The sequence below is a fragment of the Macaca fascicularis genome, chromosome 15 (assembly GCF_037993035.2).
Source record: "Macaca fascicularis isolate 582-1 chromosome 15, T2T-MFA8v1.1".
In the NCBI taxonomy this organism is placed as follows: Eukaryota; Metazoa; Chordata; class Mammalia; order Primates; family Cercopithecidae; genus Macaca; species Macaca fascicularis.
Window position 1 is genome coordinate 105,187,116 of NC_088389.1, and position 226,738 is coordinate 105,413,853.

At 38.1% G+C, this 226,738-nt stretch overlaps 1 protein-coding gene across 2 annotated transcripts; it reads left to right on the plus strand.

The window, feature by feature from the left end:
- Positions 1-22,431: 22,431 nt before the first annotated feature.
- Positions 22,432-216,800, plus strand: RORB (RAR related orphan receptor B). 2 transcript variants are annotated; one of them, XM_005581939.5, is made up of 10 exons: positions 22,432-22,788; positions 156,310-156,395; positions 160,645-160,786; positions 168,498-168,899; positions 186,806-186,927; positions 188,332-188,464; positions 191,266-191,373; positions 193,385-193,495; positions 197,404-197,516; positions 210,800-216,800. In XM_005581939.5, the coding sequence occupies exons 1-10, from the start codon at positions 22,782-22,784 to the stop codon at positions 210,953-210,955; spliced, it is 1,380 nt and encodes a 459-aa protein (XP_005581996.1). In that variant the 5' UTR covers positions 22,432-22,781; the 3' UTR covers positions 210,956-216,800. The 2 variants fall into 2 exon arrangements, with proteins under 2 accessions (XP_005581996.1, XP_045229044.1); XM_045373109.3 differs by lacking the exon at positions 22,432-22,788 and adding an exon at positions 141,437-141,584.
- Positions 216,801-226,738: the final 9,938 nt, after the last annotated feature.

Below are 226,738 nucleotides of genomic sequence, written 5' to 3' on the forward strand. Positions count from 1 at the left end.
TCTGATGGTTTTAAAAAGAGGCATTCCCCTGCACAAGCTCTCTCTCTCTCTCTTTGCCTACTGCCAATCATGTAAAGTGTTACTTGCTCCTCCTTGTCTTCCACCATGATTGTGAGGCTTCCCCAGCCACATGGAGCTATAAGTCCAATTAAACCTTTCTTTTGTAAATTGTTCAGTCTTGGGTATGTCTTTATCAGCAGCGTGAAAGCAGACTAATACAGAAATAAATAAAAAAGTAAAGATAAATCAGAGGTAATTCTCAGAAGACAGTGGCCTAAATACTTGCTTCTTTCCTTAGCCAAGGTACAGCTGAGGTGACTCAAGCAGTAGGAGGTCTGTAGGACAATTGGGGAGGAGGTGGAGGAAGTGCAGGATACTTTTTAAGCCTGAAGAAAACCCTGCAAACATCTAAGGAGATGCTCTCAATTACAATGACATAGACTTACAGGAGTCTCCACAACACAATGTGAACCAGACTCAGAGGAAGGATAGTGTTCTCTGGAAAAGCATGGGGCAGATCTCTTCAATCTTGAGGCCAATTAAGGGTTTCAAAAGATTGGTAATAGGATGCACTCAGTTCATAGAAAAACTATCCCAGCCCTCTTGTTCCTCAGTCCTAGAAAAAGACTACTGAAAAAATTTCAGCTATTTAGAAAATTAACTGCTTTCGCTATCCCCACTGCTTGCCAGGATAGCACTGCCCAAGATGCTGAGTATAATAACCTCAAATTACATAGACTTACATAGAAAAATAAAACACAAATTACTTAAGGAGGCTTGGTTGTTTCAAGGAAGCAGACTGTCGTAGTCCATTTTTTGCTGCCACAACAGAATACCTGAGACTAGGTAATTTATAAAGAAGAGAGATGTATTTCTCACAGTTCTGGAGTCTGGGAAGTCCAAAATCAAGAGGTGCATATCTGGTAGGGCCTGCATGCTGTGTCATCCCATGGTGGAAGGTGAAAGGGCAAGAGAGATCCAAAGAAAGAGATATGAAAGAAAATCAGGTAGGCATCAAATTTCTCATTTACTACACAAAAATAAATGAAGACAATGGACTATTTTAAACATTTTATTATTTTGTGAATAAGGAAACAAGAGACACTCTCAGACATACAAGGACTCAGAAAGCATGCAATGTAGAAATCCTTCCCAAGGAAAATCCTTAGTAAGAAATTAATAAAAATAAAATCAGGCCAAATGTCAATATAAGACAAAAGTATACCCCAAAATTGCAATAATTGACATTTCCACTTATTCTACCTTCTTAGGTAATTTCCCTATTGCCCAGGAGTTAAAGGTGGGGTCCATTAATTAAATTCAAAGCAGTTGTGGATACATACCTTCTTCTAGTCACAGGAATTAATTCAGAGATGGGAGCTTGACCAAGTCAAAATTGCTAAGATACAATAAGACTCTCCCATTGTCCCTGTGTCTGACTAACAGTAACAGCATCAGGAGTTCTTCAGCCACTTTACAATTAGAAGCAAGATGTGAAGAAAATGCGAACATTTTGTTGAAGAACATAAAACAAGATAAATTTTTGGAGTAATGTATGACATGTGAACTCATCTTCCAGGAAAATTCAATATTGTAAATATATTAATTCACCCTAAAGTAACTCATACATGTAATTAAAATCCTAAATAAATTCCTGTGGAACCTAACACTTTTTATTGAAGTCAACAAGATGTTTCTTATAGAACTTAAAAAGAAAATTCTAAAATTCATCTGTAGAAAAAAACATGCTGGAGGATAATTTAAAAAAAAAAAAAAAAAAGAACAATGTATTAGTCTGTTCTCACACTGCTATGAAGAAATACCCAAGACTGGGTAATTTATAAAGGAAAGAGATTTGTTAACTCACATTTTTTCATTGCTGGGGTGGCCTCAGGAAACTTACAATCATGGTAGAAGGCAAAGGAGAAGCAGGCACCTTCTCCACAGGGTGGCAGGACAGAGTGAGTGCAAGGAGGGGAAATGACAGATGCTTATAAAACCATCCGATCTCATGAGACTCACTCATTATCACAAGAACAGCATGGGGGAAACAGCCTCCATGATCCAATTACCTCCACCTGGTCTTGCCCAGGGGATTATGGGATGCACATGGGCCTTATGTGGATTATGGGGATTAAAATTCAAGATTAGATTTTGGGTGGGGTCACAGCCAAACTATATCAAACAATGAGAGGCATATGCCCTTCCTGATGGCAAATATATCTTAAAGTTATAGTAAATAAAGAAAAGTGGCACAATGAGATCAATAAAACTGAGTAGAATCCAAAAACAGACCCATTTGTGTATACATGTTACAGTAAATATGATGTATCAATTCACTAGAGGAGAGTTTGGATTTGTTTTGTTGCTGTTGTTGTTTTGTTTGGGGAGTTTAGGGGATTTTTGTTGTGGTTAGCACACATTAAGAAGAGTTTACAATATGCCAGACACTATTCTAAGTGTTTTTCATGTAATAATTCATTTTATCAGTCCCACAATCCTATGAGGTAGATAAAAGTGTTATTCGTGTTTTAGTGATAATAAAACTGAGGCACAGACGACGCTAGTCATTCTGAACTACCAGCAAACAGTAGAGCTGGAAAACGGACCCGAGAATTTTGATTCCATTACATCATGTAGGAAAAGACACGTTTGATTCCTACCTATATTATACCAAATGAGAAAGCTCAGATTCCTGGCTAAACCTAAAGCCAAACTATAAAATATTTGAACAAAATATAGGAGAAAATTCTTACAAGAATGGAATAAGGAAAAGTTTCATTGTAAAACACAAAACCCAGAAGCTAAAAGGAAAACATTTTTCAGATCATTCTATATTAAATTATTTAACAAGAAAAAGACATTATAGTAAGCTAAAAGGCAAACTGCAGAGGGAGAGAAAATGTTTTTAACTCATAAGATTGCAACAAAGAATTAATATCTGTACTACATAAACACTCCAAACAAATCAGCAAGGGAAGAATAAAGATAAACAATTCATAGAACAAGAATTCCTAATGGCCCATAAACATATGGAAGGGTCCTCAACATTAGTAGTAATCAGGGAAATGTAAATTAAACCAACAATGGAGTAGCAAGTGCTTAACTGAAGAGTGAGTGACTCTGGGTTGGTGAAGGTAAGAGGAAATGACGACTTTCATACACTGTTTGTGGCCATGGAAATTGGAAAAGGACATTTTGGAGTCTGGTCACATCCAGCAAAAGGTTAAAGTTAAACCTTAGACTCAGCAGTTCTACTTGTTATGGTAAGAGATTAACTTGTATGTATAAGGAAAACAATGATACGCACACACACACATGCGCGCACACACACACACAAGAAACTAAAATTACAAGTGTGAATGTAAAGTGAACAGTTCTCTAATAAATGCACGAATATTTTAGCAGTAGTTCCTGCTAGTGAGGGAAGATTGTGGAGGAAGGGAAAGGAAATTGTGATGTTCACTCTATATTCTCATATTATTTAATACTTGAATGTTTCATAATGCATAAGTGTTTATGTATCACTTGTGTTATTTAATTTTTTAAGGAATAAATCTTGGTTGTTTAACAAAATGTCAAAACTAGGTCCTCCTGTGTGCAAATAAAACTGTATTTCACAGTTTTGCCATTTGCTGTCTCAGTTTGCCTTCTCTGAGACTAGTTATATAAATCCAGACAGAGAATTAATGTAACTTTTTGAAATGTATTTACAGTGGTCCACTTGGGCCGTGTACTGTTAAGTCAAATCTAGTCCAGCTTGTGAATAGTCAAAGGTTTATTCCACCCCTTTTCTCCAAAACCCTCACTATAATTCTGGTATCTCTAGCACTGTCTTTTTAGTTGCTAAGGCCTAGCCATGAGTGCCAGGTCAGCTCCTAGCAACAAGGCCCATTGATAGCGCCAGGCCAGTTCCTAGCTGCCAGGGGCCCCTTTCTCTCTCTCTCTCTCTCTCTCTCTCTCTCTCTCTCTCTCTAAGAGAGGACAGTTAGCTGGCATGCACCTTCTGCCCTCTGCCTTCTGCTTCCTCCTGAGGTAATGCAGGAAGTGGAGAAAATATCTTGAGATCTTCAGGGAAAAATGCAGAGGACAAAATCCATATCCTACGAGTATCTAAGGAACAGACAGAAGGCCCTGTGTCCCTGATGGAATCATGAAGATACTGTACGAGCCTGCTTACCTGTGGCCTTCACATAGTGTAAAATAACAATAATAACTCTCCATGTGGTTCTCCACAGATAAACTTGGTTTTCTGTGATTTACAAACACTATCCTCACTTGTATAGAACGCTCAGTGACAAATCAGGGAAACAAGGTGGAATTGGACCAGGTAGAAGGTGTAAAGAGAAGATGGTGGCAGCTCCTCATGTTCCACAAGGCTGGCTGTCCTGTAACTCCTGTGGCATGAGCAGTTGATTCAGGAGTTCTTTTTTCCCATAGGGTAGAACAAATGAGAATAGATGTGATTTTTTTCACTGCCTTTCCCTCCTGCAATGTTCCTTAGAAAGGGTCACAAAAGAAATCCCTATACAAACGTGTAAAATGCACACATGTGGGCCAGGCGCAATGGCTCACACCTGTAATCCCAGTACTTTGGGAGGCCGAGGTGGGCAGATCACGAGGTCAGGAGTTTGAGACCAGCCTGACCAACATGCTGAAACTCTGTCCCTACTAAAAATACAAAAATTAGCAGGGCGTGGTGGCACGTGACTGTAATCCCAGCTACTCGGGAGGCTGAGGCAGAATTGCTTGAACCCAGGAGGCAGAGGTTGCAGTAAGCCAACATCACACCACTGTCCTCCAGCTTGGACAACAGAGCAAGACTCCGTCTCAAGAAAAAAAAAGAAAAGAAAGAAAGCACACATGCAATTTTGACTGTCAACTCATTTTCCTTTGGGGGTATTTTCCTCCCACATAATTCCAGTAGAGCTGACCCCTTCAGAGGTCACCAAGGACCCCTTCCAGGCCTGCCAATCAGACCTACAACCACTGGGTCAAGGATGTGAATATGATCCAGACCAAGACAATTGATATCAGATCTGGGGCTTTTGCTGAAACTGTTAGAAGAGATATGCCATTTGCACAGAGTTTACTCAGATGGTAGAATATAAGCTAGAACATCTGGTAACTAGCTTCGCCATCTCCTAGGGACATGAGAAGAAAGACAACACAAAGTAAGACACACTCAGAAGATGGAAAGCGACAAGCCTGATGATACTGTGTGAAGTCCCATATCCCACTGTGCTCCTTCTGGCCATAAGCCAATAATTGCCTGTTTTTCTCAAGCTAGTGTTATTTTTTAAGTGCTTGATTGTTTTTCTTGTCACTTCTAACCTATAGAATCCTGACCATGTAGATATGCTACAGAATTGCCTTTCCTTGACAATTAGAATTTCAACAAACCATGAACAAGAGGAGTTATTCCAACGAGGAGACTAACATTTATATAATAATAATTAGATGCTGGGTGCTTTTGTATATGGTACTTCCTTTAATTCTCAAAAATTCCTGTTGGATTGGTATGAAAAGTGAGAAACAAGGAAGAGATGGAGTAAATGACCAGTCTCTGACTCTGAATCCTTACCCTTTTCCTGGGCTAATCCTTCTAGCTCAGAGACCTCCATCCTGACCTCATTCTTCTAGCATAGTAAACTGGTTACAGAGCTCCCTGCCAATGCAGGATTCTGATAAGTCACAAGAAATGTCAAGGTTCTAATTAGAAATGCTAGGATCACAGAGAACATGTTAAAACTTCCAAAGATCAAAACTGTGCCACCTTTGAGAAGTTCTTCAAAGAATTGACTAGGCGTGGAGCTTTTATGATAGGGTTATATCCCTAGAAGACACTTTTCTACGTTCTGGGTTTTCACAGTCACCAAATTAACTATCATATGTTGGGGGCTCCACCAGGGCAAAACCTTATCAGCAGTTTATTACACGTAAAAATGATCCATATCTACCTATAATCTCCTGCTTGTATTATTATTATTATTATTATTGAAACAGAGTCGCTTTCTGTCGCCCAGGCTGGAGTACAGTGGCGCGATCTCAGCTCACTGCAAGCTCCGCCTCCCGGGTTCACGCCATTCTCCTGCCTCAGCCTCCCCCAGTAGCTGGGACCACAGGTGCCCGCCACCACGCCCAGCTAATTCTGTGTTAGCTAGGATGGTCTCGATCTTCTGACCTTGTGATCCACCCGCCTCGGCCTCCCAAAGTGCTGAGATTACAGGCGTGAGCCACCGCGCCCACAAGTCCATTAGAACATGTTTTCTATTAAGCTTATCTACAAAATAATTCTGCATTTCCAACATAGGTCACTTTAATCTACAGAAAAAAAAAAAAAAAAGATTAAGCAGAATTTGCAGTTTGCAACTCAAAAAGAAACCTACAGGGTTCAGGTTCAGTGGCTTACACCTGTAATCCCAGCACTTTGGGTGGCCAAGGCGGGAAGATTACTTGAGCCCAAGAGTTCTATTGAGATCAGCTAGGGAAACATAGTAAGACTCTGTCTGTACAAAAATAGAAGAAGAAAAAGAGGAAGGAGAAGGAGAAGGAGAAGGTGAAGGAGAGGAAGAGGAAGAGGAAGAGGAAGAGGAAGAAGAATTACTACCTGGGTGTGGTGGCACACACCTGTAGTCCCAGCTACTCAGGAGGTTTATTTAGGAGGATCACTTGATCCTGGGAGTCTGAGGCTACTACGAGTAGTGATTACACCATTGCACTCCAGCCTGAATGGCAGAGTCTCAAAAAAAAGAAAGATTTATAAATTTGCTTTGTTAAGAAAAAGAAAGCTTTTAAAAACGTTGCCTGACAAATGGAAGTAACCTAAATATCCAATATAAGGAAATGATTAATTATAATATACCTGCTTATTTATAATAAATTGTATTAATAATTACAAGATATGTTATAACATTTCTAAAGGACCATATAAAATAGTATGTACATAATGATAAGTAAAATCCTTTTGCATTTGAACAAAACAGTGGAAAAAGAGAATATAAAAACAACAATAGTGTGGTTAAATGTGATTTTAAATAACATTTTTGTTTTTCCAGACTTTCTCTGTTGACTATTGTATATATTTTATAAATTTAAAATGATCGTTTTTAAACAAAAGATCTGAACAAACACCTCACTAATGAAGACATGCAAATGCAAATAAGCATATGGAAAGATGCCCAACATGATATGTTATTAGAAAATTACAAATTAAAATAGCAACGAGATACCACTACACACCTATTAAAAGGGTGAAAAGCCAGAACACTGACACCACCAAAGGCTGGCAAGGGTGTTGAGCAACAGAAACTCTGATTTACTGCTGCTAGGAATGCAAAATGCTATAGCCACTTTGAAAGATTGTGTGGTGGTTTCTTGTTAAAACTAGGCATGCTCTTACTATGTGATCCAGCAATCACACATTCCTTGGTATTTACATAAATAAATTGAAAATTTATGTCCATTCAAAATCTGCACACGAGTATTTATGGCAGCTTTATTCATAATTGCCAAAACTTGAAAGCAACCAAGATGTCCTTCAGTAGGTGGATAAACAAACTGGATATCCAGACATTGGAATAATATTATTTGGTGCCAAAAAAAAAAAAAAAATGAGTTAGCCCATGAAAAGATATGAAGGAAAAGTCAATGCATACTAGTAAGTATAAGAAACTAATCTGAAAGGGCTCTATACTGTATGATTGTAAATATATGACATTCTGGAAAAGGCAAAACTATGGAGACAGTAAAATGATCAGCGGTTATCAGGGATTGTTGGGGGGGAAGGGATATCTAGGTGGAGCACAGAGGATGTTTAGGGCAGTGAAACTACTCTGTATGCTACTACAATGGTGTACACATGTCATTATAGACTTGTCAAAACCCATAGAATATACAACACAAATTATGAACTTTAATGTAAACTATGAACAATCGTTAATAATAATATATCAACATTAGTTCATTAACTGTAAAAAAACTTACCACATGAATGCAAGATATTATTAATAGAGAAAACGGTTGTGGAAGTGGGAGGGTGCATATGGGAACTCTCTGTACTTTCTGCTCAATTTTTCTATAAACCTAAAACTGCTCTAAAAAAATAAGTCTATTAAAAACTCTCAATCATTTTGATGTGATTTATAAGACCATCTTATTAGTACATTTGAGTTTATCTATTTATTTAGTTTACTTAATAGTTTGGCTTTAGGGTATTTCTTTTTGTTTGTAAAATTCCTACAAATTTCCTACTTAAATTATAAAGCAAAATTATATAGGACAATAATTTTTCAGGCTTATCTGTATCTTAGAACATTTTATGGAAGACCTTCTGTTTAAATAAATTTCAATGATTTTTAACAATTTTTACTGTCTTTGCAACTGAATTTACTCAAGGTTTGCCCTTTGTTGAAATGTATAGGAAATTGAAGTAGCAGATTTTACTTAAATCTATATTTGTTGAATCTTTAAATGAATGACAAATCCACCTGTAAAAATAGTGATAGCTTTATAAAGTCTGCTTTTTAAACTATGATTTTCAAAAATAATTCCCTTTTTCCTCCCTAGAGCTGAAGTCATCTCAATCATGTGTAACTACATCCTCCACATTTTTCTCAAGTCCAGGATGCTTGCACAGACACCGAGCTGGTCCCCACTCATCACAGTCCACAGGGATCAAAACCTGTTTCCTTTTCCTTAGGCATTTTAATGTTTCCATTTTCTGTTCTTTTGTCACTGTCAAGTTCATTAGTCCTTTAGAAAAAAAAATTCTTGGCCAGGCGTGGTGGCTCACGCCTCTAATCCCAGCACTTTGGGAGGCCAAGGCGGGCAGATCACGAGTTCAGCAGTTCAAGACCAGCCTGGCCAACTTGGTGAAACCCTGTCTCTACTAAAAATACAAAAATTAGCCAGCTGTTGTAGCAGGAGCCTGTAATCCCAGCTACTCAAGAAGCTGAGCCAGCAGACTCACTTGAACCCAGGAGGTGGGGATTGCAGTGAGCCAAAACTACATGATTGCACTCCAGCCTGGGCACAGAGTAAGAATTTGTCAGAAAAAAGAAGAAGAAAGAGAGAGAGAAAAAAAGAAAGAAGGAAGGAAGGAAGGAAGGAAGGAAGGAAGGAAGGAAGGAAGGAAGGAAGGAAGGAAGGAAGGATTCTTTCTGGAGAAAGAAAGAGAGAGAGAGAGAAGGAAGGAAGGAGGGAAAGAAAGATCCTTTTTGGAGATTGAAGGGCTTTCTGAGAGCTAGTTTAAGGATCTATTATTAACCAGAAAAGGTAGACTTCCAAGGTTAGAAGGCCAATCTGCACCCAGGTTAATAAAGACTTAGCTATTTCAACATTCAAATGAAACATAGATTTGCCAGGAAAAAAATAATTGACTCTATGGACGGGTAGTAACATATGAGAAATGAATACAAGACATACTATAATAAACTACCCTTGATTAAAGACAACTTTGAAAAAATTAATATCTTCACTTCCCTGATACCTCAGTCATACATCTGCTACTTTAGTAAAAATAAAGTGAAATAACAACCATTAAGGCAGATGAGTATGGTTTGTTCTACTTAATTTTGAGCTCAATGGACTTGAGGTTAAAATAGTGATTTTGGGCCGGGTGCGGTGGCTCACGCCTGTAATCCCAACACTTTAGGAGGCCGAAGCGGGTGGATCACGAGGTCAGGAGTTCGAGACCAGCCTGACCAACATGGTGAAACCCCGTCTATGCCAAATACAAAAATTAGCCGGGCGTGGTGGTGCGCACCTATAATTCCAGCTACTCAGCAGGCTGAAGCAGGAGAACTGCTTGAACACAGGAGGCAGAGGTTATAGTGAGCCGATATCATGCCATTGCACGCCTGGGTGACAGTGCGAGACTCCATCTCAAAAAAAAAAAAAAAAAAAAAAGATAGTGATTTTGTAGCCTGCCATTAGCTTCCCACAAATGGGAAGATGCTGGTCCCTGTTATTTGCCATCATTGCTGTGTTCAAGTTCTCTGGCTCCTTCTAAACCAATAAAGTTGAGGTGTTTGCTAAATCAGGTCCTGGCACCAGCACTACTCCCTCTGCTGGTCACTGTTCTTCCATTTCCAAATCTCTTGGGGCAGGAAATTTATGCAAGGGACCCCTTGGAAGTGGCAGAGAACACAAACTTATTTGCTGCCACGAACTCTTCCATTTACCCATTTCATTTATATCCTGCCCTTATCTCCAGAAGCAAAGATAGTGGATACAAGGGATCTAAGCAAATCTCTACAACTCTTTTTCAACTTATCCCCATTTAAATACATGAAATAACTTCACTAGTCTTCTCTGGGGACACACTGCACATGTGTTAAGTGTGACATGACATGACCAATTATTTTCAAAGCCATGCTTTTCTGCTTCCACTTTGATTACATAATGCTTTGGGACTCAGACCACAAAAAATTAATTCTTTTATAAAATACTTTTGTTCCTGTTCCTGGTACATTTTGAGTATAACAAACCTATTGAAGAAAAAAAGAAAAAAGAAGACTCACTTAAACGTATTGTACCTTCACTGTATTGTAGAGTCACTGATATTTGGAAGGAACTCTTTCCCGTTTTAACATATAGTTGTCTCATAGCACTAATTTCATTAATTGTACATAATCCCCAAATGAACAATACCAGCTTTACCAAAATATTTTTTACAACTTCATAAAGCAATTTAGTTAATGGATATGTGCTTGCTTTGCAGTAAAGAAAAACAAACCTTTCTGAAACTTTTACTGGGGGACTGTGAACATTGCCTTGTATTATTGGTTTCATGTTTGCATGTTGGACATAAACTAAACCCGAGCAGAAAAGCCCATCACTCCCTTTTCCCAGAGTAGACCATGGTTGATAAAGATAGGGATTGGTAGTTTACAGAGGCCATGAGAGAAGACCCTTGAGACTTAATTGCAAAAATTTCAAACAAACAACAAAAACGCCAGAACTACTCCTCAGAAAAACAGACAATCAATTCGGTCCTACGTGATCAACTCCCCTTCACATAAGCCAATAAACAAAGTAAAAGTTGCCCCTGTCCTTTGTCCTCTTCTCTTTTTCCTTTGTAACCCTCTTCTTCCTTTTCTGCTCACCATCCTTAGGCATCACCCCTGCTCTTTCTCATTTATTATAGTCAGTCTATAATATGTCATTCTATAATATAGTCATTCTATAATATAAAATTATAGCCATTCTATAATTCTAATATCCGAAATATACAGTGCACTTTAGCTACCATTCTGTTAAAGACATATGTATGCCCTCCCTGTCTCTCTCAAGGCCTTTTTAATCCCTTAATTCTCATTCCTTTCCTTATTCTTTATTCCTACCATTCATCTAATGCTCATTTTCTGTTTGTTTGTTTGCTTTTTTGTTTTGTTTTGTTTTTTGTTGTTGTTTTTTTCTCTCTCCTTCTTCTAAGTCCTGGCTGTCGAGTTAACAGAATTTGCATTCAAATAAAACATTTTTTCCACATTTTGATATAAACTGACTGAGGTTGTAGCCATCCCACTAGGGAGTTCAGGTAGACTTGCTTAGAATTTTTTTTAAAAAAGCATGCTGATTTCATTCCTTTACTCCCAGTGTCCCTTCAAAGAGGAAAAGGGACTACTCTAAAATTGGTTTACATTGATAAAGTATTTTGCTCTCATTTAAAGGGCTCATCTTCCCTCAACCTCTCTTCTCATTTACTAAACAGATTCTGCAGCTCTCCTCATCTGAGAAAATTGGCCTCCCTTATCTGCTTTGATCCAGAAAATTATGCTTTTATTAACACGAACATTTCCTGATCTCTGCCAATGCATTTAAAATTTTTCAAATTATGTATGTGCATCATTTATCAAAATGCCATCAGGTCCCAGGAATGCCAAGCATTCAAACTGAGCAACCTATGGCCTGTATGTGGATGCATTCTAAGGGAGGGACATGGTAATTATAATCTTAGTCCCTAAGGTAGCTGCAGTTAGCTGCACAGTTTTTATTTCAAGGAAAGAAATGTGGCAATAAACTCCAAGGATGAGCTTTCACCAAATTGTAGAATCTCAAGGGAAAACACAGATTCCCATTCACTCCTTTAAGCAATAGAAAAGATAAAAACATTTTGCACTAAGAAATGATCTGATTTTGGTGAGTGTGTTGAAAAGACCACAGTAATTTTAGTGATATTATAAACATGCAGCTATATACCAGTAACAATTTTGATGCTTGCAAAGAGGAAACACATAGTAAGTTCTTTAATCTTCATGGAAAATACCCTGAGTCAAGTTTGGCCTATGTACATGCTTTTCAGCAAAATTTTTTTCAAATTCAAATCTTCAAAATTGTCTTGACTTGTGTTTTCTCTGTTCATTCCAATCTTCTCTGGAACAGAGAAAGAAAGCAGTACCATAAAAAGCAGCATTTTGATCACCCAGAGATTCTTTAATTTTTATAAACTATGCCCAGAATTTCAATTTTAAAATTCTAGAGAATAAATTAACAATATATCAAATGAACAGACGACCTAGATATTGGAATTATCTGACATGGGCTTTAAAGTAACTGTGTATTCACATGTTCAAGAAAATAAAGGACAAGATGGAGGATTTTATCAGATAACTGAAATCTATAAACAAGAACAAAATGGAAATATAAGACTGAAAACAGTAACTGAAATAAATGCCTCAGTAGATAGGTCTGACAACAGACCTGAAGATGGGACATAGCTGAGGAAAGGATTAATAAACTAGAAATCAGGTAAGTATAAAATATACTGATGGAAATCTAAAGAACACAAAAGACGGAAACTACGTATAAAACTGAAAGGGACATGTGGGACATGGTGACATGGTGAAAGGTTCTAGCATGCATGCAACACCATCTCCCTCCAGAAGGGAAAACAGTGAGAACGAGGTGAGAACTACATTTATGAGTAAATATCAAGACCATTCCAAATGCTAAAAGATACCCAGCCACAGATCCAAGAATTGCTTCAAAATCTAGAGAGAGCAATTAAAAAGAAAACCCACACCTAAGCACATTGCAATAAAACAGCTGAAAACCAAAGACAAAGACATTGCAAAAGGATCCAAAAAATAAGACACTTGATTTTCAAAGGAGCAACCATAAGACTGATAGCTGACTCTTCAGCAGAGAAGATGTAAGACAGAAGACAATGGAATTACATGAATAAGGGCCATCCATTTAAAAGTCCCACTAAACTGCTAAAGATAGTTAAGTAAAATAATCTCAAAGGGAAACACAAAAAATTCAAGAAAACTAGATAGGCTGAGTATGGGGGAAAACTGAAGAAATTCTGACCAGACAAAATAATAACAATAATAGCAATAGCAATTAATATTATCTTAAGGAATAATATTATCTTAAGAAGGTTAAAATATATGTAGAGTTAACATTGCATGACAACAGTAACACAGCATTCAGGAGGTGAGGAAAGATTATTGGAGTTAAATGTTGAAGGTCTCAGCATTGACTGGAATGTAGTAAGAGTACTAGTTTATATTAATTATAATAACCCAAAGACACATGTTAATCTCTAGACAAATTACTAGTAGAATAGTGAAAGAATGTATAGCCAGCATGCAAACAGAAGGAAAGTAAGTGAAGTAACCCAAAACTGATCAACCTAAAATATAATAAGGAAGGAAAAAAAGGGCAGTCATAAATCAGTTGGGAAAAATCAAATTGAAAATACCTGATAATAGGGTAAATATTAAATTAGTTTATACTCTGTACATTTTTTGAGCACTTAACAGTAGCTGTACAGTATGATGAACAAGCAAAGTCTAACTGACCCGAACTGAAAATTTTGCTATTACCAATACATGAAACAGATTTTCCCAATAAAACAATAAAATTTTTCAATAGTTAATGATTTTTGTTTGATTGTGATGTTCTGAGCATTATACTAGTACATCTCATTTCATCCTTTTAAGTGTATTAGCCTTATTTTACATATATATATGCACAGTACATACATGTAAAAAACTGTGTGTGTATTCTATGTGTGTGTGTGTATATATGCACACACACAAAAAACTACATATATATATATGTAGGTGACTGCCTCCTGCAGCTAACAATAATAATAATATATATATATGTACATATATATATATATGTACACTGAGTTTCAGGCAGTGCCTTAGTCAACTTAGGCTGCTATAACAAAATACCATAGACTGGGTGGCTTAAACAACACTTATTTCTCACAGCTCTGGAGGCTGAGAAGTTCAAAATCAAGGTGCTGCCAGATTTGGTGTCTGGTGAGAGGCCTCTTCAGAGCTTGCAGACAGCTCACTTTCTTGCTGTACTCTCACATAGCAGAGAGAGAGGAAATTCTGGTGTTTCTTCCTCTCCTTATAAGGGCACTAATCCCATCATAGAGGGGGCTCCATCCTCACCGCCCATCTAAACCTATTTACCTCCCAAAGGCCCTACCTCTTTAGACCATCCAATGGGGGTTGGGTTGGAGCTTCAACATATGAATTTAGAGAGGACACAAACATGCAGTCCATAACCAGTAGGTTCACAACCAGCTAGAAGTTACATTGCAAATAGCAGATCTGGGGACAAAATCAGTTTTTGTTTGTTTTTGTTATCCTGTTTTATTTACTCACAAACCAATACATTTAATCATCACTATATGTCAGTTGCTTTGAAAGGAAAAACAATATTGCATGCATTTTTTTAAATGTGGCCACAATGAGATCTGGAGACATCTTAGCAAATATGTGAACAAAGTTTTCAAAAAGAAAAGGAATTATTACTTATATCATTTTATTTGTGGCAATTAGTCAAAGTTATCGATTCACTGAACAAACTTACTAAGCATGTACTAACTGTCAGGCATCATACCAGGCACTGATAATACAATACAAAATACAAGAAATGGTGACTGCTTCCTGCAGCTAATAATAATATTAATTGTAAATTAATTGAATTCTTTCATTAGATAATAAAAGAAACAATCATAAATTCTGATATATACGATAAAGAAAACAGATTTTTTATAAAGAACTATAAACGAGTTCTCTCTTAGCTGGTTTTATGAGGGACGATTTCTCTGAGACCGTCATATTTAAGCCAGCAGAGCTTTATTATCATCAGGATAATTCTAGTATGCATTGCCCAAACAGGAACACATTCAAAAATGAAAGGGGCACTTTTAATAATTATGCAGAGTTAAAGGGCAAACTATAATATATATGCACCCTACTTCTAAGCCACGGGAAGGAGTATGGGTTATTTTCTAAATGCAATAGGAAGACACTAATGTGTTTTAGCAGGGGAATGTTTATTATCTGATTTTAAAAGTTCTAACTGCCAGTTGGGAAATTAATGGGGTGAGAGGCAAGAATGGAGACAGAGAAAATATTCTAAGAATATTATACCCATCTAGGCAGGAGAGGAACTTAGAATGGTAAGAAATGATCTGATTTTGGTGAGTGTTTGATAAAGCAATGAAGGTACAGAATTGTAGCCAATTCAAGATAAATTTTAAAGACTATCAGTAAGAACAGTGAAGTTATACAAAATATTATTTTTGCATTTTAACTCATATTTTCAATAAATATACTAGAAATTATCCTAAAGCCCTGTCAGTTGATCTGGAAAGGAACTTCTCAACCTTATTCACAGAGCCGTAAACATGAAGAAGAAACTATTCACCTGTATCAACAACCATAAAGTAAGAAAAAAAAAAAAAAGACATTATCTTCCCTTTCTTCTCTACCCACCTCAGCTTTAGGGTTTTTTTAAACCTAATGTTTATCAATTTGGAAGTTTGCATACATTCGTTATGAAGGCTACTAATCTTTCATCTGTCACATCGGCAGTAAATATTTTCTCCAGCCTATTGATTTTGTTTTGGGGTCTTTGCCATTTAAAATATTTACTTTGTGTATAGGAAAACATATCTAACCTTATGGTGTCTGGGTTTCCTGATGTAGACAAGTTTGACCCTATTTAAAATATCATATAAATATACACAAAAATGTAATTCTAGGCTGGGCGCGGTGGCTCACGCCTGTAATCCCAGCACTTTGGGAGGCCGAGGCGGGTGGATCACGAGGTCAGGAGATGGAGACCATCCTGGCTAACAAGGTGAAACCCCGTCTCTACTAAAAAAAAAAAAAAAAAAAAAAAAAAAAAAAAAAAAAAAAAAAAATTAGCCGGGCGTGGTGGCAGGCGCCTGTGGTCCCAGCTACTCTGGAGGCTGAGGCAGGAGAATGGCGGGACGCTGAGCTTGCAGTGAGCCGAGATCGCGCCACTGCACTCCAGCCTGGGCGACAGAGCGAGACTCTGTCTCAAAAAAAAAAATGTAATTCTATTATTTTCTATTATTTTATGTACTTATTTGTTCACATTTAAATCTAATATTGTCTCTATTCTCCTTGGTGTTTCTAAATGTCATAAATTTTTTGAGATGGAGTGTCCCTCGGTCACCTGGAGTCCAGTGGTGCAATCTCGGCTCACTGCAACCTCCACCTCAGCCTCCCAAGTAGCGGGGATTACAGATGCCCACCACCACACCTGGCTAATTTTTGTATTTTTGGTAGAGACGGGATTTCACCACACTGGCCAGGCTGGTCTCGAACTCCTGACCTCAAGTGATCTGCCCGCCTCAGCCTCCCAATGTGCTGCATTACAGGCGACAGCCAACACTCCTGGCCTGAATGTCATAAATCTTTACTTTCATCTCTAACCAATTCCCAAATCTCCAGTTCTGTCTATAGCCAACTATCTGCTGTACATTGTCACTGATATGCACAATTGAAAATTAATGTCAATATTTTCTCCTATTTAAACAAGAATCTGCTCTCCTTCCTTATATATTGATTAGATTAGTGGGATATTCGTTCTAGAAGCCTCCTACTGGTGAAGCTTTGGTTTGACTTCTCTCTCCCTTTACCCAACACTCTGCCCGTGAGCACCACTGGTCTAATCATGCCTTAGATATCATAGCTTCTGCCTGCAAAATGTGTCATGCATCCAACCTTTTCCTTTTCCCCCTTTTTCCTGGTGCCCATTTAATTCAGGCTTACATTATTTACAACCTGAAATATTTATTGCAGAAGTATTTTCCTAAACTCCATGATGGACCAAATCAGGCCATCATTGTTCCATAAATTTTTCAGAGTGACCTTTTATTTTTAAAGTCAAAATTCACTGTTCTTTATTTAATGTCATTTAGTGATGAGAATGTACATATGCACTACTGTGTAGTGGACGAGGATTCAAATGTCTGTTTATTTATTCACAAGTGTATTTTAAACATCTACTATTTATCAGGCAAGAGACTCTAGATTCTGTGGATTCAACATTGAAAAAATAACATAAAATGAAGACAGTTCCTGCACTCATGAAACACATTTTAGTGGCTACTTCTGGGTTTGAATCTTGGATCCAGCATTTCAAGATTTGTGATCTTAGATAAGTTAACTTTTTTAAGCTTCTGGTTTTTTAGCCATAAAATAATTTTTAAAAGGTGGGGAGGAGGAAGAAATATAATGTATAACATGTAGACTCTTGTAAGAAATAGAAATTAGATAGATCGAGAGATCACGTGATTCATCCAATACATGTTAGCTCTTGTTTTCCTGACCTGTATGTTTTGTCCTTGTCCGAAAGCTAGACTTACCTCTCCCACATACTGGGGTTAATTCATGCTTTGGCCCTTATCACCTTTTCCAATTTATTACAAAAGTGCATGCTCTATTTTAATATTTGCTTTTCCTATTATTTTGAAAACTTGTTGAACTTGCATCTATACTTTAAAATGAAGCAGAACTTAAATAACTTAAAGATTATGAAGAAGACTCAGTACCTGGGAATAAAATTGAGAATAGGGATGGGCACAGTGGCTCACGTCTGTCATCTCAGCACTGTGGGAGGCTGAGGCAGGAGGATCAATTGAGTAAGGAGTTTGAGACCAGTGTGGCCACCATGGTGAAACCACGTCTCACTAAAATACAAAAATTAGCTGAGCATGGTGGCGGACACCTGTAATCCCAGCTACTCAGGAGGCTGAGGCAGGAGAATCAGTTGAACCCAAGAGGTAGAGGCTGCAGTGAGCTGAGACTGCGCCACTGCACTCCAGCCTCCAATGAGACTCCTTCTCAAAAAATTAATTAATTGAATTAGGAATCGTAATAAATATGAAAATAACTAAATTTTAGCTTTCTTTTATAACTACATAACCAATCTCAACCACTATTTTTTGCTTCCCCAAATTAGGAGAGTTTAAAATGCAGATTTTCCCCACCCTCATCTTTCCATTCAACAGAAACTAAGAAAGAAGGATCTTATTCAGGTCTTCACTCCATTTGTGGTTCACATCCAGTGTCTGAAAGATTAGAAAGCATTCATTCCACCAATAATTATCAAGCACCTATAAAGTACCAGGACCTCTTACAAACTCTAGGGAAATCCTGGCTCCTGCTGTCATGAATTTTGCATTCTCAGGTAGGAAATATGGCTCTGATGCCTGCTGGGGCAGTGGTAGAAACCTTTACTCCATGTGAATACAGGCATCCCTTTGTATGCGTGGGGGATTGGTTCCAGGACCTGCCACCAGTACCAAAACCCACAGATATTCAAGTTTCTGATATAAAATGATGTGTAGTATTTGCATATAACCTATGCACATCTTCCTATATACTTTGCATCATCTCTAGATTACTTACAATGCCAATGTAAACGCTATATAAATAATTATTGTATTGTATTGTTTAGGGAATGGTGACAAGAAAAACATCTGTACATGTTCAATACAGACACAATTTATTTTTACTCTGCTCTTGGTTGAATCCACAGATGCAGAACCCATGGACACAGAAGCCAACTGTACACTTAGAGCTACAGAGGATCTCGGAAGTAATCTAGACAATTTCCAACCTAGAATAGAAATCTGTATACTAGAGCATCTCTACCAGAACCTTTCATTCAACCCTTTTTTGGATGCCTTCAGCAACAGGGAGCTCAGTACTTCACCCTTCCCACTTGTAAAATGTTTGAATGTTAAAAGTTCTTACTTTTTTCTGGCTTTTCCAATATTTAATAGCAGCTTTATATCTCTTTCCCAATTTTCACAACCACACAGCTCCCTAAATAGAGTTAAACATAACCAATCTTTCAGTCATTCCTAAATGTAACATTGTGATCAGTCATTCCTAAATGTAACATTGTTATCAGTATTGCTAATGTCCCTTCAAGATTCTTAATTATTTAAAATATTCCCTGCCCAGGGAATATTCTGACTTACCAGCTCAGAATATCATGAACTATGACTTCCTGTTTAAGCATTTTAGGATTGAAATAATCCAAAATACCACGGTCACCCTACCTGGCTGGCTTACATTAAAACTTTGCCTCTTTCAGGATATTTGTTGTCATTAATATTCCGTGGTACAGCTCAACATGAGGGGTGCTAATGTGTCAGAAAAACAAGTAAGCAGGCAAGCCTAACTGGAATCTTATGTCAATTCTTGAGATTGAGGACAGTGCTATGTGACTGATTGTCATTTAAATTAATCAAAATGTAACTATCAACTTAGAAAATCCTTCAGGCCCACAACAAAAAGCAGTTTCAAGCTTATAGGAAACCAAACATAATCATTCAAATAAAATTACTGATACTGTACTTCATATGAGCAAGGACATTATAGTAACACATTATTATGCCACTTGAAATATGATTATTTGCTGGCAGATAGGTTACAAAACCATCAGATTATATATATGTGTTTTGTGAGTTCTTAGAAAATATTTCTTTCATTCAAAGTCTTAATATTTATTTTACATAAATGGGCTCCATTCATTTGAAATACATGTGAAAATTATTAGAAACACTTAACAAACCAGTTTTTAAATTTTTAGAAAGATCCAAAATGTCCCAGGCCTCCACAGTTTAACCAATGATCAGCGTTTAAAGAGAAAATACATACTTTTGCATCACCATATATAGAGATTATATACATAGTTTTGAAAAATGAAATAGCATAGAGTCTTCTAATTAATAATTTCTTCAAAAATACTCAGAAGCAATTAAGAAATATGTTCTAAGAAAATTATGCCTTGTTGAAACTACAAAACAAAGATAATATAAAAATGTATGGAGGGGTAAATACTTTTTATACATCTGTTGACTACCTTTTTCAAGGATTACAGATATTGCAGAATTAAAAAAAAATTCAGAATTCAATAAATGTTTGGAAAGTTAAAATTACTGAAGTGTTTAAATTTTTGAATTTTGAAATTCCTGTTTACCCTAAAGAGAAATAGAAATCTAAAATGATAACAACAACAATAATAATTACACAATGTTTACAAAGCCTTTGGAATTTTCCATATTCCTATGTCTCTGCATGAAGCAGCAAAATTAAAATGATATAGTCACAATTTGTTTCTTGACTATTTTATATTCAGTAATTTTTAACGAAGCGACTAAATTAGGCATAACTTTGTACAGCTTTAACGGGGTTATGATGAATGTATTTTACTTGATTAAAAATGATAAAACCAGGGAGCCTTAAATATTATCTTAAAAGATTAACTACTGTGTCAATTACAATTCTAGGAGAAAGGTATTTATAAAGGAATAACTATTCTGAACAGTAACTTCCTTTTGTTCATTTCATTTAATTAATGACTCAATCAACTTTCACTCTTAATACTAAAATTTTCCTAAATCACACATTGGTTTGCAAATGGGATGGCATACAGCAGGGCTACGTCAATTTACACACTGGTGAAAATTCAGCAGATAATTCATTTTTTATTTAATCAGGAAGGAAAAAACTACTCAGCAGTGTAGAGTGACCTAATTAACTAAATAACTGCCAATTCTACATTGTACTTTGTGTTATATGACATATCATGAATAAATACCAGTGAAAAATCAAATTATTTGGATACTTAAGTAATGATGAGGCCTGCTGTGCCAACAGGTATGCTAATGAGTAGACATCTCCCAGCCTCAAGACCGAGTGAATGAGGCAAAAGTTTTCACCTCCCAATCTTTTAGGGTGTTCAATTAACACAAGTATTTAAGAAGTTCCCTACTATTGGGAAGGAAGTAGATGTAATCATTTATATGCTTATTTTGTCAACTAAGGAGGAAAAACTTGCAAAGGAAGTTTTGATATATGTATTAGATTTTTATCAGAATACAAATAAATGGTCATAGATGACAATTTTCACCTAAAGAATACAAATAAGTTGATCTATGTTCAGTTACCAATCTAACTAGGGTAAATGTCTTCTGATAGCAACTAAAGTTAACAATGTCTTCCTTTTAAAACCTTTCTAAGAGCACCCTGCAATCACACCTTCTAGCAACAGCCATTTCTCTTGAATTAGTAAGGTGGCTACACTTCCAGTTTGAGCTATTTTCCTTCAGTCCTGTAGTCCATCTCTCCATGGGATTCTCCAAATGCTAATAAAAATCAATTTCCCTGACAAAAGAACACATACACGAATTTTTTTTTTTTTTTTTTTTTTTTTTTTTTTTTTTAGAAGAGGGTCAGGGAGCATCTGACAGACGTTTTTAAAGGAAGGGGATAGCTACTTGCATGGGACTGCATTTTAGTTATGCTAAAAGTGATGGAAGTTGGTTTGCATTATTCTACCACCAACACCCAAACCACCTGCCCACGGAAACCCCTGCCGGAGACCGAAGTTTACCCAAACAGCGCTCGGCAAAGCTCTGCCATAAATTCAAAACTAACTCTGCCGGGCCCGTGGGGGTTGCGAGAGAGGGACCGAACGTGAAACCCGGGGAGCCCCGCGTCTCTTGCCTCCGAAGGTTTTCCGTGATCAGTGTCCCCTTCTCTGCTGCAATCGGAAGTGCCTGTCACCTGCGGATCTGCCCGACTTTCTCAGTCGGCCCTTCTCCTCTGCCCGGTTCGGACAGTCTCCAATTCCCCGTCGCAGCCCCGGCCGCCTCGGAATCCCTCGTCCCCAGCCCCCGCCCCACCCCCCGCCTCCACCGCATCCCCTCCCCGCGGTCCCAGCCTCTCCAGGCGCTGCTGGGCGCTGATTGGCGGCTGCGCTGACAGCAGGCGGGGCCTGGAAGTCGCGGCCAAGCCCGCCCTCGCGTATAAGCCCCTCTCAGCGCTCTCTCTCCATCTCTCCCCTCTCTTTCTCTCTCGCTGCTCCCTTCCTCCCTGTAACTGAACAGTGAAAATTCACATTGTGGATCCGCTAACAGGCACAGATGTCATGTGAAAACGCACATGCTCTGCCATCCACACCGCCTTTCTTTCTTTTCTTTCTGTTTCCTTTTTTCCCCCTTGCTCCTTCTCCCTCTTCTTTGTAACTAACAAAACCACCACCAACTCCTCCTCCTGCTGCTGCCCTTCCTCCTCCTCCTCAGTCCAAGTGATCACAAAAGAAATCTTCTGAGCCGGAGGCGGTGGCATTTTTAAAAAGCAAGCACATTGGAGAGAAAGAAAAAGAAAAACAAAACCAAAACAAAACCCAGGCACCAGACAGCCAGAACATTTTTTTTCACCCTTCCTGAAAACAAACAAACAAACAAACAATCATCAAAACAGTCACCACCAACATCAAAACTGTTAACATAGCGGCGGCGACGGCAAACGTCACCCTGCGGCCACGGCGTCCGCCTAAAGGGATGGTTTTCTCGGCAGCGCAGCTCTTCGCCGACCACCTTCTTCACTCGTGCTGAGCGGGATTTTTGGGCTCTCCAGGGTTCGGGCTGGGAGCAGCTTCATGACTACGCGGAGCGGGAGAGCGGCCACACCATGCGAGGTAAGCGAGTCTGCAGGCACCGAGGCTCCCCGAGTCCGGCCAACTCCAGCCAGACGGGGAGATGGGGGAGGGGAGGGCACCCAGTCTAAGGGGAAAGAGGTTGTCCAGGCGCAGTTTCCCGAATTCGCTTTCGCAGGTGGGGCTGCAAATGGCCTGGGCGTAGAAAGTTGTGGGAAGGTGTTGATGCCTTTCGGGAGTTCTGGAGGGACGCGGGAGGGCGCTTTTTTGGAGAGGGGAGACAGGCTACTTGGTTCCTACCAGTCCTTGAGTTGCACTGCATCATTTTTGCTTGTCGCTCTCGGGTGCGGAAGCGGACGCGGGATGGAGAAAGCCGAGAGAGGGATGCCTCTGGACAGGAGCAGTTTGGAAGTGCCCCGCGCGCAGTGGTCGCCGGCCGGGGTTGGGCGCGCGGGGCGCACCGGCCGGGGGCAGGGTGGACACGCGCGGGCACACACTCGCCAGATTACGAGGCCCACTAGCGTCCTGGCCAGCAGGCATGTCCCTTCGCAGGAATAGCAAGCAGAAGAGCAGTGCTGCGAGGCTGGATGCGGCTGAGGGAACAGTTAGTTCTCTGGCGCGCGCCTTCGTGCCTGCGCTGCGCCCTGGCCAGGTCCTCGTGCCCGAGCCCGCGCGGCCCAGGGAGTAGTGCGACCCTGGAAAAGTTGTAATGAGAAAGTTCTGGAGGCTTGGAAAGGCCACACTACTCACGGCCAGAGAGCCATGGGCTCCGGCTCTTTTGTCAGATAAAGGGCCAGTAGTGGAAGGAGGTGCTGGTGCACCCTCGGGCCAGGACCCTCGCAGTCGCAGGCGTTGGCGGCGGCGGGACCCCCGGGCGAGCTGGGGTCTGTGGGGATGCGCGCCAGGGACTGTAGCGTTCCACCTGCTCCGGCTGAACTCTGGGCCTCTCGAAGGGCTGGCGGGTGGGTTTCGGGGAGTCACTTGGTCTCCTCTCCTGCCTTGCCGGAGACCTCAGGTTTCCTTCGCGCTGTGCTCGGCCTTTCTTCACTCTTTTACTGAAGAGCCAGGCAGGTGTCCGCCTGACATGGGGATCTGTGCAAGCTCTGGGCACCCACCCCCACCCCCAGTCTCTCTTCCTGGCCACACCGCTGTTCATCGGGGGTTCTTCTCTATCCTTCTCAAGTACCCCTGGGTCTTGACAACAGAAAGTTAGTAACGGCCAGCTCCAGACCTTCCTGCATCCCAGACTCGGAGAGAGGTGGTCTAGGCAGGGAGCACTTGGGAGAGTTGGGATACAATCACTGGTCTCCTCCTTCCACTGACTGTGATCCTTTCCCACCCACTCCCCCTGTTCCCCTCGAGGAGCACCCCAGGAGGCAGCGGGTCTCACTCCCACTCCCTCCCGCACGCGGTAAGCCCCGAGCCTGAACTCAAGGGTTTGCTGACTGGACGCTGAGATGTGTCAGGAAAGGGAAGGAGAAGAAGGAACGGAGAGAGATTGTCCATGGGGGAGGGGGTTGACTGTAGATAAGAAACAAGGACGTCCTGATGGGATGGTCTTGATTGGCCGGCTCGCTGGGAGTGGGACACCCGTGTGTGTGCGCGCTGGCTCCAGCTGATTGTACCGGTTGGGGGTTGGTTACATGCTCCACTGTCTAAATTCTTTCAAGAAACTATACTTGGGCAATTGGCGAGCAGAGAACCTTGGCTTAGTAAGAGACGCCCAGTCTTTTGTTTTTCTTTTCTAGCCCATCTCACCATCCCATCCATTCTTTCGGTTTCACCCGTCCCAGTCTGGAGCTGCCAGTTCGTGCCTCCACTTCTTCCCTTCTAACTTTCCCCCTGTGGCTGGGTTCATACTTTCTTGGAAACCATGCTCCATCTCAATTCGGACCCGGCACTAGGACCTAGGGCATAAAAGCCGCTCACTCCTTACATGGTAGAATGGAGTGCGGCGCGGGGTGGGGGTGGGTTGTAGCTTGATCTAGCCTCTCCTGAAGGAGCAGTTTGCAGATGATTGTCCCAGTTCGCCACGGCGGTCTCTTTGAGGACTCCAGAAGCTGGAAGGATTGAAAGCCAGGCGCTGGTCCTCATGCTTACCTTGAGAAAACCAGTTTAAGCCCACAGACCTATCCCAGAGAGCGCCAGCCTAGCCAGGCGTCCGAGGACCCCTTACAACTTCTAATTTGAGGCAGCTCTCAGGCGGCCTTAGGGGAACGCGCTGGAGAAAATGTAAGCTTAAAAGATGGCCAGGTCGCTCTATCGCCCTTCCTGGTTGCCCTTTCCTGACCCCTAGTGTCTTTCTTTACTACCTCTTCATATTATCTCCGGACAGTGCCCTTCCGCAGTATGAGAGGCTGTTCCATAAGAATGGGATTCAGAAAAGATCCAGGCTACTCTGACGTCTTGTGGAGTTGGGGGTTGAACTTGAGAGTGAACTTGAGAAGTGAAAGCGGGAAAAGAATCAGCTTTCGCTCGTGCGGGGCTCCTAAGCACCCTCTGTCGGGAGAGGGACGGTTTTAGACCTGGGCTTTACCGTGGGCCCACTCCATTTCCCTCATCCACACGCGCGCGCTTTCCATTCCCAGGTGGTCCTAGTTAGCGCCTGGGCTCCACAGTTTGCAGCTGACAACTGTCCTGAATCAGGGCGCTTTGCGCGATGGAAAGGTGATCTGGGATTCAGTGGTCTCCTTCGGGGCCAATCCAGCAAACCTATTCCCACCCCCCTACTCCTCCCCCGCCTAGGGCATTTAAGAGACTTTATCCCCAGGGAAGCTACGGGGAAAGAAAGGGGTTAAGAGTCCCTGATCTTTGACGTCCTTGTCCTGCCCCACGGCTGAACTGAGTCCCGGACACAGCGCGGTGGCTTACTCTGGCCTGGGGCGGAGGAGGTTGTATTTGGTGGCGCACAAAGCCTTTCATCCTTTGTCTGTGAGAGGGTACCACAGAAGTTCAGACAGGCTTCTCCGTAGATTTCACTACTGAAAGGAATAACTTCTGAAGGCAGAAGGGAGGACCTTTAATTGGGCCCATCACTAGGTGAGAAAGAAGTGAGCTGAGGTGTGGGTTTCAAGGGTCCTTCTTGAAAGATCTGTGGGCTGTTTATTACACAGGGGCGCGGAAATGGAGTTTTCAGTCCTGCCTCCACGGAAAACCCCGCTTCCAAAAACAGGGGCACAGATGTCGTCGCAATCAATAGGTGATTGTCGCTAGGGCGGATTAGAAATCTGGTTTTATGCTTGCTATAAACAAGGATTGGGTCTGGCTTTTTTAAAGTCTAGTATTCCTCTCTTATTTGCAGGTAGTTAATTTTTACTAAGTGCTAAACTTTAGAAAAGAGGCGGCTTGCTTTTAGAGGTATGGCAGCCCTTCAGAAGTATGGAGCTCTGAATGTCCTGCTGGCAGAGCCTTTAGATTTCCTAAACAAGTTGTCTCTCTTAATTTCCTCCACAAGTTCCAGTTAAATATTTCTAACCAACATTCCACCTCCCGCAATTAAAAAAACATTGCTGGAAGGACATCTCTGTTAGTAGTCCATTAATAATTGCTCATTAAGTAATCATCAGTACTCTGTCTTCATTCCAAGAAACGTAATTATTCAAACAGTTTAAAAGGAAATTCTGAAGCTGTATTTCAAGTATTGATGAAATAATATATAGCCATAAAAATAAAATATTTTCTTAAATGGTACCTTCTAGTGACTCTGTCCTCCTTCCTCCCCCAGCATCATGGGTGAGTTTGTAACACGTATTATGACACAGGAGTGCTTGACATACTGGACTTCTGGGATAGGTATTGTTACCACCAAGGCTTTTACTTTTCAATATTTTCTAACAATCAGAAATTGGGAAACCAGGAGGAAAATGTAGATGAAGAAATTGAGCAGCAAACTTTATAAACCTGAGGGACACACGATTAAAACTCCTTTGTCGACATTTACTTAAAACTTACTAATCTTTGGATTTTCTATCAACCACAATATAGCTTTTGCTCATTAGAGAATCCCTAAAAGATGAGTTTTTGCATCATTATTAAAGTGGTTTATGTGATCATTTAACATACATAAAAACATTATTTTATACTCTTAACCAAATATGAATGTTAACATTTACTTATTCTGGCAGCAATTTGATAACACCGAACTATGATCAGCCATAAAAACAACTATTCAGGAGTGTATTTGCATAGATTATATTTTAAACGAAGTGTTTCCAAGCCATGAAACCTAATTTTACAGGAACAAAAATTTTATTACACCAAAAATTTACAAAGTTTTTGGGTTGGTCTTCATGAAAATGACATTTAAATCTCATAATACCTACTTTTTCCCCCAAAAGTAGTGTATACACAATTGTCAATAGGGATTTAATATGATTTGATACACAAAGCTTTTCTACATAAAAAGATAAGTAAATTGCTTTTTCAGCTATGACATCACCTTTTATAAAACTGTATTCACCTTTTAGAAATACAAGACGGCCTATATGGTTTTTAGACCTCTCATTACAGTAGTTCTAAGATATAAAAGTATAAATCACAGCACATTACTAGATTATTCCATTGCAATGAATAATATACCTCTAATTTAAAGTACATATTATAGCATTCAATTAATAGTTTAACATTATAACTTTAAAAATCATTAGTTAAAAAATTATATATGTATGGGTCTGCTGGGATTCTGCAAATTTGTATATAAAGTGAGGCTTAAAATTGTGAACAATAATATCAGTGCCACTGTGCATTGGTGAAATTTAAGCCTTACAAGTAAACATATTAGGAAATAAGAATTAATTCCAAAGTGAAGACTGTCAAATTCTGGCCAAATTGAAACACATCAAAGGTTCATGAGCACATACGTTGTGAGTGCAAAAGTTATTAGTGATTGAGGTGACATTGTAATAATATGAGAGGATAATTTCTTTAGACTAAAATATTTCTGTGTTTATTCTACAAAGATAAAAAAAAGTAAAGGCTTCATTTATATTGGCATTAGTTTAATTAACATTAACAAAACATTTATTGTGATGTTAAAATATATAGAAAAGTAAATATTAGAAATGGAAATTGTGCTTAATAGTTAATGTATGTTTTTTATTCTAGATGTAGTTCTGTTATTCTATCTATTCTTATCTAAGGGATAGAAATCAAGCCGACTAATGAAATAAATCTTTTGTGATATAATGAATGATGACCTTTGATGAAATAAGCACTCTAAACAAAAAGTATTATTCCTGTAATTTTTTAATCATCTTCCAATTACAGCTTTTTGCAAATATTTATCTTACTTTGAATAGAATCTCTGACTTAACAGAATCCCCAGCAGATAATAGCAGTCTTTGGAGGCGTCTGTTGATACACACTGATACGCAATATGTATATGTATGTGCCTATAACCACCCACTCAGACAAGAAGAATGAATATTTGAGAGAGAAAATCATTCTTATCTTTGCTTTCACAATCCAGACTTCCAAACTCAAACATATTTAGAGAAACAGAAGCAACTTTCCAGAGCATTCAAAGGGAAGATATGAATACACGTGGTACTAGAGTCTCATAAAAAAGAAACTGTTAATAACATCTATTTATAAATAATCTACACAAAACTCCATTATACTACCTAATGATAATTAGAGGGAAAGGGAATCAAAGAATTCAGGACTGCCAAGTAAATAAAATATTCCCTCTCAAATTAAGCAACAAATTCATAGATAACAAGGTTTATGCCATGAATTTGAAGGATGTTTCCTTTGTAGCACAAGACAAAGGAAGCATAGAGGAATAAATATTGATTGAACTAATCATCTGATGAATAGAAATGAGATTTACCAGTGCACCAATATAATAGGCTGTGTTAACTAGTTCTTTCATAGCGCATATGCTGCCCTTTCAACCCCTGACCCCATGCATTCAATTCTTAATGAGGGAAACCACAGGTGTTATAACGGCATTTATAGTGAATCAAGCTACATATAATAACCATGTGGTTAACTAATGGCACTGGGGGTAGATTCTTATGAAAGGAAATATTATGATCATAATGTGACAAAATTATTGTATATTTCAAACCACCTAGATTTTTGGCTTGCTCAGGTAACCTCTAAAATATATCTATGTGGCCATTAATATCTCAAGTCCCAGATTTGGTGGCTCTGTAATAAGTGCAAATTTATTAGTGCATATCTGAGGAGCGAGAATTATTCAATAATATTCTGCCCACGTTGTTGTACACCTTGCATAGTAAGCATTTAAAACATTAAAAAATAACACTTAGAAGGTACAGTATTTTATACTCAATATGTCATGCATGCTGCTTGGTTAGTAGTTATTTTATAAATTTTGTAAATAGATTACAACTTTATAGTAATAATTAAATGATACATTTTGTGTTAAATTTACATTAGGATATTCTTGATACAGGCAAGTTTTTACAAAACCCAAACCGAACATCTTGCCTCTGCCAAAATATGAGGCTAAAATCTTACTCAAAAATATGCTCTTATAAAAGAACAAAAGTAATTTGCTTTGACTTAAGCATGTTCACCTCTGCGTAGTAAATATTTTATTAACTGGCTGGGTATGCTGACATTAAAATTACTAGAATGGGTATTTATTAATGTCATTTTTTGTGTGATTAGTTATGATATCATGTGGTCCTGGCTTATATTTCTCCAATTTAGGGGAATCACGGACATCAGTAAAGAAAGATCAAATTAATCTGGTTGTTTACTAAATTATGCTTTTCTTACTACCCTACTTATTACTTTGTGCTCATATGAACCAAATATCTTGGCACTGTAGAGTATATGAAAAACTCGGGACACTTAAAGAAAACTCTTACATAGTTTACCTCATAGTAAAGCTTTTTTCAATAAATATTGCAATAAATTAATTTTAAATTGTGTATTTAAAAAATTCTCACTCAATTGCTCAATATAGAATTCTTCTTTTAAAGACTGCTACACCATTAACTGAATTTCACTAGATTATGTTGTAATCATGTGACAACCAGAGATATACAATATTTTAGGACTGAATTAGATGTACAAATGGTATTCTGAATTTAAGCACAAAATTATCCTTAAAAAAGAAACAGCAAGAGCTTTTTAAAAAGGCCTTGGCATTTATAACCAGAACTTGGCATGAAATAAATGAGTATTATTAGCTGCAAAAAATGTAGATTTATTTAATTTTAATTTTCTGACCAGCTTTATTTTGTTTTGTTTTGTTTTAATATTTTCAAATACAAATGTCTCTCCTTATCTGAAACCAACTAAGCTTGATTCTCATCTGTTCTGAAAACTTTGTCAAACTCATTGATCAACTCATTTTTAGGAGCCCAAATTAAGTTATACTCTCAAGTACAAGAATGATACCATCTTTCCCAAAATATTTCAGTTTTAATTTTAAAAGGAATAAGCTCAAAGATGATGTCATCTTTTACAGTCATATATATAAAAAGAAATGTATGTGACTCACATATTTATTTACTAAAGATTTATTGGATACATCCACCCAAAGTAAGGTACAGGCCTGAACCCCAGGGATGCTCAGGTTGATAAAGCACAGTCATCTGTATAGTCGAAGCTAGGATCAAAGAGAAAGCACAATGGAACATGGCAAGGACGCTACCAGAAAGTCGGACTAGCTCTCAAAGGGGAAGTGATGTTTGAGATAGGCCTCTAAAGATAAGTAAAGTAGAACTCCCTCTTTGGGTTAATTTGTTCATCGTAAATGAGGTCTATTAAATTACTGTTAGTTGTACTCCCCAGTTGCCTTATATAGTTGGTGTTATGTGAAATTGAGTTTATAGTAGAACTATCCCAAAAAGAACATAATCTGATGTAGCACAAATAATAGTACTCCTCTCAAAACTTTTAGTAGTAAAATTATTCTTAAGTGACAATTGAAAAAAAAAGTCCTTTAAGGTAATTTTTTAAATTACAAAAAGAAAATATATTGAAGGTGAGATGAATATCAGTGTAAGGAAGAGGGTATAGTTTGTTTTTTTAAAAGTATCACCAAGAAAAAGAAAACGTAAAAATACTTTATAATATCCATATACATTTGTTTTTATAAGGAAAATTCTTATTTATTTTTTAAAAAGGGAAATGGCAGATATATATTGAGTTTCAATTTCTTTAATGTTCAAGCTATGATCTGAAAGTAGTGATATCTCCTCTGGAGAGTATCTTAGATTACTAGATACCAAGTAGAATAAAATCCACTGAAGTAATAGAGCACGTAGGCCATATCTGAGGGCCACAGTGATGTTCTTTAAACTCTCCCATTCCACATACTTGGATATAACACTGTACCCTGAAAATTAAGTTATAAAGTCAACACATAGTGTTCTTGCTGACTTTTGAGCTATTCTCTTTCTTCAGCATATTTAAAGAAGGAAAATTCTGGAGACTCTTAGTAATAAAAACCTGAGTGTGAGAGGCAAATATTAGCCGGTTCCACCCCAGCACTGTGAGTGAGTTGCTGATCAGGCTGGGAAAAGTGTCCACTACAGTCCTCAGTTAAAGCTCTGTCATTTCGAAAGGATAGTTTGTCATTCTTGTCTTAGACATTGGCTCTTGTGAACTGAGTTAACATGGGTCCTCATACTAATGTCTGATCTACTGTGAAATGCTGGTAAAATCAAATGTCTGAGACCACAAGCTGAAAAAGAGGCTCTGAGCTGGGATAAACTCACATAAGCAAATGCCTCCATTTGAAACTTGCAAGCAGCCAAATTGTCACTCTTGGCCATAACCCCCTGCATTAGCATGAATCTCATCTTCAAATTTCCACATAGTGGGCAAGACCACACAGTCATACCTTTTAAGTCTTGAAACATAAATAATTGTTTTAAATGCTGAGTATTCATAGAATATATTAGACGAAGGAATTGTGCCCTTCTGTTGTAACGATATCCATATAACATAGTGGCTGTGGTACTTCCAGTTTTTTTCTTGCAAATAGAAGAATTCAAGAACTGCATGAATGATTCCATTTCTTGAGGTTTTTCCAAAAAGGCTTGGAAGGCCCCTGTAACTTTTACTAGCCTCGATTACACAGCTATTTAATAAGACAACCAGTTTTCTGGATACTCATTCCCCCACCCCTTACTGCAATTTGTCTCTGGTGTTCCTAGGTTGTGTGACAATGGACACATACAACCACTTCATGTTATGCCTGGGCCAGTGTACTATTCTGGTTGGTGAATGGAGGCTAAACCCTTGGAGAATAGTCGTTTTACTTAAAGTGTTACATATAACGTGAGTCTAGTGTTTTTACTCTAGCTTTTATGTAAATATGCGTCATACTTAGTAAACAGTAAACCACTATTTTGGTTTTTCCATTAAAAAGCAATTTAAAGACAATCTTATTAAATAGGATCTAAATGTGTTGTTGCCGGTAATTAGCTCTGAGAACATGAAACGCAGACATACTATTTTTATTTGCCTAGTGTAATGAAAATAAGTGAAACCAGTTGTATTTGACAGGCTACATTTAAAAAGTGTCATTTTACCTGTCCAAGGAAAGGACCACATAGGGCTTCATGTGGGTTTGTAATTTGCATTAGTATGAAAACTCATATTCTAAGTGTCCAAAGTAAAAATTTTATCATATAGCTTGAATTAGAATAAACACTCAAATCATATTTAACCATCCAGCAGCTGCTGAATTCCAGAGTCCAGAACTAAACAATAACACACAAGTTTCAAGAACTTAGACATACTGAATTCCTAATGAATAACTGGCTTTCATTATCATTGTCAGGACAAATAATAAAATTATTACACAGAACATTTCCTGTTAACTTATATATAAATTGTGCCTGGCACATGCAAAGGAATTAAAGACTTTTAAAGAAAGGAGAAGAAACCTTGTTCCAAATTTCCACAGTTGTTGAGTATGAGCAAATGCCACACAGTCTGGTAGAATAGAGGAACATTTGTTCAGGAAAAACACATCATATCGTTAAGGTACATGCTTCTTGGCAATAGTTTGTTTTTGACAAAAATAAAATATTTTAAATAAATTATTTAGAATTTTTTAAGATCCCAACTTATTAATCTGTTTGCTCTAAAAGTAAATTTAAAACAAACAGTTCAATATGCTGACTTTTTTTCCCACTTAAATGCTGACTACTTTTTAATAAGCTTAATTCTAAGCACTTTTATCCTTGCATATATACTTTCATTTTTGTGATTAAAAAAAAAAGTTAAGAACCAAAGGAAAAGAGCTTTTGGAGTAAATTATCCCAAGGACAACTCAGAAATATCCCAGTCAGAGAGCATTAATACCCTTCCAGTTGTGTTTTTACTTTGTTTACTAATATTACCAAAGATAAGTTCTGGCTGTCGCTCATGTCAGAATAAATTAAAATTTATGTGATTGGTTTTAGAAAGTGTTCTTTTGTAATAAAATAAATTGATTTGGAATTTTTTCCACCAAAATTGTACTGTATCCTTATGTTCATTAATGATTTTTGAAAGATTATCTAACATGGTTGATTTGTGTACTGATTAAGAGTAAAATACATACTTTTAAAAAATAAAATAATGCTTTAAAAGTAAAGGGGAATATCTGACAGAGTTGTAGGTGACCCCTTCTATAGTGAAGAAGGTTTAAATGCAACTCAGCAAATCTTAACTATTGAACACTTATGATGTCTAAGAAGCAATACCCTCCAAGGCAACAGTCTCAAGCACAACAAAACTACATTTCTTATAAAAGTCTTAAGGAATTCCTTAGATAACATTTGTTTCATTTGAATTTCTCAAATGTTCAATATTAATTATGTCCCGTTTTCTTAAATGAGAAAAATCGATGACATTTGTTGAAAGAGTCTAATACCAAAATTTGACTGGAAACAAGGGTTCCTGCCTCCAAATCCAGTTCTATTTTTATTAATCTATGCTCTCTCTCTCGCCATACTATTTTTTGCCACCCCTGTATTGATAGTAGATATCCCTAATCAATCATGGCATTAATACTTGCTAAGTCCAAATGCAACCTCTGCTACCATTTGGCCAGCACTGGCCCTTAAGATAAAACTTGTTACCACAACTCTCACCAGTGTTTTGACCACATAAAGAATAGAGAATAATACAGTAAAACTATTATTTAATCACAAGATCCCCTTGGGTAAACCATAGCACTCCACAGCTTTCACTCCCAAAATAATGATAATGGCGTTTACCAATCTGAGGAAAAACTACAATAAAATAAGTATTATGGAAACATCTATAGATTCTAAACTGGATCTGTCTAGTCAAAATAATAACAAATTCAATGTATAAGTGGTAAATTTTTTATCTTTCCGTAATTATTCCCTTGAAAGTTCCAAATATTTAATTTTATAAACAAACAGATCTTCTTTTATATGGATTTCAAAATTTTGAAAAAATTGGATATTTATAGATTTTTTTCCTCACTAAGAATCTGTATCCACTTTAAGGCAGCAATTTTGTCAGAAATAGCTATGAAGACAATAAAAAAAATTTATCTTCCTTCAATAGCCAACATACACTTTTAGTTTGTGATGTGAATGCACTCATTTGACCCTCAGCTTGTCAATTCTTTCCTCTAGTTTTTACGCCTGTTAAGAGGAAGGTTCTCTATCTTCAGCTATAAGCATTTCAATGAAAAAACTATGTTAATAGCCTAGTATACCACCATTTATCCACCTGAGTTTAATTAATTTTGTCTGATTGACTGAGACTGGAACTCTCATCAACACACTATTTATATCAAAGGCCTATTATCATCCTTCTATGTCATGTACAAGCATAAGATGTTTTCTTAAGGAAAGAACCTTGACAACATTAAGAAGGTGCCATGTCTAATTGCGCCCAGCATTATAAAGAAAAAAAACAATTAAATTTGACATTAATTCTAAAGAAATGCAGAGTTCTGCTCCTCCTTAACAATATTGCAATTTAATTTGTTTTGCATTTTGGCTGAAACATAATATTCCTTACATCAAGCTATCATTTATGTGGTTAATTTTTATGCTTTCAAATGAAGTTTATTTGCAATTCTTTAAAGCACAGTTATTAGTCTACTGTTAGTGATTTTTCAGGCCTCTTTAATGTAAACTGTACTATAAAAAACATAGCTTGAAATACCAACCCTACCCTGTCATTTATTCTGCAGGACTCCAACTGATCGTATTATAGAATGGTCCTGACACCCACAACTTGACTCAATTTGACCACAGATGCTATTAGAAAGAAAATGAGCCACATTGGGTTTTCTTCATCTTATACTTAGTATCTACTGTGTTTAACAATATCAGGTTGAAAAGACTTCACACTTATCTCAGGTGATCCTCTTTGTTTCACGGCATGTAAAATATCTTCTTTGCTTGCTCTGTTTTAGATATAGTGGTATGTTTCTTCATATTCACTAATTCTGTCAGTCTGTGTTCTGCAGCTGCTCTTAAGGAAAATTCTGAAAACATTTAAGAGAGGAACTATGTAAACCTGAGAGGAGCTGACAGACGCAGTCTCATCTCTACAAATGTAATAGCAGTTAAAATTTATAATAATCTCTTGCCTGTGTTTCGTACTTCATAGTTCTCAATAAGCTTATGTAGCCACTGTCTAAATGACACACACAGCAATCTTTTGAGATACTCAGGACAGGTATGAATAGGAATGTGCCCAGAGTAGCCAGACTAAAGAAAACTCTAAAATATAAAAGAGCGCTTTTTAAACAGTTTTAAAATGCAGTTTCCACACTTCAAAAAATTGTACCAAATCAAAAATATAAATATTTGATTTATAAAAGGAGGAAATATAAGTGGTTAATAAACATTTGAAAAAAAGAGCTCAACTTCACTTATTAAAGAATGCAAACAGAATGAGTAGCATCTTCACCTGTCAAACAATAGCAGTTGTGATGACACCCTCATATTCTGTAGCAGGAATTTATAGTGGTACAGTCTTGTAACTTAAACCCTTAAAAATAGCATACTCTTTAGCCCAGCAATTCACCTTCTGGGATCTTTCCAAAGAACTAAACTAAAGCACAGAAAAGACTTTATAACTAAAGACCTGTTCCTAAAAACGTATTGCAGCCTCACCATGATGTTTTCAATATACAGGAAAACCTTAGTTGTAATATTCTTTACCACATACTTTCATGTAAGGTGTATTCACTGTGTATACTATTATATACTCGTGATGTATTCAATGTACTTCACTAGCATTAAATATCTACATGTACTTAATCATTTATTTTAGGTACCGAGGATAAAATGGTGAGCAAAAAGGACATTATCCTGACCACTAAGCATAAAGACTAACAAAAAATAAGTAAAATGCAAAATTGTTTGTACTATATGACTTAAATTATATAAAAATCCATAAAAGAGCAATTGAAGAAAACATAAAACTGTTAAAAATCAACCCTTGATATTAACATTTTAGAAACTATTTTCTTCTTCTTCTTCTTTTTTTTTCTATCCTTTCAAATTTTCCCACAGAGTCTCTGTAGATCAGTTGTAAGTGTCAAAGTGTGGGAGGCACAGTGGCCCAGGCCTGTGGTTCTGGTGCGTAAGAAGTCTAGGCCAGGAGTTCAAGACCAGCCTAGGCAACATAGCAAGCCCTCATCTATATAGCAAAAGAAAATTTTTTTTAAAAGTGTCAAAGTGAATGAATGCTCAATTACTCTGGCATAGTAATAAGGCTATGCTTTATCTTTCACTCATTGTGTTTTAGCTCTTCCGTTTGCCTGAGGTCATCTAGTATGATGATAAGGTTAAAGTTGAAAGTTTGATGGCAATTAACTGATTTGATATTGGCACAACTACTCTTTCCTTCATCATCCAACATTCATCAAGGATCTATTATGCACCAGACACTATCTTAAGTTTTGAAGATACACAGGTGAATAGAATTCCATCCCATACTCTCAAGACCTTAGAGTCTGGTCTTTTTGAGAATCATATATTACAATTCACAATAGGTACTAGAAATAGCAATAATACAAGTGATAATAATAAGAAGAAGAAGATGAATTTAAAAAAACATTTTCCATCATTGAGAAAAGAAGAATTCTGCCTTGTTAAATTCTTTAATAGTGGGTTAATATTGCTCTTTTTGTCTCTAAAGGCTCATAATTGGGGAAATTTATTTTAAATGTTAGAGGAAAGATCAGGATACTCATACAGAAAAATTAGTCCACTTGCCTTCAATTTGTGTCTATTAAACTAGCTGGTATCTATCCCCTGACAAAGCTGCAAGACTGCAATTCCTAAGGATGTTAAAGAATACAAACACATACATATCAGTTCACAAAATATAAGATGAATGATGAATGGATTCCCACTGGCAGAGTTGTGGGAATGCTTTAAATATTCCTACACTCTGTGGTAAATGAAGAATCTCAATTTGCTCATAAGACTGTTACAAACTCATTGCTATTTAATAGGGCAGAATTCATTATGATGTTCACTGCTAAAGTAGTCTTCATACATTAGTACTAACATCCCTAATGCAGTTATTCAAAACAGGCAGTGATTTTGCCCTGCAGGAGATACATGACAATATCTAGAAAAATGTGGAGTTGTCACAACTAAGAAGATGCTACTAACGTCCCATAGGTAGAGGTCAGGAATGCTGTTAAACATCCTGCAATATACAGGACAGCCCACAAAGCAAAGAACCATCCTGTCCAAAATGCCCGTAATGTTGAGATTGAGAAATGTTGCCCGAGGACTATATGAAGGTTTTCTGAATAGAATCATTTTAGGATCCTTAGTTTTTTGTGTGTATTCTCTGAGAAAGCTGCTTCCTCTTTTCTGCCTCCCCCTTTACAATAATCTCACTTCCACTCCACGAAAGAAAGATTGAACTCTCTCACTCATTTCAAATCTTATTATGTACATGGTTCCCAACATGGAAAACTTCTACTGCAGTAAAAAACAGACAATTTGAAATATTGATTTTGACGTTGAGAAAATGAGTGATTTTAATGAATGGGCAAAATCGTCTTTTGCAAGTCAGGTAGTTTACTTTCAATGAAATTGAAGGAAGATGTATTCAAATTCTCAGTTATTGGTCATTAAAAATAGTTTTTGATAATAGAATGCTATGTGAATGCTATGTGATTTGAGGCGTATATCTCAGAATGAGTTTAAAGAAGTGAGTTCAATTGCTATGGCAAAATTAGTTCCACTTTCCTCTGCATATTTATGTGAATAAGTTTTTCAACACTTGCATTCCTAAAAACAAAACATAAATAGAATCGATGTGAAACCCCATTACATTCTAGTAGTAAATAATAGTCAAGCAAAAGTAGCAGAATTAAGTGAAAGAAAAAAACCTTGCTCTGGTCCATTAAAAGGTAAATTTTATTTTAATATTTACTATTATATTTAGTATTAGGTTGATGCAAAAGTTATTGCAGTTGTTGCCATTACTTCAGCAAAAACTACCATAACTTTTGCACTGACCTAATAAATATAAAATTTGTAATATATGTATGTGATTTTTATCAATTGTGTTCTAGTGATAATGACAATAATTCAATCTAGAAGGAATTTTAACTCAGAACTTGTGTTCACAGAAGAAAAAAATGGTTAAATCTATAATATATACTTTTTTTGGAGAGAGGTATAACCTAGTAACTAATAAAAGATTTTCAAACATGAGAATTCAGACATTAGAATAAAATCATGTGCAGGAAGTGAAAGCATGAATTCAAGGAGAAAAGTAGATATTGTACAATCCCTGTAGAAAAGTTTGTTTATGCATTTTCTTTTCAAATGTATGATATGGCTATTAAAACATTTTGAGATTTAGATTCTATGGGTATATTTAAATAGAAACTCATTAGTTCTATTTTAATATATAAAATCTAAAATACTTCAAAAATTACATTCTTTGCAGTGGTATTGTATATACTATGTAATCTGCTTTTACAATAGTTCTGAAATAAAAAAGAATGCCGTGGGTCCCACGATTCCTGTTCCACAGTGTTCAGCCATGGTTTTTCTGGTCCATATTAACACGGTATCCTTATTACTTAGAAACTGCATTAGTCAAGTACTTGGGCAACGACTATTTCAAACTCTTTAAAGAACCCAGAATGATAATTCATTCTTCATTAACTTTTCTTAGATGACCAGGCGCAATCATATCTGAGAAGCTTTGGACAACAGCTACTGCTTATTTCACTCAAGTTTTTTAAAGTGCCAGTTTTCTGCAGAAATTGTGAATAACTACCAACCTCAGAATTAGCAACCCTGAAATCAAAACGGTATCCTCCTCAAAGAGACGCTTCAGTACATTCCGCTAGACCACATATCTGCAAACCTTTATGTAAAACCCCAAATAGTAAATATTCTAGACTTTGTGGCCCATGTGGTCTCTTTTCTCTGACTTTGTAGCATAAAATGTCAGAGTAGCACAAACATAGCCACAGTCAATGTGTAAATGAACAATCATGGCAATGTTCCAATAAAACTTTATTTACAAAAACAGGTGGCAGGCTTAATTGGAGTGGGCAGTAGTTTGCTGACCCCAACACTTGACTATCAAGTCCCTAAAGACAGGTTATATGTCTTATTGAACTTAGTATTCCCATCACCTAGCACAAAACCTGAAACTCAATAAATGTTGAATAAATGAGTAGAAGCATTTAAGCCTTAAGAGGATAACAGTATATTTAAAATATGCTAAATGATATTTATATAATATATATTTAATAATATATATAATTATATATATGTAAAATGAATGATAGAGGAGAATAAGACAATTGTAAACCTCATTGAGCTTAGATATTGGCCAAGGAGCTCTATTTCTAGAAGTACTAGGCAGCTTGACCACAGTTACTAAAATGAAGCTATAGTATTCAATTATTTCAATATAATTTTGTATATAATTCAATACGGTTATTTCAATATAATATTGACTAATAATTATTAAACATAATATTGAATAATTAATTAACCCTGAAGCATAACTTCTCATATATTTGTATTTTATATTTTTGAACCCCTTGAGGTCAGACAGCCTTGAATCCTCAACTCCAACTCTATATCTTCTCCATAATAGGTCATTGAAAATTCAAATTCATTATGCATGAGGAAAGGTAAATAAAAACCTGGCCAATTAATAAATCAACAAACATCTGTTGTACCTAGTATGCTGTAAGCATTACATAGTTGTTGAAAAAGATCCAATGAAGAAAATGTATTTATTCAACAAACTAACACCATTAAAGCACTTACGTGTCATGTTTGCATCTAACTTCTAATAAATATTAACTCAGTTAATCCTCACAGCAAATTTGTGATTAAACAGTGTTTATTATTAGGCCCATTTGATAGACAAAGAGGCTAAGGTACAGGAAGGTTAAGTAATTTGTCCAAAGTCACACATCTAGTAAATGGCAAAACTGGAATTCAGACCCAGGCACTCTATCTCCTGAGTCTGTGTTCTCACCATTCCAAAATGCCATCACTTTTCTTGCAAAGTGAACCTATAATGTTGCAAAATGACAGATGCAAATTGTTAAGTAAGAGTACAACATACTATGGCATTGCCAAATGACACCTGTAACTGGTAAAAGCTAGATGACTTAAAAAGAAGATCAATATCCCAGTGATTAGGAAGAACTCTATGAGAAGTCACTTGAGCCAAGCCTTCAAATTGTGTAGAATTTCATTGGCAAAGAATCACAGAGAAACTTTTCAGGTGGAAGGACAGAGGGAACAAAATCTTGGCAGCAGAAATCATGTGTGTGCACCACCCCAAATGAAACAAAGCATAAGCTAGAGAAGTAACACTGACTCTACCCTATGTGTCAGATACTGTGTTTGGTCCTTGACCTCCTAGAGGGGCTAGTTACAATCTCAGGCATGGAAGTAAAGCAGTCCAGGTGCCAGTGCCACCTCTACTGCTTACCATGCTACTTAATTTCTCTAAGCCTCATTTTTTTTGTAAAGTGAAGATAAATAATACCTTCATCATAGGCTCATTGTAAGAATTAAATCAAATTAGATAACATCATAACATGCTTAGCATTGCACCTGATATTTAGCCCTCACTAAGTGGCTTAACATTGTTCTTGAATTTTTATTGTCACACACAAAAAAAGTGAAGTATTGTTATCTCTACATTGCAAATGAGAAAGCTGAGGCTCAGACAGTCTTAGACTAACATCTATAATATATGTATAATTACCCCAGTACAATAGGCCTCCAAGGGAGTTCTCACTGGGAAGTAGAGATTTGGTTATTAGAAGAAAGAATTGAGAGATGCTGAAATGTCAAAATAGGAGTTTTGTTGTACTGTGATAAATTAAAAATGTTGGGGGCCTAGCTTTTGAACTTTTGAAAAAAGGAAATCTGTGACTGTTCCTGTGTTTAAAACTTGCCTCTTAATGATTTAGGGGTCACTGAATAAAAAGAGGAGTCAAGCATGAAGCAGAGAGGCGGTCTGGGGACTTGGTTTGGCATTCAGTGACAGCAATGTCAGCTTAACTGACATATCAGTTACCTCCCTAAAACCTGTCTCATAGTAAGTGTCCTCCCTCCCACCTAACAGTTCCCAACATACCTGGTACACTTGATTTGAGTCTGGTGTTTTTTCCTTATATTTATTTACATTTGTTTAGCACAATCTGGTTGAAAAAATTTATAGACACAACATTTACCAAATATAAATTGCAATGTTTCCTCACATACCATCTCACTGAATATTATTATACCCATTGTGGTTTTTACATAGCTGTGGAAGGGGATTTGTTCTTTCAGGGGAGTATTTTATGAAGGAGTTCACCCCTTTTTCAATGGGAGCTAATTATTATTTTTTTTCTCATATTTTACACATAACTTTTGAAGATTCTTCCAAGAATCTGAAATAGCTGAGCCTTTCCTCTCCCTCCCACTAAAAAATGTGCTTTCCATTAGAAAAACTCAAAATTTCATCTGAGTCTACTTTCAAATACACACCTGCAAAATGCACGTGTCATCTTTTAAAACAACTGAAATTCTCTCATTTTTTTCTTCAAATGAATCAATGTTTTTCTTTATCATTTCATTTTGAAGATTCCCTTTATTCCCATGATTCCGATGGTGTTTCTGCTGTAACGAAAGGTACTGACATCAGGAGATCTAAATTGTGAAACTTATGTAACTTGCACTATACTCGGTCCAACATCTTGTGGTCTAATTAAATACAAGCCAAGTCAGTTGGCAGAAAGGTACGGCGTGGTGGTGTGGATATTAGCACCTTGTTAGCAGTCAAAAACCTGCTTTCTCAGGCAGAACCTATTTCCGAATACAAAGTTTTATATAGATTAATGCTGTAATGTTTAAAAGGCATTTGATAAACAAACTTATATTTGAATCCAGAAACAGAAATATTATCTTACCAGACATTTTAATCTAATTGTATTTTTTTAAAAAGGCTAGCCCCATACTCTAGTGGGCATTGCCCTAAAACCGTTGTTTTACCTTTTAGTGTTTAATTTCCAGAAAAAGAAAAAATTATATTTAAAATGTCACTATGAGAGAAATGATTTTGGAAAAAATATTACAAATGTGTAATATAAATAAAAATAAGTTATAAGGTTCACATTCCCTGGCATTAGTCTAAATCTTCTTCATCATCCTAGGTAATTCTTGTTGAACACTCACTATGTGAAAGGTACTGTGGTGAATACTTCAGATGAATTACCTCAGTTAATCATCAAAAGAAACCCTTGAGATTAGCAGTAGTTTTATGCCTATGTCACAGGTGAAGAAAATGAAGCACAGAGAGGTTAAGTCATCTGTCCAGTTACCCAGATAGTATTTGAAGGAACTGGGATTCTAATGCAGATTTTTAACAGCTCTGCCCTCCCCATTACTGACGTATGGCTGCAAGATGCTTCCAGCTGACCTGCTCCTCTGGGTCTGTCTCATTTGTCTCAGAGGTCCTTTCTAGGGTACACCTCCCTTACTCTAGTCAAGCCAAAGCTAAGTGAGTGGTCTAGGGAAATGCACTCATTTATCTTCTTCTTTAAGTCATCCATAAGATGAAAGCTTCCCTCGGTGGCACCGTAAATTGAACGTGTGAAATGAGAGGATGATCGTTGAAAAACATCGGAAAGCATGTCTTTCTACCGAATGGGCATTTAAAAAATTGCCATCAATGACCACACACTGCAACTGACCCTAAGACAACCTGAACTAATTTGAGAACATGTGGCTCACACCCAAGTGCAAGGAGTATCCAACATAGTGGTACTTTGCTATCTCACCAAAGACAGACTGTCTTCTGGGGGTTCCGTGGAAAGACTTCTAGAATTTAAATCAAGAGGCGTGTTGTTACCCTTAACTGTGGAGCCTGTGCAAGTCACCTCTTGGCCCCCCGATCCTCCTCATTTCTGAATGAGAATGTGGGCTGTGGTTGTCTCCAGAGTACTTTCCAGCTTTCAAAGTCTGTAAGTTCATGCCCTCCAGTATCAAATTTTTCTTACATTGTTACAAGGATTGGTTTTCAGTTATTTTAGTTTTTGAGGGAGCAGGGGCTGTTATAGACTAGGTAACCCGTCCAAAATCAAACAGATATAAGATGTGCCATTGGGATTCTACCTCAGAACCATGTAATTGCAAAATCCTGAACTACAGTGTCCTTTGTGATCTTAAAGTCTCGTAGACCTGTCCCCTAAAATATGCTTTTTCCCCAACTTGTTAGAATTACAGTTAATTTTTACATAGTCTCATTATCTTACAATACACCAAGAATACAATATTCATTAGAACTGTAGTAAGGTAAGGGTCACATATATCAAAAAAAGAGTATGGCTGTTCTTGAATGCTATGATAAAGTATATTTTATAGAGAAATTCAGCCTAGATTTTATTTATACTCCAGTAAATGAGTTTACCGAATCCTTTCCTAAGAACATATTTTCATAGGGATATGAGGAAAAAGCTCAAAGGCCTGAAAACTTGAAAGATAGTTCCATCCCCTCTTGACAAAGTCGAGATGGGGCCAGAAAGGTTGTGCTGATTTCAGATAAATATCCTACCTACTGCACAATTTTGCTGAGGGCTAGTTGGAGTGTGTAGACGCATGCACGCGGGAAGTATTTAGAGAAGTCAGGGTGGATAGGTTGTGTGGGAGACAGGAGAATTCAATGAAGGGAGATTCTTTAGCCTTCCCTTCAAGTACATCTTTCTCCTGAGTACATTTACTTCCATCACAATGGACTAGAAGAGATCCTTGCTTAGTGGTGCAGAACCCTTGAGACCTAATTTAGCTTTTATAGGAAATTCAAAAAGAGAGAGACGGCACAAGAGCAAGAGAATAGAACAAAGATATGAGTTTGTACAGAGAATATTGATACTTGTGGACTGCTTCTGTAACTCTTTTAAAAGAAATTTTCTAAGTAAATGCTGACGTAGACTTTTCTGTTAGTGGAAGGCTGGGCTCCTCCCGCCAAACAATGCACTGCCCAAATCATCTTTACAATTCCCGACAGTCTGTCGTCTCTGAAGCTCGGGTTCACTGGGCTTTTATTCTGTGAAGGTCAGGAAACGTTTTGGAAAAATAAATTTTCCTTTTTAATTTCTTAAATTAAATGTGTCTTCCCAAGGATGCCCAGAAATAGGAAAGTTACATAAATGCTAATTAAAAACATGCCTGACAAGCTGTGCCCACTAGTCCCGTTGATCATTTTTTAATTCACATTTCACAGCAATTTCTAAGAACATCACCACGTCCTTCATTAACAACATATCAATTAAAATACCTCTGAGAGGCAGGTACGATAATGCACTATATATTACCCTTGAAAACCGAAAAGCCCGCTTTGCTAACAGCACATAGAGACTTAGAGAGAGAAGTAAAAAAAAATAAAGTCTGCCCTTAAGGATTTCGCAGACGATGAAGAAAGACATTTTTTCCAAAGCTGTAAAAAAGAAAAGAAAGGAAAAAAAAATCAGCGGCTTAACCAGACAATCAGTGGGAGGGATAAGACCAGACCTAGACATTCTTATTCTTTCTCATCTAATGCAGCCACAAAATCTAAACAGTCATTCATAAGCAATTTTGCCACACAAATATAACATTGTTAATGTAAAGAGCCCATATTATATTTGTGGATGGCTGTAGCAGTGTAGTAGTAAAAGGCAGACTGACTGAAAGCAAAAAACAACTTTGAAAACCTTGAATTCTGAAAATAAGTGTCTTTCTGTCCTACTTATGTTCGGCGTCGGCTAGGATCGTTTACCCACTCCTCTTCATCTGTTTCCTCACCTGTCCAGTATGATACCAATGACAGCTACATCACTGAATAGGTGTAAGAATTAAATAAGGCAATAAATACCAAATCTACCAGGTTCTTTTTAAAAATCATTTTTTGTTTATCAAATTCAGATGATAGTGAGATAAATTGCCAGATTCTTAACTGGTTGTGTTATTATTTGATAGATAGCAATAATATACAATAGTTCAACTTTTAAAAGTTGGCTTCAAACAGCTACCAAGAATTTAATATACCTTTTATATTTCTGGGCCTGGCATTTTTTCTGCACATTGTGAACCTGCCTGTGGTTCTGTTGATCTTGCATCTTGCCTGATAACGAGCTAACCATTATGACTAACCCTAGAGTCTTATGTATTCTATAGTCTATTTCCTATCTATAGCTCCACACTATTGCAGGTCTGTTAGACATGAAAATAAATGGTAACATTCTGTGATTTGACAGATTAATTAACCAGGTCAAGGTGTTAAATTGAGTCAATCGTCTTCATGTGGCTAACCCTGTATTTAGTTTATTAGGCAACCAGAAGCCAATCGGCATTCCCTACCAGCTAGAAAAATACATGAACGTAGCATCTTCCTGGTCTCTAAATCCTGCTATTAACTAAAACTTCATTGTACCACTGCATTAATCACCAAGCTTGAGCTGAAACTCTTGTTTTCCCTCTGGAAAGATAATTTATTCCAAATAATGTTTCACTTGAGGGTCTAATCATAAGCCCAGGATGATTCAGATGGTGAAGTCCAGCTGTAACAACAACAGTATCATCCAGAAAAATAACCACATGTATATTGAATCCCTTGAAAGTTTTCCATAACAGATCTGGGGGTGATAAATCATGCAAACTCATTCTATAATTAACTAAAGTGTTTCTTTTCCTTCACCATAATCCAAAAGGATTAGCCCACGACCTTTTAGTTGGATAAATCAGGGGCCATAATTTACTCCGCTGTACAAAATTAAATTCAGATTTCAAAATCTAGAAACAAAAAAGTCAAACACACACCAAAGTGAACCTTTTCCGAAACTTTAAAAGAAGTCTTCACAGTAAATAAAAGTTTGAACAATGAACAATATCTCTATAGTAAATAGCATAGCTTTCAATAATATATTTCAGAACTTTTCCATAGGATTCTCCTGCAATGTCGTGATTATGTCATCTGGAAAAGTTACTGAGCAAGTGACATGGATAAACTAAGAGAGCCAGGCTTCTACAGTTTACTCCTGATCTTGGATTGTCACAGGCTAATTTTTCATCGTTTTATCCCTATTGCTGAATACAGTACCTGTCACGAGTGTCTGTTACATGAAAACACCAAGAAAATTGAACCATACCTTGTTTCCTAATCTGTAATAGTATGAAAGTACGGTTAGCCTCTTTAGATGGTTTACTATAAAATTATAAGGACTAGTGAAGCAACATTGCTGCAGACCTTTGACATTTTATAAATACGCTCCTCGTGTATTTTATCCTATACTAATTCCTGCTCTTGTCTGCAACAGGCCTTGGTTCTGTTCTGATTTGGCTTTTGTTTTCTGTTGTCACACCATTGATACATTCAATGAAAATGTATTGAGCAGTCACTTAAGCCTTTTTTGCAACAAAGTAGAAGATGGATAGATTAATAGAAAGATAACTTTCTCTAGAAAACATTTATAATTACTGAATGTTAGCAGTAAACTTAGTAAAATTACTGCATTTTAGCATTCCTTCAATTTGTTTTACATTTTCAGCCCTCTAAAATATTGACTGTCTTTGGAGAATTGCATTGTGTTGAACTTATTGATTTCCACTGAGCATGCTGAAAATGCCCATTATTTAATGCATCATTAATATAATAATAGAAATCAAGCAGTTTTAGATCCAAAGTAACTGACATCAAAATCTTACAAGCATTAGAAAAATAGAAAGTGGAATTCACCTTCTCTCCAGGAACAACTAAGCAAAATTATTCTATACAGTGATTTTTATTGCATTATTGTCTGAGTTACCTGTATGTAGGTCAAATAAAGGCTGAGAAATTGAGTTCACATTATTAACCCAATAACTGATCACAAACTGGTAATACAGCAGTGGATGGGTGTTTGCCTCAATAAGGGTAAATCCTAATTCTTTGATTTTGCTAAAATAAATTATTTACAATGTAGTACATTGTCTGTCACTTGCTTCCCTAGAGGATAGCGTTGATATTCAGTTTTTTAAAAATGGTTACCAAAAAGAGGACAACATAAATCAGAATCCGTGTAGGTTATTCTTCACAAGGAACAACCTGTAAGCCAAAGTCATTGTTTTGGTGCTCCACTGTACCCAGATAATCAACTAAAGAATGGAAGGAAGTGTTTTGATGAATAGGGGCGTCACTGCAAATCACTACTGGCCTAAAAAAAGAAGCAGAATGTAAAATGCACGTGAGCTCCTCTTTTCTTACTTCTAGCTCTACCTAATTCTTATTAACCTAGCACATCACACTGATTTATAGGGTAGGGATGGTGCCACTTGAGTTTAAGTGCGTAACAAGCAATAAACATTGGGTAGATATTTCTTGAGGTTTGACTCTGGTTGTTATCTGTTGATTCTCTCAAATTCCTCCTCTTTTAATTTAAAAATTAAAATTTAAATGTGGTCTTTTACTTTGCTATAGTCTTATGTTTTTCCCTTACCTTTTTTTACAAGTCTATTTTTTTCTGTCATTTCTCAGTTTTTCCATTATCTCATAGTTCTCTCCCTTAAGACTGATTCATTTTCTCTCTTCTTTTGTTATCCTTTCATCTTTTCTTCTTTTTTCCCTCTTTTTCATTGATTTTATCTCAGTAGTCTTCTAATTTTTTTCCAATTTATTTTCAAAGCATTTGTTTGGCCTGCATCTTCCTCTTCCTCTCTTGCAACTGCCCATTTTCATGCTTTCCTTTAAAGAGCTCCACCTTTAGCAAAACTTTATCACAACTGCCATTGGATTCAGGAAAAAAAAGATTGCAAAATCTTGTTCTTGTATCTTCGTTAACTGGGAGAGATGCAAAATATAAATCTGTGTTTACAGGCCATGGATCTGATTTAAAAGTATGATTGTCCCATATCTGTGTTATTGTACATATATAAACAATTCACAACTAAAGGACTCAAGCCAGAGCTTTCAAAATAAAATTCTTGGCCTGATTGTCAGTGCCCTATAATCAGAACATTAAAAGGAAAAAAATCACCTGTTATGCTTTTTCCAAACTAGCTTTAACTAAACTCTTTGTCTAGAAGATGGTTAATCCAAACACTTTTTAAACTTGATTCTTTTAATAAGGATAAGTAATCTTTTGTTTCCTGTTGAATCTTCCTTCTTGAATCAATATTAAGTGTGGCCTGACTTTTGATGAACTGATACATGCACCTGAGGCTGTTTGGGTTCATAGTCAGTCTTTAATTCCTGAGCTGTGAAATGCTCTTGAGAATGAGTCAATGGCACACACACCAGAGTTTGAAATTTGCGACATGAAAATTATTGCCATGACTTTATTCACTGAATCAACAACACATTTTTTTTTTTTTTTTTTTTTTTTTTTTTTTTTTACCAAATAGTATGTACCAAAACCTGTGCTAATATGAAGGGAGTAAAGAGGAACCAGGTAAATATCTCACCATCTACAGAAAGCCGGAGACATAACCAACCAGTAATTCCAGTACAGTGGGATATACCATGGTGGGGTTTTACGTGAGGTGCTAGGAAGTCACAGGAGAGGAGACTTCGTTTGTCATGGATGGCAAGTGAAGAGAAGACTGTGGAAAGGCTTGAAGAAAAGTGGGGTTCCAGAGGAAGGAACAGTTAAGGTCAGTCAGAGCAAGAGCAATATCCAGAAAGTGATTCACCTTTACTAGATGTTATGGATAATGAAATTGAGAAAAAACTTGCCTTGAATGATTGATACTACAGCAGAGTCATTATAATCTCTTACATGCTAAGTCTTAAGAGATCTTGAAGGAAATCCAAAGGTCTTGACTTCTGCTGAAAAGCTAATTACCTTTATTTTTTGCTGACCTTTTCGTTTCCTCTCTACAAGATGAGCTGTTGATTTAAATGCATGCATAAAAGGTTCCACTAATTTATAGCAGAATGTAATGTTTAAATACCTATCCTATTGTTTGTTCAAAATATGCCTGTGGTGTCTTCTCTATTTGCATAATGTAAATACTTTTTTTCAACCACTATTGATTCTTCCCTTGTCTGGTAATCAAAGCTTAGATCAACCATTATAATTCAAATATGAAAAACCACATTCAAAAAACTATATTTGTCTTTTTTTATGTTCAACAATGAAAGAGAAAAATAGAAGTATTATATAGCCTGCAAAGATCACATCTGGAAACCTGATTTTTCTTTAAATTTGTTAAAAATTTCTTGAAAAATATGTCTTTGATTCTAATTTCCTAATACCTAACATTTCAAAATTCTAATAATCTAATAAGGAAAATCTTTAGAAAGGGAAATTATTATTTTCACCTGGAATCTGCCATAGCAGAGAGCTAAGAATATACAAAGTACCCAATAATTACTCATCAAATTATATTTAATCTTACTTAAAACTAAGTCCACTTAGTGACTTACATTCTTAATGCTGGTAAATAAACACAAAAGATTAACTCAAAGCTATATAATCTTTAGATCAAGAATGACAATATGAGACTCTTGATTTTCAAAAAACGAGCAATACTTCATTTTGTCAACTGAATGGAGAAAGAAGTGTGTTTTATGTGCCGTAATCACTACTGTGACTTAATAATTCCTTTGTAAGAAAAATGTAGAAGTTATAAAGAGTTGGAGGTTATATTGATTTTTCATTACTAGCTAAAGGCTTGCATGCCATATAAAATGCATTCTAAAGTCAAGGTGGGAGAAGTCATGTTCCCAAGATCCTTTTTTAGAAACCAATGGGAAACCAAACAGCTATATAGTCTAGTTAATAAAGTTAGGCAGTAGGGTGGTAAAACTGTATTGTTACTCTTTCACAGAGAAAGCTAGAGGTTTATCTTTATACATAATTGATCAAATGATCTTCCATTTCCCATCTTACATTTCACATTTTATTAAACCAGCCAGATTTTCTTCCTGGTCCCTCTTAAAAGGACAAGAGGATGTCATGCCCACACAGAATTTTCACTCTATGAACAGCAAGTAGGCAGGTATGTGGGAAACCGGATTTAAGTTCAGATGTTCCCATGGGAAGATGAATAAATTAAAGAGCATACATTTTCAGTTTTTGTAATAAGTATAGAATTCTACTGTTTTTTGCTTTCCATCCCCATTCTAACAGAACCTCGATGAAATTCAGGAACCCTTTGCGTCCTGAAATTCCCAACCAAATGAATCTGTTTTAAAGATTCCGGTGATTTTCACATAGAGCCAAGGCTGAGAGACATTGAGAAAGCAAATGCAAATGTACTAGAGTTAATTACTAAATTTTTTAAAGTATAGGGGGGAAAATTGCAAAATGACTAGTTAGAAAATACAAGGATGGAATACAGTCACTTTAAGAAAAAGTTGTTTGTGTCGATGAATCTAATTTACAGCTTCTTCACACACGGTCTCTTTCACAATAAGAAACCAAAATGGACTATCAAAAACTCTTCTAATTTGGAATCACTCAAGCTGTAGTAGGCACTCCTGGCTTGCATCAGACTCACAAGGGAATTTATTTGAAATGCAGATTACTGAATCAAAATTTGTAACAGGGACCCAATAATGCAACAAACATTCACTTTCACTTTAACAAAACTCCCCAACATAATTCTGAAGCTAAAGCTTGAGATTCATTACTCCAGTTAACTCTCACACACTTTCCCCTTAGAAAATAAAAGGTTTACATTTAACTTGGTGGCTTGAGCAGCCAATGAGAAAACCCTAAAAGACTTATCCAGCCCCAACAGGGCAGTCAGCAACAGTGATCCCAGCATGGAGCTCGCCTTTCTTCCCCTGCTCAGTGCCTCCTCCATCACACTTTCTCCTTTCTCATCTTCGAAGCTGCTCTGCCACAATAGAATAGGTCTATTTTCATCAAATGCCTACTTCTCAGAATTTTCCATGACTTCTTCTAGCTAATGAGGATGCATCTGTAAGACATCCAACACAAACTTCCTGTCAACTACCAAAAACTCACATTTGTGCCAGAAACTTGAGGAAGGTGTATTTTCTTAGATGCCCAATATACTGTGATCTGTGGTATTGCTGCAGTGGTATCTGGTTTTTAAAATTGTGTAGTTATAACCAATTTCAGAATGCATCACATCTGCAATAATATAAAAGAGACACTTAGGGCAAAGATGGGAGATGCTCATGGCTGATCAGAAGAAAAAAGGGGGCCAATATACCTTTTAGAAATTGATGTTTTAAGAAACAAAAAGCAAGCAAAGGCCACAAAGAGAGTTGCATCAGGCTCTATCACTGGACTTATGATTAGAGAGAGCTTGGAGGGGTTGCATTTCAGGGAGGTTTACAAACATAAGCCTCCCTGAATGGAACGTTGGGATTAAAGAGCTAAATTCCATCAAATGCTAATATTATATGTTGATAGATTTACAGCTACTCTCAAAAGACAACTTGTGAAAGACATCCTTATTAATTAAAGCTAGGCAAAAGACTCATGAGAATTTAGAAACCATAAGCATGAGTAATCGACCATTATCTGTTACTGTAATAGTAATACATTTTTCAGCGTGAAAGGACGTTGTTATTCAGATTTCACATTAGAAATTTATTCTCAAGCATTTTTTAGATAGGATGTGAGGAGTAGGTTTAGTTACCATACTCTACCGTGGAAAACAAGATGCTAAATTATGAACAGTTATGAATCATTCATTCTGAAGTATTTACTGAACACCTATTATGTGCCAGTCGCTGTTCCAAAATCTGGGAATCAAGCTGTGACAAAAGAGACCAAAACCCCCTACCCTAATGAAACCTACTTTCCAGAAGGGAAGGACAGACAATAATTTTAAAACAAGTGAAACTGAAAGTATTTGTGATGATAGTAAGTTCTACAAAGAATAATAAAGCAAGGAAGAGGTTTAGAGACTGTCAGAAGGATGCATTGCAGGGAATTATTTTTTATATGACAAAATTTAAACAACATACATTATTACCAAAAATGATTTCAGATTTTACAGACTCAGTATCATTTAGCTCAACCCCCTGTTTTTACAGAAGAGAGAACATAACCATCCGCGATTCATGTTTCGTCGAAGATTTCCAAGTCTGATCACATGAAGGCCAGTGCTCTTTGCACCGTTTCCTGTGCCTGTCTTGGGAGTTCAGGAGCTGTCCCTTCAAATCCATTTTGTCACTACAAACGAGCCCAGGCTTTGACTAAGAATGTTTTCACTCTTCCAAAATATTTCTCTCTGTGTATCTCACCAGCAGCGTGTTTATAGGGTAGCAGGTTGACTTCATGCACTTGAAGATAGATGGCTGCTAACACCATGCTGTGAGTGGTGACGTAATTTCACATGATTCCAAATGGGGTTTCGGAGCTACTCTTCCAAGACAGAGATCTATATAGACGATCAACAGATGACCATAAATATAGTTTGCTATAATTTATTTTTAAACTATCTATGTGTTTTTAAAAGAAACTCCAAATCTGTCACTTTCTTTTCCCTAAACCTCAGTGGCATAAAACCAGAGATCTTTTTTTTTTTTTTTTTTTACCAGGGCAAGGACCAGAGAGACCTCAAAGGAAGAGGAGAAAGAAATTACCCAACTTGAGTGAAACTGTAATCTACATAAAGGGACTGAGGGGTTCTTAGAGTCCAAGTGTTGAAACACTTTTAAAGTGCAGTTATTACTAGAAGTAACTGTGAAAATACTACTCTCCTAGCGCAGCTGCTCCCTGCATATTTGCTTTACTGAAAAAAGAAAAATGTTTATTCTGGTTAGGACTGCAAGCCTCAGGCATCAATGTCTCAAGTGTCTCCTAATCTCTCCTCGCACAGCCGTCCGTCTGGCGATGGGAAAAGCAGCAGCTCTGGATGTTTGAATCCAGGATTGAGTATGCCAGGCCAAAGTCTTGTTACCCTTTCCACTTGTAAACTGTGAACAAATGAGAGAAAGACAGAGACAGACTGTGGATATACCTAAAGTAGTTTTTACACTCTAGCTGTGAGCATAATTGGGTTTTCAATACCGTTTAGGATAACCTGAAAATTATTTCTTCTGGATCTAACATCTTCTTTTGTAATATTACTGAAATTATTTTCTTCTTCTTTTGTAATGTTGTGCTAGCATTTATTGAAGAGCTACTAGGTGCTATTCTATGTCCTATGCTTTAGGTTCTGTTGCACGGGCCAGAAGAGTGACCAACATTTGTTTTGTGCTTACTCTGTCCCAGGCACTGGATAGGCAATGCCATGAAGTGGATATTACTATTAATGCCATATTTTCCATGAGGAAATGAGATTAAGGTAGGTTAAATAACATTCCTAAGCTTACATACTCACTCAGTGAGTGTTGGAGCTAAGATTTCAGACCAGCAGGATTCAAATTTTTGAAGCTTCTTTCAAAAAATGGTTTACTGAACTCTCTTTATTTGACAGCCATTTTAAGGAGAAGTGCCCTATTCATTATCTAGGAAGATAGTTAAAGAGTAGGGAAAATATTATTGCAAGCACCAAATATTTCATAATAAAGAAAAATTCCTCCTGCTATTACAGAATTTCCAAGCATGGACTTTTAGATGATAAGTAACATTTATTTTTCTTGATACAGGGGAGAGAGATTAAAACCCAAGGACTTCTAAAGGTTGATTTGTTGTAGAAAAATTAAGAAAGAAAGAAGGATAGTTTGTCATGGAAACAGGACTGAACAGAAGAATGAAGAAGATAAATAATAAATTTATAATCTAAGAATAGTTAATGCAAAGCTAGAAAAAAAAGTAACACTGATATCAGATTTAATAATTTAGTTCTTAACCATAAAAAATGTCTCCAGGCCAGGTGCGGTGGCTCACGCCTGTAATCCCAGCACTTTGGGAGGCCGAGGCGGGTGGATCACGAGGTCAGGAGATCGAGACCATCCTGGCTAACATGGTGAAACCCCATCTCTACTAAAAATACAAAAAAACATTAGCTGGGTGTGGTGGCGGGCGCCTGTAGTCCCAGCTACTCAGGAGGCTGAGACAGGAGAATGGCGTGAACCCGGCAGTGAGATGGCGCCACTGCACTCCAGCCCGGGCGACAGAGCGAGACTCCACCTCAAAAAAAAAAAAAAAAATGTCTCCATAGTTTCTGCTCCTTGTAGGATCACTGCATATTTCTCCAATATTTAAATCTTTGAAAATTGAGGTTTTCTTTGTCTCAACTTCTCATCTTTAAAATGGGCATAACAGTAGTACTTGGCTCAATGACTTTTCAGAATTAAAATAGTAAAATTTACTAATAATAAATAGTAAATTTGTGTTTATTTTAAAATATAAACAGTATGTTTAAAAGAGCTAATATAAAGTACCTTAAAAGTGCTTTAAACAGTGGCTAGTACGTAACAGCAGGCAATAGATGTTGGATACTGTCATTTTTATTATTACGTATCTTTGTATAAAAGCATGATACCTAGGGAAATGAAAACTAGCTCCCTGCTTTCTTTCCTAAATTATAGATTTTTAAAGTTAAATTGGTATATTAGGGTGATGGGTGCACCAAAATCTCAGAAATCACCGCTGAAGGACTTATTCATGTAACCTAACACCACATGTTCCCTAAAAACCTATTAAAATAAATTAATTAAAAATAATAAATTTGCATATTAATTTAGCAACACTTCACAGCTATGTCAAAAAAAAAAAAAGTGCATCAGACCGATGGTGTGCCCACTCAAGATTCTGTAGTATAAATATCCTGTCTCTCATCCCAAATGTATAAACACTTCATGTTTCTTCTGAAAATTGATCCTCCCTTTCTGTTTCTACAAATCTCTGAGATAAATCCAAATTCCACTCCAAGTAGGATGAAAGGTCACATTAGCAAAATATTTTCCAAGTAGAAGTAAAATTGTATTCCCTATTAGATTTTGGTGGTTGAAGAAGAAAACATAATTCTATTCATTTCTTTTGGGTGTTGACTGAAAATTCTCCACCTTTTCTTTAGGTTTAGCAAAGTCAAATCTATCATAGTTGGTATACCCTGAATTTGAAGCCAAATACAGCCCCAAGATTAAAGTGAAGCCAGTATCTGTAAAGGTGACACTGGTCGTGTTATGGATGCTGCTGTGAAAACTTCGCATTGCTTTCTGCAAGTAGAATTGGCCATATGGCCACCTAGAGAGGAAATTTGGTCTTTCTTGTCATGTAGATCGAGGGACGATGGACCAAGTAGAAGAAAAATTGTCACTCTGACATTTATGCTGATAACCAAAAGGAACTGGTCTGTAAATCAGACCAACACCTATGGCTTGTGGTTTGAAATTACTCATTTTCCTTTGTGTCCTTCCTGGTAGGTATGAATTAAGAACATCGATACTTCCACGCTGGCCTCAAGGTGGCGTTGTTTCTAATGTAGGCTAATTGTTTATTTCCCAATGACTGAGATATGTAAAAATTTTTTTTTCTTTTTTATCATCTTCATTTGTTAAACGTTATTCTTATCCCAGAAGTGAATTTATTTATAACTCTTTATTTTTCCTTGTTTCGTAAGGCACTAGGCTATAATATCGTTGATGATACTATCCTGCAATATAGTACTCCCCTAATGATGCTATTTGTATCATGAAAAAAACCTTCAGTACCTGAGAACATTTTGTTAAGGAGGCAGTTTACTTTGAAATAGTTATCAGTCAGTATGAGTGAGCTCACATCTTTGTAAAGATGTAAACTGATGGCCTAAACACTGGGATTTCACTGATTATTGTATCAAAGTGACAATGATTGATCAAAGTCAATTTTTCTGCTTTTTAAAATGCATCCATTACCCAAAAGCTGCCTACCCACAATGGGTGCAAGATGCCACCTTCAGACTAGGTCCATGTGCACAACCAAATCAAAAGTGGCCCCAAAGCTTCCAGTTTTCTATGTATTATCTCCAAGATAAACTGAAGATCTGGAAATACTGAGAAGCTGAATTTCCCCTCCTGAATGAATGGCATTCCCACTTCAGAAATACCAAGCTTGGGGTTTTATACCATTTTATCCCTCTGTGAAATGCAATTCTATTACGAGATCCGTTTAGAGACTCAGACATCTTAGGTTCAGACATCTGAGCTTAGGATATGTATAACCACTGCATAATTGCCTTCTTTAAATAGAATGACAATCAAGTTTTATTGTTATTTGGCTCCTTTAATATACAAGAGAAAAAAATAAGCCCTACATTTTTTAATGATATCTTCTTTTGAAAGAAACATAAGTACAAATGAACTCAGAATAGCTTTTCTCTATCCACCCTCCCCTGGTAAATTTTGAGTGTAAACATACTAAACTTTACATGAGAAATTTTGTATAAAGACTGCTGTCTTCTTGCAGATGGGGTGCAGTTTATCTGGAGGGGTGATGAATTCCTAGTCTTGAAATTCACAGTGTCAAAATCATTGCCATTTAAAGTCATATCTTGAAAATTTTTCATCAGAATTAATGCTATGTGATGTCTGAAGCCCGTGAAAAACCTCCAGTGTTTCTTTTTATCTAAGCTGACACACTGTCACTGTGAATAAAAATAAAAGAACATATAATGCTGTGGAATCATTTGCAATCAGAAATTTTGTTTCAAGTTTACCTATCCTTGATCAGCTATCTATGATCTCTAGAGTCAATATTAGTTTCTAAGAAGTAAACGACTAATATTTATATAATTATTTCCTATGCTATTCTATACATAAGGGAAGTGGCTAAATGTAAATGTAATCCTATTTCAACAACAATCCTGTTTCAACAGTCTCATCACATAGATGTGTATATCTTTGAAGATCATTCAAATCTAACAGATTCTCCAGCTCTCCCCACTTTTGCTTAGTGATCAGTTCTGATACCCAGCTCCAAAGTACCACTCTAAGTTTAGTTTCTATTTTTCCCTTCCCACTCTCCTTCACTTTTCCTGATCTTTATTCCTCAAAAGCCTATTTTAGTCTTATTACTGCTACTAATCAGAGTGAAGAATCCAGCACCATACTGTACATTGTTACTTCCCTTATTGGTTCAGCTATACATCATACTCTTTAGGAGTAAAATTCTTGTCTTCAACATAGCCAACAAATCTTTCAGATCATAAGTAGTGATCTTTATGTTCGGGAGACCCTTAGTAAATGTGGATAGTGTGGTAGCATGTTCCAAGAGCTAAAAATGGCAGCTGGTGTGATGAATTCCATATATGTGTGTGTATACATATATAAAATACATATATGTATAACATATATGTTATACATATATGTTTATATACATATGCATGTTTTTTCTATACACACACACACAAATATATATATATATATGTATTTGTTATTTTTGGGGGGGCTCATTTTGAATAAGTGACCTTCATTTTAAAATCAGGAAATTTGCAAAAATTCAGATTTCCAGTTTCTCTTTTAAAAAGTTAGGAGATTTGGGCCCCCACTCCCATAAGGCAGCATATCTGGAGCTGAGAAGAGCCTTCCATGTTGAAACGGGCATCACTTTCTCTGTATTTCCATTGCCCACTGAACTTGCTTTACTCATTACACTACCTGCCTGGATTCTCTAGGCATTTGTGTTTGCTACCTCTGCTCCACACAAATGTTGTTCAAAGACTTTCTAATCCATTTTATGGAATTTTCTCACAAATGTAACTTCCCCATGAGGAAAATGATAGATGCTTCCCCACGAGAGGATCCAGTCAGTGTCAAAATGTTTTTCCTGGGGCTTTCCTCATATTTATGCAAAATTTTGCAGGACTTCATAGTTCCACAGGAGCCCTCATTCAGCTGCTCCCATTCTGGGAATTGATGAGATCTACACTTTTGAAATGTTCTGTAAAATGTCCTGAAAAATTACTCACAGTGGCAGTGACAGCAACATCCCCAACCTGGAGAAGTACGAATGATGATAAAATAGAAGCGGAGTCCCTTCGACATGTATGTTTTTCATCACAACGTGGTTCTCCAAGAGCTAACCAGCTCTAATGCATATTATTTTATTGTCTTTTAAAAATCTACCCCCCAACACACACTTTTTTGAAAAATTAGTTTAATCTGGTTGGACCTGGTCAAGCTTATTTAAATTTATTGCAGGGCTGAGCATCAGTCCAGAGAGACAATGGTGTCAGTTCTCATGTGTTTGGCTTTGTTATTATATCCATCAGCTATAGTAGTTATGATTCCTTAATTAGGAGGAACCTAGAGAAATGTCTAATTCCTTTTTACTAAATATATTCATGCTGAAATTTCAGACTTTTAAGAATATTGAACTTGTTCTCTTACTGAAAAGTTAAAAAGTTAATGACATTCTTGAAAAAAACTTGTGCATTAGGGGTTGGTAAAGGGGTCATTAAAGAAGGACACTGTACTATTGACTTGTTTCTTTAATCTTGAATTGGGGAGAAAATCTCTCCAAATAGTGGATGGCTACTGTGGTGTCAGGATAGCTGTTCTGTTGACTAAATTATTTATATCTCTACTCGGTGTTCTTCAGGACTGAGCCCACGTTTAGGTTTTCTGAAGCCGTTCCTTCTACTATTTCATAATTATCTTTTCCTTCCCTGTTTGATATTTTCTTCCTATGGTTAAAATGGCAAGGTTCATATAGGGATAAAAATAAACTAAATGCCTGTTAGCACTCCCTTAAGGAGCTAAGAGGGTTCTGAGAAAGAAGTTTCTCTCAGATATGGAATCGTGAATGGAGGTTGGTAGTTAAAGGGCACTGGTTAAATATGATTGATAATGGCCTGATATTATTTCTTTGATCTTATTTCTTCTCCCCTCTTTAATCCACATGAATAGTAATGAACACAGCTGAGTGAATGAACACAAAAGCAGATAAGCCACTGTGTGCATTTTATACCCTCCAATCTAATGAGTGCATTGTCTTCAGCATCATTAATGAGTTTTGCAAAATCTGTAATATTTTCATAGAACACCATTGCAGCTTGTTTAAGGGTCATTTGACCATATTTTGCCCCTGGCACCAGAGTGATAGCTTCATTTTTAATGACAGATGCTAATTCTAATTAGCAGTCTGGAAAAAGTCAGACTGAGTTCTGGGTGAGCCTGCCTGTCTACCCATGTACACACTAGATGCTAACTTGAACCCCAGTGCCACCATATATAAATTCCCTCTGCAATGCCTGAGAAAAGATGCTGTCGTTGCTGCTGCACCCCCTACGGTGGATACAGAGGAAGGGAATATTTTGACATAATGATCACGATAATATTTTCATTCTGCAGCTAGTGTACCCCAAAATGGCTATGTCAGGACATTACTTCGTCTTTTTCTGTTTTCTCAACCACAAAACCAGGCTCACAATTGGATTTGGCAGCTGCCAAGCTACCCTAATATAGCAGCAGACGAATCCAGGCAAAGAACAGATCTATCACTGTATCTGACTGATCTTTCTGCTTATGCACAGTGACAAATTCTCACCTCTCCATATAGATCAGCGGGCTCTGTAACCAGTCAGTCACGCATAAGTTGTGACAGCGCATCACAAGATTGGCAATTTGAAGCCCTGGAGAACAAGGTGAAACATGCAGTTATTTTACACGAAAACTGCAGTCTTTCCCAGGGCAACATAGGGTTGTGTGTGTGTGTGTTGTGTGTGTGTATGTGTGTGTCTGTGTGTACAACATTTCACAAAAAGAAACAGATTGTTCTATTCACTATATTAAAATACACAGAAAAAGGAGATGAAAAAACAAATCTTTGTGTTACAGGAGAGGGATTTGCATTGCCCATTGAATAAAGACCAGGCAGATCTTTGTCCCACCTGCTTCTAGGTTACTCAGAATGGCTAAATCAAGGGAACGCCCAGCTAATGAGAATATGTGTGTGTGTCTCTGGGATTCCAGGGCTGTGCCTAGGATGGCAGAATGGAAAAAAATCCTGGAATACATTTTCCAATCTTCCTCTCCCTAGTTCTAGTAAAACACAATCACGGGAGGCTTCTGTTTACCCTAGTAAAATCAGCGCCCCCGCAGACAATTTTATCTCTCAATTTAAGAACTCCGAGAAATGATTTTGATATTTGATATTTGCAAGGATTTTAGAGAAACTTCCTTTGCCATTTTATGGTAAGCATATTAACAAAAGAAGATGTCTGGCTGCTTCAGAAATGTTTCAGGGTATGAGGTGACAATAATTCCCATGAGCTATCCAAATTCAGAAAAAACTTCGGGGACTTGCTAAAAAAATCCAGCAATAATGCATGCGTGTTGGAATTTATAGGTTAGTAGTATACACATTAAATATAGTTTAACATTACTCATTTTTAAGAAGCCAAGTGTAAGAACAAATGACTGGAAAATAAAATGACATAGGATCCTAAGTGGTTGCTGTTGTTGATTATCTATAAATTATGGCTATAAGGGATAGTATAGGTCCTGGTCTTAGGACATTCTTAGGTCATTGATTCAACAGATACCGCCAAATGGAAACAATAGAGTCATATCTAAAAAGTAAATTTATTACAAAGTCTCATAAAATATAATGCATTTCTTTGCTTACAAGAAGTATTCTTCTGTTCAGTTACTTCCACCAAGAAAAGACAAGACTTTAGTCAGTTTATGGTTTATCATGATTTAGATAATTAAAATAACATCTTGTTTTTAAAAGGTTTAAAAAACAGAGGAGTCAGTTGCTATACTTACTGTGCTAAAAAAAAAAAAAGCGGGGGGCTAAAATACTGCATTAAAACTGAGTAGGATTCTGATGATGCTGAAGAGGAGGAAGAGGGGAGGGAAGAGGAGAAGGAGAACGAGGAAGAAAAGAGGTAGTAGAAGAGGAAGAGGAAATTAGCAAAATTATATTAACTCTGATGTATTTCTATAGGATAATAGAGAGGATCCTTGCTATGTTAACTAGTTCTTCAAGTTCATCTAAGTCTTTGGAAGTACATTAACTAAAATCCTTCACCTCTTTTTGGGGCATGACAGAGCCATTAGTTCAAATATTTGTTAAATTAATTATAAACAACTCTAAACCTCCCTTCTCTCACTTTCTAGGGCAAACTCAATTGACTATATTATTCCAAACCAATTGTTCACTCTGACTTTCCCGTCGCAATAAGATCAAGTCAGTAACTTCAAGGTTCCAGAAATGGACTGTGTATCTGGAGTCATTTGTTAAGTTGTTTCCATAGCAAGAAAAAAAAATTCTGAAAATGTAAGAACTCCAAAAAGAAAACATCAGCTTACTAGCCCACAGTCACCTGGTGAGACAGCAATAAAGACAGTAGTTTAATCTGTGCCATTCAAAAAGCTTTTAACTTGCAGAGAGAGAGAAAGAAAGAGAGAGACTTTCAAAACTTTTCTATAATGTTTTAACTATTCTCATGACCCACACAAGGGAGAATTCTCTCTTATATTAATGCTGCACTTTCATCCTTTGCTCATGCAGTTTACTTATTTGAATTTGAACTGATTCCTGCAACCACTTGGTAATATATATAAGGCAGTGATAAGACCCATTTTACAAATAAGGAAACTGAGCCCACGAGGTTAAGTGACTTATTCCAAGTTATGGAGCCAGTTAAGAGCCAAGCTGAAAATAGAATGCAGCTCTTTATTATCTGAATTTAATGTAGTTTTCTAGAATGTCATGGTGCCTCCTTCATCATTCATCATTGTCTCTTCCCCATGGTTCCTGGCACGAAAATCTGTTTTTGCTTGGGAACTTGAAGAATAAAGACGGTGTATCCTCTTATGTAGTAAACAGAGGTGAATGAAGTAATAACGTATTAAGCATCTGAAAGCAAAGACTTTTTCTGCGTATGGCTTTCTAGTTCTTAAAGTTTTTATTTTTTTTCTCTTACTCACTTTTGTTTATTCAAAAGAAAGTCCCCACAGCATCTCCTGAAGCTTAAAAAGGCTAATTTGTTTCCCCCACGTGAAACCCTCAACTCTAGTTTTTTTTAACAAGAGTTGAAAAAAATCATCAAACAGGTGTTTGTTTTCTTAAAAACACGAATAACATTTAATTTGATTCATTCTGCTTTAAAAATAAGCATTTTATTCATTAATCCAAAATTAAACATTTTCAAAGAGCTTTGTTGCGGACTAGTTGCATGCCATTTGAAGTTTTTTTGGGTTTTTTTTTTGTTTTTTTTTTTTTTTGAGACGGAGTCTCGCTCTGTCGCCCAGGCTGGAGTGCAGTGGCCGGATCTCAGCTCACTGCAAGCTCCGCCTCCCGGGTTTACGCCATTCTCCTGCCTCAGCCTCCCGAGTAGCTGGGACTACAGGCGCCCGCCACCTCGCCCGGCTAGTTTTTGTATTTTTTAGTAGAGACGGGGTTTCACCGTGTTAGCCAGGATGGTCTCGATCTCCTGACCTCGTGATTCGCCCGTCTCGGCCTCCCAAAGTGCTGGGATTACAGGCTTGAGCCACCGCGCCCGGCCTGCCATTTGAAGTTTTAAATGTCATTTGATGAGTTTTAGCAGTACAGACATAGAAATAACAAAAAGATATATGTTAACTAATGAAATACATAATACAGTCATGTGCCACATAGCAACATTTTGGTCTGATGAGGGTACCATCAGACTTTTATTTGAATGAAAAATGGAGCTGAAAAATACCTATCTCCTAGTTATGTCATAGCAGTTGTAACATTGTAGCACAATTACTTTAAAATATATATCTAGTGTAGCCTAAGTGTAAAGTGTTTAGGAAGTCTACGGTAGTGTACAGTAATGTCCTAGGCCTTCATTCACTCAGCTCTCACTCACTGACTCATCCAGAGCAACTTCCAGTCCTGCAAGCTCCACTCATGGTAAGTTTCCTACATAGGGATACCACTTTTATCTTTTATACTCTGTTTATGCTATACCTTTTCTATGTTTAGATATGTTGAGATGCACAACTGTTTACCATTATGTTACAACTGCCTACAGTATTTAGTTCAATCACATGCTATGCATGTTTGTAACCTAGGAGCAATAGTTAAACCATATAGCCTAGCTATATAGTAAGCTGTACGGTTTAGACTTGTGTAAGTACACTCTGTGGTGTTTACACAACAATGAAATCACCTAACATGCACGTCTCTGAACTTATCCCCCAAGTTAAGTGATACATGATTGTATTCTTGTTCTCAAGAAGCACTCTTGGATAATTTTAAAATAGTAAAAGAAATGTTAACAATAAAGAAATTTATTTGGTTTTGTCCACTGTTCACCCCCTCAGTTAAAAAACTAAAGATGAATGAAAGAAATAACACTTTAGGATTTGAAAAGCAGGGAAAAATTTTCAAGAGATTATCTGTTTTGCATAATTTATTGTGAAAGTGCTTCCTCTGTTGGTATTTTGCTTCAGCAATACTATTATAAATGCTGTGTACCTCAATTATTATTTATTTGCAATTATTAATTAATCAACTAATATACAAATAAAATCAAAAAAATTTGGGAGACATTTATTTATATATGTATATGTATGTACAGATTATACCTGATCTACTTCACAAAGTAATTTTTAGTAGCTTACAGCAAAAGACAAAGATGCAAAAAAATAAATAAATAAACAGAATTAAAATGAAGGGTTAATTAGTAAAAGGGAAATAGTCCAGTCATAATTAAGAGCATAGTCTTTAGAGTCAGATAAAGCTGGCAGTTTGGCATTTCTAATCCAAGATTGTCTGGCTGTGTGGCCTTGGCCAATTCACTCAACTTCCCTGATCCCCAGCTCCTTAATTAGTCAAACACACATCGTAATGCCCACCTCAAAGAAGATGATGGTGGCGGCTGTTGTTTTCATTCCTGAAATGCTTTTGCTAATGAACTCTACACTAATTAAATACAAAAACAAAATTCTGACCTACACTCCCTGCCCCACTTATGAGTATATAGAAATATATATTTAAAAAACTAAACTAAAGTTCATGTTCTACGAAGGTTAGAAACACCAAGTTAAATTTTAAAACAAACGCCGTAGAATGGTATTCAGGAGTACACCTCACCCGTGGAGGAATACCTTATAGAAGTAAGCAATCAATTAAGAACCACAGCAGAAAATTGTAAGCAAACATTAGAGATAATGACATATATTTAGTTTTAAATTTATAGGCATGTTTTGCATTAAGATTTCATTTAGACGTTGCTGGTTTCTCTTTATAACACCCCTTGAAATGCAGTCTCTTTAGAGAGACTACTTCTATCATGCTGTAAAAATGAGTGCACAGCTTTCCAAGATTGGCTGTTGTTCGCATGAGAACAAACAAAAGAAACAAAATGTCATGTACAAAATTGCTCATTTCGAATATAAACTGGAACTTTCTATTCATAACTTTCATACATATTTACGGAAAGCAGGCCACATTTGAGACACTGTTTTAAAGTACTAGGCTACAGCATTAAGAAGCCGGACAAGGCTCTTGCCCTCACAGAGTGTTTTGTTCATTTGTAGTGAAGAAGATCATGAACACGACAAGAAAAAAAATGATACAAATGGCATCTATACATAAATGCCATGAAGAAAAATAATGCTGGATAAGAGAATAAAGAATAGCAGGGAAGCCAGGGGACAGTGAGATGGGGCTAGCTTTTACCATGAATTCCATGTGTAAGTAGAAGGAAATTATTTCAAGCCCAATCCAGAAAACCTTAAGTTCTGTGGTTAAAGTACCAAATCACCTACCCACCTTAATCTCTCCAAAAAAAAATTTTTTTTTCCAAGAAACAGAGTAATTTTGCTCCTTGCCTCAGCCCTAAGTCATCTCCCAGACAAAAAAGCAATCATCATTTTCAAATCTAAAAGGGAAAAGGAAAGACTTTCATTTGAATGAAAAGGTTTTTTTCAGTGTGATAGAGAGGGAAGACTGAAATAAACAAGATTTACAATCAACTTTCGCACCTTTGCACCTTCCTCTACTAGCAATATGGCAAACTAAATAACTTGCACTGAAAACAACTAAAAAGGCTGTATACTTTTTAAAATATATATATATATATATATTGTTTATGTCATTGATCCACGCAGTTTGAAGAAAAAATATAACAGGGAATATATTGAGGGCTTTTGCTCCCACCCCTGCCCGATCGGCTCGCTCTGTGCCCCGACCTGCTGCCTCTATCTTATCATTTGTGTTACTTTCTTTTGCATCCTTCCACATCACAGCTGGGTAACCTCAGTCATGTTACTTAACCCCTCTGTGCTTCAATTTCTGCATCTGCAAAAATTAAGAAAACAGTATCCACATCGAAGGGTCTCAATGAGTATTAAGTGGTTTAATATTCAGAAAACACATCGAAGAATGTGCAAGCTATCTGTTCATTAAGTAAATCAACGCACACAGCAAATAAGAAAATCTATTGGTAACTTCCTCCTCAGTTGTACAAAAGGTAGAATATAATACCCTCTAATTTGTGATTTACATTTTTTACTTAAAATATCTCATTATTGGTACAGAGATCTTTCTCATTCTTTTTTTTTTAAGGTGCATCTTATTACACTGAATAGATGTACCGTATTTAATTTAAATGCTTCTCTGTTGATATTGGGGATGCTTCCAGTCTTTTGCTTTTAGAAACAAAGCTTCAGTGGAAAACCACATAAATACATCATCTTGTAGGTATGCAGGTAAATCTGTCAGACAAATTTTCAAAAGTGAGATTGCAGAGTCGAAGAGTTAAATACATCTGTTATTCTATATACATTTCCAAACTGCTCACTGTAGTGTTTGTATCATGTCGTCCCCCAGCGGCATCTATGAAGGTGCCTGAGAAAACATCTTTTAAAAATACATTGTTGAGCCGAGCACAGTGCTGCACGCCTATAATTCCAGCACTTTAGGAAGCCAAGGCAGGTGGATCCCCAGACGTAAGGAGTTTGAGACTAGCCTGGCCAACATAGTGAAACCCTGTCTCTACTAAAAATATAAAAGTAGCCGGGTGTCGTGGTACATGCCTGTAATCTCAGCTACTCAGGAGGCTGAGGCACAAAAATCACTTGAACCTTGGAAGTGGGGGTTGCAGTGAACAAAGATCGCGCCACTGCTCTCTATCCTGGGCAACAGAAAGAGACTCCATCTCAAAAAAAAAAAAAAAAAAAAAGTAAAGGGTTTTGAGAAGCACCCAACCAAACAAACGAACAAAAAAACACATGACAAAGCTAGAATCAAGAGAAGTGGGCTCCATATTAAACAATTATATTTTAAAAGACAGATTTAAATGATAAAATAATTCTTGCCACAAAAACTTAGAGTGATGTGCATAGTGCAAAAGAACAGCCCTCCCCTGTAAACAGCCATCTTATCCTCCAGCCTCCCTTCATTTTCTTAAACTGACTCTATTTAACCTGTGATTGATTCTTTTCCTAAACTATGTTTTGAAGTTTTAGAGATGATGTAGTTCTGGGAACAGGGCTATTTATAAATTGATGTGTGTTTAAACTGTAAGAGATTTGCAAAGTTTCAACACAAAGATTTGGGTAGAAAAATAAGCTTCCCTTTAATAAACTTCCAAACATACCTAATCCAGAAAGGAGAAGGAGGGCATTTAAGTTTTTATTTCTGAGCTATCTGCCAACCCTCATGAGCTTTCATGTCAATAGCTGCGGGGAGTACAAGAGACAGAATAGTAATCTTAGGAACTTCTCCTAATGGAGATTCTAATAGGAGACCTCCATGACGTTTGATCATTTTTGAGATTTAACGGCTACAAAAACATTCCTAAGAATTAATACTACAAAGTTGTCCTCCTGTGGATTTTCAGCCCAAATTTATACTACCTATGTGGGTGAGAGGGAGCCCAATCCAATATAAAAATTTACCTTAAATAAATGACAGTACCCTTCGATACCTACCTAGAAGCAAATGCAATCCTCTTAAAAAAAAAAAAAATGAAACTTCAATCCAGACTTCAAAGAATTCACACAAAGTTCTACACAATATAAATTAACAGTCAAAAATGACAAAAACACTAAAGTAAACAAAATACCCTAACTGAAACACAGACAGAAAATCTAGATTCCTTAAAACTCCAGATACCAGAATTACAGGATCCAAATATGAAATTAGTATGCTTCCTATGATTCAAGAAATAAAAAGTGATACATATTATGTAAGTAATAAGCAGGAGACAATGAATAACACCAAACATATTTGCAAAAAAGCAAAAACATTTACAGAAATGAAAAATATATTGATTGAAATCAAATTTCAGTGGACATTAAATTGCAAAGTAGGCACAACCAAAGAGAGACTTAGTGAAGACATTATCCTCAATGCAGCACAGAAAGGCAAGAAGCTAGAAAATATAAAAAACAAAGGAAGAGAAATAGAGATTAAGGTCTAATATAAAAGTAACTAGAATCACAGAAAGATAGGGAGAGAAAATGAGAGGCAATATTTAAGAAGATACTCTGCAGTTTTTCACAACTGATGAAAGATGTTACTTCTCCCTTTCCTGCTTCTTATTCAGTATCTTTTTCCAAAAATTATGGCTAACTCTACTCAAGATGCTCATAATTCCAATATTAATTATCTAAGAATTCTTCCAAGGATCTCCCAAGAACATATTTCTCAATCTTGTTTCTCAGGGCCCACTTAAAAGGTAGTGGGGTATTGTGGAAAGCCTCTGGGAGTACAAGAATCTGGATCAAGGTCTGGTCTTTGCACAGCCTATCTTTGTAGTGCCAGGCAAGGTACTTAAGCCTTCTGAGCTTCAGCATTCTCATGCTTAAAATGGGAATAATGGAATCTACCTTAAAAGACAGGTTATGAAAATTAAATACTGTAGCATATATAAAATGCCCAGTATACTGCCTGGCATATTTTAGGTACTTAGCACATGTTCATTCCATTTGCACATCATTCATTCTCACAGTCCCTGATTGTGAGAGCCTTCAGACAGACGGGCCCATCAAAGCCCTTCTGTCAGGTACACTCACACCACTCAATCATTCACTGATTTTGATATTAATCACACCAATGAGCTTGGTAGGCACCAGCATGCTTCTTTCCACCATATATGGCAACCCATCCTCAAGTGAGAATATTTGTTTTCACCCCTAGCAGTATCTACAGGCTTCAGGTACAGGCAGATATATGAGCAACAGGACGGTGTGAAACACCCCTTTGAGGAAGAGCTGCATCACATGCCACTCATTCAACTCATGCATTGGGGGAAAACAACAGAGGCCCATTTGCTCTTTTAATTTCAAAGAATCCTCTTTGTTCATTCTTTATTATTTCATTCAACGAAGATTTGTTGAGCCCATTTTTGGTGTGTGCCAGACACTATTCTAGCCCTGACTTCAGGACCACATCAATCCCAGAAATCATGAGGCTGTTTTTAACAGACCACTCTAGGTAAATCCAGAAGTTCAACGAATTTGAGTTTAATTTTTTTTTTTAATCTTCAATTGATGGAGGAGGAAGCAAAGGAGTTGGAACTATTTTGAAATAATGCACGTATGTCCAAATGAAAGCAAATTGAGTCAGTAAATAATATCTCCCTAATCACTTCTATCAAAAACTAATATAATCCCCTTATCAATGATCTTTAAAAGAGAGTTGGGAGATATTTTTCTTTATAGTAATGCAAAGGAAATTAATATCACTTCATCAGAGCCTGGGAGGAAATTACTGTGAAACACAGTCTCAGCTAAATGCATATAATATGAAACGTAGTTTCATATATAGGTGTAAACTAGGCTGTGATGTGGATTTGCAATTAAATAGAACACCTTGAAGCTAGACTCAAGCTGCTAGAGGGTTTTGTTTCCAATCCCTTGACCTAGGGTTTAAATTGGATGAAATCTTTCAGGATATTGTACCAGTGACTCTCTTTGGTGGAGGAGAGCCAGTGAAATGTACTGTCAGCAGACACAATACCTTTTCAGTTTCTTATTTTGTCTTCATTACTCGGCCTCTGTTCCCGCCTCCTCCAAACACTCTCAGGCTTGCCGCTTGCCTCGGTGCCTCTGTTTGCTCCATTCTCTATCATTATCCTTCTGATTTGAGGACACAGCTATTGATGTTGATTGCTATCTGGTCACATGACGGAGGCTGAAAAGGCCCACACCGGTACAGCAAGCCCTCATTTCCTCACTCACACACACGCAAAGACTGTTCTTCAGGTTCCGGAGACCACAGGATGTCTCCGCGCAATTAAGTACCGTACACTGTTAAAGCCAAAGGTAGGGGGAAGGGATGTGCTCCAGTGATGGCTTATAATTTTCTCATTTGCATACAGTGGGGCTAAATTAATGAATAAACGTGCTCTGAGGCTGCAGGCCTGATACAGAGGCCTAGTTCTGTGCTAAATTGACATTCATCTTCAGAGCCTGAATGTCTTCACCTGCCTCCCTTCTTGCTTATTCTTCTCCCTCCAAACACAGCCTTACTGGGCTGTCATGCAATGCTGTAGCTCGTGGAAGTCCCTGACTAGGAAACTGCATCACGACCAGCCCTCCTCTATGCTTTTACCACACGTGTCCTGGCAGAAACAAGTGCACAGATACTTGTCTCCTCTGTGTGCACAGGATTCCTGAGGGGAAAACCCTTCCTCTATCCAGCCAGCTCGATCAGCTGAGTCCACCCCCACCTGCAGAAGGAAACAGATGTCACAGTCAGGTCCCCATCACATCTAGAGGAATAAACATAAACTTTGAAAGCAGATCTTTAGAATTTGCATTCAGCATGGCCACTGAGTGGTCGGGCACAAATGGAGAGGCCATTTAACTCCTTGGAGGCTCATTCGTCTCATCCTAAAATCGAGATTAGCAATATGGGATATTTCAGCACTTGAAAGTGGGAATGTATTGACAGTCCTATGGAAATTGCTATGTACTACAGAACTGCAAATTTGCTCTTCCCTTCTATTTCCACTGAGAGCAGGATTTTTTTGCAGTGCTTATTGGGGTTGAGGGTTCTTCCTTCTGTTTTTGCAAAGTGATTGCTATCTAGTTACCTAGTATTAGGTTGCATGGAATTCATGGCTTAATTTACTCACAGGCCCTCCCTTCCAATTTTGTGCCTCAAAAGAGATCTTCTGGTACAGTGTTTAACCCAAGGTTACTGCAGGCATGGGGATTTGGAGCACATTGGTAGTTCTAGTTGGAGTAAGATTGTGCTGCCTTTTATTAGGCATCAAATCATTCCATTATTTTACACAAACAACTAGCCCACAGGATTTTTTTTTTTTGAGATAACCCAAGTCATTTATAGTAAATATATCTAACATTATCATAGCTAACTCATTCTCTGTTTCAGAAATGAATGAATCCAATTTCCCAGTATAGGTAATCAGGAGAAGTGTTCGTAAAATAGGTAATGTCTGAGACAAGCCTTTGAAAATCAGAGAAAGAAGCAGAGTACCCTCAAGAAGAAAAACAAGCAAAGGTGAAGACAGAGAGATGAGAAGGTTGGAGAGAGGTTGTAGAAAACTAATCTGATTAGGCTGGGGAAATTTCTCAGGAGAGAAAGAAGTTCCCAGGTCAATTACATTTAGAAACACTTCAGACACTCTTTTTGGAGACTTGCAGTGCTCCTTAGAATATTAACCTGCAATATGGAAATTATAATTGAGTAACTCTTATTTTACCTGAAAGTTTTTTTTTTTTTTTCCAGAGGACGTATACCTATTATCGTTGGCATAAGCCAATAATTGATGGACCTTTGGTAGAGTCTTTAAATCAGGGCAATGACACAGTCAACATTTTATTTCAAACATAGTCATCTAACAAAATGCAAAGGCATAAAAATAAAAGGAAACTAACTGGCAATAGAGAAATAAGTACAGGTTGTTGTATTAGTCCAGAAGAGTGATACTCATGAAAATTTTTATAGTTATAGACAAAAGGATAAATATAAAGACATGGCAGAAGGAAAATATGTGAGCTTTGGCATCTTATCAATGGGGATGATCTGGATAAAGCAATCTAAAAATGACGAAGATTTCAAACTGTCAGGATGGGAAGCAAAAATTGATTTGATTTTAGATAGAGGAGCTTGGAGGCTCCTGGGGGAAAATGGTGGAAATCTGGGTTTACCACTTGAAAGGAGAGATGTGCCAGGGTTTAGGGAATCATCTTCAGAAAAGTCATCATTGAAATTGCTGAAGCAGCTGTATCTCTCATAAATGATATAGTAAGAGAAGCGATCAGGGTTGACATGAGACCTTGGAGGATTGTCTGGCTTTAGGGGGCAGAAAGAGGAAGAGGTACTAACAAAGAATGCAGCAAAATAAAAAAAAAAGAAGAGTTAGTGTAGAACACTGCCACAGAAGCAAGTGAAAAAGGTTTTAGAAGATTTAGAAGAAGGACATAATCAATGGCATCATAAACTGATGAGAGTTTCAGGAAGAAGAAAGCTAAGAAAAAGCCATTGGCTTTGATGCATAGAAGTTTAATCACAGACAGCTCAGAGGGAAAAGTTCTCAGAGAGAAGTGGCAGGTAGACTGCTAAGAACTGAGACTGTGGTGCTAGGTAGGTCTAGACCCTGTTGTGCATTTGAATCACCTGTGGATTTGATTGCTGTTGTTGTTTGATGCATGTAATCAAAGCCCACCTAGAGATTCTGATGTAGTCGGTTTAGGATGGAGCCTGATTATCTCTTGTGAGTGAGTTTAGAGGTGATGCAAATAAAGGACTATGTTTTGATAATACTGACAATGGGAGTGAAGACAGAAGAATATTGGGATCAAAATTTAAGAGTTTGAGACCAGCCTGGCCAACGTGATGAAACCCTGTCTCTACTAAAAATACAAAAAATTAGCCAGGCTTGGTGGCACATGCCTGTAGTCCCAGCTACTCAGGAGGCTGAGGCAGGAGAATCTCTTGAACCCAGGAGGCAGAGGCTGCAGTGAGCCAAGGTCACGCCACTGCACTGCAGCCTAGGTGACAGAGAGAGACTCCATCTCAAAAAAAAAAAAAAGTTGTTAGATTGTTTTGGTTCATTTTGTTTTCAGAGGAGAGACCCAAGTATGTGTGTAGGTTGGTGGAGAGAATTAAAACTAAAAGAAAATATGCATGAGAGAGATCATTGATGAAGCATGGCACAGAGCAAGAAAGGAAGAGATGGGATCTGAGGTATTAGGAACCTGGCTTTAAATAAGGAGGTGGTTTGAACTTGGAGGGAAGCAGGATAAAAAGAAGAAGGATGGTAAAGACTACTAAGATTTAGAGCTAGAGAGGAGGGAAAATAGGTGATGATTAAAAATCTGTCAGTTAACCAAGGACCAAAGACCTTCTGTCAATATTGAAGGAGATAGAGTTATGATTGGGGAACCAAGATGGGAGGTTTATCACAGACGATTTGGGAAATTCTAATAGTAAACCCAAGAGGCTTGCAATTTTAAATAGAGTTGTCAGGGAGGCCTCACCAAAATGATGATATTTGTACCCAGATCTGAAGTTGGTAAGGGAGTAAGGGATGTGGATATCTGCTCAGTAGCACCCCAAGCAGAAGGAATAGCCCATGCAAAGGCCCTGAGGTGGGAGGGCACCTGATATGTTAAAAGAACAGCAGTGTGTGAGAAGATGAGGTCACACAATTAATGAGGGGAGGAGAGGTAGTGACTCCTATGACCCATGGTTACATAAGACCTTGTACAACACTGTAAATAATTTATTTTTATGTTAAGTAAAATAGGAATGCATTCAAGGGTGGAATGGAGAGTGATATTATCTGACATGTTTTTTAAAAATCCTCCTGGCTGCAGAAAATAGGCTGAAAGGAGGCAAGTAAGAAACCGGAAAGACCAACTACCAGGCTACTGTAATAATCCAGGCTAGAAATAAGAGGGACTTAGACCAGAAATGTAGCTCTGAAAATGGTTTAAATTTTTTTTAATGTTGAGTTTTCAATATAGTTTTTGAAGAAAGAACAAATAGGTTGCTGATGGATTAAATATGGAGTATGAGAGAGCACTCAAAGATGACTCCCCATGTTTTTTAGCAAGAGCAGCCAGGTCATAATGTTACCCATAACGGCATGACCGTGTGGGGAGAGGGTAAGGACGGGGCAGATCAAGAGCTAATGAGTGTGAGCTAGCTGTTATTATTGCAGCTTGTCTTATGATCTCTTATCCTGGAAATTATCTTTTTTTCATTGAATAGTATTGCCTTCATTGAGATTATAAATTAGGTAATTTTTATATTTGGAAAGATTTTCACAACTTCGGCTTCTCTGACGCAGCAGTTTCTGCTGGCTGAGAAGTATAAGAAAACTGTAACTTCAAAATAATGCACGGACAAACCCTACACTGGAAATGAGCTTTCTGGTTAGAAAATATTTTCTTTATCCCATGGAATTCACTACTTCTTGTCCAGATTAATTCTTTTTAGTGTTTCTTATTTTGCAATTTACTTTTTCAGAATAAGTGGATTTACAGCATAATCTGGGTTTGCTGCACAAACAGTACACTGCACAACTTCATTTATGTTGCGGCTTTCGCTCCCTGGAGTGGCTCAACGCAGCTACCCTGAGAGCAGCGTGAGCTTCAAAAGTAATAACTGGGCATTGCAGAGAATGTGGAAAATGCAGAAACATAAAGAAAAAATAAACATGTTAAAATATGTCAGTGAATTCTCTTCCAACCTTATTTTCTAAACATAATACCGTAAACAAATTTAGTATTCTACTCTTTTCATTTAAAATATTATAAGGAATTTTTTTATGGTTTTTGTTATTTTTCATGAACTTTCATGGTGATCCATAATATGGATAATGAATACCTCATATGTGTTTAATAGCTGCATCATTATTGGATGTTTGTGTTCTTTTAAATAAAATATATTAAAAATAATGCTCTTTCAATCTTTTATTTAAATTTTCAATCCTTTATTTAAATCTTTGACCACATGAAAATGCAATATTGCATCAAATGGTATCAGTATTTAAAGACTTTTGAAATATGCGTACTGCTCAGTTGCTTTCTGTGAAAAGGTGTACCTGTTTATATTCTCATCCACATTGCTTAAGACTGCTTGTCGACCAGCCGCAGTGGTTCACGCCTGTAATCCCAGCACTTTGGGAGGCTGAGGCGGGTGGATCACCTGAGGTCAGGAGTTCGAGACCAGCCTAGCTAACACGATGAAACCCTGTCTCTACTAAAAATACAAAAATTAGCTGGGCATGGGAGCAGACGCCTGTAGTCCCAGCTACTCAGGAGGCTGAGGCAGGAGAATCACTTGAACCCGGGAGGCGGAGGTTACAGTGAGCCGAGATCGCATCACCACCACCGCGCTCCAGCCTGGGCGACAGAGCAAAATTCCGTCTCACAAAAAAAAAAAAAAGAAAGAAAGAAAGGAAAGAAGAAAAGACTGCTTGTAGGATTATGCGTATTTTTTGACTGTTGCAGGATTATGTGTCTGTGTTTTTGAGACAGAATTTTTCTCTGTCACCCAGGCCGGAGTGCGGTGGCGCAATCTCGGCTCACTGCAACCCTCCGCCTCCTGGGTTCAAGCGATTCTCCTGCCTCAGCCTCCGGAGAAGTTGGGATTACAGGTGCGTGCCACTACGCCCGGCTAATCTTTTGCATTTTTAGTAGAGACGGGGTTTCACCATATTGGCCAGGCTGGTCGCAAACTCCTGACCTCAGGTGATCTGCCTGCCTCAGCCTCCCAAAGTAGGATTACAGGTGTGAGCCACTGCGCCCGGCCGACTATGTGTATTTCTAATTCCCTTTCTTCTGGCCACACTAAGCAATTGCATCAATTTAAAAACATGAATTCAAAATGTTCTTACCAATATTTTCTTAAGTATTATAAAATATTTTATGTTGTCCCACTGTTAATTAATTTGATATTTTTAAAGTGGAATGTGTTTTTAATCTCTGGCATTTTTTCACTTAAAGAAGAAAAAACCAATCTATGTATGAAAATATAGATTGTTTAGTCACTTGCAAATACCCATCTAGATGACTTTAGAGAGCAGAACTCACTCTTTTGGGAAAGACACACTTTTTCAGCCCTAAATGACTATAATAAGTGGTTCTTAACTTTGGCCACAGATCAGGATAACCTGAACTCTATCTCCAGAAATTCTCATTTAGCAGACCAGGGTGGGGCTTGGGTAACAGTAAGCTTTGAAAGCTCTACAAGTGGTCCTATTGCCTAGCTAGGGTTGAGAAATACTTTTCCATTAGTTTCCAATGTTAGAGAAGTAGTTTTTATTTCGAGCTCTGTGCAAGTTTCTCTTAATTGGCCAGTACCAACTTTGGTCCCTTCCACCTTTCAATTACCACTTGACAGTACATTTGACAGAAAAGGATGTCACTTAAAACCGTTTGCTCTTTCCTTATACAGCTACTCTGGAAGAAAGCAATTGTCAGGTTGATGCTATATACTGGTAATCATAAATAGCAAACTCTAAAGGGCAGCCCGAAGAATAAATATCTGCCAGGCATTATCTCTTCTATGAGCATTTATAGCTGCATTGTCCAATATGGCACCACTAGCTGTTGGGCAGTTGAAATGTGGCCAGTCCAAATGGACATGTTCTATAAGTATAAAATGTACCATTGATCCTGAAGACTACCAAAAAACATTAACTATGTTATTAATAATTTTTATATTGCTTGCATGTAAAAATAATATTTTAGATATATTGGATTAACCAAAATACATTTTAAAATTTTATCTATTTCTTTTTACTTTTTTAAATGCAGCTACTAAAAAGTTTTAAATTGCATGTAACATTTGCATTCTATTCCATGGAACAGTGCCGATCTAGAGATAATGTATGCGCACTGACATAAATTAAATTTGTTGTTTTCATATTATGGTATTCCTCATTTATCTGAGGGGGGATATATTCTAAGAACATCAGTGGATTCCTGAAACTTTGGATAGTAGTGAACCCTATATACAGTATGATTTTTCCTTATTGTAAGTCAAAACTTTTACACTTTTCGCTTAAAGAAAGCGCTTTATGGCTTCTTTTGGCATATGTAAATCGCCAGCAAATGCACTGGGGCCATTTTTAAATGAAAGAAGGGTGACTTGAACACAAGCACTGTGATATCACAATAGTTGATATGATCACCAGGTCAGCTACTAAGTGACTAAGGGACGGAGGGCGTCAACAGCATGGATACAGTGGACAAAGAGATGGTTCATGTCCCAGACGAGACAGAGCGGGATGGCGAGAGATTTCAACACACTACTTAAACCTTATGAATTGTTCATTTATGGAATTTTTTATTTAATATTTTTGGACCAAGGTTGACCACCAGTAACTAAAACCACAGAAGGCACAGATTGGGGCAGACTACTATACTGGAAATTAATTCAGGAATCCCAACTTATACAATATAATTAGAGACTTAACAGTAGGTAGTTTCGTTTAACTTAATCTTAGGTTTTTTCACAGTGTATATGGAAATCTCTCAGAGTAAACTGGAATGTAAAAGTTCATCCTGGGAAAAAAATTATAGTGGTCGCCATTCGTTTGATTTTCAAAAGTTTATTATAAAGTACTTTTTCACCCTTTTTTTGTTGACTGGATCATACCAAAAATATGGTATCCAATGCGGGGACCAAATTTTTAAAGGATATACACTAGATGGAGCATGTTCAGGAAAGAGCAGCCAGTATAGTAAGAGAGCTAAGGTATCACTACACAAGAGGCCATTGAAAGAACAAGGGATGGTCAGTGGAGAAGGAAAGATTCAAGGAGGCAATGCTGAGTGGCTTGCAACCGCTGGGGGGCAGGTGGAAGAAAGGTTACAGTTGTTCTATAGGCCTCAAGGAGTGAAGCTGCACCTAAAGGGTGGTGGTAGCACTGGGAGAAATTTGGGGTCAGAAAAGGGAGAATTTCTCATCAGAGCTTTCACTGTAAGAAATGGCCTAATTCTGCCGGGCACGGTGGTTCACGCCTGTAATCCCAGCACTTTGGGAGGCCGAGGCGGGTGGATCACGAGGTCAGGAGATCGAGACCATCCTGGCTAACAAGGTGAAACCCCGTCTCTACTAAAAATACAAAAAACTAGCCAGGCGCAGTGGCGGGCACCTGTAGTCCCAGCTACTCAGGAGGCTGAGGCAGGAGAATGGCGTAAACCCGGGAGGCGGAGTTTGCAGTGAGCCGAGATTGCGCCACTGCACTCCAGCCTGGGCAATAGAGCGAGACTCTGTCTCAAAAAAAAAAAAAAAAGAAAGAAATGGGCTGATTCTAAGGTAATGAGAATCTCATCAGCAGAAGTGATCCAGTGTTATTGGGTAATCGTTTGGCAAGGATATGTTTTGTGGGGAGGATTTTCAGAATTTCATCTTATCATCTATAACATAATGATTAAGAGCACAGTCTCTGAAAACAGACAACCTAAGTTTGAATCTTGGCCATGTACTTCCTGGCTTTCTGACTTTGAGCAAGTCAAGTAACTTCTCTCCGCTTCCATTTCCTCCTTTGTAAAATGTGGAATATGATAATGGGACTACATCCTTAAGTATGTTATGAGAGTTAAATATTAATATATTAATAAACAGAGAACTTTAAAAATGCCTAGCATGTAATATGCACAGTATAAGTGTTTAGCTATTAATCGTTCAATGTAGGGTCATGTTTCTATACTGAGCAAAAGGGCTTCTTCCATATCATGTTTATAATATCACTTATTCATTCACTCATTCTTTCCATAAACTAATATATTGAGCACATATCCTGCACGGTGCACCCTTCTAGGCTCTCAGTATAAGGTGATCAATGCAGAGAAGATTTCTGCCCTCACAGAGAGACAGGCAATAAAGATATAAAGACATAAAATAATAATAATGGTAAGTGCTATGCCGTTAAAACAGGGCAATGTAATGGAGAAAGATTGGCAGTCACGGAAGAACTGTCTGAAGATCTGAATCAAAGGGCAGACCTAAGCAAGAGAGCATTTCAGACAGGTGTTTTTGGTGGAAAGACCATGAGGAGGAAATAAACTTGGAGTGTTCAAGGATCAGAAAGAAGGCCACCATGGAGTTTAGGAAGCCACGGGAAGCTGACTTAGGACGGATGAGTTTGGAGAGGGGAAGGAGCCTTGATATAGAGTTTGGGTTTTATTCTGAGAGCGGGGAGAAGCTGTTGGAGGATTTTACACAGAGGGGTATGGAGCAGAAGTGGAAGCAGGAAGACCAATTTTGGGTAGTCCTGGTGAGAGCAGATGGGTTTTAACAATTATTTTTCTTCCTGAATCTGGAGCCACCAGATGAGACTTACGTAGTTTGCCTCTTTTTTCATTTGCATTTTGGTTCTGTTTCAGGAACCAAACATTTCATCTACTTACATATTTGAAAATTCAGAATCATAAATAAATATTAAGAATTCCGGGTAAGAATGCTCTTTTTATCCATAAGAATTTTGAGACCCGGAGTAGTAAAATTACTTCTCAAAGGCTATATTTTGTCAGTAACAGAACTATAACCAGAACTGGCATCACATACCTTACCAGTGACTAACAGGTTACCACTTATGTATCAGGCACTGAGGGTAGTATTCAACAGTGAGGTGAAGTTTATGTCAAAAATGTGATTTTTAAACGCAAGGAGCAAATGGATTCAAAGAGAAAGCACAAGTTCTATAAGCATGAACTTAAATGAATCACCAAACCTATCTTTGCAGGCCAATTTGTACAGCCACTAATTGATAGATCATTTACCTGTTTGAAAAAATTACTTTGCACTTTCAATTATTTTACACCCTCTGTTTTAAATATCAAGCAAATGACTTCAAAGAAAATTGGGATCTTATGATTTCCTACTAAAACCAGAGTAGGCTGAGCTGTGGGGCCAGTCTTTAGTTTTTTCGACCCAGGCGTAAACAATATGCAACCATCTAGAACTGACATGAAATGATCTGTAGCACTTTAGAACTTGAAGATCTCTTGGAAATCATCTAATTCAACAGTTCTCAATGAGTGACTCCCTGACCCACAGTGTCAGCATCACGTGGGAAATTGTTAATTTCCAATTAACAGTTGGAGATCGTGAATTCTCGGGCCCCACCTGCTGAATCAGACCTTAGAGATGGAGTCCAACAATTGGTGCTTTAACAAGCCCTTTTGTTAGGAGCTCTCAATCCACACTTAAGTTTGATGACCTCTGATTTACTCCAAACTCTTGATTGCACAGGTGAGACAACTGAGAACCAGAAAAGTAAAGTAATTTGCTTGGGGTGATCCAGCTTAGCATCAAAATCAGGACCAGAACCTGGGCCTCCTGACTCCTAGTGCCATGTATTTGCATTTTGAACTGGACTTCCTTCCTTTCTCTGCCATTGCAACCTGAGAAGCCCAGGTTAGGTCCAATCATCATTGCTTTTTGTCTGTGCCCTCCTATCCTACATCAGGGAAAGTTATGCTTCACCGAAGCACCTGGGCTTTTCATTTCTTTTTGGACAGTTGCAGGAGTTTGTTATTTAAAAGCTGCATAAATAACAAGCAGACACAGCCAGCCCTGTTTAGCCACAGCTAAACCTTAGAAGGGAGTGTAGAACAACCCAAAGTCCAGCCTCCTCCAGATGTAATTTGAATAACTTAAAAAAAAAAAAACAGAATAGAAGGCCACTATCTATCTTCACAAGCATTTATCTGATCATAGCTTCAATACAAGCTTTCTGTTTGTTTGTTTATTGAGGACTGAATTAATACAAAGGTCTCAGTAAAAGTGGAAAGATAGTTGAAATACTAGCCTGAAAATTCAGATGACCAATGAATATTTGGTAGCACCAGGCCACAGCAGTGTGCCCCCTGCTTTCTCTGCTAGTAAGATGGCATTAAGAATTCAGTCCCCACTAAAAAGATATCTTGTCATCCTAGAACGTTGCCCAGCATCTCCTTTCTATAGTTGTGAATATAGCCAAATACGATACAGTTACCCAAATGGTTGGGTGGTGTTTCTCTCAATCAGAATGTGTCTGTGTACAGAAGAGGAGAGAAGGAAAAAAAAAAAAAAAAAAAAAAAAAAAAAAAAGACCTAGAGAGAAACGTGGGCACAGAAGCAAAATCAACACTGGGAATTGGCTATCTGAGGAAATCAGTCATTAAAACTAGGCACATGCTAATTGCATGGCCTGGCCCCCATTTTTCTCCCTCACAGCCCCCCTCTCAATTCAGTTTATTCTCCTAAGCACTGAGGCTACAGCCTGGCTGGCCTCTTATGTAAGTCTGAAATCAGATCTGGCATGCGGTTTGTTTTAGCCTGTCACAGACGCAGGGCACTGTGTTGCCCTCGACAAGGCTGTTCAGCATAGCATATGACTGTAAATCTTCTTTTTCATGCACCACAGTGGGGACCTTTGTCCTAGCAGTGATTTAGCAGCTTTTATTAGCCTGAGAAGCAGCCAGTAATCAGGAGACATTTAAAGTGGGAGCTTGCTCTTTTCGATGGAGAAGAATCCAGAAACCAACGGCTCTTTGAAAATTACTTTTGATGGGAGAGAAATAAAACCTTAATACATATAAGTATATGGTACGTTTCCATTTTAAATTTATTATTGCTCAAACAAATCTATACATAATTCAGCAAAGACTTGGAGTCACATATCTTTAAAACTCTGCATTCATCAAGTCATGAAGTTCAAGGGTTTATTTAACTTTGAGTTTTCAGAAGTATGCATTTTGAAAGAACGTGGGTCTTGGATGGCAGCTCCCTGTACGTTATTCAGATCCTGGAGTGTCCACTGCTTTTAAATTCACTGTAATTCCAATTAGAGCTTGGGCTCAGGGGTTGGCAGCAGCTGCAAATAAGAACTAATAATGTTTCATTCCACTGCTTATGTATTCTGCAAATGCGTTCTTGACATGGTAGTTTGCATATGATGTCAGCGTGGGAAAATAAGAAGGTATTAGCATCTGTAAGCCCAGCAGAAATTTCTCAGAGAAGTCACTTCTCAAGTTCATACAGCTGATTCCACAATTTAGGCAGTGTTCACATTTTTAAAATATATTTTGGTGATTTTTTAAAATTAATTGAGTCATAAAATATCAATGGTTCCTTTTTTGCATGTATTTGCAAAGTTTAAATTCACTTTTTCTGAGATCGAGTTTTCTATTGCAAATTGTTGACGTTGTTACTTTCTGCCTTTGTAATTTTGATGCTGATATAATATAATTATTGCTAGAAATTTAAACATTTATGTATAGCCATCAACGTGAAGGCTAGTGGTTGAAATAACTTCTGTAAGTCCCTGGAACTATTTGTGGGAAGACAAAGCATTATATGAATCCAGTTCGTTTATATACTTATTATTATACTTATTACTGAGATATGTTATTGTAGAAACATAAGGGCCTCTGCTGTAGGTCGTAGGACCCTCTGGGATGGTGAAAGAGTGTCATATGACACTAAAAGAGTAAAATGAGCCTTTCAAAAGGAACTCCTGCTTTTAAAATGTGGCATAAATGATCTTATCTCTACAGCAAGGAGTTTGATCCTGATTCACAAAGAACTGGAGTTATGCAGCCAAAGAAAAGTGGAGCCCTGTCCATTTATCTGAGGATTTGGGGACCATCCACAGCGACCAGGCAGATTGTTCAGGAAACAAAGCCCACCCTTCCCTGCATTATCTGATGGCATAGATGGTCTTATATTTCCCAGATAATTGCACCACACACTGTTTTACTTTGCTGGGTCATAGCAACTGGCTGATCTGCCATAAGATAAATGGCAACAAAAAAAAAAATTCACCAGGAAAGTCATTCCTTTAAAAGTATTTACCTATATGCTGTAGTGGGTGCTTTGTGTGCTGGGGAGCAGGCAGCCAGGATGGGGGCGGTAGGAAATGAGTAATGATCTGATAATGGAGCTGAATGGGGCCATAGAAATATTTTCACACCATCCTGCTATTGCTACAATAGCTGAAACCCAGAAATTTTGTGGCTTTCTTCACAGTCAAATGATGTGTTAATGTCAATAGATTCTGGTTGTCTTGACTCATTTCTTGATAATTTTTTTTTTACTCTGACTATACTATCGTGTAGTAGATATGTCCTTGCCTATTTAGTGTTCATTTCTCCCTTTTTTCTACCCACTAGTGCCTCCCCTCCCAGCTGTTCTTCCAGGAGCAAACTCCCCATGTAGCTCATAAGATGCAGGTGAAGTTGATCCTATTCTCATCCCCATTATCAGATTGAATCAGTCTAAATGAATCAAGGTAACCTCTTCTCCTTTGCCTGGGATTGCTCTGGGAAACAGGCTTAAGCCAGTCATCACATGGCATTCTCTAACATCATTGTTGGCTCAAATAAATAGATGAGAAAACTACCCTTCTATACTTGAGACAGAGCTACTCCTGCCCCTCCACAGACATGAATGAGGAAGCAGGTAACCCCTGTTGCTGCTGGCAAACATCTGGAACCATTCAGAAAGCCAGCTTGAGGAACAAGCCTTACACACAGAGGAGAATAGTGCCAAGAGAACAATCTGAACCTTAATTGCACCTTGAGCTTTTCCTGTCTCTGGATATTTTAAGGGAGTTAATACATTTTTTAATTGTTTCAGCCAATTTGAGTCAGGAGTTTTGTGACCTGTGGTTAAAACATCCAACCTCATGCGCACTAATGTATTCAGGTATGCAAATATACCAATACTTATGATTTGGACTAAGGAAATGATTTTGCTTTTACAGAAGATCCCACTATCATTGTTAACATGGTTTTCCACAACTTTGGCCTTAATTATGTAATGGCTGAGGATTCTTTATAATATCCCTCACAACTCAAGTAACCAGGACAAACTTATTAGGGCTTCAGCACAAAATTGCAACAAGCAGAAGCATAGAGACTAAAATTCTGTCTTGTTCCTTTTTTTGGTTTTGCTTTTGACTTCCTAACAAGGAGGAAACATCATGTTTGATTTCTTTCTGGTTGCTCGTATGAGGCACATTTATTGGTTCATGGTGTATTTTTCTATAAGTTTTAAGTTTATACAACTTAAGATATGATAATCAATTACTGTGTAAAATTTAGAAAATATTTAAACAAGAAAATAAAAATGACCTGTCATAGTCTTATCCTCCAGAATAAACAATTATTAGCAGATATTTATATAGGCTTCATTGTGTACACATTTTCATTAATATTTACTTTATGTAAATATTGCTATTTTTAAAACTACTGTATTTTTCCCATACTGTGAACATCTTGATTAATGTTATATTCCATTTGAATTCTCACAACCCTCAGAGCTACCCTTCCTTTTGCGGCTGTTCCTCAAATAGCTACATCCAGCCTGTGTGCCTACGGATTGAAAGGATATTCAGTTGAGCTTGAGCAGGACGGGTGACTGTCAGAGCTGGGGACTGTTATTATTCATCATTCAGAATCTGTTGTCCTTGTGTGGGCACTTCTTTGAGATAGGCCTATTACTTCTGCCAGTTTTCCCTCTTTCACTACCTTTTTAACTTAGTTTGCCTTCCCATTTTAAGCCTATATTAAACAGATACATATGTTGACTTTAGAACTCAAATGAATGGAAGATTCACTTGTTATCAGAAACTGCATCCATTCATTCGCCTGTTCATCCAGCTCATATTTATTGAACACCCTTGTAGGGAGTGAGTGGATTATGGTACCTGACCTTCAGAATTTCCAGTGTATTTAGAGAGACAGAACTTTAAAAATATCACAGTAATGCAACGTAAGAAGAATAAGGACAAAGTGCTGCGAAGAGATAGAGGGAGAAACAATGAGAATCTGCAAGCCCTGCTTGTCTTCAGGAGCTTTGCAATCTGTATGATGTCATTTTACATAAGCCTTAAGCCTGGTTATTTGCCAGTTATCCTGGGACTTTTAGCTGTAGAAAGGATATAAGTACTTGAGTGCTATATTAAATATCCCTCTTGAAGAGAGTCTATTAAAATCAGACACATGTAAGTGGTCATTGCTAGCAACAAATATGAAAAGAAAATTCTAGGGAGAGTGTAACTGATCCATTTAATTAAGACTTCAGTCTCTTGGACTGGAGCATGGTTGTCCACTTTAAAATGTGGTATTTGGTAGCCATATTTTCCAAACTCTGTGCATATGATTTGATAACCACCATGGGCCCAGGGCAGGGGGCAAAATATATGAAACTACTACTGTTTCGAAAAATCCAAGGCACCAGATCTCTATAAACAATATTGCCCAATATTTCCTTGTATATTTGTGTCTTTTTAACAAATCATTTTCTTTACCGTATATACCAGAATGCCAGCCTTCTGACACCCTGGAAGAGGTGGAGTGAGTCATTAAACATTGCCTCCCAAGCTCCAAGGTACAGAAATTAACGGAAGGCAGACACGTTAGACCTAGCTGCTCCTGCCAGAATCTGAAAACGAGACTGGTATTGCGTGGAGTTACTGGATGACAACTCCCTCGACCCAGACCCATGAAACCCATTTCTTTTTTTTTTTTTTTTTTTTTTTTTTGACACGGAGTCTTGCTCTGTGCCCCAGGCTGGAGTGCAGTGGCGCGATCTCGGCTCACTGCAAGCTCCGCTCCCCCGGGTTCACGCCATTCTCCTGCCTCAGCCTCCCGAGTAGCTGGGACTACAGGCGCCCGCCACCTCGCCCGGCTAATTTTCTTGTATTTTTAGTAGAGACGGGGTTTCACCGTGTTAGCCAGGATGGTCTCGATCTCCTGACCTCATGATCCGCCCGTCTCGGCCTCCCAAAGTGCTGGGATTACAGGCTTGAGCCACCGCGCCCGGCCGAAACCCATTTCATATAACCTTAGCTACCATGATTCCTTGCATGTTTTTAAACCTTGGTGAGTTGTTTTTCTTTTTAATATAGCTACGGTTTCACCTTTGACTTTGCACATTATTGACAGAGCTAAAAACCTGATGAAATTTAACAACAAATCCAGATATTTCAGACTGGATTTTTATACACAAAGACAGGACCTTTGGACTTTAAAGATCACTCAGGCTAGACAGGATAATAATAGTAATATTCTGGCTTTCTATGACATTTTCCTACCAAAGAGATGAATGCACCTTGATAGCAATATTGAAATATTCATAACCTTCTCATACAGTAGATGTAATACTGTTATCCTCCCTTGTTTATGAAAAAAACAAGGCCTGCTTTTTTTAAAGGCATTGTTCAAGGTCATATAGAAAGTATTTAAGTTAGGACTCTCAGGATCTTTCCAGCAAGGACAGTAAGGAAACATCTAAGAATTCCACATAAATGTCATATGACCACATTGCAAATCATTTGCAAAATGTCATTTGAATGTATTAATATTGAATAGTCATATGGAATAAATCCTGCTTGAAATTCACATCTCAAAAAACTAAAGCAAAGGTATTCAGAAAATGCCAAGAGAATTGGAGCATTTGTTTCCTCTACAATTTACCCACTTCTATTCACTATTCTTCAGTGACATGTGAGAACCTCAAGGTTGTCATACAATATGTCGTTTAGGAGTAAGAAACCATCTCTAGAAGCATCGTTTGGGTGTTTACCTTACAGCTTAGTCTACAAAGTTCAAATTGCAAGTCACGACTTGAAGTGCAAAATGTTTTTAATTTGTTGTGTGCTTGTCAGTGTGGCTTAATGAAAGTACTCAGAATTCGAAGTAGGGTGGAGGGCTCAATGTGCCACATCCCTTAAATTCTCTAGCAATGTAAGAACGTCATCCACACCAAGTGTGTTAAAGAGCACTGTGTCTCCATCTGTGAACAATCACTTCTAACTCTAAACCAGGTTATTGAACTGAAAACATCAGGGAAAATGGCATGAGTAGGGTTGCTTTTTCATAGATCTAAGAAAATACATATATTCTCAGAAGTTTTTAGATTTGGTAGAAACATTTGATACCTTTCCAAAGAGAGACCAAAAGTGGTTGAGTTAAATTTTAAGGCAGATTCCAAAGATCTTAGTCATTCTTTTGAAATTTTTCTAATAAAGTTGTCTAATAATAATTTATATAATAAAATAATAAATTTATATAATAATAAACCTAAACGTATTTCAGTATAGATAAATGGTATGTGCTTATCACAGTTTATTTGTAATTTCATAATTACTTGCCCTCACTAAAAATCAAAAGTAAAACACATAAATGGTTCTTTCATACAACAACATGGGTTTCTGTTTCTGTTCCACAGTCCAGTTAGAGCCATGGGAATATACACTGTTTGCCTTCATTCTATCTGAAAACACATTGGTTATCAGGATTAAACCCTGAAATCCAGCATGAGACTGTAGTCTTTGCTTTCATTCTATAGTGTGGGTAAGAAGCAGTTATTCCTCCCAGCTTCTGAGTCAAATGAAAGATGATGTTGCTGCCAATAGATTCAACTTCCCTTCTTCTGTAAGAGAGTAAGCCACACTCTTCTACATACTCCCAGAGAATTGAATGAGAAGAGGAAATATTAGAATCAAATTGTAGGAGTAGAAATCTCCAGCTTCCTGAGAGGCCTTCACTGAGTCTCTCCCCGAGATGGGAGGAATGGACTATTTCAGCTCATTAAATAGTCATCGCTGCATTCTATGTTTCTCTCGTTCTTGTTCTAAATGTCAATCAAAAAGAGGAGTGAAATATCAGGAGAAATAGTTAATAAAGAAATACACTCCCTTGAAAGGTACTAAAGTAAATATCTTTTTTTTTTATAAATAACATAAGCCTATACAATCATGTTTTGACATCTGTCTCTAAGTACCAACTACATGAAATAAACAATAGAAATAAAGCAAATCTTTTATTTCTAGTATAAAATAACATTTTAGGATTTAATGTGCCATGTTCATCCACAAAATTGGAAACATTCAAACTAGAATTGTGATAGTTTTATTAGGAAGAATGAGTCCTTAGTCATATTTTATTTTTTATTTTGAAATATCATAATTTTAGACTTACAGGAAAGTGCAAAAATAGTACGAGAGTTCACACACAGCCTTTACTCAACTTTCCCGGTTGTTAACAATTTATATAACCAGAATACTGTGATCAAAACCAGGAAATTAACATAGGTAAAATAATACTAATTAAATCACAAACATTTTTCAAATTTCACCAGTTTTTGCTCTAATGTCATTTTTCTCTTCCAGGATCCAATCCAGAATTCCGTGTGCATTTAGTTGATGATGTGTTTCTCTAATCTATGAGAATCTCTCGGTCTTTCTTGTCTCTCATGACCTTAGCACTTTTGATGAGTACTGGCCAGGTATTATGTAGAATGTCACTCCACTCAATGTGGGTTTGTCTGATATTTTCATGAGTAGATTGCTTATATGCATTTTTAGCCAGAATATCATAAAACATTGTATGCCTTTCAGTGTGCTATATCAGAGGGTGGTGCATGTTGTCAGTATGTCATATTGCTGATGGTGTTTACTTAGACCATTTTCTTAAGGTGGGGTCTTGCAAATCACTAGTAATCTTGACTCTGTTATCCTTGAACCCTTGAAAACTTCTATACCCAAATGCACTATATATTTCAGTCTACTGTCTTATTGTACACACAATTATATGTCAGGTGTGACTCCATATCTTTCCTACAAGGATATGCTCAAATATTATTCTTGGTATCTCAAAGTTAGATCCAATGAAGTAGGAATTCAAGTAAAATACTTTATAATGTACTGTGATTCCTGTAATCTTCTCTGTGTGTATGTATGAATAAATTGTTGTATCTCTAATATATAATATTACTGCAATGCATTTTTATACCAAGGATATCAAGAAATTTATACATTTTCATTTGTTTGGGAATCCCATCTGAGACCAGAGGTGGAGCTCTGAATGCTTTGGAAGCACTCCAATCACTGTCTTGCTAGTTTGCCTCTTCTTAGACCGGATGTACTAGGAAGCTCTCTTATTTTTTTCTCCCTACTCTTTCACCATGACCCAGTGTTGGCTCATGTATCTCTGAAGCAATAAAGGAGTTGAATGGTGGGATCATTATTTCTTAACAAACATCAGTCAACATGGACATTGGAATCCATGTCAGTGAGGAACTTAGTAAGAATGAGACAGCACACAACTAGGATTTTTGAAAACTCTTTTTAAATGTTTTTTTATTTTGAAGTGCTGTCAAACTTACAGAAAAGTTGCAAGAATAGCAAAAATACTCCCATGTTCACCTCACCCAGATTTCCCAATTATTAACACTTTATCACTGTTGCTTTCTCATTCTTGCTCCCTTTCTCCCTCACCCCCATTTAAAAATCATTTTAAGGCAGGTGGAGACACATTCTTTTACTTCGCTAAATACTTCAATGTGCATTTCTTAAAATAAAAACATGATCTCATATAATTACAGTACACTAATCAAAATCAAGAAATTAACAATGATATGTTGCCACTACCTAATGAACAGACCTTATTTATATTTCACCTACTTTCCCAATAATGTTGTTTTTAGCAAAAACTAAAAATCTTAAGTGGAGTCCAATCCAGGATCATGCATGCCTTCAGTTGTCATGTCTCTTCAGTCTTTTTTTTTTTTTTTTTTTGAGACAGAGTCTCGCTCTGTCACCAGGCTGGAGTGCAGTGGCACAATCTCGGCTCACTGCAACCTCCAACTCCCAGGTTCAAGCGATTCTTCTGCCTCAGCCTCCCGAGTAGCTGGGACTACAGGCACCCACTACCACGCCCGACTAATTTTTGTATTTTTAGTAGAGATAGGGTTTCACCATATTGGCCAGGCTAGTCTCGAACTCCTGACCTCACGATCCACCTGCCTCAACCACCCAAAGTGCTGGGATTACAGGCGTGAGCCACCACACCCAGACCTCAGTATCCTTTAATCAGAACTATTTCCTCAGTTCGTTTTCTTCTTTTATGACATTAACATTTTTTAAAGTGTAAAGGCCAGTTATTTCATTGATGTTTCCTCCGTATGGATGTGTTCAGTGTTCCTTTGTGATTAGATTGAAGTTGTGCATTTTTGACAGTCATGTGTCTTGAAGAGACTTGTAATGAAGGGACTACCTACACAGGTATGGGCAGGGCTAAGGGATGCTGAGGCACACAGAACTAACAACAGAGGAAGTGGCTACAACTCTAGGGTAGCCTGTTTCCAGGTAGAATCTTGGAGTGAGTGGGTTAGAGACTGAGGAAAGCAAGTCTTAGAGGGATGCAGACACTGCCACAGCTGTGCCAAAGACAGGAGCGGAAATAGATGCCCTCCAATGGTGACTGTAACGCGAAGCCAGAAGGCAGGAAAGACTAGTGATGTCCGTCATAAGCACCAGCCTTCTGAGGCCCAAAGCAAGACAAACAATGGCAAGGGAATGCAGCTGTAGGTAAATGGAGAATAGCCACTGCAAAATTTAATATGCCTGTTTCTCATTTCTCTTTTTCGACACATATCATCAAGCTGTCATGTGCAATGTCCTACACAAGAAAATATATAAAGAATTCTAATCTATGAATTAGAAAACCTGGTCTTAGTTGCTGGTATCACCTGCTTTGGGCCATGTTACCTTAAAGGAGACACTTAGCCCCTCTGAGTCTCCGTAAAGATGGTATTCTAACATCTGTCCATCTCCCCCATGATGTAGCTGCAAAGATCATTATCATTGCTATATAATAGGCATAGAACTAGGAAGTTAATCACAATTCATTAACTTACAGAAAAAGCAAATGAAGCATAAGGATTTGTGTTTATGCCTCATGTTCAAAGTAATAATGCCTATGCCTCTGTATTTGAATTGTTTTCCAAGAAAACCATTTTCCAGTGTAGTTTTCCTTTCCTGCATCTACTTCCTTGTGAGTTATGTAACTGCAAATTACTGTAACTTGCAAGCCCACCATTTTCTCCCATTTGGGTAGATTGCTGAAAAGAATTGTACTTTTTTGGCTGCTGTATCTCTTGGTTGCTCTGTTTTCCTTCCCCCTTTGCATTTCTGCAGTCATTACTTTGTATAGCCAACTCTGGTTCTTTGAGTAGTCAGTAAATATGCAGCTGGTGAAAGGTAGGTAGAGTTAATGTAAACATGGTTTTTATTTAAGTCTCCTTTTTAAAAAATATAGCATTCACTAGGATTCAAAAAAACTTAGAAATGAAAAAAGAAGATTTTAAAAAAGAAATAGACTAGGAGAAAGCACTGACAGGTTGAGATTTAATGGGATCTCAATTTCTCAGTTTTAGTTTTTTTTTTTTTTTTTTTTGAAAGGTGTAAAGAGGCCAGAAGCTTAGGCTTGGGTTGGTGGCATTGAGAAAGTGTGGCTTTCTGATTGGCAGCAAACATTCAGAACATCTTTCTGCTTACAAGTTCTCAGCATGGGTTGAGTAAATATTGGTTCACTGGCATTTTTGAGCAGTGGCGACTATCACAAAGAAGATCTCTTTACTGTAATGGGCACTTGTCAGACACAGAAAAAGAAAACAAGCATCTCTTTAAATTTCCTATTGTGTTGTTACATCTCTGTCAGTGGTGGTTCCTATTATGTGTTACTTGAATCTGGTATTCAGTAACTAATGACATGAATACCAGATATCAGGATAACTCTGAGCTAAAAACACCCACTCTTTGCAAAGGCACACTCTGCAATATACTCACTCAGCAGAAAGGGCCCTGTGCAAAAATCCATTTGTTCACAAATGTATACAAATAAAATTACTATTTGAGAATTGCTAGGCAGAACCAACAGGTGGATTTCTGACTGTTTCTTCTTTGGTTGAACATCTAGTGACTTTGAGCAGAAGAACAATGAATTTTGAGACATAGTAACATCAAAATCAATATGTTGAGTAACGTCACATATATGATGTGTTTCGTCACTGTTCACTGCCAGCTCTCATTTTTGCTGGCAAATATCAGCATCAAACTTTTTTCATAAGAGTTCTGTACCTTAGAGATCAAAGTGGTTTTGTTTATTTTTAGTTTGATAGGCAGACGCATGACCCCTCAGTAGTTAAATTTTTCAATTGTGAAGATGAAAATTATTTATCTTTACATTTATTCAAAAAGTGAAATGTAAAAACGTGTCTTAATATCTTAGACCATGCCTTTCCCTAAAAAGCATCTTTTTTTTCATATATTTTAATTTAAACTTTTCTGCTTGTGTGTTGGCAAAATAAATCTTTTTCAGGTTATATGTGATTGTCCTATGGATACGCTGTTGAGTGAGATCTCCTAGTTTCATCGTCTGTACTTAGACTTAGGTCAGAGTCCCCTTCATGTCTCTTACATGAATATCAGAATTGCCGAATTCGAATAAAACTTCCCTGATTAATGACAAGTGCTCTTTGAAGATGTTCTGATGATCTCCAATCCTAAAATTCCTCGTTCAAAGGGTTGTGTAAAAATACTTCATACTTTCCAATGTTGCTCTTAGGCACTGACAAAGGGTTAATATAGGTGAAAAAGACCATAGTCTTCAATGTATGTGCTACCTATTGAGGGCAATGGTAAATCTGCTTCCTTCCTCTGCTGTCCTTTACCAACCCCTGTCACCTCAAACGATGAAAGGAAGAGTGAGGAAATGATAAAATCCAAGACCCGGGAAATTCATTAGCCCAAATATGCTCTCCATTAATGCCTTTCATCAAAAGCTTTTACAGCAATTCATTTTTTTTCTGGCTCTGTGAAATCTAAACTTTTTAAGTTAGAATCTCAAAATCATTCTGCTTCATAGAGTTGTTGGGAAGATACTAGATAATGCATGTACATTTCTTCTCATGTCTTGAGAACACATTATTTATGTTATTTTCTATTATTTTGTTAGTTGTATTTGTTGTATTATTCTGTCTCTACTACTATCAACAGTATTGTGTTTCCACAGTGGTTCTTTATATCTTCTTCTCCAAATCTTCATCTTTTATAAAATAAGCCCTTCTGGCTGGGCACAGTGGCTCACACCTGTAGTCCCAAGACTTTGGGAGGCCAAGGCGGGTGGATCACCTGTGGTCAGGGGTTCGAGACTAGCCTGGCCAACATGGTGAAACGTCGTCTCTACTGAAAACACAACAATTAGCTTGGCATGGTGGCCTGTAGGCTCAGGTACTTGCAAGACTGAGGCAAGAGAATCGCTTGAATCCAGGAGATAGAGATTGCAGTGAGCCGAGATGGTGCCACTGTACTCCAACCTGGAAACAGAGTGAGATTCCATCTCAAAAAAACAAATAAATAAAATAAAGAAGCAGGGTAAGATGCAAGGCTGATAGCCCCAAATAAATCAGAGATGTCATAAGTTTATCAGTTATTCAGCCATATTGACATTGTCATTTGTTTATGTGAGTGTTCTTTCTATGTAGGAACCTAAAGTAACCCAGAAGTTTCTGTAGGTCTTGGTTTTCCAAAAGCTGTTGTTTGCCTACCTCATTTGGGGCAACAAGTGCCCCCTGCCAACCCTTTTTTTTTCCTCTGAGACAGAGGCTCGATCTGTCGCCCAGGCTGGAGTACAATGGCATGATCTCGGCTCACTACAACCTCCGTCTCCTGGGTTCAAGGGATTGCCGTGTCTCAACCTCCTGAGTACCTGGAAATACACGCACACGCCACCACACCCAGCTAACGTTTTGTATTTTTAGTAGAGATGAGGTTTCACCATGTTGCCCAGGCTGGTCTTGAACTCCTGTTCTCAAGTGATCCACCCATCTCGGCCTCACAAAGTGCTGGAATTATGGGTGTGAGCCACCGCGCCTGGCCGGAATGCCCTCTACTTAAGAGGACACTCTCTAGTGCTAGGAAAGCTGGATGGATTCCAAAGGAAGGAAACAGAGATTGACACAAGACAACATTGAATTGGACCTTCACATCTTCTTCTTGGTTACTGAGCTCACATAACTAAGATCGGGAAAGGGGTAGGAATTCAGAGTAGGTAATGGCAAGAACAGAGAAGTTGAGTTCTTCACAGCTCTCAGGAACAAGAATATGATAAATGTGGTGGGAAATGATGGTTTCCACAGAAAGCATAGTTTTAATAGATCCTGTGGTTTAATAGAAACCATCGTTTTAACAGGATCTGTTAAGTTGAATTGAATTCAGCACCACAGTCTCCCCTCATTCTGAGACTTCGTTCCCAGTCATAAGGAAAATGGTACCACTTACGACAGACAAAGATGGCAGCTCCATTTTCAAAACTCTGAAGTGTTCCTCTCTCTGAGCCAATGGTTCCTTTCATTCGAAGACATTGCATGTATGTGTGCTTTCTTTGGAATGGAAGTGCCATGAAAGAAAACACATTTTGACGAATTCCAGAGCAAGCGTCAAGAACTGCCAGGTGACTTGTCATAGAGCTTTTAAGCCTACTGTCATTTTACTTTTACAACCCAGGGTTTTAGCAACTCAGGAGGCTTTTATATGTGGTGTTCATTAACCACAAATCTGTAATTTAAATGGACAAATTATCCTGGTTAATAAGCTAACATATCATCCCCAATTCTTCCTGCTGTCAATATTCCAAACAGAATTCAATATTCCACATGTTTATAACACCTTTCACATGTTAAGTGTGTGCAGTTTTGACACACAAAACAAAATAAAATAAAATTCAGTACTGGACAACACTCCCAAAAGCTGCTTGATTCAGGTGAAAAGTATTTTGCTTCCATATCAGCCTAGAGCATCTATTTATGTATTTTTTTTTTTTTTTTTTTGAAAATAGAAATTCAACAAAATTATCGTGGTATGTTTTAGGTCATTTTATAAGGGATTGAGAGAGGTCACCTAAAATGATGAAAATTAGCACAGTAAATATGACTATGAGAGGAGCAATCAATTCTTTCCTTAAGAAAATTAAACTGGAGCCGGGCACGGTGGCTGACGTCTATAATCCCAGCACTTTGGGAGGCTGAGGTGGGTTGATAATGAGGTCAGCAGTTCAAGACCAGCCTGGTCAAGATGGTGAAACCTTGTCTGTACTAAAAATACAAAAATTATCTGGTTGTGGTGGTGGGCGCCTATAATCCCAGCTACTCGGGAGACTAAACCAGGGAATGGCTTGAGCCCGGGAGGCAGAGTTTGCAGTGAGCCAAGGTCGTGCCACTGCACTCCAGCCTGGGCAACAGAGAAAGACTCTGTCTCAGAAAAAAAAAAAAAAAAAGAAAATTAACTGGAAGTTTGTCTTTAAAAATGTTACAATGGTTTGTACTAGCATTATCACTTAGAGTGAAATGAACATTTAAAATCTAAACCTAAAATCATAAGTATAAATATATATTAAAATATTTGCAGTTTCCTCAAGATATTTATAGTGTCACAGTTACAAAGTTATGAAAATCTTTCATCTTTTATCAAATATTGACAATCATACACTCGAAAAAGCCCTTATTAGAAGAACTCTTCTAAGAAAACATAATGTGTTTAGCTAGACACATTAGTGTGAATGTACCAATGTTAAGGTTTTTGTTAGCTGAGCAGGTTGTTGCTAGGATAAATATAAACCATTGATATGTTATTGTGTAAATAACCATATATGAATCCACTTCAGTCACCAGACACAAGTGGAAAAATTCTTAATAGATCATTATAAAATGGAATAATTATTACTGTTATGCAAGTCCAAATTGGGAGGTCATTAATTAATACAACGGTATATCTGTCATTATTTCAAGCTTTATTTTATAAAGCTCGTGTTTATTTTTCTTAGTTTTTATGAATACATGAGATGCTTTTTTAACTTTGTTGTTAAAAAGACGGTACTCAAAGACATTAGGAATGTATATGTATATTAAAGTATATAGTGTATAGTGTAGCCATAGGCAGGTTTATTTACAAATGTCAATGGTATTTTTTTGTGAAAGTTCATTATGATGACAGTTTTAAAAGTAAGGTCAATTCAGGAGTGTTTATTACATACCAAAAAAAGTAAAAAATATTTACCTTGTATTTTTTGATGTCTGGGGATAAGATTAATTTGTAAATCTGACGTGTTGCATTGAAATAGCAAATGTAAAAACCAATCACAAATCCTAGCCTTAAAGGTAAAATGTGTGCTGTTTTTATAAGCCCCTGCTTATCACTGAGACCAGGTGACTTTAAAAATAATCCACAAAATTAAAAAATTTGAAGTTTGGTTTATGATTTTAAAATACCTCAGGAAAATAATAAAAAGAAAATTACATACTCCATTTTTCACAGATCTATCTATCTGACAACTCTAATACAAATATACATTTCTCTTTCTTTGATTGTATATAAATAAGGCCAAATATCTAGCTTATTAAATTGAAGATTCACCTGCATGTTTTCTCCACTAAATATTTAGAAACTCTTGAAATTTTTATTCTGTTTTTTTAGATCTCATTAAAGTTTTTGATTAAGATCTTTTTTATTTTCTGCTCCCCTCCTATGTTACTTTAAAAATAACAGTATATCCATTTTAACAATATAAAACTTCAGTTGATATTTTTTAGAGCTAGTAAAACTGTCAATCTTATAACACTAAAATTCTTCCTTCTTCAGAAATCTTCTTTGGAATGACATAGAGAATAATCCACACAATAAATTTAATTCCTTAGAAGTTTGTTGTTTTTAATGGAAGGATGTTTTCCATAAGCATTCTTCAAATAGCTTTGTTCCATACCTTCTCACTTTTTAATATTTGTATCATTACATGTATCAATTTATTTGTAAATTAATTGAATTCTGCATACAGGCATATATGTGCTGAATGTGTAAATGAATATGTATTTGTCATCTTTAATGTATTTGAATTTGGCTGATGCATCCATAAAAAAAGCCTCCAGCATATTTGCATAATTAAGCATAATATTATGATAAACCATTTCAAGGGAAAAAGTTGGTCTTACAATCACAATATGTTTTTTTTTTTAACCTTGCAAATTCAGAATACATTTGTGGGAAGAATTGGAGATAGAAAAGATTGTCTTTACCTTCATGGAAAGAGGTCAAATGTTACTTTAATTAATATTGTGCTGTGCCAAAAAGAATAATTATAGAACACAAAAATATTATGTGGTACAGTTTCAGGGCGGCAAGAGTCTTCTATTCTTTCTAGCTTTCACATAAGAAAAGAATTCTAGAAGAATTCTTGATTAGGACTCAAGTGTACTACAGCTTATGAATTTGTGTGTGCACACGTGTGTGTGTGTGTGTGTGTGTGTGAATGTGTCTCACCACAGAGCCTGAAAAATAGTGTTCAATACATGCCCTTTGATTAATTCTTATTATACTTCTGAGTTATATCATCAGAACATATGTGAAGGTGACTAAGCAAATGGATCTTTTAAAAGGATATTACTTTTACATTTTATTATTAATATTTTTAAAAGTAAACCTCAAAAATTGTAAATTCTGGGAATCGCACTAGTGGTGTAAATTAATAATAAATAATATAAGTAATATTAAATGCTTGTTAGTTTTATAGATGGAAAAGTCATGAACAAAATAGAAAATAATTTAACCTATGGAGAAATGTGTGCATTAGTTTCGTCCCAAGGCTGTCGGTACTGCAGTTATTGGTGACATCGTGTGGTTGATGTTGGTATCGACAGCAAAGTCAGAGCGTTTCCTAAAAAATGGTTAAATTACTATAAGCAGAATTAAAGTCTTAAAATGCATGTTGTCTCGATTAAATTTGAAACAAAGAATGTCACCTAAACCATGAGTAAATCATTCATCCCTCAAATTCTAGACTTCGAATTTGGACGTTAGAGTTTAGAAGGCCTTCCCCAGGTAGAGAAAGAAAGTTCCCCAGAGGTCTCTGCATTATGCAATATCATGTTATGCAGAAACCAGGTAAGAGCCTCAGGAGGGCGGAGGGAGGTGCATTAATTAATATTAAATGCTTGTTAGTTTTATAGATAGAAAAGTCATAAACAAAATAGAAAATAATTTAACCTATGGAGAAGTGTGTGCATTAAAGTTTCGTGGTATGCACGAAATATTGTGGTATGCAGACACATGAAAATTGATGCATTACAGTACTACACAGCACAGAGTACTCTGGAGCAGTATTTTTCACGACAGCATGTGCTACTTTCCTTTAAAAAAAACAGATAGTTTTAATTACTAGAGTTGGGGAACAGTTGTTCTCTCCAAACAAAAAAAGGATAGAATTCTCTATTCACTATCTCACATTTTTACTTGAAAAAGGTTATCGTTGTTAAAAGAATTTTAAAAACTAAATTTGTATCCTGTTTTTACTTAAATTACCTCTGATATTTTAACCAAATAATACCACTGCCGGAGAGCATCTAATATTACTCAACATTATTTTTTCATAATAGTAAAAGGTGAACTAATTTCTTTTAAATTTGAGGTTAATTTTTTAAATGAGAGTTCTGGTTTTTAATATGGTAACTTTGACCTCCACAATGTCATGCTCCTATAGTTTGATAAAATGAGAGGTTGCAGATGTTAAATATAGCCCTGTTCTCGTAAAGGAAAGGCAAGGCTGCAAGGCAGGATTTCCAGCACAGGTTGTAGTAAATGCTTTCTGAGCCATCTTCCTCACACAAAGAAGCAGTGATAATTCCTTCCGTGGACATTCCCAGTCGGTGCGCATCTCTGCACCTCCCTCCGCCCTCCTGAGGCTCTTACCTGGTTTCTACATAACATGATATTGCATAGTGCAGAGACCTCTGGGGAACTTTCTTTCTCTACCTGGGGAAGGCCTTCTAAACTCTAACATAATATCACCTGAGATATTAATTTTCGACTCTTGCTAGCTAATTCCCTAGAGTAACTATTATTGTACCATGCGATACTACATGAAAAGTATTCTGTCGCTTTTTAAAATTCAGACTGCTAAATTCAACAGGATAGGGAAGCACAGATAACATTTATTAATATAGACACTTTTCACTGGTTTTAAAGGAAGATGGTTATGATAGGTACCGATAGGAAAAAAAAGTATTATGGTCAGTTATGTCTCAAGACCAGTCACAGGAAATATAATCCTTATTTGACTATGAACATGTCCCAAAGAAAGCACAGGTGTGAAGTCTTTTTCCTGAGCTTAGATGACTGAGGAAATCTGGGGTTACCTGGCACTGCATGCAGGCTGTTTTTGGAGAGAGCCAAGATCTGCTTCTCGTCAAGAAAGATGCCCCACCTTGATAGCTGGTTATTGAACTGGTAGCATTGACAATTGATGAGGTGATGGTATCACCCTTGAAGTGCGGGTCACAGGAGGGAAAATGGGTGCTCTTGAGGGTAACAAGATACAAAACCAGCAGAATCACACTGCCATTGCCCAGAGCTAAATTAAAACTGGTAAGGAAAACCCCTTGGAATATTTTTTCTTTCTACACTTGATTCAGCCGCAATCCCTGTTTTCCTCAGTAGGTTGCACTTAATTACTTTATATGTTTCCTCATCCAGGTGTAACATGACAATATAAGTTAAAACAATTCCCGGTGCCACCTTGTGAAAGATACTCCCAATTTTCCCTTCACGTGTGGCACAAGGGGTAAGAATGTGAGGAAACTGCTTATCAAACAACTGTTTCAAAATTAGCAAATTGTAGCTGAATTTGAGAGGGTAATTTTTCACCCTTCAGAACCTTTTAATTGTAGATCACAAAAGTCGTATCTTCTTTGCATTAAACTATTTCGGTAATTTAGTCAGGTGCCCATTTTCCCAACCTATCAAGTATGTAACTTGAGGTAAAAGTAACAAAAGTTTTACACGTACTTCAATTACTGAAGACTAGAGAGTTTTTCAATGTGTTTTTTTTTTCTACATCTTAACTCCATGGACCTCACTTTTTTGAACAAAGTATGTGGTGCCATTTTGGACATTTCATTAACTGGTACATGTTGTAAAGAATTCAAGCATGATCTGTAACTGTTTTGAGGGGGTTGCACATCAGATATCAGTGAGGGGCCACTCAGCCACTTGTGCATGTCCCTTGTACAAGTGTGTTTTCGCATTCAATTTTGGCTCCACTCTAAATGACAACGTCAGTGCTTGAATTTTTTCCATGGAAGGCCAGGAAGCACTGCATTCCCTGAGCTTGATGTGACAACCTTCAACCAAAGGCCGAGCTTTTGTTATTTAAAAAAAAAAAAAAAAAAAAAAACTGGGCCTAATGATTGCAGCAAACAGCGTTGGGATTTTATTGATGCATTCTATGTGACTGTGACAGTGTTGACATGAAATCAAATTCAATTAGCAGGGGCTTGCTAATGACTTACACTGCTTCAAAAACTCACAAGGACAAAGCACTTGGCCAAAAATCTCCCGGTTACTGTCTGGTTTCCAACTCCTTTTGGTTGCTTTTCAGAGCAATAACCAACTGCCAGATTGTCTCCATAGATTAATGTTAAAGAACTTCACTAATGAAACTCTTGACAACATCTGTGTGTGATGAGAGGGAAAGGGTAGGGAAGGCAGAGGGAATTTCTGTCCTCAGGTGCTCTTGAAGCAGTTTCTAAAACCACTGTGGAGCACATCGAAAGAAACAGCAACTGTGTCTCTGGAGGATAACTTGGCTGGACAGGGTATCAAAGCTGCAAGGGGAAATAAGGTCTGTGGTCAGGATAGGGTTTCAGTAAGGCTAGAGGCACCCTCTCGGAATGCGTGGGAGGCCAGGCCATTATCTGAGCAGTATTTTAAAGGAACAGAGGCGCCATTATGATGCCCGCATCAATCCAGCAAGATGAAGACGATGTCCATTCTAGATTTCCACAGCTTTTATTGACGGCCTCCTCATTGTGTCTTTCCCAATCATCTGGCAGTCTCATTATCATACCCACTCCTTCCCCTGAAAAGGAGCAGGAACAGCTTTGATTCACACATACAACCCCCACTACCCGATTAGCAAACAGACCCAGCCCTGAGTCGGTTGCAGGGGTCCTCCGTAAATACAATATCAAATAAATAAAGTGTGATCTTAATTAACAGAAAGTTTACGAGGGGAAATAAGCCAGTATTCTGCTGTGTTGTTATATCACTTTGATACTTCAAGAGGGTTTACTTCAATGTTTGTCCTCAAATTATCTTCTCCATTTTACCTCATAGATATTTTCCCTTAATATTTCTTTCTTTATCAATTTAAATATGTTGCTAACAACAATTGCATAAATAGTAGTGTTAAAGAGCTCTAAGAAATAAATAAGTAAAGCATGGAATCTGGTAGAAACATGACTGTTTGTGTGTCCTTAGGCCTTCACCACCAACCACATTATAATGCAACCAGATTGTTGTAAAACAACAAAACCTTGCAGTCAGAATTGGGCACAAACTCCAACCTTTTAGGATCTCCCGTAACTCATAAGTAAATTTACCATGTAAACCTGCAACTTGAAAACGTCATTAAAAAGCCATAAACTAGCCATACGATTGAGAATCCAAGCCACTAGTGATACGATTTTCACAAGCAAGAAGAAATCTTAAAATTCTAGTGACTTCTGAGATTATAAAGAGGAAAAGACAGAAAGCAATGCCTCAGGAAGGAGTTTTAACACAAATGAGAGCCCCTTCCTACCATCAGTCCCAATCACACTGCTCAGTGCTGAGTGAAGCTTCTGTGAGACTGAAACTTAGCACTGATGGGAGCCAAAAGAGTATTGCATAGGAGGAATATGGAAGTAAATAACTATAAGAAATTGAAATTACTTCAAGTGTGTCCTAAACCCTTGAAAAATGGCTTGTGCCATGTTGACAATGAGTATGGACACCTTGAATACCTGGACTGATACAACAAAGGTAGACCGTGCCTCTCTCAATAACAACAACTGCAAGACTATAGTTTTTTGCCCAGACGTGTAACAAATCACATTGTTTACCCTTTAAAATGACCCTGGTAATTTTACATTACCAGGTATTACTCTTCTCATTTTACAAACAAGGAAACTGAGTCTCAGCCTCCGTGATGGCTCCAGAATTGCTCAGGAAAATGTCCATTCGTTGGAGACAGTCCCAGGACAAAGGGAAGATGGAAGACCTGCAGGGCTTTGCATTCGCTTCGCAGTTACCTTCTTTTCACCCAAGTCGATTGTTCATTTGACACGGCTTAACACTGCCATTCTCTCCACCTGAGCGCTTGAGAAACTTTTCTGAAGCCCCCAGAGCAGTACAGGAAGTGGTAGAGCCAGAATGATTTGTATTCACCTGCCTGACAGGAAAGCCTGTGTTTTTATGGATTGCCTGCAAAATTTTCTAACTTTCATTTACCATTATTATCTTCCAGGACAAATGTATATGCCTGGACACTCACCAAGGAATAGGCTCATTATTTCAAAAGGCCCAATTGTTAAAAAATCTGACTACTAGAGCTCACAAGGCAGTTGACACAGAAAAATGTTGTGCAGTTTGCTGTATAAGTTAGAGATCTGCCTCCTAAAATCTTGCATAGATTAAAAGTCAAAAGAGGGAGGGATAAAAAGCAGTCTCCTTATAGAGTGGCACAGGGAATATTAGACTCCACAGAGTAGGAAGGACAAATCAGACACAATGTTATGAAGATCAAATGAGATGATGCATGTAAAAGCACTTTGTAAATGAAAAAGCGCTGTGAAATGTGAGCTGGTGTTATTATTAATAGTGTCACGCAGGATTTCTTTGCCTCCTTCTGAATAAAATAATGGTCTTCTTCAAGGTCTCTCGAAGCCAAACCAAAGGACCGTGTTTCCAGAGAAATGAAATGTAAAGGTAATTGTGGGTGTTCAATAAATATTAAACAGCCTCGCTATTTGTGGGAAGCTTCAAGTACATGATTAAGTTGCAGGTGATAGTAAAGGAAACCAGCATGATCTTTAATTATAAAATACTTGTTAGGTTTGATTCCAGTAAAATGCAATTACCTTGAGACTTCTGGTAATATCTCACAAGAGGCTATGTTCTCGAGATGAAAGCTTTTGTGGATGTATGTTAGACTCCATTGTTTGGGACCATGTACACCCATCCTGGCTCCTGTCTGTAACAGCTAATCACTATTAACTCGACGAGCCTTGCAGGAATTCCCAGTTGTATGCCAGCCATTCTGTGGCCTGCCTTGAAGTATGGAAACATCACAGAAGTGGGGATAAGGGCAACAGTGGCAGACCACAGCACTAGCTAGGCTTAGGGAGAAAGAGACTTGAAGGGAATTCAAGATTTCATAGGGGACAAAAGAGGGCTCAGTAGGAGGGAGAAAATGGAATTGTCCTTGTACATGTCACGATGATTATAATGCAAACAATTTTTTTAAGACTAGCGGGGAAACCTCTGGATTTCATTTTGGAAAATTATCCATCAATCTTTATAGCTTCGTTTTAAAATGAAATTTTTAATCAGGGTATATTTTTTGAACCTGCCCGGGAAAGCAATTGGTGGGCTTAGAAAATGTTATTTTGAAAGCCTTTTTTAGTTTCATGCTGGTAGGGTTCCAAAAGCCTTTTTTAAAGAACATTCTTATATAATAATAATAGCTAACACTTCACTAGTGGGTTCTACGTGCCATGTACCGGCAAGTGCTTTATATATGTTAACTCTGTCAATACTCATAATGAACCCATGGGGAAACCGTGGCAGTAATGCTCATTCATTTGTCTACAGTCGCACAGCCTATAAGAGGAGAATCTAGTTTTCATGTCCAGGCAGTCTGGATGCAGAAATAATGCTCTACCCTGCCAACACTGCCTCCAAGGCCAGTGCTCTAGAGGTTTCAAGTATATGCAGGTTGCAAGAAAGACTGCTTGTGTGTGTCTATGTATTCTGCTTAAGTGAGATGCTTAAGATGAAAACGTTTACCCATTAAAAACTATGTTTCTTATCTTCTTACACACTGAAGCAATTGAATTTTGCCGGGTTTTCTTTTTTCTCTCTATGTTCATCAGTTTCTTCTTGTACAATCAGTTCTATGAATTGGATTTAGTTTCTTCTGTAATGTCAAAATGGTTGTGTAAAAGAGTCCCATCCTCCTTTTAAAAATGATCTTAGTGTCTTTCCTTTGTCTTCCAAATTATTACTACCTCCAATTGTACTCAAGGGCTTTAATGCAAGTCAGTCTACTTTTAGGAATCTACTTAGTTTCCTTTGTTCTTCCTCACCCTAAATTTGCTCTAGGGAGCACTATCGGGCATCACAGTACATGACTCTTCAAATGGAAAATACCTGTCTATAGGCAAAGTAATGTGTATCTTTCTATTTGGAAGAAACTGTGAGCTATGGGCATGCAATTGCAAGGTGAATGATAGATGGCCTCCAAAAACAAGAGCAAAACACTTCCCGAGAGAAAGTTAGCAGAAGGCGACACCCATTACGGATGCAAAGTGAAATGGGGCAGAGACACCAAAACCAAATAAGCGGGTTTGCCCCAGCTCTTTTACTTCCCAGTTATTTAGCCTCACTGATCCCCAGATTCCCACCCTATAAAATGGAGGCAAAAACATTGGCTTTGTTGGTTTGTTATGAGAACTAAATGAAAACCTGTATAAAATGCCTGACACACTGACAGATTAGTTATGGTGCCAAGCAGTGATTGCTTTTGTTCAGTTTGGTTTCTTAACTAAAAGGAACCTTGGGACCCTCCTTGAGACTGTCTCCACAGCTCTCGGGTCCCAACTCAAAGAATCCTAAGTAGCAGAACTGAAAGAAATCTGAAAATATTATGCAGCCTAACTGGATAAAGTATTAATCCCCACTTACCCTCCCATTTTACAGATCAGGAGACTGAGGACCTGAGAAGCTAAGTGGCTTGCTCAAGGTCATACAGGAGCAAATGAGGAAGATAAAATTGGGACTAAACACTCTGCCTCCTTATCAGGCATTTTTCACTAGGCTTGCTGTTTTTCTTTGTACTAAAAGTCTTAGGACAGTAGGGGTCATCCAAGAGCAATCCTCTCTAAATTTTTAGTGTTTCCAGTCACCAAGATCATATGATAAAAACAGGGGTCTAGGAAGGGGACAAGATAGTGATTATATTAGGTCGTTAATGGCTCATGTGAGAAAGAAAGCAATAAATGTTTATAGAGAGCATTAGGAAGATCCAAACTGAACATATTCCTAGAGATGGTCCTATTGCCACATTATTTGGTTGAGTGAAGTTTGTTTAGGTTTAGGGAATGAAGGACTTTGGGAAGACAGAGACAACCACATAAAAACACCGATGACACACAGTTTACCCATGTAACCAACCTGCACGTGTATCTTCTGAACCTAAAATAAAAGATGGAAGAAAAAAATTTTAATGAAATAAAAAAAGACAACCAAGTGATACAGTTGCCTTATCAAATGAATTCTTTAAATTGTGACATAAAATGCTGTAAAAGATATTTTATTTTGAATTTTAAGGTTTATTTGGAGTAGAAGATTCTTTTAAGCATAGCTTTTTAATACCATATACCACCAGTGTAGTTAAAATGGTACAAGACTTTGGTCTTTGGCACTGTTTCTATATGAAGTATATTCTGGTTAAATTGCTACTGGGGTTCTATCTTTCCACCCAAGTCATTTGCACGAGTTCTGATTACCAATCAGGTACTCTGCTGGTTGATGTGTTCCAGCATGTCCTCATCTCTCATCCTCTGCCTGCCCTGCTGTACTCCAGCTCGCCAATCAGCAATTATCTGCAAGTGAAAAGAGAGCACTCACCGACCTTGATTTTATGTATATGAATAGATGAATGTCTCTTCCCGACGAACCAGTGTTTATACTGTTTTTTTTTTTTTTTTTTTTTTTTTTTGAGACGGAGTCTCGCTCTGTCGCCCAGGCTGGAGTACAGTGGCCGGATCTCAGCTCACTGCAAGCTCCGCCTCCCGGGTTTAGCCATTCTCCTGCCTCAGCCTCCCGAGTAGCTGGGACTACAGGCGCCCGCCACTTCGCCCGGCTAGTTTTTTGTATTTTTTAGTAGAGACGGGGTTTCACCGTGTTAGCCAGGATGGTCTCGATCTCCTGACCTCGTGATTCACCCGTCTCGGCCTCCCAAAGTGCTGGGATTACAGGCTTGAGCCACCGCGCCCGGCGTTTATACTGTATTAATCCTATGTATGAAGATTTTTAGTTGGTCATTATATTATATTTATGAGATTTTCTAATGTTTACTCCATTGTTTCCTCATCTAGACTAATAAGCAACAATTTACATTTAGTAAGTAATACTTAGTCTTATAAGAAGCATCCCATTTCATAGGACTTTCAGCAAGTCAAGCAAATGAACATAGAACTTTAAACTAAATAGATATTAAGTGCTGGACAGTAGCAAAACTGCTGTTTTATTATTTATTAAACACATTAATTAATTAATTAAACACATTAATTAATGATTTACACATTGCAAAGTGTACTTTCACAGTTTTATATTTCTTTCTTTTTTTTCAGTTTGCCTGTTTTAAGTTGCTGGCAGCATCTTTGAGCATTTTAAACAGGCTGAACTTCCAAAGGCTTTCTTCCGGGACAACAGAATTAAATGAATTCTGAGGGGTGGGTCACTTTTTTTTTCTCCTGGTTTTGTTAAAAGCTACAATGTTGCAATACACAAAACTTGGATTGACACAAGATGAAAATATTGATGGTTAACAAAGCTTCTGGATAACCAGCTTATTTGCCTAAGAATGTAAATTGCAAACCTGAACTTGAGAAGCCCTTTCATTGACTTTTCCTGTGGTATCACACTCACCACAACGGAACGGAGTAACATAGAAAGCCCCAGCAATACGAAATGGAAAATACCAGATTTTTATTTCAATTTGTACCACTCAGCCTTGGCTCTCATCTGTCAGTGGACAGAGTTTCTTTTGGGGAAGCCTTATCTGACCACAGAACATTGGGAGTGCAGGGGTGGCATTTTCAGAGAAGCCTTAAAGGGTTTTACAGTAGTGCCCTCTTATCCACGGTTTCGCCTTCAGCAGTTTCAATTATACGCAGTTAACTATCATCTGAATATATTAAGATATTTTGAGAGAGAGATAAACCACATTCATATAACCTTTTACAGTATGTTGTTATAATTGTTCTATTTTATTATTGTTGTTGTTAATATCTTATTGTGCCTAATTTGTAAATTAAACTACCATAGGTATGTATGTATAGGAAAAAACATGGTATTTAGAAGGTTTGGTGCTGTCTGTGGTTTCAGGCATCCGCTAGGGGTTTAAGAACATAACTGTTTGAATAAGTGGTGACGACCATATTTAGCAGGAGTAAAACCTGGAAATGGCACAGATATAATATACCTCAACAAGAGTGTAACTGGAAGGATGACGAAGTCATCAGCCAGTGTAAAATCAACTTCCCTGTGACACAAAGAATCTCCAAAATATGTATAAAATACAGTTGAATGTTTTTCTGCGGTAATTTGCTAACCCAGTGTTACCTTTTGCCAAGATTTGCATGGATACTTAAGAAAGTGAAATTATTCTAATATATCTTGTTCCTTGATTGGGATCCCGAATCATCTTTCTGCGAGATACTGCCTAGCAAACAGTGTAAGACCAAGAGTAAAGTATTGCTGGTACACTGATTGATGGTGGCTAATGGGAAGACTAGAGAGAGATTATCACTTCTTGTGTGTCACTGCAGTGCTCCAAAAATAATTCTATAATGATTTTTGAGGAATATACTATTTTTTCTGAAAAGAATTAAGGCCATCAAAATATGTCCATCAGGGATAGTAAATCAGTTAGTTGCATTTTCCTTAAACTGCTGATCCCAACCAATTCACAGAAATCAGCCCACACAGGTGACAAGAAAACTCAGCTAGCCAATGTTTTATAATGATGTCATCTTACCTTGGGGAAGAAACCGAAATAAACTGTGCCTCTGTTACTTTTACTGCATGATGGGAACGTTATAACAGCAAAAGTAGTAACAGGAAAATTTCTCTAGAAAGTCCACAAGTAAATAAGGGGAAGTCATAGCTCGCTCAGAATCCAATACTCCATTGAATCTCCAGATGTGAATGAAGCTTTGCCCCATCCCGCTGTGGGGAGGAGCCAGAAGTTCAGATGGGGATGCAGTCTAATTTCTTCCCTCTCAGGCTTATTCCTGAGTAGTCCCTGAACTTGGTTGCACAGAATCACAGACATCTTACATAATTTCTCTGTGTCCCTAAGTTGAAATAAGAATGTATTTCCCAAAACCACAGTGAGATACCATCTCACACCAGTTAGAATGGCAATCATTAAAAAATCAGGAAACAGCAGGTGCTGGAGAGGATGTGGAGAAATAGGAACACTTTTACACTGTTGGTGGGACTGTAAACTAGTTCAACCATTGTGGAAAACAGTATGGCGATTCCTCAAGGATCTAGAACTAGAAATATCATTTGACCCAGCCATCCCATTACTGGGGATATACCCAAAGGATTATAAATCATGCTGCTATAACGACACATGCACACATATGTTTATTGCGGCACTATTCACAATAGCAAAGACTTGGAATCAACCCAAATGTCCATCAGTGACAGACTGGATTAAGAAAATGTGGCACATATACACCATGGAATACCATGCAGCCATAAAAAGGATGAGTTTGTGTCCTTTGTAGGGACATAGATGCAGCTGGAAACCATCATTCTCAGCAAACTATCGCAAGAACAGATAATCAAACACCGCATGTTCTCACTCATAGGTGGGCATTGAACAATGAGATCACTTGGACACAGGAAGAGGATCATCACACACTGGGTCCTATTGTGGGGAGGGTGGGGAGGTATAGCATTAGGAGATATACCTAATGTAAATGACGAGTTAATGGGTGCAGCACACCAACATGGCACATGTATACATATGTAACAAACCTGCACATTGTGCACATGTACCCTAGAACTTAAAGTATAATAATAATAATAAAAAAGAATGTATTTCCTAGCTTCCTTCTTCCCTCACGAATATTCACCAGCCCCTTAAGAACCTCAACCCTTGAAACCTTCTTAAAGATCCTAAGCCCCAGAGAAAAGGCTCCATGCAATCTCAGAGACCAGAAAATGCACCCATGACATATACAACAGATAGTGGGAAAAGGTTAGGAAAAGGTCTACTCTTTCTTGAGCTGTAAACAAACATTCTCCATGTGCTCTACTGCTACATCAGCTGACTGATAAACTAAGACTAGTTTCAGGGGGAAAACGGAAGATCATTTACTAAGGAAACCAGGTTTGTTTTGTTTTTCATCTCTTATCCCAGGAACTTAAGACCAAAGGAAGGCTTCTATTAACAAGTGAGGGTTGCCAGAAATGAATTGGTTGCCTTCACAACCTCACCACACATTTGGAAAGTGTCTCCACCTGCTTGAGCAGGAAGTCTGCAGACCTCAGACCAATATACAAAGGAGCAAGAGACATTAACCATAAAATGTGACCCTAAATCTTCCTCTTTTAATCTTCTACTCTCCCTACAGAAGTCGGGAGATCTGCATCCATCTATTCAGAGGCTCTGGTCTGCAATGAAATTCTCTCTTAATAAACTGATTACCCCCTGAGAACCAAGCATCATTTGTTATTGAATTCATGAGTGCAAGTAGGCATGAGAACACAGGGCGTTCCTCTGATGGATTATTACATTATATATTTTATGCCACAGTTTCTATAGGGCTTCAGAAACTCAAAGGTGCCTGCTATGTACTTTATACATGTGTAGATTATTATTTTACGTTCTAAAAAATAGCATTGTTATTTTAGCTCTTAAAGTCTATACTCATGAAGTGAAATGAAGAATTTTCATCTGTATCAGTCAGTTCAAAGAAAAATCAGATTCCTTGGGTTTGTGGTGACAGTATAAATATTCTATCATCTATTCAATGTCTATTTATATCTCTTCTTGAAGTTACCAGCATGGATGAAATAGTGCATTCTGTCAGGAGAAATAACACTCAAAATAGCATTGTGCTTTAAGTGGAGTGGGAAAATTATAAGACTAAAAAGTTTATAACCATATTTAGTTGTTTAGGCCATGATATTAATCAGACCAAGATTTAGGGTTGAATTTATGAGCCAGTTAACCATTCTAGGGTAATTGACTTCCTACCTTTCTCGATTATGAATTTCCAGCTGGCTTTTCCTATGTGTACAATAAAGAACTAGTGAAGATGGCAAATGGGCCACTGGAAGATTTCCCCCATATTAGAAAAATGGCTCAGAGCTCATGCCCCATGAATGGCAGATAAGGAATGCCATTGTTACTCAAAAATGTGAGCAAATTATTAAATTGAAGAGAACCTTACAGAGGTTACAAACTGGCAGATTGCATGCCAAATACCCTTCACAGTGTTGGTTTTTTTTTTGTTTTTTGTTTTTTTTGTTTTTTTTTTGACCCTTACAGTGTCCTTAAAACACTAGGATTAGTTACCAACAGTACAAGATTGGAAGATGTCTGAGTCTGCATACTTGCTTAGCAACAATCAGCTGGATCTGAGCAGCCACTGCTCCTTTGGACAGAGCAGGTACTTACTAGTTCACCTCAGCCCACACACCCTGTAGTCTTGTGCCCATCTCCCTTCAACTGTGTCTCAGAAGGCACTTTAGCTTGCAAATTCCTAAAGATCCTGTATGCATGAGACAAGCAGTAGTAGGATCTGAGCAGTGTATCTTGTAAAAAAGAAAAAAGATTCACTTTTTGGTAGGCGTCAAAATTTTCTTTGTAGGAGGGATAGAAAAGTGAGAGCTACTAAATGTTCAAGAGATGACCCATGAGCTTGGACCTGCTCAGGTGTCTGTATGGGATCATATGTCCTACTCATGAATAAGGCAGCAATGTGGCACATGGACCGGCCCCCATGTATACAAGGGGAAGGTTGGGGAATGCATACGTTGCTCCCTGTACCCACCCTCTTTCCTCAAAAGTCTGCAAGGCATACCACTTCAAGGACTGACGCAAACCTACTTTTTAATGTAGCGGTCATGTAAGTGTTTCTTTTTACCAACTTACTATTGCCTCAGTAGATGCTTATAAAGCAGCTGATAGACTAAAGAGGAACTGCCATGTACCCATGCAGACAACTCTCAAAGCTGCACATGCCCCCAAGCACCTTCCCCGAACACCCAAACAGTTCCTCCAGAAACAATGGATCCATTTTCTGTACACAGTCATGGTAATTCTGCAAAACAGATACTGCTTTACCTCTTTTTTCAGGATTGTTTCTATTTCCGAATATTTATGATATCCTTAATTTGGGTTACTAATTCTACAGGCAGTTATTTGTTTGCCAAATGATTGTTTTGTCCAGGGAGCATTTTCAGTCAAACAGATTTCCAAAAGTTACCCCCAGGTTGATGTTCTGTCAGTTGTAGAAGATGAACAGTTCGGACCAGAAACCAGCTCTATCCATCCTTACTCAGGCTGGAGTGAGGATATTGGCATATGGCTGAAGTATAACATCTAAGGAGTAAATATTATTTAGCACTAACCCTCTCAACTTTTTTGAGATTCTCAAAGCTGAATCCAAATATGCTCAGTGTTAGTTCTGGTGGGCCGTCTACTAGTAAAAGATTTCTCTTCCCTCTATAAGGCAGAATTCAGCATTTGCCAGCCAGAAAATAAGCTCACTACGAGACAGACTGAGTACTTTGATGGTGTTGCTCAAGCTTATGCAAATGTTGTCTTTGTGTAGAACTGGTACAAAAATGCAACTTTTTCTGTGAGATAATGTTTCAGAGGACTTAGCTTGCGCTGTCTCTCTGTGTGCCAGTCTTGACAGCCACAAACACTTTCTCTAACCTCAAGACTTTGGCTGGAGAAGCTGAGAATTAAAAAATGTTAATGTCATGAAATAGGCTGATACTGGTAGACTCAGTGCAGCAAATCATACAGAATGTTATTGCTATTCCCTGTGCAGTCTTACCAATTATGTGGGTTTTGTTGTAGTTTTTTTAAAAATACTGCTGTGTCATTACTGCAGCATGTATAGATAGGATGATGGAGTGGTAGAGAGTTTCTTGGGAGCCAGTCTGTCTGGAGTTGTACCGGCTGCATGATCTTGGGCAAAACATTTGTCCTCTCTATGCCTCTCAGTTTTCTTATGCAAAATGGGTATTATGATAATATAATTACTTATAGGGTTGTTGTGAAGATTAAATGAGATAATAGATAAAACAGGACTCACTACAATGTTCAGCTTATAGTCAGTACTCATTTAAATGTTAGTTTCTTATTATTTCTGCAGGAAGTGTGGTATGCTTTGTTCTAAAGAGCAGGCTGGGACTTTCACCATGCCATTCATTGCATCAGAAAGGTTATCTGTTGATTCTCAGAGCCCAGAGTCTACTGTTCTTCATTTCAGCCCAGTATCACAGAGGACAGAAAGCCATTAATGGAACACACCCAGGAAGACTTTAGTTTATTCTATTTAAAGTCATTGTTCGTTGGTATTGGAGATACATCATTGGTAATGGAGACAGTAGCTACTGTCAAGACCCTCAGACTCATGGAGCTATAGGAAAAAGGGAGGCAGAAGCCACAGAATGAGTCTGGGAGCTGCCTTCAGAGTGGATAGCCAGTTATGCTAACCAAAGCTTCCAGCACTAGCACTGGCTCTCAATGGATGGGAAGTTGGGTTGTTGGAGACAAAACAGCCATACAAAAACAAATGCTATGGAATGTGTTGAAAGTGATGATACACCCAGGGCTCTGGTGGACTGGGTCCCCATCCCCCTTTCAATCTCAGCCCTAACGCAGTGGCCCAGCCAGAGATCTTCAGGGTAATGGCAGAGCCACCCAACCTATACCCACACCAAGTATTGCCTGCAGACTAAATAACTATCATCTCAAATAGATAAGTATAGTCATTTTTCAAATGTAGATGTCTTACTGAGGGCATTGATAGCATTTTATAATTGTTAATCCTCCCCATCGACAGCTTCCAAAAGTACGACTCAGGATGGGTCTGAAAACGTACCTACTCCAAAGCAGGCCTTTTTATTCCAAATTTTGGAAACTCCTCTCCCTAGCCTAATTTCAAAATATAGTAAGGACTGAAAGAGTAAAAATATATGAAAATACAAAAGGAAATGGAGTTCTCCAAAGGTTGAGTAACATATTCTATATGAAACTCCACACTTTTATTTTCTTTTAATGTAAGCAGGTGTCTGCTATCAAATTTTTTAACCGGTTCATAAATTATTCTGAAGTTGTCAAACTGAAAATGTAGTGCCTTTTGGTAATCTTCGTAAAGTCCTCTCCTCTTTCTGAATTCTGTGTTAGAAAGAAGGCAGCTGATAGCTATAGTCCACCTTTTGCCTTGCCCTGACCATTAGATTATGAAGAGCAGCCTCATTGGTATATACCGTCAGCTGGTCTCTTTTTTCTCCACTATAAAAAGCTATTCACTTGGTTTGTGCATATTGCCACTCAACTCTAACCCTATATAAGCTCATGAGCATTCAGATATTTTAAAAATCTACACAGCCCTTTTTTCACAGGGGATATTTAAAGAGCATAAGGTACTTATAAATTTACCAAAGTGTTAATGACCCGCAGATGTTAATGGCATAGAAAATCTAGAGCTAACAGATATATTGTAGAGAATTGTATTTTGGGCCAGGTGTGGTGGCTCATGCCTGTAAACCCAGCACTTTGGGAGGCCAAGGCAGGTGGATCACTTGAGTTCAGGAGTTCGAGACCAGCCTGGACAACATGGCAAAACCCCGTCTCTACAAAATATACAAACATTAGACAGGCATGGTGGCACATCCCTGTAGTACCAACAACTTGGGAGGCTAAGGCAGGAGAATCATTTGAGCCTGGGACGTGGAGGTTGCAGTAAGCCAACATCGTAGCACTGCACTCCAACCTGGGTGACAGAGTGAGACCCTACCTGAAAAGAAAAAAAAAAAAAAACAAGAGAAGCGTGTTTTATTTATTTGTATTTGTACTGTTGTTTTGAAAACAATGAAATTGTATGCAAATGAGTATGTATGTAATGTCTGTGTGTGTGCGTGTGTGTGTATTTTCAGAGTATTTTATTTGGGAATCATTGTTCCTACTTTTTATGCTACTCCACATGGACAAAGTTGGAATGTTTTCTCTAAATCTGGCAAATGTTTTTGTTTGTGTTTTTCCCTGTATTTGAATTTAGAGTAGAACAGGGATTACCAGAGCACGTGCTAGTATCACTCAGGAGGACAATGAGATTGAACAAAATTTTTTTAACTTTGGTTTAATCATGTGATTAACACTGTAGCCTTCTCCTGTCCATGTCAATGTAGATGCATTGTTCAGTTTTTTTTTAACCTCATGCTCCATACTAAATGTCATATCTGATACCCAGTGAGCTCCTAACCAATCTGTCCATTCTCTTGGTACAGATGTTAGCTGGTACTGCCTTGCAGATCAGATTGTTTAACTTTGAATTTTAACTTTCTCCATCAACAAATTAAGCAACTTCATCTAAACTGAAAGTAATACTATGAATGAGATAAATACTTCTGAATTAATAATGATCAAATAATTAAAGAGGTCCAACCTAGTCAATCCACGGTGTTCTGAATCGATAGTTTCAGGATTTGAGCTTTCATTGGTTAGAGCTTTATTGCTCCCATCAGATACAATTCATAGCATGTCTTTTCCTAACCATCTTCCAGTGGAATATGTGAAATTCTTTATCGGAAGTTACTGTTATATGCAAACTTCTGTCACCTCTAAAGATAAGAGGCATTGGATGGTTTTTATTTTTGGAAGAATTGCCAGACTGCATGGATTAACCTGGAATCGCCCTCTTGCCTATTTTATATATTGTTCTCTATGTTTTTCAGTCATAGCCTTACTGTCCCCCAAACTACCCCAAAACTTAAGAACCTGTAAAACAAACATGTATTATTAATTGTGAGTCTGTGGGTCAGCTGGGTGGTTTTTCTTGTCTGAGTCAGTTTAGCCGATCTCTGAGGTGAGCTGAGGACTCAGATAGGGATGGATGATCCAGGATGGCCTCACACATGTGTTTGGGGTTGGGAGGATGGTTGGTCAAGGGAAGGGGGCCTCAGCTGGCATGACTTATCCTCCAGTAGGCTAGCCTGGGCTTTTTCACATGTGATGTTAGCATTCCAAAGAGCAACAAGTGATGGCAAGGCACGATGTGTGCTCACATGTCAATCTCTGCTACTCTTAGGATTGCTGTTGTTCCATTAGCCAAAGCAAATCACATGGCCAATTTTAAAGGCAGAGTGGGAGGCACTACCAGAAAGTGTGGATATAGGGAAATGTGCAACATTGGGAGCCATTACTGCAATAATCTACCAGATTAAACTGGCATGAATTTAGTCTAAAAAATCCTTCCAATATAAATGTGCATAATTTGTCACTAGATTTTGATTCTTGTTCCCCTTTCACACATGGCTCTTAGGTTATAGAATTCTATATTGCTCATAAGAGTTTTTTAAACAGTAAGTTTTCTCTGTGTTTAGAAGACAGTTTTCAAAATATTTAATGAAGGCGGGGGAAATGGTGGCGAGAAGAGTAGACTAAATTTAAACAAGCATGCTTTTCCACCAGCGTGATAGTGGGGCAAGCGTAATAATTAGGGCAAGTCTCTCACTCTCAGTGAGACTCAATTTCCTCGTCTGGAAATTGAAGGATTTGAGCTAAGCTTCCTTCTGACTCTAATATTCTTTAACTATAAGACATCTGGAATATGTAGAACAGTACAAAAAGGGATTCTGTGGTTCAGTAAACATATGGATATACTGTCTTATGAGGAAAATATTGACTTTTGCAAAGTCAGGTCAATGAATTTTGATGTTTGCCTTAAAAGAAATCAATACCTATGTTTTTAATCTACACATAAAATAATGCTTTTAAGAGCCAAAGTTATTGATGGAAATAACTCTACCTCTCATCCTAATATATGCCATTATATATGGTGTAATATTATTATAGATCATCATTCATTATGGTTGAGCATTCTTTGATTTAGAACAAGGTATTATACTCTTAATTCATCACCCAGTTAACTTTTCTTCTGAAAGTAAGATAAAAAACATTTCTCATTCTTTTCGGGCCATTAGTACATGAAATAGTATATTCATTACATAAGAACCGGAGCTTTTAAGCTATCAATGGAATCTTGTTTAGTCAGCTAAAGTACATGTATTACCTTGTTGCATGGGTACAAAGTGATTCAAAGCAAGATATCTTTTAATCCTCTGAGGAAAACAGTTGTATATTTTTCTCTGGCCTGCTTTCCCTGTTAATGTTTCTTATTTCTTTTTGCTCTCCTCTGGATTTGGCTATGACTATTAAATGATGATTTTTTAAAAAAACAAAGGACACAAAAAGAAGTGAAGGCTTCATGTTCATGCTTAGGAAAATCATTATTGTAATCATAACTTTCCTTTAAAACGAAACATGACGTTAACATTCACAGCATAGTACAGGGAGGACTTATTAGACGTCCAATTACAGAGCGTCTCAGAAACATCACTTGAAAATAATTGTCCATGTTTTAGGTCAGAATATTCCTTGGAATCATTTGTCCACAGTTAGAGTCAATCTAAGGATTTAGTAATTTTGCAAACAGACAGGAAAGACAGAAAGTGGAATGAAGGAAGTAGAGAGTTTCAATGTTTAAATAAAAGAATTTGTGGCCCTAAAAGAACAAAAAACTTTAAGTGCGTTCCTGTGTCTTCCTGTGTCTTTCTATTTCTTCCATTCCTGAAATATGACTACACAGGTTCCCACCTCCCTCCCCCAACACACAAACCATGGCCCCAAATTTTCTCCTCAAATAGGGTCCCCACGGGTCAGTGATAAGAGCCCAGACCAGAACTGGATGCAAATCCTAGCTTCAACCTATGAGACAGTGGGCAAGTCACTTTGTAAACCTCATTCTTAAAATGATACCAAGACTTATCTCATAGGACAGTTATGATAATTTAAAATAATTTATTGTACAGCTGTGGCTAACAAAGTGCCTAAAACTCAACAAATAATATTAGTTTTCTTTTCCACTCTTAGATGTTTCGTCTCCACATTCATGTAAACAAAATTTAAAAAGAAAAGGAAAAAAAGCACAGGATGAGTGTCACTGGAGGCTCCTCATGTGCCCTCACATGAACCCCACGGTCTCCTCCCCCAGGGGCTTGCTGGCCTTGCGTGTTCTGCGTTCCACCCAAACCACAAGCATCAGGTCTTCCTCAGGGAAGTCCTTTCTAACCACAGACACCAGGTTGCGTCTCCAGTTATACATGCCCTATTCTTTGCCGCAATTTGCACACTTGCTATTAATTAATTTATTATAGTTAGTGGCTTTCTGTAGTGGATAAGAACATAGACTTTGGTGTCAGACTACTTAAATTCACATTCCACCCCCTCCATTCACTACCTGTGTGACCTTGGGCAAGTTACTTAATATTTACCTGCACTTCAGTTTTCTCATCTGTAACATGTGGATAACAGCATTACCTACCTCAATGAGGCAATGTATAGAAAGTATTTAAAATCCTGCTGAGCACATAGTAAGCTCTCAGTAGTGAAAATAATTGTAGTAGTAGTAGTAGTAATAGTAGTAGTAGCAATAATAGTAGTAGCAGCAGCAGTGCTGGGAGTACTAAGACCTCTAGGAGTAGCAGTACTGTCTACTGGACTGAAATGCAGTGTCTTTTGTTTACCACTCTAAGTGCCTAGGTTTGTGCCTGGTGCACAGTAACCTTTCAGATACATTTGATGACAGACTGATTGCTTTCAGAGCAATTACGAGTCTTTGTAAATTATAATAGAAATACTTTATTACTTATATAATCATCTGGGTTATAGTCTAAGAGTTGTAGTGGTTAAAATGCTGTACCATGGTCTCAGTGTAAGTCCTGTTTCTGCCATATACATATTGTGTGGCTTGAAGAAATTTACTAAGCCTCTCTAATCTTCTGTTTCCTCACCTGTACATGAAAATCATCATGAGGATTGAATAAAATAATCCATATAAGATGCCAAGCAGGTTGATTTGCACACAGCGAGCTCTTTCCACAATATGCTTTCATATCAAGTGAGACCTCTGGTCCAGCCGAAGAGTGGTTCTGTATGGACCTCACAAGGCCCCAAGGGGGATTTTAGATTTTGCAGACATACATCGTTGCCCTTTAGGAGATATTTGTATTTTCACTTCAAAAATCTTCCTAATCTATTTTTTTGTTTTGTTTTTGAGACAGAGTCTCGCTCTGTCACCCTGGTTGGAGTGCAGTGCAGTGGTGCAATCTTGGCTCACCGCAACCTCCGCCTCCCGGATTCAAGTGATTCTTCTCCCTCAGCCTCCCGAGCAGCTGGGACTACAGGCGTGTGCTATCACACCCGGCTAACTTTTGCATTTTTAGTACAGATGGGGTTTCACCATGTTAACCAGGATAGTCTCGATCTCCTGACCTCATGATCTACCCGCCTCAGCCTCCCAAAGTGCTGGGATTACAGGCATCAGCCATCGTGCCAGGCCAATTTGGTTATTTTAAAAGAAGCTTCAGAGCAGAGCCAGCTGAATAGAGTGAAAAGGGGTAACGATGAAGATCCCTTCTTCCAAGCATTAGAAAGCACTGAAATTTCTAGTTGAGTTTTTGTAAAAAGGACCTTAGTGTAGACTGAAACTTCTAAAATTCAACTAGCTTTATATTGCCTTTTAACAACGGCCCCAGTCTAGATTTGGGACTGTGATATCCTATGCATGTGAATGAACCGCTTTCCACTGTGTGAATCGGTGTCTATTCAGCAGGTAAACCATCACGGTCTCCTCATTAACTCCTTTTTCAAGATGGAGTCCCTTCGCTTTGAAAACATTTTAGAACACAAAAGTTACACACACTGTAGTTACAAAGAAAAGAAAACTCCAGATTTATGGCAAATAATCTAGATAAAACAAAGCCATAAACACTCTAATTTAATGTGGATAGCTGATACTACGTGGACGTAGATCATAAAATCCTGGAGACTAGTCTGATTATTTATTTTACTGCCCTAGTGTGATATGATTGAAATAATAAGTAGATGCTTTCATGGAATTTGGAATTGTTTTTCACATAAAACATGTTTTTCTTAAAGCTGGATTTACCTAAATTCACTGACAGCTGGAAGCCAAATGTATTCACACTAAATTGTTTATATCACAAGGATTCCAGTAGATAGATTAAATATGTTTTATTTATTAATGTACAACAGGTAGAAGAGACCCTGGCTTTCATATTTTACCAAACATTTTTCTCATTATTTCTAAAGTTTAGAACGCTACTGAAAGCTCGTATGGGGTGTGTGTGCGTGTGAGAGTGAGAGAGAGATTGAGAGAGAGAGGATAATTGCTTGTTTTGACAGTGTGCCATTTTTATGGAGCGTTTTCTCTTTTTGGTTTTGCAAAATAGGAAGTAGATGACTGTTTACAATGGCTCAAAGTTTGATAGTTCAGAAACTGACCATAGCCATCCATACTCACTTGGATCTTCTTGGAACCCTCAATCTCCTGCTTCAGGATTCTCACATCCCTAGAAAAATAAACAGTGGGAATGCAGAACTTCAGGAATGATAAGACAAGAATTTGCTTTCTTGCTACAGAAAGTGTAGTACCTAGAGTGGAAGGATTTATTAAAAATTCGAGTTCTCAGGCCCCATCTCATACCTACTGAACCAGAATCTGTTTTATCAAAGTGATTTTTACATACATTAAGTTTGGGAAGCACTGCCCTGGGAGATTTCCTACATGGCTGGCCACCAGGTACTTTGGAATATCCCCATGACATTGCTATAGAACTGGATAATAAGAAACAGCCAAGGGCATAGAGAAACCCTTCTTTTACCACCCATTGCCTTAGAATAGATGACTTACATGCTGATGAAAAGAAGAGTACTTCAGAGAGAAAAACAAGTACTACCTGTACATGATCTGAAGAGCCAGACCCAAATGGCTAGTAATGGTCAGCAACACATCTCAAAACCTGTGGTGGGTGATAAGGAGGCACTGGGAGTCTATCAAGAACATTCCAAACACCATGATTCAGGGATGAGGAGAGCTAGGGGAAGCCGTCAGGAGGCCTGCGAGGAGCTTTCTGATCCTTAGGAAAGTCTTCCTCGTATCTATTGACTGTTTCTTGGGCTGATGAGAATCACAGCAGCTTTCTACTCAAGGTATCTTCAGGTACAGCCCTTTGTCCATCCATTACTGAAACATCTAGTGATGTTTTCCCAAGATACATACCGTAAGTTTTGCTTAATTCAACTCAACAAATTGTTACTGATTGTAAGTCAGGCACCATAACCATGACTTGATTAAAACAGAAGAGGAAGAGGCCGGGTACGGTGGCTCACACCTATAATCCCAGCATAGGGATTATATGGGTTTATATATAATCCCATATATAAGGGATTGGGAGTCCAATCGGGTGGATCACGTGAGGTCAGGAGTTCGGGACCAGCCTGACCAACATGGTGAAACCCCAACTCTACTAAAAATACAAAATTAGCTGGGCACAGTGGTGCACGCCTATAATCCCAGCTACTTGGGAGGCTGAGGCATGAGAATCACTTGAACCTGGGAGGGGGAGGTCGCAGTGAGCCAAGATTACACCGTTGCACTCCAGCCTGGGTAACAAGAGCCAAACTCCATCTCAAAAAACAAACAAACAAACAAAACAAAACAAAAAAACAGAAGAGGAAGAAGAACTTCTAAATAACCAAAATAGATGGCAAAGTTCATTCCTAAAGCTCATCACTCTTCTGGGATGTAAAATCAGGCTGGGCCTATGCTGAGTCTATTTTTATTTTTCCATTTTATTCTACATTACACATAATTCCAGCAAGCTTGGATATCTGATTCCAAGTCCTCCATAAGAAGGGGTGAATTGGAGTCAATGGAAAGGAAGGGACAGGACAGTGGATAATGTTGCTGCAGGAAAATGCACTAATCCAGCCAGAAGAGCAATAGATTCTCAGCAAATAGAGGAACAGAGACCTACAAATAGAAGACACAAGAGCTTATAAAGCATGACCATCTGGTGCCATTTTTGTGTAAACACCAACATTTCTACATACCTCAAAAGACCTGAGTCTTGATATATTACATCAGTGCAATGGGTTCTGAAAAGGGAGCTGAGTCTTCACAAAAAGTTAACTCATATTCAGAATACTATAATCAGAAAAAATAAAAATTATGTAATATATTTTAGAAAGCACTCCATGCAAAGAGCCTCCAGTAGAAAAATAATGGTGCTTGAAATAGCAACCACAGTATTTTTGGGGAATTTGCAAAGGCTCCATCTATAAAATTCTGGATGGCTGAGACTTCAGTATGTTTTTATAAGAATAAAACTTACTTAGCATAATGTCAATTGACTGAAATAAGGAACATTCACCCTGATGGACCCTGAGTTATCCATATGCCTTTTGCATGAGTGAGACCTTTGCATTACCTGCACCAGCTGTGCAGGTATAAACACTGCATAGCACTGCCCATGATGCATCCAAGCACTCACAGCTGTCAGCACACCCCTCTCATACTTCAATCCAAATTTCCAGGTCCTTGATAGTTATTTCAATCAAACCTCATGGAAGCTCCAAACAAAAGAACCACAGTCCTTATTTGCCTACTCCTTAAGGCATATTCAAAACTGGGGCTATCTGCATCCAAAATATGAAAATCATATACACAATCTATATGTAGTATATATGTTGATATAGTATACTTAATACAATTTTTTATATCATCACACTCATATATATGAGACACAGAGACAGAGAATAAAACAGAAAGTTGGGAATATGCATAGGGAAAGTTCATAAAAATATATTCTAAACTCTTAACAGTGATTGTTTTCTGGGAAATAGTATTACTTGCAGTTTTACTTTCTTCTTTACATCTCTGGCTGCAGCCTATAAAGCTTTTGTAAAGAGTACACACATGCACACAAACACATGCATATAAAATTCCACTATTTTCATTTGAGAGGAAAAGAAGAAAGAAAAGGAGAAAAAGGAGGGAAGGAGGGAGGGAGGGAAGCTGCTTCATTGATATCCCAATTTTCATCTATCCTATAGGTTCCAATTCATCTTTCTCGACACCAGGATATCCTTCCCTTTTTACGTGTATGTCCCTGTCCATGCCATTGATTATTCTATACATCCAGTCCCTGAGGGTGTCCCTTTTTGGTGGATGATAAAACCCAGGCCCTAAGGATGAAGAACATCCTGAAGCCATAAATCCAGCCTTGGACATAGCCAAAAACGGGGGGAGCCTTCACCAATTGAGTCACTGTCCCAGAACCATAAGGTATGCTGTGACCCTCTGTTTCGGTTCCATAATGCAGTCAGGTTATCTTCCTATTCAGAAACATACCTACGAACTGAGACCAATCCTTGGCTCAGAATGACGATCATCCTGTCAAAGGTTAGTACACATGAGGACAGGCAGTAGAAAGTGACAACTTGGGAGACAGGCTCCCTGAAGCTCATGGCTCACCAAAAGTAAGCAGAGCTTAAGTAACCTAACAAAGCAGTCTTACTTTATTCACTCCTGACCATGCCCTTTCTTTGTATGCTGTTTAAGACTAAACTGTATAAAACAAGATTGACATTATGTAATTACTTGCCTTTTACACTGTGCTAACTTAATTTGCTTTTCATTCTCAAGTATTTAAGAAACCATTACTTTCCCATCAGACTTTACTGTCTGCCAATTAAAGCATTAGATCGATGAGGTAGAGAGAGCACAGCGTTTGGCAAGATTTCAGGTGGAGCAATTGAAAACAACAGCTTGATATCCCTTTCCTTTTGTCAAAGAAAGAATTGTTTTGCCAGTTTACCAGTTTATGTGACACCCTCTGTTCATCATATGTTGTTTTTTTGGTTCCACTTGCAAGTAAGGATGGTCTAGCCATCATCTAAGATTTACAACTAAATACAAACTAAATTTCCTCTCTATGGGAAGAGTAGGTGGGTGAGGATCAGGTTGAGGAGCTGGAGTTTTTTTGGGGTCATATTTACTCTTTTAGGGGCACCTAATTTACCAAGCATGTGGCAATGGGCTCCTCAGAGGTCCCACAGAACTGTGTGATCCCTCTGTCTTAGTTAGTAAATTTCCACAGGAGCTACATCCCAGCTCCATAGAGCCCACTTCAATCTCATGATCAAATATGATTTGTGTCCAGGGAAACTCAGAGTTTGAGTTGGTTTAAGTAAGGCATGATGACCTGAACAAAAAATGTAAGACACTTTTCTTCTAATTCACTCTTATTTTGAGTAATAAGAGCTGCAGCACTGAGGGCTTTCTGTCTCATCCTCATCCCTTGAAATCCAGTCATTTTCTTTTTCTCTATGTCATTATGGAAAACACCTGTACTTTAGAAGCACAGGAAATCATAGTAATTGCCCCCAAGAACAGCAGAGGGATGAAGAGTCCAGGGCAAAGGTAGAGAGATTCGTCAGCTCCAGAAAGCACTTTTCAGAAAAGAGAATTAACAAATAAAAAGGGTCACCATCAGCACAGCCAGATAGCCTGTGTCATTAAAAAATTAATAGACTTCCAGTTCTGATAACTCAGGGACCAGAGGATGAGAACAGCTTGTCCAATCACTAAATACAAAATATGATTATTGTGTATCGTGGCCTCCTTGTGAGATTTCATGGTTCTTCTGCTGACCTAGAAAATGTAAGTCCACAGGTCTCAATCAAACAATGGGCTACGGGTTATTTTGATTACCCTAATCCTGGATTTGGAACACACACTGATTCAGTGAATCCATTTTTTTCTCCATTCTCAGAGAGTATCCCTGGAGAAGACAGGGCTGTTGCCTCAAAGATTCTGCCTCAGACTTAACCCTGAGCTCACTCCAAGTTTGGATTGATGATTCCTCACTACAATTACTGAACCCATGCTTTCCCCGCTTGTTGGTAAAAGAGGTTAATTAGATAGCCACTAACCACATGCAGCTCTCTAAATTTATATTTAAGCTAATTAAAATGAAAGCGAATTTGCAACTTAGTTCTTGATTTGCATTAGCCACATTTCAAATGGTCAATGGTCATGTGACTAGTGGCTACCATATTAGACAGTGCAGATATAAAACATTTCCACTATCACAGAAAATTCTATCAGACAGCACTGCAGAATGAGAAGCTCTTGCTCTCTCGGCATCCCTTCATTCCCAGGGAAAGCCCTAGGGAAAATAAGACTTGTTTAGAACTACAGCAGTAGTTCTCACAGATCACTGGGGCCAACCCCAAGAGTTTCTAGCTCAGTCGGTCTGAAAATTAGGTCCCAAGGATTTGCATTTCCTACAAGCTCCCAGGTGATGCAGATGCTTCCACAGGAGACAACGCTTTGAGAACCACTGCTCTATAGGAAGTAGGAGCAACACCAGATCATTGGTAACTGGTACATCTGAAAAATGAATTCGAATACCCAAGTTTTAGTCTCAAGTCAGTCAAAACTCATTTGTTGAGTTTCTCCTGTAAGCCAAGCACCAGACTGCAAATATCAAGTCTTCACTCTATAACTGAAAAGGAATATTATGTAGAGAGGCACCAGCAAATACAGCAGCCACAGGGCCACATGGGGCGAATGAGCACTTGAAACATGCACAGAATAAATGAAATTTTTACATTATTAAATTTACATATCAAAGCGATTTAAAATATTTTCCATTAAGCATAACTATATCATTTTGGCAGAACTATGTCTCACTTCAATCTTTGAAAATTTAACGTTAAAAGAAATTGAGAAAATTCAAATGAAAACAAGTTGAGATGTGGTCCAAATGCAAAACACATACTGGAAATACAGTATGAAAAAAGAAGGTAAAAAGTCTTAATAATTTTATATTGGTAGCTGGGCGTGGTGGCTCACGCCTGTAATCCCAGCACTTTGGGAGGCCAAGGTGGGTGGATCATCTGAGGCTGGGAGTTCAAGATCAGCCTGACCAACATGGAGAAACCCTGTCTCTGCTAAAAATATAAAATTAGCTGGGCATGGCCCCAGGCACCTGTAATCTCAGCTACTCCGGAGGCTGAGGCAGGACAATCACTTGAACCTGGGAGGCGGAGGTTGTGGTGAGCCGAGATAGTGCCATTGCACTCCAGCCTGAGCAACAAGGGGGAAACTCTGTCTCAAAAAAAAAAAAAAAAAAAAAAAAAAATTATATTAGTTACATGCTGAAATGATAATAGTTGATAGATAAGATTAAATAAATTACATTAAGGAAATTATTTTCAGCTGTTTGTGCTACATTTTTAACGTGGCTACTAGAAAAAATTTGAATTCCATGTATATTTTGCATTATGTTTGTATTGGACTCTGCTCATCTGCAGCTTGAACTCACTCTCTTGGCGTGGAGTGTCAATTGCCCATCAATCGATTGGGGCCCTGGGTGTTGGAGGTGAAGAGCAGTAGATTAATGACCTCTAAGGCCACTTTATCTCAAAGTCTGTGATTCCTAGACAACCTACTAGGAGATCATCTTTTTTAGGTTCTGTTTTTCCTCCAAACACTGGGCAAAATCTACCATTCCTTCCCCTCTGAAGATCATGACAGCGCACTCTCGATCTGCAGTTCAGAGAAAAAGAGCAATCATAACCGAATCTCCTTCAGCCACGGAGTGGGTCAGCATGTTGGACCCACACACATTTTTCCAACTGGGCTGTACTTTTTTTAAATTTTTTTTTTAATTATGTATTGACAAAGTATGGTTTATAGTTGTATATATTTGTGGGTACAAAGTTGTGTTATGATTTCCAAATACAACGTGGAATATTATACTAATTCACAGTTTTGTGTTGAGAACATTAAGAAATATCCTCTTAGCAATATTGAAGTATACAGTACTCATTTGTTAACCGCATTCAGCATGCTGTGCAATTGATATAATAATAATCAGACTCATTCCTCCTAATTGAGTGTCCTGTTTAGTGTCACTACAACAGAATACCTGAGGCTGGGTAGTTTATAAAGAAAAGAGGTTTATTTATTTCATGCCTCTGCAGGCTAGGAAAGTCCAAAGGTATGTCCCTGGCTTCCGGTGAGAGCTTTAATGATGTATCATAACAGCAAAGAAAGTCAAAGGAGGAGCAGACACACGCAAAGAGAGGACCAAACCAGAAGAGGAACCTCACTTTACAACAATCCCCTCTCTCATGAATAGTCTATTCCCTCAATAACTTGTTAAATCTCTCTCACGACCATGAGAACAGCACCAAGATATGCATGAGGGATCCACCTGCATGACCCAAACACCTCCCACTAGACCGCACCTCCTGACACTGCCACAATGGACATAAAATTTCAGCAAGAGTTTTGGTGGGGACAAACTCAAACCATAGCACAGAGGCTTTGTACCTTTTGACTAATATTTCCCCATTCTCCCCACACTCCACCCTTTGGACCATACTTCTTAAACACATACCTATGTAATTAAGTAAAAATAGGCTTGTTGTCTTGTGTATAGCAAGACATTGGACTCCCAACTCCAGTCTTTCCACCAGAAAAAAATGCCACAAATTGAAATGCTAATTATTATTCAACAGCCTCTAAGGTCAAAAATATGGAAATTACTTCAATCAGAATGAATAATATAGACACATTTAAAAAAATTAAAACAAGCCCACAGATTTTGTAACATTTTGAATGCTATCTACTATCTCCTTTCCTCTGCTGTCCCCAAAGAGCACTCAATCCCAGAGAATCCTTACTAATAGTAGTAATACTAACAATAACATTCATTCTAGAGTTGTGTTGTATTTAGCATGGTCTTTTAAAAGGCCTTGTAAGTGCTAAAATGTTTACAAAACTTTTAAAAATACAATATTTCAATTTATACCACCAACCACATTGTAACCATGTAGCAATACATAATTAGCTACACTGAGGAGTAAGGTTCAATGATGTGCCCAAGGTCATAAGGCTGAGTCGTGGCAGGGCCAGAACTGTGTCTCCATGCCCTGGCTCTTTTACCTGCCCCGTACCTGACCTTCCTCTGGGGTGCTAATAACTGCCCAGGAATAGTGATTGAGCCAGACCATGGGATGAACTTTAAACATTCCAGAAATTCTAGTTATTTTACAAACTACTAGCTGTGGAGCCGCTAAGAACCAGGTAAAAAACTTGAGGACTAGCACTAGACAAATTATGAAGTTGAGATTTTTCTCTAGTGAATTTCTACCTTCCCTTTTTATGCTGCCATCTCCTGCCCAGACTTATGTCTGCCTCTCAGATAGCCAACAATTTAGCAGTCTTATAAGGACTAGTTTCCAATAATGACACTTAGGGCAGCTCTGGACATGTCCCTCTCCCCAGCTACATTAAAACTTACCCATCCTGTGTCTTAGCAATAAGCTCCAGACTCGTAAAAGACTAATTCACATTCAAGATTGCAGTATTTCTCCTAGAGGTGGTTTTATTCTTGGAAGTAATTCCTGGGCAAAGACAATGTCTTAAAGGAATAAATGATCAAAAAATCTTGGACACTAGACAGACCAAAAGTATTTACAGACTTGATGGTGTCTTTAATCACATTATGGAAACATTTTTTATAGGTGAAGGTCATATTCAAAGTGAATTAAATTAAACCTCTCTGTTCATCACTGAGGTGCTTTGGCCATCTTGCTGAAAGTTAACGAAGATATAGAAAAGTTCATGAAGTTCTTCTGAGGCGATTGGTGTTTCTGGGATCACTGATGGACTGCACAGTCCATCATCCCCAACGGTCATTTCAGATCATCCTCTGAGTCACAGCTGGTCCCAACATAAACTAAGGAACTGAGTTTATGGTCTCCTGCTAGATTTGGTATAGTTTTCTTACTGAGATAGACTCAGATACCAAGATATTAAAATATTTCAAAGGCTTTAGAGTTAACAACATTAATATACAAAATTTTTTATTGAAGTATAAGTCCTATTTTATCAGTACATCTTCTACATTGATAATTAGCTCTATTCTTTACCCAGCAATATCTAAAATAATGCATAGTTTACCAAAATTATGGGCAATCTACAGACGACTTCTATCTAGGGTTGAGCAGATTTCCCTTTAAAATTATAATTCTATTAGACTAATGCTTGATACAAAACATATAAAAGCCAAAAATTCATGTTAAATGGCAGGTAGAAGGCAATCCGGAGTAAAATATGTTATTGTATTATAACATGAAGTTTTCAAGAGGCCATTGTTCACCTATTACATTAGCAATTACTATTTTTTAAAAATAATAATATTCAATGTTAGTAAGAGGCATGAGATAGGCATGCTCATGCAATGTGCAATGTTTCAAAGAACTTTCAAAATAATTATGCTCCTTTTCTTAGCTATTCCTCTTCTAGGAATAAGAGAAGTAAACAGACATGTGCAATCTATAGTAGAGAAAAGAAGCTTAGAAACAACTTAAATATTCACTTACGAAAAAATTTGAATAAATTAAGGCACATTACATGAAGAAATATTACATATCCACTAAAAGTAATCTTTTAACAATTGTGGTTTTTTATTTTGAATTTTAATTTAATTTAATTTTGCATAGAGAATATTTGAATTATATATATATATAAAATATTTTAGTAGTAGAGAAGGTTTTCAATTATATCTTCCCCTCACATGCCTAACCATCTCCCCAAGGCAATCAATTTTACCAGTTCCTTGTTTATCATATCAGAAATACTTTATGCATAAACAACTTCTAACATGTGTGAATAAAAGTTCTCCTCAAGGGCACCACATTAAATTTGGAACTTTAAAAAAGATTACTACTCAATTCTCTATGATTTCTCACTACAAAGCTTCCTGTGAGATTTCCAAATTTTTCCATATAGAAGGACTTCCTACCGTGGGACATTGCTAGAAATCCTATTTGCCCACCTGTCTATAGAGACCTTCTGATTAAGAGCAAAAGAAATAAGGAGTTGTAGTCATGCGGGCACTTGCCCTCCAAATTCCTAGTCGCTGGTTGTATTTTAGGGGGTGAATGGAAGTGAATGAGTTTTCCTTTTTCTCAGCCTAGATGAGATTCACTCACCCACTAGAAGAGATGAGTTGAACAAGCAAAGCAACTTCTTAATTTTGACACTGGCTACAGTGACAAGGAAACACCTTAAAAGCAAAAGTAGACCTTGAACTTAGCTTCTCACACGGTCAGCAGAACGGTGTGCTGGCCAGTCCCACACCGACACTTCCTGCCCTCCATCGTGCTGAGCCAGGGGCCCCACTATGTCATCATGGCACATTTTACTTCCATCCAGGTCCTCCATCAACACCACTGCCCTCATTGTGCTTAGAGGAAACATCACAAACCTTGGGAGACAACCCTCACGCACTGTCTCCCCAGGCTGAATAAAATGTCTTCCACAATGACCTTTTTGCCAAAACTTTGTGCTTTTCCCTCAGATCAAAATCCCAAGATGTAAAACTTGTTATAGAAACTGTTTAATGAGTTTCTGGACCGGAAGCATCACAAGCACTTAATAATTTTCCAAGCAATGACTAAATGAAGGAATCCTGTCTTGTTGTTTTAAAGAATAAATGTTAAAGATGCATGTATGATACCTTTTGGCACTGTGTATGGTACTAAATGAAAACAGCAGAGGTGGACATTCTGATAGTGAGAAAAGGACTTCTGGATTTGTATTTGAGAAATGCTTAACGCAGTGTTCGGTTCTAAAGCCCTAATGATAACAGGATACACATGATGACAAGTGACTATCTGTCCTTGGCAGCTGACCTTACTAATGGACTGTTATGTCCCTAAGCTATTTTGTTTGAACTGAGCCGTACCCACAGAGGAGAAGAAAATTAACAATTCTTGAGTAATATAGCACCTTTCTCCCCCAAAAGAAATCCTGTACTTAGTTGGCAATGTCTTTCCCTATATCTGGCTATTGAATGCCTTTCTTTCTGCTCTGTAGAGAAATTCTTCACTGTATAAATTGGTTTCATTTATAAATGGTGAAAAAATTTAAATTAAAAATGTACAGTGCCATTTAAATATAAAGTATTATTATTTATGGTAACAATTATTGCTGTTATAATTAGTATAAGAATGATAATGTTTATAATGTTCTCCCAAAATAACAAGCAACTTGTTAGCTGGATAACTAGCTAGTGTAAATGAGTATAAGCCCAGGCATTTAGTATGCATTTGGTAAGAATTTATTGCTGAATTAATCAGTAGGTGTGATTTTCCCTGTCTTGGAATTGTAGGGAATAAGAACTAGCTTCTAGGGGAAGGAATGCATGGTCTGTCGGGACAGCTCTATTTGGTACATGATCTGCCAAGTCAGAAGAGTTTCAGGTACTCAACCCCAAAACATGCACAAGCCCAGTAGTGGCTCTCGGAAAGGATGCCCAGCCTCCAGTGATGAAGAAAACACAGGCACTCATCATGTCTGGGCTTTTGCAGCTCTTTTTGATGCAGTGGCAGTGAGCTCAGCTATAGGATGAGGCTCAGTAGTAACCACCATCTATCTGCTCACCGCTTTCTATTTGCCAAACATGAGGAAGGAATCATGGCACCAGTTTGATAAATGGGGAAAGTGGGACACAGAGAGGTTGATTCTGTTGACTAAGGATGCATCTCTTAAGTGGACTAGTCATAACATGAGTACAAGTCCAAAGCTCATGCCACAAACTGGTGTTTCTCGAAGATTCAGTCTCAGTCCACTGGGAGGATCATGAATTCCTCCAGGCAAGATTCTAATTAGCTATCACAAGTCCTTATAGCAGGTCTTATAATACACAAATAATTATTCTGCTGAGTTTCATTTTTATATAAGAATAAGGACCAATTCACTAGTAACTTACTTAGTTGATTACTAGGAGTTATTAAAATGTTGGTATTCACAAACCAAAATGAACATGTTATTATATAGTTTATAGATGCTCTAATAAATCACTCTACCAAGGGTTCAGGCTAACATAACACATTGTAAAGTTGCTATTTCGCCTGTGTGACACACAGAGAGCTGGAAATCCACTAGACAGTGATAATTGGTGGGGTAGGCAGACTGTGAGGTCTTTGCCTTGCTTAAGTGTGCTGTAATAATTTTTTTAAAAGGTTGAGTGTCATCATCCTAACCATTATGCTAAAAGGAAAGAGGAGAGAGAAGTTTATTCCATTCCATGTGAACAGAGCAGTGCAAGCTGGTACTATGTTCTTGTATATAGAAATGTAGCTTAAGCACTAAATATTATTTTATTTTTCTCATATCCCTATAATTTACATAGAACACAATTCTTTTAAAAATGTTCTATTATTTTCTAAACTAATGATCTAGAATCTCAAATAGGGCAGGATATATCCAATGCTGATGAGGTCTTAATTCACAGGTTGATTCATTTTTTGAGTAAATATTATTTGAATCCTTACCTGTTTTGAGGTATGCTAAGGAAGCTGTCTTTTTTATACTCTAAGCAATATAAACTCCTTGGCAAGGCCATTTAATCTCTTTTCAGAAAATCAGAATAAGCACTTTTCTAAAACATACCTAAGGCAGCTGTGCATTCAACACATCACCCATCAACTGCCTTTAGCAAACAGAAGATCATTTTTACATTCCCAGCATTAACTATTCTTGGACCCATTAGTTGCAAGGGCATGGGCAAATTGGGTTATTCATTCTATGAGTGTTTTTATCACAGAGTTGAAAATATATATTGTTCTTTAGTAAAATGTTCCCACTCATCTGAAAAATTCTTTAGCCATTGGGATACAGCCCTTAATTTTCAACCATAAGACAATAATTCAACATTTATTTATCTAGATCACCCAATTATTATTTGTTAGTAAGTGTAGTGGTGTTAAATAGCAATTATTTCTACTTGGCAATTTTTATCTCAGCCCAGGAAAAAATAAATTGTTTAAATAAGGTAGAAGAAGAAGTCTTTTAAGTCTTTGATATGACATTTATCACTGAAGATTCCCCAGGCTTTGTTGACCTCCAAAGCAGCTATATTTTAATAATGCTTTTCAAGCAGTTTGAAAATAATTTTCATTTACCAGTTAAGGGTACTTAGGACAGCAACTTGAACAACTGGTAAGTATTAGGTATACGAAACAAAAAGTAAATAAAATGGAAATGCAAACGCTACTACATTCGGTAAATTGTATTCACATTCAGTACTTTTTCATTTGTTCTGATAAAATAGGGTAAGCCCCCAAGTTTTATGTAGTAACCCTCCATACTAGAAAGAAAAGGAGAGAGATCATTGTGCATATGTATTTCTCTTCGTACTTTTTTCTTTCTTCAGGGAAACCAGAGTTTAATATGTTTTCATTCAGTCCCGAAATAACATTCAACATTAAGTATAGCATAGGTATTAATGATAATAAGTAAAAATGGTAATGATGAAAATGCCAACCCAGCCTAATGTCTGTGATTAAAAGGTAGAAAGAAAAAACAAGTGACAATTCTCATTCAGAAACACAGATTTACGGCAGGCAGTCAAATTTCATGAGGGTTAGGAGGATTGTAGATAGATTTTCAAACCAAAAACTCATGGTATTTTTGGTCAGTAGCCTCCTATGGACCAGCAGTATCCCAACAGAGGCCTTTTTGGGGAATTTAAACTTCAACAACAGTGACATACTGTATTTTCCACAGTATAGGCGGTGTGTCTACCATGGTAGCCACCAAATTTCTCCTAGCAAGGGGGTGACCCAGTGTCCGTCTGCTCCTTAGATTAAAGAGGAAAAGGCTTGTGTAATATGTAGTTTGTCTTTGTTGGCAAAGATCACCTAGCCCTACTGAAAATATGGGGGTTGGAAGCACAATTCTTCAAGACTTCCTCAAATAGAAGAAATATCAATATTTAATACTTAAACATTAAAAAGTATGTCTTTCTTGAAATGCTCTAAATTCACTCACCTTTGTAAACGAGTCTATATATAGTGTACATGATTTAGAGAACGGGCTTCAATGCTCAAACAGACATGGATCCACCTTATTAATTATGTAATATAAGCCATTCTTCACAGATGTTAGCAAGCATTAGAATCAGGCTGGAGATGTTTTAAGACACAGATTGCTATAATTTTCGTTCCTAGGGTTCCTGGACCACATCTCAGTAGGTTTGAGGTGGGTCAGGGAATTGGCATCTCTAACAAATACACAGGAGCAGGAAGTGGTACTGATGCTACTCATTGGAGGAACACATGTGGAGAATCACCACTCTAAAGTTCCATTCCTTAGCCCTGCTGTGCCTCAGTTTCTTCACCAGTTACTTGAGAGTATTAACATCTACCACCCAGAGTTGTTGTGATTAAATAAATGAGATAATGCATTTAAATATCTTAACACAATGCCTGGCACCTACTGTAATATGTTCTCAACCCATGCTAGCTATTACTACTGTTTAATTCTATGGACCCTGGAGAGATCAGAAAATGAAGACAATGAATGGCATTATATATTTGCCTTTGGTTGCCTCTCTGAATTTTCTGCTTTTACCTTTAAGTAAACTAAACTCCTGTTTTCACTTTTGAGTTAGAAAGATGTAGTTCTTCAATGACGCTAAGTCCGCATTTAGTTTGGCAATGTGAATTGTTCATATGGCTTCACATCCCTCATTTGTTTCTCACTCTGTTCAGTAAAATATTCATGATTTTGGTTGGCTGCGAGATGTCCCAGGATGAGAGAGGGAAAAGAACTGTACGCAGTTCTACCTTGTAAGATACTTCAGGGACAAATTTCTTTCAACGAATGCAAATTTGGGCTGCACACAGAGATAATGCTACCATTCTTGGACTTTTCTACATTTTTAAGTAAATTTACTGTAGTTGGTTGTTAAGCTGTCTCCCGGTGAATATGTTCCTTAGAAGATATAAGATGAGAAACTCAACTCTCTTGCTGGTTTTGGAACAGAGCTGAGGTGGTTTAACCTTAATGACTATACTTGTATTCTTTCTGACAGGATTGTTGTGTTCTTATGTAAATGAGTACATGTCGTTGGTGCCTTTGTACAGAAAGAAAAAAAACAGAATGGGATCTAAAGAATAGCAATAAATGAACCAAACCTACACATTTAGGGTTAAAAAGTACGAATGTTTATAAAGAAGCAGCTATTCTATTTGTTGTTGTTCTTGTTGCTGTGATAACCACAATGGAAGACCAGACTCATGAGAGATAGGAATGGTTTTGGTAGAAAATTCTGAGCTAGCACGGATGAAACCCATGCACGAATGTGTAATAATATAGGTCCCGGGTGCAGCAGCTTATAGCCATGTATCTTGGATTAAAACAATCAAAGCTCATCCTGTGATGCTGCATATTCAGCACCATGCAAAATTACTACCTTCACCCATGACACCAAATAACAGAAGTCTTCATCATATATGGGCTTCTGAAGGGACTTATCTGAAGTCAACTTCCAAGTTAAGATCCCTTGGGAAAGATTCTTATGTTATCAATTTCTTTGTCTATTTTTTTGAATGGTTTCTCCTCCTCTCAGGGAAATGACTTCAGATTGCAAGGAGGTAGAACAAACATCATTAAGGCAGGACTGAAGCTCACCACTGAGTTGAGGGTTGTAACGGTGAGGCTTGCCACTTTACTTAAGCATAAGTGTCCAGATGAAAGGTATATTGGGGGACTACAGATGTGTTTCTTCTTTGATGGCAATCTTTGTGATTCCTGGATAAATGAAAACGTTTCAGAAGTTAGAAATCATTGAAATGTCCTACATTCAAAAGCAGACAAAGATGCGTTTCACATAGATACATGCTTATACTGTATATATATTTATTTGTATAATACATACACACACAAGTGTATACATATGTACATAAGTATATCTATATACATATATACACGTATTCATATAGACACACATGCACTGCAGACACTATAGACACTCTACACCATGGCTGTAGGACGAATTACTGACTAGAGCCTTACGACTTGGGAAGTAAAGTGGTATCATTGGTAGTCATCTTGGGTGTACCAGATATTACGTAATGACAAACTCATCTCATAGCATTTCTGATAGGGTTTACTATACTGATAAGATCAACGAAGCAACACAGAAATTGTGTTTTTATTTTAGCAAGGTTTATGGGCATACTACCTACATATGGGCTGGAGGGAATCGTAATTGGTTGCAGGAGAATGCAACAGGGGAACTTGTTTTGCAACGTGCTGAACTCCCCATTGTTGAATAGATGCTGAATGAGAACCAGGAAAGTCTATTTCTCTTCCTGCACAATAAGCTTATGGGCTGAAAGCTCCATGAAGTGAGGTACTTAACTCGGGTACTAGAATATCCACTCAACAAAGAGGTATTTGGTAAATGAACAAATGTCAAAATCTAAGAAGTGATTGTTACAGTCTTTTTCTAATGTCCGGATCTCTATTCCTAAATAGCTTCGATTTCTACTGAGTTAGGGGATGTTTGCTTAATATAAAAATGTTTAGCACTTTTTATGCAAACAAAAATTATTCCCCAAAACCTACCTTACATATTTTATCTATCTAATAACTTATACAATATAATGGAACAGAAAGACTCTATTTTACATGATATTGTGAAGTCATTCTTGTTTTCTTATGATTTAAAGTAAAAAATATTGGAAAGAAGCTGGGAAACATATTAGTAAATGAGCAATCAGGGCGCAAGATTTCTGCTGTTTGAATTTTGGGTTCTACTCCTAATGTCATCCAATAAGAAAATCGCTAGTTTTTTTGTTTTCCACTTTATTATCTGTGTAACTTTCCCTTTGATGAAAAGTAAATAGAAGTACTGTTGGGAAAATACTTGAAACTGTGAATGGTTTTTTATAACATGGATTTGAATCAAAGTTAAGATATTTGCAAACCCAGTCACCGGAATAATTTTACTACTAATTAAAGCAATAATCCCTATTCTACATTGCACAAAAATTAAACTGCTCAAGTTTCTTAGTGAATTGTTAAAAAATAATTAGTGCTCAATAGCACAAATGATGCATTTGCCAAACTGTAAACAGATTAACCCATTCTTTTAGCCTTCTAAAGAATTGACTACATTAATAATACTGAATTTTAGTAAGTACCCTTCAGATACATTTTGCCAATGCAGATTTGACAGAACAAAATGCTGTCATGATTGAAAAAATATTTTTCACTGCTTACTCATCAATTCAGATGAAATGATGTCATACGAAGTTCAGAAAGACACAGATACACCCACATTATTCCCACACTGTTTCCTTCTATGCTCTCATCTATAATTTTAATGGAATTAAATGTTTAATGAGTGCCTACTATATACCAGGATATTGGCTTAAGTGCATTCACATATATTATCTGATTCAATTCTCATAACAAATACACAAAATAGTAATTATTTTTCCTAATTTACAAATGAGGAAACAATGGTTCTGAGGAGCTGTAACTTCCCAGCATTGCATAGCTAGAGAAGTGTAGAAACAGAACCCTTTTCTAATTCTGACACATCCTTTCACCCTTGCCTTTTTCTTTGTCACCTACCAACTGTTGACCCTAGGAGGTAATGAGTAGTTGGTATTCTGATTCTCAACTCAAAGGACGAATTAATGAATGGACACACAGCTTCTTTTTTTTTTTTTTTAAATGACCCGTACTGCCTCCAGAAGGATACATGGCTTCAATGTAAAGACTTCAGGAGAAGATTTTTTTCAGTGAATGGAATCAAAATAAGACTATCAATAAACATATAATTGATAGCTGATATTTACTGAATATTTACCATGTTCCAGACACTGTCACCTGTGCTTCATATGCATTTTCTCTTTTATTTCTCAAACAGCAAAACTGAACTTTATCAGTTGGGTATGATTTTCATCTCTATTTCACAGAAGAAATTGAGGCACAGAGGGATTAAGTAACTTGCACTAATCATACTGTTACATAGTAAAGCCTGGATTTGGGTCGAGGCACTGAAACTCTAGAACAGTGGTTGTCAACTGGGGCCTATTTTGTCCCCAGTGGGTATTTGGCAATATTTGGAAACCTGTTTGGTTGTCACAAGTGAGGGACGACACTGGCATCTAGTGGATAGAGGCCAAGGATGTTTAAAATACACAGAGCAGCTCCCCAGAAAAAAAATTATCCAGTCCAAAATATCAATGACAAGCATAAGAAACCCTGCTCTAGAACCTGACTTTCGGCATTTCTCTGGACTTCTGTACTACTGAATTTGGGCAAAATCATGGAAATAATGAATACAACATCTCACATTATTGATGATTAATTCTCAGCTGCTTTTAATCTCATGACACTTTCTCATGACAATATTAATTATAATACATTGCAACAGCAGATTTTACTGTATCTCATAATGATCTTGGTATCTTCTGTAAAATAAAAATGCCTGGTTTCAATTCCCAAAAATTCTTGCTAAATTAGTCTGATGTAAATCTCTTAGGAATCAGATATTTTTTTAAAAAGCTCCCCAAGTGATTTTAATGTGCAGCCAAGTTTTGAGAAACGTGTAGAGAAAAATAACAGAGATTTTTAAAGTATGGAACACTTTCTGTTCTCCACTAAAATAGTATTCTAGTAATGGCTCAAAGTTATTGAATGTTTATTATGTGCCCAGGGCTGGACTGACTGCTTTGCAGGAATTATCTCACTTTAAATTCTTCAACACTTCTATCAGGTAGGTGTTCTTACCACCTGTCTTAGTTTGTTTGGGCTGTTATAACAAAGTACCATAGACTGTGTGGCGTATAAGTGACAGAAATTTATTTCTTACCGTTCTAGAGGCTGGTTAGTCGAAGATCAAGGTGCCAGTAGATTCAGTGCCTAGGTCTTGCTTTCTGGTTCACAGTCTTCTCCCCGGTCCTCACATGATGGAAGGGACAGGGCAGCTCCCTTGAGCCTCTTGTACAATGACGCTAACCCAATTCATGAGGGCTCTGCCTTCATTCTCTAATCACCTCTCAAAGACCCCACTTCCTAATACCATCATCTTGAGGGTAAGAATTTCAACACATTAATTTGGGGAGGATGCACACATTCAGACCATAGCATCACCATTTTACAGATGATGAAATGGAAACACCTGAAAATTAACTTATCCAGACTACACAGCTAGTGAGTAACAGAGCTGTTTATTAAATCTAGCTCCTTCTGACTAGAAAACCCATGGTGCAAACCAGCAGCTCTGAAACATGACCATGCCTCAGAACCATGCAGAGAGCTAGTGAACACATAGATTGTTGAGCTCAGTCCCAGAGTCTCTGATTCAGTAGGTCTGGAGTGGTATCTAAGCATCTACATATTTAACAAGTTCCCAGTGATGCCGCTGACTTTGCTGGTCTGGGGACTACACTTTTCAAGAACCACCGTGGGATGGGTTCTATAAAATCAAGCTATTTTTTATGACATTTCTTCTATTTAAGGGGATTCATCCCTCATTTCCCCCTGAATCTTGGCAGCGGTGGGTGATTGGAGTTTCTGTCCCCCTAGCGTAATGTCTTCTGACACTAGGGACGGCTGTAAGCACCATGTTAGTGTGAAAAGTGCGTAATAGCTGCTGCCTACTCTGAGATGGGGTCAAGGGAGAGCTACCCAGGGGAGAAATCAACTCCCTCTTGCCTCTAAAGTTAAGATCTCTAACGAGACAAAATGAAATCTACCAACAAGACAGAAACAGACCTAAACCATTGGGACCAACAGTTCAAAGTGACAATTAAATGCCAGATCAAGGGGATGAAGGGACAGGTTGTATATTAAGGGAAAACAGGAAATCAAGAGAAGTTTTTTTTTGTTTCAACTTCCTTGTTCCTACACTTAGAACCACCTATGATTAAATTAACAATAAAAAGAGGCAAGTGCTTTTCTTTTTAAACTATCTCTCATCCCCACTAAACATCGGCAAGCAAGCAAACGAACATATGCCAATCTCCACCTCCCAGGTTCAAGCGATTCTTCTGCCTCAGCCCCCTGAGTAGCTGGGATTATAGACACCCACCACCATGCCCAGCTAACTTTTTTGTATTTTTAGTAGAGACGGGGTTTCACCATGTTGGCCAGGCTGTTCTTGAACTCCCGACTTCAGGTGATCTGCCTGCCTCAGCCTCCCAAAGTGCTGGGATTACAGGCGTGAGCCACCATGCCCAGCCAACTCCATTCATTTTATCGAATCCCTTTGTTAGACACTGGGAGACACATAAAGAGAGGGTTTTATCCCTAAGGAGCTTATAGTCAAGGTGAAAGAGAAGCATATAAACAGGATTATTGAAGAGTACCAGGACCAAATGAGTGGTGGGGACATAGGATCCCAGGGTAAGCAGAAATTACTGTGGGTGAATGGTCAGGGGACACTTTGCAAACGTGGTGGGAGTTGAGCTGGGTCTTCAAACTTAGGTTAGGTGCAGGTAATTGGAGCAGAGTGGAGAGAGGCTGTCAGGAAGTTCAAGAAGGAGATAGAGGTGGCATGAAAAGGCAGAGACGTGAGGCATTTGGGATGGCTCAGGTGAATGGATGGCTTTGATCTAGGATCAGAGGTGAGTGCCTGAAGACAGAGCTGGCCCAGGTTGTAGAAAGGTAGGCCAAGGAGGAGCTTAGGTTTGTTTTGTGGAACCTAGAGGGCTGAAAAGTTTTTGATAAGGAAGGTGATGTGATAAGACTGAAACTTTAGAGAGATACCAGCCATCCTCCTTTTTTCCTGAACACAGGCTAGATCCACCCCTCCTATCTGAGCTCCTATCTCCAACTCTGCCCTTTGTTTCTAGGCAACCAGCATACTCTGCATCAAGATGCTATTAATTCTCCTTTGATGCTCTTTTGTACCCACTTCCTGGTTGCAAGAGCAGGAGTTGGATTTTTATCAAGGCTCAGGAGACATAAAGATGTATAAGTTTCTATGCCTAATATTTGGCTTTCAGCACCCTGTGAAGGGTGCCTACTAATTTCATTTACTCAAGTTAATATTTAATAACCTTTAAATAGTTCACAGGGAACAAGTCTGTCTGCACATTTGAACTATAACACATCAAATATTTGATATCCCCCAAATCGATTTTCTTTCCGACAAAAAAAAAGAAGTTCTTAAATGGTTTTCTTACTTATCCTCATTACCTACAGATCTTCTAAGTTAGAATGTTATTTCTTGTATAATACAGAAAACTAACAATTACAATGAAAACAATCAAATAGGATTAAATCCATAGGATTTAAATACACACTGGACTGTGAGCTTTCTCATATTTATTTCCAAGTACAAATGGTGGGAGTTACTTATGAATTAATTAATAAATATTGAATGAATGAATGATAACCAAAGTCAACAGCCAAAATGCATATCGCCACAATGAGCAAAGGCATAAAGATTCATATTGAACTACGTTTACTGATTCCCAAGTGTTTCAGACATAATATTAAGCACTTTCACATTTACTCCTTTTATGATTTAATGAGTAAGTGTTACAATCCTATTTCAGACATGAGTAGCCTGAGGTACAAAAAGTTAAGTAATTTACCCAAGAAGTGACAACCAGATGTGTTAACTCAAAGCCCAAGATTCTTTGCTAAAGTTTTTACCAAATGTATCTAATCATAACGAATACCTAAGTGCTTATGAATATAGATCCCCATACCCCTCCTCAGATTCTGACTCAGTAGTTGCTGGGGTCAGCAATCTATGCCATATGTCTCCGTTGATTCTGAGGACCATTCCAAGGGTCTTCAGTCCCTGCTGCCCATTAGAATTACTTTAGAAGTGTTTAAAGTTCCAGATGCCTTGGCCCAGCTCCCCCCAACCCACCCACCAAACAAATCAATGAGAGTAAGAAGGAAATCCCTGGACATCAATATTTTTAAGGTCTCTGGGTTATCCCAGTGGGCATCCACAGCTATGGACCACTAAGTTCAGCTCTACCATGCCGAAAATAATCTTGAATGGATTTCCCAGCCTCCTGTCCACCCCTTGCCTTTCTCCCCATCAAAAAGCAGTTCTACTACAATGTAAGCCAGGAAAAAGTGGAGACGTTTAAGAGAAGACAGGAACAAAAGGAGGGTTCATAAACCATTTGTTTTCTGTTCCTGTGTTAATTTACTTCGGATAATGGCCTCCAGCTGCATCTACGTTGCTATAAAGGACATGATTTTATTATTTTTTATGGCTGTGTAGTATTCCATGGTGTATATGTACCATATTTTCTTTATCCAAGCCACCATTGATGGGCATCTGGGCTGATTGCATGTTTTTGCTATTCTGAATAAAGCTGTGATGAACACATGGGTGCATGTGTCTTTGGTAGAATGATTTGTTTTCCTTTGGGTATATACCTAATAATGGGATTGCTGGGTTCAATGGTAGTACTGTTTGAAGTTGAGCAATATCCACCTGCTTTCCACAGTGGCTGAACTAATTTACACTCCCACCAACACACATGGTTGCATATGCATAGACTTGCTCTGAAAAAAAAGCAAGGAAACATCAGTCGGTAACTCATTGGGGTAGTACTGAGGGCTGAGGGTGGGGCTCATGCAAAGAGATTAAAATTTTCCCTTTATACCTTTTTGTATGTTATGATTTGTTTCATATCAAATACCACTTTTTTTAAATTAAAGACAATCTCTTTATTTTAAAAAAAAAAGAAGAAGCTATTTGTCATAATAGTGTATTGTATTTTCTACTAAATGAGTAGTAGACTAAATGCTCTTGTCACAAGGAGGGAATGGGTAATTATGCGAGATGATGGATATGTTAACTTGTTCCACTATAGTAGCCATTTTACTACATACAATACATGTGTCCTGTAACATCATGTTGTATATTTTAAATATACATAATAAAATTTATTTTTAAAAACTTAAGAAGAAAAATGTTTGTGATAAGTGATTAGTGGAAAGAAATCAAGAGCTGTCAAAGGGGGTAGGGGATGAGAAGAGCAAAGAGAAAGATCTGAGATTCATCATGCAAGCAATTGAGCAACCCTAAGTAAAGTTAAATAAAGCTAATACATATGTAGGCATTTTGCTTTCATATAAAGAACATATTTTGTTCCCATGGAAGTTAACGCAATTTTTACCTATTCATATATTTAGCCTTCTTAGCGAGGATCAGAAATTTCTGTCTTCGTTTCTTCATCATTCTTGCAAGTGGGAGCACCAGGGCGCACTGGGGAAATGAAGTTACTTTAGACTTCAGGTGTGGGGCCGGGTGAGGTCACCTGGTGGTGTCTCTACACTGGTGTTCACGCTTTCTTGCTGCTGCTACTCCTGTTAGGTATGCGTATTTTCTTAGACTCTAAAATGCTCCTCTGCTGTATTAACTACTTCATAGACAACTGTGATCCAATATCTGACAGGATAGGAACATGGTAATACCTTGATGCAATCCTTCATCCAAAATAATTTGAGACAAACTAATTCTGAAGAAAATTTATGTTGTACTTTTATAGTCACAGGGATAACTTTTGTTACATGCCATATGCATATCAAATCTGTTTCCAACAGGATGAAAACAAAGGGGAATTTAAGTGCAGAAATTATATGTATCTGTATAATTTGGGGGTGGGAACATCTTGAAGCTGCTGATTGCTATTAAGCAAATGCTGCATTCTTTAGCGAATAAGTAGCATCAAAAAGAAAAACCGATATTCTCCCTCCCACCTTCAGCGCCTGAGCAGCCTTTCACCCTTACTTAATGAAATGGAGCCGTTGATGCCTTTAACTCCTCTTTCATTTAATCTCATTAATGCAGTCTGTTAGGACTGTAGTTGTGGGTTAACGCAGGGGCAGTCTTCAGACCTCCCCAGTGAAAAGTGTCATATTTTTCAGTTAGACTTTTTTAATTGCTACGTCAAAATGTGTGAGAACCAGCTCAAAACTAAAGCTGACGCCACTGGTGAGTTTTACATTTTCTTCTCTCTTCTGACATTTAACTGTATGGACCATCCCCCAGGCAAGGAAGTAAGCATTTATAAGCTCTCAGCAAAATAAATTGATAGCTAGGTGTGGGAACAATACAATATTTTCTGACTCAGGAATGTATATAGTGAAACAAGTCACTCAGGCTTAATTTTACACTGGAGAAGATATTTATATATAAATACTGTCATATCCTGGAGTGAACTACCAAATGCATAAATTTTGAGATTAAATTCAAGTAGTTATCCACCACATTATACTAACATTAGGTTAATCATATGAATATCTTTCTCACAGTTTTGTAGCTTTGATTTTGGTCATCGGCATTGCTATCATAGTCATTTTACTCTTTTAAGTTTTAAAAAAATCCATTTGATTTATATATATGACACCAGATGCTTTATCATACTTAAGAAACATATTTTCAAACATAATAGCTATTTGGTTGAATGATTATTAACAATGAGATGAATTACATTTCAGTTTTTCTCCAAAATTTTTTACAAGTTAGTGCATAATTCCCTAGACACACATTATCTCACAACATAGGCAAATTTGGAGCACTGGTTTTAAGAATATTTCAGTGTAAAATGATTTATTGTCATTTCCTTGCTAGTACTAGATAGCAATGCACCACAGTTGGAAAAATTAAAATGTAAATTGATAAAATTGTTTCAAATAATATAGACACTGCATTGTTCAAAAAAGATACTTATCAAACTAGAACTCCTTTAATATATAAACTCAGAATCACATCTTTTCACAATGCTTATAGCTTCCTGGTGCTTGTATTTGCAGGGAAAAAAGTAAATACTGTTTCTATGCAATTACCAATTTCAAAATATATGCATTTAAAGATTTTATTGGTGAAATAAGCTATAACCAGCAGATTGCATTTCTGACATCAATGGAGTCTTTAAGTATTTATCCTTGCTACTGACAGATTTACTCAGGATTGTTGCTGCTATTGTTTAGAAATTAATAACACTAGACATACTAACGTCTATGTACTTAATCTTCTTTGGGTCTGAATTACAATAAGCAGGGGCTCAAAGGTGAACAGAAATGTTTCTTTCTCCTCTGATTTTGCGTTTAAAAAAACATGAAGTTATCTTCTACTGTAAAATTATATAAAACATAGTGGTCGATTTTTGGGGTTTATGTACACATACACACACACACAAAAAAAATTCACTTTTTAAATGAACTATATGAGCAAATGTGTTTTCGCTTTTTGCAAAGAGAACCAGATATTTCTCTTTCTCCACTTAAATTTTAGTAGAATTAAAATGAGTATCCCAAATGAAAGCTGTAGTTTAAAAAAAAAAATTCCTACAGTAGAATACCTGGTGTTATGCTTAGTAATTCCTAGTTTTCGGTAATGTTTTCTCGTCTAATATTGCCCTCCAAAAAAACTCTGCCTCTTTAGAAGTAATTCAAATGTCTAAAAAATGGAAAAGAAATGTTTTGTACCAATCCAATTTACATGGTAGCATCAACATGCCTTTGCTACAAATTAATGTATAAGAAACACAGCTAACAAATGGAACAACCATAAGTATCTCCATTCAAATGTTAGTATAGATCACCAAAAGATCATTAGATTGTTCTACTTGTATAAAAAGCAATTTGAAAGACGGAAATTTGGTAAAGTGAAATTTGAAAATTATAATATCGTTTCTCACTACTTTTTGTGGCAATTATACACAGTGATGTTGTGTCTGGGAATAAGGGACAGTCGACATGTTCATACAACTTCACCAGCTTACATAAACACTGAATAAAGCTGTTAGGGATTAGGTGCAGCATGCTGGATCTGATGCGCTCAAATATAAGATATCTCGGGTCCCATAATATTTAGGATTATGCTGGTAATCTCTTTAGAGAAAGTGTGCAGTATCAGCAGAACAGACGCGTCAGTCTTTGAGGGAGCTATTCACTAATTCTACATTTGCTGGGTGACTAAACCTCCACCTCAGTCCCACACTGACACCACGCCTTTGTGACATTTCGCATAGGGTGAAATTATAAGAGGGAGCTTCTAGAGTAACATTCTAAATTATCATTTTGCTCCTGAAGCAATTTCTGGTATGGCGTGCAAATGAGAATACTTTCCTTTAAATTCTGTATGTCTCCTTTTCAAAAAGACCCCATGGGTAAGGATAAACTAAACTCAAACTTGCCTTTCTCTGACCTCTAAAGTCATTCTTATCTCTAGAGATGAAATAAGAACTAAAATTATCTCTTTAATTCTATAATTTCCTTTTATATCAAGATTCAATTCCGAAGCAATGGAGGCTAAATTGCAAATTTGCTGGAACATAAATTATGTAACAACGTCATTTTCAGTGCAGAAATTGACAATATAGTCGTAGCGTCATCTATGTTCAAAAAAAGTCAAAGCTCTTTTAGATAATCCAAACAATCTCACACACACACACACAAACACACACACGTGCGCATGCCAGTAAATATCTCACCTATGTTCTATAGTTTGTGTATATAAGTATTTTGGGCATCAGTGGCTAAAGGCACATTAAAAATCAAAAGTGTCTGTAAACGTGAAAAGGGGACAAAAAAACACTACAGGCAAATTGGTAAGATGTTATGAACCAGTTAAATAAAGTTACTATTAGATTAGGAAGAGAAATGTTAATAGAGTCCTAACATCCTAATCTTACATGGACATTATCTCAGTGTGGGGTGATAATCCACTCACACACCTCATGAGAAGATATGATGTCACTTTTATTTTACGTTTCTTTTTTCTAAAACAAAGGCATTGAAATTGGTTCTGATCACTATATTTTAGAACATAGCCTCCTTCTTTTCTCTGCCGTCCTGTCTCATCTCTTTTTTTAACACACTCAAGAGATTTAGTCTTTCTTTGCCACCGACCAGAAAAAGACATGTTTTGCTTTGCTTATTTTCAAACTCTCTGAACAAGTGCTGAGAACTTCAGGAATGGTCTCTACTGTGTCTATCAATGAATACAATGAGAAACAGCATGTATGCTTTCTACATCAAACTTTAGTTACTTGACTTTTGCTCGTGTGTGTGTGTGTGTATGTGTGTGTGTATATTGTGGGGGTGGAGGGCCAAAGGTTATTGTCCCAATCTTTGAATTGTCTGACTCCAAGTATCTAATTTAATGGCTTTATGTTTATAGTTAGCAAGCATGCATTAAATCCTTGGTCTTTTCAAGTATTCTGGAAAACAATGCAGTATAGGAATTACATCTCAGAATACAGTGAATACTTGGTCGAACTATATGAAATTGTCAATATTAACCATTTTTTGCACAAAAAGGTGGCAATTTCATATGATTCAACTTGATATATGGTTAGTGACTACAGATTAAGGCATGATTGATAATTCTGGAAGCATTCTGCTATTGGTTACTTTTCATTTAACCCCGTTAACTAAGTCTCCAAAATAAACATGTCATCTGGAATTTTGTTCTTGTTATTAGATTTTCCTTTTTCACTTTTTAACCACCAACTTTAAGATTGCCCTTTCCCATCAGTATTTACTACTTGAAACTTGCTCAATTTCCAAGACCTGGCTCAAAAGCCACCTCAGCACCAAAGCTTCCCAGCTTCCCCCAGTTCATATTAACATCGTCTTCTTCCAGGTTTATTTAGCAGTCATCTGTCTGCCCTGCATTCTGGTGACATAAACGTGTGTGACTGTAGAATTATAGTATTAATTGTGAAGATAGAAACTTGGTTTTGCACATAACTGTGGTCTAAAATAAACAGATGTTGGCTGAGTTGTTTTTGTTCTCTTGGGGTTTTTTTGTTTGTTTTTGTTTTTGAGACGGAGTCTCACTCTGTCGCCCAGGCTGGAGTGCTGTGGCGTGATCTCCTCTCACTGCAACCTCTGGCTCCCAGGTTCAAGTGATTCTCCTGCCTCAGCCTCCTGAGTAGCTGGGATTATAGGCACACACCACCATGCCAGGCTAATTTTTGTATTTTTAGTAGAGACGGGGTTTCACCATGTTGGTCAGACTGGTTTCAAACTCCTGACCTCGTTATCTGCCCGCCTCAGCCTCCCAAAGTGCTGGGATTACAGGAGTTGATTATTATTAGCATGAAGGGCTGTTGAATTTTGTCAAAGACCTTTTCTGCATCTATTGAGATAATCATGTGGTTTTTGTCTTTGGTTCTGTTTATATGCTGGATTATGTTTATTGATTTGCGTATGTTGAACCAGCCTTGCATCCCAGGGATGAAACCCACTTGATCATGGTGGATAAGCTTTTTGATGTGCTGCTGGATTTGGTTTGCCAGTATTTTATTGAGGATTTTTGCATCGATGTTCATCGGGATATTGGTCTAAAATTCTCTTTTTTTGTTGTTGTGTCTCTGCTTTGGTATCAGGATGATGGTATCTAGATGATCAGGCTTTGGTATCAGGATGAAGTTGGCCTCATAAAATGAGTTAGGGAGGATTCCCTCTTTTTCTATTGATTGGAATAGTTTCAGAAGGAATGGTACCGGCTCCTCTTTGTACCTCTGGTAGAATTCAGCTGTGAATCCGTTTGGTCCTCGACTTTTTTTGGTTAGTAGGCTATTAATTATGGCCTCAATTTCAGAGCCTGCTATTGGTCTATTCAGGGATTCAACTTCTTCCTGGTTTAGTCTTGGGAGGGTGTATGTGTCCAGGAATTTATCCATTTCTTCTAGATTTTTTACTTTATTTGTGTAGAACTGTTTATAGTATTCTCTGATGGTAGTTTGTATTTCTGTGGAATCGGTGGTGATATCCTCTTTATCATTTTTTATTGCATCTATTTTATTCTTCTCTCTTTTCTTCTTTATTAGTCTTGCTAGCAGTCTATCAATTTTGTCGATCTTTTCAAAAAACCAGCTCCTGGATTCATTGATTTTTTGAAGGGTATTTTTGTGTCTCTATCTCCTTCAGTTCTGCTCTGATCTTAGTTATTTCTTGCCTTCTGCTAGCTTTTGAATGTGTTTGCTCTTGCTTCTCTAGTTCTTTTAATTGTGATGTTAGGGTGTCAATTTTAGATCTTTCCTGCTTTCTCTTGTGGGCATTTAGTGCTATAAATTTCCCTCTACACACTGCTTTAAAAGTGTCCCAGAGATTCTGGTATGTTGTGTCTTTGTTCTCATTGGTTTCAAAGAACATCTTTATTTCTGCCTTCATTTTGTTATGTACCCAGTAGTCATTCAGGAGCAGGTTGTTCAGTTTCTATGTAGTTGAGCGGTAAGAGTTGATTGTTCTTAACGTACTCCTTACTTGTCTTTGCTGGACCATCTCAGATGCTCCTCACTACCTCCAGCAAAAGAAGCACCTCTGTGCAATTCACTTTTTTGAAAAATTAATAGACATTTTTAGCACCACTTTAGATTTACAAAATAATTGAGCAGATAGTACATAGAGTTCTATGCACTCACTAACCCCCAGACACAATTTCCTCTATTGTTATTTTGCATAAATATGGTATACTTGTTACAATTATAAACCAATACTGATACATTATTATTAACCATTTATTCTTCATGTTGTACTGTTCTATAGGCTTTGACAAATCTGTAATGACATGTACCTGTCATTACGGTACTGTACAGAATAGTTTCACTTCCCTAACAATTCCCTGCCCTTTGCCTTCATCCTCTTCCCCCACTACAAACCCATGGCAACCAGTGATTTTTTAAATTATCTTTGTAGTTTTGCCGCTTGAAAAATATTATGTAGTTGGAATCAAACTGTCTTCTTTCACTCAGTGATATCCATTTAAGTTTCCAACATATATTTTTCTTGGCTTAATAGCTCTTTTTATATTGCCGAATAATGTTACAGTGCACAAATGTACCACAGTTGGTTTGTCTGTTCACCTGGTGAAGGACATCTTAGTTGTTTCCAGTTTGGGGTAATTATGAAGGAAGTTGCCATAAGTATTTGTGTGCAGGTTGTCATGTGGACGTAAGTTTTCAGTTCAGTGGTAAATACCTAGGCACACAATTGCTGGGTGATTTGGTAAGACTATGTGTAGCTTTGTAAGAAACTGTCAAACTGCATTCCAAAGTGGGTGTACCATTTTGCATTCCTATCAGCAACAAGCAAGCATCCCATTTGCCCTGCGTCCTCTCCAGCATTTGGTATTATCGGTTTTTTAATAGGTTTATAGTGGCACCTCATTGCTTTTAATTTGCAATTCCTTAATGACTTATGATATTCAGCCTCTTTTCATATGCTTATTTTCCATTCATAAATCTTCTTTTGTGAGGTGTCTATTCAGATATTTTACCCACTTTTTGAATTTTAAGAGCGCTTTGTATATTTTGGATTCAAGTACTTTATTACATACATGTTTCACAATATTTTTTCTCAGTCCTGACGTCACTCCATTCTCTTAAGGCAATTTGATTTTCAACATAGAAAAGCTGTAATTTTTTTTTCATTTTCTGAAGCGACATTTTTTGCTCTTTTTGAATTATTCTCCAAGGAATAAACTCTGCCTGATCATTCTAAATTATCTCTGAGACCTGGTTTTGTGGTATGCCATATCCCTGTCCTTCAGTGAAGGTGATGCTGTGTAATCACAAGCTTCCTGTTGAAGGTTTTAACTAAAAGTAGTCTAGAGAAAGGGGTTTAGAAAAAAAAATAAGGAACTAAAGAGAGACGAGTTTTATTTACTGAAGCAAATAATTCTGTTTCTTCTTTTCATAACTGGATAAAATGAGCTATCAAGTAGAGTACATGTCTTCATATAGAAAGCAAGAGATAGATAAAGTTCTCTTCACAGAGAGGAGAGGTTTGGGAACAGAGATCCTGAGGGGTAAATTATAGAATGTATTGCTTTCCTCTTTTTTAGAACCTCTCAAATGTTATCGTGTATATGAATCACAGAGATGCTGTTACAACCCAGATTCCTTTTTTTTTTTCTTTGAGACAGAGTCTTGGTCTGTCACCCAGGCCAGAGTGCAGTGGCATGATCTCAGCTCACTGCAACCTCCACCTCCCAGGTTCGAGTGATTCTCCTGCCTCAGCCTCCCGAGTAACTGGGACTACAGGCGCACACCACCACACCCAGCTAATTTTTGTATTTTAGTAGAGACACAGTTTCACCATGTCGGCCAGGATGGTCTCCATCTCTTGACCCGGTAATCCACCCACCTGAGCCTCCCAATGTGCTGGGATTACAGGCATGAGCCACTGCGCCCAGCCACAACCCAGATTCTTATAGGCCCAGGGTAGGAGCAAAACGCTGCGTTTCTATCAGGCACCCAGGGAAGGCCAATGCTACTGGTCAGGGACCACACTTTGAGTCAGCAAGTCTCAGGACAGCACACGACAGATGAGAGGAATGCCATGAATATCCATCACGACCACTGAACTCCGTGTTAACTAATCTGCCTCAATGAGACAGGACAACTTTTCAAATGTTGCATTTCCAGAACTACCGTGAATCGCTAAAATGAGTTCATTGCTTGGTTTCAAAAAACTGCTTGATCTCCCTTACCTTTATCAAAAGAAGTAGACTTTGTACCATTCAATTTTCAAAATAGAAAGACTGTATGTTTTTTAACTTTCTCAAGAGAGCCTTTGTCAGTACCGAGTATCCAAGGAGCGAGCTAGTTGCCACAACCACAAGAGTGAGTGTACAGAAGAGGGAGGTGTCATTACCAAGCAATGCTAGAATGTGGAGAAAATGTGGGTGCAGGTAACAATCATTAAATCTGCAAAGGAAGCCTGGTACACTGGGTGTTAATTACAGTAACGCAAGATATTTCAGGAGTATGCTGTGTTCTCTTCTCTTTTTTCTGCCTCGTCAATTAGTGACCAGAGTTTTCTCTTTTTTTTTTTTTTATTTTATTCTAACCTTTCACTTATCCTACTGCCTTTATAATCCAAAGGAAATGCCTAAAAGGCAAAAGCAGAAACCACCTTTCCAGAATCTAAGAAAATTTAAAATGCCATCAGTTCTTACATTTGCTAAAACTGTGGCTACCTGGACATCACAGAACAGTGCTTCTCAAACTCGAATGCTAGCCTTGGGATCTCATTCTAAAGCAAATTCTGATTCAGCTGGTCTTGAGTGAGTCATGGTAGTCTGCAATTTTACCATGATCCCTGGCAATGCCAATGCCACAAGTCTGTGGACCACACCTTGAGTGATCATGGAAGATATTCACTCAACCTGAATAACGTCAGGTTCCACGCACAAGTTATCCCAGTATAATTAAAATGTTGACAGGACAAGAGGAATTTAATGGGAATTAATTCCTAAAGTATGAGTTTAAAGCCACTGCAACTTATAAAGTGATTTACTTTGTTTACAAGGGGAATATTTAACTTATCAGTATTTTCTCTTAATGATTATACTAATTGTTGTCGTTATTTGTTGGTCTCGTGTTCTATTGTTTCAGTCCTCTGGGGAGTGAGCGAACAACCTTTCAGGGGTAAATGTTCACGTGTAAAAGATAAATCAGCCTCTATTGTGATAATCCTACACATGATGCCTTTGAAAATGATCTTCTTTTGTCATTATCATACGGTAGTAATTTTTTTCTTAATCTAGCTTTCAATGATAAATGGTATAGGGAATTAAAGTAATATAAAGCTAATATAAAACCAAATATATCTTTAAGTTATTTAGGAGCTATCAGCCATTGGAACAGAAAATTCACACAGCCCACCACCCAGAGTATTACAGAGAAGACCCCAGGTGCTAATAGACGTGAGAGTGTTATAGTAGAAATTAGAGTGCACTGAATTTCATGCACTGTATTGCATATTTAGGCAGGAAGCTGATGTTGAGATGCACTCTGCACTGATGAGATACACGTGGGCACAATCCAACGACAGGAATCTTTTAGAATCACCACCTTCTAGCATGGTATACGGGCCGAAGTTCAAGACTTTTATATTTGTCCTCTGAGGATCTTATTTTTCCAAGTTCCTATCGCATCCCAACCTTGGGGCTACTGTCTGATGAATCACAGTTACAGTGGAACTGGTTCCTAGGGATACCTGCTGCATCACAGACCTTTGGGTTTGTTATTAGGTGACATCAGAATATTTTGTACCTAATAGAGATACTTATCAGTCTGCCAGTGAGAGAGGGAAAGAGTACAAACAGAGATTTTAACTTGGATTTGTCGCAGATGGTAGATGAGATACAATTTGGGTAGATGAGATACAACTTGGGCTACTGAGACCATCTGCAAAAGGATTTTTAACCAAAATAGTCATCTTTATTGGAAATTTCTACATGTGTAAATTGTGCTTTACTCAGACATTAAGAGATTTAATTGCACTGCCCACTTTTAGCATAACTGTAAAAGTATGGGAAACAGAAGCTGACAGGTGAATCCAATGTTCAGGAATGTAGTCTGTGTCGAGGAATACAGTGTCCGGTGTCCAGGAATCATAGCTGGGTCAGATGTCCTTAAGGCAAAAAAAACAAAAAAAGAGAGGGAGAGCGAGAGCAGAAAACAAAGATGCTACAAGTATAGCCCCAAACCAAAAGTGAGAAAACATAGAGAGAAATATTGTTGACTCTTTAAAATGTTCAGATCTGGCCTGTCCCTGAGTTTTTCCACCTTCACAGGTGATTTATATGGTAGAGAAAATTTCTAGCTAATAACTTAACTCATTTAATTCCCAATGGGAGCCTTCTCATGTACAAGAATCACTTGGGGGCCTTTTCCAAAATATATATCTCCCACAATCTCTGGTTCATTCTCTTTACCCCAAATATGAAAAATCAGATCCAGCATGGTGGCTCATGCCTGTAAGTTCAGCCCTTTGGGAGGTCAAGGCAAGTGGATCACTTGGGGCCAGAAGTTAGAGACCAGCCTGGACAACATAGCAAGAGTCTATCCTTACGAAAAAATGTAAAAATTAGCCAGGCATGGTGGTGCACACCTCTAGTCCCAGATACTCAGGAGGCTAAGATGGGAGGATCCCCTGAGTCTGGGGATTTGAGGCTGCAGTGAGCTACAATCACACTGCACTCCAGCCTAGATGACAAGGTGAGACCCTGACTCAAAAAAAATTAATATTGCCTCTTGCCTCTTTTATAAGAAGGAGCATATCAAATCTTGTGGTTATACTGAAATAAATAAAACATTTAGAACTACTTTAAGGAGTTATAAAAATTCTCCTTTAGACACAGTAGAAAGCAAAGTATGATCTTGTCTCTGTCTTCAATTGATTTAAAATGCCCAGAATATAGGAATGGGCAAGTTGAATTGTAAGAGTTGGAATGGTGAGAATTGGGAGCCATAAGAACAAACACAGTAAAAATGTTTCCTCCAAGCAGAAAGTACGTGAAAAGTCTATTATTATTACCATTCTTAATGGATGCTTTTAAGAGTTAAGGTATTTTGTTTCATCAAAGTGATACATATTCTAGTTAACTAATTAGCTGGATTAGTTTATATAATCAACACCTGCTGTTACTAGCAGAGGTTCTGAGGGGGCAGAACTAAAAATATGTGTGTTTTGATACGCAGAAAGAAGTGAAAACATGGTAGATTTGTGCGAAGTTGTGGCAAGGAACTCTAAACAAAGAAGGAGTTTTCAGGGGGAACTCGGGGGAGAGAAGTGCCATCTTCAGAGGGGGAAAGAAATTTGGTTTATTCCATAGTTGTTGAATAGGCTCTGCCTGCCAGATCGCTAGACAGTAAACTAATTGTACTTCATCAATTGTTCTAATATAAAATAAAGCAGAAAATTATTTTAAATTTTTCATGACACTCTTTGACACTGTCAGAATATTGTTTCAAAAAAGATAAAACTATATAGCATTGATTTTATAAACAAAAATATTAGTTAATACATAACATTTTAACCATAGCCTCCACAAAGGATTACCAATAGAAAAATGTAAGTGAAATGAATATGTAAGAAATTGAAAAATATGAAAAATGAATAAACTTCACTAGAGCCATGTCTCAGGGCATTTCATTTCCTCTAAGTTTGTCTCTTGGGGAATACTATTGTTGAATAAATCCATGAGTCAAGCAAAAGTACAAAAGTCAAACTCTTTCCTCAGTTTCCTTCTATTACCTTCATTGTAACAGCTGGTGAAGTCCAAACAACCGAATCTTCCCAAGATATTCAGTTGGAAACCACAGTCAATAGCATGTCACTAGGTCTGTATTAACCGCAAGACAATTCCACCAGAGGCTATGCCTGTTATAATGGCAAGATATTTAGAAATGGCAGGCATTGAAGCACTAATGGGATTGGTTGTTCTAATCAGTTTGTGAAATGCTGTCTGGAAGATGTGCTTTATAAAATACATAGTATAGGCCAGGTGTAGTGACTCACACTTGTAACCCCAGCACTTTGGGATGCTGAGGCAGGCAGATCACAAGGTCAGGAGAGCGAGACCATCCTGGCCAACATGGTGAAACCCCATCTCTACAAAAAATACAAAAATTAGTTGGGGGTGGTGGCGCACACCCGTAGTCCCAGCTACTGGGGAGGCTGAGGCAGGAGAATCTCTTGAACCAGGGAGGTGGAGGTTGCAGTGAGCTGAGATTGCGCCACTCCACCTCAGCCTGGCAACAGAGCAAGACTCTGTCTCAAAAAAAAAAAACAAACAAATAGTATAAACTATAAAACTGTAGCTCAGAAGCACTTTATTTCCTTACAAGAGAGAAAAGAATGAGTACTTTAAATGACTTTAATCTACCTTTACCTATCATAAACCTCAGATGATTTATTCTATTGCAATAAGTTAAAATGGTCACAGATTTCCAAACCGATAACCCCTTTCCACACACAGCTGTACACATATGCCATTTTGAGTGACTTACTTCTCTTTAAAAATGCTGTTAAGATGTTTATAGTTCTTCAGGATTACATGTTGAGCCAGGATTATAAATATGTATAAATATGCAGATGCTCTATCGAATGTTCCTTATCTCATTTGTATTTCCAAAGTTGTGTAAGATAACCTCTGTGGCTTTCAAAAACATCTTGTCACACCCCAGGGGGCAAATTATCTCTATTTTCATTTCCTTTAAAGTTAGATCATTTTATAATTAAAAACTTATTGAAGCAGATTCTCCCCACGTGTAAGCTACTCCCTGGGGAGTAATTTATGCAAAGAGAACCTTTGACTTAATATTATATAAGCCAAAAACCATACGATGGATACCTGAGGTTTTCAGTCAATTTTATAATCGCTATAAACAATCCAACATTTGAAAAGTTATTGCTAAAAAAAAAACCTGTAGTACAAATGACTTGCAGTGTCATTCATTAGATTATTTTTAAATGAAAAGATCTTTGATAAAGGAATAATAATGTGGCTTGTCATATTTTGTGTCCAAAAGTTTTAGAAAACCAGTTAACAAGGATGATTGATGTGATGATGATGATGATAATGAAGACTAACATTTCCTAGCTCCTTAACCATTTTACAAGGTGCTTCACGTAAAATATCTATCTGATCCTCCCAAATCTATGAAGTTTGTCAGTTATGCTTTACAAACCAGAAAACATAAGATCAGATATTTTATCTTGGCCGTGGCTCCAATCATTAGCAGACTAAGGACTGGAGTCTGGAAGGACAGAATAGAATAACATCAAATCTCATAGTTTTCTCCTATCACAAAATCTTGAAAACAAATACTAGCCCACGTAATCTAAAAGCTAAAATAAAAAGAAATGAAAAGAAACGTATACTTAGTCTCGTAAGTATTTTAGGTGACTTTGTCTCTTCTGATGCTGTTTGTCTTTAGCTCTTTAGCTGGAGCTATTGGAGAAATACAGGAATTTAAAACTGTAATCTTATTTTGTCTGTGTGGAAGTCAGAGAATGGTTACTGAATGAAGTATCAGGATATTTAGCTAATTTCTGGTTGTCAATTCCCAGTTCAACTCAAAAGCAGACTATAACCTGGATCCTCAATTTTTTCACACGAAAAATAGGCACATAACACTGAGGTATTTTTGCTTACAAAGATGATTTGAAATTTCTGTGAAATATTTACTTTTTAAAAAATGTAATATACTACCCTAAAGCTAAGTATTGTCTTTTTAAAAAATGTAAAATAATAAGAAAAAGAGGGCAATGTCTTGCATTTATTTGTTTTGTATATTCAAGAGTGAGAAACTGTAGAAAAGCATCCAAGTGGCAGATTGATATACAAAGCATTTTGAAGTATATTTTGCATAATTATTTTAAATTGGAAGAGGAAATAGCAGATCTTCTAGTGTGTGTAATTTTAACAACTCTTAGAATACTATCAGACATAGGAATCACTACATTCTAAATAAATTTTATCTCATGGATTCATCCATAACCTGTGTGCTGATTATTTAAAATCATCTTACCAAGAGGTTCTATATACAGGACATTACACCAAATTGCACACATAGAAAATAGAAATCCCATGCCCCACCGTATTCCGCCAAAGTAATTGCCTTACGAACAACCCCATTTCTGTCAAACCTACTACTTTATCTCAGCCTCTTGGCTAGGAAGCTAGGAGTCACCTTTGACTCTCCATTTCCACGTCTGTTCCCTTTTTTAATCATATAATCTAGCTTTTGCCTTTGAACCATCTTTCTATTTATGTCTTCCTCTCCATTTATCCTGCCACTGATGTAATAAGCCATGTTTTTATCTCCTAACACACAAGTTAGAAGTAATTTTTAGTTGGTCTTCCGCTTGTTTATGGGTAGCCTGCCAAACTCACCTTTCTAAGGTGAGTTACTTTCATCATTTCTTTACCCTGTTCACTTCGTTGATTCCTTATGGCCAGTGAGATCAGGTGAAAATCCCGCTGCCTAACCCCAGGAACTCCATAATCTGGCATCATCCCTCTAGCCAATCATCTGACCTAAATTTGCATTATAGCCAAGTTATTGTCTCAATGATCACAATCCACAATCATCCCAGGCCTCCAATCTTTTTAATTTCCCTTCTGCCTACAGAAATGCCCTTTGCCTTTCCCTTCAGCCTAACTAAATCCTTCAGAATCAACAAAAATCTTCAGAATCAACAAAAATGCCTTCATCTCCAATGAAACGATTTCAGTTTGTATTGAATTCATATTTAGTACCCTCATAATTCATCCTGATTTCTCCTTGTATTAATTTTATTTTATTAATTAGATTATTTGTATAATTAGCATATCTTATCCTCCATCAACAGCCTTTATTATCTTAGAGAACATATACAGCATGCTCAATAAATATTGGACTGATTTATTATTGGCATTTTTGTAAGTAAATATCCAGCCACACAATGTATAAAGCTACCATGCACTTCCCCATCCCATAGTTTTGCTTTATTTATGTATTTATTTTAAATATCACTGAGATAAGGCTATGTGAAAGCTCTCAGTAACTTAATGATTCAAGTGCAAAATAAGAAAAGAAAAGCCGTGGGTTCAAAGGCTTTTTGAGTCCCACTATTTTTAAGGCCAAGTTCACAAAGGAGAAAACAGTGAATGCAAGACTTTGGAAAGCCGGTTCTGGTTATATTTTTTTAGTTTGAGAAAAACAAAGCAAACAATGGCGGAGAAATGTGCTTTGACTTAGAAGAAGTTTAGGACAGCCATGCAAATACTAGTGGATGACTCCCATACCACCGCCCACACCCAGTATTTTCAAATACAAACATCAAGGCAGAGATAGATGGGGAGATAGGAAGAGTGAAAGGAGAAAGAAAACTTTTGTATGCTCAAAATGTGTATTTTCTCCTTTCAGCACAAATTGAAGTGATACCATGCAAAATTTGTGGCGATAAGTCCTCTGGGATCCACTACGGAGTCATCACATGTGAAGGCTGCAAGGTATGGGACTTTCAGACCGCACGGTTCTGTATTTGCCTCAGGCATCTGTGTACCTCACAAGACGAGGTGACACCTTTTTCAGGAAGGCTTGCTAAAGGATCCTTCTGCCTGCTGCTGACATTCAGGAATTCTCGCGTGGTGGGTGGGAGGGTTGATTTTCTGTTCTTTCGCCTTTTACCTTTTTGTTATTGTCTAACTGGTCAGCAGCTCTTTAAAAATGGATTCGTATTTAAAACCTTGAATTATTCACATTTACAGAGATATAAATACTGACTCTTGCTGTTTTAGCAGTATTGTCTCCAGTAAATTCCAAGGCACTTATTACTATATGAAAAAACTAAAGGTTAAAATAAAGATTATAAACTAATAAGTACATATTTATCTGCTTGAGAAAGAGGAAGTGAAGGTAACAGCTACAATATGCATATGGCCATCCTTTATTCTCACATTACAGGAAAAAAAAAAAAAAAGAAAGAAAGAAAGAAAAGAAAACTGGAAGCATGGTATGTTAGAAGCCAACAAGATTATCTCTAAATCAACTAAAATTCACCTACCCACACCCACCCCTTCATTTTCCAATGAGGTCCTGAGGTATAAACAAGATTATGTCATCTGATCAACATCATTGATTCAGGCAGTGAAGAACAGAGCATGGCCAAAAACACAGGGTTTTTCAGTCTCAATCCAGCGTTCCACTTCCAGACAGATTCCACCCACCCTTCCCGTGGCAAACTAATTCCTGTAAGCAAGTTGCTCTCTTAAATAAAGAGCTGGAGGAATAGCAGTAAACGTAGACTGAATCTGAAATAAAAGAACTTTGAAATTTAACAGTAAGTTTTAATAATGAATCCTTAGAAGGAAAGAAAGTGAGTGTGAGAGACATAATAGCCAGGGAAAATCTAAACAGTTCTATAGCTATAGTTAAAGGACCATGTGTAAACAGAACAAATAAAATGCAGCCACGGTCTGGGAGGGAAAGGTAATATGCTGGTAAAGTTATTGGCAAGAGCAATTGTGTTTTTGATCAAAGATGCAAGCAAAGTGAATTATTCTTTTAAGATCAGTAAACTGAAGGAGGGGTAGTACAGTCATAGAGTCTAAGATCTAATCTTAATCTTAAACAGGCTTTCAAATGTACACAAGGCAAAACATACTGTAACTGTCAAATACTGGTACTGTGTCATAAATTGACAGTGTCTTCATAATAGTCTCAAAAAGGCGTGAGTCCTGGAATTAAAACTGGAGTGAAGAAAAGGAAATAAATAAGAATAAAGTGGGAGAGGGAAGAAGAGGGAGCATATTAACATACTAACCTGTCAACACACTGCTGTACTTTAAAGATGATTAGTGATAATCTATTTGTGAATATCATGAGCTGTTCTTTGCATTCTGTTCCTCTGCAGCCCTATAATTAAGAATTGCATGTTATCCCCTTTAATGCAATTTTTCAACTCATCAAGAATAAACAAGAAAGCAAAATTATGTCAGCAATTGTTTACCCTCCTTGAATAAGTTATTACATCCTCTAGGCAGAGAGACAAATAGTTTTCTTCATAAACAATAATAACTTAGGAGTCAGAATCTTCTCCATTGAAAGTATTTCTACCATTATATTGGCTTGTTATGCAATCTTGAGAGCTCTGGTTTACATAATAGCTACTAAAACTGATTTTTAGATCAATGTCAAAATGGAGATGTTTGGCATTTGATTGTGTAAGCTCTATTTGAAAAATGTGTGATTTCAAAAGATGGGGATATGTTCAGTTTAAAAAGCAAAATATTTTAAACAGTAATTTCCAAAAGATTTAACTAATGTGCAAATATAACCCAACAGGCCAATAGCCAAGAACAAGTGTCATCTTTTCTATGTAAAGGAAGAAACCACAATTAAAGAAATTATGTTGTTTTTATGAAACATACTCTGAGGTTTTAGTTAAAATGGCACTATACGCCACACTAATTTTTTAATTCATGGAAAAACTCACATTTGTATATATGCTACAATTTTCTGCAAATAGAAAACTTCAAAATTCTCTTCAGAATTTGATGTCAATGTCAGCACATTCAGTATCAACCTCTGAGTTTTCATAATGCTGTTTTCAAGTCAACATAAACAACCCATTCCGAATAACATCAATTCAGCTTGTGCACTTATTCAAATTTCTATTCATTCAATAAAATTTGGAACACAATCTCTTTCATGCCAAAAACCTCATTTGCAATAATGAGCAACAGATAAGCAAGAAACGTGTCGTAATTAATGTCAAATTGGTCTTAAATTAGGGCTGTAGCTGTGACTTCAGAAAAGTCTTTTCTGTCCTTTTTTTTTTTGCTAAGTAGCACTAGAGTATCCAAAGATAAAAACCACACAATTCTGTCTTAAAATGTAAATTTCAAGTCATCTTTAATCAAGACTGATGGGCTGAGGTTATGCTTTCCGACAGTTTTCACAGTATATAAAGTACATCATTTCAATCCCTGGGGGCTTACGTTTGATCTCTATTCTAAGATGCTCCATGAATTCAGTCACACTGGACAGTCAGGTGTCTCATTCTGCCATCACTGGTTTATTAAATAAGGAACGCACGTGGATGTATGGGGATGAAACTAGTCCTTGTTGTTGAATGGCGAAGCCAGTTGGGACTCTCTCTCTGAGGAGATCCTCGACCACACCTCCATGTTTGAGATTCCTCACAGACTAACTAAGCTCTCTTCACCAGTGCCATGCTGAGCCATATTGGAGCTCAAGACAAAAGGAAAATCAGTAACACAGATCCTTTCTTTAAGTTATTGGGTATTTTTGCATTCATGTTGATTTTTTAACACATTATGTTAAAATATTGTATTTTCTAATTACAAAAATTTTAGGTGACCTTTAAATGTTGTGGGCAAAGTGTTTGCCTCACTAGGCTCACCTAGCCCTGGCTCTGCTTCTTCCTGTAGATAGTTGAGGAAACAAAGAAGCTGTTTGAGGGAAGTCAGAGGATCTATTCTAGGCTTCTCTGCAAGATAGGCATTGAATCTACCATTCCTGAACTTTTCTAGACTTCCTCCTTCCAAAAGATGATGCTGTGGGATATCTTTTCCCAAAATTTGTCTTAGAAAGCTTAATGTAGACCATCATTTTGCTCATGATACATTGCACTTTTCCTTTTTTCTCTAGACAATTCAAGAGCAAAGAGTGATTAAGGAAATCGATTACATGAGTCAATGAATGGATGAATGATAACTTAATCTATCTCTGGAGAAAATGCTTATTTTCCCCAATAGAGTTTTCTATAAGACAACTAAGGAAAAATTTTTTTTTAAATCAACTCAGCTGTGGATTTATTTAGAGAAGCAGTGTGTGGCCACTGGCAGTTCATTTTGTACCTGATGAACCCAAATGTACTTGCATGAAGACATCTTACACCGAATAACCTGAGGCCAAGTAGAGACCATTCATTCAGTTTTTACTTAATACTTTTTGTTGTTGAACAGCTTATATATAATATTTTCTTTTTTCAAAAGTATGGTTGATTATTAAAAACAACTTTCAAGACCCAGCCACGGTGCACACACACACCTGTAGTCCCAGCTATAGGTTGAGGCAGGAGGATCACTTGAGTCTAGGAGTTTGAGGCCACAGTACACTATGATCCTGCCTGCAAATAGTCACTGCACTCTAGTGTGAACAACATAGCAAGACACCTCAAAAAGGTAGAAAAATAAAACACTTTTCAGCTGCATTCTAGCCAAATTCGGAAAGTTTATGGTGGGGGAAAACACATCTTAGAAACTAAGAAAACAGTAGCACATACTCCTCAGTGTTGCTTTTTCTTACCAATACCTCAAGTTCCTCACCACCACAGCACTTGATACAAGCCTATGTGATTGTCCCCACCAAGTTCTGTCATGTTTGGTTTAGTACTCTCCTTTGCTACTCCTTCCCCGCTGCTCTTTGAGGGACAGAAACTTCTGTTTATTTCTGCATAGAACAGCACAGCTGCAAATGTCTTTAGCAAACATTTATTCAAGGAATGAATGAATGAGTGAATGGGTAAATGAATGATACCCTCATATCTCTGCAGATAGCATCTATTTTCCCCAGCAGAAATATCTGCAAGCCATACGAGAAGAGGTATCCAAAGAGCTTTAAAAATTAAATTCAGTTATGTTCACTGCAGAAAATGTAGCAAATGTATATGTTAATGTTCTCTGTTTCCCTTCTTATAAATCTGTTTCTCTCCCCTTCTCTTTTTCCCTCAAGGGATTCTTTAGGAGGAGCCAGCAGAACAATGCCTCTTATTCCTGCCCAAGGCAGAGAAACTGTTTAATTGACAGAACCAACAGAAACCGTTGCCAACACTGCCGACTGCAGAAGTGTCTTGCCCTGGGAATGTCAAGAGATGGTAAGGCATTACATTTCTGTTTCTTACTTAAGCCCTTTCAAATGGATGCTTTGCTGGAGTCTATTTAAGCTGCTGGAAGAATTCTAGACGAGGGAATTGGGGATAAGAAGAAAAGAAAACCATCGTGCTGGTAGTGCATTAAAAGGAAAAGTAAGAATATACAAAAAGAGAGCATTGCCTACGAAATAAGAAGAAAGCAAAGACTTTACTGTAGCTCATGGAGCAACTTGTGCTAACTAGGTTTAGCGGAAGCCACATAGGCCTAGGTTGAAGGTGACCATCTGTCTAGGTTTGCCTGCAAATGAGGGATTTCCTGGGACATGAGACTTTCAGAGATAATGCCCAAAAGTTCTAAGCAAACCAGGACCACATCCGAGTATGTTCTCTGGGTAGGTCTGACTGGGCTTGCTTACTGTGTGGAGACACTAAGGAATGGCATATGCTTCTGTGGGAAGCCTGGAAGTCCTGCTGGCTGGTCATAGCTACCCAGAGGAGGAACTGGACTATCTGAGCCCATAATGAAGTTTCCAAAGACTAGAGCGAAGTCCAAGTCTTGGAAGGGCTGTGTAGGTGATGTCCTCCTCAGAATATGATACCATCTGCACTCCAACTTCACACCTACCCACACTGAATTGCTTGGTTTCCTGAGGGAACATCTTAGAGTAATGAAAGAGGACAAATGAACTCAAACAAGATGAACGAAGAATTTCACCTAGCTTTGTTTCCATTTTCAGTCATTCATCCAAAGTAATTCTTTCCCTGTTGACATTGGACACATCACCCCTGTGTCATACAGTGAGTGGTCCTGAGTCCTGGGGCCATTTCTGTCTTGTTCCCACTAAAACATCAGGCTCTGCTTAAAAGCACACACCTAAATGTTTATTGAATGAACAATGGAAATCCCTTCTACCTAGAGCCTAAGACATAGACAATGCCCCGACACCTTCTGTTTTTATGTCAATCACCATGGATTCTGCGCATCTGGTCGCACTCCCTCTGGTGAAATTCAAGGCTGTATAAATGCACACAAAACAAGAAACTTCCAAGTTTTAAAAAGATGTGAATAATTGGCATGCATTTAGTATAAAGGGATTTCATGAGTGATTAGATTCTTTACCTTTTCTCTAATTCCCAATCCATCTAAATTTGTCCTGCACAAAAGTACACCTATAAAATAAATTTGACCAAAAAAAAAAAAAAAAGAATCTGACCTGAAACCCTTCAGTTTATAGGTAGCTTCTAAAGCTACAGAGACGAGGTTTCCAAAATTTTTCTATTAACTGACTTTTTTGTTTTATTTGTTTTACTTGACTCACTAACCACATGTATTTACTCCTAAGATAAATTTATAGCAATGGATACTTCTGTATAATCAAGGCAAATAAATTAAGAGAGAGGATTGAGTAGTTTCGGATACTTATTTGTTATAATTATATGGAAATCTCAGTTGATGATTTTGTACTTCATTTCTACCATATGGCAGTAGGTAACACATTAATTCACAGTGTCCTAAAAGCCCCATTAATAATTGTGCAAAGAGATAAGCCATAGGGTATTTGTTTTTGTTACTTCTTCCTACACTAAAAGGAAGTATCTTTCTGGAAGGGCAAGTCTGTGTCTGTGCTGGTGAACAGAATTATGGGCAAGAGATGAATATATGACCCAAGGCAGATTCAGCAGATTTAGTGACATCAGCCCACAAAATCTAGACGGTCTGAATCCCATAACATAAAAGAAATGTGTCAGGAGGATGGGAGGGTCATTTGACAGAGCCACAATTTATGCTCAATGAGGAAGGAATTCATTGCAGCACATAAACCTCTATGCAAATAAAAGCAATATAGTGTCTAAGGACACTGAGGATTAAGAATGATTCATTTCAACTTTAGGTCCAGAGACAATCCTGAGGCTGTCTGGGACATCTTCAAAAATGCCTCCTAAGCACATCTTATGTGAAATTTATCATGAGGAGAAATGGTCAGGGGTGTGGGTGGGGTGGGGAATCTGGAGAAGAAGGGGCTCAAGCAGATGGGTGCGGTGGGGAATCTGGAGAAGAAGGGGCTCAAGCAGAAGAGAAAACAAATGATTCTCTATAAGAGAAAAAGCTGCCTCTTCACTATATCACACAGAGAAAGTTTGGTCTGAACCTTAATTAGAACGGGTGCCTCATGCCAAGTAAATTATGCTAATACCAGGGAAGCCGAATAGGTTTTCTCTCCTATTGATAAGTATTGCCTAGTATGTAGTACTGAACGATTCAAAAGCCCTGAAATTATGGTTGATTACCTATGTCTAGTAAGGGGTCAAGAATGAAAGGCAGGGTTATTTCTGAATCAGAAGAATCCCTACCTTCTTCTGATTCAGCAAGTATTTTTAAAGTACTTTAGAAATTGTACCAATAGCCAAAGTGAGATGCCCTCATACCTAACTGCTTTCTACAGCCCCCCGCTTCCCTCAGAGGTAAAGTGGCACCTTCATTTTGGTATATGCATTTGCTGTCTGTCGATTAGGCTCCAAGAATGTTTATTTCACCATACCTGGCTGTTTACTGTGGCCACTAGGAGACAGCTTAAAATAACTGTTGAAAACACTGGATTTTCATTCTCTCCTGAAATTTCACTGCTATATTGGTGTATTAGCTATCGAAAATATATCAGTAGTCATCAAATTTATCAATAATGAATTTGTTCAAATTTAGCTTAAGCGAAGACTCAAACATCAAATCCACTTGGAATACACATACATGTGTCTTTATGTGTATAAAAAGGTGAAGGCATGTGTGCATGGGTGTGTGTGTCTGTGTGTGAACTGGTAGCATGCATAAGCCCACTGAATCTTCTCTGTCATTTTATTTTTTTCTTTTTCCTACACCCTTTACAAAGGAATCTTCAGGATAACTGTTTCCAATTGTGCTACTACAAATTGATACTCACTAGAATATGTCCTCCCGAGTGGCATGTCTCTACAAAAAGACAGAAATTGCCCTAAAAGGACAGGTTTCACAGATTAAGCTTCTTCTATCCAGAACTGCATTGCCCAATCCACATGTCACTATATAAATAATTTAAATGTAAATGAATTTAAATTAAATAAAATTTAAAATTCAGTTCTTCAGTCACACTAGCTATATTTCAAGTGTTCATTAGGAGCATGCAGCTTGCAGCTACCATATTGGAAAGCACAGAGAACATTTCAACATCACAGGGAGTTCTGTTGGAGAAAAAGAAGAAGGAGAAGAGAGGGATTTTAAAATAATGAATAGGTTTAGCTAGATTGAATCAGACTTCTAATACAAAGACTACAGCACTAAAAAAAGGGTGGCAGAAGAGGCACATCTCTGAAGCTGAAAAGAGTTAAATTAAGACCAGTTTCATTGGTAAGCAGCAAAACGTAAATATAGAGAACTTTACAACCAAAGGTAGTAGATAAAATAATTTTAGAAATTTATAGAAAGTCATAGATGACAGTCAGTTGGGCTCTCTTGAAACCAAAAACACATGTTCATGTGTTATGTAAATAGAAATCTTTGAAGGAGCTATGACTTTATTTTTCAAATATCAAAAACTTCCATTCCATTTAGAATACCACAATTCAAATAAATACAAAATGATTTCCAATACTTTCACATAAAATTGTTCTTTGCTATTATGGGATCAAAAGGAGGGTTAAGAGCATATCATGAGCAAATACCATCATCATTGAATATTTATAAAGCACTTGCAATGTATACAGAATTGTGCTGGTTTCTTTAAGAGGTAGCAGTTTAACAAGAGGCCGTCTTTACAGTCAAGTGAATGTCATTAACAGAATAATTCAAGTTTGAGAGGGGCAAAGAGTTAAAATATATGCCAGTCTGATTAATATGTAGTGATAAGAAGAATGCTAATATTTGAAATATTAACATGGCCTTTGTTAAAATAGTTCTATGCATTCAACAAATGTATTTACAAATAGTGAAAATGAATTATGTTAAGAAAGTCAGTGGGTTTATTTTGGCCATGTACTGTAATTTTTTCCCAAATTTGTCACCACTGTTATTGCAAGAAGGGGCATAAAACTGAAACACTGACTCATCAATGTTTCTGAAATAAGTGAAAAATTAATCATAGAATAGCATTGTAGTCATTGTCAGTGAAGTCTTTGATTTAGGATTACACCTGAAATAACTCTAAAATGTAGTGGTTTTAAGTTGCTTCTTTGAAAGTATTTCAGTTGCTCACCTGATAAGTCAATTTTGTAAAAAATGTAGAGCTTTTCTTTGTTGAGTTTTTAGATGTTAACCATGGCAGAGGTCTTCACAACATACTCTTTTGACATTGTTAGCTTGTGATTATGATGTCTGTAGTTAACAGCAGATTTCTGCGTACATCAGCGGCAGGTCAGTTCTATGGCTCTGCTGATTGTAGATGGCATTGCCTGGTATGACCAAGGAGGTTTGGCTCTGCTTCACATATCCCCGAGTAAGTTTATCCTCCAACAAGATAGCTCAGGCATGTCCTTGTCATGGTGAGGTCCACAATCACACAAGCCTTTTTCAAGTCTCTGCTGTGTCACATTTGTCAATATTCCATTGGTCCACAGTAGGTCACATGACCCTGGGCAGGATGCCTGCAAAGAATGAAAGAGCACTGCAAATTGACTTGTGGAAGGGCATGGAAAGAAACAGATAAGAGGAATCAGGGTCATTAATGCAATCAGTCCTCCACAAAGTATATTTCACCTAAATATAGAGTAAACCGAAATCTAAAGCAAGGATTAAATGGAAAAAGGGTTTTTTTTAAAAAAAAAAAAAAAAAAAAACACATTTCTGTATTTATGTTAGAAGAGTTTCTTATTCTCAGTCTTTAATTCCTATAAATTTCAAACCAATAAAATGCAAAATTACTATACTAAAATAAATCAGAAGGTAGATCTACCCCAGCTAAAACAAAAAATCCTGATCTATAGCAGTGGATACAAACCTTGTATTCACTTCCACAACTCTACAACAAAGAGCTATTCTGAACCTACCCAAACGCAGAGGGCAGAGGGGCAGCAAATACAGAGCCCTCCTTTCCTGGGGGAAAAGGGGAAGTTCTTTCTTAATCAATATTTATAGTTGTTTATTTTTTCCTATACAAAAGGCGTTTTTCCCCTAGAGAATAATATGTAACAAATTGCTTAGAAAGATGTAACATAAAGATACAGAGGAAGCTTGCCTTACAAGTTACTGTAGAATTCGGTACATAGACAAACTGGAAATGTCACCTCAATTAGTAAGCAAATAAATTTATCTCTGAGAATCAGAATCTAATAAAGGTAGTGTCTCTACAAACAAAGTTAAATACAATGATCTAAATAATTCAAGACCATATAAAACCAACCACTAAGATGGAAAGGGAGTTTAGTCTGAATGAGTCAGATTGTTTGTCTTCACACAGAAAAAATTACTAGATAATTATCACTTTGTTTTCCTACTTAGGCAGCATCAGAAAGCCAGAATGTACGGTTTTTTGTTTGTTTGTGTGTTGTGTTTTGTTTTGTTTTGTTTTGTTTTTTGAGACTGAGTCTCCCTCTGTCGCCCAGGCTGAAGTGCAGTGGCTCAGTCTTGGCTCACTGCAACTTCCGCCTGCCGGGTTCAAGGGATTCTTCTGCCTCAGCCTCCCGAGTAGCTGGGACTACAAGCACATACCACCATGCCCACAACCACATGCCACCATGCCCGGCTAATTGTGTGTGTGTGTGTGCGTGTGTGTGTGTGTGTGTGTATTTTTAGCACAGACGGGGTTTCACCATGTTAGCCAGGATGAGCTCGATCTCCTGACCACATGATCTGCCCGCCTTGGCCTCCCAAAGTGCTGGGGTTACAAGTGTGAGCCACCGCGCCTGGCCCCAGAATGTAGGTTTTTAAGAAGGATTAAGAAGATACAGAAAGAGTTTGGCTTCTTCAAGCCCAGCCCTCACATCGACAATCCAGCAGGCAAGAAGGAGGAAAACATGCCCCAATACCCACAAGGGAATGTGACACTTCCATTTACTTCCCGTGAATCAGAACTTAATCACCTACACACCCGCCAGTGAGGGGGATGGGGAAGTACAGTCTCCACTCTGATCAGCCTATGCTCAGATAAATATGGTAGCTCTGTACCCAGTGGAAAAAGAAAATGAATTTTGGAAGAATATTGGAGGAGAAGGGTGAATGGCAGCTCTTTAAGACTGTGGGAATCTCTTCTGTGTTCCCTTTGTGCTAGAGAGTCCTTAAGCACTTCACCATTTAGATATTCTCAGAAGAGCATCAACCCTCGTGATTGAATCCAGGAACTGAGCCTTGTTCTAAACTCCATTTCCTTCTTTCTCCATTCTCTGAGCTCCTAGCACCAAGAGGTGGTGGGCATAGCATCACAAAAGAACAGAAAACAGAAACTCAGACAGGAGCCTCCAAGTTTGCCATAGCCCCCACTATTAACATGAGCTGAACAATGCTTGATAATTCAAAGAAGGTAGGCCTGTGACTCAGGATGTTCACATCCTAAAAAGGCAGTTGACAACCTGTGAGGAGAAATGTCAATATTCACAACAGTTCAGGAGGTTAAGTATCTGAAGAAACAACACATTGAAATGAAAGCACCTTGATATTACTCTGTGACTACCTGCAGCACTTCTTCTTTCTTTTTCCTCAGACTGTCTGAGAATATTGCCAGAAGAGATAGGAAAAATAAAACTTGGGAGTGGTAGAATGAGAAAAGATAGTTACTGTTTTGATCACTTGCTGGGCATCGGATGCCCCAAATTGCTATTTTCCAAAGATTCTTATCATTTGATCCCAAAAGCCAACTGAAGGCAAATGAGGCCGTCACTTAAAATTATGTTTATCACCCAGCCCCATGCTTTTGGTCTTACCCAACACACTATTTAGAAAATCGACCTGGCCGGGTGCAGTGGCTCACGTCTGTAATCCCAGCACTTTGGAAGGCCGAAACAGGAGGCTTGCTTGAGGCCAGGAGTTCAAGACCAGCCTGGGCAATGTAGCAAGGCCCCATCTCTACACAAATTAAAAAAAAAAAAAATAGCTGGACCTGGTGGCAAGCACCTGTAGTCCTAGCTACTCAGGAGGCTGAGGCAGGAGGATTGCTTGAGCCCAGGAGCCCGAGGTTTCAGTGAGCTATGATCATGCCATTGCACTCCAGCCTGGGCAACAGAGCAAGACCCTGTCTCTTAAAGAAAATTATTGTAAAAAGTAAAGAGAAATTTAAGAAAGAAAACAGAAAATAGATTTGAAAGTGAAATACTAGGGTCCAATCTAGCGATCTAGTAATCCTAATGAATAAAAGTTAGTTGGTTAACATTTTAATAGTGGGTACTATTGCTAGTTTGGTATTTGGTTTTTTTGGTATTTGGTATTTTGGTTTTTTGCGATTTTTTTCCACAGGTAAGAAAAAAAGAGGAAAACATGCTTTCTATCTTCATGGCAATGAGAAATACATACATACGTTTTTATATTTCTTCCTGGCTTAGATTTATTTCTCACTGTGGGCATCAACCAGGACAGGAACCCTCTGAATATAACCTTTTCCCAGATGTGGAGTGCAAACGAATGGGTTCTTAAGTGATGGTGCTAGACGTGTGTGCATCTGATGTTGAAGGGACAACCATCCCGTGACCCGTTGTACCTGAGGTGGTTAACGCGAATGATAACCACAAGTGCTGTTCTCTGCTTTTCTCTCCAACCCAGCTGTGAAGTTTGGGAGGATGTCCAAGAAGCAAAGGGACAGCCTGTATGCTGAGGTGCAGAAGCACCAGCAGCGGCTGCAGGAACAGCGGCAGCAGCAGAGTGGGGAGGCAGAAGCCCTTGCCAGGGTGTACAGCAGCAGCATTAGCAACGGCCTGAGCAACCTGAACAACGAGACCAGCGGCACTTACGCCAACGGGCACGTCATTGACCTGCCCAAGTCTGAGGGTTATTACAACGTCGATTCCGGTCAGCCGTCCCCTGATCAGTCAGGACTTGACATGACTGGAATCAAACAGATAAAGCAAGAACCTATCTACGACCTCACATCCGTACCCAACTTGTTTACCTATAGCTCTTTCAACAATGGGCAGTTAGCACCAGGGATAACCATGACTGAAATCGGTAAGTGGAAGTCTCCTCCCAGTGGCTTTTTTTGAGATTCTGCTTTGAATTTACCTTGGTCCTATTTAATATGGTCATTTTCTTAGATCTAAATTGAATTACTTGGATTCACAGCTTCTACTGAGAAAACAAATTTATTTTAAAATATATTCTAATAAATGTCATTTTCCCCCGCCCCATAAAAGTTTATTTCAAGCAAAGGAAGAAAGAAGAAATTATAAATAGAAAGATGCTATCTGTAAAGAACAGATGCTATCTGTTGAATTTGGGTTCTCACTGAAGGGAAAATGTTATTGGTATAAACAGGGAAATTTCGGCATGTATTCAAAGTTGATGCTATTCAAAGTGAAATTGCTGAAGGATATAGAAAAAGTGGGAATAACCAAACGAACAGGGGCCCAACTCTTCCTCTAAGATAAATGGGGACAAACTTTAAGCAAACAGTATCTCAGCTTCCTTCTTGGTGAAGTCAGGGCGATAGACCAGAAGACCGCCAAGGCTCTTGTAAATCTGAATTCAAGAATTCCATATGGGATTCTGAATTACAGCAATGAAAAGAGTGGAGTCTGGAATGTTACAGAACACGAGAGTAACAAATAAGCTAGTCACAGGCATGATTGCATCAGAAAGCTGATCCTCTTTCCTTCGATTCCTAAGGAGCGATCTTCAAGAGTGCCCTGTCTTAGGCAAGCTCTCTTCTGACCCGCTGTAACTTTGTTTTACTCCGTCAAACTCAGGAGTCTATTAAATGTTTAACCAGTTAATCTCATCAACTAACTGCCATAAAAATATCAAAGTAGGTTTAACACATTACTCTCCTGGGTAACAGGGTTGCATGTTATCAGTAGCCCAGAAGAGCTAAGCAAACAGTGGCTATGTGATCCCAGGCTTCACTGCAATATTTAGTGTACTGGAGAAAGCAGGTTAGAGCTCAGGAACCTTCAAGGGCTCTTGACACGTTACCCAAAGAGGTGGCGGAGCAGAGCGATTAAGAATTGTGCTGCCTGAGGTTAAATCCTGGCTCTTTGGCTTATTATTTAAGCTCGAGCAAGTTTCTCAATCCCAGTTCCTTCATCTTTACAAGGGGGAAAGCATGAGTTTGTAGCTCACAGGGGCATTGTAAAGCTTAAGTGAGTTAATACATATAAAACATAGCAATGTTTGGCACTCAGGAAGTGCTCGATAACTCTTAGCTATTACTGTTTTGTGCTGAATGCTCAGTCACCTTCTCTGTCTAACCTGCAAATAGGAGCCTAAAGCCTACAAGTGTTTTGAATTAAGCTGCTGTGAACACATCATGAAATACATGGCCGTGTTCTTGCCTCCTTGTACCATCTGGTTGAGGAAGAAGCGATGGTACACAGTTATAAACCTGAAGTGTTCTTTCTCCCTTTTAGCGATTCAGCAGGTGACAGTGAGTAACATTGTTGACAAAGCACCTGTAATGACTTTCACAGCTGAGAGACATAAAATAAAACATCAACTATAATAACAAAAATAGTCAATTATTACTGTCATCCTTAACCTTGTTTCTACTATATCATGGGCCCTTCACACATTTACTTTTCATGAACATCTTAAAAGATAAATCAAAAGAGTATTTCTGTTATACAGATGCTGAAACCAAGGCTTAGAGATGTCTCATAATTTCCCAGAGTCCTATAGTTACTAAATGACAGAGCCAGGGTTCACCTCAGACAGTCTGATTCCAGAGTCCCTCCACTCCTCTGTTAACCTGCTACCTGCCGTGGGTCTCAATTCATAAACTGCACTGTCAACTAATAGGGATGGTCATTTAAAACAGTCATTCGATCTTTTCAAGAGGGAAAAGGCACCTTCCTTTGCATTTATACTACTTAATATCTAAGTTCCTGAGTCTACTATTAATTCGGGAGACATGTTTGAATCCTTATAAAACAAAAACTCGCAACAGTGGAGCGATCTTCTGCCCTATATTCAAAAGGGGAGTCTTCTAAGAATTCAGAAATCACAACTTTTTTGTGATTTAGCAACTATAGGAAATATTATGGAAAGAGAACTACAGCCAAACCATCAGGTCTGGGTTACCCTGAACAAGTCATTTTTCCCCTCTGACCCTGAGTCTATTCTGTGAACCGATAGAAGACTAGAGAATCTCAAAATTTATCCAGAAAGTCTGCACAGACATTGACATGCAAAATAAACTCACATATATTTTTCTCAATTGTTTCAACCTCTAGTCTTCGGATATCTTTAAATATGTTTCAAATATTGGAGGATTTTTTCATCAGACATTTAGGGATCCAAATGTACTGTCCTGCCAGTGCTCTCAAATTTAGCAGACCCCTAAGCCTAAATACTGGCTTGGTTCACATTTCGTTAAAACAGCAATGCCACCTAGTGGACACAAACACATTCTATGAGTGTTGAATCTAGGTACCTATGAAGAGTCACAATAGTATAATATACTATCTTTCCTGCACCGTCCAAAACATTGACATTCATTTCACTAAAATATTAAATCCTTGACAGTATCGCTGGGCAGGAAGGCATCTGTGGTATAGTGTGGTGGCTAAGAACTCTGCTTCTGGAGTCAAAGTGCCTTTGTTCAAAACCCAATTGTGCCTTTCCCTTAAACAATTTACTTAACTTCTCTGAGTCTCAGTTGTCAACCCAGGGCAGTAACAGTCTTTATCTGTGTGTGTGGATTAAATGAGTTAATATTTATGAGTTCTTAGTACAATACCTATCATGTGTAAGCACCATTATTATTAATAATATAACTGATATTTTATTGGGCTATTACTTAATATCACTGGTTATTGCAGATAATATAATTACCTTTGATCGAGCACCTACACTGTGATGAGCAATGTCCTATTTTAATCCTCATAACAATCCCATTATGCCTGTTATGTAAGTATTTGTGTATTTATTTTACTGATGGAAAAATCGAGGCTTAGAAGTTATATAACTTGTAAAAAACAAAGAACACATATGAGCCCATATCTAAGTAACATCAAAACTCATTCTTTTAACCATTATACTATATTTCCTCCCACCAATGGCAGCTCCTCACAAGCTGACTGCCATTCTCACAGCAAAACAGGTTTGGTGTTTGCTGCCTACCTGACCTCCTTCTAGGCGCTGCAAACCGGAGCTTTCAGAGTACGCACACTGTCATTTTGACTTGATTTGATTAATGGGCATCTAAACCAATCTGGTTGGTGGCAACTTGCCATAGAAAAAAACCCTATGCATATAAAACTGAAAATCGGATTTTGCCACATCCCGACTGGGTGAATTTGAGATTATGTCACACCAAAAAAAAATTTAACATCACCCTTGGCTACCAGAAGTCCTGATCTGCTTCCTCTGGATTCTAAGAGAATAATGAAATGTGTGCAACTAGGTCACTCTGCTTCTGATATTGGGTCATCTTAAAAGCAGATCCATTTTAAAAACCAGTTTTTAGATCAGTCCATATAGAATAGATATCAAGAGTTTAAAATGTTTGATAAAAACACACATGTAAGAACCATAACACAACTGTATAAGCAACTGCATGCAGATCCCAAAACGTCAGTTTTTGAATATTAGCAGAGTCAGGAATATTCTCCCAAAAACCAAACTTGTCTTGCTGAAAGTTCACCAACGAAACTACAAAATTCCTAGGTTAAGGCCCCTCATGATAATGTTTGATATATGGAGAAAAATGTAGAAAATCCTTTCACGCATTTTAGTGATTTTGAGGCTCATGCCAATTCCTTCAGGTGAGCAGTGAAGAAACCATTTCATTGTACAGATGAAGAAACTGAGAGTCTGAAACAGTGAGTGATGTTCCTAGGATACAGAGTTAGTTAAGCGATAAAACTTAAATTCTAAGGTTAATGTTAAGTCACTGTCCTAGACTGCCAGGCATTTCTTCAAATACCTATTTTTGAAATGTGCCGTACCTTCAGGGAGAGCAGAACAAGGTTACTGCCCTCACCATCTAGGAGATACCATGAAAATGAACAGTCATGGCAATTCATCACATCCCATAGAATGCGTTCTGGGCAGGATGCTACCACATTCTTCTGGAGGTGAGGGAGATGGCAGGTATTGATCAACCTGAGCCACATCTCTTATCAGGAATGTTTTATTCCCCTACTTTTGAGGGGAATAAAGTGTGGGTAAGCAAACAGAAAACCATGAAACATTTCAGGAGTTACATTCTTGGGTTTTTCTAAAACTGTAGGAAAAATAAGCCATGGAATAAAAGAATGGCAACAAGTAAGCTGAAAATTAATATTTAGACAGCAGTATTAACTGGGTTTAGCTGGAATTTTACTTCAAGCTGGCGTGATGGATGTGTTACATCTTTAGGGATGAAATTTTACAGCGGTTGGTGGCAAGGAGAGGAAGCTAGCTAAAAGATGCTCCGTAAACATGCAGAAAAGGAAAGTAGAACATCTTGTCTTTGCTCCACCACTAACGAGCTCAGATGAGTTGGGGAATTCTGCAGGACTAATACTCTCAATGAAAGTTCATTTAAGCCGGAAGTGATTGACAATGTATCTACAAGATCCCAGATAACAAGACAATTCAAACAGCCAAACAACACGCTTTTTTATATTTAAAAAATCCATCAAATTAGCTACAATGCTAAGGGTATACATTGCCTTTTACAAACATTACCTTGGTTTGCTCTTCTATTCAGTAATTTTCTCTCCAGATAAAGACAGTGAAATGTGAATTAATTGATCTCTTCTTGTATAGTCTTTAACATAGACTTATTTTCATATTGCTTTTGTGTTCTATTTATAGAACCTGGAATGTTAAGCATCATAAATAAATAGAAATCTCTTTTTAAAAAATTCACCTATTACAGAAACTGAGTATTAATAGTTAAAGGAGATTACAAAGAGGTATTGGCCTAAAAGCAATCTAGTTCCTGTAATGTACTACTTCATTCTATTAAGGCTACATAAAAATACAGAAGATTTTACTAGTAGTGTTTTATTTTGCAGAATTCTATTAAGAGTGGTGGTGTTTCAATTGTGGCTTATTAAGAACCCCAAGAAGACGCTTTGGTCTTAAAGCAGCACCTTTAATGGCATATGCTTTTAAGGATAAATATCTTATACTGTTTAAATCTATTATGCACATCTAACTACCCATGCAGAAATGGTGCAGAGAATAGAACTTAACTCTTGCTATATATTTCCTGTGTCCTGTGATAGAACCTGTATCAAATACAGGTAGGCATTCCATTTAGAAGTAACTGTCCAATACACCATTAAAACAGATAGAAGTAGACCAAACTAGCAAGAAAAATTATTTGAACAATATGGGGACAGGAAAATTCAGTGTTTAGCTCTTTCTTCCTTGCCTTGAGAGGAGACATCTTGTGAACTTTCATTGTCATCTAACCCCTCTCTCACCCCCACCCCAACCACACACCCTTTGCAAGCAATTTAGGGAAAGTACATTGAGACTGGAGGTCCTAACTCTGTATACTAGCCACGTGAACGTATTCAAAATTAGTCCAGCTGTCTGAGATTCTGTCTCACCATCTGAAAAATAAGACAATTGGACCAAATGACTTTTAAAGACTACGGTTCTCTCACCTTCCAGAGAGCTTTGGTCATGTGCATTAATATTCCCCCCTTGTTATAGCCACGGACACAGACAAGAATAGGGTAGAAGAGAGGAGAGGACTGGGAAGCAACTAAGCAATTCTGAATGATGCTGAATAACTTGTCTATGGCAGTAGCCAGCACACCTCCCTCCTGGAGAGCAGGACGATGCTCGGGGCTTTCACTGAGTGAAACGACAAACTTGCAGTTAACAACCCACTGCCAAGTCAGAACTGTGCACCAGCCTCTTCTCTCCATCCACCCTCCTGAAAAAAAAAAAAAAAAGAAATCAGATTAAAATGAATGTCAAAGACAACCAGGAGCAGCTCAAGGAAAGGCTTGTAGCCAATCCCAAACCACTCCAAGTTCATGTACAATCCAATTAAAGAGTGAGCTGCTGCACAGATGCAGCTTTCAGGCAAACACACCTGTCCCCCCTAGTTCACTACAACCTGATCACTTCCAAGCTCCTCTTGAAGAAAAAGCAAATATGTTCATAAAATGAAGATAGGTTCTCTTTTTTTTTTTTTTTTTTTTGAGACGGAGTCTCACTCTGTAGCCCAGGCTGGAGTGCAGTGGCGCGATCTCAGTTCACTGCAAGCTCCGCCTCCCAGGTTTACACCATTCTCCTTCTTCAGCCTCCCGAGTAGCTGGGACTACAGGCACCCGCCACCTCACCCGGCTAGTTTTTTGTAACGGGGTTTCACCGTGTTAGCCAGGATGGTCTCGATCTCCTGACCTTGTGATCCGCCCGTCTTGGCCTCCCAAAGTGCTGGGATTACAGATTTGAGCCACCGCGCCCGGCCCTCTTTTTTTTTTTTTTTAAACCGAGTCTGCCTGTCACCCAGGCTGGAGTGCAGTGGTGCAATCTCAGCTCACTGCAACCTCCGCCTCCCAGATTCAAGCGATCCTGCCTCAGCATCTCGAGTAGCTGGGATTACAGGCCTGGCTAATTTTTGTATTTTTAGTAGACACAGGGTTTCACCATGTTGACCAGGCTGGTCTCGAACTCCTGACCTCAGGTGATCCACCCACCTCAGCCTCCAAAAAGTGCTGATATTACAGCCGTGAGCTACCACGCCTGGCAGAAGATATGTTCTTGACTACTAAGGAACCCACCTACCTGGGTCACCTGGGTCACTGGAGGGGGGCTTACTTGACTCTTCTGAAATTTTAACACCACCTTGTTCTGTGCCAACCCCAGAATATCTCCCAAAGCCTGCTTAATTTCAAAATTCTGCTTTCTATCTCAAAAAGGAATTCTTCCAGTTTGGGGCCAGTTTGTCATATTCCTAGGACCCCTATCATGGTTACACCTATAGTGTTAACCAGTCTATGGCCATGAATTATTGTAGACGATACCTGGAACCATGGACTCTACAGTTAATCCCTAGGGTTATTTGAATGCATATCTTTCTAGATATCCTCTCATAACCCTGCAATGATGGTCTACAATCACCTAATAACATGTGCAGTGCTTCCCCACAACTGCAATAAATGATAGAATGTATACAAAGCACTTTGTAACCAGCCAGTTTCCAAACAAATATAAATATGATTTACGTCACAAATAACACACAGATATATGCTCAATTCAAGTACTCATGGACATGCATATCTACTTACAGTACATGTGTGCATATCAGTCACTACATGCTTGTGCCTCTGTTAATACAGTTTTCCCGACGTGCTTGCAATTCACTAGATTACGTTAATCTTCCAAAGCACCTTTTTTATTTTGAGCTGAAATTGTGCAAAATTTATCTTCCTCAGTGTATCTCTCCTGGAGATAACTAGTTTGGGATCACATTTTGTCTTAGAATTCAGAACCTCGAAAGAAGATTCTGGAATCTACCAACAACAACAACAAGAACAAAATGTTATTGAGAAGCTACTGGAAAGCCAACTCCATTTTATACATTCAATTTCAAAACCATAGTAATTATAAAATCTTCTACAGTAAGCAAAAGGAAAGGAGATTTCAGGAGGTTCTGCCTGTGACTTGGAGGAGTAGGAAATGTTTCTATTTATGAAGTGACCTCAGAATCAGTCCCTAATGACAGTTTCCACATTGAATCGTATTTCAAGATGTTATACTGCAGAGAAGCCATACTTTTAAGGCATTGCAGGGTTTGACATTGGCTCTCACAGCTCTGAATTACTTTTCCAGTGGTGGGGGTGAATGTATTAGCCACATTTTCAAGCACCCATTTTTGGAAGAGCTGGTAAGGGTTAAAATACCACATGGGCTATGGAACACAGAAATGCCAATGGATCACAACGTTGATGGAGATTAGTATACTCTGGTGTGATTACCATGGTATGCAACCAATTTAACGGGTGCTCTCTGCTAACCAATACAGGATTTATTTCTGTGATGTTTGCAAATGTGGGGAAACCTGTTGGAAATTGTCCCAACTGGAAAAAAAAATTTTGTTTGTTTTATTTTATTTTTTGTTTAGGTAAGCTTTCTCTTGACAACATCATCTTAATACTGAGGAGAGTGAATTTGCTGTTTATATTTGAGGCGTGTTTATGAGGCCTATTGGGGAACTGCTATGTGGTTTTCAGCGAGGTTTGTTCTGGAACAATTTGACACAACAAGGAACCATAAAAACCCACTATTTTTAAGCATTAGTCAATTAAATGCATTATTTAAATTACCAATGTACTTTTTAAAATTTAGGGTGTTTGAAAATGTAAAAATGGCCTCCAAAGATTACCTCTAAATTAGTTCTTCGAAAGGTCAGAAATGAATTGACTAAACCTCCAAAAGGGTGGCGAGGTGGGGGAGAGATTGCATCTGTTTAAATTAACAATCAATCCATATGTCAACAAAATTCAAATGGTGAAAATCAATCCTAGTGATGGCCCTGAGCAATTTTCATAATGAGGTTTCATCATCTGTGACCCATTTGTTGTCCTTTGGTTGCGTGTGGAGGTGTAGTTTTTAAGGAGACTAAAAGAAGATTTTCATGGCCTCTGGATTGTGCTGTTTTGGTTTGTCCTATCTAAGACTCTTCAAGTGCTTTTAAGCCTGTAAACTGTACTCTCACCCTCTATAACTCTGCAAGGCTTCTCCCTCATGCGTCAAAACAAGGAAAATTCTCATGTCGGCCGGGCACCGCGGCTCATGCCTATAAATCCCAGCACTTTGGGAGGCCGAGGCGGGTGGATCACATGAGGTCAGGAGTTTGAGACCGGCCTGGCCAACATGGAGAAACCCTGTCTCCACTAAAAATACAAAAATCATCCAGGTGTGGTGGCATGTGCCTGTAATCCCAGCTTCTTGGGAGGCTGAGGCAGGAGAATGGCTTGAACCTGAGAGGTGGAGGTTGCAGTGAGCCAAGATCGCACCACTGCACTTCAGCCTGGGTGACAGAGCGGGACTTCACCTCAAAATAATTGGAAGGAAATTCTCATGTAGCCTCTTCAGCCTCAAGTTGTCAAGCTTCACACAGCGCTTAGAAAACATCGCCGATGCCAAATCCTCTTGCAGATGGAGGATCAAACCCCAAAAAACGGAGTTAAATAGGTTAAGCGACTTCCCCAAATGCACAAACTAAAAGGCTGAAAGGGGCCATGTTGGCTTCCTTGGTCTTACTATATAACTCCCTTAAAACTCATCAACTGCAGGACATTTAAGTAAATTCATCTTTCTGATTGTTCTGTGAAGGAGATCTTTTACTGTAAAAGTTCACTTTTAAATGTAATCTTTTTATAATAGATTCTTTCTCAATTTCGTCACCCGATTTCAAGAAAGGAAACTCTAATTTCCCAAAAATTAGACACACACTTGCAATACAGCAAAATGCTTGTGATCCAAAACAGCTTTCTGTTGTTAAATAAAGAAAGCACCCTCTTAGATAGTTAACTTGTTTTTGCTGCTTGTGCTTTTTTTCCCCGCTTTGGATATACTCTGTTTAAACACAAATGCTATGTAGATTCTTTCAGCTTTACTTCCTGCTTTCTTACCTTCTATTAGAAAATGTTGTCTTACTTGAAGCCAGGCACGGTGGCTCACTTTGGGAGGCTGAGGCAGACAAATCACCTGAGGCCAGGAGTTCGAGACCAGACTGGCCAACATGGTGAAACCTCCTCTATACTAAAAGATACAAAAATTAGCCAGGTGTGGTGGCTGGTGCCTGTAGTCCCAGCTAGTTGCAAGACTGAGAAAGGAGAATCCCTTAAGCCAGGTAGACAGAGGTTGCAGTGAACCAATGTGGCACCACTGCACTCCAGCCAGGCGACAGAGCATGACTCCAACTCAAAAGAAAAAAAAAATGCTATCTTACTTCAGCTTCCTAAAATTTGAGAAAATGTTAATTACTTTATTAATCTATTCATTCGGTTTTTGCCCAGCTATTACTATTACTTGCATTAATCTGATTTTTAAATTTTTTTCCATTTCATAGTTTATTTAACTGTATTTTATTATATTTTTATCATTTTTAAAAGTTAACAGCATAATCTTACATTTTGTCAACATATTTTTTTCTGAAGAACTCTAGGAGCAAATTGGTCTTAGAATATTCAGGTCTGCATGAAGTAAAAATCAGCTATGCCATTCTCTGATATGTGAGTTGGCAATAGAATTTGCATGTAAAGGAGACTGAAAGCTATCCCGATTAATTGAGGAGGAAGTAATGAGTGGTTGGACCATGAACTGAGCCAACAAATAAGTTATAAATTATTGATGTCCCCAATTTCTGCTTAAAAAAACTTGAGGAAAAGAAATTCTAAATCTACTACTCTTCCTTTGAATCTAGAGATCACTAATAGATTGCTGTTTTAAGCTTAAATATATTGATGGTTTTATTCTGACAGCAGAATTCTATTTATGCTAAAAATAACGATCTCTAGGGATTAGAAAAATCAGAAAGGTCTTTAAATGACATTGTCTTTTCTGACATTGCCATCAGTGACAAACCACTAGACTTGTTCTATCTAATGACAGAAAACAAAACTGGCAGTCTGTTTTGAAAAAGGAAAAAATGTGTGTGCATTTGGTTAAATGTTTCACCTTTCAACCAACTGTTTTTATATGTTTTAGTTACCGCCTAAGAGCACAGATTCTAAGAAATCTTGATATTATGGAAACCTAATGTAGGCACTTAAAACATGCCTTGAGCAAGTCCATAGAGATACCCTGCCACTAATTCAAAGTGAATCCCCTAAGAATTCCATTTTCACACTGGTAGTATAAACTAAACAGAGAATTCAGTGGTACTCTAGATCCTTAAGGCAAGTGACAAATTAAAAATTCATTAATCACTTCGATTGAGGCTGAGATACGGTACTTTAGGAAGAATACTTAAAACTTAAAAAAAAAAAAAAAAGTCCCTTGTGGAGAAAAATGAATAGAGGGTATAGTTCACCAAGAAGAAACCATTCTTTCTCATGAGGAAAAAAAAATGGAGGGAGGAAGTGGGGGTAGAGAATTAGGAAATTCAGGAGCAGCACCCTCTAGCGCTATATATAGCTCTGAGTCTCAGCTTTCTCGCCTTGCTGCAGTTGGGCCTCGGGTGCTCTTGGCAATAACACTGAAAGCAGCAGTTTTTAAAGATATACTCAACTTTCCCCACTCCCAGGATGTGGGATTCTAATGAAACTACCCGTGCAATCCGTGTCTGAGACACCGTAGCCTTTGGAGAGCGCCATTTGCTGAAATGTCTAGTGAAGCTAAAATAAGCCGCTTTGGTGGAAAAAACCCGCTGAGTGGTTGAAATCAGAGCTACAGAAGGTCACTTGCTATTTTAGTAGCTGCAAGCTGGTCCTCATTTTATAACATCACAGTTATAAACAAGACATTGTCACCTTGCTTGTCAGTTTACTTCTTTCTCACCAAAATAAGCAGATGTAGCCCTTTTTCTTTCTACATAGAATTAGGTAATTTGGATGACTTGTTTCCAAACTTTGCTTAACTATGTGGATCAATATGTAAGAGAAGTTATTTTTCATGTATTTCTTTAAACATTGCTTCAAAATATTATTCTTACACCTTTTTACGTCGTCTGATATAATTGACCTTTTAAAACTCTATTTACCTGCCTGTATAAACCTTATCACGCACATCTCAATCATGCTGTAAATCCTTACATTGGACTTTCTTCTTTGATTTATTAATAGATCACAATGAAGAGTATTGAGGATGGGATAGGATATGTAGAAGTCCTTTACAGTCTCAGGGAAAGACAGAGAGAGAGAGAGAGAGAGAGAGAGAGAGAGAGACAGAGAGAGAGAGAGAGAAAGGAGAGTCAACTAATTTCTAGGATTATTTAGATACAGTCCATTTGCAAATGGAGGAAGGAGGTTAGTTCCAGCCCCAGGGTTCTATAATTACTGCACACCCTATTGAGAATTGCCATCAATTTTATTCTAGTTTTCCCTTCAAAAATTTAATTTCTCTCTTCGTATTGCCCACATCAAAAGTAAAGATTACCCTTAAGACTTCTAGGGAGGTGTGACAATTTTAACAATATTTTAAAATATTTTTTTCATCAAAGTGATACAGAAGTATATTTACCTATATCAATTATTTTAACACTTTCTAAGACTTTTTTTTATTTGAATCACACATTGCCATTTCTATCCCATAAAGTTGCTTAATATATAAAGTTACAAATTCTGTTAATTGAATATAAATCTTGGATTCAAATAAGCCTTCCACGAAGAATAGTATCAGGGCCAAAGTTGAAAACAAAACAGCAGTTTTGCAGAGGGGGAAGTTTTACGTGTTTATACATATGAGAATATAGAAGGGAAAGGAAGAGAAAGAGAGAAAGTGATAGTGAGTGATTGTTCATGAAATTAACAAATAGAAAATGAGGAATGTGGACTTAATATTAACCTGTAATACACACCCAATTTTTCCTTGCCTGCATCAATGTTCACTTTTTCCTTATCATGGTTAAAAGGAATGACTGGACAGACTGAGCATATACAATTGTTTTTCTCTTTCTTCTACATGATTATATTAACTATCAAAGCAGCCCACATACTCTTAGTAAACTGAACAAACCTCTGTCTCACTGAACACATGTAGGAAATCTTAACTACTGAGAAGATGTAGCTGCATTTTCATTACAAGTTTTCTTTCACACCCACTTAAGAATTCTCCAGCCTCATCTCTGGTCTCAGGAATCACAGAGCGTAGGGTTTGTGTGCATCTCCTTTGGAGGTGGTGGAATTTCCCATCAGTTAGTTATCTGGGCAATATTCCTGTTGGACTTACTGTTCCAGCACAGAGCATGCTGACTACTTCTTCGACATGTACCATCTGCAGCCCAAGCCAGTCAAAGAATCCAACAAAAACTGAGCTGAAAACAGCTGCAATCCAAGTTAGGGTGACGGATGAAGGATGTGAGATTGCCCAGAAAGATTCCATATCCTCTGCTCTTTTACCTCAGTCTCTTTTGTCTGGACTTTCTCATGTGGCTGGTCCCTAGAGAGGACTACATTTACTTTTACGTTTTCTACTTTTCCAAGCAAGGACTCTTGAAAGTTCCTTTGGCTCCCAACAGGAACTTTGCATACTGTATTCATTGTCTCTCCTTTGGCCTTTCTTTTTAAATCCTTCTCTTTTCACAACTGCAGACTCTCAGTCTAAGCAAACCATCTCCTTGGACATTCAAGCATCTTTCTAATTGACAGAATGAGCCCTCCAGCCTTGCTCCCATGAGACTAAGTCTAGCTGTACCGTGTCTTGTATCAACCTGAGATTTGAGAGGGTCAAGTTGGCTTTTGCACGTGGCTCACCTCTGCACTGCAGAACAGTGAGAGAAAGTGGGGGAGGAATGTGTCTGCAATTGCTGCTACTGTGCTTTTGCCTTCATTGCCATTCATAATAAGTCTTGTGCTCAAAAGAGATTTGACTTGTATTTCCCACCACAAGGATATGGAAAATAATTTTGCATGCTTACCATTTGACTTCAAAGCCATCTGAGTGCTTAGGCTTTAAGATCATCAAACAAAGGATCAATCTTAACTCTTACAAGTCCTTTGCAAAATAAAGCAGACAATTGAAGGAAGGAAGAAGGGATGGACGGATCATCTTCAGCATTATCTCCCCTAACTCAACATTGGTTGAGCACCTACTATATTTAATATTTTCTTTCAGTGCCACATCTGCTGGTCCCATGTATTCTCCTTCAAAATTGTCTTGAATCTAGCTCCTCCACTCCACCTCTGTCATTATGACCTAGTCCAGACCTTCCTCGGAGCTTGCCTGAATTTTCGCAACAGCCTGATTAATTTCATGTACTCACTAATGCCATCCCATCTTTACCATGACCAAGGTCACCTTTCTAAAACAAAAACCAAAGCCAGGCGTGGTGGCTCACGCCAGCAATCCCAACACTTTGGGAAGCCAAGGCGGGCAGATCACCTGAAGTCAGGAGTTCGAGAACAGCCTGGCCAACATGAAGAAACCCTGTCTCTACTGAAAATACAAAAATTAGCCAGCCATGGTGGTGTGCACCTGTAGTCCCAGCTACTCGGGAGGCTGAGGCAGGAGAATCACTTCAACCCCAGAAGTGGAAGTTGCAATGAGCCACAATCATGCCACCGCACTCCAGCCTGGGTGACAGAATGAGACTCTGTCTCAAAAATAAATAAATAAGCCAAAAAACAGATAATATTTTACAACTTTGGTTGGTTACCAGTTATCTCTGAATTGGTAAAATTCAAGCCAGGAAACACAGACTCGGTTTCAAAACATTGCTTACTAGCTCCATAGAAACTGGTCTAGACTCATTTGGTCTTTTTTTTTTTTTTTTTTTTTTTTGACAGAGTCACGCTCTGTCACCAGGCTGGAGTGCAGTGACCTGATCTTGGCTCACTGCAGCCTCCGACTTCCTGGTTCAAGGGATTTTCCTGTCTCAGCCTCCCGAGTAGCTGGGATTACAGGCACCTGCCACCATGCCCAGCTAATTTTTTTTTTTTTTTGTATTTTTAATAGAGATGGGGTTTCACCATGTTGGCCAGGATGGTCTCGATCTCCTGACCTCGTGATCTGCCTGCCTTGGCCTCCCAAAGTGCTGGGATTACAGGTGTGAACCACCGCACCCGGCCCTCACTTGCTCTTTCTACACCTCACTTCTATCCTCAGTAAAGGGGAGGCTGGTTGTAAAGAAGTAAAGGTTGTAAATATATAAGATGTAATGTCAGAAATTACCTAGCCTACAGATAGCTTTCTGTCTATCATTCCCTCTACCTGGGATGCATCTTTCTCTTCTCCATGTGGCAAACTGTGCTCATCCTTCAAGACCCAGGCATCTCCTCTATGGTTATTTTCCTGCCCCTGCCCCCAGACTAAGTGAGCCACTTTCTTCTTTGGGCTCCCACAATAACTGTGGGCATTTATTGCATCATGATATGAAATTATATTGTTGTAAAATACTTTAAAACAAAGGCAAGAGTAGGGGATGGTGGCTCACACCTGTAATCGAAGCACTTTTAAGAAGCTGAAGCAGGTGGATCACTTAAGGTCAGGAGTTCGAGACCAGCCTGACCAAGATGAGAAAACTCTGTCTCTACTAAAAATACAAAAATTAGTCAGTCATGATGGTGGGCACCTGTAATCACAGCTACTCGGGAGGCTGAGGCACGAGAATAGCTTGAACCTGGGAGGTAGAGGTTGCAGTGAGCCAAGGTTGTGCCACTGCTCTCCAGCCAGGGAAACAGAGTGAGACTTGATCTCAGAAAAAAAAAAAAGATAAAGAAAGAAAAGAAAGGAAAAGAATAGAAAAGCCAAAATCTTTGTTTCTTAATCTATACCTTGACCTGATATAGAGTACCTTCTCAAAAATATTTGGTGAATGAATATATGAAGGCATTATACTGGGATCTGCTATCCAGTTCTTGAAGAGCTCATAATCTTGAAGGGTGTGGGACAAACATAGGGATTCAAATAACCACAGCAGGAGTCTCACTGGAACAAGGGCTCAATTAAGGCAGAATCAAAGTGTGATGGCAGCCAGCCCTTCTTCCTGAGGACATGGTTGGCAGGGAAACTTTCACCAGGCATGGCCATCCGGGTTGAGTCCTGAAGCATGCATGTGGATTTAATTTCCTATTTCCTTAACCTTCCCACATATTTATTGTACCTACCCTTCCTCGTAAACCATAGACTCCTATATTTTGATGTCAGAAGGCCAGAGAATTCTTAAGCTTCGGCCAACAGTTCCAGGCAGATATCATCAAGGAACAGAGAGAGTTTTTCATAATACAATTGTAAGTGGCAATGATCATCTTGTTTAAAAACCTTGAAGCCTGTAAATTACCAACACATCAGCATGTCTTTGAAGATGAAAACAAGCTACACCAAGAAGATAATAGTTTGAAAACTATAAAGCTATAAAATCTTTTGTTATCATTATATACCTACTGGAGAGCAAATATGTTTTCTAGATTCTAAGTAATTAGACTGCCCCAGTGAAATTGAAAAATGATGAGCCATGACATACCAATCTATTTTAATATGATGGATAGAGGAATTTTTATCCCTTTTATACTATAGGAGAATGTTCAATAAAACTTCGAATACAGGATTTTCTAAAGAAAGGATTTCGTAATATCATAAGCAATGCAAGTCTTGAAATGCTCAATGCTGAACCCAATAGAGTAGAACTATCATCAGAAGTTAGCATTTGGTAGCATCTTCTACATGCATTATTTTATTTTGATTGAAAAACTCTAATAAATATTGAAATATCTTCCTTCAGTAGGATGGATTGCAGAATTAAATATATCCCCTGAATTTTATCTCCATTGGAGTCATCATATTGCTCCCCTGAGGACAAACTCTGTAGACTGTCCTAATAAGGATAACGGTGGCTACCATTTATTCAGTGTTTCCAATGTGCCGGGTGATGGTCTATAGGAGATTTTTATTTAGAAAATTTATTAGAAGCTTAAATTTACAAATGTTTGTTTTTTACCTCACTAAAATGCAATTTACTTCGTACCCTGTATACCAGAAGCTGAGTGAGATAGAAAGGAGACACCCAAATGCTGCTTTGAGGGCTGTCCTGGAGAGATGGGGTTGGCCATTTAGAAAGAACAGAACTTACGTTTGAAATGACACACCCTGAAATACAAGAAAATTTTATTTTCAAATAGCAGGTAGGATGACAAGGGACCGCCTCCTAGCTCCAGCCGCTTTCAGGGGACTCACAGCAGGCTGGTTTTGTTTTGTTTTGCTTTGTTTTTGAGACGGAGTCTCGCTCTGTCACCCAGACTGGAGTGCAGTGGTGCGACCTCCACCTCCCAGGTTCAAGCAATTCTCCTGCCTCAGCCTCCTGAGTAGCTGGGATTACAGGAGTGTGCCATCACGCCTGGCTAATTTTTTGTGGGTTTTCTTAGTCGAGATGGGGTTTCACCATGCTGACCAGGAGGTCTTGATCTCCCATAGCAGGCTTTTTTTAAGGACAGCTCTTTTATCTGGTTCTATTGCTCAACTTTCATGTCTCAAAACCCAAAATGATTGGTATTTCAGATACAATGTGAAGTACAATTTGATTGAGATAAACTGCCCAAAACTGTGCTTGCTACTAATTTTTGTGAATATAATCATTTAATCATTTTTAAACTTTTTTTAAAAAAAGGTTATTATATAAAAAATTAAAAAAGAGAATATAGTGGTCCCTATGACCTAATTCCAATCATTATCAACTCATAAGCCAATATTGTATTGTGTATATCACCTCTCCTATTATTATGTCAGATGTTTACATTGCCCCAAAGTCAAATCTACAAAAATATTATCAGAAAATTTAATTTCTTTCCTTGTCCCGGCATTCTATTCCCTATTTCCTCTGTACATAGCCTTTCTTTTAGTTTATTCTTTAATGCTTCCTTTTAAAAAATATATAGGCAAATAAATTTATATTTTAATGCCCCCTTTCTGAGATAAACAATAGGGTTCTAGTGATTTTCAAAACATTTTAAAGTGTTTTGGAGTACAAGTGTTAAGACTGTTAGTTGACTTTCAAGCCAAAAAGCAAGAAATATGATAATTTTATGTCTTTTTAAAAAATAAATACCTTTGAATGGTTTACAACTTGTAAAACCCCTAAGCTGTGATCAAAAGATCTGGGGGAAAGCAGTAAATTTTGATTAAAATACTGAAAGTTGAAAAAAGGCAATAAAGAGTTTGTCTGAAGATTGTAAGATAGATAGCAATGTTAAAGACACTTTAATACAGTTGGAGTATCTCCAAAAGGCATTCTTATAGTAAACACATTAAAAGCTAATGAGCAGAGTGATTTTATTCACAAAACTTTGACTTGATATCTTTTCTCACAGATCGAATTGCACAGAACATCATTAAGTCCCATTTGGAGACATGTCAATACACCATGGAAGAGCTGCACCAGCTGGCGTGGCAGACCCACACCTATGAAGAAATTAAAGCTTATCAAAGCAAGGTACTCTGGGCAACCATGAGAAAGTTTTTCTGTGATTACCCTATTGCTGTCTTGCTCAAACTCAGCACTATTGGCACGTTGCGCTGGGCAATTCTTTTCTGTAAGGGCATCCTGCAAATTGTTTGATACTTACCAGCATCCCTGGCTCTACCCACTAGATGTGGCATCGCCCTCACACACACTTGTGACAACCAGAAATGTCTCCAGATACTGCCACCTGTTTCTAAGGAGGCAAAACTACCCTGATTGAAAACCACTGCCCTATTTGAGTGACTACAGAGACTGTGCCTTCATCAAATGACTTTAGGACATCTCTTGATGACTTCTTGGGTCAAGGCAAGGAGCAGGAGCAATGTAATAATCACAGCAGTTGTAACTGTCACAAACTTACACAACAAATATATAGAACAAAGCTTTCTAAATTTTCTTCTTGCCCTATATGTTAAAAAGAGTCCAAAAAAAAGGAACAACTCATCCCGTATTTTTATTATTACACTATGTTATTTCTTTGGGTTTATTGAAGAAGTTTTTAAGAGGAATTTATTGTTGTTTTTCAGCATTTACATTATATTACTTTGGGATAGAGATCCCCAGTTACAAAATCTACCCGTAGATGGAACTTTAATAACTTTAATAAAATATATAAGTATGTGTATATCTAAATAAATGTTTACAATATGCTGATTTTTCTCCACCAGAACAACTAAATCTTAGTATTTTTATATAAAGAGGGAAACAAAGGTATTGGGTCGCTATGGTCAATACAAATTAGAATTAACACATTTCAAAAAATAACCCGAGGACTAAAATATATCTGGGGGATTCTATTGAACTTAGGAGAATGATTTGATTTAATATAATGCCTTTTTCCTCGGAATTCTTTTTATGCCAAAAAACAATCTCTGTAGGTCTGGAAAAAAGACACAACATAAAAATGTTACAAATTTAGTGTCCATCAGGTACCCATGAAAATGACCTCATGGAAGCCTGTGAATGAAACCGCTATCCCTCAATGCAAAGCTTTGCTTTTTATATTAATAGTATATAAAGATAGATCTGTTATTTTCTTTACAAACTCAGGCTTCGTTTAGGTGAGAAGGAGGAAAAGGAGGAAAAAATAGTAAAGAAAATAACAAAGCTATCCTTACATACTATAAACAATGTTGCTGTTATTTTAGCCTCAGTACTTTGATCATTTTGGCCTACTGAGGTCCAAACAGGTCAAAATGTTATCTTAGGGAAAAAATAAAATAAAAGTAGTTCCGTCTTCTTTTAAAGGAATCCTATAAATTCCCTCCTTGGGCCCCAACTGACAGGTGAACACCAGGAAGGCAAATCTGAGTGTTCTGTGGACTCTCCATAAGTCGTTTGCCCTCTTTACATTGCGTGTCTTCTCTCCTGAAGTCCAGGGAAGCACTGTGGCAACAATGTGCCATCCAGATCACTCACGCCATCCAATACGTGGTGGAGTTTGCAAAGCGGATAACAGGCTTCATGGAGCTCTGTCAAAATGATCAAATTCTACTTCTGAAGTCAGGTAAGCAAGAAGATTCATGAGAGGCCTATTTCAGATAAGGATGTGGTCAGCCCTTAGCACTGTGTTGGTTCTAGAAAATCCTCCTTCCGATATGCAGCTCGTTTCTGCCACCCACATTGTCAGCCAACTCCCCGAGGAAACGCTCAGTAATAAAAATGCCCTGATACTCATTCAGTTCCCCTTTGAAGTCAAACACAATTTTGCTTATTGAAAGTGGAGCTATTAATTGCGGAGGTTGAGATACGCAGCTTGACAGGCAGTGCAAGTAATTAGCGTGTCAAGGTGGCTGAATTGCTGAGCCGGCGCTAAAACGTACTCCTTGCCTTCTGTGAAAGGAAAAAAAAAAATGCAGGCTAGCTGAGTTCTGCCTCTGTGGTCATTTCCAATCATTTTAATGAGGATAGCCTGCAGCCAGTATACACCAGGAGAAACTCCACGGTACTCTAATCTTTCCCTACCTTTCCCTCACACACTCTCTGACACACACAATTTTAACGGAAATAGCTCAAGAAACTCTGCATATGATTGACTTTGCAGATGTTATTACCAAACAGGAAAAAGAAATTATTTGTCTTTCTTGGGCCCCTTTGAAAATAGAAAATAAGAACCACAATGGTGTTTATGTGAATTTTCATAGTCCTAGGCGATGATAATAATAATAACATATTCATATGTAAAATAACACACATATATGTTTATGTTTCCCTATGACATCTCAAGTAATCTTGTGAGATCTATATTATTATTTCCATCTTACAGAAGAGGAGGAAAAGATTCAGAGAAGTGAAGATCTATGTTCAATATTACAAAACCAGTACATGGCAAAGTTGGCATTTGAACTTGGGCCAAATATAACTGCTATTCTAAGATATTGCTGCTTCTTTACCCAATGACGCAACTTGATGAAAACCTAGACTTAAGTGCCAACTTGATGTACCAGTCATCTAAACCACTGCAAAATTTAACTAAAACAACAGGAATTATTTATTCTGCTCTCAAAGCTACAATTTGGGCAGGGCTCAGCAGGGATGACCTTATCTCTGCTCCATGTGGCATTCACTGAGTCAGTTCAGCTGAGGGCAGAGGAATCCACTTTCAAATTGGCTCATTCACATGACTGATGAGTTGTGCTGGTTGACAGCCTGGAACTGGGCTGGGGGCCCCATTTCCTCTCCATGTGAGACCCTCCATAGACTGCTTGGACTTGCTCACAACATAATCACTATGCTCCAAAAGCTAGCACCCCAAGAGAACAAGGCAGAAATGCATAGACTTTTCTAACTTAACTTCAGAAAACAAAATATTGTTATTTCCATTATATACCATCAGTCATGAAGGCCCACCCAGATTTAAGGACAGGAGACATGGATTCTACTACTTGATAGGGGAGTGGTAAGGTCCTAGAAAACATATGGGATGGAAGATATTTTTTCTGACCCTCTTTGAAAAGTGAAATCTGCCACACTTGATATGTGACCTTGAGCTAAACTCTCTAGATAGCAGTTTCTTCATTTGTAAAATAAAGAGATGGACTAGAAACAATGAATTTCAAACTCGGAATTGCATCAACAACATCAAAGGAGACTATTGACAGTTCAGAGACATGGGCACCGTGAGTCCCATGGAATCCAGATCTCCTGGAGGGGAACCCAGTTCACTGTATCTCTAACTAAGACTCAGATATAGCCAATCCATGGGCTGACATTTGGGAACCACTGAACCATAAAATCTTTAACATCTCTACCTGGCGTAAAAATGTTGACTCTAGTCAAAAAAGTAGGCCTTACGTAACTCCTCCATAAAATAGGGCTAATAAACTCATCTGAAATAGTTACTGTAAGGAGCAAAGATAAAAAAGGCCAAACAAAGTTCCTTCCATTGTGTAGATACTCAATAAATGGTACCCATCTACTGTTTGTGTCAGAAAAGCATTCCTTCAATTAATACTTGCAAATCCTCCCCATGTATAAGCCTCTATGCTAGGTGACACACCAAAGACAAGCAGAGAGAAATCAGCAAACATATTTACAGCAAAGGAAATAAAACAGAGACACAAAGATAAAGTGGTGGACTAAGACAGGTACCAAAGTTGTAGGCTAATCAGCAGTATGATGCTCTCATACAAATCTGTGGCTGCTGAGTCTGGCTGTTGACTTCAACTACACTGTGGGGCAAAAGTCCATTTCTCCAAAATATGGAGAAGCTATGCAGCAGTATTTCCTCAGGATGTTAATAGTGCTCAAAGGGAAAAACAATGGTAGTAAACAAATTCATTCAATAAATATTTACTTAGCAACTACTATGTGCCAGAAACTTTTCTTGGTCCTGGAGATGCAAGAGTGAATACAATAATCATGGCAGCCTATCACTGCAGACAAAATTCCTGCCCTCATTTCATCAATTGCGAATTCAAGAATCGAACTAGCTTTAATATTAGTCAAAAAATAGAGAGAAATTTATTTTCAACAAGTAATGTCACTGCCCTCCAGCTTAGCCACCTGTAAAATATATTTTCTCCTTAATTCTTCATGTAAGTATCAAGAAAACTTTATTTCTAACATATTGGTGCAAATATATTAGGTTTTTGCCAAAACTGCAATTATTTTTGCACCAACCTAATAGTTATTTTAGGGGAAGGAACTTAAGGGATTTCTGCAGGTGTGTGCCTGTGTGTCTGTATGTGTCTCTCTGTGTGTTTTAAAGTTCTTGAAAGTCTCTTAGCTATATGCAGTAATAACTTCTTATTATTGGATATATATGTATATTTTTACTTTATTTTTATTTTTATTTTTTACTCATAGGTTGCTTGGAAGTGGTTTTAGTGAGAATGTGCCGTGCCTTCAACCCATTAAACAACACTGTTCTGTTTGAAGGAAAATATGGAGGAATGCAAATGTTCAAAGCCTTAGGTAAGTTTCCCTTTGATGAGGACACAATTTTATTAGCTACCATCAGTTTCTCCACTTAGATTGAAATTGGCAAATGAAATGCCTTGATTCTTTGATGTGAACCAGTATCTCATTATTCGATAAGGGATGGACCAGGTGAGCTTCTAATTCAGGCGAGCCTCTCCTGATCTTGTAACTGTGGCCTCCAATACAAAAGAAAGAGAGAACTGAAGACCCTCCTGAAAACAACCCTATTGAGACATGGGCATGGTGGCTCACGCCTGTAATCCCAACTACTCGGGAGGCTGAGGCAAGAGAATCGCTTGAACACAGGAGGCGGAGGTTGCTGTGAGCCGAGATCATGCCACTGCACTCCAGCTTGTGTGACAGAGCAAGACTCCATCTCACATAAATAAAATAAGTAAATAAAATTAGCCAGGCATGTGATACACGCCTGTAGTCCCAGCTAGTTGGGAGGCCGAGGCAGGAAGAGTGCTTGATCCTGGGAGATCGAGGCTACAGTGAGTCATCTTCACACCACTGCACTACAGCCTGGGTGACAAAGCGAAACCCTATAAAAAAAAGAAAGAAAGAAGGAAGGAAAGAAGGAAGGAAGGAAGAAAGGAAGGAAGGAAGGAAGGAAGGAAGGAAGGAAGGAAGGAAGGAAGGAAGGAAGGAAGGAAGGAAAGAAAGAAAGAAAGAAAAGAAAGAAAGAAAAGAAAGAAAGAAAAAGAAAGAACCAGAGACTGATGCTAAAAGAGCTGGACTGAATTACAGATCATTCTTTGTGAGATCAGCTTTTTTTTTTTCAACTTTATTGTATATTGCGTAGACCCCTGGTCATCCATGGGGGTGACCTCTTAAGTTTCTTATGTCAATTTATCATCATGAGTTAAGATAGTTAATTCAAAGAGGAGCTCCTCTACTTGTTTCTCACCCACAGAAGTTAATTCACAAAGTTCTGGGAGCACAGAGAGTTCATGCCAACCTGTCCACAATGATCCCAGACCATTCCTGCGGGAATGCACTAACAGAGTCAGTCTTTGTTTGGAAGTGTTGTATATCATCACATCCAGTCATCAGTGCATGGCATGGATAGGAAGAACATTAGCAAAGATGGGCTGATGCCAGGAAACGTTTTAACGATTGATAGTGCCATTTGTTCCATATCCTGCCCATGGACACCAAAGAAGGCCACTGCCCTTTCACCTCTTGTGCTGTTAGTTGATATGGCAGCCAACAAGAAGTCCATCGGGGCTGGCAATGTTTCCCTTCTACAGTTGATACACATCCATGTCATCTCCAAGGCTAGATTTTCAAGAAAGGAGGAAAAGCCTTGGCAAGCAACCTCAGTATATTTCCAGCTTCATCAAATAAACATTTACCAGGGATCAGTGTAGAGATGAAACATTATTTTCCAAAATTCACAACAGCTAAGCAACTGACCTGTGAGTCATTCATTAGAAGGTAATAAGAAATGAACTCTAGCTCCTTAATCAAATTTCCAAGGAAACTGCAAAACTGAAGTGTATCTCATCTCTGTTCCATAAGATATTTCTAACGTCTCAGTTTAAAAGACCAGAATACCTTACATTGCTAGCTTCAAGTGCTACGAAGACTGACAATTCTCAGCCCCTATATGTAATGTTTTAGGTTTTCTATGAATACTATCTCTATTGTAAAGGATCCCCAAATCACTTATTTTATATTCTTTAATGCGAAAGCGTTTCAAATTTATAAGGATATAATCATAGTATGGACTCCCAGGCAGATGTGACACTGCTCACGCACCAAGTCTACTTGCTTGTCGTTGGTAAGTAATGTTAACTTCGATTGCCTGGCCAAGATGTTGCCCAATTTTCTCATTCTTTGATTAGTGTCAATCACTTTTTACAATTAGAAACTTAAAAAATATCTTTTCTAGAAGTCTAGTATGCACCTCCTTGGATAGCTTATTGATTATGAGATTTTTCTTACTCTTGCCCCATTTCAAGTTCAAGTATTTTTATTCCATTTTTCTTCTCCTTTATAGGTTCTGATGACCTAGTGAATGAAGCATTTGACTTTGCAAAGAATTTGTGTTCCTTGCAGCTGACCGAGGAGGAGATCGCTTTGTTCTCATCTGCTGTTCTGATATCTCCAGGTAGGGCAGTCTCAGTTCTCTTACCTTTTTAAAAAACTTGTTTTACTATTTTTAACATTGATGACACCTGCCTAAGCCAAAGTGTTCAGGAGAAACTTTAACAGAACTGCATTTTGGTAAAGACCAAGCTTCTGATATTTTTGGACAGTGAAAAGCGAAGTAGCCTCAAGTTTATTAAAATGACCAATTTTGGCCCAAAAGCAAGAGTAGAGCATGGGGTAGGGGTTATTCCAGATTCAGATAAGCAGAATCATTCCTTAACAAATAAAGGAAGACAAATAGTGGCCTGAGTTACAGCCAAGTTCTATTTTGACTTTAAGAATAAAGTACCTAGAAAATAAATGTCCAGTTGGATGAGACACAGTAGAAATGTACCTAAATGAAAGCTCCAGAATGGGGACCTACGTAAGTAAAAGGAACACTTACTACTCTTTAAATACCTCTTGTGTTGGCATCTTTGCCCAAATTCATGTTGATGTTCTCACTTCAGACAAATGCTAGTGCCTATTTTCTTAGCAATACATTGGACCTTGAACAATGCAGGGGTCAGAGCATCAACCCCCTGCATGCAGTCAAAAATCTGCATGTAACCTCTGACTCCAAAAAGTTTCACTACCAATAGCCTACTGTCGACCAGAAACCTCACTGATCACATAAACAGTTGATTGACACATACTTTGCATGTTAAATGTATTGTATACTGTATTCTTACAGTAAAGTAAGCTAAAGAAAAGAAAATGGTACTCAGAAAATTATAAGCAAGAGGAAACAGATTTCCTTTTCATTAAGTGGAAGTGGATTATCATAAAGGTCTTCATCCTGGTCATCTTTATACTGAGTAGGTTGAGGAGAAGGAGGAGGAGGAGGGTTTGGTCTCGCAGTCCCGGGGTGGCAGAAACAGAAGGAAAATCTAACTGGACCTACACAGTTCAAACCCACATTGTAGAAGGGTCACTTGTATCAGAAGTTTTAAAAGAGGTGAGGACAGCAGAGGGGAAAATTACTCATACTGAAGACTGCCCAGTAGAAGAGGAAAAACTTCAGACATGGAGGTGGACATTCTGGTACCAGCTCTGTCACCATGTATCTGTGTGATATTAGACATTTGACCCCTCAGAGCCCTAGTTTCCTCGTCTATAAAGTAAAAAGGATGGACTCCATAATAACTAAGACCTCTGCTGGCTCTAAAATGCACAGAAATGCCAAGTTTTCAAAGAATTCAAGGTATGACAATATTTATGGATCGACTAGAACTGTAGTGAGTGAAATACTTTTTAAAAGTATATGCTACACCTGGCGTGGTGGCTCATGCCTGTAATCCCAACACTTTGGGAGGCCGAGGCCAGCGGATCACCTGAGGTCAGGAGTTCAAGACCAGCCTGGCTAACATGGTGAAAAACCGTCTCTACCAAAAATACAAAAACTAAGTGGGTATGGTGGTGAGTGCCTGTAATTTCAGTTTCTTGGGAAGCTGAGGCAGGAGAATCACTTGAACCCAGAAGGTGGAGGTTGCAGTAAGCCGAGATTGTGCCATTGCACTCCAGCCTAGGAAACAAGACTGGAGTCTCAAAAAACAAACTCTGTCTCAAAAAAACAAAACAAAGCAAAACAAAGTATATGCCAGCTTAAAATATAATAATAAATAATATAATCATAATAATATAACGACAATAATATAGTAATAAATACATGGCTCTTTAGCCAGAATGAGAATTCAGTTACTTACTCAGCTGTTGTTTTGTTACATTTTGAGTTAAGGGATAACAGAATCACTGACAGGTCTCTACAGAAAGAAAAACAAATTCCTGCCTAATTTTTAAGGCAAGAGACTCATTTCTTCTGTTAACCATTTATCTGTAGAGACCAGAACTCTTTTCTTATATATGCCCTATTACATTTTTCAGTGAAACTGAAAGAAATTAATCTTACCTGTGATGTAAGATTACACATTATAATTTTAACATGCCATTGTAGCTATATTTTCCAGTAACACCAATGTCTACAGTTTTTATCTGTTAGGCTTTATTATTCCTAATACAATTCTTGATGGTCTTATCAGGATATTTTTAATTTGCTACTGTTTTTTATTTAACCACTTTATCAAAAATGGAAATTAGTTATCACATAGAGTGTTTTTACTAACAGTTTCTTTTATGGCTCTGTCTAAAATCAAGCTGTTCCTCTAGGCCTTTTTTTTTTTTTTAAACCCTAGAAAGTTTCCCAGGCTTGGAAGCACAAAGATAGATGGAAGAAGTGACAAGAATACTTTTCTCTGTTAGCAGCCACATGCCAAATAATTTTCCTTCTACCATTTTCTCATTGCATTTGATTATTTCCATTGAGAATAGTTCAATAGAAAACGAAATCTAAGCCAGTGGATCTATAGATGAGGGAGATGGTTTTCCTCTAGTTCTTGTTTGCTCAAAGGAAGCGTTAGAGTCACTCTTCTCTTTAGGTATATTTGTAGCAAGTCAGTAAATTTTAAGCAGCAAATATTTAAGACATGAAATATTAAATATATTAAATATGAACGATCTGTGAAAATGATCACTCCAGAAGAAAAGCTAGCCTCTTCCTTCTGAATTAGAAATCAGCTGAGCTGTTTGGCCTTTTTCTAGAAAAAAGACATGCTAGCATCATTAAATTCTGAGAAGTTTGGAAGCATGCAATTTGGTTTACTCTACCTAGTGGGGACTCTTCCAGTGCTGCTAGCAGACCCACACTGAGAGGCTTTACGAACTCCAAATACCTCATTTGCCACCCTGGCTTAGTGCCATATTCAAAAAGATTTCCAGCCTATGTAGGCTCCATCTCCTGCCAGACAGCCCCCTATTCTTTCTCCAGGGTCCTGACATAAAAGCCACTGTTTATTCAGCTCCAAACAGCTTAGGGAAGGGAGAGGGAGGGGAACTTAATGTATTCTGATTGACAATTGTCACTGAAAGCTTTTGTACTCACTTACGTAAGGGTTTGCTTAACTGTTGGCTAGACTTGTCTTCATCCTGTCTAGGGTTACAGAATTGAGTTTCTTACCTGACCTGAACTGTGTTCAGGAAGATCATGTTCGAGTTCTTTTCCATGAGTATTTGTTCGGCATTTGAAGATTTGGAGTGTCTCTTCCATAAAGGTCCAAACTAAGGCACTGGGCTGAATTTTGTCACCACGGTGTATAAATCTTCTAGGAAGGAAGGAAGGAGAGAGTGAAGGAGAGGGGGAGGAGGGAAGGAAAGAAGTGTGGGAGGGAGGGAGGAAGGGAGGGAGAAAAAAAGAGAGGAAGAAAGGAGGGAAGGAAGAAGGAAGGAAAGAAGGGAGAGAGAGTCTGAGGGCAGGGAGAAACAGATAAAGAGAGGGAGGAAGGAAAGAAGGGATTATCCTATTCACCATTTAAGAATTCAATATAGGAAAATAGAACTTAGAAGTGAATTTTTGAAACTGATTTATGTTTATGCTATATAAATTCTAACATAGCTTCAGCTTTATATCTGATGAGAAAATAAGCTGAGAAAAGGAAAAGGGATCCTGAACACCAAAAATATTCCTGTGATTTTCTTCACTTCTATAATTCTTCACAAATCGCTAACTTCTACTTTGAAAGAAAACCTAAGCATATGTCCAAAGCAAAGAGTGAGAGATGTAAATTGTCACAGACAATAAGAAACAAAGAAGCAGATCATCTGAACCATTGTGTCCTTTTCTGCAAAGTGATTTCCTGTGTCATAATATTGTGCATTCCTGGCATCATGGTATTGCCTATGAAATACTTATGCTTTATGTAAATAATGACATGTCTTCAGAAGCAACTTAGAACTAAATAATATGAAATGGGTCTGAAGTTTGGCACTTATATATGTGGGTGAAGCAAAATAAAGTTGATGTTCCCTCCACTTATCTACTCTTTCTTTCATCAGACCGAGCCTGGCTTATAGAACCAAGGAAGGTCCAGAAGCTTCAGGAAAAAATTTATTTTGCACTTCAACATGTGATTCAGAAGAATCACCTGGATGATGAGACCTTGGCAAAGGTAGGTCCCCAGATCACAGAGCCACCACAACCAAAAGAGAGCACAGTGAGCAAAAAGGCCTGCTTATAAATCAAGGGAAATTTCTCAGCAGCAGCAATTTCTGAAAGTTACCAAAGACTGCATAAATTTTGAGGTATGCAATTTAAAAGAGAGACTAGTGAATTGTAATAGATTGCAAAAAGCGCTTTCTTGTAGAGGGATGATATTGACAGATCTGAACCCAAGGTGCAGGAAGACAAATCAATGAAACCAAGGGTGTTTTATCAGAAGAACAAACACTCGAAGCAAGGAAACAAGTCTTCAAAATTCATATGTGAAGAAAGAGAGGGCTTTGTGCTGGTTCAGGAGCCAGGTCTTGGACAAAGTTAAAAGTAGGTAGATTTTTATTGAAAATAAGAACCATCAAATGATAAGAATGGTTGCACGGGGCGGGGGGGGGGGGGGACTACTGTGTAAAGCAGTGAGCTCCGTGTCATAGGTCATGTTCTAGTAGGTACTACCTAGTCACTTCTCAGGTATGTTATAAACGACATTCCTACCCAGAGTGCAAGATCAGACTGATGACTTGTAAATTTCCCTGCAACGCTGATCTCTCATGCTGAGAGGTTCTTTCAAAATGAGCAAGTTTCCCTGGAACAAAATTCATGCCACATGCCATCAATTTCTTGATTCAGCTTAATTAAGAATGATCTTTAATTAGAGTACTGAAAAAAAGTGTTTACCAAAGTAAAATAATCCCAAAGGAAAAGGTAATTCTCAATGATTGGTATTCAGCATTATTTTATATCTTAAAGTACCTTTGATTTCTCAAGAACTGAAATTTTTGGGCAGCCAGAATTATCTTAGATTTTAAAGTATCTTTGATTTCTTAAGAACCAGAATATTTTAGAGGGTAAGAAATTAAGACATTGAGCTTATTCTTCGTTAAAGATCATAGGAATCCTACTCTTTATATTTTTATCATTAAAACCTTCCCACTCTGCCCTTGAAGTTCTTTGTTTTAAAAAGGGGGATGGTAAAGACTCTATTTGGAAACACCATCAGATTTTACTTTGCACATACAGAGTACTGCTATAAAAAACCTCCATGAGTTAAATATGCTGCTTCATTATGGCAACATTTTGTTAAAATTAACGCATCACTAGCAAGAACATTTCCACATTATAGAGCAATAGTTCTCTTTGACGTAACTTTTCATTTATTAGGTGGTCAAGGACAAATCACCTACTCTCTGCACCTGTATTCTCCCAGTCAATAGCAGAACTTCAACATGCTTTCTTTCAGATTCACTGGGCAGAAAAGACAATAATGTAAATATATGCGTGTGTCTCTATAGTTGCTTGGTAGCGTATCTGCATAAATACATCTTGTTAATTAATGTGGAGGGACGTTTTCTGCATTTGGGATCTCCTGAAGACTTTTGTCCCCATATTTACCATCCTAAAATTAAAGTCTTGAAAAAACACAAAGTTAGATGAAAATTCTTGCTATTCTGCTTGCTTGGGAGGATTGTGTGCTTGTATGAAAACCATGGTCTCATCATCTAGAAAATGAAGATTACCATTTCTTCTCCTGTACAGATGTGCTGTGATGTTCAAATGAGATTCCAGCACGTTGTGAAATGGTGATTATTACTCCCCTAGGAGGGTAAAATGTTTGTGCTTCACCACTTTCTACCTCCCACTGTCCTGGTTATGATTTGAGGTATGTGAGGTAGGAAGAAGACAGAAATTGAAGAACAAAAGATATTTGAAGGCAAGAAAGAAAATTATGTCAGCTGTAGATCAGATTAACTTCCCTTTCTCCATCTTTATTTGGAAAAGTACACAATTCGGTTCTTTTCTTATAGACAGGTAATGTTGCAAAGTTGAAAAAGCATTGGAAGAGGATTATTTCTTGGATAAAATTGGCTAGAACCAGGTGACAAAGCATTGCTTCTGTAGGCCACATGCAGATATTGGGTCTTTGTGTGGCTCCTTTCTTGCAACAGTTATCATTTCAACAGGGTGTTATCTGAACGAATGCGGACTGACCGTGAAATTGAATGAGAACTGAATTTTCATTTATCGCAGGTCTGATCTTTGTGGCTTCCGATAAGTCACTGCATTTGTCTAAGTCTCAAATGTCCATTATCAAATGCTGGAGGGTTAGGAATAGGGAGTGAGCCCTGTTAGCTCCTGGCTGCTTTAACACTCTGGATAAATGTACCATCACTGTCTAGGATGCCCTCTCAACAAATTCCCAAAAAGGAATATTTTATTTAAATGAGAGAGAAACTGTTTCATCCCACCACAGATTCTTCTTATCTTTTCAGAAAGGCTCCTTATGCCATCGTAGTCATGGAGCTCTTCTGCCTTCCACAATACCTCTAAAACAGGGCCATTCTTAATATTTGTTATTCATAGATCCCTTGGGGACTCCAGTGAATGTTGTGAAACCTGTCTCTAAAAAAATGCACATGTGCCCAAAATGTTGTGTTGAAATCCAGGGGCTCCAGTGAAATCTCCAGTAGGTAGAGGGTACATCTGCCTTCTGTGACGTGTGCACAGATTATTTCTACCACTGACGTATTCAACCCTGAATAGGTGTTAACAGACACCAGGTTAGAGGTACAGGGCTCATCCACGATCACTGAACTGCATCCTGCAAGAGCACACCTTCCAACACACTTTCCACATGCCTTCTTCCTGAAATTAAAGTTCAGGTAGCAGTGCCTTCTACTGTGGGCCCAACTTTAACCTTAGAAGGTTTGAAAACGTGCGGATTATGTATCCTAATATTAACTAGAAGATTTCAATCCCCATGTGTTAACCTGTATTTTGGTTTGGGGAAAAGAGAGAGTTGATTAGGGGGAAAAAAAACCCTATTAAAGAATCTAGTTTCTCCTCCTTATCAGCATAATTATGGTACATAGCATATTTATAATAAACCATCAAAGCCACTTGCTAGCTGAGTGTCCCTGGACATGTGACTAAAGATATACCCAATATATGGCTATTTTGAGAACTAGATGAGATAAAATGTAAGCAAGCTGCCCAGTCCATAATGGGTCATATGTAAGTGCTGTTGCTGTGTGGTAGCTGTTGTTGTTGACGGAAAAAAGTATTATTTCACAGAGAAATTTTTATCTAAGAGATGGCATATTTGAGCTAATCACTGATAGATGAAAATTATTGCAAAAGATGGAAGTTGGGAGGTTGGAGAAGTGCAGGATGACATTCCGAGTGATGGGGGCAATGGCATGGAGGTAGGAAAGCATAAGGTATATTCAGTCTATAAATAATAGATTTGGCTGGATCTTGGATTTGAGAAGCCAGGAAATGAGATAACACTGGTCACTTTCACTAAAGCTCATGGGAAAAAAAAAACATATATATATATATATATAAAATAAATATACATATATATTTTTAATCCCCATATGACTAGAGGAGGCAGCCCATCTGTTCTCTGGGCTTCACTTTTCTTGTCTGGGAAATGAGTAGGTTGGGCTGCATGGTCTTTAAGGTCTCTTCAGTATTAGCTTCTTTGACTCCCTAAAGAGACAAACAAAGGTTCTTCCTGACATCTTGTGCTGCCTTCCAACGTCCAGTCCAGTGGGATTGTTGTAAGGACTCTTTTGATATTTTCCTGTTATAATAAGTGAAGAAAAAGACTGATTTTGCCAAGTCTTATGGATCCAAATTAGTACTCAGTGCACTATGGTCATTTAGTTGAGAGCAATACTCCAGCCTCAAAGCTGCAAAGCGTCCAGTGTGTGCAAAGTCCAGGTCCAGAGGTCAGCATGCCCGTGAGGCTTCCAGGAGGAGCTCCGTGACTTGTGCTTTGGATGTCGCCATGACTCACTTTCGGAGGTTTACTTCCTCAGTGAAGACAGCTGTGGGGATTAGGAACCTGTGATGCTCTTTCCCCACTCAGTTTAGCACAGCAGGACCACTGCCAGTGGTGGAGACAGGGTGAGAGAGAGGGCAGTAAATGTTTGAACTGTAAAGACTGTTGATGCTTCCATTCTAGGGCTTTCTCTATTAAAGTCACCGAGTCTGCCATTCTTGTTGCCCTGACGGGAGGTGCAGAGGGTGGAGGATAAGGAAGGCCAGTCCAGCTGGGACCAGGCTGTGGCAGTGTGCTCACAGCCAAGGCCAAAGCTTGGATCTGTGGTGTCATGCTCACATCTTGTCCTCAGATGCATGTGTCCAGCCCTTTCCCAAATGCAGCCTCCAGGTCAGGCCCATAGCTGGAGCCTTGCTTAATGTTGGCCTTCCCCGGTCTAGCCCCTCCTTTTGTGCCTCCTGGTTAATTAGAGTCATGAAATATTGTTAGATAGCATATTTATTTTTCCCAGCACTCCTGAAAATAGATACAACACTCCTGGAGGTGTGTTCTTGCCCAAAGCTGTATTGAGAAGTTTGAAAATAGCTAACTTTATAACAACACATATATCCAACAGGAAGGCATAGAGAACTGCTGATATCCCTCAGAGGCAAAGCCCACTCAGCTCACCATATGCAGGCTTAGAGAGAATGTTGCTTTTTATTTTCTCACAACTAACATTCAGCGAGTACCATGCCTTGAATTCACTTCTGAAAACATGTTCAAGTGCCTGTGCCTCACCATGTGCTTTACATGCAAGCTTTCCAGGAATCATGGGCCACACCACACCTCTGGGTGGTTTTAGGCCCATAGCTCTATGCTGATAAATCCTTTCTAATTCTCCTAGGATGTAGAGGAGTCTATAGTTACTTTGCTGAAGTTCACAATCACCCTCTCTCTCTTCCTGTTTCTGGCTGGTCAGAAAGTTACATCCTGTCCCCCGCAGGGCTCTCTCTTTTCCCATGATTCTTTCTAAGCTCCTGCTAACCATGTAGATGTCCTAACCACACACCTGCATCCACAGGGAATTAGTGTAGTCTAAGGTTATGTCATGTTAATGAAAATGCTGTGGGAATCTAAGGGTAGCCATGGAAAGAGAATGACTTAGAAGAATGACTGAAGCCTGTGCTAACTTTGAACTTTGAAGTTCATCTCCTCAAATAGTTTGCTTGATTCGCTGCCATTGCCACGTGGGCCACAGAGCAGGCAGATCCTCCCTCACACAGCTGAGCCCCAGAGTAAACACTAGGCCTTTCTCTGGGTCCCCCACAGACTGCTAAGAAGCCAGACTTCTCAAAAAGACGTAATCCATACAGGCTACGACATAGAGAGAGGAGATTGGTCTAACTCCGGATAATCAAGTGTACAAAGTCCACCTTTCCCCATCACGCACCCATCCCATTCCAACAAGGTGCAGAAAGACGAGAAAGGGAGGCATTCCCTTGATTTCCTGACTTCTGACCTACTATGCCGTGGCCAGCACTACCTTGGGCATCTACGGTACAAGATTCTCCTTCCTAGGCCTTTAGACTTATATATACTAATTTCAAGAGTTCAGATTTAAAACAGAATGGAAAATATCTCATTCATACTTTTTATGATTCTATGTTGAAATAATAATGTTTTAGGTACTTCAAGTTATATAAAATAGATTATAAAATTAATTTCCACCTGTTCTTTCTTTTAACTTTGTATAATGTGGCTGCTGCAAAGTTTTAGGTTACATCTGTAGTCCACATTTTATTTTTATTGGACATGGCTGATCTAGAATCTCTGAGGTTCAGACAAGAGGGAGATTCACCTGCCTACTCCAGACACATTCTCTTGCTTCCATCATTCTGTCTGAGCAAAATCCTCTTATCCAGGTGAGGAACCTGAGCATTACCTTCAGCTTTCAGGTGAGACACTATCTAGAGTATGCAGCCTTCACTTTGCAGGATATAATGATAGTGTGATATATTAATACAACATCAGAACCACGGCTTTCATATTGCAAAAGAAACATTCACGTGGAAATAGGGCAAAGTAGGAAGTGTTTCTAAAATTCATTTTTATCATTTTTGTTCACTCAATAAATATTTACTGCAGGTCAAATATGCAAGATAAATAGACATAGATGAGATACAAGTTCACATGCTGTGGAGGAAAAAAATAAGTGCCTCACTGACTACAGTGAAAAGAAATACACGATCAGAATCACATGACTGATAAAAAGAATGGCAAAAGTTGAAAGGAATTGAGCATTTACTTTGGGCCAGGCACTGTGCTGATAGATTCTAAATAGATTAACATTTAATTCTCAAAACTATACTCTCATTAGTTGAAACTTCAGGTGATTACATATCTTGCCTAAGGTTAAGCAGCTTCTAAGTGGGAGAGCCAGAATTTGAACCCAGTTAAGCCGCTTCCAGCACCTGAACTCTTAATGTTTTGGCAGCTACTCCTAAATGTTTGAGAGGCCCAGAGATAGTCTCTTTCCAGCTCAGACCTCTGCACGTTCCCAGGGAGAATTGCAGTAAGCTGAGCTGGGAAAGGTACATGCCAACAGATTCACTAACTTCTTAACTCCTGTGTTTGTTTCTAGCATAAAGATAACAAGACTATATCATCAATATGAGAGAGAAGCTTGTCTTCCTATTATAACAATGATGAATTACTTTAAAAAAAAAAAGCTTAAAAGATGGAAGGCTTAAACAATCCTATTTTGCATGTTAATAATTGAAATTGTACTTGAAAGAAATCATTTCTGGTCACATTGGTAGTGCATTATCGTTCAGATTTAGGGAAAACAATCATGTTGATTTGTAGATGGAGTCTATGGACCAGTGATTGAGAGATCAATGAAAACTGCAAAAGATCATTTATAGTGATTTTTATCACTTTCTCACTGAGATCAAAATAGACTTCACTATGATTAATAATGGGATGGGCCAGGCACCATTGCTCATGCCTGTAATCCCAGCATTTGGGAGGCCGAGGTGGGCGGATCACCTAAGGCCAGTTCAAGACCAGCCCTGGTCAACACGGTGAAACCACGTTTATCAAAAATATAAAAAATTAGCCTGGCATGGTGGCAGGCGCCTGTAATCCCAGCTACTCAAGAGGCTAAGGCAGGAGAATCGCTTGAACCCACGAAGCAGAGGTGGCAGGGAGCCGAGATCGCGCCACTACACTCCAGCCTGAGAGACAGAACAAGACTCCGTCCCAAAAAACAAAACAAAAAACAAAACAAAACAAAAAACCTGGGTGTTATATTAGAATTCCTAGCAGGTGTGACTAGAGATTTGGGTTCACTTTCATCTTGAACAGCATAGTCTGTCTAATCAGCACTCGAGGAGCCCTTACCCAGACAATGTGACTCGTGGTCTTAGTCTCCCCATTCACATTTCTATTTGGTCAGGACTTTGTTTTATATTTCGAAATGTCTATACTTTAAAAAAGTATAACACACATAGGGAAAAGTTCCCAAGTCGTAAGTACATACCTTAGTGAATTATCACAAAGTTAGCATACCCGTGTGACCACTGCCGAGGTATAAAACTGGCATCCCCAAAGCCTCCCTCACGCTTCCTCCCAACAGTAAATATACTTTAAACGAATGCAAGAATAGGCAAAATTATAGAAAACAGTTCAACAGATCCCCCAAGTTTTTAAATTTCAAATCTAGACTGAAGAAAGCCAGCTCTCTCCTGGGATAGTTTTCTGTTTGAACCTGCATTTATTATGAATAGGTACTACGTGCCAGGTGCAAGGAGACAGTGGTGAATAACACATGGCAGGTTTCCTTGAGGAACTCCACTGATAAGCCAGATTATTTCAATGTATTTTAACTGTTTATGGTTTGCTGGCATATACTAATGGTACAACATCCAGAAATTCCAAGGGTTGTCCATCAGATTAATGGCCCGTAAATGAGAAGAAAGCTTTTGATATTACTCCTCATTCATCAAATTGCAAGTTGATGTATTCATTAAGACTCTTTGGCCTGTAAGCCCAGCACTTTGGGAGGCTGAGGTGGGTGGATCACAAGGTCAAGAGATAGAGACCATCCTGGCCAACATGGTGAAACCCCATCTCTACGAAAAATACAAAAAGTAGCCGGGCGTGGTGGTATGCACCTGTAGTCCCAGCTACTCGGGAAGCTGAGGCAGGAGAATTGCTTGAACCCGGGAGGTAGAAGTTGCAGTGAGTCGAGATCACACCACTGTATTCCAGCCTGTCAACAGAGCAAGACTCTGTCAAAAAAAAAAAAAAAAAAAAAAAGACTCTGGTTACAAGAGGAACCAACTCCAACTAGGTTAAGCAAAAGTATAAAAAATAAAAATAAAACAAATAATGAAGCAGTATCTCACAGAACCCAAGGTTTAAAATGCAGCCATCAATCAGGAAAGTACTGGAATGATGAATCGGGAAGCCTTCCAAATTATTCATCTTACACACTTATCTCTCCATAGGTATCTACTTCATTCTTCTCCCTCTCTGAGTACCAGTTTTCTGTGCCTCCCTGGTTCACGTGATGAAATATGGCTAGTTCTTTGCTCCTTAGGTTACGGGTAGTTTCTGCTACAATTAGACAGCAGCTTGCTGACTCTCAGTCTGATTTCCTATTCCAGCCCCAGCTGAGTCAAGTGTCCACTTCCACTTTGGTCAGCCATGCCCAGGGTAGAAAGTACAGGCACTGCCACACAGATGCTAAGGATGGAGTCAGGATGGTGGGGGCAGGGCTTAGGACCTGGAAAGATATCTCAAGTTTAATGTTATAATTCGAATCCAACTAGATTTGGCTCAACAAAAACCAAAAACAAAAAAGAAAAAAAAAGAAAAAGAAACAAAGAAAAGAAAATCAAATGGACATGTGAAATTGCTGTGTTCAGCTTCACTTTATGTGTCCTGTTTTCATTAGTGCTCCTGAAGCTTCTTCCAATTTGATCAAACCATTGCTGGCTTCCTGGTTTAGGTTGGAGGGCACTTGGTGGCCTGGAAGCCCGCATGAACAAGATCACTAGTTTTACCCTCTGCATGTTCCATTTTTCTAACATCAAACGTACCAGTTACAAAATTGTGAATTTTCTCATAAAACCGCCCTCTGGAGAGAAGCATAGGATTATTATCTCTTCTCAAACAGCTGCTTTTTCTTCTTGGAGACCCCTGTAGGTCGAAGCTAAAGCTCCCTTCTCATAAGAAATGCTTGTCATAAGAAAGACATGGGTGTGAAAATGCCTTTTGATAGACCCTCTGTCTACTTCTGCTATGGGGATTATTTAAACGTGAAGGAATTTCACGATGATTTCAAATTGACTACCCCCTCCATCTCCAAGTGCTTCTGGATCACTTCCCCAGCTGTTTAAAAAGTTGTTGAGCTATTAACTGCTGTGGAGGCTGCTCTGAGCTCCCTTTGAAATGGGGGTCCCCTGGCTGCAGTGCATAATATTAATGAGCAGTAAGTGATTGCCTGCTGCTCTCTACACCAGGCTCTTCTGGGCTCTGACAAGTGCTGCTGCCGCCTCCGCATGGCCTCCTGGCCCACCATGCCTCAGAGTGATGGATGCCTCTGTCGGCACTTCTGTTTCCACGGCCGACTGGGTGCCTTGCAGTCAGCCTATTCCGAGAGCACGGACGCTGGGAGAGCTCTTTGCCTTCTCGGTGCTGTTTGCTGAAGCGGTCTGGGTGCTCTTTAACAGAAAGCAATTCCCACCATCTGGCCCATTCTACAGATGAGCAACAGGAACTAGATCCAAATTGCATAAAAGAAGGCAGAACTGGGTCCTGAACCAGACTCTTAAATCCCAGTTTTCTTCCAGGAAAGGAGGAAGAGTCCATATTAACATCCCAAAACCAGACACGTAATTAAATATTTCCAGGGCAAATGAGCAACTATAAAAGAGTTTCAGTCATCCTCTTATACATTTCATGTCCCACACCACCCTGTCACTAAAGGAGCCAAAAAATGCTTCAAGAATTGTTATACATAGGATTCTACATTGTGAGTCACAGTTAGTAAAATAAGCAACTTACTTGAATTGCTGTAAGAGAATGAAAAATCAATATGATTTTGCTTTTTCATTTCAATAAACGTCAATGGCTGACTTTGCCATGCATTAACTTTTGGTTAATGACTCCACTTTTGGAGTTTGGTTCAGAGCTAAGCTGGCTTCCTGCCCTCCATGTCCTTTGACTGAAAAGCATGGCCTTGACTCTTCCTCTCCTGAAAGGAAGAGAGAGATCTCAGACTGTGGGAGTGGAAGCATGACAGCTACCACATAGATCACCACTGTGTGTCAGGAACCACTATAAAAAAATTTTTGTTGACTCACTTAATCCTCACAACCTCCCTCTGAGGCAGGGACTGTTATAATCGCCATCTGATGGATAAGAAAGCCGAGAGGTTAAGTGACTTGCCAGAGATCACATAGCTGTAAAGGACAGAAATAGGATTCAAACCCAGGCAGCCCAACTCCAAAGCCCATGTTCTTTATCAACAGACTAATCCTCTCTATGTAGTATTTGTGTATCACAGGGAACTCAGAAATTGCATTACTTGACCCCTACCAAACTAATAGCTCTAAGCATATGGAACCTTCCCTCTCTACATGTGAGAACTTCCATGTCTGCCTCCTGGAAAACCAGCTAATTCTACACATAGTTCATAGGACTGTTTCAAATTCAATGTATAATTTACTTTTTAAAAATTTTTTAAGGTACAAAGTCTTGCTATGTTGGCCAGGTTGGTCTCGAACTCCTGGCTTCAAGCTATCTTCTTGCTCCTGCCTCCTGAGTAGTTGGGATTACAGAACTGGGCCACTGTGCCTGGCTCAACTTTTCAATTTTGAAAACCAGTTGTAAATTTATAAAATTTGAACCCCGGAAGCCGTGTTTTTCAAAGTCGATCCCATGAACCCACTGCATCGGTGTCTGCAGGGAATGTTTGTTCCAAACATGGAGTCTGAGCTTCACCCAAACTCACTGCAACTGAATCCTCCAGGAGTAGGTCCCAGTAATCTGCATTTTTAAGAACTCCTCAGTCACTCTTATTGACAAGATTGACAATAATTATAGAGTTGCGTCTGGAAGTTTCAGGAGCTCTGCACATCATCAATTCAACTGCAGATGATTGTAGAAAGTGTTCAAAGCCACTCTGCATTCAACAGCTATTTCAGGGAGAATTACAATGTACAAGAACTGTTCCTAAATTCTTGTAGTCTCCTTCTGCGTGAGCCAGCTGGTTAAGAGAGTTTGAATAATTTCCCAAGCGACTCTAGTTAAGTGGACACTTGAACACTGTGTACCTATGAAAATATAGAAAAGACACAGTTTTCCACCCTGGACCCAAAGTGAGCCTTTCAGAATGGGACTCTGAATCATCTTTCTTTTTTGCTTAAAACCCTCTCAGAGAACATAACGTGAACTATGAGGGCTTACATAATCTGGCCATGCACACCTCTCTGGCATTACCTCACCCACTGCTCCAGCAACCCTGAACTGCCTTCGGTTCTTCCAGAGTGCCAAGTGCTACAGCATCTTTGCGCGTGATCCTAGGGCATGTTATGTATGTACCCTCTGCCCCAGTTCCTAATTAGCTCTCTCACTCTTCCATCAGAAGCTCATGACAGCTTCAATGTCACTTTCTCAGAGCAGCCTTCCCGGGCCTGCCACAAGTCAGAGCACCTTCTTCCATCCCACTTTTCCTCCCGCTATTCTTCCTTGGCACTCACCGCAGTTTTTCAGTCTGCTTTTGACTGTGTGGTAAACTTATTTCATCAGTCTCATCAAGTAGACTGGAGACAAGAGTCATAGTGTTTTGTGCATTCTAGTGTTTAGCCAAGGTGCCTGCTACCTATTAGGCATGCAATTCCTTGTGGTGTATCAAGAATGAAAAAAAAATTCATAATGTTGGAGATAAAGTTTTGATTCTCAGTCTAAAATTTAGCATCCATTCTATTGACAAAGATTCCTCATTTTTCATGTCTATCCCCGTCTTTAAATAGCAGTGGAGATGGTCAAGATTGGAAAGTCTGAACTCTAAACTTCTTTACATGTTCTAGATCCCTTTACTGAATGAGCCAACAGCCCTCATCCTGATGCTGTTTTTAAATTGCTCCTAGTATGGTTATATAGTCATTAATTGTTAAAAGGAAAGTTAATGAAAGAGTGGAAGTTACTGATTTTTAAAAACCACAAGGCAACTAATTATCTATTTCCTCTTTTATTTCAAAGGCTAAAATGGATTCTTGTCATTGAACAGGGTAGGGAATATGATGATGAGCCTAACTGGTGACGAGAATAGGTTTTGTTTAATTGTATTTTTCATCACTTTCGAGTGTGTCTTTAGTCAGCTATATGAGCTATCATGCTTACCTTTTATAAGAGTGTTCTCTACACAAGAACATTTCTCTCACAATAATTTAATCACAGTGACTTTTGTTTAAGCTAATTTTGACACAAAAGTGATGGATTCGAAGTGTTCCTAAACTATAAGTGTGTTAAAAGCTGGAATTGTTCATCTCCTAAGACCCACACAGCATTTAAATTATTATTAAACACTGTCTTCTGGGTATCTTAACCCCCAAAAATTACATCTTACATGATACGTATATCAAAACCTAACAAGTATAAGTGGATATCCTTCCACTCATTTTTAGAACACCTTCCTAAGGAAGCTGAGTGCCAGTGACCTCCCAAATTCTCCATGTGTTTCATATTATGCATTACAGTGGAAATGGATTAGAGAGCCACTATACAAGTGGGCTAGTGAGCTTGATAGCCAAGCAGTCCAGATTATTATAGATTACACCTCATACAGTTTGGTTGTATATCCCTAAATATTATCATCTTCCAAAGCTACAAATTCATGTCGCGAAAATCTATGGGAAATTACGGGTGATAATAGTGTTCACTAACAATTACACTTCACATCTCCAGTGTTCTTAACACTTTTATAGGAATTACCTCCCTCAGTCCACACAACAACCCAATGAAGTAGGTACTGTTAGTAAGCCCATTTTATGAATGAGAAAACTGAGACACAGACAAAGTGACAGCTACGCCATTACTAAGCTCTTTTGGAACTCAGGTAGCCTGCCTACAGAGCACCCACTTGTAACTATTAAACTGGAAAACTATTAAACTAGAAAACCTCTCATAAATACTCATTTAAGAGCAATGAATCAGGGATCTTGGTCCTGTTTTCTTGCTTGCTTCCTTACTCTTTATTTTTCCATTAGGAGATGGAGTGGCGAGGGGCAGGGAGTACATTTTATTTTGTTTTGTTCTAAGAGAAAAAGCTGAAAGTGAGCCTTCTTTCTTTCTGAACATCTTTTTCCAAAGCCGTTTACCTTCATCTGGGGCCAGAAAGGACACTGATTCCACTAATGAGCTTCCCTCTCTATCTCCCTCTCTGTCTCTCCGTTCTGCAGTTAATAGCCAAGATACCAACCATCACGGCAGTTTGCAACTTGCACGGGGAGAAGCTGCAGGTATTTAAGCAATCTCATCCAGAGATAGTGAATACACTGTTTCCTCCGTTATACAAGGAGCTCTTTAATCCTGACTGTGCCACCGGCTGCAAATGAAGGGGACAAGAGAACTGTCTCATAGTCATGGAATGCATCACCATTAAGACAAAAGCAATGTGTTCATGAAGACTTAAGAAAAATGTCACTACTGCAACATTAGGAATGTCCTGCACTTAATAGAATTATTTTTCACCGCTACAGTTTGAAGAATGTAAATATGCACCTGAGTGGGGCTCTTTTATTTGTTTGTTTGTTTTTGAAATGACCATAAATATACAAATATAGGACACTGGGTGTTATCCTTTTTTTAATTTTATTCGGGTATGTTTTGGGAGACAACTGTTTATAGAATTTTATTGTAGATATATACAAGAAAAGAGCGGTACTTTACATGATTACTTTTCCTGTTGATTGTTCAAATATAATTTAAGAAAATTCCACTAAATAGGCTTACCTATTTCTATGTTTTTAGGTAGTTGATGCATGTGTAAATTTGTAGCTGTCTTGGAAAGTACTGTGCATGTATGTAATAAGTATATAATATGTGAGAATATTATATATGACTATTACTTATACATGCACATGCACTGTGGCTTAAATACCATACCTACTAGCAATGGAGGTTCAGTCAGGCTCTCTTCTACGATTTACCTTCTGTGTTATATGTTACCTTTATGTTAGACAATCAGGATTTTGTTTTCCCAGCCAGAGTTTTCATCTATAGTCAATGGCAGGATGGTACGAACTCAGAAATAAGTCTACAAAGGAATCAACATAATGTGTGGCCTCTGTATACAAACTCTATTTCTGTCAGTGACATCAAAGCCTTGTCAAGATGGTACATATTGGGAAGGGGGCAGTATATGGAGCCATTTTCCTGTTTCAAGAATTAGGCCACAGATAATATTGCAAGGTCCAAGACTTTTTTGACCAAACAGTAGGTATTTTCTATTTTTCACCAGAACACACTTTTTTTTGTTTGGATTTCCAGTTGTGAAGGAAGCTTGATTTCAGTGCTTATTGTGTCTTCAACTGAAAACTACAATCCGTGGATTATGACTACCAGCAATTTTTTCTAGAAACATTAAAAGAATAAATCAGAACCCAGGGCAACAATGCCATTTCATGTAAACATTTTCTCTCTCACCATGTTTTGGCAAGAAAAGATAGAAAGAGAAGACCTAAAGTAAAGAAGTAATCTTTATATTCCTTCTCTTTAATACCTTTATTAGGAAAAGTGGCAATAAAGGAGGAGGCGTATTATAAAATGCTATAATATAAAAATGTAGCAAAAACTCGACAGATTAGAAAAAAAAGATCTGTGTTATTCTGGAGATCTAATGTACCCCAAAGGCAAAACTAATTCCTATGCAGTTTACAATTATATCGTCCATTTACCCTAGAATTTTTTTTTTAGCAATTTTTAGAAGTAAAGAATACAAGGATGACATTGGGATCGGAGATTTTAGACTTCCTTGTACAAATTCTCACTTCTCCACCTGTTCACCAATGAAATTAATCATAAGAAAAGCATATATTCTAAGAAATTTGCTCTGCCTGTGTCCTGGAGACCTATACCTTTGGTATTTTCTGATTCAAAATAAAACTTTAAAAAAAAAAAAAAAAACTAGGAGAGAAGTTTGTGTATAAGACAATGACAATTATGGTCTCCTGTAAGCATATCCCAGCCACCAACTCCTAAAGAACTGCCCTTTTCTCCTTGCTAAACACACACACACACCTGCTTTGTAAAGTTTCCATCAGTGGAAACTTTGATTATTATTTTTTTTAATCTCTGTGCTCTCCTGAAGTTCATGGTTGAGCAGCATCTCCAAGATACTACAGAACTCTTGATTGATGATCAAAACAGTAGTGTCGCCTTTTCCTTTTAGAAAACGGAACATTTTCTCACCTCATGATTGATGAATTCTAAACCAATGGGGAAAAACAAAAAGGCTTTAAAATAATGAATCTGTTTCTCAACTACTGTTATATTCAATTAATTTAACTACATTGAACCAAATTACCTTTGGTTCTAAGAAGACAGCTGTAGACTGCTTATTATGCTGCTACAGGGACTCAATTCTTTTTGGTGTAAATGTCACTCCTGCTAGCTCTTTGTATAAAGAATTAATTCCCAGAGTCATATTTCCTTCTAATGGAAAGATTACTCTACTGATTGCTAGGAAAACAGGGTAATGGAAGGCACTCAATTAAACCAAGCCATTTCCAAATGCAATGTATGTTTTATGATTGGCTTGTGATAGGCGATGCTTCATGTGTCTACTTGGTGTTTCCCTTTGAGCTTTGAACTTATGTCAAACTTTGTTTTCATTGTTCTGTTGGCCTGGTGTTTTCCATTGTCAGCCTGTAATTCCTGCTCAGTTGCAGAGGGAATTATTTATTTCCTCCAATTTACCTTAGAGGATTTAAATTCGCTCAATTGATGAAGTGGCTCAGAATTTTTTCCTCCCTTTTCCCATGGGTGATATAGGAAAAAGATTGTTCCCCACATTTACCTTGGGAGGTACTGCTTTTGAATTTGTGTTGTTTCCACTAGTGTAAGCATTTCATTGGGACAGCATGGACCTTTTGAAGCTGGGAGGAAGGAAACAGAGCTAGCATCTGAACCAGAACAAAACAATGGCAACCAGGACGTACTCAGCCCACTTAGTTGAGAGAAGAGATCTCTAGGTTGGGTTACAGTTGCCCAACCTTCCCTTAAAAGAGAATCCAGTCATGTTTTCAATGGTAAAAAGCCTTAAAAAGCTGCCCTTCGAAGATCTCCTATGACTGTATGTCAAGGTATTTTGTACCTACAATCCCAGAACTTTGTTCCTTCCCCATGAGGACTAACAAATGTTCACAATACTCATGATCAAGTGTGCACTGGAAGAAAAAAATCCACAATCTGGGCTTCTCACTTCGTGCTTCATAAATGACAATCACTGCTCGATGCAGATGTTGCACTGTGTCCACTCAGGGATGTTTCATTAAAAAAAAAAAAATACATCAAGAAGGAGGAAAAAATTAAAAACGGGAAAATGACAACAAAACGTGAATGGCATACATTAACTATGCCGCTGAGAGCACCTCTCTGACAAGGCTTTCAGGCCAACAAGCAGTAACTTCATGTCATAAACTGGACTGAATTATTTGGACTTGCTGAAAAGTTGCATCCAAGTAAGGACAACTTGGTCTCATTTTTTAAACTCCGCTAAGAGCCAAATAATCTAGCTGTCCCATTCCGAGGAATTTTTATCTCCCTGCAAATCCAAACTTTTCTATACAAATCCTGAACAAGGAAATTACAGAAATCTAACTGGCATTAGATAAAATGGACAAGGGAGGTGAAACTAGGTGAATTCAAACTTCAGTGTATTTGTGGTCCATAAAAAAAAAAGGGAAATTTTGGAGGGAAAATATAACAGGAAAGGATTCCAAATCTGGGTTGACACCCACATATACCTGTACTGTCCATGACTCAGCTAATCTTTGTGCCCCTTGTTCTGTGGCTCCTTTTCTGTTTTGAGACAGAGCTTGTTCAACATGTTGCTCAGGCTGCAGTGCAGTGGCATGAGATCTCGGCTCACTGCAACCTCTGCCTCCTGGGTTCAAGTGATTCTCCTGCCTCAGCCTCCCGAATAACTGGGATTACAGGCACATGCCCCTACACCCGGCTAATTTTTGTATTTTTAGTAGAGATGGGGTTTCACCATGTTGGCCAGGCTGATCTTGAACTCCTGACCTCAAGTGATCCACCCACCTTGGCCTCCCAAAGTGCTAGGATTACAGGCATGAGCCACCCCGCCCTGCCTTCGGTGGCTCTTTTATCCCCCAAAGACTGAAAGCTGAAGGTGGAGATGTTCTCCACAAACATACCCTGTCTGAATTTCCCTTGTTTTAGCACTGCGTTCAGGGCTCTGGACTAAAGTACCTCGGAGTAGGTAAAATCAGAGACTATAACAATCTCCTGAGTGATTAGATTTCTTTGGTAGATTCTAAGAGATCTTAAATCATCATAAACTCTGCATATTAACAAGAGGTCCCAGGGAGGTGTCAGTACATTTCCTATCGTAGCTGCCTTGTTCAAAGCGTAACTTCACAGCAGTCAAGTTAAACTGTTTGTAGAAAACCACAGAGATCAACTCATGCTCACTCTCTACAATGCAATGTGTCCCAGGCTTGAAGGCAAAAAACAAGTCTTGGGTCCCAAGGACAACCTAAAACTTACCAGCTTTTTTCAAAAACAGCAATCAGATGCAAATAATGGCAGTGTTGTTCTATGTTCTTTGTTTCCGTTCATTATAGAAGCAAGGAAAAAGTCTACTTCTATTGGAAATTAGAAGAAATAATTTCTTCCTGACTCTTTTTTTTTTTTCTATAAACTTTTATTTCCAAGGAAGCTGCTACAATTGACAGTCAATTCAGGCCATGGATGTCTGTGCCCTGACAGAAGCACCGTCCAACAGAACAGCAATAATTTTAAAGTGTGCTTCTGTAGTGAAACTCTGCACAAAGTCCCCTGCATAAAGAAGAGGGGAAAGCCTACCATCTGCTTTAGACGAAGTGCTATTTCATGTTCTGTTTCCAACTGCCAGTATAAGCAGCAACTAGAGTAAAGACCTGATGTGGGAAACTATGGGGGTCTTTCAAAAAAAAAAAAAAGCTGACACTCTATTCATTTTTGGCTCTCAGGACCAGAGGGTACAGGGTAGAGGGTAGTTTACCATTTAAAGCAGGGGCTGAAAATTCGAAAGCCTAAAAGGGCCGGGGGGCTTAATGCAAATGGGTGAAGCAGCCCAGTGACAAGCTGGCCAGGAAATGCCCTGTGGAAAAAGGGACATCCACGATTTAGCTGAAGCTGAATGCTGCTAGAGCTTCCGAATTTTATAAAGTCTCTGAAATTACACATAATGGCAGTTGATTCAGAGCTTAGTGCAGACCAAACAAATACATCACTGAGCAGAAGAGGGCCCGTAAATGGTCAGCTTGCAGCCTCTGGTTTAAAGCAACATCGCATCTGGGACCAGCTCAACAGCAGCAAGTCCGGCCAGATTCAACCCTGGGCGATATTAGAACGATATTAGTTTTGGAAGGAGGGGATGGAGATCTTCCCCTTCTGATACCTATTTTGTTTTCATATGTGATTGTCACAACTAGAGGATATAACAGGAGGTCAGTTTACAAAATAGCCAACAGTCTAAAAATGAAAACAATTCAATTTAGTGATGGCTTCTAAAAGGCACTTCAACTTGTCTTGCCCACACTCCCTTCTTCATAGAGCCAGGGGGCTAGATTTCTTGCCACTTTTTTCTGAAAGGCAAATATGTGACTTTGATTCTTTTGGGTCTCGACGTGTTTCTTTAACTGTGTGATTTCAATATCTGTGACAAGTGTTTCTTTTCCCTTCGTCGTATGTGAAGAATCTATTCTATAGTCGTGATCATGTAGTCCTCCATTGTTTGGAAGTGCAGACCGTGGACCTATGCAGCAGATGGGGGTTTTCTATTTGTGCACTTTTTTCCTAAGCTGCTGAAATTCCTCCGATGTGAATGGGCCATAGCAATCTTTGCCTCCTGCGTGACCATAAGCATGGCCTCCAGTGGATCAGAGAAAGCAGCTCAGTGATTGTTCTCATGGCCAAAAATAAAGCACAAGGGTTACCGGAATTGAATGAGCCCCGCTCAGGGCCGCACGGGGCATCTGCACCCCAGCTGGGCAGCACGATCCTTGTATTCAACTATACTCTTCTGGCGGTGGTTGGTGGCAAGCATTTCGCGTGCCTCTGTCACAACCATACCGTAGACACACATTAGGTATGTCTGGAAAGCTACAAATCCCACATCCAAGCACAGTGCCGTCTGCTTCATCTGATTAACACACACACAAGAAAGAAAAATTACACCCACAGAAAACTGAGTATGTATTGTAGAAATGTAGAGGAAAAATAAAAATATTTTTTCAAATGTAATTACTTTTAATATATGCTTGTGGAAGGTCTAATACAATGTATGCTGTCTCTGTAATTTTTGCTGTAAATAACTGGAGACAGTGAGTACACTGATTTTTCTATGTCTCTGTTTAAGCATAAGACTTTGTAACAATTTTTTTAGAGGGGGAAATCAACAAAGAGCAAATATGTACTTGCTTCCTTTCTGCGTGTTATGTACTTCTCAATTTTTTAATGGAAACTGGTTGTAACAGTTTAAGCATCTTGACGGGTCATTGGTGTTAAGTGTATGCTTCTTTTTGTAATATGACTGAGAAAGGGACAGGGCTGTCAATTAAATCTGCTCCAAAGAGTTTGTATTGAAGATTGGCCTAAGACCTGCAAACTCCATCTCTAACTAGACAATATGAAAAAGGAAAATTTAAAAAAAAGAAAAAGTTGCCTGAGTTAAGTCATCTTTCCTTGTAGCAAATGGCTTTGTCCAAATCCTTTCTGCATGGAATAGCTTAAAGAAAACAAACTCCGCTTTCTGATGAACAAAATATTTTTGTACACATTTATTTCTTATTAATAACCTGAGGTCAGACCACACATTTGCTGAAGCCATAACTGACCTTCACCAAATAAATGTTGTAAAGAACCTGGGGGAGGGTTGGGGAGAGACTGAGAGGGAGGAAAATTCAAGGTGTCATGAGCTATAGCAACACAGGCAGGAGCAAGTTGTTGAAACTGATGCTTTTCCTGCATCCCAAATATGACTTTAAAAGGCTAGTATTTTATGATGATCGATTTATAATAATAAAAAGATATTTAGATTTAAATGAGACATTCCAATATTTTTGAAATCCCTGACAATGCTTCCTTGCTTTTAGGATTGAGAGAAATGATTTTCATATACTTCCAACGTTCAGAGATTTAATGTTTTCACCTCAGCTCCAGCCTACACTTGTAAAGTCAAGAGCGACTCTAAGTCCTGTGAAACCTTGGGCTGCCTGGGGCTTGGCTGTGCCCATTAACCTACTGCGCCTGGGGGGCAGCATGGGAGGGGTACAGTTTGCATCTCATTAGCATGCACACCACTGTTGGCAATGCATAAAAGTTGTGTTGCCACAAGTATGTAAAATAAAAATATTCACTCTAAAAAGCATAATAATTCTACTTTTTTAAAACAATAATGTCTCTTATAGTCACCATTGATTTTTCTGGAGTTTAATTACATTATTACCATGTATTCTTATTGGCCTGTAGAGGCAAAAGGCAAATCACAAATAAACCCAGTGACATATATAGTTTTAAAATCTACAATTTTCTGATCTCTCTCTCCTTGTTTAATATATAAGCCCTAATTTCTGTGTATGTGAGTAAAACTGCAGCCTGAGTCATTTAGGAAGTAAGCATTGAGTTTTTTTAATTATAAATATACTAGAATAAAACAGCACTCCCTAACAATTAAAAAAGAGTTTTATATTACTTTAGAATGTAATAGGTTTTTGTCCTTATTTTATGTCCTGTAAATTATTAGTTCAATACTGTTAGCATTCCCAGATAATGCACACATGATTTCTGAATGTTTTCTGTAAATGACAATCAATGTTTATGAAGTTCCCTCCTTTAATGCTGAACAAAATTAAAAGAAGAAAAAGAAAAAAGGACTTGCCTAATGGTTTTCTTTCCTCCCCACCCCAATTCCCACTCTCACCCTTGGGAACAACGAATGGGAAGAAAAGATAAGATTCAGCTTTGAAAACATTACCCCATGGGTTCTTACCTACAGAGTTTTCCTTTTTCCAGTAAGTAATGGTTAATTTTTTTTTTTTTCAGGAAATTCTTGTGTCCTCAGGGACCTGGCCTGTGTTGGAAATATTCATTGAGAAAAGACTCAGAGTCCATGCTAGCCAAATAGCTTACCAAGTTACAATTAAAATGAGAGCAGCGTCTCTCAAAGATAATAACTCTCTTTTTCTCAGCACTTTAATAAAAGGAAGCCCCAGCTAGCAGAACCATAAGCAACTCCCTCGCAAGCACTTTTTGAAATAACGTGCAGCAGGTTTGAAATGGACGTGACAATCCCTACATCTGATGAAAGCTTTCAGATAATTAATGATTAAGTCTCTGGGTCTGATTTTTTTTGTTTTGAATCAAGCTGCTCCACTACCAAAATCAATGCCCACCAACGTATGAATGCTCTGAATCTCATTTGGAGCTGGATTAGGGAGCACTGAGGATAATCACAGACTCATAGTGATGTTGAAAAAGGTAGCTCCAAGAGAGGTCAGCAATTTTTCAGGTGCTTGGAAGTTGCTGCAGATTGGGGTCCCCAGAGCTGAAATGCTCCAAGTACAGTAGTTTAAAGCAACATTTAACAGATTTTAAAAGTAAAAGCACTGATGCAAGTGACAGGATGAGCCCTGGAAACCCTTCTGTAAAGTTTCTTCAAACCTTTGCTGGTCTTTGGAACCAATGAAAAGATTTCCAGTATGTTTCAAGCCATATCTCTACTGAAGACATTCAGATCCCATGTGGCTCTGCTGAGAGATTACAGAAACAGAGAACTGCACTGATGGTTCTGTGAGAGCACCATGTAGGTCCCTTGGTTTATAATGAGGTCTTCAAGTGTCTAGTCAGAGATGGCAAACATGTTACCTCAACCTATCCCAGACCCATGTCAATTGTCGTCAATGACTGGTCCTAGAACTCTCGGCTAAAAAGTCATCTAAAGGTTTTTCAGAAACCTAGATCTATGCAGCATTGCAATACAAGATAAAACTTATCATTTTAAAATTCAGCTTGGACCATATAACATGATAATTATTAGCTTTTGATAGAGTTATCAAAAATTATAAATTAAGCCCATTTTATGCACAAAGCTTTGTTCTGTTCACAGATCCTCTTCTTTACTTAAAAGCAAGTCCTGGCGACACACTCCCACAATCACACTAGGCTAGTGTGCATGAGGCATGGCAACTATCAAAGGTATAGCCCGGGTGTGGCATATATTCCAGGTGGCAGCAGCTCCTTGATCCATTTAGAGAAGAGGCAGAAGTGAAGTGAAACTTCTAATAACATCTTGGCAGTGAGGTGCCTCAGATCACAAAGCCACCATGCTATAAGTTTTCTCTCATTGTTTTCTGAACTTGAACTTGCTAAGCTTAACTGGTTGACTCAATATTATTCCAAGAGACTGTAAAATTCTTGACAGCTGTGTCTCAGAGACCTTTAAACCACCCGGGATCATGAGGTAGGCCATGGCATGGTGGCACTCAATAAATGTGTCAACTACATTTATTGGAGTCTGCTCTCCTTTTCTACTTCCAGCTTCCCAACTATTAGCTGTGATTTCACTGATTTTGCCCTTGAGAAAATCACCCTCCAGCAGAGTCATCAGACATAGACATGCTTTTCACCACAAGCAATGAGAAGGAAAGTGGTGGCCCATTGGCAATGGACATTGAAAGAATGGTCTTTCCCTTTCTCCAAAGATTTAGCCAAAAGCAACAAGAGAAGGAGCTTGATATTAGACATATCTTCTCGGATTTTCACGGAAGACTCAGCTGGGCAGGAAACAAGAAACAGAGAGATCTGGGAGGCTAATGTGTAAAGCAAATTCGGCATCAAAGCCTGGTGTTGGCATGCCCTTCTCCAACTTTCCAGTCTGGTTTGATCAAATCACAAAATCTCAGTCAAAAAGTAGAGAATCTGGATAACTGATTACTTACTGAAGTATATCCCTGCCCAGGTAAGAAATTTTAGAAAAGGTCCTACTTTTTAAGAGATGGAAACCATTATATCTGTGATCATATGTTCTGTTACAGCAGTCAAAACAGCAGATGAAATGTCATTTTAGATACCTATCTAGTCGCTAGATGCCTTGCATGTGGCTAGAAGATGAAGGAAGCAAGAAAGAACATGCAGGATTACACAGCAGATTTACATGGGCTAGGCCTACCCACACTTCATCACCCAGAATTAATCCCATAGCACCACAGCAGTGGAGGGGGCTGAGATATATAGCCTAGTTAGTTCTGTGTGCCCACAGAGAAAAGTAAACAGGGTTTAGGGAACAGTTAGAAGTCCTGACCCAAATATGAAAGAAATTCAGGAAAGTCTCTAATTTCATCTTCCATCAGATACTGCAACAAACATGTATTCAACTTATTTATTCAACAAGTATTTATTGACCCACTACAATGCCAACCAAGTCACTGATAATGCAATCGTGAAATATGACAGGTACAGACTCTGCCCTCATGGAATCTATGGTCTGGGTCCAAGAAAGGTGGATATACAGAGGAAAAAGATATAATATAAATAATTATAAAGAGTGACCCTTATTACAACTGCTACACCAGCTACAGACAAAATCATAAGATGTCACTACAGATTATCTGTTATTTTCTATTTAGCTCTACTCTTGAACTCATTATCACCCACCATAGCCCATTTGGTTTTTTAATAATGTTAATTGTTTAATTAGTTTCTTAATAGTGAGATAAAATCTTTCCTCTCATATGTTTTCCCCAGGTTATAGCTAGTTCTGCTCATTGAGACTAAGCAGAGCAAGTGCATGTCCAAACCTATCTCTGTCTTATTAACTCACACGCCTATCGTGGTGTAGGGGGGAGCGGGGAGGGATAGCATTAGGAGATATACCTAACGTCAGTGACAAGTTAATGGGTGCAGCACACCAACATGGCACATGTATACATATGTAACAAACCTGCACACTGTGCACATGTACCCTAGAACTTAAAGTATTTAAAAAAAAACCTTCAATAAAATTGATACATCTTTCAGTCCTTGCTCGCAGTCTGGTTGTTTGCACAATAAAAATTCTCCCTTATCCCTGCTATCCCTCACAATTTAATCTGCTCATAAAAACAAGTTGTGTTCATTTGAAGAACATCATCAGAACAACCAGGAACACAGATTCTTGACACGGAGACCAATCAGTGATCCTGTCTATGTCATCGATGCCAGTCATACCCATTTAGAACATGGTTTTTGCAGGCACTTGTGTTACAATGTAGGTTTTATTAATATTCAGGTATTGTGAAGCCAGGAGATCAGGAGACAATTACCATTGAGAAGATAGTTTGTTACTCACAGTTTCCAAGAGAAGGGGACATGCCACACCACACGGGGCACAAGCGGAAGCACCGGTGTAAGTGCCAGGAGGCAGAGGGAACAAGGGAGACATGTGGGTAAGACCCTTTATTGTGGTTGTGAAAAGGAACAGGTAAAGTAGACTAAGGAGGTTTAGGATTGACTAATTTGAATAATTTCAGTTGACTCTGTGGTGTGGTGGCTGTCTCTAGTTGTTTAGTACTTGGCTCTAGGCGATTAGGCAAGGGGGCTAATGTCACCCTGTGTGAGAGCTCAATAAAGATAGTGGGGAGTATGGACTCTGGATTGGTGAATTTGCATTCAAAAAGTGGGCTCAGAGGCAAATAATTAACTGTCTCAAGGAACCGAGTAGCCCTGGAAGGGGCAGTCTTTCCTGCATCAGTGAGGCCTACGATGTCAAAGCACCAGGATAAAAAGATGCTCAACACAGATTGATTTGTGCATGTTGGCCCATGGTGGGAAAATACCTGATCTCAAACCTTATGTATGAAGAATAAAGGAATATCTGTCCATCATGGAAGAGAATTTTTTTGAGAACTTCATCTGTACTTTTCCTCCTTTATTTTCCCTCCTCTGACATACCTAAGCCTCTTTGTACTTCCTTTCCTCAAGGACTTTCACTGGGTAGAAAGCTGACTCCCAGGCTCCTGAGGGCTTCGCAAAGATTACTGTGTCTCACATGGGGCACCAAAGAGAAGAATTTTCAATCCGCAACGTTTGGATCATGAAGGAATATGCAGTGATTAAGATGACTCTAGAACACAGGCACTTAATCTCAATTTCTAGATACCACAGAGGCCTCCAGTGTGAAGAGGGTATTTGTTTATTAACTCATGCAGATTTCCCAGGGATCGAATGGCCCACTGTGTATTTAAACATGAACCAAAAGAATGTACAACACCTTCTCGCAGCAAGGTAAAAATATTTAACCAGGAGGATGAAGAAGGGAACTAAGAATTCCTTTACAGCTCCAAGTGGCGGCAGAAGAGACTCACCAAATGGCAGGACAAGTTCTACCCGAGCTGTGAGCCATACTGAGCTACCACCTGGTATCATCTGGACTGTTAACAACTTCCTCCTCTGTACTTTCCATCCTCACCACATGTTACAAGCCTAAAGTCCTGCAGTCTTCAAACTTGCTTGGCTTTAATGCCATTTGGATTTTCCCCCTTTGGAAAGATCAAACATTATTTTAAGGTGGGATGGGTTGGAAGTAGGCGAGTGGAGAGTTAAGAGTCAGGAAAGACTTTCCCAAAATAAATAGCAACTCTCACGCCCCTCAGTTGCCGGAAACTTTTTCTTCTCAAACCACACATCCACATCATTGGCTAGAGAATTCTTGTTCATTACACCTCAAAATTCCCTGCACACATAGTAGACAATCTAAAAACGTGACATACACAGAAACTTGATTTTTTTTGTCTTGTGCTTAAAGCCATTAAGCCCTAAAATGTTTCTAGTCTTGAAGAGAAAAGTCATAAAAACGTTTGCTATTAAAATAATCCCTTGGCACAGATCTTAATTCTACATCTTCCAACTAAAAGAAAATCTTCACGTTTACTGATTTTTTTTAATCAAATGAATTATTTCAGGATAACAGGGAGGGGGCTCCAAGTTTTCTCTATTTAAATTCTCCTTTTGAAAATACCATTCCTCCCTGAAGTTAGGATTTTAAATTCTAAAAGTAATTTTAATCTAAACTTGTGGAGACCTCAATTCTCACATGGTTGAATGACCATCTGAGAGTATTTTGGGGGAAATACTAATTTATTCCTTAGTAAAATTTAAATATCTTTTTTACATAGATTCAAGGTAGCAGTTAAATTGCTCTTTCTAATTCACATTCCAGAAAAAAAGAGTTCCAGATGCTTACAGTTTCATCCGGCTTCCACCTTGTACCTTGCTCACACATTCCCCCCCACCCTGGCAAGAACAAATGCCTGCCCAATCGCTGTCAATAAACTGCACAGGAAAATACTCTTCAAAAACAGACTTTTCAAGGAAAGAGCCCAGACATTTGATCAATACAACCAGTAAGTTTTTTCACATTAGTTTTCCACATAGATTGTGTCAGCTATTTGTTTTGCTTGCCCCCAAAGATTAGGAATAACAATTTTTCAAAGGCAATGTACATTACACTTGATCACAATGCCTTGCCTTATAGCAAAAAGAATTTGAGAGGTAAAGCAGAAAACAGATCTCAGGTCTCAGATCCCAGAATCATGTCTATTTCCTTCATGCATTCAACAAATGTTGAGAGCTTACTATGTGCTAAGAACTATGCCAGATTCTAAGGATGAAAGGATGGTTAACATGGTCCCCATCTTTAAGTTTTTCACAATGTAGCAAAGCAAGCAGACCAGCAAAAAAAAAAAAAAGAAAAAAGAAAAAAGAAAAAAATGCCGTGACACATTTAGAAAGAGGTATTTGAAGAGATAATTCTGGGAACCGCAAAGAAGTACCAGTCTGATCAACATGGCAAAACCCCGTCTCTACTAAAAATACAAAAATTAGCCAGGTGGGGTGATGGCGCACATCTGTAATCCCAGCTACTCGGGAGGCTGAGCCACAAGAATCACCTGAACCCAGGAGGCAGAGGTTGCCATGAGCTGATATCATGCCACTACACTGCAGCTTTGGTGACAGAGCAAGACTTGGAAAAAAAAGAGAGAGAGAGAGAGAAGGAGGAGGAGGAGGAGGAGGAGAAGGAGAAGGAGAAGAAGTAGTAGTGGTGAAGAAGTGCTTAAAACTATTTGGGAATATCTATAGGGGAGAATGACAAAACAGAGAAAAGGGGCCATTTGAACTGAGCCCTGAAGGATGCCAAGATGTTTGTCACAACATGTAGTGAAAGAAGCATGTTGAGACAGAGAGAAGGGTCTAGAATATAGAATAACTGGCAGCTGCATTCTAAATATTGCCCCCAGACATGTTTTGTTAGGCTTATACCTAATTAGAAAATTTTGTATCAAATCAAAATTTCTAATTATTTTGTAAAAACCAGAAGATATGGCAACATGGTTCCCACATTCCCATATGCAAAAATTGATGACAGCCCAGTCAAGGCTGTTCCCTTTAGAAAGGACACATTTTCTCTGGTTTTCTTCTTGTAAGCATTTGCTACCTGCCTGGCTCCATAGGCAGTTGAGTACATGGTGAGCAATGATGGAGGGAGAGTGGAGGAGGAAGGTCAGAAGTAGGCTGGTTACAGAGGCTCAGTATACCTACCTGAGAAGCTTATTTTTAGCCCAGTGTTTCTACCACTATTCCCTCACCAGACTGGTCATCCACAAGCTAGATAAATCATTGATCGTTCTCTCTTATAATTCTTTTTTAAAACATTGGGACTGGATGCCACTCATCTATATTGGTGAACCAGGAAAAAATATCTGTTACTTAAAATCACAACTACCTGCTCAGAAAGACAATGTCCACTGAACATAAAATGTTCCATTCTGTCCATTAAGTACAAAGCCATACAGAATGGCTTTGTACTTAAAAGTTTAAGAGAATAATTCAGTTTCCAAGGCTCTCTAAGACAGAAGAAGTGCATAAAGAAACCAGGGGAGGAGATACCAAGAAAAGACTCAATGAGATCATGCAATTTGGGCACTGATGAACCAACAGGTCAATGAGAAACTCTTGGTGGCAGAATGGCCCAGAGGATTTTAAGAACAGGGATGGCTCAGGTATAGTTTTTAAGTTGTTTGCTGCTCAGTGAACAATGTCATTCCCATGCACTTTCAATTTTTTTGAAAAACCTCAAAATGATTTCTGTGATGCTGAGGATTTAAATACCCAGAAACTCACAGAAATCTTGAGAAGAGTTTTAGCTGTCCATGGGCAAGGAATTGTGTGTTGAAGCTAGAGTTCATAAAATAAGAAACCTTTGGCTAATATTAAGTTTATACTAGAATTTAACCACCCATGAAATAACATTTAAAACCAAAATGTTTATTAAATTATTTTATGACTAATAGTAATATTTGATACTGAGGTATTATTTTTCTGTAAGGAACATGTGACTCCCAGGAGCTCTGGTACCTGAACACATCTGATGACCACAAAGCAGAAGAAGACATTCTGAGGTTCTTTACTTGGGAAATGGCTCATGAAACTCAACCTAGGAGAAACCACAGGGAATATTTTCTAAGTCTCCACTTACCTTGTGGAAAGATATTTCCCTGGTAGGTAAAGACTCTGGCAAGGTCTATGCCAGTTTGCCTGATTGCCCTCTGTTAATGAATGCAGTTCTACCTGCATTGGAATTGAATTGCAAAGTCTCACCAGCTGGTGAAACAGCTTTAGTCTATAATTCACCTTCTGGCTCCTGGTCCTTGTGCCCGATGGATACAAATCCCCAAGCTTCCCATTTCATTCCGAATATAAATCCCTATAGTAAACCTTGGGTCTCACAGCAAATCATCAACACATAATCCTGCCTTCAGCTGGAATGAAATGTGTTCTTCAGATTTCCCAGCCTGGAGACTCTTGCCAAGTCAACAAAGGCCTGCCAGGTGGTTGGAGCTCAAGCATGCATCTGCTCAGCTTCATGTTTGACCAAAATGACCACTGGGAAGCATGTATTTCACAGATGTGTTGTCAGCATCGACTGTAAAAACAAGCCCCAAAATCTGCCTTTAGAAAAGGCTTTATGTTGTAATTCATCTGTAAGTAAACAATTTCTACATACCTAACGCATCCCTGGGCACAGGATCACATATTCCTGTTTAAAAGGACATAGATCATTGAAAAAGGAAATA

Coding starts and splice junctions, on each gene's coding strand:
- RORB (XM_045373109.3), top strand. CDS start 141,545: ATGTGTGAGAACCAGCTCAAAACTAAAGCTGACGCCACTG. Junction 160,787..168,497: donor CCTGGGAATGTCAAGAGATG/GTAAGGCATTAC, acceptor TCTCCAACCCAG/CTGTGAAGTTTGGGAGGATG. Junction 193,496..197,403: donor TGCTGTTCTGATATCTCCAG/GTAGGGCAGTCT, acceptor TTCTTTCATCAG/ACCGAGCCTGGCTTATAGAA.